We start from the raw sequence: 288,358 nt of genomic DNA, 5'->3' as shown, positions 1-288,358 counted from the left end.
TCAACCTTATATTTCACTAGGATTGAAAGGATCTCAAGGTCACCTCAACATGGATAAAGCCATACACGCTATACTCAATGCCATCAATCCTCAACTGCTTCTTTGCCAGCCCACATTACTCCATATTCACCATGTTCACATTCCAGTCAGTTGTAGGAGTCTTAACCTCCCACCCAGGGAAATGTACTGCATTCTCTCAATTACCAAGACCAGGAGGCTCACTGTCATCACTGACCATCCCCCTCCCTTGCTAACTCACCCCGGGCTGGTCCACATCCAGTGGCACCAAGTTTGGAGAAGATGGACATCCACCAGGCTAACGTACCTCACAATCATGCTTCCTAGATTCACAGAAGGGAACTGGTGCATGTGGATCTCCAGCCAGTCCCTCCTCCAGGGACCATGACTGACCTGCTCAGGGCTGAGCATCCACACCAGCTGGGACAAGGCGAGTCCTTTCCATGGAGATTTAAAATGGAAGAGAAAGAGAGAGGACCATACAAACTTGGAAGCTGTCAGCAGCCTTATTTTCCTCCCTGGGATATAGGAATGCAGAGGAGGCCAATCTTCAGACGCAAAAGGAGGATGAAGAAGATGAGAGGAAAGACGGGAAGAGAAGAGACAAAGAGCACTGGCTGTAATCTCTTCTGAAGCCCCACTCCTCTGCACTGGGTTCTGTCAGATACTACTGTACTCTGATAAGAAAGGCTCCATTTTGCTTAAGTCAGTGCCTGGATATTTCTGATATAACTAAAAGAATTCTAACCACAAGGTCCCACCAATTCTTCCCTAGCAAGATGTCTCAAATCTGAGAATTTATTTCCATCTTAATTTGCCCCCCATCCAGGATACCACCTCCCCACACTCAGATGGTTGCAATAGTCGCCTAGTTGGGATTCTTCTAGTTTGTCACTTTTATAAGATTATTGTTTTTCTAAAATAAATATAAAGGAAAGAAACATAAGACAGTAATGTGATTCTCCTACTCAAAGAGAGTTCTAATTCCTCATAGTTAAACTCTGTACTCCTTTGCCCATATTCAAGGCTTTTCAAGATTTCCAAAAACCCATCAATATTCACTACTTGATGCATTAGGTTCAAGTAAAAGAAAACCCAATATAAATTGGCTTTAAAGTAACAAAGATGATATAGTGGATGCTGCAAATTGGCTCACTCAATCCTTCCCAGTCCGCTTCTTGGAACTTCCAACACCGAAGAAACTGGAAAGTCAAAGACTGAATTTCTTAGTCCTCCAAGTGCTGGGAAGAAAAAGCAGGGCCTTTCTGGAAGCACCTTAGGTCTCAGTCCTTCTCTCTGTACCTCACGATCCACTTCCTTGGCCCAGCCTCCTCCGTCACATATATCTACCTCGGGCATCATTTCTGAGGCCGTATGGCCAAGGCCATAAATCTGTGCCCTTGTTTAGTGTGGCATGTCCTCTACCTCTAATCCAATCTCCCCTCTGTGTGTTCTCGGTGCTCGCTCATTCGCTTTGACAGCTATTTAATAAACCTATTTGCTTTCCTTTGACATGAGGCAGAAGTGGTGGGTGTTGAAGAGCCATGAGGCCCTCTTGGACAATGAAACCCTTTCCCACTCAACACTCTTCCAGCTTGGTACAGATAAATTGTGGAGAACTTGAAATTAACCCAAGCTATCTTCTTTTCTTAAGGAAAAAAAAATCACTGAAGACCCAAGAAGCAGAGCAAGTGCAGTAAGTGAAAGGGATGGCAGAAGAAATCACATTTCCTGGCTCCAAGGGCAGGGGTGAGCCCCGATCAGGGGCCTGTGAGCCTTCCCTCAATCTAGCTTTTATCACTTCAAAGCAGAAGGTCTTCAAGGGATGCCCTTTATGACTGATTCTGTCTTCAAAAACATGAAAGAAAAAGCATATTTTCTTAAGCCGACTTGCTGGAAGCCAAGCGATTTCTCCATGGTGCTTGCGCCTCAGATCTCCACAACCAGGACACAATTTGGTGTTTCAGAAACAGCACTGGTTCCACAATCAATAGACCAGGCTGAGATTCTGATTCCACCTCTCACGAAATTTATGACTTTGGGCCATCGATGTCAGCTCTCTGAACCTCAGTTTCCTTCTCTATAAAATGGGCATGCTGATCACCTCACAGGGTTGTCATTAGGATTAAATGAGAGAGCAAATGAGAATATTCTTGGTACATGGTAGTTGCTCAAAAAATTCTAGTTAGTATTATTATTTATTGCTAGTAGTAATAATAAGCAAATCTGCTATCCATTCCATCTCCAAATGACTGTGTATCCCTGCTTTTTATTGGTATATTACATAGAATGTGTTTATTTGACTTTCATTTGCATTGGTGGAGCCCAGGAGCTGTTTCCTCTATTTTCAACCTAGACGTTAGGGTGCAATATCATTTCTCACACTCTAAGATCTCTGTAAGCAAAGACAGAAGATATACATGTCAGGTCTGGTTGTCTTTCAATAGGAAGTTTGGACTATTGAGCTGAAGAGTCTACAATCTCTCTTGGGAGCAGGTGAATCCAGCTAGGTGGGCCAGGTTCAGGATTAGGGTCTCAGATTCACAGCCAGATGGGCTGAGCAGCTCAACCAACTCAAAACAGCTAAGATTGGGAAGAGCCAATGGGTATCAGTCCTAGCTGGTCTTCATAGAGCAACAAAGATCCAAGCTGGGAAGTGCAATTTGGGTGGCAACACCCAGGAGCAAGGGTTATGCTAACTATCAAGAATGATAATTCCAATTACACATGTAGATACTAGGGAAATAATACTGAGTAGTTCCCTAGGCCCACTGAAGCCACCATTGGCTGGACTAGGTTCAGGGCTCCAATTATTATCTAGGCTCCATATGTCTCAATCCTAAAGGGTAGGCTATGTTTGCTTTTGGGCTCTTGGGCATCAATATCAACTCCCTAGGCCAAGATCTTAGGTCTTCCAACAATTCCTGAAAAGTCTATGTATATTACCCTTTGCTTAGTAAATGGTTATCTGAATAAATGGCTGTAGGGAAGGACTGGGGAAATCACAAATGAGTATGCATGCTGTGGCCTTGCAAAATTATTCCTCCTGGAACTTCAGTAAATGAGTTCCAGGTCTGAGAACAGCCAGGAATCTTGAATTTTTATTGAGGCTGCTGTCCACAGGCTCCTGACCATTCATCACTGATTTCTTTTGATTGTACATATTAAGAAATGCTTTTGTTGGTTGCCCAACTATCTCAGCCTGAGGAACACTCTATTTTATCAACCATCTCCATCTATCTGTTGGTTCATCTTCCTTGATCAATCAGGTCTCCACTCTCACCTTGATGTTTGTTGCAATAATGATACCAACCTGGCCTCTATTATGTCAGGATCCTGTCATCCCCATTGCTATTAGGAGCCCAGTTCTGTAGTAGCCTCTCCTGCTTGCAGCCTTGGTCTACAAAGATAGCCACCACTGAGCTGCTTAACAGTTCTAGAGCATACTCACTAGCACATTCTCTGGGCCCTCCCACAAAACTTGTCAGCTGACAGATTTTCTGGCTTTATGAAATATCTGCTCTAGCATGCCCACTTCTCAGAGCCTTTGATTCTTTTCTCCCTGTTGCCGTGGCAGTTCTGCCATTTCTATCTCACTTAGTGGCCGTCATCACTTTTCTCAAGCTTCCAATAGCCATCCTAGCATCGTATTAGCTCCATCGCCAGGATCCTTGCCATGGTGTTAAATCCTTGGTGACTGGAGCATTCTTTCTTTTGATCCCACATGCACAGGGCCCAGATCCATACAGACAATCTGAGATCTTGCCAATACTTATTAGCTAGATGCTGCGGCTCCTTGATATAGTGGATACTTGGCAAATAACCCCTTTCAGACCTTAGCAGGCCCAGCACCTCTGCAGCCAGGCTGTGCTGGGTTCTGGCCCTTGTTATTGGTCTTGTTGACAGTAAGGGGGATGCTATGAGAGGGGGATAAGATCCTGAGTGGGGACAAACATTGTCTATAAGGCAGTTGTTTCACTTGTGATTTCCGCAGAAGCTTCAAGCAAGGGAGAGGGCATTTTTTTAATGAGCAGGGGAAGGCCACTTATAGCCCAGCAGGTTCAGGGTTATTTAGGAGTTCAAGATGCTCAGAAGTATCTATCCAGGTATCCCAGATCCAATTTTCAGGGTCCCCTTCCTCCTGAAGTAGAGTTCTGGCCTCTGTGAAGTCAACCTTCTCTGAAACTCCACTACTCTTGTGATTAAGTTCCACACCTTATCCTTCACACTATCTGCCTTTTGGCTGTAGATTAGAATTTTCTTAAATGCTGCCTAGGAGGTCCTCTGGCATTCATATTTTTCCTTGAATTTGTGGTTAGTCATCATGAGCCAGTCATTATCTTTCTTTAATCAATCCATTAAAGTGGCTGTGTGCAGCAACAGCCACTCAACCCCACAGTCCTTGTGGTTATTATGTCCCTCATTCCATTTGATGCATCCCCTTGCATTGATATCCCACCCACACCCACTGCCAGTACAAGTTGTAATAATTGCACCATACAGCATACTAAGGACTCTGCATGAGCTGCCTATCACTAGTGATGGGTTCTCTTTGCCAATTGGTTGGCCATTTATCCAGCTCCAAAATCCCATTTTAGAGTCCATTTCCAGGACCATTTTTGGTTCCATTTTCTGGAAACAGATGCTAAAGAGGAAAATTTGGCACAGAGAGTTTACTGGTGCATACTCTTAGATCATAAACCTGTAAAGAAGTGAAGAAGGCAGACCGAGGCAGAGGGAGAAGCTGACCCACAATGTTGTTACAGCTGAGGCCTTGGCTAATCCTGTGGGGAGCTTTGGAGAAGGGATGGCCCTTTAGAGTGTCTGAGAGTGAGACAAGGGGGTAATGCCTTTGAATTCCTGCATTGGAAAATCATTAGTCACAGTCAACCCCTGCAAGGGAGATAACTGAGCAAGGCAGTTCCTTGCAGCCAAAGACAACGCCCAGTAAGGCATGCCAGTGTGGGTTATCTTGGCTGATATTCCCAGCAGCTGGGGCATGGGTACGTCAGCCCCAAAGAAGGCATCTGGGCAGAACACTATAGTATCCACTACATCAAGTAACCAACATCCCACTTAAGATATAAAAACATTTCCATCACCCTAGAGAGTTCCTAGAAGCTTCTGCAGTCAATCTCTGCCCTCTTCACCTTACCTCCCCAAGAGAAAACGACTGTTCTGATTCCTATCACCATAGATGATTTTTGAAAGTTCTGTGAGCTCATATGCGTGGAATCACAAAGAAAGTAGTCTGTAGTGTCTGTAATCCATGATGGTTTTCAGATTCAATCACATTTTTGTGTATATCAGAATCTTTTTTTTATTGTTAGTAATATTCCATTATTGAATATACCAAAAATTGCTTATGTATTAGCCTATTGATGGACATTTTTGTTGTTTTTAGTTTCTTTTTATTAAGAATAAAACTGTTATGAACATTCTTGAACAAGTCTTTGTGTGGACATACATTTTCATTTCTTTTGGATAAATGCTTAGAAATGGAATGGTGGGCCATGGAGCAGGTGTATACTTAAGTTAAAGAATAAGTGCTAAACAGTTGCCCAAAGTAGTTATACCATTTTACTCTTCTAGCAGCGATAGATGAGCGTTCCATTGTTCCAGTACACCCAGTTGATACACTTCTGGTATTGTCAGTCTTTTTAATTGCAGCTGTCCAAGTGGCCGTGAAGTGGTAAAACCATGTGGTTTCTAATTCGCATTTTCCTAATGAGTAATGATGCTGAGCACTCTGCATGTGTTTGTAGAGCATGTGTATATTGAGACAGTGTCTGTTCAAGTCTCTAGCTTATTTTTTATTGGATTGTTTATCTTTTTATTATTGATTTGTAAGCGTGTTTTGTATATTCTACATGTAAGTCAGATATGCATATTGTGAATATTTCTATCAGTCTTTGGCTTTCTTTTCATTTTCTTGATGGTGTCCTTGGATAAGCAGAAATTTTTAATTTTGATGAAGTCCAATTTATTTTTCTTGTGGTTAGTGCTTTTGGTATCTTGTCTAAGAAGTCTTTTGCTTCTCCCCAGGTATGAAGGTGTGAAGGTATTCTTGATTTTCTTCCAGAAGCTTTATTGCATTATTTTAAAAGTCAAGTCACTTTTGGTGCCACATCGTGCTATTCAAACATAAGAAATCTTTAGTAAAAGTGAACAGGACACAAAATGGGAAGGAGGAGGCAATGGAGCTGGGAGCTGAGGCCAGCAGAAGCAAAGTGGATGCCCAACGCAGACAATCCAGGTCTCTTGAGTGCAGGGAAATCTCCTCTCTGCTTGTAACCTCGAGGCTGCTCCTCTCCATTAGAGCCAGGGAGGCCAGCTCTGCCTTTTAAAAAGGGGACCTGCAAATGGAATTCACACAATGCCACGGCCCTCGATGTGCAGTGTGGCAGGCTACGGCCCAATTCGCATCCAAGTGCACACCACACATTCACAGCTGAGAGCTCACCTCTCCTGCCCTGTCACACCAGCACTTCCCAGCAGTTCTGCAGCCTGCTCTCCCTGACAATGTTTTGATATGTTGGGCTGAGCCTCTCCAAGGGCACCAGCTCACTTTTGGTTCCTGAACACACTTATTTGGTGTTTTCAAGAAGGTCAGTTTCAATTCTCTGTGACTTTGGCTTCACCCCTTCTCACCTCTGAAGATTGAAACAGGAGGGGGCTGGTACTTACTGTACAGCTGTGACCCCCCCCATTCCCTTGAGTCTACATGCTGGCCTTTTGTATCTAAAGCCCATTCAGAGTAAGATGAGAGAAGCACATGCCCTAGAAACTTGATCACTCCCAGCCCTGCCCAAACCCCCTTCATAGTGAATCTGCCCACCTCCAGCCCTTTGCTGCCTGGGCCATGGTTTGGCCCTGCGATACCTGAACCACAGCTGATTGGGTCAATGCAAGTCACATTACCCAGAGTCCTGTCATCCAGGAGCAGCATCAGAAGCTGGCCAACATTCTTCCAGGGGTCCCAGGAAAAGCTAAGATCTTCCTATGATCAGATTCTTTCTCTTGAGAATTTGAACTAAATCCCATGGGAAGAATTTGCAAATATGCAGTCAGAGGTGAAGCAAGAGGAGCAAGAAAAAGGTTAGGAGGCTGCAAAGAGCCACATGTAAGCCTAAGTGACAGAGGAGCAGAACCCGGAGCAGACAGAGAAAGCCACTGGCAGAGAACGGAGCACAGACCAGTTGTGCTGAGAAAGCCAGAGGTACCAGGAGAAGACACCAGTCCTAGACGTGCCTCTGTTCCTGATTCTACAAACAGCTTCCTGCCCAGGAGTCTATCAACCTACTATCAACCCCTGTAGCTATGAAATCTCTTGATGAAGTATCCTGTGAGGGTTTCTGTTTGCATTACCAAACAAGTTTGACCAAAACAGTGAGAGGAAGAGAGGAGGTGAGAGAGTGAGGCAAAGGAAAATAAATCAAAGTAAAGTAAAGAAGGTGGTTACTATTCACTCTCCAGTATAAATATTTCCCACATAACTTGTTTGGGGACATCTTTAACGATACCTCACCCCTTTCCAGTGACACTCTCCTATTTCAACCCACCTATGAAGGTCAGTGAGCAGACATCTGCTAGACCTGCGAGGAAGGTAAATGCATTTTCAACGAACTGGACAATCTCTCACTGAACAGCGCCGCCCCCATTATCAGTTGTGTGTCTGCGTGTTTTAGGTCAAATCTTTTAAGTGCTTACTTCCAGAAGTGTGGCCGGGCAATACGAACTCAGAGAAGCTGAAATGTGACTCTTGAAAATGGCTGTCCTGCTGGGATTATGGACACTCGTACAGCATCTTTGCAAAATTCTACAGTATCAATCCTGGGAGTAAAGTGCTTTTTGTAAAAACCACTTATTGAGGGAGTGACATTCTGATAAAGGCAGTGGTCATTTTATGCCCACAGACCAACATCCACAGAGGATGAGTGTTTTCCAGATTGAGCAAAGGAAACACAGATCACGGTTGACATGATCTGGATACTCAGACTTCACACTCAATTATGTGCACAAGCTGACCACAAGGATCTGGTCACATATATACACACCCACCCACACACCCTCCCCTGAAAATGGAGGCTATACCAGAAATGTTGAGCAACAATTAGTTCATGGGAGTTAGCTCTTCAGAAGAAAGCTCGCAACTCACTAGCGGCTGCCTCAGCTGATCAGTGAGAAAAAACCACAGCAGTAACAAGCAAAGGCATGTTCTATCATTTTCCTTTAAGTTGCAGAGTCAGGACATTTTGTGCCCTTAGTGTAGGGCAGAACGAGGAGAAGGGCCTCAAACTAAAAGGAAAGGATGGTGTTCGGAGGCAAAGGTAGGCACTGGGACCACACAGAGTCTCCCATCTGTGTGTGTGGACAGTGTCCCATATTCAAAGAAAGTTCGAGCTGGAAGAAACTTGAGCAACCCTAGCCCAAGTACTTGTTTAACAGGTGAGGAAGATAAGGCAGAAAGACCTTTCTGCAAAACTAATTATTGGTTTTAAGTTTATTCGGCAGAGATTATGGATAATGACATTCCATATACAGCCTGAACACATTAGGACAAATACTGTGATGAAAATCACAAAATGTAGGTAAGGAGCATGACAAGGCCCAGGTAAGACTGAATGCTGGCCAGTGGCTCCCAGCAGAACACAATTAACATGTTTCTTTATGGTGCTTCTGCTTGAAAGTCTATATCCCAAACTAGTTTTTGTGCATTCAAAATGTGGTGCCCGGATAGCAACATCTGTGTCACAGGAAGCATCTTAGAGATGCAGAATCTTGGACCCAGCACTGCAGCTGTCTCACAGCCTGCCCTGCCACCAGATCCCTGGCTGGTGTGTGTGCACAGGACAGTGTGAGAAGAGCTGCTCCAACGCGCCACCAGCACAGCTCTTTCTCCAGAAAAGAAAGTGCAAGTTCCCCCAGCTACAATTCAGTAACAAAAAAGCAACTTAAAACACTGCTTTCAAGTGTTGGCATTTGTGTTAGTTTCCTAGAGCTGCTAGAAAAAATTACCACAAATTTAACGGCTTAAAACAACAGGAATTTATTCTCTCATAGTTCTGGAGACCAGAAGTCCAAAATCAAGGTGCCAACAGGGCTGCAATCCCTCCAAAGGCTCTAGAGAGAAAATCTGTCCTCACTTCTTCCAGTTTCTGGCGGTGCCAACAGCTCCTTGGTTTGTGATTGTGTCCCTCCAAACTCTGTGTCTGTCTTCACATGGCCTTCTCCTCTGGGCCTCAAATCTCTCTGTCTTTCTCTCACATGGACCCTTGTCATGGGAATTAGGGCCTACCTGGACTGTGCAGGGTGATTTTATCTTGAGGTCCTTAATTACATCTGCAAACTCTTTTTTGAAATAAGGTGACATTCACAGACTCCAGATGAACATATGCTGTGGGCCCACCATTCAGCTCATTACTGCATGATGGGGGTCAGTGAGGGAGACAGTCTCCAAGATGTGAGGGCCCATCACAGAGGAAGAGAAAGGGATAATGTCACATTGTTGCAGATGACCTTCAGCTCTAGGGTCCCCAAGTGTGTTTCATATCATTCAGCAAGGGTGCTCATGGGCTTTAATTATTTATCAGAGAGAAGCAGAAAGAGAAGAGAGAGAGAGAGACTTCTTTTTTTTTGTTTTTTTGAAGAAGATTAGCCCTGAGCTAATATCCGCTGCCAATCCTCCTCTTTCTGCTGAGGAAGACTGGCCCTGAGCTAACATCTGTGCCCTTCTTCCTCTACTTTATATGTGGGACGCCTACCACAGCATGGCTTGCCAAGTGGTGCAATGTCCACAACGGAGATCCCAACCGGTCAACCCCGGGCCGCCGAAGCGGAACGTGGGAACTTAACCACTGCACCTCCTGGCCGGCCCCGAGAGAGATATTTTTTTGCAGTCTCCCTGGGTCCTCATTGAAGGAAGAGCACAGAAGACACTAAATTAATTCAGGTTATTCTGAGAGCCCTGTGCTCTGGCAATGAGATTAAAGCATCACTGGCATTAGAAGTTGGTCTAAAATCTATCTCTTTTCTGTCAACAATACATACCCCTCTTGCCCTTTCTATCTAGGGGCCCCTCTTCCTTCCAGCTCCTGCCTCCTAACTACTGGGTGCTCAGCCACCCCCAGGCGGGTCGGCTCCAGCCCGGGAGCAGGTCCTACAGATAGCCTTCCTCCAGCCTGCCTCCCCACCCCAGCGGCCAAAGGCCCGGCCTGTCAGGCTGTCTGGAGGCAGGTCTCCGCGCTAATTAGCAGCATTATCACTTTGCCCAAAGAACACGGACCCAGGAAAAGGCCTCTGTTAAGTGTCCTGGACATCAGGGATCTTGACTGCAGGCGGCTGAACTCTGGTATCTGCTTCACAGAACTGAAAGCTACGGAGCTGCCCCGGTGCTGTGGAGAGAGGGCTGGTCTCCACTCTCCTCTCAGAATCCCCCATCCGTGGTCAAGGGATGGCACAGTTTTTTTTTTAATTGTGATAACATAAAATGTACCATTTTAACAATTTTCTTAAGTGTACAGTTCGGTGGCATCAAGTACTTTCACATTGTTGTGCAACCATCACCACCATCCGTCTCCAGAACTCTTCATCTTGTGAAACTGAAACTGTACCCACTAAACAACAGCTCCCCCCGGCCCCAGCGACCCTTCTCCTTTCTGTCTCTATGGATTTGACTACTCCAGGTCCCGCGTGTAAGTGCAATCATATGTCCTGCTTATTTCACGTAGCGTAATGTCCTCAAGGTTCATCCATGTTGTAGCATGTGTCACAATTTCCTTCTTTTACAAGCTGAATAATATTTCATTATGCGTAAATAACATATTTTCTTTGTCCATTCATCCATCAATGGACAGTTGGGGTGCTCAGGACACAGACTTTTTAAAGTAAATATTTACTTTAAATTCTGAAGTCACTTCAGCAGGAGGAAGAAAAACTCTAAATAGCTTAAAACTGAGTAATGAAGAAAATGAAGGCCATCTTTGATATCCACTGGAAGCAACTCGGCAAATTTGGAAAAGGAAAGAAGAAACCACCTTCCTTTTTACACATGCAAAAGGTCCCCAAATTTTCCAGAATGAGAGAACATAGGAGAGCTCTGGGAACTCAATAGTTATGCCGATAATTGGCTCAGTTGTGCTATTTGCACCAAAGAGCTAATTAATTCTCAAAGGGCCAAAGGGCAATAAAACTGCATTTGCCTTTCAAATGGGACTGAATGATTGAAAGGAGCTCATGCCTCAAGATCTTGGTACAGGTGTGCAGATATGAGAAGGGCACACAGTGGTTTTCCAGAGTTTCTGAGATTCAGGGAAGTGGGGTCCTTCCTGCAGGGGCCTCTGATACCTGGTTGTCCCAGGGCACATACTTTAAGAAACACTGATTTGAGTATTAAGTGGAAAGCATACTAGTCCTACTATTGTATTCTCTGAAAATTGCCTTTAAAAACTTTCCCTGGGGCCGGCCTGGTGGCGCAGTGTTTAAGTGCGCACGTTCCACTTTGGCGGCCTGGGGTTGACTGGTTGGGATCCCGGGTGTGGACACGGCACTGCTTGGCACGCCATGCTGTGGTAGGCATCCCACATATAAAGTAGAGGAAGATGGGCACGGATGTTAGCTCAGGGCTAGTCTTCATCGGCAAAAAGAGGAGGATTGGCAGCGGATGTTAGCTCAGGGCTAATCTTGCTCAAAAAAAATTTTTTTCCTAATGGAAGTATGTTTACTGTATCATTTGTCTTACTTCTATTTAGGCAACCAATATGTTTTGAAAATCCTACATTACTGAATTTCTAGTTGATTAGACAATGGATAAAACAGACTTTATTATGAAAGGGAACAAGAAATACTTTTGACTTAAAGAAAAAGAAAATTATACATTATATTTATTTTTCCAACAGATAGTTGTTATTTTTCAATTTTACCAGTAAAAACATGTAAGAAGGAAGACTCACAAATGCCGGGACACATAGTAACTCAAGCAATGGGAATTCTCCAGAGGGTGATTCGCTGCATTCCATCTTGGTGAGAAGGAGACCTCTGGGGTAATGTTGCACCATAAGCGAGAGGTGTGAGAGCCACGTGGCCGCTGTTAGTGGTCAAGAGAGGGTATTGAGTCACAGACTGTTGGGCCCTGGGAATACTAAAACGAGCTCCTTAGTGTCCCCATGAGGCACACTACCCAGACTGGAGCACGAAGCTGGAAAATACGGCCCCTCCTGCTAGTCCATCATGCTATGTTAAATACACAACTAGACAAACCCAGGCATTATGCTCTGAGATCCAGAACCTTCCGGGATTTAGATGCCCTGAGCTCAGTGTAACCTTCTCTCTTGTTCTATTTCCTCTCTTATAAAATAGACATACATATGCTTACTACCCACCCTGTCCTGGCCTTGCTGTTATTCCAAAGGAATCCAGACTTTCCAAGGTCTTGGCACTTTCCACAAACACCAAAGTTGCTAATGTTTCTCCCAGCAATGTATTGAAAAGAAAAACCACTGATGTTATGAAATGATTCTTGAAGCATCTTTTAGTGGCAGAATATGTCCCCAGATTTCAAAGGGTAGAGAGCCACATGGGGTCTCTAAGCACTGTTGTGACCATTTTAGCTGGGTCCAAATGGTCTTTTTAGAAGAGAACTGCCTGGGGCCAGGCAGCATCCAGTGGCCAACAGGGCTAACACTGTGAGTGGTGGCTGTTGGTATCTACTTACTCCTTCAAAGTAAACTCCAAACCCAAGGTCCGGTGTGGAATTTTACCCAGAACTTGAGTAGTTGGTGGTCTTCCCTGGTGGTTGCCTTGAGTTATCAAGTTCCAAAATAAAGGAAGCTGGGCAGGAAGGTCAATATCAGGCTTGGGAGTCTCCTCTGCAGACCACTAATTAGTTCTTTTTTCCAGGGGGACGAGAAAGGTATTTCTGCCTACATTTTTCTCCCCAAGGCTCAGGTTTCTTAGGATAAATAGAAACCAGAAAGAACAGTGTCCAAGCTTTCAACATGGAGGAATGGGACTGCTGCCCTGCAATTGTATTTTCAAAGTTGTCTCTTTTTCTCTCTGACTGGTTGGGAGCCTTGAATGAAGTCCCGTCATTGGCATTTTCCATTTTTACTCTGCTTATGTATTTCTCTTTGTAGTAAAGGACCCAGTCCGTTCTCACACCATTGCTGCTTGCTGGGAACAATAATGACAATGATAGTAATGATAATTATGGCTACCACTTACTGTCCATTTTGTATGTGCCCATCACTGTACTGTGGGCAGTACAGGCATCATCTCACTCAAGAACATGAGGCTAGACCCAACTGCCTGCTCCACACAGTATCGGAGACATGATAGCAAGACTATCATGTGAGTCAACAGTGGGAAAAGCATAACAGTGTGTTTAAAAGTGTTGATAATGGTCTGGTTGTTATCACTTGGAAAACTTGAATCAAGAAAGGCAGCAGTCTCTGGGATGGTATACTGTAAAATAGCCCTAATCCAGTGTGGCCAGCTTTACATTCCTGCCACCCCTCTGCTAACCCTCCTACCCGCCAACACACACATTATTGTATTATTACCAAACCTCATGCTTTACTCCCAAATTGACTCTAAGAGGCTACATTCTGTCTGGATCTGCTCTCTAGGGGAATGACCAAAACAAAACTAACAGTTAAAAAAACGAAAGCACATGAAATGGAAGAAAGAGAGAACTCATTGAAATCCCACTCTGCCTCTACTAGTTGTGTGTCGCTGGGCATGTGGCTTAACTCCCTGCACCTCAGTTCTTCATTGGAAAATAATGACAAGAACAATTAAATGAGACAATGCAATGGATGGGCACTTAATAAATAACTTAAAACACTACATTTTAAAATGGACTGCACTTCAGCTCTCTTGGTAAATTCTAGAACATGTTTACTTGTCCAAACAAGGAACTGAGCTAATGCATTTTCTTATGTGAGTTGAAACCCTCATCTAACTTTTCATGAATGCTGTAAATCAGTAGTACACCCTCTGCATCACTCATTTCTAGTTCTTAAAAAGTATCCAAAGGGAAGATAGTTTTCTGGGTCCCAGGAATATGAACCTGTCATTTGCTTCCCAGTCAAGCATCAGCCAATCTCTTTGTACTTTCCTCTGGCCTTGCTGGAACGCTGAGCAAGGAGACTGTCAAGGGGTTGGTTTGTGATAGATCCTATAAACCTATTTCCTGTAACCTGACTGGTCTTCACATCGAGCTTTTCTGTGGCAGCCCCGCCACCCCTATCGCCACAGCCTTCCTGCCTGGCAGCTGCAGACAGAACATTCCCCATAGTTAAGGCCCCATAAGACTCAACTCTTTCACCATGAGGCTCTGGGCCTACACTGTCTGATTGCTTTGGAGCCAACTGCAATGGGTGTGTTTGGCTAGCTAGGGAGGGATTTTTACAATTAAAAACAAAAAAAGTTGTCAAAGACAAAGCCTGTAGGGTCCTGAGGGATTCCCAAGGGTAGCTAATTGGAAAAACCATTTGCCCCCTTTAATGTCCCTCCCCCGACTGCCGCCCCCAGCCTTATCCGAGAGCAGCCACCCTATCTGTAAATGGCGACCATGGAAAATGTACCCTGGCGACTTGGTGTGAAAGATAGGCAAGGCTCCTAAAAAATCTTCTCGGAGGCTTATCACCTTCTTCTGGCTCCACAGCGGGCTCGGGCTCTGGGGCTGGAGGAAACTGCCTGTCTGTGAGCCTAGACAGGGTCTCATCAACAACTGATAAGGCCCTCTGTGAACATGCAGGCGCTGTGGGGCTTACTCGCCTCTCAAATGCCAGAGACATTTGTAGGAAAATACACAGGGTCCAATGACCTCCGTGAAGGAGGCTGGGCAAGCCCACAGTGTCGGCCATGAAGAGGGCAGCCCTACCCCCACCCGGGAAAGGAGAAAAGCTAGAGGTCACTCTACAAGCCAGGGGGCAAATGTCTAATGGTCAGCTGGGCCATCTGTGCACTGGCAATGCTGGTATGCCAGATGAATTCATCACAAAATAAGCTCCAATCAATTCAGATTCTAAACAATCAAAAAGCTCCTATAATCAGAATTTCTGCAAGCCGGTATGAAGACAATGGATATTAAAACGATATCCTCTCATATTGCAAGATCTTGAGGTCTCTTCCAAATTGAACTGCTTAGTTCAACAAAAGGCACGGCACTGGGAAGGAAGAAATCAGATTCTATATCTCAACTCTGTCCTCTAACCACCCATGTAACATTGGATAAATCAGTTTCCCCAGGAAAATGCAAATATTTGCTCAGACTGACTCTCATTATGTGAATGAGATTTATAAATAAACAATAAAACACTATATAAATAAAGTATTATTCTGTTAAAAATACAACACTTAGATTATCTTCAGTGGCGAACGCACTTATACACTCGAATCCTTTGAAAATTGCTAATTCTTATTTAGTGTGGTGAATTCAGTTGCACAAATGCAAACTGAGCTCCTTGCACTGTGGAAGATAACAAAGAAAAGACACAGTCCTCATTTATAGGACTGCAACATCAGGAATGTGCTATAATAAAGGAGTGAACGCAGTGTACTGGGGAAACCCAGCTGGAAGATTCGTCTTAGGGAGAAAGCCGAGTCTGAGCAGATCCGAATGATGGGATGGCTTTGACCAGGCAGAGCAGTCAGGGAGAAAGCAACAGCATGAGCAAGACCACGGGAGGACAGACCAGGTGAACAGTGCAGGGAGTAGTCTGGTGGAGCTGCATTAAAAGAGGTAATGAAGATAATTGGAGGTGGGTCAGCAGGGGCCAGAGGGAGGGGTCTTGCACACTGAGGAACTTGGGTCTTGTCCTGGAGAAGCGGAGAGCTGCTGAAGGTGTGCGAGGAGAGCAGTGCTGAGGAGACCAACTGTAGCAGGAGATTCAGAGAGACTGGAGGTGGGAGGAACCCCAGGGAGCTGGATGGAGAGCGGCAGTGGGGGTGGAGAGGAAGGGGCTTCTCAAGAGAGGCTTTTGCCATGTATTGAGTCTCTGACAATCCACATACTTGCCATTCTCCTTCCTTTCTGGATAAACCCAGGTCGCTCTCCTTGATGGGCATTTGTTGGCCTGGGCACTTGCTCAGCCTCAGCTTTGATCTTTCTACTGTTCCCGGTGAAAGTGATTCCCTGTTCTCTGATTCTACAACAGAGCTTCCCACCGGACAGAGGGGGAAAGAGGTCAAAGAATAAAAAAGGAAAAGAAGAATAAAACAAGAGAATGAGAAACAACTTTCTATGACTTTCATTATCACAAAAGGAAACAATTTGTTCACAGTACAAAATCTAGAAAACAGAATTAAGCAAAGTAGAAAAAATGAAAATCACGTGTATCCGGAGATATTTACTGTTAATACTTTGGTAGATATCCTTCCAGTACTTTCTGTGTGTGTGTTGTGTAATATATGTTTGTGTGTATATAGCAAAAAATAGGGCAGGGACTGTTATAATACTAGTTATGTACTACCTAGTACTATTACCAAGACTACTACTATACCATTACTAGCACTATTTAGTACTGTCTAGTGCATGGCCCATATTGAGACTTAATAAATATTTAATAAAGTAACAAATGACCATGAATGACTGAAGACATTGTTTTATAAACTGATTTTTCATTAATTACACAGTATATTGTGGACCCTTTCCATGGGTTAAAACAATCTTTTAATGACTATGTGGTATTCTATCACATACACGTGTCATGCTCTATTTCACCAAACCTCACATGATCAGGCACTTATCTTAAACAAAGCTGTGATGAACATTCTTATAAAGACATACATTCAAAATAACATCCTTAGGAAAAAAATACAAGAAAGAGGTTTACTAGATCAAAGGGTGTGCACATTTTCAAGACTTTTGATATCCACTGCTGGCTTTTCATATCTCTATTGAATTATCCTTTGAACATGTTATATCCATTCACGCCCCATCTGCAGTGGAGGCAGATTTGTTTCCCCAGGAAGACGGTCTGACAGAGGATGTTATCTTTCCCTTCATCTTCGCCCACATGAGGGAGAAAAAGTTATCCCATTCTAATTTTCACTTTGATTACTTAATGACCATGAATTTATTTATTTATTTTTTTGGCCTTCAGTTATTCTTTGAGGAGGGGGTTTCTTGCTCATATCTTTTAACTATTTTCCTGTGTTCTTGTTTATCTGTAAAGAATTATATATTAAAAATATTAACCCTTTGTCAAAAATATTGCAAATGCTTTCTTCCAGTTTGTCACTTTGTTTGCATTTTGTTTTGGTTTCTTTTTTTTTTTGGCGATCCAGTTTTAAATTTTTATATGTTGGAATCCATTGATCTTTCCTTTATGACTTATGCTTATGGCATCATGTTTTAAAAGGCCTTCCTCAGGGGCTGGCCTGATGGCATAGTGGTTAAGTTCATGCATTCCACTTCAGTGGCTCAGAGTTCATGGGTTTGGGTCCTGGGCATGGACCTACACACTGCTCATCAAGCCATGATGTGGCAGCATCACACACATAAAATAGAGGAAGATTGGCAACAGATGTTAGCTCAGGGACAATCTTCCTCACAAACACAAAAATAAATAAAGAATAGAAGGCCTTCCCCAGCCCAAGATTAAATATTACAACTATATTCACAATATTAAGCTATAGCTTTTTGGTATTTTACATCTCAAAGCCACCTGAAAATTATTTTGGTTAGATCTTTTTGAGCTCTAGCTTTATTTTTTCCAACTAGTTAGCCGTTTCCCCCAATATCATTTATTGAATAATCTATTCCTATCTAATGACGTGAAACGCCATTTTTGTCAAACTTTGGTATTTCATTCCAGTGACTAGCATGTCTGACTCTTCTTTTTTTTTTTTGATGAAGATTAGCCCTGAGCTAACTACTGCCAATCCTCCTCTTTTTGCTGAGGAAGAATGACCCTGAGCTAACATCCATGCCCATCTTCCTCTACTTTATATGTGGGACGCCTACCACAGCATGGCTTTTGCCAAGTGGTGCCATGTCCGCACCCAGGATCCAAACTGGTGAACCCTGGGCCGCCGAGAAGCAGAACGTGCGAACTTAACCACTGCGCCACCAGGCCGGCCCCCATGTCTGACTCTTCAGGTGCTAGTATTATATTGTTTTACTTATTGTAACTTTATAATATCTCTTAAAATCTGGTAAGGCAAATCCTCCCTCGTGATTCTTCCTTTTCTAAATTTTCTTTGTTATTCTCCCTTGAGTGTTCCTCAAACGAATTTTAAAATAATTTTGATGTGTTCTCAAAAAATAATGCAATTGGAATTTTTATTAGAATTGTACTCATTTACAAAGTAAACAAAGAATCAGCATCTCTGCATTACTGAGTTTCTGTGCAAGAACATAGCTTACATTTCCATTTAGCCATATTGCTTCTATGTTCCTCAGTAATACAATGAAGTTTATGATACACAGACACCACCCAGTTCTTGTTCACATTATTCTACGTGTTTCGTATTTTGGGTTGTCAAGTGGGATTTTTCCCACTATGTTTTTTTAACTCATTATCACTATCATATAGGAAAGCTATTATTTTGTTTCCCTCTTACCAGATAAATTCTGTTATTAATTCAAATAACTTTCAATAGATTCCTCCAGATTTCCTGAGTGGTAGTTTGTACTGTGTCAAGTAGAATCCCCTTGTCTCTATTGTTGTGAATTATAGTTAACCAAAAGAGGATTACAGACAATATTTGGAAGTGAAGCAGCAGCCATTATTCTCTGAAGGTCGTCATGGTGAGGTGTGGTACCAGCCAAATACGGGATCGCCATGAGTCCCAAAGGCCCATAGACACTTAGCAGCAGATGCCAAGAGGTGGTAGCTACACGGAGACACCACTTTCCATCAACATCCCTGTGCTTCACTCTGATGGCTGGAAGTGCTCAGCCTCTCACACTGACTGGTTGCTGAGTCTTTCTTTGATCCTTCAACTTCCCTCCTGAACTTTCTCTTCTCCAATTCTTTCCACAATTGTGTAAGGTCTAATTACTGTAATAAATCTCTTACTCAGGGAATCTGCTTTCCTGACTGAACCCTGACTGATACACCACAAAGATAATCTTGGGATGTTAACACTAACAGGGACCCTACAGTAAAGGCTGTCAGACAGACTACAGGACACTCGGTTACATCTGAATTTCAGAGAAACAGTGAATGGAATATTTTTATAGCATAAGTATGTCCCAATAATGAATGAGATATACTCACACTAAAAATTATTTATTGTTTCTCTGAAATTCAAATTTAACTGGACATTATATATATATATTTTTGTCATTATATATATATATTTGTCAAATGTGTATATTTGACAAATGTATATATATTCCCTCCCCCTTAAATTTACCAATCTTACCTTCAAATTTACCTGGTCCCAACCCAAGACTAGTGAAAAGTCTTTGCTAAGGTCTCTTGATGAGAAAACTGATATCTGGGCTGGAGATTTGCTGTCCTTGTCACAATTGCTCAGGTGAGTGGGAATTAACTTAGTGGCTTTAATAGCATATTTGGAGATGATCTAACACAGGTGTCCTGTGTGGCAATCCAGAGCAATTTTCTTGGACAAAGACTTTGAACTTTGGGTTTCACATATGAATCAATTATATTTGCCAGGGACTTGGATTGCTGGAATCTCTACTGAGACTAGAAGTTTGGCCACAAGCTCCTTGTCCTAAGACTCACCAAACAGAACAGTGAGAGGGCCAACCAGCCCTCTCTTTGAAGGCATCATTGTTTTGAATGGCTGCCTGGAGTCATGCCTTGCATTCCTGTTAGCACCAGTACCTCCAGGAGAACAAGCCTCCAGGAGAAGGAAGGAAAGGAGAGAAGGAAGAGAGGGAAGAAGGGCAAAGAGGCTTACTAAATGGATAGTAGATGAAGAGCTGAATTCACTAAGATGCAATAACAAGTATAACATTCTTTTTCTGAGAGCATCCTCCTATAAGAAGAGGGGAGGGGGATGGAGGAGGCAGGGAGTAGGGGCAAATAAAAACAAGGATTCTGGTGCTGGTGCAGAGTTTTCGCTGAGCAGGTCACCTTGCCTGCTTCCCTCCTACACAGAGACACACATCCAACTTCCGTATATTTGAAACCATTTTAAAATAGCAAGGGTAACCATGAAGGGGAAGGATGCATTATAAGATGTGTGTGGAAAGGAGGGTTGCTGCCTCACTCTCCACCTTGTGAAATACTTAGAATAGTAACAATAATTACTATTAACTATATGTCAGAAACTCTGACTACATCAACCCAATATGAAACATAACCGTGGTTCCTTGATTTCTCCTAAATGACACAAGCAGAAGTTGTGTAAAGCAAGTATTTACTAACATTTTGGGGGTCACACTGAAGAAAGATTACATCAAAGTAAAGTCAATCTTTATCATTCATGGATTCCACATTTGTGAATTCACTCACTCACTAAAGAGTGTTTGTAACCCTCAAGTCAGTTCTCACAGTGCTTTCATGTTCATTCACGGATATGTGCAGAGTGGCAAACAATTTGAGTCACCTGACATGCACATTCCCAGTTGATGTAGAACAAGGCAATGCATTGCCTTCTTGTTTCAGCTCCCATAATGTAAACAAATGTCCTTTCCACACTCGCCTTGGTGCCATTTTTGTGCCTTTTTGTTGGTGGTTTCAAATGTTCCCCAAGCACAGTGCTGAAGTGCTGTCTATTGTTCTTACGTGCAAGAAGGCTGTGATGTGCATTATGGAGAAATTGTGAATGTAGATAAGTTTCCTTCAATGATGAATTATCATGCTGTTGGCCACGAGTTCAATGTTAATGAATCAACAATGTATACTCTATAAGGTGTCTTTAAATAGAAACACACATAAAACAAAGTTAAATGTTGATCAGTTGATGAAGATGTTGTGACCAGAGGCTCACAGGACCCCAACCTTGTCCTTCCCCTAAGAGCAATGGTTCAGAATTGATTATTTTGGGGTTCATGGCAGCTTTGTAGACCCCAACTATGACAAATAAGGAGAATCAATTGTATAACTCAACAAAGAACTTAAGACTAGCTATTAAACAATTCAGTTATCAAAAGTACCTCCAGGGGCCAGCCCTGTGGCCTAATGGTTAAGTTCAGCGTGCTCTGCTTTGGTAGCCCAAGTTTGAGGGTTCGGATCCTGGGTGTGGATCTACATCACTGGTCAGCCATGCTGTGGTGGTGACCCACATAAAATAGAGGAAGATTGGCACAGATGTTAGCTCAGGGCCAATCTTCCTCAAGCAAAAAAAGAGCAAGATTGGCAAAAGATGTTAGCTCAGGGCTAATCTTCCTCAGCAAAAAAACAAAACAAAACAAAAAAAAAAACAAGAAACAGGGGGGCCGGCCCAAGGGCCGAGTGGTTAAGTTCACACACTCTGCTTCAGCAGCCCAGGGTTTTGCTGGTTCGGGTCCTGGGCACAGACATGGCACTGCTCATTAGGCCATGTTGAGGTGGTGTCCCACATATACAACTAGAAGGACACACAACAAAAATATGCAACTATGTACTTGGGGGATTTCGAGTGAAAAAGCAGGGGAAAAAACCCAAAAAACAAAAAACAGTAGTTCCATCATTGGGGCAAGCTCTGGAGGCCTAGTGGTTAAGTTTGGTGCGCTCCACTTTGGTGGTCCTGGTTTGGTTCCCGGGCAAGACCTATACCACTCTGTTAGCGGCCATGCTGTACTGGTGGCCCACTACTAACAAATAGAGGAAGATTGGCATGGATGTTAGCTCAGGATGAATCTTCCTCAGGAAAAAAAAAGTATCTCCATCATACCTACCATGGAGAACTTCTGGGCGATTGTCTTTTCCTTTCAATTTTCAAACTCCAGCTATTTTCCTGGGCTCTCTCTCGGCGTCTTATCCTACCCCCCATTCCCTATCCTGGGACCTGCTATCCTCCTTCGGGGCATTGTCCTGGAAACCTAAGCCTGGGCTTGTGAGGCAAAGCAGCTTGTTTCTCTCTGCCTCACTCGGACCTCAAGTCGTGCTCTATGAGGTCTTTTTACAACAAAATGGCCCGTTAAGGCATTGCACAAAACAAAGACAGATTTGCCTCTGACAAATTCTTCTGCCAATTTTGAAATTAATCTTTTTTCCCAAACACATACGTGCGTGTGTGTATTTTCTGGTGCTTATTTGATGAGCCAATTGACGGTCCTGTAGGCACAATTGCACCTTGGCTTTAGCTTGGAAGTAAACTTTCAAGAAACACCTTTGGCCAATTTTGTACTTTTGCCAGTGAGAAGAGTAAAGGCAAGGCTGGGGATAAGAACTAGAGAGTTCTAATTTTCACATCAACACCTATTTTTAAAGCAGGAAGATGGGGGTGATTTAGACAAGTCTCAACTCCATTCCTGCCCTGGGGGAGCCGGGGAGGAGGTGATTAGGTGACTTTTTGTTTTTCTGAACTAGTCTTGTCACCTAAGAAAAAGTCAACAGTCCCCTCTCAGGGCCCCTTTATGTCATCACCAAATCACTCCTGCCTCCATAAGAAAAACTGAGCAGGACTCCAATCTGCTGTACAGACATGACCTCACAGGGGCTCAGATATAGGGCCTCATTTTATGTTAAACGATATTCTTTTTCCTTTTTGTCTTGCCACACAAGAAATCTGCTTTTAGAATGCATGGGAGAGACTGTCTGCTCCTTCTTATTAGTGTAAGTTCTAAGAGACCTGAAAAAACACGATTACGGCCATTGTTCAAACAAAGAAAAACATCAGATCTAAAAACAGTAAAGGCAATGGTTTGACCATGTTAACTGTTTTTAAAAAAATGTCAAAAGAGACTGAAGAGAATTGATCAGTAAGATGGCAGCTAAAAGAATTTTAAATGAAAAATGTATCCATGGATACAGCCTATGGCTTCCTAATTTTTTAATTCAGCATTTCCCTGCCTTTGGTTCTGTAGCTGATGGAGTTTCCCTAACTATGCTTTCTCAGTTACGAAGGGAAGAAGTTTGGGATTGGTTGAGGTCCATGTGTTAAACAGGTTTATTGTAGATGATAAATCAGAAGTCTGTGAGGGTTTTTTTTTTATATTTTTCTGTAATCTTTCTTGGGAGGAAAATATGCATTTTTTTACAATTTGTTTATCAGTTTTTATTTTGGAAGTAAATTCCTTGACAATTAAGAATTGCAAAAAATTCCTATGGGAAGAACCACAGACCAGAAATAGATCATGCAGCACTTGGAACTCAGCAAGGCACTATGAAAGATAGTGTAATAGGATACATAAGGGTTTGCTAATTGGACTGGGAATTCGTGAGGGAGAGGAGTTGATAACTCTGAAGTGATTTGAGAGAGAATAACATGTCAGCATTAGAACAAAATGAAAATATGAGTCAGCGTAAAATAATTTTGGAGATCATCCGTTGTGAATATGCTTATATGGGATGCTATTTTTGGCAACTATTGCTATTATTTTACCTTAATAAATATTTATAAATTGTTTCAAAAATCCTTTATCAACTGTCTGGAGTGAGTATACAATGTGAGTATTTAGTTTGGGCATATTTATGTATAAGAGTGTGTAGGAGGAGGTGTATATGATAAGAAAAAACAGCAATGTGTCTTCATTCAAAATAAATGCCCTAGACTCTGGCAGGATTCTAAAATAAATTCTAGTACTTTAAAAATATGCTAGGAATGGAGTTCTAGATCAAAATGGTGTTAGCCAGTAGCTCTATCTTTAATATCATCTAACTTCTCAATAAATTAAACAGGAATACCAAAAAAGAGAAGAAATGTAGAATGATACTGCATTTTATACCACCACTGACTCAATCTCCAGTCTGTCCCAACCAGAAAATTGGGCATAAGTCTTTAACTCAATGACTGAACACAGCTGGATTAGTCTTCCAACTGCCTACAAACCTCTCTGCTCTATCTAACATCTTCCTACAGACAAAAAGCAAATGCCAGATATCATTTGGGTAGAAAGCATAGGTGGGAAACTTTCATTTGAGCATTGTACATGAGATAGGCAACCACCATGAGAAACCATTATAGATATGTGCAGACATAGGAAGAATGTTGATAGCCATGGCATTTATGCTTGTTCATGCATTTCATCAGTTCACAGTACCAGACAGGTGGACATCAGACATAGGGAGAGATGTCAACTTAATTGAAAAGAAACATATTAGTTGAAAGCCTCAGAATTATATTGGAAACTGTGCACATCAAGTAGCCTGCAGCTGTAGATCTGAAATTAGACCATTACATAAGCAGGGTGAAAGCAGGGCTGAGGGCAATTCACAGACCCAGTCTAGAAAGATTTCACCATCCTCACAATTCATTCATGAAACAAATGTCCATTGAACCTCTGCTGTACGCCAGGCCCTGTTCTAGGCAACGACTGAGTAAAGAGAAGAAAATCAACACTTTTTTTTTTAAGTACTGTAAAACAAAGTAAAAAAGAACAATGTAATAAAGACTCAGAAGAAAAGCATAAACCTAGGAAATATCTACTGCAAGATTCAGAATAAAATTTTAGAAAACTAACTAGCATATTCAGAAAAGTGCAAAGGGAAAAAACCTCAATAAATAGAAACAAAAAAAATCTAAAATCAAGAGAATAATATGAGATAAAAAAAGGTAACAAAATAAGAAGATATTATAGACTGCAGAGAAAAAAAAACAGTGAAAACCGTTGAAAGTCAATACATATACAGAATATGGAATGACCAATCACCATTTGAATAACAGTACTTACAGGGAAGAGATCAGAACTGTTACATAACCAGGAATATTACATACAGCAATAATCAAATATATCACCTAATACAACTTTTTCTGAGCTGAAGAAAGACCTCAAGATTAAATGAACTCACTACATTCCAAGTAAGAATTATTGAAAATTTGGGCCATACCTCTTGGCAAAACTTGGAATTACAAAAATAAAGAAAAAAATCTCTGCTAGCATGAAGGAAAATCAGTTTCCTGTGATAGAACACAAATCAGTGTGGCCTCAGGCATCTCTACTATCAAATTTTAGATGACAGTGAAGCCACATCTATATATTTTTGAAGGAAAATTGTTATAACCTAAGAGTTTTATACCTAGCTAAGTTGGCTTCCATGTATCATCAACATAGCAATTTTAAGGGAGTTGAGAGTTCAAAAAATTATATGACGTATGTAGCATTTTTCTTAAAGATAATTAGTTGAAGACATACTACAACAATTTAAGAGTTGAAATAAAATGAAGTGACTAAGTTTTGAGATGTAATAGCATAAAAATTAAAATAGAGATGTCAAGTAGAGGAAACAACAAAAACAAGACCAGAAATCAATGAAGTTGAAAAGAGAAAAACAACAAAGAACATCAAGAAAACCAAAAACTGATCCTCTGAAACATTGATTATAATTATTGGTAAACTTATAGACAGATTGACAAAGAAAAAATAGAGAACACATTAATTACTGACATCAGAAATGAAATAGGGAATATCAATATGGATCCCATAGACATTAAAAGAATAATACGAGAATACTATAAGAACCCAATGAATAAAAATTCAACGACTTAGATGAAATGGACCAATTCCTTGAAAACTATGAAATACCAAAACTCACCCACAAAAAAATAGATAATCTGTCTAGCCTTATATCTTTTAAAGAAATTGAAAATTTAGTTTAAACTCTCCCCAAAAAGAAAGCTCTAAGCCCACAGGGTTTCATTGGTAAATTCTAACAACATTTAAAGGAGTAGTAACAGATATTCTATACTATGTCTTCCAAAAGATAGAAGAGGAGAAAAAACTTCCCAAGTCATTTCATGGAGTCAGCATTATTAACCTGATAAGAAACCAGATAAAAATAGTACAAGAAAAAAAAACCCTAAGAACTTATATCCCTTATGAATACAAACATAAAAATCCTTAAGAAAACATTATCAAATCCCAGCAATCTATAAAAGGACATCACAAGTAATGGGTTTTATTGCAGAAATGCAAGGCTGGTTCAACACTCAAAAATCATGGGATGTAATCTACCGTATTAACGGACTTCAGAACAAAAGCCACATGATCATATATGAACTGCTGCAGAAAAAGCATTTGACAAAATTCGACACAAAAAAGACCCTAGGACTAATAAGTGAGTTTAGCAATATCACAGGATACAAGGTCAACAAACAATGTCAATTGTTTTTCTAAATATTTGCAATCAACAATTGGAAACTGAAAATTTTTCAAAATACCATTTAAACAGCTCAAAAAGAGAACACTTAGACGTAAAATTAACAAAACATGTTTAGAATCTGTACCACGAAAACTGCAAAATCTTGATAAAATATCAAGGAAGACCTAAATAAATGAAGATACCCACTGTGTACATGCATAGGAGCAGTCAACATAGTTAAGATGTAAGTTCTCCCCAAATTGATCTGTAGGTTTAACTTAATTGCAATCAAAATCTCAGCAGGATTTTTGTAGATTTAGACAGGCTGACTCTAAAATTTATGTGAAAAGGCAAATGAACTAGAATAGCCAAAACAATTCTGGAAAAGAAGAATAAAGTTGGAGGACTCAAACAGAAATAGACCCTCATAAATATGGTCAATTTATTTTTGATAACTAATCATCTTTTCAAAAAATCCTGTTGGAACAATTGAACATCCATATGCAAAAAAACCCCCACAAAAAACCCACAAACATTAACTCAATCATTGCTCTAAATGTAAAATCATAAAACCTTTAGAAGAAAACCCAGGAGAAAAATTTTTGTAACCTTGGGTTAATGAAGGACTTCTTGGATATAACATCAACATGATATGGAAATTTTTAATTTTTATTTATTTTTATTTTTTTTTTAAGATTGGTACCTGAGCTAACATTTGTTATCAATCTTTTCTTTTCCTTCTTCTTCTTCTTCTTCTCCCCAAAGCCCCCAGTAAACAGTTGTATATTCTAGTTGCAGGTCCTTCTAGTTGTGCTATATGGGACACCACCTCAGCATGGCCTGATGAGCGTGGCTAGGTGTGCACCCAGGATGTGAACTGCTGAAATCCTGGGCCACCAAAGTGGAGCATGTGAACCCAATCACTTGGCCATGGGGCTAGCCCTGGAAAGTTTTTTTAAATGATGTTAGACCTTATTAAAATTAAAATCTTTTCCTCTGCATACAATGTTAACAGAATTAAAAGAAATATTTGAAAATCATCTTTCTGACAAAGGAATTATATCCAGAATACATAAAGAACTCTCAAAACTAAAAAGTGAGAAAAGAAACTATTCAATTTTTAAAAATGGTCAAAAATTTGGGCTGGCCTGGTAGTGTAGTGGTTGGGTTCACATGCTCCACCTCGGTGGCCTGGTGTCCACAAGTTTGGATCCTGGGTGCGGACCTACACGTTGCTCATCAAGCCACGCTGTGGCATTGTCCCACATACAAAATAGAGGAAGATCGCCACAGATATTAGCTCAGGGACAATATTCCTCAAGCAAAAAGAGGAAGATTGGCAATGGATATTAGCTCAGGGCCAATCTTCCTCACTCAAAAAAAAAAAAAAAAGAAAGAAAGAAAAAAATGGGCAAAAATTTGAACAGACATTTAACCAAAGAAGGTACACAGATGTCAAATAAACATGTATTAAGATGCTTAATTAATATCATTAGCCATTAGTAAAATGGAAATAAAACTACAATGAGATACCTCTACACACCTATTAGAATGGCTAAATTAGAAAAAAACAAAACCTGACAATAAAAAATGCTGACAGGGATGCAAAGTAACAGGAACTCCCATTTGTTGCTGGTAGGAATGAAAAGTGGTACAGCCTCTTTGGAGGGCAGTCTAGCAGTTTTTTTAATAAAGTTAAACATACACTTACCATATGGGTCAGCAATCGCATTTCTAACTGTTTACTCTAGAGAAATGAAAACTCTGTCCACACAAAAACCTAATTACGGACGTTGATAAGCGCTTTATTCTTAATAGACAAAAACTGGAAATAATCCAAATATCCTTCAATGAGTGAATAAACAATCTGGTACATTCATAAATTTGAACACTACTCAGCAATTAAAAGGAATGAAGTACATGTAGCAACTTGGAAAGATCTGAAAAGAATAATAAGTTAAAGAAACCAGTCTCAGACAGCTGTACACTGTAGCACTCTGTTTCCATGACATCCAGAAAAGGCAAACCTACAGGCATGGAGAAGAATCAGTAGTTGCCAGGGGTCAGGGGTCGGGTAGAGATTGACTACAAAGGGAAACGACAGTAAATGTTTTTAGGTGATATAACTATTCTGTCTACCGATTGTGATGACGGTTTTACAAACCTATACCTTTGTTAAAATGCATAGAACTGTACTCTAAAAAAGTTAATTTTATTGTTAATTTTTTTAAATGTTAAAAATTGAGACCAGCAAGCACTATGAAAATAAGTTAATAAATAAAATTTACACATCAAGCTTAGTCTAGAATGCAAGGATGTTTCAATGTTAGGTCATCTCTAAATGTAATCCATTTCCATTAACAGAAAAAAGTGGCAAATGCTCAAAATATATGATAAAATTTAAAACTCATTCCTAATAAAATTATTTAAAAATGTAATTCTTATAAATTGTAATAGATTTTCTTCAAGAGATAAAGAACATCTACCTAAAACCTATAGCAAACATTTTACATAACAACGAACAAGAGACATTTCTCTCAAAGTTAGAAATAAGACAGTAATGCTCACTATCGTTAATATTACTAATGTCGGACTCAAAATGATAGCCTGTCAAGGGTTGGGTCCTCTGGAAGCAGATGCCAAGTCAGGACATGGGGTACAAAATGTTGATAGGGGTCGATATCTGTGAAGAGAAGGGGGAGGAAGACGGAAAGTGCAGAGGACAAAGTACAAGGTCACAGTCCCAGAAAGCTCAGGCTGGCCTGGAAGTAGCTGTGAAGAAGTGATGCCTATAGAGTGACCCTCGTGGGTTGAAATGGACCTTTATGCCCCACCTCGCTTGGTTACCTATTTTATTTAGGGCTGCCCCAGAAGGGTTTTTCTCCCGGGAGCTGGTTATCTGCAGCTAAGAGCGACGGTGGAGGAGCCACCAACTGGAGGCTCTTTGCTGCCCGCTCGCTGTGGCTGTGCAGCTTCTTCCCCTGCAGGGGGGTCTGGAGGGTGCATTTCTGAGTTTGCGGCAAGGGTCACCAAGCTTTTTCGATAGAGGGCCAAATAGTAAATATTTTAGGCTTTGCCGCCAAGAGACAACACGGAGGATATTATGTAGGCACCTATATAACAATCATTTTGAAATGTGAAAACCATTCCCAGTTTGTGGCTCAAGCAAAACTACATGGCGGCTGGATCAGGACCGTGGGCCATAGTTTGCCAACCCCTATTCAACAGCGTAGCCAGTGTAATAAGAGAAAGAAAGAAATAGTCACAGGAACTGAAAAGAAGAGGAAAAGTCATCATTCTTTCTGATGTTATGATTGTCTTTTAGGAAAACCCAGAGTCAAGTATGCAACTTTTAGAATTCAGGAATATGGGTAATTATAGGTAAATACCTATGTTATATAGGTGTTATGGGTAAAATACCTACAAATTATAAAATACCACGAAACATGAACCTAGAGCCATTTAAAGCCAGCAGTTCTCAAGTTTTAAAGTATATCATCTGGGAGGATTTTTAAATGTAGATTCTGGAGCTTCCACTCCAGGTTTTCTAATTCAAGAGTTCTGGGTTGCAGTTCAAGAATCTGTTATTAAAAACCAGCTCCCCAGTTGATCCTAACATTAGTCTGCAGGCCATAATTTAAGAAATACTGTTTTAATCCTTCATATTAATCTCTTCTAACTTGATGCTTCTTAACCTTTGGAGGTTTTACATACCTGTGAGAATCACATGAGAGTTGTGGACATCCTCCCAACCCCACCCAAATTCACCTGTATACCAAGGAGTGAAAGAAAAGCCTCTTACTGCAATGGGATCTTTAAAGGACAGGTTTTAGCATGGCTTCTCTTGGGCTAAAATACTCGGTTATATTTGGTTGAATTTTGAAAAAACATTAGCAGAAGTTTGGGAGGGCAGTGAAGTGCAAATATAGGGAACCAGCCCACACCACATAGTTGAGTTGAAGTCTTTCTGTGTGGACCAATTTGGGTCTTCAGGGGGCAGCTTTCTCTACCTTCTCTCCTGGGCACCAGCCCTCCTCCCCGGCCCCATTCACAACCACAGTATCTGTGTCCCATCTTGTACCTTGCAATTACCTTCCCAAACTTTCTGTCCCTGGGGCACGTTCAGCCTGTGAGCAGAAGGTCCAGGAGGAGGAAGTGACAAATACAACAGGAAATCTTAGTTAGGGGTAGAAAATCAGGGGGAAGGTTTTGAACTTTATCTTAAAAATAATGGAGAACATTTAAATGATGGGGAGATTGAGGAAAGTAAAATGACAAAAGGCAAGTTTTCATGTCAATATAATGTCTTTTTAAATGAGTACAGGGACATTGCATTTTTTTATGATTATTACTTAGGACTTCGTTCACATAATCTCACAGTTGACTGAACACTCCCCTCTGACCTCTCCCTCCTCCGGGACCAACTCAGGTTTAATTGAAGCTTTTGTCTCTATCTCTGCCTTTGACAGCTGAGAGATTAGCAAGGACTTGGCTAATTAGTATTTAACTGTTTGCTAATGTTCCAGTGGATTTGTCGATCACAATCTAGTTTAAAATGGATTCAAAGTTTTCAAATTCTTGAAAAAGGATGCTGTGTCAGAACTGATTCAATTTAAGGATTAAAGGATTAAAGCAAGAATCAGATCTACCTTTATGATCTTTTCAGTCACATTTCCTAATAAAACGATATTTTGAACTGCAAATAATGCCACAGTCCTCTTTAGATGTAGGGGCTGTGGAATGAGAGTAAAGGGTGAATCGAAGGGTCTCCATGGAGACACGAGATCTTACGGGTCTCTGTTTAAAGTAACCGTCCAGTGACATGCTCCCATATGCTTCCCAGGTGGCTTAGGAGACACACGAGGAGATAAGCCTCATTATGAGATATTTAGCCCTGAGTTTACTAAAAGGTACGATTCAACTTGATTGCCTTTTATTCATTCAGGCAGTCAGTCATTCAATAAATATTTCCTTTTTTGTGTCAGGCCGTGAACTAATGCTGAGAATACAGAGATGGAAAGATTTGGCCCCTAAAGAAGCTGACATTTTAGCGGAGAAACGGGCATGTAAACAATTACCATGCTGTAGGTGACATAATATCTTAGTAAGGCAGAGCAGGGAGCAATAAGAGCACAGAAGAAAGAAGACCTACATCATGAGACAGTTGTTTAGGAAAGACTTCAAAGGAGGCAGCACTTCGACTGGGTCTTAAAGGATGAGTAGGAGTTTCCCAGAGGAAAAATAGGGGCAGAGAATTCTAGGCAGAGGGAACAGCGTTTTCAAAAGCATGAAACAAATGTAACACTTTATTGGAGTATAGAAAAAGCAATTGATTTTTGTAAGTTGATTCTGTACCCTGCAATTTTACTGTAGTCGTTAATTATTTCTATTAGTTTCCAATGGATTTTTTTTTTTTTGGTTTCTATCTATAAGATCATGTCATCTGCAAACAGCAGGAGTTTCACTTCTTCACTCCCTATTTGGATTCCTTTAATTCCTTTCTCTTGCCTAATTGCTCTGGCCAAAACCTCCAGTACTATGTTGAATAAGAGTGGTGATAGTGGGCATCCTTGTCTTGTTCCTGTTCTCAGGGGGATGGCACTCAGTTTTTGCCCATTGAGTATGATGTTGGCTGTGTGTTTGTCATATATGGCCTTTATTATGTTGAGGTAATTTCCTTCTATCCTCATTTTGTTAAGAGTTTTTATCATAAATGGCTGTTGGATCTTGTCAAATGCCTTCTCTGCATCTATTGAGATGATCATGTGGTTTTTATTCCTCAATTTGTTGATGCGATGTATCACGTTGATTGATTTGCAGATGTTGAACCATCCCTATGTCCCTGGTATGAATCCCACTTGATCATGATGTATGATCCTTTTCATATATTGCTGAATTTGGGTGGCCAAAATTGCATTGAGAATTTTTGCATCTATGTTCATCAGTAATATTGGCCTGTAGCTTTCTTTTTTTGTGCTGTCCTTGTCAGGCTTTGGTATCAGGGTGATGTTGGCCTCATAGAATGTGTTAGGAAGTGTTCCATCCTCCCTAATTTTTTGGAATAGCTTGAAAAGGATAGGTGTTAAATCCTCTCTGAAAGTTTGGTAGAATTCCCCAGGAAAGCTATTTGGTCCTGGGGTTTTATTCTTTGGGATGCTTTGATTGCTGTTCCAGTCTGCTTCCTTGTCAGTCTGTTCAGACTGTCTGTTTCTTCTTGACTCAGCTTTGGGAGGTTGTGAAAGTCTAAGAATTTATCCGTTTCCTCTAGGTTATCCATTTTGTTGGCATATAGTTTTTCATAGTATTCTGTTATAATCCATTGTATTTCTGTGGAGTCTGTTGTTATTTCTCCTCTTTCATTTCTTTTTCTTCTTTTTTTATTTTTATTTTTTAAATTTTATTTATTTATTTATTTGAGGAAGATTAGCCCTGAGCTAACTGCTGCCAATCTTCCTCTTCTTGCTGTGGAAGACCGGTCCTGAGCTAACATCCATACCCATCTTCCTCTACTTTATATGTGGGATGTCTACCACAGTAAGGAGTGCCAAGCAGTGCCACGTCTGCACCTGGGATCCGAACTGGCGAACCCCAGGCCACTGAAGCGGAACATGCACACTTATGCTGTACCACTGGGCCGGCCCCTCCTCTTTCATTTCTGATTTTGTTTATTTGAGGTTTCACTCTTTCTTTCTTTGTAAGTCTGGCTAGGGGTTTGTCAATTTTATTTATCTTCTCAAAGAACCAGCTCTTTGTTTCATTGATCCTTTCTAGTGCCTTTTTTGTTTTGATAGCATTTATTTCTGCTCTGATTTTTATTATTTCTCTCCTTCTGCTGATTTTGGGCTTTGTTTGTTCTTCTTTTTCTAATTAAGTTAGGTATAATTTGAGATTGCTTATTTGTTAAGGTGTGCCTGTATTGCAATGAATTTCCCTCTTAATACAGCTTTTGCTGCATCCCATATGAGTTGGTATGGCATGTTATAATTTTCATTTCTCTCCAGATATTTTTTGATTTCTCCTTTAATTTCTTCAATGATCCATTGCTTGTTCAATAGCATATTGTTTAGTCTCCACATCTTTGTCCCTTTCTCAGCTTTTTTCTTGTAATTAAATTTCTAGCTTTATAGCATTATGATTGAGAAGATGATTGTTATTATTTCAATTTTTTAAAATTTATAGAGGCTTGCCTTGTTTCCCAAAATATGGTCTATCCTTGAGAATGTTTTGTGTGCACTTGAGAATAATGAGTATTCTGCTATTTTTGGATGGAGTATTCTATATATGTCTATTAAGTCCAACTGGTTTAGCTTTTCATTTAATTCCACTGTTTCCTTGTTGATTTTCTGTCTGGATGATCTGTCCAATGATGTGAATGGGGTGTTGAGATCCCCTACTGTTATTGTGTTATTTTTAATATCTTCTTTTAGGTTTGTTAATAGTTGCTTTATGAACTTTGGTGCTCCTGTGTTGGGTGCACAGATATTTATAAGCATTATTTCTTCTTGATGGTGTCCCTTTAATAATAATATACTGCCCCTCTTTGTCTCACTTTACCTGCCTTATCTTGAAGTCTACTTTGTTTGATATAAGTATTGCAACACCTGTTTTCTTTTGTTTGCCATTAGCTTGGAGTATCATCTTTCACCCCTTCACTCTGAACCTGTGTTTGTCATTGGAGCTGAGATGTGTTTCCTGGAGGCAGCAAATTGTTGGATCTTGTTCTTTAATCCATCTTGCCACTCTGTGTCTTTTTATTGGAAAATTCAATCCCTTTACATCGAGGGTGGTTATTGATGTATGAGGGCTCAATGCTGTCATTATATCACTCATTTTCCAGTTTTCCTGCATTTCCTTTGTTTCTTGTCCTGTGTGTTTTGGTCTACCCATTGAATTATGTAGTTTTTTATGACATGTTTCTCTATTTTTTCCCTAGTTATGTTTCATGTCTCTGTTCTGCTTTTTAGTTTAGTGGCTACCCTGGACTTTATATTCAGAATCTCATGTATAAGATAGTCCATTTTCTGATGGCCTCTTATTTCTTTAGTCTAAACTGATTCAGTCCCTTTCCTCCTCCCCTCCTAAGTTATTTTTTTCATATCTCATTCCAACTTGTGTTGTGAGTTTGTGGTTAAAGTGACAAGGTTGTCCTTATTTTTGGTGTAGGAAAAAGTGAGTTTTTATGTCAAACACACTTGAGTTCACATCCCAGATCTGCTACTCATTCACTACATAAACTTGGGTCAGTCACTTTAAACTCTCTCGACCTCAGGTTTATCATCTATAAAAGAAAGGAAATAATGCTGACCACCCAGGCTGTAAAGTACCTGACTATGGAGGGTACCCAGTAGATGAAGATTCCCTCTCTCCCTCCATTCCTCTCTTACAAACCCAGCAGATGTGTAGGGCATCAGGTCCAAGTGCAGCTTGTCAGTCAGCTGTGCTCTTCTGTCCTTGGAAGAGAGATACCAGAGTCAGGATCTTATGGGTAAGTCAAAGCCAAAGTCAGATGGAGAGTCCAGGTTCAGCATCTGAAGCATGAAGGCAAAGAAGATAGGTCAAGGTGTAAGTCAAGAGAATGAAAACCAGAGAAATAAGAACATAGAAAGCAGGTGTGGGAGACAGAATCTAGAGACATTCCTGCCACTAAAGAAGCAGGATCTGATGTCCCATAGGGTGAAGGAACTTTAATTTTGAAATATTAAGGGGGAACGATTAAGCAATAGATTATATTAAATAAAGCCTGGAGTCTGTGTGAAATCGACCTGATGTTAAGTATAATTTTTAGGTGCATGATCTGTCCAATGTAAGCTTCCTGGGATAGTGCTAGTGGCCAAACACAAAAGCATCTAATACTGGTATCTAGAGCCTGGTAACCTTGAAGAAGTCTGCAAACTTCTTTCACGGAAAATAAGCAATTTACTTCAAGAACATGTTAGTCCCTGATATTTGGTCGCAAAGAATAGAAACCCACATGAAGTAGTTGAAGTAAAAGGGAACATTATCAAAAAGATACAACTGGCAATTTCATGGCCATCCAAGATCAGAACGGACTTGGATGGTCTCTTTGGGAGCCCACAAGGCCTGGACCTTGTCAGTTAGGAACGGGGCTGCTGCCTTGTCTCTCATTTCTGCTTCTCTCTGCTCCCCTGCTTCATTTTCTGTCTCTCTGGCCACACTGCCTTTTCTGCTTACTTATAATTTGTGAGCTCTTTCTTAATCTTATCTCTATGCAGCATTTCATTGCCATGATGATGACTCAGGCTCTGACTCCACAAGTCTTTTCAGTTCAAGTGTCCATGTCTTGCAGCTGTGACTTCCGAGTCTTTTGGTTAAATTCTAGAGGTTGAAAGCCTTCTTAGCTCAGCCCAGCCTAACTATTTTTCCCCTGAGGCCAATGTCCACTCCAGTCTAATACTGCTGTGGCTACAGGGTAGGTCAGGGTCACATAGCTTTGTGAACAACCAAACATTCTTCTATTCTCCTAAATTCATGATGTGCATAAACAAGGGTAAGGTCAAAACTTAAGTTATAGTTGCGTAGTTATGATGTGCCACCCACCGCCACACCCGACAATCACCAGGACTCTTACCATCACCACCATTGCTGCTACTCCCCACTACCACTCCCTCCATCATTACAACCACCCACACCACAATCACCACCACAACCACTGCTACCATCACCACCACCTCCATCCTCATCACTGCTGTTACCACCACCACCCCCCTCACCACCATCCCTACCACAACCATTTGCTGTGATCACCATCACCACTACCACCATTACTACCACTTCCTCCATCATTAAAACTATCCACACCATCACCACCATGACACAACCCCCGCCGCCATTTCTGCCACATACCTCCATCACAACTGCTATCTCCACCGTCATCACTATCACTACTGCCACTACCACTGCCTATAACAATCCAGGCTGGGAAACAAGGATTCTATTGTGGATAACCTACTCTTAGAGGGGAGAGGAGGTGGAAGTAGGATAGGTGCCTAAGCATTTTCCAACTACATCAATGCCAATAATTCTCCAAAGTTATCTAGTCCTGAAAACTTACAGTCGTCTTGTGCTCCCTATCTAATCAGTGACTAACACTGTAGAATCTTATTTCTAATTTGCCTACCTCTCTTAATACTTTTCCATTCCTGACGCCATCATCCCTCATTTCACAAATGGATGATTACTGCTGTTTCCTAACTGGCCTTCTGCCTCCATTTTATCTCCCTCCAAAGCGTATTTCACAACCTGCCAAATGAATCTTTCTGAAATATTGATGTCATTGCTTTTCTACTCTGCTCAAAACTAGCCAAATTTTCCCATTTAGAACTAAAAGCTCTAGATCCATATTAATTTTCACATCTTATTTCCTCTGGTTTTCCCTCTGGAACTCTGGGCTCCTGCTAGGCTGACGTACTCATTATTCTTCAAACTGAACATGGTCATACCCATCTCCACACTACCCCTCAAACGTGTCCTCTACTTGGTCTGTCTTCTACAATCCTGTTTCTATAATAATTCTACATATTTAAGCCCCCAATTGGGCTTAAATCACTCATCTTCCATGGATTTTAAGGGATTCCTCTTACTTTAAGGGATTCAGCTTCAAGACGAAAGACTAAATCCCCATGTTAGACTCTCCATCTCCTGAGCGCTCAGGAAAATGATGGTAAAGAGAAAAAAGGCACAAACTTATAACAGTAAGTGACTAGAAGGCTACTCATCGACAGACAAGACATTCCAACAAATTTTGAGATGATAAAAAGTGAGTGCAGAGGTATCAGTGGCTTGAAGTAAGCAGGGGAAACGGCGCCCTTGAGGAAGCTGCAGGAAACCAAAAGCAGCAGAACCACAGAACCTCCAGACTCAGAGTGAACACACGTGAGAGTGGAAATAAGAAGCAGGCTGAAGACCAGGGAAAGGGTGGAAGGACTGTAATCAAAATAATAAATACCTCTACCCTTGTACAAAGATCAGGCAGGCAGGCATTTATCCCCAGCCAAAAAACAAGGACATTTATCTTAAGAAAAAGAAAAAAGTTACAATACACTTGACGTGAACTAAGGCAGCTACCGAAGGTGTTAGTGCCTAAAATCAAAGCAGTGCTCACCTCGGCTCTTGGGGGGCCTTCAGCATAATAGTTAGCTCCCCACCTGCTCACCTTAAGGAGATGCCTGCCCACACCCGGGTGCAGATAATTCCTGACACACCCTCCCAGGCCACACTCTTAAATAGCAACAAACTCTTAAGGCATCTAGACATTCTAGGAAAAACAGTAGTTTGAAAGACAAAGTCCAAGAGAAACTGAGCATGAGCATAATTCAAGTTTAGTGACTTCTATAAAATTGAGGTAACATTGGTTTATAACATAATTTTCAGGTGTACATCATTATATTTCAGTTTCTATGTAGGCTACATCACGTGCACCACCCAAAGTCTAATTACCATCCATCACCATACACATGTGCCCTTTTCAGTGATTTTAAAAAAAAAATGGAATAGTAGGCTCAGTGAGATTTGAGGAGCTATTTAATCCACAAATCAAGAATAGGAAACTATGCAAAGGAATGATCAGGGTACAAGAAAGTAGTTTCGGAAATTAAAAATATGTTTGGTGAAATAAAAATTCAACAGAAGTGTTGAGGGAAAAGTCTAGAAAACCTCTCAGAGCATAAAAGTAAACTAGCAAAGTGATGAAAAATATGAGCAATAAAGAGAAGAGACATAGAACTTTAAACCAGGAGGTCCAACATCCAACTAAGAGAAGTACAAAATGGAAAACAACAAACAAATGCAGAGGAAACAATTGTCAAAGACAAAAACCAAAGAAATTTTCCAGAGTTAAACATAGAAGTGAATTTCAAATTGAAAAGTTCTACAAAATACAAAATGGAATGAATGAGAAGAAATTCACACCTAACATATCATTGTCAAAAATAGTTATTTTCATTTACAAAGCCAGATGACCATATGACTGTTGAAAAAAATATATAGACACACATACGATACATATATATATAACATTTACTATTTATAGTCATATATATGTTTAATAAAAATATATATAGTACACGCCTTTAATAAAAATAAAACAAAGTTGATGAGAAAAGAAATGAAGGTTTAATATAATCTAATTCTACTATAAATTATGCCTACAAATAACTCCACATGGGCTGTTCTAATATCTAGTAGAGTAGCTCTTCCAGCTTTGTTCTTCTTCAAGATTGTTTTGGCCATCTTTAGTTCTTTGCATTTCTTTATAAATTTTAGAATTAGCTTACAACTTCCACAAAGAAAAAATAAAAACACTGGGGTTTTGCTTGGGATTCCATTGAATCTGTAGATCATTTGGGTAGGAAAAGAACTCACATCTCCTAACAATATTTAGTTTTCCAATCCATGAACATAGTACAGTTCCATTATTTAGGTCTTCCCTAATTTCCTTCAATAATGTTTTATAGTTTTCTGGGTAATAGCCCTGAACGTTTTACATTAGATGTAATTCTCAGTATTTGATGTTATTTTTATTCTATTGTAAATGATATATTTTTAAAATTTCATTTTCTAACAATTTATACTATTAATTTTTGTAATATTTTGTAAGATTGACATTGTATGCACTGTCACTTTACTAAACTCGCTGATTAATTTAAATCCATAGATTCTTTTGCATTTTCTATAGTACACAGCAGTGTAGCATCTGCTAATAATGGCTGTTTTAAATCACTTCAAATTTATTTCTTTTTCTTGCTTATTACACTGGCTTGAACCCCTAGAACAATGTTGGATAGAGGTGAGAAAAGTAGTGTTTTGTTTCCTTTCCAATCTCAAAGGAAAAAATTCCAACATTGCACCATTAGGTATGATTTTGCTGCAATTTTTTGTAGATACCATTTACCAGATTAAGGAAGTTTCTTTCTATTCCTGCTAAGAGGTTTTAAGTTTACGTAAACATGTTGTTGTTTATCATGAAAGGGTAGTGAAATTGTAAAATGCCTTTTTTTATCTGTACTTGTTGAAATAATGATATGGTTTTCCTCTTTTATTCTATTAATTGATTTTGGAATGATGAATTAATCCCGCATTCCTGGAACAAATCTAATTTGGTTGGAATGTATTACCCTTCTATTTATTGCTGGATTCAGTTTGCTAGTATTTAGTTAGCATCTATTTCTAATTTTTGCATCTATTTTCCAGAATGAGATTGACCTATAATTTTCCTTTCTGTATGATTTTTGTCCAATTTTGGTATCGAGGTCATGCTAGCCTCATAAAATGACTTGGGAATTGTAGCCTCTTTTTTCTTTGCCAAAAATGTTCGGGTTGATTTGTCTTATTTCTTCCTTAAATGTGTGGTAGAATTTTTCAATTTTATTTGTGGAATATTTTAAATTACATATTCAATTTCTTTAATAGTTAATCAGATCACTCAGCAACTATGCTTGGAGTATTTCAGCTATCTTCAAAATTTTTTTTGAAAGATTTTATTTTTCCTTTTTCTCTCCAAAGCCCCCCAGTACCTAGTTGTATATTTTAGTTGTGAGTCCTTTCAGTTGTGGTATGTGGGACACCACCTTGGCGTGAACTGACGAGTGGTGCCGTGTCCGTGCCCAGGATCCGAACAGGCGAAACCCTGGGCCAACCGAGCAGAGGGTGTGAACTTAACCACTAGGCTATGGGGCCGGCCTCCCAAATTTTCAATCTTGTTTTTAGTTTCCTTTAACTTATTAGCTTATTTATCTTAGATATAAATTCTATATCTGATAATTCTATTATCTGGATATCCTGTGGATTTGTTTCTATTATTGCAATTTCTCTTAGTTTTTACTTGTATTGTTCAGATATGCCTGGCTGTTTCTTATTGCCTGCTGCATATTATATATGAAAAACTGTAGAGACGATTTAATGTCTAAAATGATGCTATCATCCTCCAGAAAGGATTTTTTGTTTGCTTTTTGTACACAGCTGTGCTAGGTCAATCCCCATCCCAGCATTTTCATCCAATCGGGGCCTGAGGTTGTTTGAACCTGGGCTTCAGTGGGCAGCCCTCTGTTTGCCTTGCTCCTATGTATTCTCAAGGTCTCATCTTAAAGCTTTTCTGGCAGACGCTAAACTCCACTTACGTCCCCATAGCCCCATGACTCTGTCTAAAGTTTTGCTAAGCTTGACAGCTTTTAGCTACCTCTTCTGAATCTGCAAAATCCTGCTACAGACTGGTCACCTGTCTGAGTTTCCTTCTTCCAGCGTCTAGCTCTGTAATTCTTCATTGAAGCCTTCAAACTACAGTCATGCATCGTTTAATGATGGGGACACATTCTGAGAAATGTGTCATTAGGTGATTTCGTTGCTGTGCAATCATGGCGTGTAGTTACACAACTTAAATTGTATAGCCTGCTACACACCTAGGCTATATGGTCTTAATCTTATGGGACCACCATTGTATATGTGATCTGTCATTGACCAAAGCGTCATTATGCAGTACGTGACTGTATTTTTAACATCATTTTGCCCAGTTTTTCTAGTTGTTCTCAGAGGCAGTGTTGTTCTGAATCCAGCTGCCATTATTGCAAGTAGAGAGCCTCCGCATCGTCTGATTTTAAACTCTACACGGGCACTATTTTGATTTAAATCAGTAACAAACAAAATGGGGAATAGATTTACAGAATGAGAATCCCTCTGGATAAAAAGGCCTAGAAATTTACCTTTTTAAAACAAACATCCTAAGCGATCTTTGTATACAGTAAAATTTCAGAATCACTACCTTAAACCATCATTATCCACCAATAGCTAAACACTGTGTTTGTTTATCAGATATAAACATCTGAGCTGAGAGTTCCAAAACTGGCTCAGGTCACAAGAGAGTTAGTTTGGGGGTAGTGATGAGGTGTGTGGACTCTCCTCAGAAAAAATGAGGATTGGCGTGTGGGTGAGGGGTCACAATGAAAAGTTCTAGTCATGAGGAAAGACCTGAGTCTCTAGAAGTGTGTGGATGTGTAGATGTGTGTAAAGAGATGCAAAGAGCTGCGTTTGTGTGGAAATGCCCCAAAAGATCCGAGTCATGTAAGCAGGTCCTGTTCCTAGGGACGTGAAATCTGCTTCCTGCTACACTTCCTACAAAAGTCTGCAGGGCGGTAGTTTGCGCAGCAATCTACACTGAACAGACAGATCAGTCCTCTCCAGTGAGCCGTAATCCCATCCATGTATATTTATTTAGTGGCTCCAATAAAATGTCCATGACAGTTGAAGATAAAATAGGTCCCCGTTAGTGACAGGAACTCATACCTCATGGTTGAGACACTGTAGTGATGATGTCTGGTAGAGAGTGGGAACCACCCCAAAACAAGGCAAAATAGCAAGCCGAAACCCAAAATAAGTGTTGGATACCTTAATGAACAGAATAGAGGGGATTTTTTGTTGACAGCCCCCAGAGCAAAGCCCACGGTTGCTGAGATGGAAACGACTATTTATTCACTGCTTCCTAGGCTATGTGTCATATTTGGAGCCAGCCCATCAGTTCCCCTGCTCTTTAAAGAAATCAAAATCCATAAACAAAGAGTTCTGCTTTCTCTTGCATGTTTGTTTTTCCTATGACCGTGTTTGAGACTGGCTGGGAGAGGCAGGACATCGCTGGACTATAGCTCACAAGCACAACATTGCTCTGACTTGGTTTATTCCTTACTGCTTGAGATCGGGGAGAAGAGGGAAGAGTTGCTTTGATGTTGCCTTGAGCAAGAATTGAGTGCAGTCACATTTGGCTTTCCTTTTTCTTTTCTTTCTTTCTTTTTTTTTTCTACCAGAATTACACAGGGAAGAGGTATAAGGATAAGGTAAATAACTATCCTAAAAAATACAATTGCATTTTTTAGCTGGTAGTTTTCATCCATTTGCAAGTTGCATTCTCATGCCCAGTGACTGAGAGAGAAGGAACTTGCTCCATCTGCCACACAGCAGCTGGCCTGCTCCAGCAACTTACTTGAGAACCCACGGACTTGCAGAGGCCTCATGGGATGTCTGAGGGTAATGGACGCAATATCCTAACTGATTTCACTAATGCTCTATGGTGCACAATCCTGGACTAAGTGTTGGAATGCCTGGGCTGCAGCTCGAGCAAGTCCCTTTACTTCTCTTCCTTAATTAGCTAATATTCCTATTTTGCCCACCTACACATAATTGTGAGGGTAAATAGTATTACTATACTAAAGCAGCATCTTAAGCTCTATCTAAAGCCTGACTGAGAACAATAGTATTTATGGAGTACTGCATGAAGAATATGCACCCTATTTATTCTTCCGGACCGTCTTGAATTAATCCTTGAATTAAGCCATCTCATTAAAGAAAGCATCAGAGCATTACTATAAAACTCCTTTGCCCCCACCTAACCCCTACAGAACTCTTCTTGCTGAAGTATGCTTTGGTGTGCAATGATACCACTGGTGAAGGCCATAATGAGGAGAGAGTATCAAAAATGGCATATAAAGTGTGGTGTGGTCTCTTCTCCAAGGATGATGTTCATTAAGTAACACCACATTCTATTTATGTGGTGTTCAGAAGAAATTTTTTCTGGCTTTAGTATCAGGAATAGCTTATACTAAATTGTATTATTCTCCTGTTACAAACATTGAATTGAGTAACTGATCTGGTTTCCATTTTCATGTTGGTTACTAGAAAGCTTGGGGCTGAATCTGAGGCAGCACAAGATAGAGGATAAAAGCAGGGATTTCTAGGGGCCCGCTCGGTGGTGCAGCGGTTAAGTGCACAAGTTCTGCTTCGGTGGCCTGGGGTTCACTGGTTCAGATGGGTGTGGACATGGCACCGCTTGGCACGCCATGCTATGGCAGGCGTCCCACATATAAAGTAGGGGAAGATGGGCACGGATGTTAGCTCAGGGCCAATCTTTCTCAGCAAAAAGAGGAGGATTGGCAGCAGATATTAGCTCAGGGCTAATCTTCTTCAAAATAAATAAATTAATTAATTAAATAAAAGTAGGGATTTCTGGAGCTAGACAGCTGAATGAGAATTGCGGCTCCACCACTTACCAGCTCTGTGATTTGGGGCCAGTTACCTAACCTGTCTGCACTCTTCCATCAGCCATAAATGGAAATGATTATGCAATCAACCTCATAGGGTTGTTATAAAGATTAAATGGCTTAGTTTTCATAAAGAGCTTAGAACAGTGACTGGTACATACTAGAGTTTGTTAATAAAATAAATTCTTCAATTTGCCTTTTTGTGTTAACCTCACTTGTAGCTCCATTGTATGTCCTTAACTTTGTTTTATCTTTTTCCTTTTTCACTCCATTTCATCATTTCAATGGCTAACATGCCATTACAGATACTCAGTGATTTTTAAAAATAATTTCTCTCTTGTTGGAGCTTTAAGTTGTTAATAATGCTTTCCTATTATATGTTTCATTGCAAATGGCATTTTTGTGCATAATACCTTTATATTTCTGGTAATTTCCTTGGAATAGAATGCTCAGGGACTCCATGGCCGAGTGGTTAAGTTCACACGCTCTGCTTCAGCGGCCCAGGGTTTTGCTGGTTCACATCCTGGGCGCAGACCTAGCACCACTCGTCAAGCCACGCTGAGGCGGCGTCCCACGTAGCAGGCCTGGAAGGACTTACAGCTAGAATATACAACTGTGTACTGGGACGCTTTGGGGAGAAGAAAGAAAAAAAAAAGGAAGATTGGCAACAGATGTTAGCTCAGGTGCCAATCTTAAAAAAAAAAAAAGAAAGAATGCTCAGAATCAGGATTACTGTATCAAAGGGTATGAATACATTAAAGGCTTTTGATTAATATTGCCAAAACGATTTCCAAAAAAAGTTGTATCCACTTTTTATTCTTCTATCAGCAATAAATAAAAGTGCTGACAGTGCTCTTTCATGGATGGAAATGATACCCATTCTGTAATGCATGTGGTGAAGTGTTTCACAGATTTGTAATAAAGATGTTTCTATCAAGCTACTTAAAAACAAATAAATAAAATAAAAGTGCTGATTTCATCACAGTCCCATCAACATCGAGAATTATCTTTAAAAAATAATATAAAATCAGAAGCTGTTTTAAAATGAGACTTTCTTCTTGTATGGTCAGTGTTGGTCCTCGACTTTGGAGATTCCAAGGACCTAAGGATTTCAGAACTTTTTTGCTCACCTAAGAAGATACCTGTAATGCAAGAATACTTCCAAAAGCTGGAAACTCAAACACAGTGTTATCAACTGTCTGTTTATATAACTTTCGTGTGCTGCTCTTTTCTGATAACATTAGCATATTAGCATTTTTCCAGATTATTATAAGCATTTTGAAAAACAAATCATTGGCACAAACGGTATAATATCCCACCAGGTGAATATATCATATTTTGCTTAGTCATTCTCATGCTGTTAGTCATTAAAGTTTTTCCACTTTTTTGATATTATAAATAATACTGCAATAGACATCTTTGTGCATAACGCTCTTCCACAATCTAGATACTTTTCTTAGACTAGATTGCCAAAGTGGAATTACCGGGACAAAGCATGAATATTTTCAGTTCTTGATACATTGTCAAATTGCGTGAAGATCATTTGAAAAGCATTTTCAGAAACATAAAGTAATGTGGTTTGGGGGATAGGAAGGATGTGTTTCATTTCCCCAAGAGGAAAACCTTCCTGCAGAGGCAACTTTACAGTGGAGCTGATGAAGCATGAGCTGCAGGGCCCCCCATTTGCACAGGCTCCTTCCTGGGCCTTGGATAGTCACCAGTAACGTGCTCACGGGTCATATGCTGTTTGATTTTTAAGTTGCTAAAGTAGGACATTTTAACCCAATTTGCAAGACTGCTGTCTCTTTCCACTTTGTCTTCTACTTCACCACACCTCTCATCAGGTTGGTGGTTTTGAAATGTCATGGGCATTTTTTGCGGTACGCCTCAGAGGAAATTGAGTACCTAATTTTGTTTTTATAACATTATACAATTTTTCTTAAAAAGAGCTCCTAAAAATTCTATAAGCTTTCAAGTCTCACAAAACCTGTATCTGCCCCTGAATTTCTACTTAAGATACACAAGTTGAAAAATGCCAGTATCCGTATACTAAACCCTATGAAGTTCATATTCCCAGCCAAGTAGAGTTGGTTTTGAGAAAAGCCAAGAGCTGTGCTCTGGGCCAGCTCTTGGATGTAAGAGCAGGATAAAAGCCCTTAAAACTCTATTTGTTGAAAGCTGGCTTTCCTGGACAGATGGAAAAGAAGTCTGCCAGAGGTTGGGGCTTTGAGAGAAAGACAAAGGCTCCATCAGGATCCTTGCTCTGGATTCCAGGAACAGGACCTGAGTTCCTTTTGTCTGGGTGTCTGTGCTCAGAGCCCTCGGCACCATTCCAATGATCAGCCAGAAGGCAGGGCTCACCACAGCACCATGCCAGGGCCAGGGTTCAGTGGTACTCAGGGTGCCAAACAGAGATCAGAGAACTGCCCTAGAAGTGGCTGGGATGCTCAAGACTCAAGATATGGTCCACTGGCACCCTCCAACTCCATCCTTTAGGCCTTGAACAGGGAAAGGAATTGGAAAAGAGAAAAAAAATTATATTCTCACACACAACTCTATCCTCCATCCAAAGTCTTTTGTTTTCTCTTTGCTCTAATAGGAAAGTAGGTATAGGGACAAAGACTTAATTCTTAATGTTCCCTCCTATCACTTTGATTTGGGATTCTGAACTGATGGAGCAGGTCTCTCTCCTTCACAGAGCTCCATCTGTGCTATTGGAAAGAAGGGCCATAAAAGAGAGAAGATAGGATCTGAGTCTGAGAGGGAGGAGTAGTGAGGGGAGAAAGAGGAGGCTGAGGGCACAGGAAAGAGGTCACTGTCTTCACAGAGTGTAGTGAGAAAGCCACGCCTTCTAATTCTTGAATCTTGATTCATAAATTAAAGCAAAAAGAGACTTCAACTCTTTTAAGTCAAAACTTTGCTTACACAGTAATAGTTAATATATAACCAAGCTAAAGCTTTCCAGGGCCTGATTTCAAAACCCCATGGGAGACCAGTCTCCCTTGTCTCCTGCAGCCAGCTCAGCCCGTGCCCCCAAGAGCTGGACTATAACACTCCAATGCCACGTCTAAGGGAGACTCTAACCCCAGACTTGAAGGGCGCTAAATCTCTCCCAGACCTTGGAATGTAGTTACCATTAAGGTTGAAAAACGAGGGCGATGAACAGTGGTGGCAGGTTTTTTCAAGTTTATGTAAACACTGGCTACGGGGAGACGGCTGGAACATTGGAATCAAAGCATCCTTGTCACATCAGTGCTTTAAATCTCCAAGCAACTCCTTGAAGATCATCTGGCCTCTGTGAACACAGCAGCTGATAACAGGCCCCTCTAAGCTCACTTCTTATCTGCTCGTACAAGCACAGACTGCCCTAAAGTGGCATCCTGGAGAACTCAGCCGCCCAATGGTGTCTGGGAAGTGCTTTTGAGCCACTAGACAGGGACAGGCTTCTGGGGAAGTTCCCGCAGGTGTACCAGGCTCAGGAAGGACTCCAGACTATGGAGTTCTCCCAGGGCAAATCACACTTCAATTTGCTCCTGGGCCACATTTATTATATCTGGTCAAATGAACTCCCAGGACTAACATCAAGAAGTAAGAGAGCTGCAGGCTGCCTGTGGAGAGTGAGGAGAAAGAGGAGGATTGGATCTGTGTCCTTTGTCTTCAAGATCATGAATCGCTGCCTTGAATAAAAGCAAAAACTGGACCAAGAGGTCTTCCCCAGGTCTTGCCCACCAGGGAATTCTCTGAAGTGCTTTGACTTTGGGGTAGTAAGTATTGACAAGAGCCCAGCATTTCCTGTGGGCCTTACTTGGTAGCTAAGCCCTTTGGCACTGCTCTTGAGTACAATGTTAAATCATGAAGAAAAACACCAAAGAGGAGGAGGAGTTCCTTATCCTTAAATCAGCAAGCAACTAAGAACCAGTATCCATGTAGATAGTTCAAGTGAGTGATTTCAGCCAGCTAATCCAATTTTCCCTCAAATGGAGGCCATTTCAGACAAAACAACCAATGTAAATTGCCTAGTACAGTGCCAAGAATGTCATATTCCATCAATAAATGTTGGTTCTCATTTAACACCTGTCCTGCATTTCTTTAGCATGGATGACTCTTGAATCACCTACGCTCAAGGGAAGACATGACATATAGAGAAGTTGGGTCAAGAGGCAATGTTTTACTCCAGCTATCAAGATGGGTATTGTTAGATCAGTTACTAAAATTAACCTTAGGAAAATTTCTAAAAATGAGAAAAAGTAAAAATCAGAAGCAATTAGTTTACAATGGTGTGTTGTCTATTATTCATAATGAAAAAATGTGAAAAGTTTCTGATGACACTAGCAAAGCAGAGTATGGATGACATTAGGTTTGTTTGTGAATCTGAGATTAGGACTTGATAGATTCCATTTTTGCACCGTGATATTCATCTTTGACTTGGAGATATTAAATCGGCAGTCATGTGAGGAGTCTTCCTTGGGCCATCTTCTTACTTCTTTAAGAATTACACCAAAACCATACTAATCAAGTGGACTGCAAACACCCTTAAGCAAAGCAACCATTCTAACTCAACCCACTAAATTAATCAAAAAGCAATGATCATAAACATAATTTTGAACTGACTTGTCTAGTCAAAGCAGGCAACCATTGATTTATTTATTCATCTTCTGATTTATTCATTTAATGTTTTAGGAACTGTTTCAGCTCTTGGACACAAAGATAAATAAGACGCAGTCTCTAACCCTCTATCCCTCACAACCTCTCACACATAGGATCCTATAGTCAAAAGGCGAGACATTCATATAAGGGAAGAATGACAACACTAATTAGATCAATAGCTTTTCAGAGATTTGCCCAAAGTTCTCCAAGATGACAGGAGAAAGGATTGTCAACCCATTCAATCAGGAAGGCTTTACAGAAGAGGTGACCTTTCTGCTGGTCCTTAAAGCAGTCAATCTTTAAGCAGTGTCTAAACACCCAGCTGATTAGCCAACCAAGCAGGCAAAGGCCTGATGTCCAGAGGGAAGCTCACCTCTTAGTGTCATGAGATTATGACAACAAAAAGAAGGAAGGAAAATGAGAGGAAGGGAAATAAAAGACAAAGTCTTATCATTTTTTCCACTTCTTTGGAGATTCACCAAAAAGGAAAGAAGAATCTATTGATGGATAGAGGAATGGATACGTATGAGATAAAGCAATTTTCAAAAGAATTGCTATACAATTCTGTCAACTTTTCTGTATGTTAAAATTTCTTGTAATATAATGCTAGGAAAAGGTCATCTTGCATACAGTTTTCCTGGATGATATGTGCAGTTTTAGATTCTATTTATCTTTCCTAAGTTGTCCATTATATTAAGTAGGGCATCAAAAAATATTTTTAAAGGGCTTTATTCTAGTCGTTTCTCCTGAAGTCCCCTAGAGAGTGGATTAGGACCTATTTAGGAGCACCAGGGGTAATTGATCCCTAGGGATGCATGGACCCTAGGATAAGAATTCCTGCTTTAGAGATTTCACTTAGAAACTGAAAGATAATTTAAACTAGAATCTACATACTGGTGACAGCTTCTACTTGATTAGTCTGTAGAACCTTAACTGTGGATAAAAAATAGGTGAAGACTTCCATTTCAATATGGCAGGCTAAGCACACACATTTACCTCCTCTCTCTACCAAAAATCTATTTAAAATCAAAGTATATAATAAAAAAATAAATTTATAACACCCTGGGAAACAGGAGAGGGTACCCCCAGTAGACCATATATTTGGGGGAATTTATAGAAACTAGAAAACTAATGAGATCAGATTGATAGAGAAACTAGAGTAAAACAAACTACAACACAGAACAGAAGGGGAAAAAAGTTGCTGCAGAGAAAAGAGCTGTTCTTCCCAAGAGTCCTAGAATCTTCAAACTCAGAGAACACAAACAAGAACCGGAGGAGACTCTGGCCATGGGGCAGTCCTCAGGACAACTGAGTAAGGGGCTGCCAGCTGAACAAGTGGGTCTTTTGTCCCCAGCCACGCCTGCGTATGGATGGGGAGGCTAGCCATGGTGTGTGCCTCCAGGACAAAGCCTTGAGGACACTTCCCATGATAAGCAGTCTCCCTTTGGAAGCTGGGGAGAGAAAGTGTCCTAAAGTTTTTTGAGTTTGGATACATACAAAAAAAGGAAATCCACATCAACCTCAATGACAGATCATTCCAATTTTACATTTATAAATATAAAGGAGCAATTAAAGATCACCCGATATGTGAGAAAAACCAAGAGCAACAAAGAAAGAGCCAGGCAGAACAATTGATATCAAAGAAAAAAAAAAGAGACAAAAAAGTGGGAGAGAAATTTAAAAATTCTAATTAGCTTCTTCCAAAACTTTCAGGAGGATGTTTCATTCAGGAAACAAGAAAAAGGTGCTATTTTTAAAGAAGTCAAAGAATAAGAAGCAGTTGCTCAAAAGAAATGTTAAAAATTGAAGTAATTAAAATGGACCACCCAATACCAAATGAGAAATCTGGAATATAAAGCGCAGAAATTTCCCATAAAATAGAACAAAAAACAAAGAAATGAAAGACCTAGGGGATAAATTTTAGAAGATCCAGTATCTCTTAAAAGAAAAGGAAGAAAGAGAAAACAGGCTGGAGGATGGGGAAACAATAAAAGAAATCATAGAGGATAATTTTATTGAGGTGAACAAAGACCTGGGACTTCACCATTGACCACTGAGCAAAAATAATGAATAAAGATGTATATCCTAGAAAATTTCTTAACTCATTCTCAAAACAAAGGAATGAGCTATTTATAAAGGAACTATCATTTGGTCAACACCCAATTTTATTTTTGCAACACAAAATGCCAGAAGACAATGACATTATCACTTTCTGTTTAAGGTAAAACAAATGTATCTTCAATTTTCAAAAAAGTTATTCAAGGAAATTCTTCAGCAAAACAAAAAGGAAAAAGAAAAAAGATGAAGGCTTGAAATAAAAGGCTTGGTGATAAGCAAAGATAATAGCAAAACAAATAATTAAGGCTAAAGGATTATAATATGGTTGTGACTTAGATGCAATTGTTAGGAAACACTGAAGCAAAATGTGAAACAAAAAGCAAACAGTTCTGAACAAAAGTTAGATAGGATTTCAACTAAAAAATTGTGGTGGCAGAGAGGGAAAGTAAAATAAATTTATATTATTCCATAGGTATAGTATAATCATATTTATATAGAAAACCATATGTGTACTTATTTATGAATCAATAAATCTGAAAGTGTAGTAATTGTTAATAATTTTTCCACAGGGATGAATGGATTTTTATCATTTAGACTTCCATTCTAATGGAATTTTTATAACAAGTTTGTGTTGCTTTTATAATTTAAAAAAGTACTAAATACATTTCCAAAGATGATCATAAAAATTTAAGAACAGTCACTAGAATAATAAAATAGTACTCACCAAAAGAGATATACAGATGAGATGCATATTAAAAGATGCTCCATATCATATGTCATTAGGGAATGCAAATTAAAACAATAATGAGATACCACTATGCATCTTTTAGAATGGCCGAAACCCAAAACACTGACAACACCAAATGCTGGTGAGGACATGGAACATCAGGAACTCTCATTCATTGCTTATAGGAATGCAAAATGGTATAACTGTTTTGAAAGATAGTTTGGCAGTTTCTTACAAAACTAAACATACTCCTCCCATATGACCCAGCAGTCGTGTTCCTTGGTATTTATCAAAATGAGATGAAAACTTATGTCCACACAAAAACTTGCACATGGATATTTATAGCAGCTTTATTCATAATTGACAAAACTTGGCAGCAATCAAATTGTCCTTCAGTAAGTGAGTGGATAAATAAATTGTGGCAGATCCGGACAATGGAATATTATTCAGCATTAAAAATGAGCTATTGAGTCATGAAAAGACATAGAGGAAACTTAAATGCATATTACCAAGTGAAAGAAGCCAATCTGAAGGCTAGATACTGTATGATTCCAACTATACGACGTTCTGGAAAAGGCAAAACTATGGAGACAGTAAAAAGATAAGTGGTTGCCAGGGGTTAGGAGGGAAGAATAAAACAAACTTGAAATTATAAACTAGCAATAAATGGCAATGAAAACACTACATTTTGATATCTATGAAATGTAGTCAAAGACTACTCAGAGAAAAATTAACACTGTGAAAAGAAATAAACCAAGCATTCAATGAATGAAGCTAAAAAATTAAATAAGGAAGAAACTAATTAAAAATAAGAATGTAAATTAATAAAGTAGAAAACAAACTACCAAAAAGAGTAGATAATTATAAAACTCAAAAGCTGTTTGTTTTTTTTTTTGAGGAAGATTAGCCCTGAGCTAACTACCACCAATCCTCCTCTTTTTTCTGAGGAAGGCTGGCCCTGAGCTAACATCCGTGCCCATCTTCCTCTTCTTTATATGTGGGACGCCTGCCACAGCATGGCTTTTGCCAAACGGTGCCATGTCTGCACTGGCGAACCCCAGGCCGCCGAGGAGAGGACATGGGAACTTAACCGCTGCGTCACCGGGCCGGCCCCAAAAGCTGTTATTTTTAAGGTCAATTAAAAAGTTAAACTTCTCAGAGAAAAACAAATACTGTGAGATCTCACTTACATGTAGAATCTAAAAATATAAACTTATAGATACAGATAACAGATTGGTAGGAGTAGGTAAAATGGATGTAGGTGGTCAAAAGGTACAAACTTCCAGTTACAAGATAAATAAGTCCCAGGGATGTAATGTACAACATGGTGACTACAGCTAGTAATACTGTATCGCATATTTGAAAGTTGCTAAGAAAGTAAATCTTAAAAGTTCTCATCACAAGAAAAAAAAATGTGTAACTATGTGTGGTGATGGATGTTAACTAAACTTATTTTGGTAATCATTTCACTATATGCATATATAACCATTGTGTTGTACACCTAAAACTAATATAATGTTATATGTAAATTATATCTCAATTTAAAAAAAGAATAAATTTTTAAAAAGTGAAAGTTCTGATATGTCCAATCAGTAAGGAGACAGAGAGAGCATATGTTGCAGAAAACTAGGAATGAAAAAAGGAATGCAACTACAGATAGGAAGGAGGCTAAATTTATTAGTAAATACTATGTACAAATACCATGTGAAATTCTATATTTATAAAAATGCAAATTACTAAAATTGTTGCAAGTATTAGAAAGGCCCTAGTTAGTGCATGAATATAAGAACAACTAAAAAGTGTATCAGTTTGGAAGAGGGCGAGAGACAAAGTGTTTTTTTAAACAGAAGTTACAATTGTTACCTAGAACATCCAAGAAACCAGTGAAAAAAGCTATTAGAAATAAAACAAAATTTCAAATAAATACCTGGATATAAGAACAAAGTGGAAAAATTAATAACTTTCCCATACAGCAACTCAAAAATGTAAGATTTAAAAACTTTAAAAAAATCTCAATACCAAAACCAGACAAAAACATTATGATCTATATCTTTCATGAACATAGATGCAACAATTCTCAACAAAATATTAACAAATCAAATCTAGTAATATATAAACTGGATAATGCAGCATGACCAAGTGGAGGTTCTTCTCAGGAATGCAAGGCTGGTTCAACATTTGGAAATCAATCAATCAATCTGATTCATTTTATTAATAGACTAAATAGGAAAAACTATATGATCATATCACTAGATTGACAATTGAGCATTGGACAAAATTCAATATCTATTTATAATAAAAATTCTCAGCAGGGGCCGGCTTGGTGGTGCAGCGGTTAAGTTTGCACTAGTTAAGTTCCAGTGGTTGAGCTCCACTCTGGCAGCCCAGGGTTCACCGGTTCGGATCCCAGGTGCGGACCTATGCACCGCTTGTCAGGCCATGCTGCGGCAGGTGTCCCACATATAAAATAGAGGAAGATGGGCACAGATGTTAGCTCAGGGCCAGTCTTTCTCGGGAAAAAGAGGAGTATTGGCAGCAGATGTTAGCTCAGGGCTAATCTTCCTCAAAAAAAAGAGGAAAAACTCTCAGCAAACTAGAAAAAGAGAACTTCTTTGACTTGGTAAAAAGCATCTACGAAAATCCTACAACTCACATTATACTTGATGAAAAATTGAATGCTTTTCCCCAAAACTGTGGAACAAAGTAAGGATATTGGCTTTCACCACTCTTGTTCAATATAATACTGAAAGTCTCAGCCAGTGCAATAAGTCAGGGAAAGGAATGAAAAGGCACACAGGTTGGAAAGGAAGAAATAAAACTTTCCTTTTTTGCAGATGACATGATTGCCTACGTAGAAAACCCCAAGAATTCTCTGAAAAAAAAAATACTAGAACTAATTAAGAAATTTCAGGAAGGTTGCAGAATACAAGATCAAAAAACAAACCATATTTCTATAGCAGTAAATATGTGAAAACTGAAGTTAAACACACAATACCTTATAAAGTCATCCTCCAAAATGAAATAGTTACATATAAATCTAACAAAAAACATACAGGATCTGTATGCTGAAAATTATGAAAAGTTGATGAAAGAAATCAAAGATCTAAATAAATAGATATACCATTTTCATGGATTGGAAGTCTCAACATAGTAAAGATGTCCTTTCTCCCCAAACTGATTCATAGCTTTAATGTAATTCCTACCAAAATTCCAGCAAGATTTTTGTAGGTATAGACAAGTTTATTCTAAAATTTATATGAAAAGACAAAGGAACTAAAACAACTTTGAAAACGAAGAAAAAAATAGGAGAAATTCCACTTTATAGACTTACTACATAGTTACAGAAATCAATAGCATCTCCCTGTTAAGGTTATTTGAGGATTATAAAAGATAATACATGTTAAGAATTTAGACGAGTATCTTGCACGTAGCAAGTGCTTACCACATGAGCTATTAATCAAACGTTTTACAGCTCAGGAAGTAATATTTAAGAAATGCAAAGTAAAATGCGCACAGTCATACAGATAGTAAGTGTTGGAGCCAGAATTCGAGCAAAGTCTTGTTGATTCAAAGTCCCAGGTGACTTTTCCACCACAATACTATAAACATTACCAAAAAGAAATTACCTTTCCAAAGGCCCCTCCAACCTTCCCACTCATGAGTCTTTTTTTTTTTTTTTAAAGATTTTTTTTTTATTTTTTCCTTTTTCTCCCCAAAGCGCCCCGGTACATAGTTGTATATTCTTCGTTGTGGGTCCTTCTAGTTGTAGCATGTGGGATGCTGCCTCAGCGTGGTCTGATGAGCAGTGCCATGTCCGCGCCCAGGATTCAAACCTACGAAACACTGGGCCGCCTGCAGCGGAGCGCGCGAACTTAACCACTCGGCCACGGGGCCAGCCCCACTCATGAGTCTTATTTGCTTATGAATGATAAAATTCTTAGATCTCTTCAGAATATCCCAATTTACAAATATCAGAATCATTTGTGGCCCCAACTGGTCTGGCTATTCTAGTCATTTTATTTGTCTTAGTAATTTCCTTGGCCAGAGGTCAAGCCAATGGTTATCCTTGACTCCTTTAGTAACGGGACTCTGATACATATTTAAGGATCCAAAAGTCCTATTCTGTAAAACATCAAATGCCTTGTCCCCTTCCTATAAATGATTCATCACAAGTATTATTATCCCAACAAGCCCATGATCGATAGGAACATCTTCATTTGTGTGTAAATGACACCCGTCTTCTCGGGCCAGTGCTTTCTCTCACTCCTACACCTGCAGAGACTAAAAGAGATTAAGTGGGTCTCCTCAATACATCCCATGAAATATTGATTAAAGGTCTAGTTGAAATAAGTGTATTAATGTAGCCTTAAAGCACTCAAGTGAGTAAGAACACCCCAAGGGGAAGCATTTCTACAGAGCAAGTGAGACAAAAACTGGATTCTTTGGAAATGGTGAGAATGTTCCTGGGTACACAGATCCTTTTTGCAATGTCACACAGCAAAGTAGGACTTTTATCAAATGATCCCAGTGATAAAAGCCTGGCTCTTAGAGGGAAGGCTAAGGTGGGAGAAGGGAGGGAAAGTTAAAAATGAAATAAAAGGAGGCAAGCAATGACATTATAAATTATTTCTCATCAGACTCACTTAACATCATGAAACTTTTTTCTTCCCCTTTTTATTTGATCCCCTTTCCATTCCCACCCAATACAAGTAGAGGAGCCACAGTTTTCTGGGGAAACACATAAGAAGGGAAAAAGATTCTCACCAGTCCTGGAGGACTTGAAATGCCTGCAATTCACTGCCTACGTTTAGTCTCTTTGGGGAAAATCATCTCAGACTTAGCTTTGTCCTGTGGTTTTGGGGGTACACTTAGTCTCTTTTAAGAATCCAAGGAAGCCATTCATATTTCTTCTACTTAGAAATTATAGATTCAGAGGATATAAGAGCCAGAAGAGATCTTATCAAACTTCCAATCCTTTTAATTTTCCAGATTAGGAAAGAAAGATTTATATAAGTAAAAAGACTTCTCCAGAGACTCACAGTATGGTAACAGCAAAGCCTGATTTAGATCCTGGATTTTTGAACATCTACCAGTGGCCCTCAATGGTGGACAGTATTTTCCCCCCAGGGAGTATTTATGAGTATGTAGGGGCATATTTGATTCTTACTCAGTGACTGGGGGTTGCTACTGTGCTGAGAATTAGGCATACTAAATGTCCCATACTGTTCAGGGCGCTTCTCCCAAGAACGACTGTTCTCTCAAAGAGGCAAATGGAGTTCCCATGGAGAAACACTTATATTAGTAACTCTCCCTTCACCACACTATGCTGATTTCTTGTGACCTTTTTCTCTGAGTACATCCATGGGCACTACCATTATCAATATCTTTATCACCCTGTTGCTTCTCTGTAATGCTTTCTTAATATCTCAGTGCCCAAGAGCAATTCCCTTTTCTTCTCTAACCCAAGAATGAATTCCCTTCCTCTAAGCATCAGAAGAGAACTAACTCCAAAGTAGTTCCTGTGGCTCAAATAGCCTCAGTTCCATACCAGGTAGGAAGCCCTTGAGAATATTCTCAAACTTTATCAAACATGGGATAGTTTTTATTCTGCCTCCTGTGCCTTGCCTTAGAACATATAAAAACATTCCAGATTTGTTTTTTTGCTTCAAGCATGAAGATGTGACATAAGCATATATTATACTAGAACTGAGTCCTCAACGTCTACCAGCCTCCCATTAACTCATGAACTAGAATGAGGATTCCATATACCCAAAACCCAGCGCACATCTCAAATGATCACCAATAATCTCATGACTGCGTCAGAAGCATTAGTTAGAAAGAGTTGCCTGTGTCCATTCGGTCCCCAGTACTCCTTCCCCCTTTGCCAAGCAGCTGTCTTCATCTGGGCAGAGTCCCCAAGGATTCTGTGATTGTTTCAGTTGAGGGGGCACAAGTCTAACTTTAGAATTTAAATAGTTGGGGGCTGGCCTGCTGGCATAGTAATTGATTTCACAGGCTCCACTTTAGTGGCCTGGGGTTTGCCAGCTTTCATCCCAGGCACAAACCTACATGCTGGTCATCAAGCCATGCTGTGGAGGCATCTCACGTACAAAATAGAGGAAGATTGGCACAGATGTTAGCTCAGGGGCAATATTCCTCCAGCAAAAAGAGGAGGATTGGCAACGGATGTTAGCTCAGGGCTAATGTTCCTCACCAAAAAAACTCCCCAAAACAAAAAAAAAGAATTTAAATAGTTGGGGGGGTATGTTGAATTTCTTCCATGTTCAAAGCAATGCTGGGCAATTGTTATACAGCTTTTAGTGTTACTGTAGATGATATAATCTTGCTTTAAAGTAGTTTATATCTTAAAAGATATTTAGCTCCTACCAGGCAGGATGAATCAAGCCCCAAGGGCTCCGGCTCATTGGTAATACATTCTTCTGCTGAAAACTGAACATGGAAGAGAGGGTTAGACTCTAACAGGTACAAATCAGGCAGCTGCCATATTGAGTAATTATCACATGCCACCTGCCCCTTCCCCCGCAACTCCTCTCACAAGGAGCAAAAACACCAAGAACTACTGGAGAGAATTTGATGAAAAATAAGGATTTGCGTTACAAACTAAGGACAAAAAGAAGGCATCACTTTGAACTTGAAGTTATAAATAATAATTAAGCGTGTCTTATCTCTTAATAGCAATAAATTAAGAATAAAGAAAAGGGTTTTAAGTAGGTATGAAAGAACATTTTCTCTCATATTACTGAGTTTCTCTAACACTTCCACACTCACCAATAAAATAGCTACTACACAGATTATTTATTTAATTTTCATGTCCCCATCATTTAGCAAAATGCTTACTATGTGCCAGAATATAAGGGAGATCAAAGATGAACAAGTGGATGCTTATTCATGGTGCTCACGGCCTGTGCGCAAGAGACAGATTACCAGGCATAATGTGATATAAACAGTCAGGACTACACAGGCAGCTCTATCAGCCCTAAGTATCAACAGGCTACTAAATGAGGCCTTGGAGTCATGTCACCAGGTTTTCCAATCTGGGATAGAGGGGGAAAGATGTTGTCAGCCTTCAGAAGGAAATTCTCCTTGGATAAACCCCAAAGTAGGAAGACTCCTCTCCCACATCACAGCCTCAGCTCTGCACAGAAGGTTGAGAATCTGCACATGGCCACTTTGCTCCCAGTCGCAGTGGATAGAGAAGGAACGGAACACCCCTCAGGGCATCCTGAACGTCAGGATGATCTGGCTCTGGCCCTGGCATTTGTCGTGTGTAAGGAGCCAGGGCAGGTGGGGCTGAACTGACTGGTCAGGCAGGTCACCCCTGCCTCCCGTCTCCTGTGTTCTGTCAGAGCACTCTCAGAGACAAAAAGGAATGTCTCAGAGGACCCTGTCCGTCTTTGACTTATTCAGTTACCATCCAGAGACACAGGAAGGACTTTCCTAACCAGTAGCTACAAATAAGTCTCACCGTCTACAAGCCCAAAGCCAAGCTGCTAAAATGCGTCTAAATTTTTTATAAATTTAGTTCTATTACTCTATTATAATACCTCTCACTGCATAAATGGATGAAATACTCCAATTAATAGACATAGATTGTCAGACCGGGTTTAAGAAAAAACTATATATGGTTTAAAAGATATATACCTAAAACATAGGGAACCAAAAAGGTAGGAAATAAAAAACAATCGTATATATAATATTTATATATAGTCTATGAAAACAGAAACCAGGGGCCAGCCCCGTGGCCCAGTGGTTAAGTTCGTGCACTTCGCTTCGGCAGCCCAGGGTTTCGCTGGTTCGGATCCTGGGCGTGGACACGGCACTGCTCATCAAGCCATGCTGAGGTGGCATCCCACATGCCACAACTACAAGGACCCACAACTAAAAATACACAACTATGTACCAGGGGACTTTGGGGAGAAAAAGGAAAAATAAAATCTTTAAAAAAAAAACAAACAGCAACCAAATGAAAGCTGGTGTGGCTATATTAATATTAAAGTAGGTAGATGTTAGGTCAAAAAACCCCTACCAACTAAAAACTACACTGTATGATGATAAAAGGTTTGTTTCACCAATGTGTATACACATAAAAATGTGGCCTCAAAATACACAAAGAGAAATTTCGAGAGAGCTACAAGGAGAACTAGACAAATCCAAAATCATCTTTCTCAAAAATAACTAATAGTTATTTGTAATTATGTTGTTGGAATCTTCTGTATCCTTACTGACAGGCAAAGGTCAGGAAGAAAATAAAAGACATTAACAACACGATTATAGACTTTAACCAATTGACATAGGTAGAACACAGCCAAATACATGTCTTTCAAGTACAAATGGAATGTTAAAAAAAAGGGCGTATACTAGATCATAAAGAAAGTCTCATCAGATTTCAAGTGATTGAAATCATGAGGAGAAAGATCTCTGATCATAATGAAATAAACCTAAAAATTAGAAAATACACTTATGTTTGGAAACTAAGAAATACACTCCTCAATAATCTATGGGTCAAAGAAGAAATCATAAAGTAATTAGAAATTAAGTCTGAATGTAATGCTAACAACAACAACAAAATACATTTAAAACCTTGTAGGCTACAGCCAAAAGAGTTTTTAAGAGGAAAAATTATAGCCTTAAAATGATTATATTAGAAAATAAGAGAACCTCTCTTGTTTTTCTTGATCAGTTTTGCCAATTTATTTCTTGATCAATTTTAGTAGTCCTTTCAAAAAATGAGCTTTTGATTTTGTTGCTCTCTATTGTATCTGTGTTTTCTGTTTTATTAACTTCTGTTCTCATCTTTATTCCCTTCCTTCTACTTTATTTGATTTTATTTTGCTGTTCTTTTTCTAACTTCTTCAAATAGATTTTGGTTTAGGTCAAATTGCTTCCTAATCGTCCCTGAAAATTATGCTGCAGTCTCTGGAGGAAGCCAATCATAGCTCATCTAGCTGGGGACTGGACAACATGTTAATTGGTTCAACTCAAGTTAAAAGTGTTCATCAAGAATTTTATTCTTTCCCAAAAGTTATATTTTTCTAAGAAAGCTGTGTAAGATAAATGATACAAGAAGTCTAAAAGTAAATTATCCTTCATCCCAGTCTGAAAAAAATTTTAAATCAGAAAGAAATAACAAGGACAAAAAAAAGTATTACAGGAAACATCACTAAAAAGTTCGACATTCCCAACTAAGGAACAGAATTCACCCTTTTTGGCACAGTGGGGTATGTCAATGAGTCTACACAGTGGCTTGAAGAAGCAAACACGTTCTCCATCTCTCTGCCAGCATGAAAGTGAGGTGATCTGCGGCCTCACTTGTGAATCTGTGGAGACAAGCCATCCACAGCTTAATATGAGTTCAATGTTCAATCAACAAGCCAGAGAGTCAAGTGGAACATTACCCACCCATGGCCTTCTTAATCATTTTGTAAGCTAATGATAAGAATAAAAGACATCACTAAAAGCGGATGAGACCTTCTTCCCTAAGCAGATTGAGTCATTTCCCTTGACTCCTGAGAAGTTTCCAGAGGTGCCTAAGCATTGCTAAGTTCCTTCATATTTTCTAAGCAATCAAAAGAAGCACAGTTCTTTCCCATTGGATGATTGCCCAACTACCCATCAGCTGTATCTGAAAGAATGAAAATACATGCCATTGTGGGAGAAACTGAGAACTCTCAAGTGTAACTGGGTCCACAGCTTGTCACTTCAGCTTTGCAAAAGTTAAACGTCTCCTCTTCTGGAAGGTATTCAATAAGAAAAACATTCCTTGGGAGTCTGTAGAGACAAATAGTTTCTGCCTAAAGGATGACATGTAATTGAGAGCAAGGACAGAAACTTAGAAATCTTGTGTTAAGCTTTGACACCACCAAATTACACCATCGATGTATTAGTCAGGATAATTCCTCTAGCTGCTGTAACGGACAACTCTCCAAATCTTAGCAGCCTAACACTATATTTCTCACCTACATCATAGTCCAATGAGGTGTCTAGCCTTTGATGTAATATTTAGGGATTCTAGTTCTTTTCATCTTGCCATGCTTTCATCTTCTAGGATTTCCTGAGTCCACCACAGGATCATTTGCATTTAAGTAACAAGTGAGGAAGAAGATTGCGGCAAGCCTAGAATGGCGCATACCACTTGTGCTCACATCCCGTGGGTAGTCACATAGCTCTAATCTTACCACAAATTTGGTAATGCAGTCTTCTTAAGGACCCAGGACAAAGAAATGGGACAGATGAGCACCTAGGTAGTCTGTCATAGTGAGCAAGCACGTCAATCAAGCACTCTGGCACTCCCTTTATAATGATATATACAATGAGCTGGTGGAACAATAGGATCTCTACATTCACACCCAGTTCTGGCATTCTGTGATTCACAAATAGGAGCCTATCCCTAGCTTAGGTTCATAGACATGGTCTGCACATAAGAGAAGGTGTATCAACACTCTGCTATTATCTGAGACTTTTCTTCAACTTCTTATATGGCATTTGTCTTTAGCACTTTCAATTATGTCCAAAAAAGTAAGGGAATTTACATGAAAAAGCTGACTGACCTATCAACATCAAATCAGGGTGCCTTCTAGCCCTAATAGTCTATGATCCATTGAGTCATGCTCCTCATTTAGCAGAGATGTCCAAGAACTCCTGGGAGTGGAAAAACCAGGTGGGTGTTTTCCCATGGCTTCAGCAGCAGAGCTTCTACACAGGCTGAGCTCCAAGGTTATTGCTATGGTTCTAAAGGAAATTAAGAGGCTAATGATGTTACTGGACTTAGTGTATGTGTTTTTCTGAAGATCTCCAAAGTCTGATTATCTCCCTGGTTGGGAAACATTGCTGAAATGAGTGTAAATTAATAATCCATCATTGATGTGTATCTGAGTATTACTATCAAGATTTGAGTAAGCATTTAGATCAATAATAAATTTGAAATAAACTCCTTAACTACCAAATAAGTCAGCCCAATGCCATTTCCCTTGGTGTTTTATCTTCTTTGTTTTGTTTTACATTATTAAGAGAAGAGATGTAAAGTATCAGTCCTGATGATTTTTTCCACTTCATCATAATAATTAGTCTAGCTCTATTGTTCACACATTTCTAAAAGTGAATCAGAAAAAGCTTAGATAAGATACTACATTTTTAGCTAAGATCTTGTGACAAGAAACAGGTAAGTGTATTTGTTAATAGAGATCAGATGTGGTGTTTTCACAGCTAGAACTGTAACTGTGTATGAGAAAACAATTTTTATGTACCAACATTTTGTTAAACAGGGTTAAAAAGGAGAATTTGCTAAAGATAATTGCTAACATATCTTTTAAAAATCCCTTTATCGTCTTATTTTATAATTTGACCTTAAAAGAAATTCTTTACATACTATTTGTTATTCCTACAACTAATGTATATAAACTGAGATTTGCAGGACAGAATTTTCTTTAGAAGACCCTCTCTGTAGATTGTCTGTGTTTCATCAAATTCTATGCATGCATTACTGAATATTCCAGTAGATTAAGAGTTGACTGACATCACCTTGAACCAGAACTGGGCAGTTTGATTATGTAAGGGAACTAAAGGACCCTGATATAACTTGGTGAAATCCTCAATACCACAAATCTGTTTTAAGTGTTTTTGTAATATATGCATCCAATTACACTCAGCTAAAAGTCAGCAACTACATTCAGTTGAAATTCTGAAATAAAAAACACACCTCATAATATCATGATGAAGTTACCATTATCCTAAGAATGTAAGGGTAATTTTATCAATTAATATAATTTATTAGATTAATAACTCAAAGGCTCAAATATCGTATGAATATTCCTATAGAAGCAAAAAGGATTTTGTTGAAAGTCAACAGCCCTTCCTGTTAAAAACTCTCTTCCTGTTAAAAACTCTCTAAAAGCTAGAAATAAAAAGGTATTTCCTTAACACAGTAAAGGACGGTTTTCTTGGATCAACAGCCAACATCAAATTAATAGTGAAACTCTATAATGTGTTCATTAAAGTCAAAAGCAAGCCAATGATTCTCACTATCACCACTATTATTCAACATTGTCCAATGATGTTTCGCTAAAGAAATAGGACAAGAAAAAGAAAAGAACTAGGTTTAAATATTAGCAGTGAAGAGAAAAATATCAAGCGGGAGAACATAAGTCCAATGAATGCCGTCTCCTTTCTGTTTGTCCCTGGTATTAGAACTACCCTCTGGATCAGTGGTTTAAGTCACAAGTCCAACCCACAGTCTCCAAAGATTTTATACCTGGGAATTTTTTTTAATGTTGTAGTTTTAAGTCATTAAGTATTGGAGTTGGAAATAAAGAGATAAAGCACTTGGGCATGAGTCACCAAGCGTGGATTCTTAGGAGCACGAGCATTAGTGTGCTGTGGAAATGGAGTTTTGTGGCTAAATGAGTTGGGTGAATTCTACATAAAACAGACTTTTTTCCTGCAGGACTTCTCAGAACCTGCAATGTGCAGCTCTGGGTTATGAATACACAGGAGGGGGTATCGTGTTTCCAAATGTATCTGACCATAGAGACACGTCTTTCCCTTTTCCTGAGAAGTGTCTCAAGGGATGAGTATTCCATGAAACATATTTTAGGAAACACTCTTCTAGGCTTACCCCTCATCTCACAGATGAGAAAACTGATGTCCAGAGAGAGGAAGTGACTTGCTGAAGGCTATTTAGTGACTCGATAGCCAGCAGGGACTGAAAGCCATGCTTCCTCCTCTCAGTCCTGTATTCACTCCACTACATCCTGCTGCCTCTCTGTTTGAGATGCTCCTGTTACAGCTTTCTTTCCCCCATCCCATAGGTGTTGTATTAGTTTGCTAGGGCTGTCATAACAAAATACCAGACTGGATGGCTTAAACAACAGAGACTTGTTTTCTCACAGTTCTGGAGGCTAGAAGTCTGAGATCAAGGTGTTGGCACTTTTGGTTTCCTCCAAGGCCTCTCTCCTTGGCTTATAGATGGCTGCCTTCTCACTGTGCCCTCACATGGTCTTTCCTCTGTGTGCACACACGTCTACAGCCAATCTCCTCTTCTTATAAGGACACAAGTCATATTGTATTAAGGCTGAACCATATGACCTTATTTTAACTTAATTACATCTCTGAAAGCCCTATCTCCACATGCAGTCACGTCTGAAGTACTGGGAGTTAGGACTTCAACATGTGAATTTTGATGCAATTCAGCTCATAACAGGGGCTATTTCTCAGTATGTACATTGCCCTGTGCTTCTCTCAATCAGAGCATGCATTTCATGAGTATATATAAGTATGATATGTGTCTCATATACTGATCTGTGGACAATTTGAGAACAGGAACTCTGTTTGTATTATTATCCAATAGTACCACTCCTAGAATACTCTAGATGCTCAATGAATGTTTGTTGGGTACATGAATTACGAAGTCAAAGGACTCAACTCCAAGCCTGTGCTCTACCACTTACCACCAGTGCAATCGCTGAGACAAATGGAGATAATAAGCACCTCCCATGGATTTGGTGAGAATTCAATAAAACATGTCCCTGGCAAAGTGCCTAGCGTATAAAAGGAGCTCCATAAATGTTAATTGAATCTGAGATTGTATCTTCTTCCCAGATATCTATAAAAAACTAATTAATGATAGTGATTACTAATGCTCAGTAATGAAATTGCTTTATAAGAACAATAATAATGAAGAGTGCTAATCCAGGCCACATGGATATGTAAAGGATTGCCATCAACAACAATATTCCATAAATTTTATCTCATAGGTTGAAGCCAATTTCAAATCTAGATAATTAAAAGTGTTTTAGAAAAGGACTGTGTTTCCTCCTGGCATGCCATGGAGGACACTGTGTGACACCTTCTTGGGCAAAACAATGAACAAAATAATGCCCTCTAGTCAGGTGGAATGTTGAGTCTGTCTCATTTTTGTCAGTACATTCTAGGTCTCAGTGCGGCAATTGGCAAAGAACATTTTAAAACTTTGATGTTATTCAAGGAAAAGATTCTACTCCAGTTTTAGTCAAAGAGATATGTTTGGGGGTGAAAAGAGGTCAAGCTCAGGACACAACAAAAATCTCTGGAGGCGCGGAAACATATTTGCCCCATGTATTAATTATCTGTAGCCCCAATAATGCTGCATAACAAACCAACCTATGCCACTCAGATGTCCTCCTGTGGGGACTGTAACCAAATAATGGCCCCAGCTGCTGCCTTTTGGATCCATCCCCAAGTCAGTGAGGGCACACTTCCAATGACTGAGCACAGTGGGGATACTAATGAAGGCCCACTTCTGTGATGCATAGGGTTCCTTTCACAGTGACTTTGTCTCAAGGACTCCCCATGAGGCTGAGCAGAACTTTCTTGGCCCTGTACTGCAATTTGAGACTCTACCTACTCAGTCCTTCCTTCCCTCTTTCTGCCACAGAGGTCAGACCTGCATCTCAGTATGAAGGCTTTCCCCAGCCTCTCTGTCTTCCTCCTCTTTATCCTTCAACAGCATTTCATCCAATAAATCTCCTATACACCTAAATCCATCTTGGCATTTGCTTCTCAGAGCATTTGAACTAACATACATCCCAAAGTTTAATCAGTTAAAACAAGAAGCATTTTCTTTTGCTCCAAGTCTACAGATTGGCTGGGCAGTACTTGCCTAAGTCAGGTTAGGTTGACCTTGGCTGGACTTGCTCATGCATCACAGTCAGGGGGTGGGTCAGTTGGGTACAGAATGATGTACAGATGGCCTCATCTGGGATGCTTCAGCCTTGCTTCACATGACCTCTCATCTGTCCACTGGTATACGTGGTACTTTCTCAAGAGGTAGAGTGTAAGTGCTCATGCCTCTCAAGATCTGGGCTTGGAACTGACAGAAACTCACTTCCACTGCATTTAACTGGTCAATGCAAGTCCAAAGGCCAGCCCAGATTTCAGGATGGGGAAACAAACCTCACCTCTTGATAGGAGAAACATTTCAAAGGGCATGGCTATAGGGAGGGGTAAAGAATTGCAGCCATTCTTGCAATCAATCTCTTACACCCCATTTCCCGGTGTTATTTGCAAACACATTGCCATGTCTGCACCAATAACTGCCTTGGCCTTTGGAGAACTATCCAGGCAGACTTGGCCAATGAGCATCTCTGGTCTGTTCACTTGGGCTTAGCTGCCCATCACAGAGGCTAGCGCTCTCCTGGTCAGAACTCCCAGCTGGTGTGAGCCATGTTAATTGATAAACACAGCCTTTAGAAGCTGCTCCCAGTGGCCCAGTCTTCTTAGTGGGGAACTTGAAAAGGTTTACTCTGAGTGCAATGAGGAGTCTCTTTCCCGTCTGTTCCCTGTCACCCCGCATCAGTTTCAGGTCAGGAATGCTAAAAGAAAACAGGGCACATAAGCATTTGAACTCAACCTTACTTTCCTGAGGAGCAAACTGACAATTAGGACCAGGACTTGCATCAAAAAAGAGCAACCCAGCATGAAGTCTGTCTAATTAGTCATATGAACGGAGAGCTTCCCCTCCACTTCCTCTAGAACATACGCTTGTCAGATCTTATAAGGGAGGCTTTGCTTCCTGACATGCTATTGAAAGGGGATTGGGTACAGGTAGTTTCACATTAATACCATGAGTGCCCCTTTCCAGGCCACAAAATGTTCCTCTGAAAATCACTTTTAGATTTCTTTTTGGCCTCTTGAGCTGCAAATGAATTTGTGAAGTGAGGCTTTTAATTATGCTGCAAAGATAGACCCACAGAGAAAACCAAACACACCATCTCTGGTTCAAAACCCCGACCTTTTTAATACCTTGTCTCGTGTTAATGGGAAACTGAACAAGATGAAGAATTCAAGGTGAAGGCTGGACATGGTCTGCTAACCCTGGGCACTGGATTGTTTAGGCTTCTGTACTTTATAATTTTTTTCCCTTAAAAAGTTTGTGTGCCACTAAAGGTCACCAGGGCTGTCATCAGAAAAGATTAGAGACGACGTCCATACAGGACCTTGCAGCAGGCATTGCAGAAACGATTCTTCTACTTATGAGGGGACATTCAGACCAGACTGTGAGGAAGACAAGCCCTGACTGAGTATGATATCTTGTTACTGCCTGGATTCTCACAGTGGGATGGCCCGGCTTTCCACTGTGTGTCTGCATTTTATTCATTTCAAGTGTTAGCTTTTTGGGCAAGTCACAACTCTCTCTGCAGGCAGCTCCTGGCCCAAGCACACTGGGCCCACATGACTATTAATGTGATTCAAGTCACTTATTTTCCTGTTTGGAGTTCATGCCCACATGTATTAAATGACTCTCTACCGTAGCCACATGCACACAAGCATGCTTTTATTTTCTCTTCAAATCGTTAAGCAAAGATGTGTACGGCGTGTATAATAGTTTGGAGAATGAGAGTTGGAACATAAGCACGGCGTCCTCTGGACTCCCTTCACTTTCCCAACTCTCCCTTTCCCTTCTGAGAAAGAAACTCTTGTTAGATCAATCCTAGCCAGCTTCGTTACTTAGCTGGGTTGCAAAGTCCTACCCACATTTCAAGACCTTCCCTAGGAAGCTTTCCCAGGCACCGTCCCCACATCTCCTGGAGGCCTCTAGTACGTATTACCTTGCTGTGACCACTTCCCTTCATGCCAAACTCACCTGTGTGCCCCAAGAGACAGAGCCTCTGTTGAGCCAGCTGTGCAGCCAGAACACCTGGAGCCACTTATTATACCTGTGCACATGGAAGGAAGAGAAGGAAACTGCTACACATAGATGAGACTGAATTATTGCTACAAAGGAACAGAAATCATATACCCTGAAGCTTTTCCGTAGCACTGCCCGATATATAATAAAAGGTAGGCCACTGTAGATCTGCCCAAAGGAGATGAGTTACCCAAGTCTGAAAGGCTTTCATCATAAAGCAGCCTGGTGGCGGGGGCTCCTTGGGACAGTATTAAAATGGAGCTCCAGGGTATCAGCATGACTTTCTGCATTCTGCACCTGACGCCTCACCTGCCCCAGGAGAATGATCCACGTTGGGGATGGAACTTCTCAAAGAGGCCATTCACACTCACTCCTCCCATTTGCCAGCCACTCAGCTTCACACTCACCCCTGCCATCTGGCTTCAGCCCCAACTACACTCACAGACTGTTCTCCTAAAGGTCACCAATTACCAGCCAAATCACCAAATCCAATGACCCTTTTCTTTGGCGAGTTTGCTGCTGTTGGGCCTCCTTTACTGTCTTGAAATGCTCTCATCTCATGTGTGTGTCCTCTAGTAGCCCCTGTCCCTCAGCGGGAGCTGCTGCACATGTGGTTTCAGACTTTGTCTTTTTGGGACTGCCTCTCTGTGCAGTCGTTTACTTTAAAATACTTCTGCATGTGGGGGGTGTGTGTGAGTTAAGTTTAGTCTACACTCTAGGCGCTGGCTAGCTGGCAGGTGAAGAACCCTAATCAGGAGTCCACACCCCTGGTGTGTGTGTGTGTGTGTGACAAGCATTTCTAATATTGTCATTTAAATCTACAATTGAGGGAGTGTTATTTTGCACAAGGGCTGTTAAAAATCAATTTAAATAAGTAAAAAGAGTGGCATACATGATACTTGGTTGGCTAGAGAGGTTTTATGGGCTCCGCTGCCCTTGCAGGAAGAGGTGCAGTGAGCTCTCTGACTGATCCTCAGTTGACCACTCTGCCCACCCTGCACTGCCCCCAACTCCACCCCACACCTAATGGGTGACTCTGCTGCCTGATATGACTGGAAGGTTGGCTGCTCCGGCATCAGAATACCATTGCATCCACCTCATAAAAAATCTTTTAGGCAAGGCTGGCCCCGTGGCGCAGCCGTTAAGTTCGCATGTTCCGCTTCTCGGTGGCCCAGGGTTTGCCGGTTCGGATCTCAGGTGCAGACATAGCACCACTTGGTAAAAGCCATACTGTGGTAGGCGTCCCACATATAAAGTAGAGGAAGATGGGCACGGATGTTAGCTCAGGGCCAGTCATCCTCAGCAAAAAGAGGAGGATTGGCAGTAGTTAGCTCAGGGCTAATCTTCCTCAAAAAAAAAGAAAAAAAAAAATCTTTTAGGCCAGGTGCTTGTCAAAGGGCCAGGAACAGAACAGATCTTTTCCAAACTTGCAGGAACAGGTTGTATAGTGGTTTTGCACCTGCTTGAAATGAATGTTCATACAAGTGTGTGATATGAATGTTCATTCAAGCGTATCTGAGGCTTCACTTTCATTGTGCCATTCCATCTTATAGAAGGTTGTGTGGAGGAGAGAAGGGACTGTACCCTTTACCTAGCACTAATCCCTAAAGATTACCCCCAAACACCAACAGTTGTTATCTCAACTCCTGTTTACTTTGTCTTGCTCCATTCCCACTCCGGCTTGTGGGTCATTTGCATACAGACATTCTGATAATCACACACTCTCAAACCAAACTCACCATCTTTTCCTGGACTTTCATGTTTCTATGCATAGTGAAGTCATGCTTCCATTTAACGAGGTATAAACACAGGGAATTGTCTCGAACTTCTTCCTCTCCCCCTTCTCTCTCCTTTCCAAACCTCACCCACTCTCCACAAAGACATCTTCGTAACCAACAGCTATCAGGTCTGTTGGCCCTTCTTCAGAAACTTCTCTCTCATCTGTCCCTCGTGTGGCCCCAGGACCTCACATCTAGACCACCAACGGCCACTGTGTTTTCCATCCACTGTGCCTGCTCTGTCTCTCCCTCCTGTCACCATGGCTGGGTTTTCTTGAAACCTGCAAAGTTCACATCTCTCCACTCCTACAGAATCAAACTCTCTGCATGAAAGAACCTCCCTCCTTCATCTGTCCTCAGCCTGACTTTTCAGCCTTCTGGTGCTTATGTCATTCTTCTCCTCTGGAATTGCATTTCTCTTCATTCATATAAATCCTATTCACCCATCATTTCCAACTGGATCCCACTTAGGACCTCCCAGGCCCCTCTGAACTCCTACAATTTAGTCACATTCTACTTTTATACTGCGAGGTGTTCAATCACACATCCCCCAAGGGCTGGGGCCCTTCTTTGCATCCCCAGGTACCTAGCACATTTGTAAGTTGTTGATTATTTACTCAGCAAAAACTTACTGAATACAAACCATGTGCCAGTACTTGAGATGCAGGATTCTGGGGTGAGGTTTGATTTTATATAATTCATGTGATTCCAGATTCATAGAATTCATATAATTCCTCAAATGTTGGCACTGTACAACTCTGGATTATCTGGAGGGCATGTCTTACACTGTAACAAAAGTTTCATGCTGTAAGGCTGCTATCACTTTCCTCACTTGTTAATAAGCCACTGCTAATCATCTGACAGAAAGAGATGGAATGGAGTCATCTCCTTGTGATAGACATCTTGTGGCCAACTTGTCACCATGAACTCAAGAGACACGCACATCCAGGAGAACTTCCTTAACACCAATTAGCAGCATTTGTGGCATTACACCGACTGTCCTAAGAGAGTATCATCCCAGGGAATGTTAAATAAAAGGAAGGGAAAACTCCTGATGTCAGAAATTCATTCTGAAGCACAGCTTGTCTGCTTCACTATAGACACTATAGATAGTATCTATGAAGCCACAATGGACAGTAATAAAATATTTTAGATACTGGAAGAATACCATATATGTAATAAACAAATAGCATAAGCCATATTTATCTTATGAATAATATTATAACAATTATTGTCAGTATTAATGGTTCCCACTTATAGAGCATCTATTGGATGGCAGGTACTTTATACATATTATGTAATTTTACTCATCACCACAACTCTGTGAGAAAAGTCTTATTATCCTCATTGTACAGGTAATACAACTGAAGTTCAGAGAGATTAAGTAACTTAGTCACTAAGGTTCCACAGCTAGCAAGAAATGGATCCAGGATTCAAGCTCCATGGGATCTGACTTCATGTTCTTTTGAGTGTGTTGTTTGTCATTGCTAATTATTGTATTTTCACGTTATAATATGAAGGTATATTGAATGTCGGGGGGGTCCAGCTGGAACATTTATTGTCCTGTTGATCAATACGGTTGATTCATATAAGTAAGTTATATTGCTACTTAACACAAGCTTGTTTTACAAAATACCTTCCTTGGCCACCAGAGTTGATTTAAATTATTTATTTACCGTGACCATGATTATATTATTTGTTTACCATGACTATGTTATTAAAAAAAAAATCAGACTGCATTAGGTCAGTTTACAAGTCATATAAAAACAATGATTCCTTTAATTCATAATTACATCTTTTACAATTTACTGATACTTACTGTTGGTTGTAGAAGGGAGGTCTAGATCCAAGTTGGCAGACTCACTATATTAGCAAGACTTGCCTTTGAATGATGTTTAAAAAAAAAACTGGGGGGAAATAGAATATATATATAGTACACTGCATAAATCATACATGTATAGCTCAATTAATTTTACATGATTATACACCCATGTAATCATCACACAGATCAATATATAGAACATTTCTAGTACCTCAGAAGCATTCCTTATGCCCTTTCCCAATCAATACACCCCCTATCCCCCTCAAAGAAATCCTACTCAGACTTCTATTACCATAAGAACAACAGGGGACTTAGCCTGACTTTTCACCAAAAACCATGGATGCCAGAAGATAATGGAATGACATCTTGAAAGTGTTAAATGAAAAAAAAAACATGCCAACCTAGTGAAAACAACCTTCAAAAAATAACAAAAAAACTGTCAGAGCCATGTGGAGACTAAGAATTGTGACTAAATAAAGTGTGGTATCTTGGATGGGGTCCTGAATAGAAAAAGGACATTCAGCAAAATCTAAGGAAATCTGAATAAGACTTTAGTTCAATAAATGATGATGATGATGTATCAATATTGGTTAATTATTTGTAACAAATGTACCATATTAATATAAGGTACTAATAGCAGAGGAAACTTTATGTGGTACATTTGGGAACTCTGTACTATCTTTGCAATATTTCTGTAAATCTGAACACTGTTCTAAAAACTTAAGTTTGTTAAGAAATTTAAATAAGGGGCCGGTTTCATGGCCGAGTGGTTAGGTTCGCGTGCTCCGCTTCAGCGGCCCAGAGTTTCATCAGTTCGGATCCTAGGTGCGACGTGGCACCACTCATCAGGTCACGTTGAGGCGGCGTCCCACATGCCACAACTAGAAGGACCCACAACTAAAATATACAGCTATGTACTGGGGGAATTTGGGGAGAAAAAGCAATAAAAAAAAAGAAAATTAAATAAAGATGACATAAAGACATTTTTAGTCAAACAAAAGCTAAGAAAATTTATTGTCAGCAGACCTGACCTACAAAAAATGCCAAAGCAAGTTCTTCAGACTAAAGAAGAGTAATTCCATGTTATAAGTGTTAAATCTGTGCGTCAAGGAGGCAATACCATATCAGATCCACATTCATACTGATGTCCAATCAACTTATCGCTAAGATCTGCTCTGATCAGAAACGCATACTGTGCAGGCTTCATCTCATGCATATGGGCATTGTGGCTACTCTGTTCAAGCTTAAAGGTATAAATAATGAGTTTTTAAAATGAATTCCATAAATGCATAGTGCAAAAAATTAAAAAAATAAAGGAAAGTAATTCCAGATGAAAGCGTAGAACTTCAGAGTAGAATGGAAAGCACTGTAAGGTAAATGTGTGGATAAGTTTTTAAAATATTAATTGCTTAAAACAGTAACAATAATAGAACAAAAACAAAAACAAAAATAATAATGTCTTGTCTTTATATTTACATATAAAATATGTAAAGTAAAATATATGATAATGATAGCATAAATGGTTGGAAGGGGATACATGAAGTTAAATAGTTACAAAGTTTTTGCATTTTTCAGGAAAATCTCCACTGCTGGTAGGAAATGGAATACTGATAATACGTGGCATAGGACGACCACCAGGTTACTTCAATTATTATGTGCGGTTGAAGGCAAGGCTTAAAGATATCAAACGGCTGCAGTATCTGACCATTATGATATAAATAAATACAGCAAGACTGTGGAATGGGTTGAGTATTTCTAACAGTGCTGGAGAACTAACAGAAATAAATTATAAGCTCATGGTCAGAGGATCAGAGAGATTCTATAGCAGCCTTAAAAAATTTAATTTCTTATTGCCACAGGACACACATAGCCAATGATCAGATTTGAACCTAATTGTGCTAGGTTACTGAAAGCTGAATGTACAGCATCAGCAAATCTCTTATATTAAGGTTAAGATCATATTTTCCCTGTTTGGAGTTGCTTTGCAAGGGGATACCTTGTCTTCGCAAGACCATTCCCCAATTCCCTCATTGTCTCCAGACCTAAAGATAAAGTCAGATCCCAGCATATCATGGGAGGAGAATTGTAAAGTCTATTTGGGGTAGATATAGCTTATATATCAAAACATTTTCAAGTTATTGGTAATTTATACAGCTAAGAACCTGGGGAGCATGTATGGGAATGAACAATTATTATACCAATATGGTATAGGTTCATTTATCAATATGGGTACACTTACCCAACTTTCTGAATTTAATATGCCAGCTTACCTGGCTGCAAATGGTTCTAACATTTTGCTTGTTTGAACCTATAGGCTGATGACCTACATCCAACAAGATCAAGATGTTAGAACTTCTCTGGTATAATGTGCACAAGAGGAAATTCAAAAGCCTAGACAGATGTAAATATCACAGTGAATTTATTATAGGCAAGCTACCTCTGTGTATCTTGGGAGGTATTAGGGTATAGTTCATTATGGAATTTAAAACTGCACTGGGGAGGGAAGAACCAACATCTTGAAAAGTTCTGTGGTGGCTCTCCTCTGTAGACTGGGAGATGCTACCCCTGAAACAGGTGTGCTGATTTCAGTGGGAATGAGGGGACCTCAGGGAAGCAGTAGCCAAGTGGCAGCATGGTGGATGCAATTATATAACGGGGAGCTGGCTGAGTGGCGATCAGATTGTGTAGACACATAAGAATCTATGACAGTGGTTAACTGATTACAGTTAACCACTAGGAATGAGATAGACTGCCTAGCAAAATATTATTTGATTTCTATTATCAGAAAAGTTGTAGGTTTAGTGAGCATAATTCTGACTTTAGTTGCCACAACAGGAGATAAAGAAAGACCTTTCACCCAATTTCCAAATCTAAGCCACTTGACAGACCCAGAGTCTTTGATTTGAGGGGAAATCAGGCCCTGTTGCTGTAATTATATATTGTGAATTTCTCCACACCTTCTCCAAAGGGGCCTATGACCATTTAATTAAGAGAAAATGCACCAGGAAGAGAAAAAACCAATAATACCAAAATTTTTGGAAGCTACTAGACACTAGCTTTGACTTTAAGTTTCATTGTGATCCACTGGTCATAATGGGAGGTCTTTGGAAGTCTAAGGTGATAAATGGAGTTTGAGTCCTAGTGAGTCTTAGCCTAGGCCTGGAGGGCTTGCTTCCCCACCCATGTGGTTATTTCTCAGTGATTGCATAGTTGGAAAAGATATAATACTAGAGAACTGCAAGAATATCTTCATTGGCTCCCTGACTTAGTGTGAGGGCTATTATGGCAGGAAGGGCCAAGCTGAAGACCCTGGAACTATCCCTTTCTCCCAAAATAGTAAACCAAAAGTAATATCACCTATCTGGAGGAACTGTAGAGATTAATGCTAGCATCGAGGATTTGAAATATGCAGGGGTGGTGATTCCTATACATCTCCATTTTAACACATCTTTTGTTGGCCTGGGCAAAAACCAGATAGAGAATGACTTCATTTGGAGAACAACAGGAATTACTGTTAAATTAATTAAGTTGTGTATCAATTGCAATTGGTGTTTCAGATGTGTATATATTTACTGGAAATATTTAACAGAGCCTCTGGCACTTAGTATGCAACTAATGATTTGACAAATGCTTTTTCTTCTATAACAATTAGCAAATTCGATCAGAAGCAGTAGGTGATAGGAACAGCAGCACAACTTCACTATCTTGCCTCAGGGCTATATCAGCTCTCTTGCTCTTTGTCATAGCATTGCTCACTAGGTCCCTGATCATTCTGACATTCCAGAGAACATCACGCTGGCCCACCACATTGATAACATCATGTTGACTGGACCTGATGAGCAGTAAGAGCAAGTATCTTAGATGCCTTAGTAAAAGAGATGCATTCTAGCAGGTAGAAGATAAATCCCATAAAAATTCATGGGCCTGCTGCTTGATAAAGTTTTTAGATGTTTAGGAACATGTTGGTGAAAGATACGTAGAATATTTGGTAAAAATTAAAGACAAATTGATTTACCCCACTTTGTGATACAATGCTTGGTGGGCCTCTGTACATTTTGAAGGCAATAGGCTCCTCATTGGAATTTGCTGCTTCAAGTCTTTTACTAAATGCCCATAAGACTGCTAGTATTTAGAGACTCTTTTGTTTCCCCAAACTGTGATACAAGCTGCTCCAAAACTCAGATCTTCTGACCTCGCAGATCTAATAGTGCTTGGAGCATCTGTTGCAAATCAGGATGCTGTATGGGCCCTATGGCAAGCGACAATAGAAAGACCCTGTACACACCCCTAAATTTTGGAACATAGCCATGTTCTATTCTGCTGATAATTCTTTTCCTTTTGAAACAGCTTCTGGAAGAGACTGAACACTTAAGCACAGGACACCAAATGACTATGCTACAGAGCCACTCATATTGAACTGGGGTGTTATCTGAGCCATCAAGCCATAAATCAGGGTAGACATGAAAATAATGCAACTTCAAGTGGGAATGATTTATATAGGTTTGCTCTTGAGCAGGTCTGGAAGGCTCAAGTGAAATGATTGAACAGGTAGATGACTTAGACTATCTGGGCACTTTCTTCAAAGCATCACCACTTCCACTCAGACCAATCCTATGGAACTCATGAGAAGTTCCCTGTGACCAGTTGTTGAAGGAAGAAAACAGTTGGGCCTGGTTTACATATAAATATGCATGACAAGCTGGTTCCAACTGGAAATTCCAGCTGTCACACTAAAGTTCCACTCTCGGGCAGCCTTATAAACAATGGAGAAGGGAACTCTCAGTGAAAAAATCTTTAAGCAGTTTATCTGGTTGTCCACCACACCTGGAAGGAGAGATGACCTAAGGTATGGATCTACTCTTATTCATAGGCAGCGGTTAAGTTGTCCAGTTGATCAAAGGCTTGGAAAGAATGAGGTTGACTCTAAGAAGGTATATGGAATAGGTGGTTGAATTGCCTCAAATGACTGCAGAGTGTGAAGTTATCCCATGTAAATACTCTTCAAAGGGCATCCACGACACAGAAGATTCAACATTCAGGTGGACAAGACAGTGTGTTCAATGGATGAAAGGTGTCCTCTTTCCTCAGCCACCCCAGTGCTTGCTTGCCCAGTGGGCCCATATGCAAAACTGCCATGGGCCCATGTACAAAATGGCTATGGTGGTATAGGGAGAAACTACTCATGGGACTTACCCTCATCCAGTCTGTTCTGGATACTCCACAGATTTACCTTCTCTGTCCACAATGTTTCTGCCAACACCACCATCCTTGGAATTACAAAATGCTTAATTCACCACTATATTTCTAACCAAGAAGCTCATTTTATAGAGAGAAAAATCTGGCAGTGGAATCACTCTTACAGAACTTACTGATCTTACAACACAGCCCATCACTTAGAAGCATCTGGCCCAATAAAATGGTAGAATGGCTTACTGCAGATTCAGCTACAGTACTAGCTGGGAGATAAACACCTTGTAAGACTGAGGTACTATATTAGTTTTTTCTTGCTGCTGTAAAAAAACATTATTACAAACTTAATGGCTTAAGCAATGCAAATTTATCATCTTATAGTTCTATAGATCAGAAGTGTGACACAGGTCTCACTTGTGTTAAGTCTTTGGTAGGGCTGTATTCCTTTCTGCAGGCTCTGGGTAGGATCAGTTCCCTTGCCTTTTTCTGGCTTTTGGAAGCTGTCTGCATTCCTTGGCTCACGGTTTCCTTCCTCCTTCTTCAACGTTATTAAAGGAGAGTTGAGTCTTTCTCACATCTCATTACTCTGACCTTGCTTCTGTCATTACACCTACTTCTCTGATTCTCTTCTGCCTCTCTCTTCTACTTTTAGGGACTCTTTTGATTACATTGGGCCCATCTGGATAATTCAGGACAATCGCTCTATTTTAAGATGAGCTTATTAGCAACTTTAACTCCTTCTATAATGTTAATTCTCCTTTACTATAAAGGCTAACATATTCATAGATTCCAGTGATTAGCATGTGGGCATCTTTGGGAGGGAGGGGCATTATTCTACCTACCTCAGATACTATCCTACAGGATGTAATACATACTCTGTACCACAACCAATGTATGGTGCTGTTTCTCTAATAGTCATAATACAGAGGTCCAGATAGAAAGGAATGGAAGTAGGAGTGGTCCCTCTACACTTAATGACCCCCTTGAAGAATATTAGCTTCCTAATCCCAAGACCTTGGGCTATGATTATTTATAGGCCTTGGTTCCCTAGGGAGGAATGCTTCCACTAGGAGACACAATGATTCTGCTGAATCTGTGCTCCTCATGGCATTGAACCAACAGGAAAAGAAGGGGTACAGTGCTGGTTGAGGGATCAGATCCTAATTACCAAGTGGAAGTTGGGGTGCTGCTACACACTGGGGGCATGGAGAACTCTCTAGAATTGAAATTCACTAGGACACCTCTTATTTCTTTTATGTAAGTTTAATGGAAGACTACAGCAATTCAATAAAGGCAATAGCACTAAGACCTCAGAAACCTCAAGAAAGAAACTTTGGATATTCCCACCAAATAAAAATCTCTAACTGAGATGCAAGCTGAGGGCACAGGGAACAAAAATGGGTGGTAGAAGAAGAAAGTAATAAATATTAACAGAAATGAGGACTGTAAGAATAATGTGTATTTTGTTATTCTATATAGACACAACATATAATAATATTATATAATATATAATGGATACACACTGATTTCTTTTCCTTCCCCCCCTTTATTCCTCTGTTATTTGTGAGGGAATTTTGGTGGTTCCTTACTTATAGGTTACCAGACAATAATGAGCCATATCTGATCCTAAAAGGGAGAATTGTTATTGTCTGGTGATTATGGACCTTGAAATGGGTAGAAAAGAACTTTGAAATGACTGATGGGACTTTGAGTCTCCCTTTCATAGGAGGGTGAGAGTCTTCATTTGCATGAATGATAGAAGCATGAAGGCGATATTGTTTGGGAAATAAATATGGATAGGAACAGATGTTGAGTAGCAAAAGAGGTGGACTGTGTTAGCCATTTGACTGTTTGCTCTCAGATCTATGCCCCACCCTTCCCATGCTCTGTTTCACAAAGGGACAACTCTGGCAAATTATATTTTCAAGGTTCTGCTTCTCAACAGATTCTGGTTAGGTCAGCCAATGGTGGGACTGGTAGACCAGGAAGGCTAGCTGAGGGGGCAGAGCCACAGCATTTCTCCCCATCTCTCTCTACTTAGGGCAGCATCTCCAGCAGTGACTGCTGCTTCTCTGTGGTTTCAGCTTTGGCCATGTAGCCTTCATTGTTGTTGCAGTCCCTGGCACATGACCCACCTCCTGGTTTCTCCAGTCATGGGGGTGATGGCAGCTTCTTGTTATTGCTAATGTGAGTTGCTTTCTCATTTCCTTTTTGGCTCTTTATTCTCTCAATCTCTGTGACTGGATCCCCAACTTATGTTCCCTCTACTGAGCTCTCTGGCATGGGCTATTTTTCTGACTAAAGCCTGACTAAACTGTGTTGCTTCCCAGTGAATTCATCTTCTTCTTATGCTTCACAGTTGCCTCAAAAGCGTGCTATGATGGGCCAAGGGCAACATCAACATCAAAACACACTTCATTAGATTAAACCAGTATATACTGACACTTTGCCTCTCAAATCTGAAGGAAATGTGTGCCAAACAGGCTTTCTTGGTCAAGTTCTCTCTAGTTAAAAGAATTCATCATCTGCATCTCTGTCATTTTTTCTTCCATGTTAAAATCTGTACAAGTTATCTATTGCTGCGTAACAAATTACCCCAAAACCTTTGCTGTTAGTGCCCTCGAATCAATTCTGACTCCTAGTGACCCTGTGTACAGCAGAGCAGAACCCTGCCCAGTCTTTTTGCACCATCCTCTCACCTTCTGGTACTATATCAGCCAATTCTCTGCTGCTATTCATAGGGTTTTCATGGCCAATTTTTTCAGAAGTGGGTGGCCAGGTCCTTTTTCCTAGTCTTAGAAAAGTTTGGAAGCTCCGCTAAAACCTGTCCACCATGGGTAACCCTACTGGTATTTGACATACTAGGGGCATAGCTTTTAGCATCACCACAATGTGTAGCTTCCACAGTATGACAATCAACAGACAGATGGTGTGGTTCCTTGACCAGGAAATGAACCTATGCCACAGTGGTGACAGTGTCAAATCTTAACCACTCGACCACCAGGGCTGGCTATCCCAAAACTTAGCATCTTAAATTAACAAATATTTATTATTTCACACTGTGTCCAAGGGTAGAAAATTCAGGAGCAGCTTGCCTGGGTGATTCTAGCTCAGGATCTCTGATGGAGTTGCCGTCAAGCTGTTGGGCAAGATGGAAATCATCTAGAAGCTTGACTTGTGTTAGACGATTTGTGTCTAAGCTTGATTGTTGGCAGGAGACTTCAGTTCCTAGCCACATGGGTTTCTGTACAGGGCTGCTCGTAACATGGCAGCTTGCTTCCCCCAGAGAGAGAGAGATGTCAGAAAGAGAAAAAGAGACAGAGACATGAAAGCTTCAGTATTTTATAAGCTAATCCTGGAAGTTATAGGCCATCTCCTCTGTTGTGTTCTAATGGTCACCTTGGTACAATATAGGAGGAGACTACACAAGGATGTGATACCAGGAATACCAGGAGCTGGGTTCATTGGGGGCCATCTTGGAGGCTGGCTACCACAGAACCTATGATCAATCATCAAGAAAGATCAGTTTCTTTCCCTTTCTGATATTTTGTATATAATTTTTACCTCAAGAAAGAAGGCTGGGAGTGGAGAGAGAAAAATGGAACATGATTTGATGTTAAAAGAGTCATGTGCATGTTGTTACAGTCTCAACCTATTTCAACCTTCCAAAACAGAATTTATAATTTTCAAAGGGGAATTTCATATCCTTTATTTCATTTGTGCCTCACAAAAGTACTGTGAACTTTACCGCAATTAGCTAAAAGAAAAAAAATACCATGAAGAATGCGGGCCAGACATTTTTCTTTCATAGACAAAAAAGTGTGAGGCTCATAGGCTTGCTGAGGTGACTCAGAAGGAGTCAGGAGAATTTGGTTTTCTAACTCCTAGTCTGGCAGGCTCTTCACTACACTTTGCTACTTTATCTTTGAAATGTAAACAGATTCCAAATTCATTGGGTTTTTGTTTTAAAACAACACCTTGTGAAGGACACAAGGGGGTTATTTTTACTGGTATAAAATCACTAATGTAAAATAAGACTGGTAATTGGCCTCATGGATTCTCTTTCCAAAGTGATAGTTAGAGTGGTTATCTCCCTTTTAAGAGGGCCAGGCTGTGTACTTAGCAAATCCACATAATTTATTCTAAGAGGTCTAAAGGGATTTTCATTTTCAGGTTTCTTTCGACTCTGCAGCCTTTTAAGCTAGAAGGCTAATCATTCTGCATTATAGAAAGCATCCAGTCAAGAATGGAAGACTCTCTGTACTCACTGCCCCTAACCTTGACAAGTTAGTTTTCTAGGGTTTTGTTTTGTTTTTTGTAGGAGAATATTGCTTTTCTCTGTCACCATGGCTTGGTTAAATAAGAGTTTAGCTATTGAAGAACGTTCAAGATAGCCCTTCCTAAAATTATCATTGTTAACTTTCATCTACTTTATTTTCTCTTTTCCTAAGAAATTCTGCTATTTTAAGTGAAAATAAAAATACCCATGGGGTCCAATGTGAAGCAAGTAAAACTTAAATTAATGATGGATTAGTAGTTCCTCAAGATGCCCTAGACTTCTCTGCAGCCTTTACGTGGAATGTTCGCTTCCACCCACCTCTTCATTCTCCAAGGTCCTAGCCCTCTCCTACAAGAAGCAGACAACGTAAGACTGACAGGCCTAGCCTACACGACCAAGGGCACAGATTGAATTATAAAGCCGGCTTTGAGTCGTTAGCAAGCATGAAAGAGAAGAAAACAAGTAGTGCTTTTCCACTCATTCCACTGCAGTGTCGTGAATGCTGTTTGAACAGTGTGTCTGACACACTATACATCACAAGCAGATTGCCCACTCAGTCAGGAGCAAGAGTGTTCTATTTCCACAGCTGCTCAGCCTCCGTGCTTCAGGGTTCTCCTGTTGACTGCTCCTCACTGTCCAGTACCAGTGTTTTGATTCACGTTCTGTAAGCCCCAAATCCCACATCTGGTGCTGATTCCCCATTCTTTTCTTTCTTAGGTCTAATATAAAAGCTGCATGTTTTTGGATGGTTAATTCTTCAGAAGTTTACTAAAGTTGGAAATAAAGATAAACAATTCAAGATGGATGGCCATTAAGGAAAGGAAAGAACAGAGGGAGGAAGACAAGAGGCAGTCAACAAAGAAAGAGTTTAATGAGGTTTTATAAGAAAGTTTGCCTTGCTTCTACATGAAGAATAGATCCAAACCCAGTCCTTGCTCTTTATGGGAAAAATGGAAGGCGTGCCAGTTCACTAATAATCAATATGCCTGAATCACTGCCTTCATGTGAAATCGAGGTGCCATAAGCAGCATTCACTCCCTGGTGGTTAACCAACAAATAAATAATCCTTATGCTATAATAATTAGATGATTAATGACATTTTAAAAATATAATATTTATCCTTTGTTGAACAAAAATACATCAAAATCCCATGAGCTCTGAGGTCAGTTGCTTGGCTACTACTCAATCCTCAATGAATTTATCATCAAATCTCTGTTCGAGCATCTACATCAATGGTTCTCAGAAAGAATCACAGAGTAAGAATCTGTTTATATAATATGCAGATCCTTATCCCCCTGCAAAAATGATTCTAATGCAACAAGTGGAGGTGGAGTGGGAAAGGAGTTTGTCTGATGTTCCTGATAAAGGATGTCTTAAGAATGGTTGAAAACTCCTCCAAATGAGGTCCATTTTGGTTTTTTTAGCTGTTTTTTTGTTTTATTTTGCTTTGTTTTTGCCAAGGAAGATTAGCCCTGGGCTAACATCTGTGCCAATCTTCCTCTAATTTATATGTGGTTCACCGCCACAGCACGGCTGATGAGTGGTGTAAGTCTGCACCTGGGATCCAAATCTGTGAACCTGGGCCACTAAAGAGGAACATGCCAAACTTCACCACCACGCCCTGGGGCCAGACCCTTGTTTTATTGGCCACTTTGCAGTATGGGTATTCTGCATTTCAACAAGTTCCACTTTGGAACTGCCCCAGTTCCAAAGTTCTGGATTGCCTCAGACTTACAGAATCAGAATCTGCATTTTAATAAGATCCCCAGGTGCTTGGTATACAAATTAAAATTTGAGAAGTACCATTCTAGAGTAAGGGTCAGCAAGCTTTGTCCGAAAAGGACCAAGTAGTAAATATTTTAGACTTTGTGAGCCATGTGGTCTCTGTCACAGCTACTCAGCTCTGCCCCTGTACTGCAAAGGCAGCCAATAAAACAGGGGTCTGCAAAGTGTGGCCCGTGAGCCAGACCTGGCCACTCACCTATTTTTATACAGCCCACTAGCCAAGAATGGTCTTTACATTTTTAAATGGTTGAAAAAAGATCAAAGGAAGAATAATATTTTGTGATGTGAAAATTATATGAAATTCAAATTTCAGTGTCCATAAATTTTATCAGAACACAGCCACAATCATTTGTTTACATATTGTCTATGGCTGCTATTATGTTATGATGGCAGAGCTGAATAATTGTGACAGAGACCACATGGCCTGCAAGCCTAAATATTTACTATCTGGCCCTTCACAGAAAAAGTTTGCCAACCCCTGCAATAAAACTTTATTTGTGGACACTGAAATTTGAATTTCATATACTTTCCACATGTCACAAAATACTATTCTTTTTTTGTTTTTTTCCCAAGCATTTGAAAAGGCAAAAACTGTTCTTAACTCTTGGGATGTACAAAAACAGGCAACATGGGAAGCAACCTGGCTTCTGCAGAGCTTCATTGGGAAACACATTCCAGGCTTCCTGAAAAGAAAAAACATCTCCTTAAGCAAGGCTTCACAAGCTCGAGTATGGCCAATAGCAATCTCATTTCTCCTTAATGAAGTCACCTCTTTCCTGGTCTCACTCACATGGTTTGGGAGGATTCCCACTACGCCCAAACTCCATGTGTGGAGCCCTGATTTGGTTAAGCCAATCACTGTACCCCGATCCTTTGATCATGGTTTTGGGTTCAAGGCAAATGATCCTAAACCAAGACCAATGAGATGTAAAGACATTTCTTGGACTCATTTCTCTGCAGGTGCTACTGAAGGAGTGAGACTATTTCCTAATGGGTGCAAACAAGGAAGAATGTAGCCATCTTGTGAGCCCAAGGGAAAGCCTGCCTAAAAATAGCACCAACACCAAGAAGCCAAACATGAGAAATAGAGATTTCCTTTGAGCCTTGGATCACACTTCACCTGAAGCTATACCTAAACTATTTAAGTGGGTGGGCCAACAAATTCCTTTTATTGTTTAAACTAGATTGAAAAGAATTTCCCATTATTTGTAACATAGAATCCTAATTGATCACACATTATCTCCATCCCCCTTCCTTAAAATTTTCTTTCAAATACTTGCATTTTATCTGGTCATATGTAAATCCTCCTCTCCTCTGCCCCCTCAAAAAGAGCAAATTAATCTTGCAGGTCTGCCAAACTTAACATCCAAAGATGACTGTTGTATTCTCCCAATGACAAGGAAATCTTCTGAATGTAAAATCCTTGATGCCAAGGGCAGGACTCGAAGTCTTCTTCGCCGCTCATGGCCAAATGAGGCTGTGCTGCAAAATTCAGGTTCAGTTCTTAGAGTAGTTGTGTGGTCTTCATGACCATCACCAGAAAGCCCAGTATGTATGGGCCATGACTCAGAGATTGTAGCTGCATAATTTAGGAAACCAATGATAGCTAATGAGAAGGTTTTCTTAATCCTAAGAGAGCTCTTGTCAAAGGGGTCAGCATTAATTCAAAGTCAGTCAGCCTGGGTTCAAAGACATGACCAGCAGCGTGACTTTGGGCATGTCACTTCCTGACACAGGCTTCAAATTTCAATTTCCTCATCTATAAGTTGGGGAGGAAGGTGGATTTTAGTGACTTTGCCAGTCTTTTCAAACATTCTGAAGTGTCTTGTTCCCTGCTGTAGTAATCCAAGCTAAGGACCTCACCTCCAGCAGCGCCCTCTAGGAAACATGTTTGTGTATGGTGGGGGTGAGGGTGGAGGAGGGGGTAGGGTGGGTGGGACTTGCTGGTGGCTTTTCTTTTCTCAAGTTGCACAGAGTCACTCATGTTCTTCTAGTATTTACCCATGAAAGAAAAAAGAGATGTATCAGAACCAGAAGCCATCCTTTCTGCTGAAGGGTGGGAAATTTTATGAAAGTTAAAGGTTTCAGTGTGGGACCTTCTGATTAATCACACATGGCTTCTCCAAAGAGGTAGGAAGTTCTTGTTTCTCTTTTGCTCTGATCAAATCCAAAGCTAAAGGCGGCTAATAGGAAGACTGCAGTGCCGTGAGGGGACTGGGAGTTCAGGAGCCTCTCGGGGTTCTTAGTGCTACAGCATATTCCTTCCCCCACCCCACTCCCCAACCCCCGCCCCAGTTAGGAACCAGGGGCCCTAGGTCCAGTCACTCTGGGTGGAACTAAGAAATACACAAAATCCTTAGGTGCTTTGGACTCAGGTAGATTTCAAACCATACACTGAAAAATCTCTGTCCAAAGAAATATTTTTTTTTCAGAATGTTTAAAATAAACAATAGTCCTTTCTAATAAAGTCACTTTTTAATACTTCCAAATAATTTGGCTCATTGGACCATCACAAAAGCCCTGTGAAGTAGACAGTATTTATTATAAAATAAAATTTATAGCAGGCCAGCCCGGTGGCATGGTGGTTAAGTTCAGTGGGCTTGGCTTCCTTGGCCCTTCTTCACAGGCATGGATCCCAGGGGTGCAGACCTATACCACTCTTTGGCCATGTTGTGGTGGCAATCCACACATAAAGTGGAGGAAGATTGGCACAGATCTTAGCTCAGGGTTGATCTTCCTCAGCAAAAAAAAAAAAAAAATTTTATAAAATTTATTTTACAATGAAATAACGTATATAAAAGCACCTACCACAAGCTTTGACATACATTAGGTCTCACTAAATGTTAGTTATACAATACACAATGTATATAGTTATATTGTAGTTATATATACAATATAACTAGTACTTACACAATATAAGGAGCATGCAATCATTTTACAAAAGAGTAAATTGTGGCACAAAGGAGAAGTGACTGACAAGAAGTCACCCTGACTAGTAATAGCCCTCAGATCCCTGCCAGGTATTGTAGACTCTCCCCTAGGTGCCTCTTAGAAGCAGAGAACTTTCTGAGGTTTTTTCTTTGCTTGCTTTCCTCCAGACTCATTGAGTTACCATCAGTTGAAAGTATTTTTGGAGTTGCAGAAGAGTAGGGGCTAAAAGTGCTGGGAGATGAGGGCATAGGAGCCTTGGAGAAAGGCAGACAAGAATTCAAACCTATGTTCCATGACCTATTAGTTGTGGGATTTATACTAAGTTATATAGCTTCTCTGTTCCTTATCTGTAAAATGGGGAAGATCCAATGAGATAAAATAGGTAAACTGCTTAGGACATTGCCGGGTACATACAAGCCCTTGAAATAAGTTAACCATTATTACGTGCCATTTTGCTTCACACAGCAGAAGAAGGTCAATCCAAAAGCAGTACTAGGGCTAGGGAAGCAGGAGAGCAGCGGCCAGTGCTGACTGAAGCTGAGCACAGTCCTCAAGGATTGGGCTGTGTGCCCAGCACATCCCACATAAGGACCTTTCACAAACATTCACTACTTAGAAGGTCACTTCAAGAATTAGTCGTGCTTTGCTAATTACACTTTACTGATTAGAAAATGCTACTGGGGGTGCTGTGAGAGCTCATTTTTTAGCAGCCATCTGAAAATAAGGGTGAGCGATTTTGCCGTTGGGCTTTTATCTTTAAATGGACCGTGTCATTAGAGCATTGTGATGGGAATGCAAAGAGGAAACTCTGGAGGCCTGAAGACACTGCTGGGTGATCCAAGCTCCCTTTACTGGGCGTTTCTAGGCCTGACATTCTGCTCCAAACCTGAGCTTCCTCACCTCACCTGGACCCAAGCAGGCCTTAGGATCAGGAGACAGTTGCCTGCTTGTAGGGAGGTTTTTTAAAAAAATCTGAAGTCTATGGTTTGTAAAAACATTTTGCTAATAACAAATAAACAGCCTGTGTTTAAGGAGAGCCTACTCTGCGCTCAGCGTTCTACAGGCGTCATCTTATTTAATGTCCGCGACAGTCCGATAATGCAGGTGCCAGCAGTCCATCCATTTTACAGCTTAAGGCAAATGAGGCACAGAGAGATGAAGGGAAGTGCCCAAAGTCACACAGGTAGCAAGTGGCAGAGGTGAAACTCGAACCCAGTCAGTCGTGAATAAAATCAAGTCTGTAAGCAATCTTTGGACTTCTTTGAAACATTCAACGTTGGTCCTTCTCTTCCCCTCCTTTTTAATTTTTTTTAAAAGGCCTTTTTTAAAAGGGCAGATACAATTCCAGCGTAATAATAGTAGTAACATCATTTATGAGTGCCAGGTCATCTCCATAACACTTAAGATGCATCATCTCAGTTAATCATCACAACCTCGTATCTATCCAGACCCATTTTACAGATGAGAAACTGAGGCTCAGAGAAATTCAGTGATTGGCCCCAAGGCCAGAGAGCTAGTAAGAGTTAAGATGGGAGCTAGGAAACAGAAGTCTAATAAACTGTCAGCCTCAGAAGGGCTGGGTTTAGACGGCCCAAGCCGCCGCCAGACCGCGCGCATCGGCCTTTCTCAAAGCGCCCCAGAAGCGCTGCAGCTGCGGCCAGGACAGGCGGCGGTCTGGGAACCCAGCCCCCACCCTGCCCTGCGCTAATGGGGGTAAAGCTCGGCCGGCGCCATCCTGCAAGCCGAGTCTGATAATAGCCCTGATTAAATGGCGGGGCAGCCAAGGGAAGGCCCCCGCCGCCGCCAGCGCCATCGTCCCCGCGCCGACTAAGCAGGGACCGGCAGCGGCGGGGTTCTGACTTGGACGCCTGCGTCCCAGCCCCAGAAACGGCGGCGGCCAGAGCCGAGGGCAGCGTCTCTGGCCTCGGGTCCCGAGTGGGAGCCGCTTGTGTCCGAGGATGGCTTGAGTGCTGTGAGCGGAGGAGTGGGTTTGGGTCTGCCTCTCCGCCATTCAGTCGTTCTCAGGGACCCGGAGAGCGTCGCCCTGGCAGGAATCTTTAGGAGTCAGAGTCCACTTCCAGAGTCATCATGTGGTGGAACCCAGTGGAGCCGGACGTACGGCGCCATTGTCCCCTCTACTTTGGGCTGCCCGTGGCCTCTCCAAGGTGGAGGTCTGGGACCGACGACGGTCGCTCAGGATGGGGTGGGATGGGGGGAGAAAACCAGCGGATCTCAGACCCATGAGGTGAGAGTGCGCCTTGCAAGCCTCTGGGCTCCGTGCGTCCCCGCCGCTCAGCTGCGGGAGGCATTCGCTTCCCGCCATCGCATCGCCCTGACTGGCGTAGCCGCTCCCGGTGCGCTCAGCCGGCGCCGGGCACTGTGCGAGCCTCCCTCTTCACAGCTGGGGAAACTAAGGCTCAGAGCAGACCAGACAGCCCAGGGTCACACGGCCGGCCAAGGACAAAGCTGACTGAAATTCCAAAACTTGGCAGTCTGCTTCCAAAACCTGGGGGTACGCGGGCGGTGAGCCTGCACTGAGTCGCGCCAGGCAGTACAGAATCCCGGGGGTCGGCCCTGCCTCCATCCCCACCCACCTCGCTGCCTCCCGGGAACCTGCACGTTACTCGGTAGTTACTCCAGAAAAGAAAAAGAATTAGAAAGGCTGCCTGGGCCCGCAGTCCACATGCGACTCAGAAAGACCTTAACTTGGCCCGCCTTCTGCTTTGCGCGCCGGGACGGCGGACGGTGGGCATTCGAGTCACATCTGCCCGCATTTGGAGGAACAAAGTCCAGGGTCCTGGTGGGCAGGGAACAGACATGTATGTGTTTCTGGGTTCTGGGGCTGCTATTTACAAACAGATCAAGAAAATCTAGCTCTCTCCTCTGAACTGCCTCTGCTTCCAGAACAGGAAAACAACCAAGTTAGTGATACAATTCCATATGGGGTGGAGGTCGTGGAGCGAAAAGACTTGGGTCACACAGCCCAGGGTCGCAGCCTGCTCTAACAGGAAACTATCCAATCCGTGTGCCATTGAGCAAGTGAGTTAGCCTTCGGAGCCTCATTTTCTGCAACTTTAAAATGCACGTGATAATGCTACCTGTCTGATATTATTATCAACATTATATATTTCATGGAAAGCCTAGCGCAGTGCCTGGTATATTTTAAGTGCACAAAAGAAGCTCTTTGTAATGCATTGAAAAACTAGCATCCAGGACTTGAAATGTACACAAAATGCCTTCAAACTATGTGAGTTAATGGAAGAAAATGCAGCGGAGAGGCCGACTCTGGGTCTCTGGCCTTTCTAGCCAGTGTGTTCACAGCAGAGAGGCAGCGTGTTTGAGCATCTTCAGGGACCCAGCCCCTTCCTCGTGGTGACGTATGGGTTTCTCTTCCACCATAGAACCCCTGAGTAAGACCCAGAGCCTCTCACAGACCTCAGAGAGAAAGCTGTTTCTTACATTCCTTCAATGCAGGGGGGAAATTGGGGCTCATGAACACACTTCTTGATTACACCTAATTTGTATCACCCCTAAATCTAAAAGGACGCTTTTTCCAAGTTCCAGAGTTGGCCAATAATAATAACTGTAAAGTCCTTCGTCCTTACACAGACATTACTCCATTTAAACTTCACAGCAAACTCTTGATGTAGGTAGTATCATCAGTAACCACATTTTACAGATGTGGAAACAGGCAGCCCAGCTTGCTCCAAACCAATGTTTTTGACGCCAGATTCCAACACCTTCTTCTGCAAGGGTTTTTATTAATGTTGTTCATTCTGCCTTATTTGTATTTAACATTAAGCCATCATGCCCCTACTTTTAGTTCAATGTTACAGAGAATTTAATGTATAATTTTCATATCGGTGCTCTTTTATACATGCCCAGCTAGGCTTGGAACCCTTGACAGCAGGGATCTTATGCAAATTGTTCTCTCCACCCCCAGCCCAATAAGCCAGTGCCTGGCCCACAATGAGTGAATACCCACAAATAGGTTGTATTCCCTATCTCTGTTCCTTGTTTCCTCAAGTCTTTATCACAATTTCTATTTCTTATTGTTTTTATGTGCTTATTATCGGTGTCTCCCACCAGACTGTGAGGTGCAAGAGGCAAGAATTTTAGGGTTCTGATCACGGGTCTATTCCTGGAACCTAGCGCAGTGCTCAGGTAAGTACTAGGTAATATCCGATGAATGAACAAATGCTCTGCACTCTTTATCTTTTATTAGATGCATACGTCTTTATTCCCTTACATAATCCAGGCTTCAAGTCGTCTGGGTGTATTTTGTCCTCCGCAGGGAAGCTGATGAGCTTCGACCCATGGCTTCTGAGGTGCCTTGCAATGGGAGCTGGCAGCAGAGACCTTGGAGGACTACTTCCTGCCTGTGTCTTCCCCATCTTGATCTCCCAACCTTTTCCATAAGGACGTGGATAGGTTGTCACCAAACAGCAGGCTCTGGCTCCTGAAGAACAAGGCAGGACATGCTCCAGCAATCACCAGAGGGGACAGGGCGCACTTGACTGGTGGAAGGCTGGATCACCTTCCGAAACGCGGCAATCGCTATAAGTTTAATTAGGTGACATATCCAAAACTGGTGCTACTTTGCTAGAGGAAGGGCACTGGCAAGACAGCTGTGGTTGCTGTTCTACGGAAGTGGTCTCATTTAGTTTCAAATTTGTTTTTAAACACCTAAGGAACCGCACCTCGGGAAGTGCGCCCAGGCCGCCTGTCTGGCTGTGGCGTGCGCTATCCTTGCAGGCCCCAGGCGTCCGCACCCGCGGGCTGGGGCACCTGGCCAACAAGACCCTCAGTCCGAAGCAGGGGACCGTCCTCCATCCGCCCTCCTCCTCCTAGCGGAGTTTCCGCTTAATCCGTCCAGGGTGCGCGGTAAGGGCAGGAGCAGCGCTTTCCAAGCTGGAGGTTACCCTGCTCTGCTGCTTATCATCAGTGTCATTTCGATCAAATTGTTAACCTTCCTGACAGGGCGGGGACTCGGGTGAGAGCGCAAAACTTAAGGGGGCGCCAAAAAACTCTGATCAAGAAATGTTTTAATGCAGTAATTTTTAAAAAATCAAAATTCATGATGTACAAAATATCGACGCTTTAAGTGAAGACAAGATCCGTCATCCGCCTGGCTGTTGGGCGGGGGAAGGGGCGACTTCCCACGAGGAGGGGTGGAAAGGAAGGCAGGAGGAGGAGGGAGGGTGGAGGGGTGGAGGGGTGGAGGGGTCGGGGAGAGTCGATCTGATTCCTTGCCCAAAGGGTCAGAAGACATCTTTCTTTGCTGCTCTTCGGATCACACTGCCAGTTTCGCCCCCAACTCCAGCGCAAGGCTTCTACCCTGGTCGGGAGGCCTGGAGCGCCGAGGACCGGTGCCTGCGGTCGCGAGTTCCTGGGGGACGAGCCGGGAAGCGAGGAGGGTCGCGGCGCAGAGAGAGCATCCTTTGAGGAGGCTCCGAGGCTCACGTCTGACCTCTGCCCCCAGGCCCAGGGGAGCGGCGTGGTGCGGACCGGTGGCGGCCCGCGGGGCACCAGTGGCCGGGCCGCGGAGGCTGCGCGCACCGACACCGTAGGCCTCCGTGAGCCTGAGGCCCAGCCGGCTAACGTCGCGGTACCGCGGCTCTGGCCCCCGATGACCTTTCCCTTCCCCACCTGAGGACACGGGCCCTGGAGATGGGCGCAAGCTGCCTAGGCCCACGCGACATCCTTTCCCGTGGTCCCACAGCTGGGCGCGAGCGTGAGGTCCGGGGCCGAACGCGCGCACATACACATGACCCAGGACAGTCAGAAGACGAGCTGCGGCCGCGCCCCTCGGGGAGCCGATCTCGCCCTTAGAGCCTGAACTGGGCCAGGCGCTTCGAATGGGAGCGGCCGGGCCAGGGCTTCCGCGGTGGGCCCGAGGCCTGGACGTCCCGGGCCCGGTCTTGCAGCCTGAGCTGGAGGGGGCTCTTCTCAGGGACCACCTGGGTTCAAGAAAACTTATCGCGCCAGGTTGCGCGTCGAGCCTCGGCCGGGGCTCCTCGGAGGAGAGGCTGGGACCCGCCCTCTCGCCGCGCGGTGATTTTCGAGGCCGCGCTGCGCGCTCCCTACCCGGCGCGGGGACGCGCGCTGCTCTCGGCGCGCCCCGGGACCGGCAGCTTCAGCCTCGGAGAGGCTGCGGCCGCCGTCTCCGCGCTGCTTGGCGTGTCTTTCCTGTTCGGTAAACCGAATTTGCGAATCCAAAGCACCGGGGCCCATTACTGTTGCTTTTAAAGCATTTACCAGAAAGAGCAGAACAGAGGATGGAGACGGGATCTCGGGCCACGTTCGGGAGTAGCTGCCCGGGTGCCGAGAAGCGGGTCTCCTTTCTCACCTCTTCTCCTGCGATCCTCCTCTGGTGCCGGGCGGCGCCCTGCGTCTGGAACCCGGTCCCGCCGCCGCGGCGCAGCTCTGGCCCCCGGTGCCGGCGGCCGGTTGAGTGACCAGCCGGGGACCGGTGCCTGCCGCTGTCAGCGGAGGGTTCTGCGTTAGCGTGCGTTAAGCCAGGAACCACTGGGCACAAGCGGGAAGCCGCTTACTTCCCGGACTGCTCTCGAGGTCGACTAACTTTTGAGTTCCGGAAGCTACAAATTAGAATTTTGAAAGAGTGGCGTGTTTAAGGAGACATCTTTCAGTCCTTCATATAATCAAACTCCGTATAACCAAACAGACGTACACCCAAAATTTTTAAATTCTTAGGCTCCTAAAGTTTAACAGAATGTAAATAATGATCCATTACTACCATGTAACCCCAGTCCTCTGCGTGCGTGCCAAAACTGTCCACAAAGATATGTCTCTGCGATCGCGAAATTGCAGTTCAAAAATTAAATATAATAAAATTCTTATGTTTTACTTATATTGGGGTAACTATTAAGGTTACTTATGGTTTAGGCGCTTTACGAACGTCATCTCCTTAATCCACAGAGCCATCTTCCAGGTAGGAATAAATTACTGGCCTTATTTTAATGTAATGATGAAACGGAGGCTTTGAGAGATTTAGGAAACCTACACAAAGTCTCAGGGCTAAAGCGGGCTAAAGTCAGGATTCAAAGCCTTCTCCGACTCCAGTGAACTCTCTGGTATCCAAAAGCAGCGCCCGCCCGCCTGTCTTCAGCCTGAGAAGGGCCTGGAGCGGAATGTTAATGTGATTGCTTTGTTCCAACACCTTCGGTAGCTTTACCTGTTAACCCGCGCTAACAGTGAAGGGACCTCAGACTCGGCGCTCTCGGCTTCGGGACGGCTTTGAATCACCCTTTGACAGCACCTTTCTGTCAAGCAACCGTTCTCCGTTTTTATAGCACCATATTGATTTGCAAAGGCAATAAATCTAAGACAAGGAACAGTGTGCCCCCGATAATTATGTTCTAGTATACATTTTACTGCTGCCGTTTCAACACCAACAAGATGCATAGCTTCTTAGGGAGTCCCAAATGGCTCACCTTTCGAGCCCGGATTTGTTTTGAGTGGCCTTTTCAATTCCTCTGGTTTGCCGCCTGCTTCCGCGCGCGCTAGCTTAGCTTTCTCGGTTTTTTTTTTTTTTTTTTTTTAACCTTTAATAGGATGAATAGTCGGAGTTCTCTGCCCACAAGAGACCCAGAACTGGGCTAAGACCATGTGGGCAATTGAAAAAGGAAGTGGAAACTGACTGGGGGCAAGTCTGTTTTCCCCTTGCTCTCCCAATTTTTCTAAAAATGTCCTTCTCGTGAAATTATTCAAATTTCAGTTTAAATCATTAAGATAATTAAGAAAAGATATAGTGTTTCCTCTGTGTAGAAATGCAATGACCGGCTTTTTAAAATCGAGGTAGAATTCCACAATTAAGTTTTGAAAACTAAAACCAGTACACAGGATCTTTGACACCCAGTTGAAGCATATATTAAGTTCTAGACTAACCAGGACATCACCCCGCCCCCCAAAACAAACAAACAAACAAACAAAGCTCTTGGCAGAAATTTTCCTTCCTGGCCAAACCTTCAGCAAGCATTTGAGACAGGAAAGGAGCCAGTGTGTGCTTTACTGTTGCATTGAGGTAGAGGGGGTGGGGACCTTAATAATTGAACGGTCTGGGTTGTCCAAAAACAGCAGCGGACTAAAGACTCAGAATGGAAACTGATCCTTAGGCGCATCCAGTGGTTTAGCCTCTATTCTTACCGAGGTTTATTCTGAAAGCCTGCTCTCAGCTGGCGTTAGCTCTGCGATCGATCTCCCGCCACGAACAGCCCAGGTACAGCTGGAGGGCCAGGGAGGGATCAAGGCCGTGGCCTGGAGGGCGGGTACTGCGTCCTGATGACCTCTAGCCTCCCGGGCAGACCCGAGGGGAGATGCGCCACTCCGCTACACCAGATTCGGTTTTACTCTCTCAAAAGCATAAGGAGATGATGGGTTAGCCTACGGTGGAAACCCCTTCCAGCAAAAAGTCATTTGTTTTACGAATTTTCCCAAACATTTACACATACACACTTTGTACATCGACGCTGATATCAGAATACGTTTCTCAGTCACTTTCATGCAGCACCTTGTTAGAAACTATTGATACACGATGACAAGACAGGTTTAAATCATGACTCTCCCAGAAGGCATCCTTGTACTTATATAAATCTTCTCAACTTTTGACTTTTACTTTTTTCCCATAAGTTTATTTCAGGAGCTGGGGGAGGGGGTGCAGTGAAGGGAGAAAAAGACTGGTGGGAAATGGGGGCTGTTTTTTTTCTTTTAAGATCCACCAAGAGGGTCCTAATCGCCAGACCGACTGGCTGGAAAGGAGCGCAAATATTTACATGTACAGCTTGAGTGTGTGTGTCTGCCTGAGTTTACACGGCTCCAAGTGAAGCGGATTACCCTGCGAATTCGGAGAATTTGAGTTATTCAAGCTGAACAAGGCCAACAGGACGACCCCCCCACGGCCATGGGAAGTCCTAGCCGCAGCCGAGTTTGCGAAGCAGAAGGTTCGGGGTTAGTCAAGCCTGGCGGCTGTGAGGCGGCTGTCAGGCTGGCACCCTCCCATTGCGCGTCGCGTGGTCCCCGCAGGGTGCCGCGCCCCCAACACTGAGCCCGCGCCTACCCCTCGCCTGCCCTTCAGTCGAGGCCCCATTTTCTAGAGTCCGTCTCGAATTGAGAACCCCGGACCGGAGGCGCCCCAGTGTGCAGCAGTAGTCGCGGTTCTGAGAGCAGCATCCTTTGCCAAATGCTCGCAGCCCTCCCGTAGCGTATCTTTTCCAGGGCTGCGTCTCTCCAGCCCCATTGTCAAGCAAACAGACTTTGGAGCCCAAAGAGGGCAGGGATTCAGCCCTGGGGACTGCCCTGCAAATGGGATCTGGCCCGTTGTCGCCGGCGCTGCGGCGCCGGTTTCCGCTCTACTTAGAGCTTCCCAACTTTCTTTTGGAACTTTGAGCACCGGTTAGAAAAAGAATAGAAGCAGCAAAAACTCCCCGAGGCTTCCTCTGGTCTAGGTTCCCGCACTGGGCCACTCCGCGATCCTGGATCTTAGGCCGGAACAAAAATGTCCCCTCCGGACCGTGCGCACCTCCCTCCTGCCTTGGGACTGCGAGACCAGGCAGGGGGCGTCGGTGGCGGCTGCGCCAGTCTGACGGTGGCACCCCTTTCAAGGAACGGGTGCCAGGTTCGCGGCGGGCCGCTGTTAGAGGCTGTTCGGGCGCCGAGCCCGGGGAGCGCCCTCCCCGCGGCCCCGCCCTCGGCAGCGGAATCAGGAAGCGGTGACGTGAGGCGCCGCTGACTGGCTGCGGGCCGCCGGCATCGCCGCCGCCAGCAAATTAAGGCGCAGGGCTTTGAGCGCCCAGGCGCAGTGTCCTCCGCGCCGCGCCGTGCTGTGCTCTGCACGCCCTCGCTCGGGCTCCTTGGTGTCCGCCCCCTCTTGGCGGCGCTTGGCTGGTCGCCACCTCCCTGCAGCTTGGGCTGCTTCGGCTGTCCCCAGCGCGGGGAAGGAGGAAGGACGCGGAGGGGGTGCTGTGGGACCCCTGGGTTTTGTGCGTCTGATGCTCGTCTCCAGCTTCCGGCGGCGCTGCCTGTGGTCCTGCGGAGCGCCCCGGTGCTTGCGCACCCGGTTGAGCCCGTGGTTGGTCTGCCGTCCTCTCCGGCTAGTTCGAAGTCGCTGCGGCTCGAGGGCTTTGCGGTGGGGGAGAGGAGAGGCCAGTGTGGAGCTCTTGGGAGGTTGGGACTGACTCATCTGGAGTCTCCAGCTCCGCTGTGATTGCACTTGGAAACTTTGCGCTGTGTTTCGGTCTTTGTCTCCCTTGGGGAAGCTGGACAGCAGTTCGGCAGGCCCCGTCCCTGGCCCGGACCGCGCTTTGGGTGCCATGGAGTTCACGGCGTCGCCCAAGCCCCAGCTCTCCTCCCGGGCCAACGCCTTCTCCATCGCTGCGCTCATGTCGAGCGGCGGCTCCAAGGAGAAGGAGGCCACGGAGAACACCATCAAACCCCTGGGTAAGTCGGGCTGCCTGACTTTCCGCGTTGGGCAGGGGACTTGGGTGCTGCTCATCCGTTTGTGCCTCTGTTCCCTGGCTGCGGGAGGCTCTCGAGGGTGGCCGCCTTTCCTGGCTTGGAGCAGCTTCTGACCCTCAAGCCGTAGGAGATTTCTTTTCTTTTCCGCCCAAGTTTTCTTTGGGGACTTCTCAGTCCGTCAAATACAACCGGTGTCGGGTCTCATGTATGCGATAGTTGCTCTCCCTACCTATTTGTCTGGAATCCCCACGTCAAGTCGGACATATGGGTGTGTGTGTGTAACTTTTCTGGCATAAAAACTCTCAAGGATAAATAATAAAACCCTTTTAACAACTCAACAGGATTTACGGTGCGTGTAACACCTGTTTGTGCTTTTGAAACCAAGGGGACTTTAAGCAACTTCGCAAAAAACTAGTTTAATTTTGTTTTTCCTCTGACTTGAATAGACTAAACAGAGTTAGCTCCTTAAAACCACTGTCAAGTGCTGTAGAATAAGCCGGTTCTTCCCACATGAACCGTTTTCTTCACAGAAGCTCTAGACTTATCTGTAAGACAACGTTTTATAACTGCCGTCATTTTCAGTGGAGGTTGGCAAAAACATTAGCCAGTAACCATTTCCCAAATTCCTCAACTTTTAGCTATACTGTTTATTTAACAACCTTTACCATTTATAGAAGATACTAGACTCAGAGTAAAGAAAAGGGATTATGTTCCCCTTAGCATGAGTGAGTGAATTGTGTGGGAAAGAAACTGCTGGAGAGAAGTGTTTCAAAGTCTCTTTACAACTGAGGGAGAAAGAAGTGTTCTCATCATCACCTCTTGGGTCCTTGGGAAATAATTGTCCCACATCCTGGTCATCTGGTAGCCCTAAAACAGTGAAAAAATCAAATAGCAAACTTAGGGTAATACTTCTTTAACTCTCCCCAATTTTTTCCTTCCTTCTTCCTGTCCTTCCCAACACTTTAACATCTCACATCCAAAACAATAATAATATGAAAGATGAAGTGTTAGTCTCTGGATAGAGAAGAGAGAACTAAAATGCCTATAGCAACTTATAACCAAGGAAAAGGAAACCAGAAGATCTCCAGAAAACATAATGTCAAAAAGTCTCTCTGACACGCCATGGTTTCCACTCCCTTCCCCTGTTCCTCCCACCTACTCTCCCATCTAAATTTAAACCTGCCAAAGAAATGGGAACAACCAATGAAACAAACCCCAACTGTTTACAAAAAAAAATCAGCCACCAATTTCAAAGTTCTCTTTGTGGGACTTCCCCAAATTATCCACTCCTATTTAGGGGGCCTCCAAATTCTTTACAGACACCTCCATCACAGTTTGGTAGCCAGAGGATTTCAGGTTAAAATTCCTGACAGAAGTACAAACGGCAGACTGGGAAACCTGCCAGCTTCAGCTCCACTGTCATTTCAACGTTTCTTCTTTCTCTATTTATTTTCCTAAGAAAAACCACCTTCTATCTAAGTTCTAAACTATAAAGCCATTCCCAGCTCACAGCACCCACCCCTACACACACACACAGTCTGTAAAATGTGTCCCTCCATGAGGCTCAGAGACAGGCTCTGAAAGAACCAGAAGGCATTCTTGTCTCTTTCATGGGCCAGTTCAACAGAGCAGTTGGTGACTATAGGCCAAGGACGGCAGCAAGAGAAACACCTAAAGGTTCAGTTAGGACAGAATATGGTACCTTGAATCACTAGTGAGATGTTGAAGCAATTGTAGGGTGGGGGTTGAAAGTGCCTCATGATGGCCCATTTAAATACATTAAGTCTATTTAGAAGAACTGCCTCACACCAGTAGGGCATTTCTTTAAAAAAAATTTTTTTCTTATTGAGATATAATTGACATATAACACTGTAGTAGAGCATTTCTATATCATTCTCTTCGTCTTGCACTTCCCAACCCTGATGCACTGGTTAGTCTGGGGCTTAGGCAGTTTGCCTTTTTCAATTGTCAGAAAATAAGAAAATTTCTCAGGCTTTTTGTTAATTCCCTATAAAGACATTATGTGAATGTGTTTCTGAAAATATTAGTAGAAATAAGATTTTGCCATGGCATGGTTCTCTTTCTTTGAATTTGAAAATATAAGGGTAAGATAATTAATTCGATTATTCTTAATTTAAAACATTTCCATGAATTGGATTTTTATCATAAGAGAAGAAAAGGTAAAAATTATCTATTTCCTGCTTGCCTGCTCCAAGTTAAAGAGAAATATGGGAAAGAAAACATTTTATATGATATACACATCATATATATGTACATATCTACATTTACAACTTGTTTCAGTTCCTTGAGGGCACTTAGAACAGGGTTGTTTGGAGATCAGTTTCACATTGCAGATTCAAGTAGTTTCTTTTTTAAGGGATGCAAGATAATTGGGACAATTACAAAAGTCCCCCTGTATTCCATCAAAGTGACTGGTGTAGTCTCAAGCCTTTATCAACTGTGGAGGAGAATGTTTGCTTCATAGGCAGTGGTATTCCAGCCTTATGGTGGATGGCAAAGTGTTCTTCCTACTTTAATGCTCTGCTATTCTGGGTTTGGGGTTGTTTTCCTCACTTCCAGGACCTTATAGAGAGAGGGACAAAAAGTTACACATATTGTCCCTCAAGCCAATTGTTTCAAGCATGTTCCAAAAACCTCCCAGAGAGTGCTCTCCTGTGGCTTAACAAGTTATGTGCTAGAGTCTTATCTCAGGCTGGGAGGGATATTGTAAAAATGCCCTAATCAAGCATGTTAAAGCTTAGGAAACTGAGAACCAGGCAGAGAAGTGAAATAACATTTTTTTTTTAACCACATCCCCACTTTTTCCCCCTGCCCCCTTGTCATTTTCTCTTATGAAGAGAAGGCTCCAGGAGAGAAGGGAAAGTTCCTCTTAAAGTGAGGAAGGTGCTGATCTCTTCACTCCCTTGGTTTCCCTGGAGAAAAGTCTCTCCTGGTTGTCAGAGAGGCAGGACTGGGCTAGATCTCACACACGGTGAAGTCTAGAATTTGGGAGGGATAGCAATAGCAATACTTGCTTTTTATCCTTCCTGATCACCACTTTTCTCTTTGTCCACTCCCCACATTTTTATTCTCCAAAGTGGGTTTCAGTAATGGTGGTAATAAACCATGGTTCTAGAACTCACTCGTTTAGTTTAGTAAGAAAGCACTGGGCATGTCACTCCATGGGAATCTCACGCCTGTGTAGTGATGCATTATCGCTACCTTCCTGGAGTTTCTGAGCTTAACTTTTCCAAAGTCAAATCCAGGTACCTATTTTAGTTGTGCTGTTCTCCTCCCTGTATTTTTGCTTGACTGCATTAGCTGTCATTCTCCGTTCTCTTCACCTGCAGAACAATTTGTGGAGAAGTCATCCTGTGCGCAGCCCCTGGGGGAGCTGACCAGCCTGGATGCTCACGGGGAGTTTGGTGGCAGCGGTGGAGGCAGTAGCAGCCCATCCTCCTCCTCTCTGTGTACTGAGCCACTCATCCCCACTACCCCCATCATCCCCAGTGAGGAGATGGCCAAAATCACCTGCAGCCTGGAGACCAAGGAGCTCTGGGACAAATTCCACGAGCTGGGCACGGAGATGATCATCACCAAGTCCGGCAGGTACTGAGGCCTTGGCCTTCCGCGGGTGAGGAGTGAGAGGATGGGAATGGCGCCTTGGGTGGCCATTTCCAGGAACAGGGCAAAACACCCTTGGTCCTGAGCATGGAGAGAAAGCTTCGCTTAAGGAGGGCTTCTTTCCACGGATTTGCTTTTGGAAAGAGCTGCTGAGACAGATGTCCAAGCGTTTGCTTTCTCGGGATCTGGTCAGGAGAATCCCCACCCTGGCCTGAAGAGAAGGGCACAGGGCCTAGGGCCTAGGGATCTGCGCTCCCTGCAGCCCAGGAATGCCGAGGGTGGGGGTGGGGTGGCGGGAACAGAGTCGGCATCAGAAGGGAAGCAGAAACTCGCGCCCCCGGGGCGCAGGGCCGGCTGCTGGGTGCTGCGAAGGAGGCAGGAAGCTTCCCTTTTATCGGCCTCAATTTGCAGAAGCCACCAGCTCCCATTAAACACTAAAATTAAAACCTGGGCGGAAAAATGAAATTTGAAACGACCACCCGCCCCGGGGGCCAGAGTGCCGGCGGTCGGCCACTTGGCGCCAAGGCCGGGCAGGCTCGGGGCTAGCGGGAAGCCACGGGTGCGGGTGCGGCGGCTCCCAGGGCTTGGAGCAAACGCTCCGGAGGTCGGTGACTCCCGGCGCCTGGTCGCTCCAGCTCTCGGGACTCTGGGACATACTCCCACGGTCTCCCGAACCCCAACTCTGAGAAGCCCGCTCTCGCCTTCTATGGCAGGAGCAAGTTTTCTGGCTGCAAAGTGAGGGGTTGCGTGTCTTGGTCAGCTTCGGAGACTTCGGATCCGGGAGCCTAATGGGCTTGATGACGTAGCATAGGATTTTCTCTAATCACAGACACTCGGGTATTAAAAAAATAAAACAAAACTTTTCACCTAGCAATGAGGACTCCTCTAAAGGTGACACTTAAAATTATTTAGGCTTGGGAGGTCGGTCTCCATATTCACTGTCGCTTTACTGGAAACAAAAAGGGGTTGGGGGTCGGTTGGGGAGGGAGTCGGACCCTCTTCCTCCCTCCCTAAATCGGGTCAGCTTATTAGGCAGTTTGAGCCAGGGCCGATTCTCTTTGTCTCCCTGTGTCAGGAGGATGTTTCCTACCATCCGGGTGTCGTTTTCGGGCGTGGATCCTGAGGCCAAGTACATAGTCCTGATGGACATCGTCCCCGTGGACAACAAGAGGTACCGCTACGCCTACCACCGGTCCTCCTGGCTGGTGGCTGGCAAGGCGGACCCGCCGCTTCCAGCCAGGTTTGTGCCTCCACTTTTCCGCTTGAGCAAGATGCATATTAACCCTGCTGGAGAACGTCTCCGGGCCTGGTGGTTTGAGTTTTGAGCAGGTCTGGTTTTAAACCCGTGAGCTCTGGTAAGACAGCTTTCTAAGCCTGGACACTCCCGGATTGACTACACAGCACATGGGTTAGTCTCTGAAAAAGGCAGAGTTTGTGCATAGACAGAACTCTGTGTTTAATTTTATCTTTCCCCACAATTCATTTCCTTAAATTTCCATTGGAATATTCGTTAGAAATCTGGACCCATGTCGTGTAGCACCCATGATTTCTCGTTGGCTACTTATAAATCCTTTTTAGAAGAGTGCATTTTAGTAAAGTGGTTGCTTATAGTAAATATTTGTTAACAATGTGGTTATATCTGCACATAATAGACATTTTGGTAAAATGTGGTTGATTTTGACCAGTAAAGGGCTCCGAGATTTTACGCAAAAAATGCAAACTCTTTTCCCCCCTCTCCATAATAAGTTTAGTGGATGAATGTAATTCAACATCAGGTTAATATTCTTTTATTTGAAATATTACTTAATATATTAGGGATCATATATGTTTATATTTGTGCTATTCATTGGTAATAACGTTTTTCTAGGAGAATCCTGTTTGAAAAATCACATGCCAACCTCTATTATAGCTGCTTTGCCCAAATGAGCATTCTGGGGGAAAAAAGAGCTCGTATTTGCTTATGTGAATAGTAATAGCTGAGGTTACAGGAATCTTTCTGTATACTTTAGTACAAACAAAGAATATTAGCTGACTTTACATTTGGGTGCTAAAATCAAGCATCACAGCTTTTAAGTTGTTTTATGACTAATTTTTGATGTTGATTGAAAAATTCATATCAGAGCTAAGAATTTATTTAAATTTAGGTTTGATTTAGGTTAGATTTAGGTTAGATTTAGGAACTTTGAATTTATGGCTGGTTCTTCGTATCTAGTCTGGAGCCTTAGGGCACAAAATTGACACAATTTACACATACAGTTCAGACAGCATATTAAGCTTCCTCAGTAGTTGATCACACTATTAAGCTTACACTGTGCTAAATACACTAGAGAAGAGATTAAAAGAAGCCTCTCAGAGATTTCCATTCCCACAAGCTACTAGGAAGGACATCTTCCCAACGCTCCCAATCAGTATATTAAATACAGTTAGGACTAAGAGATTCTTTAAAAATTGTTAACTTTTTTTAATTGAGCAAGATTCACCAGTTTACAGTAGATATTAAAATGAATAGAATTAGAGTTCTCTAGTGTACTATTAAATAGCTGATTCACGTTACTCTTGAGCTTCCTTCCAAATTTTACAATATTGTTTTAAACAAGAGAAAGAGAGAGAGAGAGAGAGAAGGGGATATTTTAGCAGATTCCTAACCATTTTTACAAGCAAACTTTTTTTTCCCCCAAAGGCTTTCCTCTAAGAAGTTAATCACTCTTATTTAGCATACGTCTTCTTCCTATCTGAAGGTATGAAGAACTGGTGCAGGCGCGCAGGACTTTGGAAATATGACATGCCTTGTTTATGTTACTAATCTGTTCTGGTCGGAGAAGGAAAGCACGTACCAATACACTATCTTAACCGAAGCATGTTTAAGCTATTGCTGGAATTTTAAGTCCCAGGGGACTTGAGAGAGAGGAGGGGCTTCCTGTATGCTTTTTCATTCATCCTAGTTCAGCTTATTTATATTGATTAGATAAAAAATTTTAGTGCATTATAGGATAGAAATATTCTAGATAATTTAAGCAACTCTTCTTTATTATTATTAAAAGAAATAGTGCTATATATTTTCTAGCTCCATAAGGGAAAGGTGAGGACCTTGGGAGGTGATCCTTTTGTACTGATGGTGGAAATTCCTTGTGGTTCTAGTTCTTTGAAGCATTGTATTTCAGACTGAAGTTCATCAGTCAGTTGTTTGTAATCAGAATAAATAATACTTGACAATATCATTTGATCATAATAATGGGCAAGACATTATACATAATTTAAAATAGTTATATTTCATATGGGACATTTCTTCTTTAAAGTAATTGATATTTAAATAAATTAATCATTATTAATGTGATTACACATGGCGAATTAATACTTAAAGGAGGAACATTTCATCAGCTTTTAGGACTTTAAATAATTTTGAACCTTTCTTGGTGGGGTGGGTAGGAGGTGGTGCTGATCAGTAAAACAACTACACCTATGAAATTACAGCCTTAGAAGGGTGACACTTGAAAAGCTACTATGGTTGTGTCATCAAAGAATATGTCAATTGTTGGGGCCAGCCCTGTGGCAGAGTGGTTAAGTTCACGTGCTCCGCTGCGGTGGCCCAGGCTTTCACTGGTTCGGATCCTGGGCACAGACATGGCACCGCTCGTCAGGCCACAGTGAGGCGGCGTCCCACATGCCAGAACCAGAAGGACCTGCAACTAGGATATACAACTATGTACCTGGGGGATTTGGGGAGATAAAGCAGAAAAAAAAAAAGATTGGCAACAGTTGTTAGCTCAGGTGCCAATCTTTAAAAAAAAAAAAGAGGATGTCAATTGAAAGGCAATTTTCAGCACTCTTCCTAAAAAAAAAAAATCAAGCTAACGGGCAGACACACAAACACCTAAAGCCTTTCAAGTTCTTGTATGGATCTGGTAAGAATCCTTCGTGCTGTCAGCCTGTTTTGTGCTGTGCTTCTGGTGGGCTTTGTGAGTTTCAGCACGTGCACCCACTTCTTCTATTCTTAATCTTCTGCATGAGAAATCATGGCACAGACTTCTTGTTCTTTACAAGCAAGGGTTTTGTGACTTTTGTCCTTGCCTTTGCCCCAACCATAATATTTATGTTTAATTATAGTTATAAGGATGCTATACAAAATTTAGATATAAATAACCTGTTACGTTGATAAAGGAGTTTGTCCTATTAAATCAAGGATATTCCCTTCCCCTCTCATTAGTTCTATAATGTCCCCTGACTTCAGAAAAGCTTTTGTAGACTGGATACCAGGATGGGGATTTACCCAGAGTTGTGCTTAGTGTGATACTCATAGATAGAACAAATGGCTGCATTTAACTGTGAGTGAATAAAAGATTGCCTTGCACATTGCAACCGATCCATAAATGATAGATACATTTTTTCCCCTCCAAACCTTTTTTTTTTTGCTTAGGCTGTTTACACATAAATATATTGAATAATTAGAAGCTTACCCAGCTTGTTTTTACTCTTATTTACTGAGCAATTAACTAGATGATGAAAGTATAGTATGTAAGGTACCAGGAGGAGCAACAGACGATGATCTCTGGACTACTAAAAGTTCCCCAGGTCCCTGTAGTAAAATTACTCTATCTTGTATTTATAAAGAACTCAACTTTAAACTGAGTCACCTTCTAGTTTAAATGAATGGATTCTCCAGACTTGTTTCCTCTTTTAAATTCTTTCATTGCTTTTAGCAATGCTTATACTAGGACCTCATTATGCAGTTAGTATAACCTAGCCTTACTTTTGAAAATAACTACAACAATAAGATTTTATATTTGACAGAAGCAGACCAATAGTTGATTAGACAGATAGAAAAAAAACCCCACCTTTAAAAAATGGCTTGCTCAGCAGATAATAGAAAAGCTATTAAGTCTTACCCCTTTTAGATCATTGGTATATGAAGAAACACATTTAGATGTTTTAGAGTTATTTTGGTATTGCTGTATTATTAAATTTGAGATTATATGCGGCAAATAAAATTCACTGTTTTATATGAGGTTTTTGTGTTCCTTTAGAGTCAGAATATTTCATAACCCACAGAGAACAGTTTTTATAAAATGTCTCAATAAAATTCTCTCATAATTTTCTTAGGCTGTATGTACACCCAGACTCTCCTTTTACTGGTGAGCAGCTACTCAAACAGATGGTGTCTTTTGAAAAGGTGAAACTCACCAACAATGAACTGGATCAACATGGCCATGTAAGTGCAGTGCCTTGGACTATGGGGATTCCCTGGGATGGAATGGAGAAGTCACATAAAACTTCCTCCCTCTAAGTCTCTTCCTCCTCTCCCTCTCTTACCCTCCATCTCTGAGTCATTCTAGGAGAACATTCACGTGTCTCACTGGGAACCCTGACTGTGTTGTCAAGAGGTCATTTACAGGGATGCTCTGTGCCATTTCTAGGCAAAAGGGTCAGGGACCTTCAGCACCATGGATTTCCTAAGACTTCTGCAACTGCTCTACTACCTGCACCGACTAAACAAAGGCTACTACAGCCCATTCTCGGGTTAAACATCTAATTTCTGTCAGTGGTATATCAGATAACACAGAATAGAGGGAAATGGGGCTGAGACATCCTATGGAAGTTTCCCAAAGTGTGCTCTATAGAACACCTTCAGTGAGAGGCAATAGAACAGAAGGGTTTTATGTTCAAATAGATTTGGGAAAGTGTTGTTTACTCATTATATATCCCCTTGGTAGAGAGTCTCATGTATATTAAAGCACAGAGAAGTATTGCAATTAAAAACAAAACAGGGGCTGGCCCTGTGGCGGAGTGGTTTTGCCCAAGGTTTTGCTGGTTTGGATCCTGGGCACGACATGGCACCGTTCATCGAGCCATGTTGAGGCGGGTCCCACAGAGCACAACCAGAAAGGCCTACAACTAGAATATACAACTGTGTACTGGGGGGCTTTGGGGAGAAGAAGGGAAAAAAAGAGAAAAAAAAAGAAGATTGGGAACAGTTGTTAGCTCAGGTGCCAATCTTTAAAAAAAAACAAAAACAAATGGTAACTATTATTTTAAAAAAATGATTTTGTGTCGGGGCTGGCCCCGTGGCCGAGTGGTTAAGTTTGCGCGCTCCGCTGCAGGTGGCCCAGTGTTTCGTTGGTTCGAATCCTGGGCGCGGACATGGCACTGCTCATCAGACCACGCTGAGGCAGCATCCCACATGCCACAACTAGAGGGACCCACAACGAAGAATATACAACTATGTACTGGGGGGCTTTGGGGAGAAAAAGGGAAAAAATAAAATCTTTAAAAAAAAAAATGATTTTGTGTCAATAAGGAGTTCATCAAAATGTAGAAAAAAGAGAAATTGGAATTCTGAGCTCTTCTCAATAGATAATAGAACAAGTAACCTTTTTTGGCTCAGGCCTTTACACATTTGATTAGATTGCTTTTAAGGAACTATCTGCGATGTTAGTCCATGCTCTTAAATAAAGATTTACATAAAAATTTTGTTTTAGATTTTATACTAAGAAAACTTTAGATAGACTTGCATACTTCTTTTTGATGAGAATATTGTTTATTTGCCTCGATTGCCAGAAAGCACATTGGTATTTTCATAGGTTCTTTCTTTGGTTTAGATGTTCTGATATAATTCTCTCTCTTATCTCCTTTATTAAGGCTCTTGTTACATAAGGTTTTAGTTTTATTGGATTTATGCAATTTAGAAGAAAAGTTCCAAAACTTTTCTCAAAAAAGATGGTTATAAGTAGATAATAAGTTAGAGAGTTCTAGACATGGTCTCAAATGGTAGGATTGAACCTGGAACCAAATAAATGGCTCAGGCGTTGCCTCCATCCATTCCCCTCAGGAGACCTCATTTATCACAACTGAGTCAGAGTAATCAGGTTAACTCATGACTCTGCTGATGGCACTGTTGGGATGTTGGAAGTAGGTTAACAGGTTTCTGTATTTTATGTATTGGAAAAGGTAATTGACCTTTATGTTTAAGGATGTTGGCATAATTCTCCTTTTCTTGTTTTCTTTTTTTAAAGATGTTTCCATTGACAGATTTTTTTTTTCAGACTAAAATGTATGAAGTTTCTGAGAGACATTTTCTGTAGGGCAACTATCATTCTTAATGTCATTTATAGTAAAATTTCTTGGGCTCCATTGAAATGTTTGCAGGGAGAAATGAAATTTTTTATAGTTCTGCTATTTTCTATATGTGAAGCTTTTAGAAGAACTGTTTGAGTCTTTCTAAAAAGACTTGAGAGTTCATTTTGAGATCAGCTGCCCAGAAGTGAGGTTTTCCTTCTTGCATCAGCTTCATGGGTGGGAAGAGCACTAAGCTGTATTTCGGGAGCTCTGGATTCTAGTCCGAGTACGCCAAGATTAGGCCTTGACAAATTGTTTAGTCTTAAATGGCTGCTAATATCCATTTTAGCTTTAAAATTTTATTACTTAATATAATCCTTTGTCATCAGAAATAGTGTGTTCTGAAAACTACAAGGAAAGATTTTTAGATCCTGTGTTGTTTAGCCAAGTTCTTTGAATTAGTTCTAAAGCAGCCCCTTTTATAGATGCAGTTTTAGTTTTATAACAGGACAATTTCTTATTTCCAGGAATTTATTTCTTTGATGAAGTGGAGTCCACATTTCTATTAGCATTCCTTAGCCCCATGAGGGCTTGAGCAGAGTCAAGGAGCCCTGGGGTCTGATACTTGGTCTGGGGTCTGAGTCTGTCCGGCACCCTTTCCCTAAGGAAATTGACCTTGGGGTGGTGTAAGTAGGGGAGAGGGGATCTTATTTAAAGCGTAGGGCTTTTTCCATTTGTGTGTCTCAAAAATTTGAAAATTCTTTCTATCTTAGTAGAACATGTAATGAATGCTCAGGTTTTTTCTTACATCAGTATTAGGAGGCAAATGTTTGCTTTTGTCATTTTGAGTTTATTCCAGTTTTATGACTGAGCATAGATATCTTGAACTCCTTGGAATAAGCACATTTTAAAAAGAGGTGACTTTTTTGAAGTTTATTTTGATTCATTTGAAGCTCTTATTTGTTTCAGTTATCCTATTCAGGTTTGGGATCATAAAAAGATGGCATGTTCAAAATTCAATTCCAGTTAATGCCTTGTAACTTTAAGTTGGCTTACATCTCAGCACAGAGAGAGACTGATGCTACCTCAATTATCCCACAGTGACTAGTTTTTAACTCTCCTAAAGTCAACCAGCAGGAGCACTCAAGTGCCACACCCATGTTAGCCAAGAAAACAAGGGAGCCGTTAGTTGTTAGTTGTAACAATCCTGCGGCTGCTGTGTGCCATTGACCTTGGTCCTGCCACAGTATTTATCCAACACCTCCCCTGAGGGCCAAGCTCTCTGCTAGGCCCTTGGGGTGAAGAGCATACAATGTGAGCCCTGTTATCCCAGGAAAGACATACCCAGTTTTGCAGATTAAGGTAGCTACCTGGGGTGGGGTGGGGTGGGGGGAACACAGACGATGTGGAAAACCTTTTATATCTGAAAGTAAATTTCATTGCTCAGATTTCATAATGGAAAATTATTATATTTTATTTAAAAGACACATGAAGAATACTGCCTTGTTTAACCAGGGTATGTTTATGATTTCTATGTATTGGGCAACTTTTATTAGCTATGGAATGGAAGATGGCCATCACTATCATTCATGTTTAGTTTATAACTGGAAGTCAGAAATCAATGAAACTGTCAGAAATAATAACAATAATAATAATAATACAGTTCATATTTACTGAGCACTTCCTATTTGCTATGTGATTACAAGGATTACATCATCTAATCCTCACCACAACCCTATGAGGTTAATACAGTTTTTGCATTTGAGAAAGTGAGGTTGGTGAGGTGAGATCACTTAGCCCAAGATTAAAGAGCTAGAAAGTAGCTGATTCAGTATTCTAACCAAGGTCTGTCTAATACCACACTGCCTTTCTAAACTGTTTTATTTCCTCCCCAATAAATAATAATCTGTCCTCCTAGAATATATAATTTCTTACTTGAGAAAATTTAGACATCCATCCTTTGGTCTAGCCAGACTAACAAACAAAAAATATTTTAAAAACTTGATTTAAAAAAAATAATAAACTTATCCTCCAGATGACTTTCCCTCCATCATTTTAGAAAGGACACTTGAAACAATCTGTATTATCTGTAGTTGTTTTGGTAAAATGTGATTCACAACGATGACTCTGCAGTATCTTGTGAAAATGATTTGCCTTAAGAATGGGAAGGGTAGATCCTAATCTTAAAACTGAATTAGAAACTGTAGATTTTATGGTTCTTTCTTTGCCTCACTGTAATTTGGCCTGAGTAATATAATTACTTAAAATTCAGTACTTCCCATCTCTTTGTTGTAGATAATTTTGAACTCAATGCATAAGTACCAGCCGCGGGTACACATCATTAAGAAGAAAGACCACACCGCCTCATTGCTCAATCTGAAGTCTGAAGAATTCAGAACATTCATCTTTCCAGAGACAGTTTTTACGGCAGTCACTGCCTACCAGAATCAACTGGTGAGTGCACTGTTCACCATTTATTTCCTATATAAGATAAGGATTTAGGAGGTTCTTTCGTTTTCTTGGAGAGAAGGGCTATCCCAGTACTCAAAATAGAAGTTCACTTTGGAGCGAGCTATGGAGTGTCAGCCCCAGGACCTCTAAGTGTGTTGAGTGACCATGGCTCAAGGTTATGCAGGTCTGCACTACACTATCTTATCTAGAATCTGAATGCTGCTATCAGGTTGTTCACTGCCACTCTCCCAGCCAAACCTGCCCCAATCAGTCTTCTCAAATTTTCTTCTCGAGAAAATTACCTGCTTCCTTTTCCTCCTCTTGGTAGAACCTTATGCCATACATAACCCTACACTCATTGCTTCATAAAATTTAGAAGTTCAGTTTTTCTGCTAAATTAGCACACATAGTCTAGCCAACTGCTCAGACTACTGAGACTTTAGATATTTTGGGAGGATTATTCAGGTGTAATTGAGAGTAAGATAATTCTAGTAGAATGATTTTAGATGTCTTTAGATAATAAAGTATAGTATATAAGCAGTTGTGTATTTAATTAACATCAAGATATCTAATTTAAAATATTGAATTATGTACTTTCTACTCTCTTGTACATGACATTTACAATTTATGCATTTCTTCATTCATAAAGTTTAGTCCAATTCAACAAATATTTATCAAAGTCTTATTAAGGGCTGCGTGCTGTTAGACATTTCCCCATATATTTTCTTCTTTCATGGTCAGCATAGCCTTGAAGGCTGGAGGTAATAGGAACATTTTATAGTGAGGAAGCTGAGGCTGAGAAAGGATAAGTAACTTTCCCACAGTCAGGAAGGACCAGAAGTAGAATTTCTTTTGACATACTTCAGTAAAAGGAACTCACATTGTGAGTTTACTTGACAAATTTGGTTGTTTGAAGCCTCTTAAGGTTTTTGTATCTTGCTTTTATTTGATTAGTTAGAGGTAGCCAGGACTACTGCTCCCCTCTTGTCTTGATGCTGTTATATTTTGAGTTCTGAGTGAATGACTGTTAGGTGCTGCCTGATAGATGGCTCAGAGTCCAGAGTGGGATGGTCAGCCTGAGGAGATACGGTGTCGAGTTTCTCAGGGAAAACAAGAAGATGAAGCTGAAAGCCCAGGTAGCCCTACACAAATGGGAGCCCAGAGAAGGGATGTGGGCAAATAGCCGGAGTGGATGTGCGTCTGCAAGGCATAAGCACCTACAATTTCTGTACAATTCTGAGTAGATTTCACTTCATCACTGTGGCTGCCATTTTCCTTGACTGTAAAATGGGGCTAAGAACTGCCCAGACCATCTTAGAGAATTGCTGTGAGGATCAAATGAGATGCTGTGTGTAAACATGCCTTTGGAAACTGTAACACACTCTATAAATAAGGCATGTGGTTACTGGTGGACTGTCTCTGGAATGTCCGGAGAGGATCTGTCACTATTTGGATTTTAAAATGTTAGTAGTGTATTTCTTAGTGAGATAAATGAATGCACAAATGTTATCATACTCATCATCTTAAAGTAAAAGCAAAGTATTGTAACTTTTGAATTATCTCTAAGATAACACAAGAGTGGAAACTTGCAAAGAATGCCCAGGCTAAAAGTTTGGGTATAGACTGAAGCCCACAAAAGCCTAAAACACTAATGCTGTTTCTCTGTGAATCTGGAACATTGACGCTAACAATTCCATTTTTAATTTATTTGACGATGCATGTAATGCAGATATTATAGGTTCAGAAAAGATTCCTGAAACATTCAATTCATTTTACATTAATCGAATTTGTAGCTTTTACATTAGATTTATACTAATACAAGAAACCCTGCTGATGTTTGAGAATGAAATAAAAACTTGTCTTGCAGAAACTTCATTGTTTTTATCAGAATTCTCTGTAAAGAGAACCAAAGCAAGAATTGGTAAATCAGGTTTTTTAGTGAAAATTACAGACAACAAAATTAAGGGAAGTTTCTGAGTATTACACCTTAGATTTGGTTTAATAGGTGAAGGAGCAATCCTGAATAAGTGTTGGCAGGACCTCTCATATCACAGGACACTGGAATAGGAGGTTATTATCTACATAATTATAATAGCAGCTAATGTTTGGGTACACACTATGTGCAAGGCACCATTTAAAGTATGTTGTCTTATTTAATCTTCACAGTGATATTATAAGATGGCAACGACAGTGTTTTTATGTTGCATTTTACAGCTGGGAGAATTGAGGCAGAGTTCACTCATCCAAGGTGAACTTGCTGCTCCCATCACAGATTCGAATCCAAGAGGTTAGATTTAAAAGTCAGTGTTCTTAACTCTAAGCTTTAGGTGCCTGGTATCCCCAAGAGAGCAGAACTTCACCTCCTCTCAGCTTGTGACCCTGATGGACCCACAGACATCCTTTTTAGAGGGCTTCAGCTCTTGATGTTTAGTTTTTTTCTTTTCAACAAGTGCTCACTGCTTTCCTGCCATGTGCAGGGTGCTGTTCACACTGCACAGCAGCCAGTGTAAGGAGATGGTAATTATCCTGAACTGGCTGTCAGAAGATCTACTGGCACCAGCTGCATCTCATCAGAGCCATATGCTTAATGACCTTATCTCATTTAATTCTTTTCTTGTCCACTCAGATTTTTATTTATAAAATTTTCAAATATCCAAAAGTTACAGAAATGGTAAAATGAACCCCATGTATTCTCTACCTAGATTCAAGAATTAACATTTTTTGCTTTACCTCCTCTGTTGCAGTTCTCGATCTCTATGAATATACATACTTTTCCTCTTCCCACAATCATTTGAAAGGAAGCTGCATGCATCATGATGCTTTACCTATAAAAACTTCTATAAGTTTATACTGAGAATAAGAATATTATTTTTGTAACCACAGTGTCTTTATCATAGCTAAGAAAATTAATATTTCAGTTCCTATTAAAATTTTCAGGATGGACCAAGAAATGTCTTTTATAAGCTTTTTTTGTCTCCCCTCTGAACTAGGATCCAACTAAAGTTGATGGCTTAGATTTATTACTTATGATTTAGAAAAGTCTCTCTAAGTTTTTTCTCAATATCTCATTTAATTTTGACACTAATACCCCGAAGAAGGCCCCATGAGCCCCGTTTTGTACATGAAGAAACTGAGGTTCAGAGTGGTTAATAGACTCACCCACAGTCACAAATCTGGTGACAGAACCATCTCCTGGGTCTTAATTCCTCCTTTTTGGTGGCATCAGGCTAGATTACAGGGCTAAGGAAGTGACCACTGACACTGACAAGGTTTGGAAACTGAATCTGAAAACGTTGCTAAATTAAAATAGGTTAAGATACTAATGAACACATATCCCAACACTAGTTGCTCCTCTTGCAAATGTTTATATCTAATTCAGATTATAAATAGGCTCAAAATCCAGCTACCTGTACTTAGCTATCCTTCATTGCATCATAAAGATTAATACGGTTAGTATATCATTTCATTGCTAAATAACCCACAATAGAAGTGATTAAATTTAGAACTAATTTTCTCAATAGATGCTGCTATGTCTGAGTTTATTTCTATATATCCACCTTTGAAGCTGTAATCTCTAGCACAATGCCATGTATATATTTGAAATTCAAGTAATAGTCAAAGATTTGATTTGGTATACTAATAAGTCAGTTTTGCAAATGGTATATACACCTCATAAGACTAATCAGAATTTACATTCAGTAAATGTGAATAAATCAGGGGTGAATAAATTAGTTTGGGGGTTAGTATTTTCATTACTCTGATATGATTTTCAAAATTTATCCTGACTCCCCCTAGGTTTCCCCACATCTACTGGTTTTTCACTGCTAGACCATGTTCGTGTTTTCCTATAGCAACCATATAATAAAATAAATATATAGGAAATAAACAAAGTATGTACTAAGTATAGTGTAAATATTAGAATTTTTCCATTCACAAAGAATAGAGAGAAAAGAGAGGAAGAAGATTTAAAAGTTCACATTTAGGATCACCTTCATCTCTCTTAAACTTTGGATAGGACTATTATTTTTACTTCTATTAAAAACCAAATCAAAGCTTCCAATAGAATTTGTGGAAAAGCTTCTCATTTATTGTGGCTGGTAGTTTTCTTTATAAGTAATGAAAATGGGGCATTTTTGCTATTTTTTCCTCTGGTTTTCACGAGGAAATGAATGTATTTCTTTACATTATTAGATAAAAGCTAAGTACATTACACTTTCAACAAACTATTTTATAATTTAAGATTTAAAGGTCATACATTGTTTTTGAGCAGGCCGACCATTGCCATAGAGTTGAAGTACAGGTCAGGTTTCATTTTTAAATGCCTTTGGACAGATCTTTTCCTGATAATTGGAGAAATGGTCTCTGAGGGCCAATTTCACCTTGTGGCTGGGAACCCCAGCTGGATTCAGAGTCCAGTGATATCACATGGAAAAATAACCCCCATAAAAGGTCCCCGTCTCTTGGGTGCAGCTGGCAGTGTCAAAAATCTGCCCTCCAGTTATGCGTACGTTTATTTATAGATAAAGGAGATGTTGACAGAGTGAATTTTTTGGTTAGGAAATGCATTATGTTCTGTATTATTAAGATAATATATGAAAAAACAGGGGTGTATTTTGGCCTGAATTAGTCAGTGATTTGCATATATGCAGAAACACACTAAACGGCAGGATTTCTTCAGCAACTACTGCTGTCCTTACTGGTTAATGCCTTTTGCCTCACGAAATGAAAAAACACTGCTGCTTTTAAAATTTGTTTTTGAATTATAAAGCCATACCTGTGGTTTCACATGGGTTTCTCTACAAATTATGTTTGGCAGTTGACTATTTTTGGCTCCTTCTTTTCATATTACCTTTGACATGGGTGATATTGTTAAGCAGCATTACACTGCAGGTGTTCTATATTAGGACCCAAGGAAATGATGTCCAACTGAAATCACCGTCTATAACTCAGGTCCTTCTATCAATTCTCAAGTGTGTAACTTTTTCAGTTACCTCAAATTTCATAATGGTAGATAAAACTATACCTCCAGAAATGAATTTCTTTCTATGTAACTGCTGATTTTTATTTAAACATCTGTGGAATAAAATCTAAGCCTGTCCTTTTAAAAACGTATCATTACCTAGAATGTTAAAATTTTACTATTTAAAAATTATTGCATCTTAATATTAGCAAACACAATGAAAGGCTTTTTATGTAAACTCAAGAAAAGTTTCACTTAGTCTATAACTGGTTAAAAGATGAAATCATATTCCTGACTGCTTGTTCTTGAAGCAAAGTTCAGCAAACATTTCTGGGGTGCTTATTGCTGACACCCCAGTAGATTCAGAGTCTAGTGATATCACAGTGAGCAGGGTGGGCTCATTAAGAAATTTAACCGAAGGTCCCTGTGCTGCTAATCAATACTCCATAAAACCTGTTCAAGACTGTAGTGTTAATCCAGGGCCCACATACAATTATAGTAATAAGCAATCCATTCAGTTTCTTTTCTCAAACTTCCAAAAGCAACTATTTCCCCTGGAATTTGAAAAATGGTCCGTAGAGAAAGTAATACCTGGTTATTGTTTTGAGCTCTTTCTCTAATTAGCACATTAAAGTCAAGTCATTGCTGTAACCAATTGGTAAATCTATGAGAGCACCTTGTACTAGTCTCGAAACTTTCCTATAGTTTGAAATTACATCAAAATGTAAAGAAAAAATGTTACCATTGATACTCCTGGAGATTATGAAAGAGAGACTAAAAAGATACTGGATATAGAAAATTCTCATAATGCAAGAAAATTCCAAAGAAATCTGAAAACTTGTGTTGAATTTAATTCACTTCCTCATTCAGAGTCATGGCAGTGAAATTAGATATGGTGACACATCAACTGAACAGCACACACCCGTTGGGATTATTTATTCTCTACCATAACTCTACAGTGATCACATTCTGAGCCAACAGTCTTTACCTTTTGAAAGCATGAAGAACAACGAATACAATTTTCAAAATCTCTTTCAGGGACCAAGTGGATCAAAAATTCTTCATTAATCATTATAACAAATACTTTCCATCCTTTTAGTTTGTAAAGACTCAAACAAAGCTTGATATGGCTCACATTTTAGAGAGATGGCTGTAAAAGGGCTTCTTTCAAAACTAGTTTTTCCATCAGATCTATTATCTGCCATTGTCTCCAGAAAATTTTATCCATCTGCAAGTCTATTCACTTTTTAATTTTATAAATGAGCTTATAGGAATTAAGCTTGAAAGAAGCCTTAACTTATCGCTCTACCTCACACTTTCAGTTTGAAATCTTCATCTGGGTTTGGTTCACCCTTAATGTCACTAACACTGTGGTGAATGTGGTGCCACACTCTTTAGTGGCACTTAAATCACTTCCAGTTTTGGACAGCTGTGTATCCCTCTGCCGACTCCATGGAATTTTAAGCTCCCTTAGGGCAGGAACTATGTGTTCTTTTCTCTGTACCGTCCAACATTTAGCATAGAGCATGATAAGTAATCAATCCTCATTAAATATTTTTTGATGAATTATTGTGAAAGAGTTTTCATAAACTATACAGCACTTTAGAAATATGAAGTATTTTAGCTTATAATTATTCAGTGGAAAGAGACACAGCTCCTGTCCTTGAGGATTTAAAAACCTTGTTGGTGTTTTATAATGTTAGATCATACTGATTGCTTCGGCTTTAGAAGATGTTTACAATTTATTTCAAACAAATAAAAATTTTCTCCTTCGTCCTGAAAACTGACCTTCAAAACTAAATCTTAGTCTGAAAGCATGACTGAAACAGACAACACACTTCAGAAATCCATGGCCGTTAAAGCACCGGCCGTGTGAGAGAATGTTCTCCATAAATCTTGGTGGCCATACTCTAGAGGCAACATCAGGGACTCCTGTGTATTTCTTTATACGCATAGTTAAGTAGCTGTTGCTATCCATTAAGAACAGGTTTTTATTTATCCAGCTTATTTCCTTCCCTGTTTACCATTTTCCACTAACTAAGCTGAAAAGGAAACTAGCAATTTTTTTCCTTTTGGCTGCTCTAGAGTGAATGTTCATGAGCTAAAAATGAGCGTTTCTGAGGCACTGTCAGGTGTCCTTAAAAATTAATATTATCAAACACTCAACCTTATAACTCGCCAGTGGATGACAGAGGAGTGCAGTTTCCCTGGTCAGGACAGTGTGGGAAGTTCTCTCTGAAGCGAGGCAAAGAGCTTCTTTGCAGCTCGTACATTGGTTAGCTCACATCAAGAAAACTTGAAAAGGAAAAAAAGTCTTTCTTCTGTAATGAAAAAAGCAATTCTTTAGGTGTTAATGGTTTAAAATGAACAGTGGATACACTCTGATCAGAGGGAAAGTTGCTTTTTGGCAAAACAGTATTTCAAACTATTGATTTTGATTGTGTTTATTGTCTACTTTGAAAGAGGAGGACATGCCTCAGTCTGTAACTTGTTTTCCCAGGTTAAGATTATTTTGTGTGTGTCTCTCTCTAAAGATTAACGTGGGTTCTCGTTTTGATACGAATGAACTATGACTCCTTAAAGGTGATTGTAGTTCTAATTCAGCTACTGACTAGCTTTGTCTTAGTCCTCCTAAGTCCCTTTCAGCTCTAACACTCAGGAATTTTACAAGTCAAGTATCTTTTAATCAGCATTAATTTTTTTTGCTTTGTAACCTAATGTATTATTCTTGAGGGGCGCAGTACATTTGATTTAATGGATCTTTCTACATTAATATTAATACTGTGGGAATTATGACTAACACATCATAGACACTTAATATTTCAGACTATGATTCTTATTAGGAAATGTTTTTTTCCTGTAGGTATATAGTCTATAAATAACATTGTAGGGAGGATAACAAAAGACCAACTAATTTGATTCTAATTTAGTCAGATGGAAAGGGGAACAGGGATAAATTTATATTCTGAAAGCTTTATGTCATGTATTTATGTTGCATATTTCAATATAGTATTGAACACGAAGCTGTTTCCATTTGGCCATTTTATCTTTTTACGCATAATGGTATATATATGTGCCCATAGTATTAACAAATGATGTTGCCACGTCAGCATGAGACAATATTCATGTTTTTATTCCCCGTTCCCCACCAGTGCTGCCTTCTAGACAGCTCTCCCACTCCCCAGTCAAACCCTAGCCTTTCGCTACTCTCTTAAATACTTCACACCAAAGCCACACTGTTCATGAAAGGCCCCCATCACTGATTGTCTGTACCCATTGACCTCCAGCCTGTTTTCCAGGGCTAACCTGACCTCAGATACCTCCTTCTCTCTGAGGCCTTCCTCGACCATCCCACCCAATCCATCCCTTCTGTGAACTTCTCTAGCACCGTCAACCTTTCTCACAATGCTGAGAGACATTAAGATATTCTTGGGGTGCCAGGATAGAAAATGAACAAACTCGTTCTTTCTTTTGTTTTTTTCTGCTCCAAATGAATTCTTTATTCCAGAATCCAGGCTGAAGGAGCAGTATCTCTTTGGTACATGCCATTCTAAGGACAGAGGGAAAATGGAGGTTTCTTAAAACTTTTGCTAAGACATCTCATGTGTTTCTTTCCCTCACGTTCCACTAACCAAAACCAGTCACGTGTTCAAGCATGATATAAAAGGAATGGGGAAGTATATTCCTCCCATAGAGAAGGCCTACTTCAAGTTCCATGACAATGCACAAGATTATAATCTTCTTACAGGGAAGACAGAGAAAAATTGGAAACAATAATACAATTTATGATACATTCTTTATGTGTTTAAAAGTGGAATGTTTTTCTGATTTCTTAAACTGTTATCTCATCAGGGCCAGAAACACAATTTGGGCTCTGACACCTTTAAATGCATCAATCCAATCTGGACATATGCTGTATTTGTCATCCTCTGATGCGTTAAAGAGCCTAAGAACCCTGTGTTTTTTTTTTTTAATGTGGTAACATTGGTTTATAACATTATATAAATTTCAGGTGTATGTCATTACATTTTGATTTCTGTGTGGATTACATCATGTTCTCCACCCAAAGACTAGTTACAATCCATCACCACAACGTGTGCCTAATCACCCCTTTCGCCCTCCTTCCTCCCCCCTTCCCCTCTGGTAACCACCAATCCAATGAAACTCTTGATTTCTGATTTTATTTCCTTGACCTTGGAAATGATATTGTTTTGTTACCTATTCTTCCCTTTCTAGATAACCAAGCTGAAAATAGATAGCAACCCTTTTGCCAAAGGATTCCGGGACTCCTCCAGGCTCACTGACATTGAGAGGTAATGAGACTTTTCTGTTTACTTTTTTGTCCAGATAAGATAAAGAGAAGAGTGAGTTTGTAAGAACACACTCCTTTTGACGCCAAAGAACCATAATCTTACTGTATATAGTCTCCAGTTCTCTGACCCCCTTTCCTTCCAGCTATAAACCCTGATATATGATATGATATGCAACAGCTTAAGCTTTGACAGTTGCTGCAACTGGATCTATTCTATGTGTACGCTCTGAGTAGAGTGATTTCTTTGGTCAGGACATTTACTCAACTGTAAAAAAAATAAGGCTTCTTTGTTATCAAAGATTCAGTCCTCTTGACGATATTAAGCTTCATGTCTCTAGTGGCAGTCTGCAGAGAAATGAAATCTTGATAGCCTTTGCCTTCTGAAGTGGATATATTTGCTAACACAAAGAATATAAGGGTAGCTTCAAATTTTGAAACAAGTAGATGTAATTTAATTCAAGGCACATATTTCACCTATAGCCTAGACTGCTTATATTTAATAAGAGAGATATCAGGACCTTTAAGAGGACAAGTGACAATCAGGTGCCTGTAACTTACCTCACTTTTTACTTAATTAAAATGGTTCATGCAGTATGAGACTGTCTATGGGATGAGTAAAGACTGTATTGAGATCCACAGTTTGCCCAATATGAATGTCAAAACGTGTTTTTCAAAGAGAACATTTTTCAACCTAACTGATTTTTTTGTATCCCTTAAACACACTATGTAACTTGGAACTTTCTGTACTTATTTATTTATTTTTTTTGGTGAGAACATTTAACTTCTATTCTCTTAGCAAATTTCAATTATACAATACAGTGTTATCAACTATAGTCACCATGTTATTTATACATTAGATCCTCCGACCATATTCATCTTCTGTACTTATTCTTTCATGTGGCCTGATGTCTTTAGTGACAGGTGGGGTACCCTAGCCACCAGCCCTCTGGTTTATCTTATCTCCAAATCTTTGTGTGATTTCTCTACCAATTGCTACACGTTCCTGTCACACTCTTTGTTACCTACCACATGGTCACAACTCCTGATCTCAGCACTTCTCCCCAACCTGTCCTGGCAACTCAAACTAAGACATAATTACATGTTTTAGCAACATGTGTGTGATCCTTCCATTAGCCTTCCCAAATGGAAGTGAATTTGATTTGGGGGAACAGATACAGAGGCTCGGTGGGGAGGCAGAGAGGCAGCAGAAGAGGCTGAAAGTTGGGCATGAACTGTTGGATTTGAGTAGAAAAGTAAGATTAGTTGGAGAGCTTGACAAGTGGCTGGGGGTGTTGAGATCAGGGAAAGAAACCTGAGTTTGTGGTTGAAGAGTCATTGCAAAATGCAGAGAGAAGGCAAGTGTCTCCCATGGTGGGGGGACATAGGTGGGCAAATGGGCCGTGAGACCCAAGTTGGTGAGAATGTGGTATCAGCAGTGTGGGTAACAAATGAGTCCATTTACAAAGGCTCCTCTCATTTAGGCATGAACTTTTTCAACTCCTCTTTCTGGAGTGCCCGAGGCACTGATTCAGACTGGGTTTATGCAGGTGGGATTATAATCAGTGAATTTTTTCTCTGTTTTAGTCAGGCATCAAGTAAGAATAAAGACAGTGGCTCAGTGGGGCAGCAGTGATGTGTTTTTATCGTGTATGTCATATCTTCTGTCTCAGATCGGGGGTGAGCATGATATACTGGGAGACAAAGTCATAGGTTAGAGCCCTGGCTCTGCCATTTACTGGAGAAGTCACCTAACCTCTGAGTCTGTTTCCTCATGTAGAAAATAGAGCAAATAACCCCGCTCACTTCAAAGGTTTATTATGAGAACCAAGTAAGATGACATTTATGAAAGCACTTTATAAATCTAAAAATGTAAAATAATTATAAGTTCCTCAACTAATTAGATGAGCATAGTTTTTACCCCATCTAAATCTACTTTCCATAGTCTTGATAAACTACTCCGGGAGTAAAAATAGCCCTTTAGCTGCCCATGTGCTCATGAGGTACAAGTGCCCAGACTGACTGCCCTCTGCAGCGACAGATTTGATAATGCATGCAGCCACATTTTCCACTTATTGAATAAGCATCCTGATGTGGGGAGCACTCACATCTACGTGAAACTAAGTAGCTTTCAATGGTCTGAGGGCCAAGAGAGCATCTTTGTGACTAGCTGAAAGTTTGCAAGATGACCTAAGTAGTGTGAAATTGGCCAAGGTTTTGGATTTCATTTCCAGGTATTTAAGTCTGAATTTTTCCTAAACAGCCTTTGGGGATGGGACAAATCAGATCAATTGATCTTTAGAGACCTAAAGAAATTAAATTAGTCTGGAGTCAGTTACTGCACTAAACCATCTAGTAATTGAATTGCTCCTTGTAACTGATTGAAAACAGCCCTATCTGTAACAATATAGGGAGCTTTTCCTTATAAGAGATCTGAGAGAAAAACACATCTTTTTATGACATGATGACAGAAATTGCACTTTTCTAACCTAATTGAATATGATGTTATAAATATGTGACCTTAATGATTTCAAGTTTCCTGTTCCAGATTTACAGCTACTGTGTGGGACACCCAAACAAAAATGCCTTTATGGTTGGATCTGCTCACTTATACCTCTAAACTCGCAGTATTATTCTTTCTACGATCGCACAAGCTTTGGGGATACTCTATAAGGCTTTACAGTTTTCTTGCTCTCATTTTACTGGGTTCCATTCAGATGCTTGACTGTCTCACTTACTTCATGTGTAGCCTTATTCTCCAGGGACAGCATCTCCCTCATTCGTAAAAGGAAACCCATCTCATTAGCAAAAGTAAGAAGTACTTTGCACATATACCTACAGCTAAGAAGCAAACCAAAAGCCCCAAGGCATTTCTGAATATAATCGAATTTATAGTTATTTAGTTCAGGGAAAGAATTATCTGCTGGTCCCTTGTAATAAATAATCTACAGACAGTCTGTCAGTTGGCATTTTCTTTCTTTTTTTGGGGGGGGAGGAGCACTTTGTACAGTAAGCAAAGGCACAGTGTTTCTTTGGAGAAAGAAAAAATGGCTAGGAGAGGTTTTAAATGTTTTCTTCAAAATTAAGATTCTTTTGTTAGGTTTTTTTTTTTTTTTTCTTTTTTACAAATAGAGTTCACGCTCATTGCAGGAAAAATACTGACAAGAAAAAGACCATAAAAAATTTACAAATCCTATTCATTCAGAGATAACCACTGGCAAAAACTTATATATTCTTTCAGATACTTTCCTATGCATGTACAAACATTTACTTCCTTTAAAGTTTACCACACATACTATTTTTAATCATTTTTCCCTTAATATCAATAGATACATGTCTGTAGTATACATTTTAATGACTGCCTAATTTTCCATTGTGTACAATAATTTATTAGACCAATCCTATATGTTAGCTATTTAGGTTTTCCACTTTTTGTTATTACACACAGTGCAGGAGGAAAATGTACATCATCTTTACAAATATTCTTCATTATTACCATAGGATAAATACTAACAAATAAAAATGCTGGGTCAAAGGACATATATTTTGTTAATCACAATGTTACTATTATTTGTTAAAAATTTAGGAAAAACTTAAGTGTTCAGGAGTAGGAGAATGGTTTAATAAACGTTTATAGTCATGCAAAAGAATTTTTAAAAATTGTGGTAAAATATGCATAACATAAAGTTTACCATTTTAACCACTTTTAAGTGTACATTTTAGTGGCATTAAGTAAATTCACAATGTTGTGCAACCATCACCGTTATTCATTTCCAGAATGTTTCCATCATCCCCCACAGAAAATCCATACCCATTAAACAGTAACTCCCCATTCTTCCTCCCCACAGCCCCTGGTAATATTTATTCTATTTCTGTCTCTGAATTTGCCTAGTTTAGGTACCTCATATAAATGGAAAGATATACATGTTTTAGAGGTTTTTCATACATACCGTCAAGTTTCCCTCAAGAGAGACTGTCCAGGTCCTGGTCAAGGGTGTCCATTTCTTTGCACCCTTGTCAAACATGATCATCATCTTTTCATCTGTGCCAATTTGATAGGTGAAAATTTGTATCTTCTTCTGTAAATTTGCGTCTTTATGTCCTTAGCCCATTTTTTTTTCTTTTGGATTGTTCATCCTGTCTCTTATTGCTCTACAAAAGCTATTTATGTATTAGTATTTTCATTGTTCACATATGTTGGAATCATTTTACCAGTTTGAAATTAGCTTTTTATTTATGTTTTTGATAAATATTTTATCACCAAATCTATTGTTTTCTTTCTTTATATCTATCTTAACAGACGTTCCCTACTCCAAAATTATGTATAGATGTAAAGTGTATATATGTAAATATGTAAAATTTTCTGTCACTTTATTGCTTTCTAGCTTTTTATTTAAATTTTTAATTCATGTAGTATTTATTTTGGTGTAAGATATGAAATAGACATGTCACTGTATATTTCTTATAAGTGGCCCCAGTATCATATATTTATGGACATATCCCTTTCCCACTTATTTACAATTCCCCCTTTATCATATACTAATTTCTTGCCTATAATAGTTTTTAGTTTCTTTTTTTGATCTGCCAGTATTGTATTGTTGTAATTTTTATAAATTGATAAAATATGTAAATATTTGACAATATTTAGATACCTGATCTGGCAAACTCCAAACCTCTTTTTTTTTTTTTTTGTTGGTGAGGAAGATTGGCCCTGAGCAAACATCTGTTGCCAATCTTCCTCTATTTTATTTGGGACACTGCCACAGTGTGGCTTGATGAGCAGTGCTAGGTCTGCACCCAGCATCCAAAGTGGCAAACCCCAGGCCACTGAAGCGGAGTGCACAAACTTAACCACTAGGCCACTGGGTAAGCCCCAAACTCCAGACCGTTTTTACTTGTCATTTTCAAATTTTCTTGATATTCTTAGACATTTATGCTTCCAGTCTTTGGAATCATTTCGTCAAGAGTTGCCAAAAAATGCCATTGGAAGTTTGATTGGGCTTGTGTTGAATGTATACAATAATTTGAGGGAGGAAATTTATACTTTAGAATATTGAGACTTCCTTCCAGGAATATGTCATGTCTTCGTCATTTTACTGAGACCTCTTCTTATGTTCTTTAGAAGTTTTGGTATTTTCAAGTTTGTAAGTCCCGCACATATTTTCTTAGGCACGTAGCTAGATCTACTAGCGCTACACTGTCCAATTCAATAGCCAGTGGCCACAGATGGCTAGTGAGGACTTGAAATGTGGCAATTCCATATTGAGATGTGCTGTAGGTAGAAAAAAAAAAGCCACATTGATTTTGAAGGCTTAGTATGAAAATATCTCAATAATAGTTTAAAAATATTAATTAGATGTTGAAATAATATTTTGAACATATTTTGGGTTTTGTAAAATATATTAAAATTTCACCTGTTTTTTTAAACATAGTGACTAGACTATTTAAAACTACAAATGTGGCTCACATGACCTTTCTGTTGGATAGCTCTGTACTAGAGGATTTTGTCGGGGGAGAGGGCTTGCTTTTGGAAATAGAATTTTTAATTAGAAAACTACCTAGTTTAGTCTGTAAAAAGCTATTGATTCCTATATGTTTTTGGCATTCTGCCATTTTACTGAACTTTAAAAAAATTAATTTTAATAATTTTCCCTTTTAGTCTCTTGAGTTTTCCAGTTAGATTGCTATATCATTTGCAACAATGATAATTTCATCTTTTCCTTTCTAATAGGCCATTAAAAATGTGTTTTTCTTGTTTTATTATACTGACTAAAATACACAGGACACTACTGAAAAGTAATGTTGATAGCATTTTTTTCCTGCTGTAGACTTATTTAGTAATGCCTCTAGTGTTTTATCAATATATATGGTTTTCATTGGCTATTGGTTTCAAATAGATATTATTTATCATATTGAGGTAATACCTTTCTATGACTAAATTAAGAATTTTCTGTTATCCTGAATGTTATTCAATTTATATTAAATGATAATTTAACATCTATTGAGACAATTTTAATTATTTTTCTACTTTTAAATAACAATATGATTAATTATAGTTATATTGTCTATGTTGAACCAACCTTGTATTCCTGGAATAAATCCCATCTGGAATTTATCTGTTTTTCTTGTAATACATTGCTGTATTTAATTTACTCATTTTACTTAAGACTTTTTGTATCAAACTTCATAACAGAGATTTAACTTTGTTTCTTCTTCCTTCTCTGTCTGTTTTTGGTATCAGGTTTCTGCTAGTTTGTTCAAATGAAGTGAAATATATTCCTTCTTTTTATTGTCTGGATAAGTTTAAATAGCAAAGAAGTGATTCTTTACCTGAAGATTTTACAGTCTTGCCTATAAATTCATCTGGGTGCAGTATTCTTTTGGGGAATACTTCTTTAACTACTTTCTTAGTTTGTTCCATGGTTTATCAGCCAAATATACATTAACTTCTATCCCATTTAATGCTTTTTGTCTTGAATTCTACTTCATCTGATCTTATATTGCTATGCTTTTTAAATTTTTGCTTTATTTGCTTTTTAATTTTAGAAAATATTTGTCACTACAGCAATATATCCCCCTCTCTCTTGCATCATCAAACAAATATCCTGACATTTCTTTCTTTAAGGAAAAGACCATGTTCTCTTGTTCCCATTTGTCTCTGAGTTACTGACTCCCAGTTTTCTGCTCCGTCTTATAGTAAAGCTCCTTAAAAAGAGTTGTATGTGTTCTCTTCTCCAGGTCCTTTCTTCCTTTGTCTCTTCCACCCTGCCTTTTAGACTTTCACCCCCATTACTCCACTGGTTTAACCTTGTCTAGGTCACCAGTGACCTCCCCATTGCTAAATCTAGTGGTCAGTTCTCACTGCTCATCTTACTTGACCTATCAACAGGATTTGACACAGTTGTCCATTCCTTCATTCTTTCCTCTTGGCTTTTAAGACCTCTTACTCTTCTGGTTTTTAATTGACTTCATGGCCATTCTTTCTGCATCCCCCTTATTCTTCCTCTTGTCCTCCATCTATAAACAGTGATGTGTTCCAGGCCTTAGTCCTTGGACCTCTTCTCTTCTCAGTCTGCATCTCCTCCCTGAGTGATTTGATCCAGTTTCATGTGTTTAAATGCCATTATATGCTGACTACTATCAAATTTACATCTCTGGTTTTGGTCTCTCTACAGTCAAAGATTTGACTGGCTATTTCTTTGCTATTCCCTCTCCTGCTAAGGGCACCTCACATATAGCACATCTAAAACAGGATGCCCAGCTACACTCTTCTACACCTCTTCTTCCCTGACTGTTCCCATCCCAGCTGCTGACAACTGCATCCTTCCCATTGCTCCTGCCAAAAGACTGGGGGTCATCCTTGGCTCCTCTTTTTCTCTCACTTCCCACATCCAAACAGTCAGCTAATCCTTCAAACTATATCCAGAGGAGTCCAACTACTTACCATCTCCACTGTTCTTTCCTAGATTATTACGTTAATTTTCTAATTGATCTTTCTACCTCCACTCTTACTGCTCTTAAGTCCATTTTCAGTACACTAATCAGAATAATCTTGTCAAAGAAAGGATGTCCAGACCACATCACTCTTACTCAGAGCTCTCCAATGACTCATCTTCTCATTCACAGTAAAATCCAAAGTCCAGCAAGGTCTGAAACGTCCTGTAGAATCTGACCCTGTCCCATCCCGTCCTTCCTCACCCCCTCCCCCAACCTGTTATCTCTTTAAACTCATCTGCCTTTCTCTTGCTCACTTTTCTTTGAACGTGCCTAGACCCATCTCAGCCTTAGGGCCTTTATAGTTATTTCCCTTCTGCCTGGAATACACTGCCCCCAATGACTGAATGGTCCAAGACTTCGTCTTTTGTTTCCTGCTATCTCCCCAGAACCTTGAATAGTGCCCGGTACATAGTAAACACTTAGCTGTGTGAAAAAATATGTCTTTTTAAAATAGTATAAAGAGTATCTGTATTGTTAAAAATTTTGTCGTAAGGTCTTTGTGTTTTAATGGAAAAATTTAATCCATCTCCAAGAACTGTGATAACTATGTTTGGTATTTTTTTGTATACTTTGGTATTTTTTGTTATATTTGTCAAGTTTCTTTTTTCCCCCAGTTTATTATGGCTAACATTCCACAGTTACCATGTGTAAGGCAGGGCTATACACTTTACACACTTTATTTCGGTTAGTCTTCAAAATAATCCTATAATAAAGAACCATTATTATCCCTATTTTGTAGATGAGAGAGCTGAAGCTTAAAGAGATTAATACATTATTCAAATTCATATGGTTTGGACAGCTGCGCTTCATGCCCAGTTTAGTTTGTCTGAAACCAAAGTCCTTTCTCTAATGTTCCTTATATTTCTTTTTAATAATTATGCTTTTAAATTCTAAAAGACATAATAGTAAAACTGATATTTCTCTGTTTTTGTCAGAAATGAAACTATACATTTTCTTTTCTTGTACAATAGGAGATATTGAGTATATGATGCTTTCTTGTACTACCCCCCAACCTATAATTTTTGTTTAAAATCTGTGGGATTTTAAATCCATGTTTTTACTCATGTGTCTGCTTTTTCAATTTTTTAGTGTTTCAGTTTTCTTAGTGTTAACATAAGGATCACAATGTATCAAACACAATCATTTAAATTTAGTTCTAGTTATACTCATTTCATTGTTTACTGTTCATTTCTTTTATACTCTCTCCAATTATTGGAATTGTATTCTGACTTTATTCTCAGTTGTTGATAAATGCTGAGTAATTGGTTGAGGAGGGATATGTGGGTCATCTTTAGGAGTTTTTGCATATCTGAGAAGATATGTTGCCATTATGTACGAACCTGATTAGGGTCGCAGCCTTTTTTCTCAGAACTCTTTCAAGCTTCCTTTGTCATCTGGTTTTTAAATATTGTGGCATAAAAGCTGATGCTAAACTCACTATCTTTCCTTTGTTGGAAACTTGCCCTTTTTTCCCTCTCTGTCTGGATAAAATGCTTTTAGACAGTTTTCTTTGAAATTCAGAAACTGTACCAATATTTGTTCAGTTGTAGGTTTTTTTTTCATTAGTATTTACAATATTACTGAGCACTGTGAATTGAAAACTCATGTCATTATTCAGCTTAGGGAGATTTTCTTCTTCTTTTTCTCCTCCTCCACTTTTTTGCTTGTAATTGCTCTGCTCTATTCAGACCTTCTAAAACTCCTATTATCCATATGTTACATCTCCTGAGTCTATTCCCTGTTTCTCTTATCTATTGTTTAATAATTTTCATCTCTCTAACTTTTTATTCTGATATTGGGAGAATTTCTTACATGGGTCTTCTCCTTTGGTGATTTTGTTTTCTGTAGCATCCAGTATTCTGTTTACTGTCTTTATTGAGTTCTTTTAAAATTTGGTAGTTATTATTTTGTCATTTCCAAGTATACTTATTATTACCATGATGACTGTCAAGCTTCTTTTTTTTTCTTAGATTAGCGGTGAGCTAACATCTGTTGCCAATCTTTTTTGTTCTTCTTCTTCTCCCAAAGCCCCTCCGTACATAGTTGTATATTCTAGCTGTAGGTCCTTCTAGTTCCTCTCTGTGGCATGCCGCCTCAGCATGGCTTGATGAGCCATGATGATCCTTGATGGCATGATGATCCTGCACCCAGGATCCCAATCCGTGAAACCCCGGGCTGCTAAAGCAGAGCATACTAACTTAACCACTCAGCCACCGGGCTGGACTCTCAAGTATGCTTTTTCATTTCCCAGTTGTTTCCTTTTCATGCCTCTGGTCCTTGCTTTATTAATACAGGGTCTTCCTAAATCTCATTGAAAATTTGAAAATACCAATTAGACTTAAAATATTTCTCCCTGTTTCTTGGAACAAGTCTGTTTCAAAAGAGATCACTTCTTGTGCTCTTTAAAATTAGTTTTCTTCTTTGGAAATGCTGAATGTTTTATAATGTTCAACTATTTTTCTCCAGCTCCTCCATAGAAAGGGAAGTCTGTTTGTGTTAGGAACTGAGATTAATTTTGGATAAAAGCGTGTGGATCTTGGTTACATCTTTCAGGTGCAGTCTGAAGAAGGGAAAATAATTTAAATTTATTGTAATTTTGCCAATGTGGAACTATAATTATTCTGTTTGGGTAGGGAGTTGTCGCATGTGGATGGAGAGAGCCTTGGAGGGGGAGTTTTAACTTTGCATTGATTAAGCTACCCTGTCTGTCTGCCTCGGCAGCTAGAAATCAGCTCCTCCCTCCCCAGGCCCAGCAAAGCCACCTCGTGGCCCTCCTCCAGAGCCAGTCATGGTCATGGCCCTCACCCTTCAGTGGACCAAAACCACCGTGTGCTAGCTGGAGTGCTGCAATGGGATTCCTTCCTCTTCGCCTCCTGCAGCGTGAGAATCTGCTCCCCATCAGCTGCTCAGAGATCTGCCTTTAGCATTCATTTCTGCTGCTCCATAGTGGGATTTAGGTGAAGCTCTGACAGAGGCCTTTTCCTTTATTCCCTCCCTGGGTAGCTTTCCTCCTTGTACACTGATGAATGGCTGCTGGGTGATGCTTCCCTCACTCCTTTCCTGTTTGTGTCTAAAATATCCAAGTATGTCGTTGGCACGCTCCCTAATTTCTTGAGTTCCCCTTCTTTTCTCAGTCATGTCAGTGGGGCAGAGAATTACATACATAAGCTTATCTCACCATATTGGTTCAGGATTCATACCGAGAGTCTATAAAATGTGTTTAAACCCCCTTGGCATTGAATAAAACTTTCAAACACATGAAATTTGGACACATGCCCAGTGGGAATCAGGCCTTTTTGCTCAGACCTCAAAGACACTCTATTAGTTTAGATGAGGAAGGAAACTTCAGGAAAGAAAGTTGTAAATCTAATATTCTGGGAATTTATAGAAGTTTTATCTACACCAAGCTATGGAGCAGCAAGCGTTTTGGCAGATCTGCTAAAGAGGTTCACAGTTTGGGGATAATTTCTAGGTCTTTCATAATGACTTACAGTACTGGAAAGAAAGAAGTGTTTGGTTCTAACATAGCTTTAAGCTGGCTGGTGGAGTTTCGGAGGTAGTAAGGTCTTCCTTAGGAGTGGTGCCGGCTCACTGGGGCCCATCCCTAATCAGGTAAATAGCTTAGAGCAGGTGTTGGCAAACTACTGTCTGCCACCTGCTTGGTATAGCCCACAGGCTAAGAATGGTCTTTACATTTTCAAATGATTGAAAGAATTATAAAAATAATATTTTGTGATATGCAAAAATAATATGAAATTAAATTTTATTGTCTATAAATAAAGTTTTATTAGAGCACAGTCACTTTTTTCAGTTTCTGTCTTGTATGTGGCTGCTTTCATGCTACAATGACAGAGCTAAGGATGTCTGACAGAGACCATAAGGCCTGCAAAGCTTAAAATATTTACTATCTGGCCTTCACAGAAAAAGTTTGCTGATCCCTGGCTTAGAGCTTTAAGGGGCTGTGGAAATGTTGGAAGCAAGAAAAACTCCTACCCAGAAATTTTAGCTGCTAAGGATGATTTTTCCTCTTTCTGGATTAAAACGAAGAAACTCAGAATTTCATCTTGAGGCTCACGTGGTGATGCTAGTTGACAAAGGTGGCAAGATCTGGTCTCTGCCAACACTTTATTCTTCCTGTCTTTACAAGGGTAGTTGTGACATGCTCTTAGGGTTATTTTAACACCTGTAGTTCAAGCCAGAAGAAAGAAAAAAGAGGATGACAAAGTAACAACTTGGAGATGCACACTTTTCAAGATTCTTGTAGATTTCCATGATCTGTTATTTTTGTTCATCTTCTAATCTTGTGCCTCAGCTATGAGGAATAGTTGAAAAATAGGTTGTAATTTTTTTCTCTTTCAGAGTATTAGAGACTTGCAGGGCCTTTAGGGAACCATATAAAAGGCATTTGGGAAAGTAGGGGTTAGAAAGACTCCTAAAACATCATTCTGTTTACTGTTAAGGAATGAGAAAATACTTTTTCTAATATTTCTCAGATTTGCATGTTAAAATGGCAAAATAATATATCTGAAATGGGTAAGAATCAAGTACTCAAACATTCAATTAGTAAAATATGACCCTCCACCCCTCAGAATTGCCCTCTCCGGAGACAGTCTCTACTCTCAGTTTCAAGGATGTGTGTGCACAAATGTGCACGTGCTTTAAAGATAAAATCCTACATGAGTTCATACTAATACTTTCCATTTAAATTCAGGGTGTTAAGGTTTTTACTAACCTCTTTGGCCTCACACCTGTATCTCTCTTCTCTCATGCTGAGAGGCTAGTGCTCAATGACAGTGGGAATGCCGGAATATTCCATCACGACTCATTTGCTTTCTCTCATGGTTTACAGATGCACAGCAGTCTCAGAATATGCATAGCAGCATCTCTAACCAGGTGGCAACTAAAATAGCAATCTTTCTGTGATTGTTTTTGTCTTTAGCATAGATTCTACTAAAGATTCTACTAGAGCGTTTGTTTTTAGCGGTTTTTTTCCTTATTTTATTCTAGAGTGTTTTAAAGTCACTTGGAATCATCCCCCTGTGTAGTCATGCCACTAGCCTAATGATACACATTTAGGCTCATTTGTTTTATTGTATTTTCTATTTTTTGGAATTTAAAAAATATATAATTTTCTTATATAATTATTTAATAACCGATTTACATGTTTTCAAGACAAATCTACAGAACACTGGCTTATTCAGAGGCGTCAAGATTCTATCCTTATCCCCTCCACCATATTTCTTTTCTTTCCTACAGATAACCATTTAAAAAAGTATTGTTTATCTTTCCATTGTGTTTTTTAACAAAAGAAGATACATGTTTATATATTCTTCTTTTTCTTAAGTAAATTTTAACATACTCTCACAATTCCTCACCTTGTTTTTTTCACATACAATTTATATTAATCTGTACTATGTGGGAATATAATATATATGTAATGTATATATTAATATGTTTGGGTTCACTTGTATCATATTGTTTTGTTTATATTTAAATAGATATGCAAGCCTTTTCGATAAATAGTCTTTTACTATGTGGACTATTTTGTTAGCAATCTTTTTTGTACTATTTTTTTGGTAACTAGCAAGGTTCATACTCTTGTTCTAATGTTTTCCTTTACACTAGCATCTTTTAAAAACTCCTACCCCTCCTCTTCCTAATTTTCTCTAGGTTCCCCTACTATAAGCAATATTGAAATTAACTAGTAACTTCTTTTTTCTCCTTCCTCCTTTCCCCCTTTTTAAGTATCTCATTTGAAGTAATATCCCTTTAATCTCCATTAATAAATATAATCAACAACCTTATTCTTCTTATCTTCTCTCCCCATTCTCCCTCACTTTTGAGAATTGTGCTTCATCTACCTTGTCAGAATATATAGTCATTGCATGCTCTATTCTTATAACCGTGGTTTAGTTTTCATTCTACAAGTAAATACATATTTACTGCTCTTTAACATATCTTATGTCAACATCTCTCTAGTCATTTTGATTGTCTGAAGCTCACTCTTTACTAGATTCCTCAAGAAAGGCTCATGGGCCCAGTATTCCTTGTCTTTTTTTTTTTTTTTTTTTTTATTAATGTTATGATAGATTACAACCTTGTGAGATTTCAGTTGTACATTTTTGTTAGTCATGTTGTGGGTACACCACTTCCCCTTCTGTGCCCTCCCCCCACCCCCCCTTTTCCCTGGTAACCACCGATCAGATCTCCTTATCAATACCAGTATTCCTTGTCTTTTGCATGAACATGACAGTTTGTCTGTGGCCTTTATTTGCGAAAGTCAGTTTGACTTGATATACGATTCTTGCCTCACATTTTCTTTCCTGCCGTATCTTAAATATGTTGTTACTTCATTGCCTCCTGGAATAAACTGTGGCTGTCAAACTCTGATGACAATCTAATGTTCTTTCCCACATAAGAGGCTAGTCTTTTTTCTGGAATGACCAAAAGAGTTCCTTCTTTTTTCCTTTGTTCTTATTGTCCCTGATGAAAGCGCAGAGGGGGATCCCCAGTTCCCAGAGGAGGGTTATGTGGACTTGTTGCCTCTCTGTGTGAAGGGACAGAAAGAAGGTGGCATCAGTGCTCTGCCACATTAGTCGTTTGATCCTCTTGTACCTCATGCCTCCTTATAATGAGTAATCCTTGGAGCACAATCCAAGACTCTCGCTACAGTAAATTCTAGTGAGTTTCCCCAAAGCTTTGCTCATAACTTTAGAGGCAGAGAGGAGGAAATTCATGGGTGAAATGAAATGTGAGGATTATGTGGATTTCCCTTCTCTACATCATGGGTCCTATCCAGACAGCTGGCACTTGCACCACTTCGGTGGACTCAGCGGGAGAGCTGAATGGATGTCATGCTCAGTACTCTGTCCAGATGTCCTATAGTAGAAGCATTTCTTTAAAAATCCTCCTCTACCTTTGAATTTTGGACATATTAATCCCTTTTTTCTTAAGGTCTGGTCCAGAATAAGACTTTCTGCAGGATACTTTTGGGCACTTAGTTCATCTCTCCTCTCCATCTTCACCCTCCCCTGCTTAGGATATCTGCTGGTATCTGAGCTTTCTCTTAAGCATTCTGGCTAGCTTTGGAAAAAAGAAAATTCTGACATTCAGGGCTCCTGAAGAAGTCATGCATGTCATGAACTGATCAATCCAATCTAATAGTTGTTACCCAAATTGCCAGCAACGTAAGTTCTCATATCACTCTTATATCCTATCTTTAGTAGAAAACCAGTAGAATAGATTTAGGCAGGAGGGAAAATACCTATATATCGAGAGGGGAACTGTACTGGCTGAGAAAATAAATAGATTAAACTTCCGCCTAGTGAATAGTGAAATGGTTATGGCTCATAATTTAGTTTGCTAATTCCCTTAATCTTTCATAAATACAACTATATTTGAGTGTATTGGAGACTCTTACAAAATAGATTTTGCAGTGTCTATAATAAAGTAAAAGCGAAATATAATTTCAATACAGTCTGCTAAAAAAAAAAACCTAGATGTTAAGGGCAGCCACTATATGAGAGGGGAGCTACTCTAAAGTAAAAATACTAAAGATAGAAAATGGCAAAAGCTAATAACAATAGTCTCTGCCCTCTGGATCTGCCTTTGCTTCCATTGACCTGTAATGTTCCCCTGGGATCCACATTCTGTAACAGCCCCAGAGCAGGCCAGGACTGCTGAGATAGGGGAGGACAGAGGACATGTGCATCACCTCTGCTTGGAGCGACAGGCCCCAGGAAGACAATGTTGCTCAGAATGAAGAGACAGAAATCAAGGAGTTCAAAATTGAATTTTATCTCTGTGATTATTGAGCAACATACAATATCTCAATCTTGTATAAATGAAAATGACTATCTTTAATTATCGGTATATAGTTTATTCTTCAATACAGATTAAAGCATAAGAAAAATATTTTAATTATATTATGCATACTAAAGCATGCTCTGATATTTTGCGTTTAAACTTCCAAAAGAAATTTAAACTTCACTTTGCAGAAAGTATTTATTTTGAGGCTAGAATTATTTGGGAAGCCATCCAGTTTACCTCTGTCATTAACCAATGAGGCAACTAGGGCCCAGAGAGTGCAAGTGATTTGCCCAGGTTATATGATTAGTAGAAGATTTGGGCTTAGAACCCAGGGTTCTTTGCAGCTAGTACTGGACTTTTTCAAAAAGCTATTTTAAATTTTTACTTTTGTTTATATACTTATAGATTCATAACCATTAGAATCATAATAAATCTCAAAGATCATCTAACCCAGCCCACAAGTAAATCAAAGCCCAGATACAGATAAGGAATCTGCACAGCTTCTTAGGAAAGAAACTTTTTTTTAAAAAATCTCCAATGAAGACAGACTTAGTATAAGTCTGCATGCATAAAATGAAAGCAATTTTGTTTGGTAACTGGATTAAAGTCTGCTTTTAAAATAAAATCTGTTAATTTAATAAATTAAAATAGGCTGTTAACAACCACAAAAAGGAAGAGATGGCTTTTAACAGAACTAAATTTCTTTCAAATTATGGAAGTAGTCACCCAAAATTCCTTTAACTAGCAAGCTGTGTTTCTGCACTTAAAATGTTACTCACTGATCCACAGCTTCTGAGAGGGATCATTTATTTTACAAAACAGCGTCAAACACACCTGCAAATCTGACAGAGCAGCAGAGTTATTCACAATTGACTTACAGTTGTAAACTCTCCTCCTTTTTTTCTTGCTTGTGTCTTTCCTTCTATCTGTGGCTGAAGGATATTTGTTCCCTGCCTCACAATTTACTCAAGTTTATTTAGAGGCTGAGTAATTTGTACTTTGCATGAGGCTGTTCTCGTTGTCACAGCCATAAGACTTAGGAAACTAAACATAATAGGTTTAGGTTTTTTTAGTGGTATAGTTTACTTATATAAGTTGGTAATGATAATATAAAACCAGAAATATATATTACTTCTGAAAAGAAAAACGCGTAGGATTAAGTCAAATAAATAAAGATAAAAAAGTCTAAAAGCTTTTCAAAAGATTAGTTATTTTGTTCTTCCAAAATGGATTGCATAATATATTTCAGTTCTCAAATTAAAATTAATAATTTATAATACATCTCAAATTGTATTATCTAAAGTTTTAATTTATTAAGTACTTTGTGGCAGCTACAAATATTGACATATTGTCTTCCAGTTTTTTATAACATTATCTGCATAAATCTTTAGAAAAATATTTTGACAAGGAGTTATTTACAAAGGCCCAGTAAGACATGATGTAAACATGAGCAAATTGATGAGCAAGAATAACTTTATTTTATTTATTTTATTTTTTATTTTTGTGAGGAAGATTAACCCTTAGCTAACTACTGCCAGTCCTCCTTTTTGCTGAGGAAGCCTGGCCCTGAGCTAATATCGTACCCATCTTCTACTTTATACGTGGGATGCCTACCACAGCATGGCGTGCCAAGTGGTGCCATGTCCGCACCCAGGATCAGAACCAGCGAACCCTGGGCTCCTGAAGCAGAATGTGTGAACTTAACCGCTGCACCACTGGGGCCGGCCCCAAAATATTTTGTTTCCTATAAATTAGATTTGATTTTAATAGACTTGACATTTTCTCCCTGAACACAGTTTTTTCCAGGTCTACAGTTAGGAGACAAAGTTAGAATGTAAATTGAACATTTAATTTTTATTTAATTTTCTCCCTGACATGTATATTGTGGGATGGTTTAAATGCAGCATGGCAAGTTATAGCAACTGAAATTCTCAGTTTCATCTAAAATGATTATGTAACCAGCTTTAGGAGCACATGATCTTGATATTCAATAATAACAATAACTTAATTTTGTTATCTATAAACATTTATTGAGCACTTATTATATGCCAGGCACCAATATAAGCTCTCTAAGTGTGGCCTCCAGGTCAGCAGCATCAGCATCACCTGGAAACACACTGGAAACCACATTCTTACACCACACCTCAGACCTACCAAATCAGAAACTCTAGGGTGGGGCTAACAATTTGTGTTTTGACAAGCCCTCCAGGTAATTCTGATGCACGGTATCTTTGTCTGTTGGGCTGCTATAACAAAAATGCCATAGACTGAGTGGCTTAAACAAAAGACGTTTATTTCTGATAGTTCTGGAAGCTGGGAAGTCCAAGGTGCTGGTTCATAGACATTTTCTTACTGTGTCCTCACATGACTGAACAGCAGAAAGCCAAACGAGCTCTCCTGTCTCTTCTAATCAGGGTACTAACTCCATTCCTAAGGGCTCCACTCTCAAGACCTAATTGTCTACCAAAGACGCCACCTCCTAACATCATCACATTGGGGGTTAAGATTTCAACATATGAATTTTGGGGAGACACAAACATTCAGTCCACAACACACACTAAAGTTTGAGAACCACTGCCTAGATAAAGCATTGTTCTCTCCTTGGTTCAGAAGCCAACAGTGTAGTAGGAGAGACAGTCATGTGAACATATAATTGACATCAATCTAGTAAGTGCAGTAAAAGAGGAATATATTAGGTATAGTGGTTGTGCAAGGGAGAATGTGAGGGAAAAGGGAAGTTTTTGCTTTTTGAGCATCGAGAAATTTGCACTCTAGTTTCAGAGACAGAAGAAGGGCAATTGGTTCCAATATTGATAGAGTATGTTGGTTTTGCTTTTATCTTACATAAGCAAACAAATATCTTATATTTGTTGGTTTGAACAAATAGTTCAAATGACTTCAAATAATTCTGAACATTTTGGCAGGATCAGCGTAATCATTGTAGCTACTCTTTACCTTGCCCACCCTTCTGGCTATGATTGTACCTTTCACATGTATATTATTCTTGGAATTAATGGTTACGTAGTAGTCAGAAGAAATCTTTTAAAGATTTCCAAGGTAATAATATACTCTCTTTGCCTTGAAAAATAATTTAGTGTTACATATTAGAAAGGCCGACCTTTACTAATGGTACCCACTTTATTTATCTATTAAATCCAAAGTAAGTCTACCAAAACTACTGTCTCTTGCTTTGGAATATAACAGAACTAAACATTACAAGGCAGTGTCGTAGCTTGTGATACCTAAATCACTTAACCAATTAGGTGAGTCATCCTTTACTTTTCAGGGTACAGTACTGTAGAAATCCTCGCAATTGGCTTCCAGGCTAAACAAATTCTTTGCACTTTTCATTCTGCTGGAAACAGGGATTAGACATAAAGTAAACAACATAGGCTGTCTACTCTTTGTAACATCTTCGAAGAGATGGCCCTGATATGCACCAGTTTTCAATCACTTAAAAGGCAATAATTCAATTATACCATCCTTTATATAAGAACTGCCATTGCTTTCAGTTCACTTGCAGGCCTGAGACAAGTAAATCACTTCGATAAAATCCCTTTTTTCTCCCTCCTAGAGACTAGAATAAGTAATGATTCCAGTGATGTACCAAGGACAAAATGGATATAATGTACTTCTTATAGAAAACCAAAATATTTCATAAGGCAGTGATTCATTGTGTTATCTGGAAAATGATTTTTCTTGTGTGTGTATGTGAAGCATGTTTAAATCATTTTATATAAGGGTACTTCTAGAGAGGCAAATACTACACTTTGTTTTTGAACTCAAATGCTTGGACTGGCAGTTTATGTGCATAGGATGGGAAGAAGAATATACTTTAGAAATACATCATCCATAATTTGGGCCCATTGATGGTCACTCCTTTATGACTAGACAAAGAGAAAATATTTTCTAGGGTATTTGAAGCGAGTTCCTTCTTCATGTGAAAATAACACCTAATTCTTTTCTAAGTTCATTTTAAATATTAGCAGTATGACACATGGCTCAGACCTAAAAGGACATCAACTTGAATGTATTTTATAGTTGTCATTTTATTAAGGGTTGCTCAGCTCACTTGATTTACTTCTTAATGACCCAAGTTATTAAAAAAGATAGTCACTCTCTAATACTGTAGAGAATTAAGTCCTTAAGTACTTGACATTGACTGTTAAGGCTGCAGGGGTCCAACATTACAAGAGAGCAGGCATGTAAAGATTAAAATATATGACAGTTGGCAAATTGACTAATTAGGGTCAATGCCATGCCAAATTATCCTTTCCATTAACTTCTACATTTAATATATTTACTGGTGTCTCTTAGTAAATGAGAAAATCTTTTAATTTCAACAAGTCTAACTTAAGGGATTCAACAAGTCTGTTCAAGGGATTTTTAAAAATAGGTTATACTTTTAAATGAGTGATACAGATGCCCTAAAGCTTAATATTTTATCTTTTATGATAGGTATAATTTATAATAGAACTGCAAGTAACATTCTAGTCAAATTCTCTCCTGACTTTAGCATTCAATTTATAAGAAAAATTCTTTTATTTGGATCACATTATTCTGAATTAGGATTATTCAGATGGGTAGAATAAATTGGAAAGAATATAATCTAAGAGAATAAAATATTTTTACCTGCTCTAGATATACGTTTATAAGGCAGTAATATTTACTGAGTAGCTCCTATGTGCCAGACACTATTTTGGGCAATTCAAATGCCTTATCTCATTTAATCCTCCTATTTACATTTATCACTATACCCTGCTTTATTTTTATTCTTCCATAGCACTATCATGACCATCTAATATGCTATGCATTTTTCATATTGTCTCTCTCTTCCCTCTAACCTCTTCCCCATTAGGCAGAGATTTTTATGTTTTGTTTATTGCTCTCCCCACAATTCCATAGTGCCTGTTCATGTTCATAATAGGTACTCAAGAAATATTTCTTTTTGGTTGAGTGAATAGCCCTGTGAGGCAGGTATTATGCTCCCCAATTTACAGACGAAGAGATCTTAAGGAAGTAACAAAACTAGAATGTGAAAATGGTTCTAGGTTGTCTACCTACTCATCTATCCATTCATCCATTTGACGAATGACTTTAAAGCCCATGGTATTTCCAATATACCACACTGCCTCCAATGCATTTACTATGTTGACATAAACATCAGCATGATAATGACAATTTTTATCAATTCATCATAGTAAGTTCCCAAAGTATCAGTGTTAGACCAGCAATTATTTTCCTTTTGTTCATTGGTAGGTTATCATTTCTCATGATATTTTATAATTTGTGATTAATTTTGAATAAATAATAAATATGTCCAAAGTTCAAATGGTACAGAGGAGTACCTGGTAAAAAGCATCCATCACATGCCTCTTCTCCATTCCTAAACTTGCCTGCCCATTGGAATCATCTGTAGAGCTTTAACAATTACGAAACACTGTGTCTCACTCCCAGAGCTTGTAATTTACTTGGCCTGTGGGTGTGGCCTAGGTTTTGGAATTTTTAGAAGATTCCCAGGAGGGACTTTGCTTCAGGTAAAGGTAAAGCAACAACAAGCAAGTATACCCTCTTGCCTTAAATAACTAAGAAACACAAAATACATGAAACAATATTTTTTATGACATTGGACACCAGGAAACAGAAGACAATAATCCCCAAAGGATGGGAACCAAATGAGGTGAGCTGTATGACAGCCCCAGCTTATAGTCTGAGACAGTATCTAGACCATGGCACAGGGAAGGAGAATACAGGCAGAGCCTAGCTGACTCCCTGAGTTGAGCAATCAGAGCTGAGCATTTGATGAGACAAAAACAGTGAGAATCCACAGGACAAACTACAGAAGAGGAGAATTCTGAAGATCTACAGAGGGTACCTCTTGAGTGTTCAGCTGAGACCTGATTAGCACATGCATGTGAGGAAACTACCAGAGGCTGGGGAAAAAGTAGACAGGAAATGAGTAAAGATACAGAAGATTTGAACAACACTGTCAACCACCTTGACCCAAATGACATTTATGAACCACTCTATCCAACATCAGCAGAATATACTTTCTTTCGAGTGCACACAGAACATTTACTAAGATAGACCATACTCTGTGCCACAAAACAAGTCCTAATAAATTTAAAGGTATTCAAGTCATACAGAGTATGTTCTCTGACCAAAATGGAATTATATAAAAAAGCAATAACAGGAAGATATCTGAAAAATTCCCACATATTTGGAAACAAAATAACATATGTCTAAATAACCCATGGAGCAAGGAAGATATCAAAAAGGAAATTAGAAAATATTTTTAACTAAATTAAAATGAAAATAAAACATATGAAAACTTACAGGATGCTGCTAAAACATTAGGGGAAATTTATAATGCTATATACCTACTTTAGAAATGAAGAATGGTCTCAAATCTATGAGCTCAGCTTCCATCTCAAGAAACTAGGAAAAGAGCAAATGAAACCCAAAGTAAGTAGAAGAAAGGAAATAATAAATATCAGAGCAGAAATCAATGGAATGGAAAACAGGAAAACAATAGAGAAAATTAGGGGGACCAAAAGCAGAGAAGATTAATAAAAATGGCAAATCCCTAGCTAAACTGATCATGAAAAAAGGAGAAGAAACACAAATTACCATTTTCAGGAATGTGAGGAGTAATATAACGACAGATTCTACATATAATAAAGGAAGGATAATAAGGGAATATTATGAAAATTTATGCTTATAATTTCAACAATTTAGATCAAATAAACAAATTCCCCAAAGACACAAACTACCAAAGTTTCATTAAAAAAAAAAAAAAGATAATCTGAGAGCTTTTAATTTGTAGTTACAAACCTTTCCACAAGGAAAACTCCAGGCCCAGATGACTTCATTGGTGAATTGTACCAAACATTTAAGTAAGAAATAATAACAATTTTACCCCAACTCTTTTAGAGAATTAAAAAGGAGGGAATACTTTCCAACTAATTATATGGGATCAGTATTATCTTGATACTAAAACTAGAGAAGACATTACAAAAAAAGAAAACTATAGACCAACATCCCTCATGAATATAGATGGAAAAATTCTAAACAAAATTTTAGGAAACTTAATGCAAAGAGAAGGATAATATATCATGACTAGAGTTTAGCTCAGGAATGCAAGGTTGGTTTAACATTTGAAACTTAAATAATACAACTGACCATATTAAGAAACTAAAAAAGAAAATAACCTGATCATTATAATAGATACAGCAAGAGCATTTAACAAAATTCAACTTTAAAAACACTCAGAAAACTAGGAATAGAAGGGAATCTCCCAGTCTGATAAAGGGCATCTACAAAAAACCCTAGAGATAATATTATATCTAATGGTGAGAGACTGAATGCTGTCTCTAAGATAAAGAACAAGTCATGGATGTCCACTCTTACCACTGTTAATTCAATATTTAACAAATAGCTCTAGGCATTGCAATAAATCAGGAAAAATAACTAAAAGTCATCATGATTGGAAAGAAAGAAGTAAAACCATCTCTGTTCATAGACATCTTGCTTATCTATGTAGAAAATCCAAATCTACAAAAAGCTACCGGAAGAAATAAGTATGTTTAGCAAGGTCACAGGATACAAAATCAATATACAAAAATAAGTTGTATTTCGATGTACTAGCAATGAACAATCAGAAATTGAAATTAAAAAGCAATATTTACCATAACATGAAATATTTAGGGATAAATCTGGCAAAAAAAATGTAAGACCTATACAGTTAAAACTACAAAAACATTGCTCAGAGAAATTAAAGAAGACAATTAAATGGAGGGATATACTGGTTCAAGGGTAGAAAGACTTAATTTTGTTAAGACGTCAATTCTCCACAAATTGATCTACTGATTTAACACAATCTTGATCAAAATACCAGTAGGCTTTTTTGTAGAAATTGACAAACTAATTCTAAATTACATGTGGAAATGCAAAAGAACTAGAATAGCCAAAACAACTTTGAAAAATAAAAATAAAATGAAGTACTAATACTACCTAATTTCAAAACTTTTATGCAACTTCAGTAATCAGGACAGTGTGATTTTGGTGTCAAGATCAACTAATAGATCAATAGAACAGAGTACAGGGTCTGGAAGTAGGCCCACACATACATGGACAATTGACTTTTGACAAAAATGCAATGATAATTCAGTGGAAATGGGGTAATCTCAACAAACAGTGCTAGAATAACTGGATATCCAATAGCAAAAAATGAACATCAGTTCATTCCTTATAACATATTTGAGATTAACTCAAGATGAATCATAGACCTAAATGTAAAACCTAAAACTTCCAGAAAAAATTTTAAGAGAAAACTTTTCTGGTCCTGAGTAGGCAAAGATTTTTAGATATGAAACCAAAAGCATAATCCATAAAATTACTAATGGATAAATTGCACTTCATCAAAATTAAAAACTTCTGCTTTTTAGAAATACTGTTAAGAGAATCAAAGGACAAGCCACAGGCCAGGAGAAAATATTTGTAAATCACATGTCCTATAAGGACCAGTACCCAGAATATATAAAGAAATCTCAAAACTCAATAATAAGAAAACAAAGAATCTACTTTTAAAAATTAACAAAATATTTGAACAGTTTACTAAAATAGGTATATAGAAGCTACTAAGCACATAAAAAGATGCTCAACATCTTAGTCATTAGGGAAATGAAAATTAAAACTATGATTAGATACCAGTACATATATATTAGAACAGCTAAAATTAGAAAGATTGACCATACCAAGTGTTGGCAAAAATGTGGAGGAAGTGGAACTCTCATACCTTGATGGTGGGAATGCTAAATGGTACAATTGCTTTGGAAAATCATCTGGCAGTTTCTTAAAAAATTAAACACACATTTACCATACAATCCAGTTATTCCACTCTAAGGCATTTTTCCAAGAGAAGTGAAAGCATATGTCTATTTTTCAAAAAGTATACATGATTATGTATAGCAGCTTCACGTATAACAGTCAAAAACTTGAAACAAGGCAAATATTCCATCAATAGGTGAATAGATAAACTATAATATATACATACAGTAGAATGCTACTCAAAATAAGGAAGAATAAACTATTGATATGTGCTCCAACAAGATGAATCTCAAAGGAATTATGCTGAGTGAAAGAAGCCAGATAATAAAGAATATATAAGATAGAATTTCATTTTTATAAAATTTTAGTAAATGCAAACTAATTGGTAGGGACAGAAATCATACTAGTGGTTTCCTTGGGAAAGTTTGTTGAGATGGGGACCAGGAAGCATGAGGGGCATGAGGTATTAGATGTTTGTTATCTTACTTATGGTGATGGTGTCACCAGTCACATAAGCCAAAAGTGATCGAATTGTACATTTTAAATGTGCCACTTACTGTATGTTAACTGTACCTCAATATAGTAGTTGTTGGATTTTTTTTTTAAAGATTCCCCAGGTGATTCATATGTATAGACAAGTTTGGGAATCACTGCTCCAATCCCTCAGATTTCTGGTTCCACTCTACAGAGGCAACCTATTTTAGGCAGTTTCTTATTCTGGAAACTGGAACATTCTGGAAGTATTAGGCATATATGAACATAAATACTCCTTGTTTTAAATTCAAAAAGGGCATCTTTATACACTGTTCTGTACTTAACTTTTTTCTCTTACTGTGTCTTGGAGATCATTCCTTTTCAATAAATATGGAATAGTCTCATTTTTTTAACATCTATATGTTAATCCATTGGATCTGAATTTTGTCTGATTCCAATAATTTTGACTACATGAGGTGGTACTATATGCTTATTTTAAAATCTTTTGGGAGCAAAGATGTAACCTGAATAGTTTCTAGAATTTATTTTTCTTTTAGGCATACCCTTAAGTCCTCATTTGCATGCTGTGTAATATGACAAAATGCTTTCATCTATGTGAACATATAAGCTTTCTAGAACACCAAATTCACTATGAATTAGTATTTTTTCACTGGTAAAGTCTGTATATCTATGTGAAATGTTGACAAGTGTTACATTTTGGAAAGTTATCGTGACACTTTATTTGCTTTCCTTGTCCTCTCAATATGAAATTTGGTATTTGCTTTGTCTTTCATTCAACACAAATGTTTTTAATCTTTTTTTGGTCCTTTGGTGGTTAATTCGTATTCGTCTTTAGGCCACAGCTGTTCTGGAGATGTATACTGTGTAAGTTAACCTGTTACTTGCTCTTTTGGCAAAAAAATTATTTGGCTAAACTCTTGCTGGCTTTTTTTTTTTAATAGCCGGAGGTCAAAGTGGCCAATACGAAAATAATTTTTGTTTTTAAAGTTAACCACAGTCTTTAGTTTTTAAGCTATGCTGCAAGAGAAAGACCATCTACAAACACGATGGACAAATTTATTTGGGGACCTAAATTCCCTAATGGCCATTTATGTGTCCTTCACAGTTTTCTATAATTTTCAGTCTTAAAGTAACAAGAATCTCAAAGTGTTCATTATTCAAACTACCCATATTGTCATATACTCTGTGCACTTACTGGGTTTGTTAGTGAACATTGAATCTTTTTATGACTAATGATATTTTGAACTTTTTGCCAACATTCATCAGATGTTGAGTCAACACAGTTTGTGTCAGTTGAGTAGTTTTGTACTCATTAGCTGATGAAGTCAGAAGATTCATTGCAGCTCCTCATAGTTAATTCTCACACTCATTTTTCACATCATTAAACTCTATATTCCTATGATCAGATGTTGTAGCTCCTTGTCCACCTCTTTGTTCCTCATTTTGCAGGATTTCAGGGAATTGTTCCCATCATATCCAGTTATGTTTGCTTGTATTTGTACATCTGAGGTCACCTTTCTGAGGAGTCTACAATGGAATAAAGTTACATGTTTCGAATGTCATTTTTCCCTGAAGTGGTGGTCTTTTGGCTGAGAAAATAGTTTTACTGACTAGTGAATTACCTTTTACACCCCTCTCCATCTCTGAGTACTTAACTTCTTAGTTTACTCAAGATGCGTCATTCTCTAACCTAGGGAAAGTGTGGAGAGCCTGATTCAAAAGCATTCCTATGCCCGCTCACCCATTCGCACTTATGGAGGAGAAGAGGATGTGCTGGGGGATGAGGTTCAGACAACACAAAACAGAGGTAAGGCAGCTTCTGAATTTTGCAGTTGCTGGGAGCAAGAGCACCTAAAGGAGAATGAAGGCAGGCAGGATTAGAAGAGACTTCTAATCCTCAGGGTACCCATTGCCCCAAAAGTATTTCAGGAGCCTCTTCAGGAAAGCACAGCCCCTGAGGCTGATTTTCACACAGTTCATTATTTTGCCTTTGAGTCTTAAGTGATTCTGCCTACTGAAGGTTTCTTGGGGTTTGTTTTATAGTAAAAGGACATCAAGCCTCTGAGTCAGGGCTCAGGAGTTACTTGTCTGTGATCCACTACCAAAGAGCTGTTGGACTTAGGGGGCAGTTCCTTAGTCTTTCTGAACCTCAGTTTTATAATCTGAAAGTCAGTGAATATATCTGTTCCACTTACATCAGGAATATCTTATTAGGATCAATGACTGAAACAGAAAACACTTTTAAAAAGAAGATTCTCCTAGTGAAGGGCATTACATAGAGATGGTGGCCCCAGTGGTGAGAACAGGGCAGTACTGAAAAGTTCCTTTGTCTTTTAAAGGCTCAGGGAGGAGCCCTCTGCACCTGGGAGTCCAGAGAAAAAGAGACCAGAGGGTGCCCAATCCTGGGCACAGGGATGTTCCAATGGGCAAAGAGCCCTCTGTCATATTTTTACGTCCATAATATGGAATAGCATAATCAGTCAAAACATAGGACATCTCTTATAACTAATGTAAATGAGTTACTAGTAATTATACATTTGGAAAGTTCAGTGTCAACTCTTGTTTAAACTTCCAGATGCTGTGATGTAAAAAAAACTTTTGCAACTTGTCAAATATTTAATAAAGAATTATGGAAGCTAAAAAAAAAAAAAAAGGAAAAGAAAAGCACTCTTGTGGGTTCTCACAATGGCTTTGGAAACCGAGTAGCTTTGTTGAGGCTGGTATGTCCAGCCTTCCTTACAGGGATGCTGCAGAGATTAGCAAAGATATCCGCAATTTGGAGCTCCTTTAAAGGGAATCAGGTGACTGCCTTCAGGCAGGGTACTAGTGCTCTCTGGGGGTACACAGGCCACCTAACAAGTTAAGTCTTTCTCTATTTAGTAAATTCTCTCTTCCATATATGATTTAAATGATGTCTTCTTATCTAGAAAGGTAGATTTGCCTTGTGGTTGACATGTTTGTCTTTTTAAATTGCAGATCTATTATATATTTTTAAAAATAAATTAATCCTTACGGATAATGTAATTCTTGATTTCCACATTGAAAGAGAGTTTCCAGCCTAATGAGTTGTTTTTCCTTTCAGGGTCAGCCTTTACAACATCTGATAATTTGTCTCTCAGTTCCTGGGTATCATCTTCATCCAGTTTTCCTGGATTTCAGCACCCACAGTCCCTGACTGCTCTTGGCACCAGCACAGCATCCATAGCAACACCCATTCCTCACCCCATACAGGGTTCTCTGCCACCATATAGCCGACTTGGGATGCCTCTGACCCCATCAGCCATTGCCAGCTCCATGCAGGGCAGTGGCCCAACATTCCCCTCATTCCACATGCCTCGGTACCATCACTACTTTCAGCAGGGGCCCTATGCTGCTATCCAAGGACTGCGCCATTCCTCGGCTGTGATGACACCATTTGTATGACTCTTCTAAAAACAGGAGAATCCAAATCCAGAATGTGCAAATGGGTATGGAAATATAGGACAGGGTCGGGTGGGTGGGATGTGGGGTGTTGGAGCAGGGGCTCTCCAGGAGACATGGGACCTATTACAGAGGAGAGCTGGACTCACAATAAAACCTGCCACTGAGGGAATGTACCATGGACCAGGATTCATCTGTAGTTGGGGGACAGCTCTTGGGTTCGAGAAAGAATCAGTGTAAAGTTCTTAGGCAGCCAAAGTCCTACAATTAATAGGATATCAATTTACCCAGAAAGTTTAATAATACAAGGCAGATGAATCTTAAGGTGCATCATTCCTAGTGATTAAAAATGCTGTGTTGATGCAGTAATGTATAAAATCAACATGTATAGATTTTCTTTCTGCTTTCCACAGGTTAAAAAAACCTTCAAAGAGGCAATACTGTATAACATACTTACCATAATGCATAACGACTAACTTAAGTCCATTTCTCCTTGTAGAAAATGAGAGCCAATAGAGAAATATTTGTAGTGCTTTAGCCTAAGCATGTTTAGTTTTCCTTTGTGTTAGTTTGCTGGGGAAGGAGCTGAGATAATGCCCATACATCCTATTTTGTGGATGAATAGGTGGTAATGACTTCACAAAGTTCTTTTTGTAATACTGAAGGGCCAGTACCTGACAAGCTCTTTTTCACAGGCTTGTCTTCTTTCTTCCTAATTCTCTTTCTTGCGACTACTTGTCACTTATGTAGGAAAAATCTATATACAATTTTGAAGCAAGAGGTTTTGTGTGTTATATGGCAAAACTGAGGTTTTAGTTTTCTGGGCTGCATTCTAAATACACTACTGACTTACTCACTGAGGAAGGTAAAGCCTCTACATTGTGACACAGAGGCTTTCTTCTACTTACAGCTGCAATAAAAAGATGGTTGCCCTATTGTGAAAGGAATTTCTCTGCCACGGGTGCCAAAGGCCCCTTCAGTTTTACTTCAGCTTTGGGAGACCTCATGGATGTTTAAATGTACCAGGCCAAATTCTCCTTTTCAATAAATCCACTTTGTTCTTAGATTAGCTGCTGCCACTGACTGACAAGGATTTGTGAATGACCATTCTGAATGCCCACAGAGCCATCATTTAACCTATGTTCATGAGAAGTTATGTGTCCATATATCTGATTTGTCCTTTTTTCTTACTGTGTTACATTCAGTGACTCCTTTATCACTTTTCTAGCCCATTACATGAAATTTCATGTTAACTCAGTGACTCCCCAGCTGAAACATTGGCAGTGCTTATAAATAAGTCTAAAGCAGTCATCCACTTTATTTTCAGCTCTTGCTGTCTTCTCACGCCTTCCTTTAATGTTTAGTATAGTATTAATGATATTTTAGTTATATATAATCTGTATATTATTTTTGGCCAACATATATCTAAACATTTACAGTCAGGGTAGTACATTTGGCATTTTTCAAGTTTATTTCCCTAATAACAGAAATTTAATGAAGTTTATGGTCCTTCAACTTTAGATATAATGTATTCTAGCTACAGGATATAACCTGTCTTCTTCACAAGGCTCCCCAAAACTCTATTTTAATTTAATTTAAATTTTGTATATAATATTCATTCTACTCTGTTCTGACTGCAAAAGTATTGAATCTTAAAAGAGATGGGAACTACCGCTGCTGAGAGTAGAGGTGTGTTTGGGAGTAAATGCAATATGCTTATCATATCAGACTCCAGTGGGATTTTATTTGGTTGTTTTAATGGTAGGCTTTTCCATATCAAATGCCTTTCTTCGGCACGCCCAGCCTGTGAAACAAGGCATAATGGCACAGCCTGTCTACATGATGCCGTTGTTGGATTATTCTGCACTTGCCTTTCTCCCCTGTATCCCAAAGGGTACTTCTGGAGAAGCATGGGCTATGTTAACCAAGCATCTCAAACTCCTAAGGCAGACACTGTAGGCTAATTCCTATCTTTCTCCATGTTATTCTATAGTATCCACAGGTAGTTTGTTTTCCAACACAGCACAGATGTGCTTTTCTTTAAAAAAGCAGTTATGAGTAATGCTTAAGTATCCATAGACCTTAGGATGCTGATTTAATAGTTGGCCTGTTGCCAGTGCTCCTTTTAGTACAGAGTCCTTCTGCTTAAAGCAGGAATAACAAAAGTAGATGCAATTTTACATGATGCTATTGAATACCCTGGTAAATTACTGGTCTGCTGAAGTGAATCTGTATCTCAATTTTCTTTCCAATGAGAATGAAAGGAACATTTTAATACTATTTTGACATTTTCCCCAATTGGTGTGTCTCAAAGTAGGTTTGTATGTTTTTGTTAAATATGATTTTACACCAGTATTTCTTGACTTCATAACTTTTATTTTGTAACTAAGCAATATAAAACTAAAAAAAAGTAGAGTGTTTAGAGAAAAGCAAAGACTAAGGTATCAAAGCGTGCTCTTGGAAAAATCACACCTGAAATTCTAAATTGGATATTTTTTTTAAGTATTTGGTATTATTTGAACCAGAAAGAAAAAGTACAAGTGATATGGAGCTTCAACTGATCAGAGTCACTCTAGCCGTGGGAACCAGGAGTAGATATTTACCCTGCGTGGGCCTTTCTGAGCTATTCTGGTTGTTGATTCTTACGTAACTCCTTGGGTATTTCAGATTTAAAAGTCTAAAGTCTATTCTACCAAAAGTAATTGCAAGAACTAGATAATTAGTGGGAAAGCCAATGGAATAATAAAGAGTATGAGTTATAATATACTTGGAATAAGTTCAGGGTTTCCCCCCAGGTGTATTACAGGATCAAAAAGCACGGCTAACATGCAGTGCTGCTAAAAAGAGCCACTGCTGCCAGAACTGCTTTATCTAACCCAAAAGAATTAATTCATAACTTAATAGGTTTTGCATATGTGATTTATTTTTAAAACATTTATCAATAATTCTGAGTAAGTTCAATTATTTCTTTTACTTGCTTGAAATTTACTTTAAAAGTAAAGTAAATCTTCCTCTCTCTTCTGTCCACCCTTAGCAGTATAAACATATCTAGCTTGTGTGTAACATATCACAAATTGTTAGGTAACAAGATCTACATTAATGAATTTATATTGCATTGCTGGTCCTTTTGAGTTTATAACAATGATGCATTATCTGGAAGGCCTACCTCCATTCTTAGTAGGAGGGCACAGAGTAGGAGATATTAAGTTTTCTTATACTTATCATCTAGCAAAAGCCTATGTAGGGTTATACTATAGGAGTTACATTGACTTCTTATATTGGTATTCCAAGACCCCGCCCTCCCCACCCCATCCACATCTCAGTCATTGTACTTCTCCAGCCACAACATTCCCCCCTCAAAAAAATAAAAAGGGAACCCTCTAAAAGCCAAAGAAAAAAGAATTCTTAAAGAAAAGGATCCCCATTCCTATAATGTCAGTGATTTTTTCTGAGAGATGTTAGGATATTTATCCCATTTCTGAATTTCATTTTAGCTTTTCAGGCTGTCCTGCTTATATTTAAGCTGAATTATATACTGAGAAAAATAAACTTCAAATAAAATGGGTGGAGTGACTTTACGACCCTATTAAATATGCAGTCATGCTTAGCCATGACTCAGCATCTAAAGTTCAAAACATTCAGTATGTAATATACAGGGACACATGTTGCAAGAAAAGCATTCTTTTTACTCAATCTTCCATTGACTAAGCAAAGAAAACTGTTTTCATTTTAAGTGTGTATGTAATTGATAATTATTACAAATAAAACAATAATATACCCTAAATCTAGACTAGACAGAAATAAAGCACTGGGCAGAAAAGATTTTCAGTTGGCTCCTTTATAGAGCCCGGCTTGGGTGGAGGATGGATTTTATATGTTTTTGTATTATTTCAGAATGCAAGGATTTTATGTAAACAAGCAAAGGGAAGGTTACAAACTCTTAAACCTTTAGAAAACCATAAAATCCTTTCTTCATATTCCATGCCAGTTATAAAATATGGCAATACTTATCTTTCTTCAGCATGCTTAAATATGGAACAGTTCATTTATAAATATTTGATAGGCAAATGATCCATAAGTATTTTGTGGCCCTTCTTTCTCTGTTCCTCCCTGGATTCCAATCCCCTCCTTTGATATAAGAAAATAAAAACATTTTGGTGATATAATACATCTGGACAAAAAATACAATTTGTTGTATTTTACTTCTGGTACATTGCAATACTGTATTTAGTTGTTGCTTTTTCTTATTTTCAGAAACCTAGAAGAAGGTCTTTTATTTCCTAAAGGATAAAATTGGATGTGGCCTCCTTAGTGGGCTCTCTCACACATCTACTGTTTGCTGTGTCATTTGCTTAATGAATTGCGTGAGAACAGTCACTGTAATGAAGTGTGTGTGTTGGGGGGTGGGGGGAAGGGCATGGGAAATGTTTTATGAGAAAAGAAGTTATAAGCCTAATACTATGAAGTAACATCTAATGAAGTTCTTTTTAAGTGCAATATATTTATTTCTGCTAGAAATGTATTATCAACATTATGTAATATTTGAAGCATTACATGTTATTTGTAAACAGCTTAAAATTATATATTACCCAAAATTGTACAGAAGTACAAATGTGTGGATATTAATTTCTTTCATTAAAAATGGTGTGTTTTTGATATATATGCACACATTTACACCTTTCATTATCTTACACACTTTGCTTCGTGACTTTTGGTACCTGTTTCCCCGCCTAAAAAAGAAGAGGATTAGTAAGATCAGGGGTCACAACTGGCACTCCCCAGGCCAGACACAGCCCGCTGGATTCCTACACAGGCTTTGGGTTTTGTCTTTAATGGCACTGAAAGCCTTTTGGAGAAGACATTGCTCTCAAGTCCCCACCAGTTCCTGTTTCCCATTTTCCTACACCCAGGCCCCTTCACTCATGTCCTCTACATAATGAATTCTTAGAATCCTGGGACTTTACACCTCTCTGTACTGCATGATACTGAAGACTCTATAAAGCTTAAAGAACTCCTACCTCTCATTCTAGGTATGAGCTCTTGGATGTGCTGTAATGATATTACACACAGCAGGCTGACACAAAATAAGATTAGCCGAATTCGAAGTCTTAATCCTTCTTCCACATGACAGTCCCTCAAAATATTTGACGTTATCATACCTTCTGCTTTCAGAAGTCTGCTCTATTACCCTTAATTTTTTGTGCATGCCAAACACCAACCTTTTAAAAATCTTTTTTTTGGAATAATTCCAAGCTTGAAAAGTTGCAAGAATAGTATAAAGAAACCTTGTATACTCTTTACCCAGATTCACCAGTTGTTAACTTTTTACCTCATTTAATTTATTATTTGCATTCACACTGAGTAGTGCATGCATACATATACATACACACTCGTAATACATACAAATTGTGTTTCTGAACCATTTGAGAGTAAGCTTCATATATCATGCCCCATTATCCCTAAGTAATTCAAAGTGTACTTCCTAAAACCAAGAAGATTCCATTAAATAGCCACAGTAGACTTAGCAACTTCAGTACAATACTGTGATCTACCATCTGTACTCCAACTATGTCAAATGACTTGGTGATGTCCTTTCCAGCATATTTTTTCCTTCACTACAGATCCAGTTCAGGACCACATATTGCTTTTAGTCATCATGTTTCTTTAGTTTCCTTTAATCTGGTACAGTTCCTCAGCCTTTGTCTTTCATGGCAAAAGGATTCCTATTTTTCGATGGTTTATAATTTATTATTGTCCTTAGTTATCTTGATGTTCAAATCATCCCAGCTTTGGTGACTGGGAGTCCCTTAAGCTGACTCCTGTGTCCTTTTGACATGCCATAACTTGGTTTTTTTTTTAGCACTTCTTCAATTTCTGGCATAAATGTTGTTCCAGGCTCACCTTTACCTTTCCTGCCCCAGCCCTGGAACCAGCCATTTTTACAGGAAGCCCAGATTCCTTTTAGTTGGGAAACTGTATTAGAAACCAAGATGTGGGTGCCAGATGTGCTCATTGGGGTATATTTGTTTCTAGGTCTTTTCAGCCGACAGTTAGGAATACATATATATATATGCACACACATTCACATATATGTATGTGTGTGAATGTGTGTATAAAACATATTAGAATCATGAGTTTATGCTAATATCTCCAAGTCAAGTGCACTCGCATAGGGTCCTTTTTCCTTGCTTGGCCCCAATCCATAGCTATATCTGCCTTCTTCCACAATGGGAACCCTGGCTCCCAACAACATCAACATATTTATTCACTCAGTTTTACCATATAGCCCAAATCATTTCACATGGCTTCACTCACACAACTACAATAAACAAATCTAAAAAGAGCTCAGGATTTGTCTGTGGTTGTTCCCCACCTACTCAACCAAGTGTATAGAGTCAAATGACATGTTTAGCAGTTACTTAGATTAGCTCCTTTTATGTTCTTCTGTGTTATGTTATTCATTTGCAATACAACTGGGTTCATTTGTTCAGTTTAGTTACAGTTTTAAGGGGGTTTTTCTTTTCATTCTTACTGATTAAAAAAAAAATAGAGCATTAACATGCTTCCAACAAAAAAAAACTCACAGAACTGATAAGTGATTCTAGCAAGGTTGTAGGATACAAGGTTAATATAAATAAGTCAATTGCTTTCCTATATACTAGCAATGAACAATTGTATTTTGAAATTAAAAATACAGGGGCTGGCCCCGTGGCCGAGTGGTTAAGTTCGCACGCTCTGCTTCGGCAGCCCAGGGTTTCGCCGGTTCAGATCCTGGGCACGGACATGGCATCACTCATCAGGCCATGGTGAGGCAGTGTCCCACATGCCACAACTAGAAGGACCCAAACTAAAAGATATACAACTACGTACTGGGGGGGATTTGAGGGAGAAAAAGCAGAAAAAAAAAAAAAAGAAGAAGATTGGCAACAGTTGTTAGCTCAGGTGCCAATCTTAAAAAAAAAATACAACACCATTTATATCAGCATCAAAGAAGGGGAAAAGAAATACTTAGTTATAAAATAATAAAATACATGCAAGATCTATAAAACTACAAAACTTTGATGAAAGTATTCAAAAAAAGATCTAAATTAATGGAGAGAATTCCAAGTTTATTGATAGGTAGACTCAATATTGCCAAGATATCAGTTCTTTTCCACTTAATCTATAGATTCAACAAAATCTCAACAAGTTTTGTGGCTATCAAAACACGGATTCTAGGGACCGGCCTGGTGGTGTAGCGGTTAAGTTTGTGTGCTCCATGTTAGCAGCCTAGGGTTCACCCGTTTGGATCCCAGGCATGGACCTATGCTTCACTTATCAGGGCATTCTGTAGTACTGTCCCACATATAAAATAGAGGAAGATGGGCATGGATGTTAGCTCAGGGCCAATCTTCCTCAGCAAAAAAGAGGAGGGTTGGCAGTGGATGTTAGCTCAGGGCTAATCTTCCTCAAAAGAAAAAAAATAATTAAAAAAAAACTGATTCTAAAGTTCATATGGAAACGGAAAAGACCCATAATTGCCAACAAAATATTGATGAAGAACAAAGTTGGGGGACTGACAGTACTCAACTTCAAAACTTACCATAAAGCTATAGTAATAAAGACAGTATGGTATTGGTGGAAGAATAGACAAGTAGATCAACAAAACAAAATAGAGATCCCAGAAAATAAACCCAGATGAATATATTCAACTTATCTTTGACAAAGGAGCAAATGCAATTCAGCAGAGAAACAATCTTTTCAAAAAATGGTGCTGGAATAACTGGACATACATACACAAAATAATCAATCTAGATACAGACCTTGCACCTTTCACAAAAATTAACCCTAAATGGATCACAGACCTAAATGTAAAATGCAAAGCTATAAAACTCCTAGAAGATAACACAGAAGTAAATCTAGGTATTTCTTCTTGGCCTTTTGGCTGAGATCAAGTGTAGAAGTAAATCTAGGTAACCCGGGCTTTTTAGATACAACATCAAAAGCACAATCCATTAAATAAAAGTTAATATGATGGACTACATTAAACTTAAAAATTTCTGTTCTGTGAAAGACTATTAAGAGAATGAAAGAACTGGCCACAGGTGGCAGAAAATGTCTGCAAAACATATCCGATAACAGATTTGTATTCAAATATACAAAGACCCATTAAAACTCATCAATTAGAAAACAAACAACCCAATTTTTTTAATAGGCAAAAGATCTATCTGAACAGACACCTCACCAAAGAAGATATAAAGCTGAGAAATAAACATCTGAAAAAACGCTCAACATCATACATCATTTGAGAAATGCAAATTAAAACAATGAAATACCACTACAGATCTCTTTAAATGGCTAAAATCCAAAACACTGACAATACCAAATGTTGCTGAGGATGAAGAGCAACAGAAACTCTCATTTATTGGAGGTGGGAATACAAAATGGTGCAGCCACTTTGGAAGACAGTTTGGCAGTTTCTTGCAAAGCACTTAGTCCTACCATATGATCCAGCAGTAGCGCTCCCAGGTATTTACTCAAATGAGCTGAAATCTTATGTCCACATAAAAACGTGCACATGAATGTTTATAACAGCTTCATTTATGCCCAGACTAGGAAGCACCCAAGATGTCATTCAATAGGTGACTGGATGAACAGACTGTGGTACATCCAGACAATGGAATATTATTCTGCAATAAGAGGAAATGAGCTTTCAAGGCATGAAAAAACATGGAGGATCTTAAGCACATACTGCTAACTGAAGAAGCCATTTTGAAAGGGCTACCTACATACTGTATGATTCCAACTATATGACATTCTAGAAAAGGCAAAACTATGAAGACAGTAAGAAGATCAGTAGTTGCCAGGGGTTTGGGAGGAGGAAGGGAGGGATGAATAGGTGGAGCACATAGGATTTTTAGGGTAGTGAAACAATTCTGTATGATATTATAATGGTGGATACATGACATTATGAATTTGTCAAAACCCAAAGGACTGTACAACTCGAAGAAAGAACCTTAATGTAAACTATAGTTACATTAGTTAATAATAATGTATCATTATTAGTTCAATTGTAACAAATGTACCATACTAATGCAAGATTAATAAGAGGAGAAACCATGTACAAGGATGGGAGACAAGGGATATATGAGAATTCTATACTTTCTGCTCAGTTTTCCTGTTACCCTAAAACCGCTCTAAGAAATAAAATCTATTAATTTTAAAAAGCCCCAGAGATACCACTTCACACCCACTAGGATGGCTGTAATAAAAAATGATGGATGAGAACAAGTGTTGGCAGCGATGTGAAGAAACTCGAACCCTTGTATATTGGTAGTGGGAATAGAAGATGGTGTGGCCACTTTGGAAAACAGTTTGGCAGTTCATCAAAGGCTTAAGCTCAGAGTTAGCAGATGACCCACGATTTCCCCTCCTAGTTGTACACCTAGGAGAAATGAAAACAAACGTCCACACAAAAACTTGTATGTGAATATTCATAGCAGCATTATTCATAAAAGCCAAAAAGTGGAAACAATCCAAATGTCCATCAACTTGTGAATGGATAAAGAAAACTTGTATATCTACACAATGGAACGTTATTTAGCTATAAAAAGAAATGAAATATTGATAAATTCCACAACATGGATGAACCTTGAAAACATTATGCTAAACAAAAGAAGCCAGACACAAAGGACCACATATTGTATGATTCCATTTATATGAAATGTCCAGCAAAGGGGTATTCATAGAGACGGAAAGCAGATTAGTGGTTGCCAAGGGCTGGAAGGAAGGAAGAGTGGCAATGACTGCTAATGGGTACAGGTTTCTTTTCGGGGTAGTGAAAATGTGGAATTCGGTAGTGCCCTTGGCTGCACAACCTTGTGAATATACTGAAGTCACTGAATCCTACACTTTAAAAGAATGTATTTTATTTTATGGTATGTGAATTATATCTCATTAAAACTATTTTAAAATATAAAAGAAAAAAAAGCTATCCAGTAAATCTTTTATTTCCTTTCTTTAGGGTCTAACCTGTCAATTTTGAGGACTTTCAGGGGAGTAAATTTTGTGGACTTGTGAGTTAAGAGTGGGCAGTCTAGAATCTTCTCCCTGCCTCAATTTTTTTTTATCTGTAAAAAGAAGATACTACCTATTTAATAGCACTGTGCAGCCTTATGCTCTCAATTTATATTAGCTTATTTTTATTCCTTCCTTCTTTTTTTCCCAGGAAGAATTGTAGCTGGTTCTTTGGACTCCCTGGGAAAGAAAAAGGTGATATAAATAATTCCTTCTCCATCCTGAGCCTTGATATGGTAACAGTTGCTACCTTTCATCAGACATTTACTTTATCTATGCACTTTATATATATTATCTTACTTAATCTTTGCAACAACTCTATGAGGTAGGAGCTACTATTATTCTCTGGAGGTATGAAAAAACTGAGGCTTAGAGAGATTAAGTGCTCAGAGACCCAAGTGAGTAAGAGCCAGGATTCAAATCCAGTCTGCAGTTATAACAAGGACACTGCACTAACCCCTCAAATAAATACTTCTAAATTTTAAGAATTAAAAAAAAAGTCTACCTTGCCCTTTCTGAATCCAGGTACACAGCCTTAATTAAGAAACATAAAAGCTGCATAATGACAGTTTTTTTCCTAACATATTATAAATTGTCACTAGTAAGTAACTCAAGAAGAGTTTCAACAGACTGACCAGAAGGGAATTTTAAACTACCACATTTATCTTTTAGGGATGGGTCAGTATCTCTGTGGAAGCAGTACTCTGCTGCCCAAGCAAGAGTCTGGTGGTCTTGATGTAAACACTTATTACTTATTCAGGGATGTTTTTCCCTCCCCTTTATACTCTAGTTGTCATTTAGGCTGCTGGAGGATAGAAGTAATTAGAAAATGGGAACAATGAAGCTTACTGTACTTAGAGACTGGAGAGTAAGTGGAGTCAGGGAGGAACCAGAAGAACAGAGACCAGGGCCAAAGTGAAGGCAGGTTGAGGCTGGGCTGAACAGACGAGAGAGAGAAAGGCTTAGCTCATCTGGGGTGGCAGTGACAGGTGTAGCAACTAGAGGACAGGATGGGGGACAAACTGTGGGGTAGACTGCAGAGAGCGAGACCCTCAGGGTGGAATCAGAGCACATAGCAAGAGACAGAGGAGGAGGGAAGGGAAGCACCGGTAAGAAGAGAGTTTGGCACAGGGCACTGTTTTACTTAATAGGTATATCTTTCCAGCTACCCTAATATATGTACAAATACTAACTAGAATCAAATAAGTTTAAAAGACTAGTAAAGCCATGTGGTCCAAAGTCTTTATTTCAGAGTTGAGGAAATCAGAGCTAGAGAAGTAAAGTAAATTACCCAGAACATACAGGGCCCAGTCCAGTGAGATTTCTAGGTCACTATGTCATAATCAAAGCTAAATCTTAAATCAATCTAAAATATGTGATATAAAACATTCCAACAGTGCCTTATGTATCATTGCTGTTTTTGCTATGTTTTGCATTTAATCTGCCCGTATATATTCTACAATTCATTCTTTAATATATTTTAAGACTTTTGCTTATTAATATTAAGGTAATAATTCTTGTATTAGTTACTTTGATAGTAAATAAAAATAATCTCAATACGTTGAAGTTTGTACACAAAACTATTGTCACTGGGTTTATGGAAAAATTGATTTCTGGGGTATGGTATATGTATATATGCACATGCTTGTGTATATATTGGTTAAGTCATGTAGCAATGATTACTGAGTACCCTTCTGCTCAAATCAGTGTGCATATGCTATGCTGCAAGTGGGTAGTCTCCCCAAGTAGGGAGTGAAGGAATTCTCCCAATTAATTCATGGATTAACCTCCCTTCCTCTGAATGAAACATGCCTCTATATAAGGCTTGCTGCCTGCAGCCGCAAAGAGCAAGGAATGACAGGTACTGCCAAGCCTACTTGGTTGTTTAAGCAATCAAAGTTTATTGATAAAGGGAAACAGAACAAGGAGCAGGGATAAAGGGGAACAACAAATTGGTACTTACAACATCCACACCACAATCAGCTGGGGAAGTCCCAATAGTTTGTAGGGCAGGTGGGAGTGCCGATTGTCCAGGTCTGAGGCAAAGTGTCCTTTCCTCAGCAAGACTTCCAATTATTCTATGCCTGTGACTCCCTTTTTTTTTTTTTTAAAGATTTTATTTTTTCCTTTTTCTCCCCAAAGCCCCCTGGTACATAGTTGTGTATTCTTCGTTGTGGGTTCTTCTAGTTGTGGCATGTGGGACGCCGCCTCAGCGTGGTCTGATGAGCAGTGCCACGTCCGCGCCCAGGATTCGAACCAACGAAACACTGGGCCGCCTGCAGCGGAGCGCGCGAACTTAACCACTCGGCCACGGGGCCAGCCCCGTGACTCCCTTTTATCCTAAGGTTTCTCTGGGTTCCAACTCAGGGTTTTAGACATTTGGATATTTTGACTTATTTCTTCTTGTTCCCACGGATGGGATGTTTTTATCTTTTTTGTTCCCACGGATGGGATGTTTCTAAAGTCCTGTCAGGTGCCCATTGGGGTGTTCAGCCCAGACAAGGAACATGACACAGGACATATTTTTTGTAACTTGTGCCTTAGAGTCAAGGCTGAAGTAGCTATCTTTGGCCCTGGGACCAGACACATTTCTTTGTGTGGGGCCCACGCCTAGTGTCCTTGGAAGGTGCAGGGGTCAATGAACTCTGTACAAGGCTGTTCAAGGTCAAGGGGGTCTCAATTCATCTGATATAGGCCTGGGGAACTAAACTAAACTAAACATAAAGAATATGCTTTATTTTTTTAGGACCAGAATACGGGTGGCTGAGAGACCTCCAGTTTTCAAAGGAGAATAGGCCCCTCATGGACACACAAAGTAGACCAGAATGCTTAGAAATTCCAACTTATCACAGATACCTTTTCTCCTGCGGACAAAATGCAGTGTTATGCAAAGCATCACATACAGATGCATTTACATTCAAGCTATATGCTTCACTGCAACTTGGTGACTTTCCATTTTCTCCTATGAAGAAGCACCTGCATCCAACTAGAATTTAAGCAGGCTCTATAAAGTAATTCAATAGCAGCAGATGTACTATTGTAAAATGGATCAATCCAGGAAATGTAACGGTTTTAGACTGAAGCAGTTGTTTTATAAAACACACATGTGCAGATACATTTCTTCTACTGGAGGCAACTTGCTGAAGAATTTGAAAGGATCTCTTAACATATGAAAACAGACCAGTTAGAAGATAAATAGGTGCCAAGAACCACAAACCCATGGTTATCCCATTTTTGGGAGACAAAAATAGAGATACATGATTAAACAAAAAGATTTTTTCATCTTTGTGAATTTATAAGAAGTCTCACAAAAGTATAAAAAAATGAATCCCATTTGGTTCGCCTTTTTAAAAGTTCTTAATTGAAATGAGTAAAATTACTAAATCAAATTCTTCTAGAAGAATCTTGCATATGTGGTTCAGTTATAGTTACATAATTAGGAGAGCCTAAGAATTTTGCTACCATCTTTTGGACCAACTAACGATGACAGACTGGAGATAAATGCTTGGATGCCAATTCCAACTCCTTGCAGCATAAAAGGGAAAAAAGTATTTTAATATATAAGAAACTGTGAAATAGCACAAATAAAAACCTATCTTTTTGCAGAAGAGTATCAATTAAAGTGAAATTAGTATTTTAAGTTATCAAATTATAAATGGAAAATTTAACATTTTCGAAGTGACATTCACGGAACTACCTCTATCTTATATAACCAAGTAGATATAGATGTTACTGACCTATCATTTATATCTATGTATTCGCACAAAGTTAAAACATTTAAACTTGATAAAAAGTTATCTGAATCAATTAAAGCAAAGTCATTATTATTTGGAAAACCAAACATCGGCCATGATGAATATCTTAATTATTTTGATATATGAAATATACAATGTAATTATTTTTGTGCAGGGTTACATTTGGAATTTCCCTATATTTCATATTTAGTAAACTGATTTATTACAAGAACAGGTTTTTTCTTTTTAAAAATGAATTTAAAAACTACCTACATTTTTAAAATTCTGATTTACAAGTCATTATTGCCATCTGCTGGTTATATAGCTTCACTGCATTTTTTTGTAAAAATTACCAAACGCTTTACTAAAAGACAGAGAAAACAGAGATGAGTTTTAGAAATAGATGACTGGATTAGAAATCTCTATGCAAGAGAAATAATTTGCTAAATCATGAGGCATCTTCATTTCAAAGAGGATAATGCAAGAATATATTGCATTGTATAAAGTTATAATGTGCTATTTTAATTGTCAGTTCATCATGGAATAAGTATCAAGCATACTGGTTTAAGTTATTGTCATTATAGCATGTAGCTAAAATAGTACTCAAATAATTGTTCAAAATAACTAGGTCAAAATAAGTGACTACTGTTAGAGAAGTTATAAAATGTCACGATTGTATTCAACTGAATAAAACTAAGTACCATGTTTTCCCTCACATACACAAATCTATTCCTCTCCTTAGTAAGAGAATGCATAATTACTTAGGCAAATGTATCTCAGTTTTTTGAGTTAGCAAATGAACCTAGAACTTGTATTACTGTTTAATAATAGAACTAACATATAACTTAATGACAAAGAATCCAGGTGAGCAAAATATTAATTCAAAGTAATACTCATCAGAATACTCTGCATATGGTTAATCTACAGCAAGATATAGCAACATCTTTTTTTTAATTAAGCACATATTATATTTTAAGTGCTTTAACATTTTTCAGATGAGGAAATAATTATTAGAGAGGTTAAGTTACCAGCTCAAAGTCACACACTGGTAATCTTCCATATAGGAGTCTTTTATGTAAAAGACTTAGAATGGAGCATGGTACATAATTAATTCTATGTGTTTACTATATATCTGAATCATACATATCCTGCTTCTTTTACCTTTAACACTGTATCTTGAGTATTTTCCTATATTATTAAATATACATTCAAAATGACTTTAGTCAATTTAGTAATGCTTCACTATCAGTGCTTTATAATTTATTGTTTGGTGTTGAGGTTATTTCTAATTTTCTCCGATATAAATAATAATACAATGAACATTCCTATAAAAATTTTTTTTTAAGTGGTAAAAATGAACAGATTTGTACTTTCAAGGGTTAGACAAAGGGTAAGAATATGCTTTATTTTGTTAGGACCTTGAACGTTCCAAAAGGCAGTTGCAAACTCCAGGAAACAAACAAATTAGTCAAAAAAAGGAAACATCAGAAATGAGCAAAATAGGGGCTGGCCTGGTGGGCGAGTGGTTAAGTTTGAGAGCTCTGCTGCAGGCGGCCCAGTGTTTCGTTGGTTCGAGTCCTGGGCACTGACATGGCACCACTCATCGAGCCACGCTGAGGCGGTGTCCCACATGCCACAGCTAGAAGGACCCACAACTATGAATATACAACTATGTACTGGGGGGCTTTGGGGAGAAAAAGGAAAAAAATAAAATCTTAAAAAAAAAAGAAATAAGCAAAATAGATCGAAAGGTGGAAACCAAAATCACAAAGCTCAGTTCAGAGTTGTACAAGAAAATGTCACTGAAAATGAGATCTAGCCAACATTCCAGTAGCAGCCACTCCTATTTCCCACAAAAATACCCACTCCTCATATAAAACAAAGACATAAAACTTATAAAATCACTTAAATGTATATTCCAACTTTTAACAAGTTCCCTCAGATTGTTTTTTAAAATATTCAACAAGAAATAGCTTAAAATAAACACATCTAATAAAATCACAGCGAGTTGGATGATAAACAGATTCATTGGGCAAACATTAATTTTTTAAAAAGCACAAATGGCCATACTAATTTCAGGTAAAGTAGGGTGTATAATTCAGCTGACTTGAAATTTCTATGGGAAAATAGGAATTTCCCAAACGGACCTCAGAACGCATAGACAATGTAAATAGACCCATAATAATAAAGAAAACTGAAAGATTAAAGAAAAAAGAGGCTCCAGAACCAGATATTCTAATATAGACAGAAAGGTACAAATCCACCCAATTCATTTTATGAATCTAATATAATTCTAATAAAAAAGGAAAACACAATCGTAGCATTTCATTCATTATTCCAAAACAATATTAAAACAGTCAAATAAAAAACTAAGGTATTTTATTTTGAGTTTGGGTATTTACTCAAGATCAACCACCCAAAAATACCTCGTATTTTAAATTCAGTATTGGACAGACAGAATTCATTAGCTGTTGAAACTTGGGCAATTTAGAACAGCCTTGAAGCTCAGTTCCTTAATTTGCACAAAGTTACTGTATGAATTAAATGGGAAAACATTTTAAATCCCAAACACAGTGCCAGAAACGTAGAAATGCTCCTTGGAAAAAAACCTTACAAAGCAACAAATTAACAATAGTGTTTATTGGCTTTAAATAAGTGACCAGATGAATAGTACGTACTGTCAGTGAATGCTTTAGACGTTCAGATTAGGAGGAATTCCTGTGGGCCAGAAGGTGATAGGACGCAGACCGGCAGGGAGAAAAGGACGAAAAAGCTACGGGGTGGCTTTTCGGTACGAGTAAAAGGATAGTCATGGAGTCTCATGCTGCAGATCTCACTCGAAGTGACTGGAATGGAAGATTTGTGTCCGAAGAAGTGGGAAATTAAAGTTGAAAAGGTAGATTGGGGCAGATTATTGAAAGCGCTTTATCCGTGCAAGCCAAGGAGTTTAAATTTTATTTGTGGGCCGGCGGGAGCCATGAACATTTTCGAGTGATGCTGCGTCAAGAAAATTAACCTGGCCACAACGAGCCACATATTAGACGGAGGAGAAGGGGATTAGGAGATTTAATCCGAGCCGTCACAAAACAGACGGAGGTGAAGCGCTGTGAGCTCCAGCGGCATGGCTTGTGACAGAGGACACGGAAAATGTGAGCGGCCACTGCCCATCTTTACCAGCCGTTGTGGCATTCTGTGTGTAGCGATAGTGACTGACAGGCTCTGGGCTCCCCTCTCAGATGGTCCCGGGTGCTGTCTGATTTAGGAAGGTGAGATCGCTGAGCACAACGCTTCTAGGGCTGGCGAATTCTGAGCAACCTTCTCGGGACACAAAGTTTGACTTCAAAAAAGGATTAGTCAGCGCTGTCCTCCAAGGGGAAACCGCGGAAACAGCGAATGCGCGTCCACCCGAGGCTCCGGGGTAGACTCGCCGGGCTCACGCCTGCTCTGCCACCTATCGCCTTGTGGCCTCAGCGTAGGAGCAGGACACTGACTGCCCCATGGAACGTGTTCCTGGGAGGTGAAAAGAGAGCTTCCTAAAGTGCCAGGCGCAGCACAGGCGCTCACTTCCTTCCCTCGCTTTCTCTGATTTTTTCAACTAAGGTCTCCTTCCCCTTTAATAACCTCGAGACAGGTAACCTTTCGGTAAAAGTAATAAAGCTAAACTTGAACTCGAAGGAAGGAGTTCAACTGCAGAGAGCTCTTCAGAGTCGGCCCCAAGCACGATACGGACTTGAGGCGTCGCGCGCGGGATTAGCACCGCGCGGAGGATGCGCGCGCAGGCGGGACCCCAGATCTGCGCGCGGAGGATGCGCGTGGGCGGCGCACAAACTGCGCGGGCCGGCCCGACCCTCCCGGCCCCTCATCCGGGATTCGCGGTCGCCTTGACGACCCGGCGGCCCGCAACGGCGGCTGGGACCAGTCGTTGAGTCCGCGAGCCGGTTCAGGCCCCGGCGGACCTCGCCTGACTCGGCTGAACCCGCGCCGGAGAAAGACCCAGCTTCATCTGAACAGGGACTATGAGAAAATGGTTGGGCAAACGAGGAATAAGCTCAGAGAAGCGGCTTCGGCGCCGATGCACTCTCCCCGCTCTGTGCAGTCTAGACGGCGGCGCCGGGCCACCGGAGCCGGGGACCCGGAGTTGGGGGAGGAGCGGCAAGCGGAGTTGGAAACGCCGGAGCTGCTTTTGCCTCTAGGCGGCGGGAACCTGCCAGGGGGCGCCCGGCGGTGCTCGCCGCGCAGGACCCGACACCCGAGGGTTCAGAATTGCGCGCAAATGGAAGTGGTCTCAAGGGCGCTTTTTCTCGGCCGCTTCCAGTTCCTCAACTGTTTCCTGGAGCTGCTCCGCAACAAGGCGCACCTGTTGCGGAGACGTCCGTTCCTGGGCAGGACCATCTATGGCATAGGTGAGCAGACAGGGCGGGGAGAGCCCTCGGCCGGAGCCCCGTCGACGGCTCAGGGCCGCATGCCCTCCTTCCAGGGTCCCGGGGGGCAGGCTGGGTTCCGAGGGAGCCTCCGGCCCTCTGAGTCTCGGGTTTGAAGTGGTGTTGGTGAGTCTTGAAAAAAGGCCAGTTTAATAAGCAAGCCTAGCAGCAATAATGACAAGGTCCAAGCTCTGGGACATCGCTGACAGGAATTCCCAGCCCCTTGGGGCCGACCCTGTGGGTGAGTGGTTAAGTTCGCCGCTCCGCTGCGGCGGCCCAGGGTTTCGCTGGTTCGGATCCTGGGCGCGGACGTGGCACCGCTCGTCAGACCACGTTGAGGCGGCGTCCCACATGCCACAACTAGAAGGACCCACAACTAAAATATACATCTATCAACTATGTACTGGGGGGATTTGGGGAGATAAAGCAGAAAAAAAAAAAAGATTGGCCACAGTTGTTAGCTCAGGTGCCAGTCTTTAATAATAATAATAATAATAATAAAAAAGATTGGCCACAGTTGTTAGCTCAAGTGCCAATCTTTAAGGAAAAAAAAATCCCCAGCCCCCTTAGTTCTTGTTTTAAAACATTTTCCAGAGTTTTCGGGCACAGTGATCACCTCTGTGTCACCAACAAAATGTCGTCTTAATCAGGGCAGACATTTATCACAGGCTGTAAAAATAATAGGCTAGCTCTTAAGGGGCAGACATCATGTTCCTCTGCATCTTAAATAAAGCAAAATAAAGTATTGCTTTTTTTAAAGTTGAGAATCTTTAATAGTGGAAATAGGGTCAAATTAGACAATATATTGTCCCATGTTGGCACCCATTTACTTTCATGTTGTTGCGGAGCTTCAGTGGCTAAATTTGGAGAATTATCTTCTTAGTTAAGCACTTGAAAGATTTTTCTTTATTTACATTCTCATTTTCTGTAGCTTAAGTGGTAACTTAAATGTTGTTGTTTCAATAAAATCAATTTTGAGCTTAATCCTTGGTCATACTGGCTACTGACGTAAATTGAAACATAGGTAAATGTCTCTTTATGTAGGTCGTTGTGATTTCTTTGCTACCATAAGTTGACTGTTGATGTTAAAGTTGAATGAGTCTCCACACTTAGGGTGTTAAAAATACTAGAGGAATAATAGATGAGATGTCATATTTAGATTTTATCAGATGTCTAATTATGGCAACAGTTAGATCCCACATCAGGAATCAGCATCGTCTTGGATACCAAGCTGTTTTGACATCCCAAATACAAGGTCCAGAGCACCCATGTCTAGCACATCAAAGGCACTGGATGAACGTTGGGTGAAATAATGATTGAGTCTATTAAGTGCTATGAGAGTTCAGCAGAGCAAACTAACACTTTAGGATGGAAAGTGGGAAATGAGATCTGGGAAGACTTTTAGGAAAAAGTGGGATTCAAATTGAGACAAAAAGGCTAACATTTGGATGTGTGAAGCAGAGAACAACTATTAGAGGCCAATAGAACAGCATAATCAAAGTCTATGAACATGAAGTGAGGCTGAAAGGAAGGGTACAAGGAGTGGAAAAAGAAGAGAGTAGGAAGTGTCAACTTGAAAAGCAAATTTACCTGTTATTTTATCTTCACGATGAATTTATTCGGGAATAGCCAAAAGAATTGGAATTCAGGCTGTGCATTCTATGGTAGCCCTTAGGCTAATCCGGAAAACAAAGGAGCAGAGCTTGCTTTTATAGAGAAGAATAGGGAGTAGGAAGGGGCTGTTGTAAATAAAAGTTCATTGGGGGAAAGTAACAGGTCAGGGTGGCAGTGGCTTCTCATTGGCTGAGCTGTTGCCTGGTGGGGAGAGAAATCTTCCTTCAGTAGTAAAGTAGCTTTACTTCCTCTCAGAGATGCAACATCCCTCTGTCTCTTCCCTTTTGGTGTAATTGGCAATGTATGATAGGGTCTGAGAGTTCCCCCTACAGGCCTTCTCAACTCCAGTTTAGTTAAGGTTTCCTTTATTAATTTCCACACTTCCCCTTTTGATCAAGATTTTTGTCTGAAAGCATTGGTGATCAACCGTCAGGTTCTGTGCACGTAGTGGTCTTGTCCCTTGGTGCCAGGAAAGACCTTTTCTGTTTGTTGGTGGTGGGAAAGTGCATAGTGGTTGGAAACTATTTAGGCCACATGTGAGTCACAAGGAAGGTTAGAGGGAGAATTTTCAGGCATTTCTTATTCAAAGTCTATAGTTGGGTGAGGTTATAACAGAAATCGTTTTAAATTGTTGAGCTAAGATCACCTTATTAGGTACATCATCTTTACAAAGGTTTGACAGGCAACAGGTACACAATTTAATAGCAAGTACAAAAAGCAGGATTAAGAACAATACAACAAGCCCAGTTTGCAGTATGGTTTTACTCAGGAGCCCAGACTTGAAGGTGAACACATCAGAAGACAGTGGATTGTTAGGTGAAATTTGTTGAGGCCAGTGTGCTTGCTTTCTAATCTTATGTAGTTGGGTTTTTATTTCCCCGGAGATATTTATGCATGTGCAATAGGAGGTGTTCACCACTGCACAGATACCTCCTGGTTCAGCAAGTAGATAATCAGGGACTGTACAATTGTCTAAAACTACCTTGGCCAATGAGTTAAGTGCCTGTTGCTGAGCTGAAATCGCTTTGGCTGTGGAGTCAGCCAACTCTTCTGGTGTCAGGGAGAGATTCCTGAATATTTGTTTGTTGGCACTCACTCCAACTCATGGGAAGAAAGCTCTTCCTACCAAGGCAAACCCAGAGTCATGCACGCCTCTTGGAAGTGCTCGTTTAAAGCAGTTATAGTGGTTTAATGGAACAGAGAGGCCTCTGTTTGTAGAGAAGATAGGACGTGAATACAGCAAAGGCACATTGTCCTTGTATTCTCCAGCCCAAGCATAAAGTTGCCCAAGCATAAAGGCCAGTTTTGAAACCTCACAGATGAAGACGTAACAAGGGGGTACATAAGGCCCCTGCGTAAGTTATATCATCTGTAGATTCATTCATCGGCACAGAGGCATTAGCAGTATATAACCAAGGCGCAGATACCATGTTGTTACCTACTGAGAGGTTGCCTAAGTGTTTGAGTATATCAAGAAGTTTACAAATGGCCTGTGTTACATTGATGGCCTCACAGAATTTTTCACACAAATATTCAAATAATCTTGTTTCCCCTCCCAAGCCTGGGTTAAATTAAAGCAAGGAACTAGTTTAGGTGGGCTTAGCACCCTGAGTGGGTAAAACGGGCCAGCAGAGAAATTTAGACAAATAGCATCTGGAATCCCAGTGAAATTACTTATAGGGTGAACTAAGGGGTCATTACTGTCTTGGACAGATCAAGGTTTCTGTTGGCAAAGCCAGCAATCAGAGAGATTTCTCCCTTTCTCAAGGGATTGGTAAATGCAAAGAAGGGCATTATCCTTCCGGGAAAGACAGGGAGAAAAGAAAATAAGAAACAACAGTGGGAAGAGCGCATACAGACCTGGTCCAGTCATCTTAGGAAAACTGTCTGCCTCACATGTCAGTTGCTTCTCTTCTTAGTCAATTTGGTTTGGAGATCTCCAGTGTTTGTACAGGACCAGCTATCAGGTGCAGCCTTCCTTAGCTATGAGATATGCACCCAAGGCTCAAGTCCCTGAAGTTTGGGTAGTGAGGAGGGCCTAGTAGAGTCCCTTCCAAGGAGATTTCAAGGGCAGTAAAATTGGAAATATCAGTTTGGAGTACTATATCCAGAAATTTTAAGGAAACTAGAAGAATTTAGGATCCAGTCCAGCTTACAATAAATCCTTAAAGACAATTAATAGGACTAGAATTTAAAATCTACAAAGGTTCAAACATAATTTCTTTCTCCACAATGACACCCATTTTTATTAAAGATAATCATAGAAAAACTAATTTGTGTTAAACTTGGCCTGGTTATTTATCTAAATGTAGCAAGAGTAGTGATTGACCATAGAAGCTCTTTTTTAAGACTGTTTTGGTGAAACCTTGTAAGCAAGGTACTAGGCTGATTTTTCCAGTCACTTCCTTAAAGCTGTCTGGTCATATCTGAGCCCATTTACATCTTTTTTGAATATAACATTCTAGTCAAAGCCTTGGTGATGTAGCCAATATTTCCAATTGTGTCCTGTTAGAAGGTGAACAGACCTTCACTGAACCCATGCAAATGCATGTATTTTCATGAAAAGAATACTTGAGTTTCTGAATTCTGGAGGGATCAGCTAGAGAGGAAAAAGATAAAAGTTGAAACCCTTGTTGCAAAGATACACTTTACCAAATAGCTATAAGTTTTGGATAGCTTAAAGGAGAGGAGAAAAAGAGGTCCTTTACGTCTGGGGAAAAAAACATTAAAGCAATCAGTTTTCCATTACAGTTGTAGAAATTCTTACCCCGTTCAGTGCTGTGATCTTAAAGTTATCAAAACCTGTATTCTAGAGTACTTGTCAAAGTCTTTTTCATCAATCTCTTTGAAAATGAAACACATTTGTAAGAGCATCAGAGTAAAACGATATCTGTAATTGACAAAGGCCTTTTAAACAAAGTCAGTGGGTAAATGCAATTGATAAGGATATTTGGGTATTTTTGAGACATTGCAGATAGTAACCAGAATTACAGGTCATAACATTATATTAGGACATATAAGATTTTTAGGAATTTTATACAATTTCTAGAACACTTTTTAGTAACATTCATCCATACAGTATAACCTAAAGTTTATCATCCCTTATTTGACCATGTTTCTCGTGTGACTTGACATACCAAAGAAGCCTAATTAGTGTTATATATCTCTTTTTATAAGGAAAGGAAATAAATCTTTTGAGATGTCCTAAGTGCCCTCTGGAAAGTCCCAAAGTCACATCCAGGTCAAAAAAATGTAATTTAGAATTTGAATATTTTGAGAAACTTAATATCAAAAGGTTTGGACAGTTGACTAAATAGGATCACAGATCATTATTAAATAATACTTAAAAGTACCTATTTGACCAGAGTAGCAATAACAGGTTTCAAAGGGAAATACAAAAAGTTTCATAGTTGTAAGCAAAACTTAACTCCTTCAGTACTAAGAAGATTCGATTCTCTTAAGTAATTAAAGACCTGTTAGAAACAACACTGGAAATTATTTTGACAAAGCACAAAAGTCTCTGTTTTCTAAGCATATTGCTTAAAGATAAAGAAATTTTCAGTCTGTTTCACCAGCAGACCAATAGCCCAAGAAGCTTCGTCCTTTCAACAGAAAAGAAAGCCAGATTTAAATTTTGCATCAGTTTATCTTGATATTAAAATAAATTCATTCCAATCTTAGCCAGACCTGACTATTCATAAAATTCTTTTCCCAAATTCTTTTGAAATTCTTCTTTCTGTAAACCTTCTACAACTTTCTTTTTACATTCAGATTTTGTCCTGTGTTTTCTTTTTTTCCCATTCTGAAATAACCAGCCTCTCTTTAGGAAAAAATTACTTTCTTTTCCCTCAACAGAATGCATTTTCATTCCTCATACCTTCTTTCACCAAAACACACATCATACATTTTTTGCATACAGAGATGTTTTCCTTTTTGTTTCTAGTAGCTTTAGTTAAATATATTAGAATTCTTAACCCTTAGAATCCCCAATTCCTAGTGAAAACTAAGAAGGAAGCAATCATGGACTGGCAGATTTATAAATACATTTCATATTATCTAGGAGTATATGCCCTTTTGAATAGTGTAGTCTTTCACTGTGGCACAAGACATGGTACAGACACAAATTTATCATTAGTTTCTTTGCAATCGGAAGCCAAAAGTAGATAAACCTATGTTCAAGAATTAATGTTTTAGTATTTTATCTTGTTTGAAAAATGATTTAGGTACTCAACGACTATCCATCATTTAGTTTAACTTGGCATAAACTTTGATCTTATCTACATTTATTTTAATTACTTGCTCTTAACAATCATGCTTGGATTAGACATTAAATAACCAAACATCATGTTAAAGTTACTTTCTTGCTGACAAATTTTGTAGCAGAGACAGCATGAGCCTACTTGACTAGTAAACCTAAGTGGAGAAAAGAAGTTGCACATTTGCATTACACCCAATACTAACAACTCTGAAGACATGTCTGTTTTCTATTTACACCAACTTTAAGCTATCTTTTATTTACCAAAGGTTAGTCCTAGATCACATAAACCTGAAAGCATTTAAGTTAGTTTCTATTTATATTTCTGAAGTTTAAGAATACTTAATTTATAAGTGCTTAATTTCGAGACACTTAAATAGAGCTTTTTACAAATCAATTCTAGCAATACCATTCAATGGTAGAAAAATAGCACATCTCTATAACATATATACATAGACACCTAGATATTAAATAGAGATCTCATAGCTTTCATTTTAAAACTTTTAGCCATGTCTCAGGTCTAGTAATTTAAAACTCAAAAGGATAGTTGGATCCAAATTGTATTTCTGGCAGAAGGACTAAGGTAAGGTTACTTGTTCAGTTGGCCAAAGTCTTTTACCAAAGATGTTTATTTGCATGTTATAAGGATCCTTTCAGAGCTGTTTTTGGAGTCATTTTGTCTATTATCAAAAGTCTAGGGTAATTGCTATTTAAAATTTCCTTTCTAGTTTTTTATTTTCTCTAGGTGACTTAGAAATAGTAATTAGGGATTTAGCATTTTAATCCTCAGAGGGTCTAATTTTAAAGGGGCAGATTTTCACAGAGGGGAAGAGGAGAAGGTGGTGCCAGGGGTGGAGCCTGGGCAGGAGATGGCTGCTGGGGTGGAGTCTGAGACAGAGGAGTCTGGGAGGACAAGCAAGGTGGTGCCTGAGACAAAGAAGAGGATGGGAACAAGAGGCTTCAGAAGCCATTTTGTCTCCCTCAGTTTTTTAGTGGTTTTGGCTAATTTAGACAAAGTATCTTGTAGAGAGGCAGTTTTAGAGCTTTATGCATATCCAGAAGCCTCCAGGTACCAATGAAAATAGATGTACCATTTGTTTTTGCTTAATTTTAGAGCACGGTCTTCCAATTTGGTTTTAAGAAAAGCTAATTTGGGAAGATCGAAAGTTCCCCATCATGGCCATTATAATTCCAGACTGCCTTTTGGTCAGCTTGGCCCATTTAGTTAAAAATGCGCATGTAGGGGGTCCAAAATTCTCAAACATAAACCCAGCCAGGGCCTCCGAAGGAGGGTTTTCCTCAGACCATTTAGATGACAGGGATCCCACTTCTGAAATGTCTTCTAAAAACCCAAGAAAGTTGCTAAAGTAGCTGTGATCCCCAAAGGAATCTAAAAACAAAAGTTGTTGTATTCCCTGCCTGATTCCACAAGGAATCTGAAAACCAAAGAAAAGCTCCTAGATTTTCAGCAAGCCTGAGCCCCAAAGGACCTTCAGAAAACAGCTGAGTACTCACCAAGGATGACGCCTTGAACCCAAGAACAGAGCCTTGAATCAGGAGAACAGAGTTCCTCCCCCCGAGAAGACAAAGCCTCTCCCTATCCGGAATAATGTCTAAGGAGCTCAAAACTCAAGGAGAAGGGAGCTCAGAACCCGAGAGGAGACTCACCAAACTGAAAGCAGGTGGCAACTCAGAGAAGCAATGAACACAAGGGGCTCAATGTGGGTACCTTGCTCCATTTGGGGGTCACTGTCTCTCGGGGGTCGCCTCCTTTGGATCACTCTTTTCTGATGCCATATATGTCAACTTAAAAAGGAAATTTGCCTGTTGTTATATCCTCAAAACAAGTTTATTTGGGAATAGCCAAAAGAATTGCAATTTAGGATGTGCATGCTATGTTGAACCATGGACAAATCAGGAAGACAAAGGAGGGGAGCTTGCTTTTATAGAGAAAAAGGGAGAGTAGGAAGGGGCAGTTCTAAATGAAAGTCAGTTGGGGGAAAGTAACAGTTCAGGGCGGCAGCGGCTTCTCATTGGCTGGGCTGTTGCTGGATGGGGAGAGAAATCTTCCTTCAGTAGTAAAATAGTTTTACTTCCTGTGGGAGTTGCATCCTCAGTCTCTTCATGTTTGGTGTAATTGATGATGTGTGATGGGGCATGAGAGCTCCCTGTATAGGCCTTCCCTGCTCCAGTTTAGTTAAGGTTTCTTTAATTAATTTCCACAGAAGTAAGTTCAGAAGGTTGACTGGGACCAGCTATGGAGAGTCTAATGCAAGACTAGGTTTAAGGCATTTGAACTTCATTCTGCCCTGATTGATTCTTTCTTTTCTTTAAGAAAAAATTTTTTTAGTGAGGTAAAATGCACATAACATAAAATTAACCATTTTAAAGTGAACAGTTCTGTGGTATGTTGCAAAAGAGTGATGAAGTTATTGATGTTTCAAAACTGTGTAAATGAGACACATAAAGACTTTCAAGTCGCATTTGCTCCTCAGATCCCCCTGGCAGAGGTAAGCACTATTCACATTTGTTTTATGTCCTTTTGGAATTTTTCCCATGCTTATATAGACAGAATTAGCTAGCCATCTTATTTTTGTGTGTTCTCTCTCTAGACATGTAAGGTAACGCATTTGAAATAGTTATTTTAAAGATGTATTATGATAAAGCAGCATTTAATGACTTTTTTCATTTTTTCTTTTTCCAGCTGCCTTTGTGGGAATTTTGCACTGGTAAGATTAGTTTCAGTTTGAAATGAATAAAAACATTTGGACTAAACATTGCCATCGCTGTTTGCGTACAGTGAAACAATAACCTGTTGTTATGTGTATAGAACATCTGTATGTACATCAGTTTACACACATATATATTACTTTAAAAAAAATCTCATGTGAAGCAGCATTTACAAAATGAATGCATTAGGGGAATTGTAACTTATGAATTAAAATGTTTTTGCTTTACGAAAGGATTCACCACTATGTTTTTTAAAGATCTAGCTTTTCTAGTGTACTTTGCATGTTTATTTTATGGTAAGAATATCTCCCTTATTTTACAGTAATTGTGTTTTGTTAGTGACATAAGCTTAGAGATAAGGTTTTAGTAGCACCTGTCAATCAGAAATCAGGTAGAAATGAAGATAAAGACTCTGCAACAGTAATACAGAATTAAATGAGCCTTTCAGTGTGCATGCACATGAACCTTATTATACAAGTGATCTATTTGTAAAATTGTGTGTAAAATAATATTTTTTCTCTGACATATTTTCATTTCTACCTGAGCTCAGGGATTTCCACTCTTGGGAAGAATGGGATCTGCCCATGTTCTGTTGGGACGGTGCTGTTGTGGCTGTTTAGTCTGCAGGGAGATTTTGGTGTTAGAACTAAGGCTATAATGGTAAGAAACATTTCCCACAGGTGTTGGTACCCTGGCATATGTCCCACATGTACATGAAGGTGAGTGCAAGACAGGGCTGATGTATGGAATTTTGCTTTATTCTCTACTTCATTGGAAAGCATCTACTGTGTAAACTAAGGTTAGCATGATTGCCGACTATAACTAATTTTACTTATTACATATGCTTCTATTTTCACTGGCTACAGCTGTTTTCTTGAGCTGCACTAGTAAAATATCTTGAAGTACAGTCCTCTGTTCTTTGGCACTTGAAAGTTGGTCCCTTATATGGTATTATACATATTTAAAAATTGCTTTAATCCAAAGTAATTTTATTTAAAATTCCCAATGCTTTTCAGCAGTTACAGAGGCATGTCCCAAACCTGACATATTAGAACCACTTGTGAAACTTAACAAACAAACACAAAAACTTGCCTTTGTTCTGATTTAGAGGCCTGGAGTGGGAGGAGGGCTGGAGAGGTCCACAGGAGGTTTAGATAGACAGTCAAGATTGAGAGCCAAGGAGTCAAGGAGTTTCAGCTGTGTGCTACACTAGATTTATAAATGTCTAAAAATGTTAGTAAGCAAATTATAAAATTATCTCAATATTTATTATAAAAATTCTTTTTCCTTTTTATTATTTTTGTACTTTATAATGTAGTTATTTTAGTACTGTTTTTGAAACACGTTCTTATAATATGCTGCTTCATTTTTTTTCTAGGATACATTTAGTAACACTTTTTGAAAATGAGCGTCATTTTTCTCACCTCTCATCTTTGGAACGGGAAATGACTTTTCGCACTGAAATGGTTAAGTTCTTTCTTCTAATGAATTCATTTGTAGTTTAAGAATAGTAAGAGTATAAGGTGAAACTTAGAACTGAAATGAATTTTTTGTAAACTGTGCTATTTCTCAAGCTATTATCTGAGTTTATTATTGAAATAGAAAAATGTTTTAGGATTCTTTTTCTTTAACTTGACTCATCTCTCCTCCATTCCTAATGCAAACTTCTTTTGAAAATAATAAAGGTCAGTTATAATAGCTGAGGAAGAAGGGAAACAAAGACATTTAAGAAGTGATATGGGGTATCAAATGTTATCAAAAATCGCTTTCTCTTGGGCTAGAGGTGGGAGATCCATGTTTTACCTGGCTGTTTTAATTTTTGTTTTTTAGCTCTCTTGAGGTCAAGATTTTTTTTTTTTTTTTGCTGAGGAAGATTCACCCTGAACTAACATCTTCTGCCAGTCTTCCTCTTTTTGTATGTGAGCTGCCACCACAGCGTGGCCACTGACAGACAAGTGGTGTAGCTCTATGCCTGGGAATTGAACTTGGGCTCCTAAAGCTGAGCACACCAAACTTAACCACTAGGCCACTGTGGCTGGCTGACAAGATAACCCCTCTTCAGAGACAACTTTTGATATAGTTTCTTTAGTAATTTTTCTGTTATTTTGACAACTAGTCTGTAAAATGGAGATAATGCCATCTGCTGTACATATTTCACATAATTATTGTGAGGATTAAAGGGGATAATGAATGCCAGAATTGTGGAATTTTACACTTAAGAGAGACCAGGACCATCCTCCAGATGAGTGAGTTAGGGGCCAAATGAAGAACTGAAACCAGCACTCCTGGCTCTCCTGACTCTGTAGCCTCTACTTTTGTTTGTTTGTTTTTATTTGTGGCTAAATTAAAATGAAAAATTTAAATTCAAATTAAAAAATTTAAAAACAGCAGAACTTATTATTTCAACTGTTTTTAAGTGTACAGTTCTATGGCATTAAATACACTGATATTGTTGTGCAACTGTTACCACCATTTATCTCTAGAACTTTTTTATTCCCCCAAACAGAAATTGTACCCATTAGACACTAACTCCCCCTACCCTCCCCTGAGCCCCTGGTGGCCTCTGTTCTACTTTCTGTCTGTAAATTTGCCTGTTCGAGGTACATCAGCCACTGCTTTTCAAATCTCACCCTTATAGCCCCCTTAAAGGTTCAAAGAATTGGATACGTTAGCATTTGTATGGCATTTGAATTTTTAATATTTTGTAGGTATTATTTCCAAAGAGAGGATATAGAATATTATTAAATGAAGAGTGTGGTGGTGGAATCTGGGCTTTGATGACAGATCACTGGATTCGGATAGCAGTTCTGTGCTTCGTTGGGTGATGGCTGGTCACTTGACCTCTCTGATTCTCAGTAATCTCATCTGTTAACTAGAAATAATGCCAGCCTGACAGAGGTTTATTGAAAATGAAGGGAGAGAATGAACAAAGCACGTAGCACAGTACCTGGCACCAAACAATAACTTATTAATAAAAATTTATTTATATATTTTCTATTTCTCTAAATAGAGACACGCATATTAGATTTGTTGCCCTCATAAGCAGAAAGGAAAAATCTTTACATTAACTCATAGATTAGTCAAAGCTATGAGGAAATGCTCTTTCAGACATCAGCTAAAACAGATCTTCAATTTAGTAGCCAATAGCATTGCTTAATCTATCAACATTAAGTAGTTGTATGAGACAGGAATGACTGTAGCGTTGAAGATTATTTTTAATGTTTTTTTGGAGAATGTATTACAAACAATGTGGTCCTTTATTTGCTTTTATATTTCAGGTAGAAAAGCAGGAAATTGATGAGGGAAGAAATATGAAACATGCTTTTGTTAATCTTTGAATTTTAACTAAACAGCACTTTTAATAGCCTAATAAAGTCATTATTTCATTTGCTGAAATAATACCTAGGATAATCCCCTTTTCTGGATACAGCATTTGTCTCATGAACAAGAGTCACTTGACACTTAGTTAGCTTTCACTTTGTGCAGAGCTGTTAGGTGGAACTAGGAAGTAAGTTGAAAGCATGAGGTTCCTTCTCATAATGCTGACGATCATTATATGTTATTTCTTAAGACCTGGAAAAAAAAGAAGTAATTTTCTGTATGCAGAGCTGGGCAAGGACATGGAGGCATCTCTGTGCCAAAATTCATCAGATCTCAACGTCTAGGCATCTCATAATGTAGGGGTAAAATCAGGCTTGGTAGAATTAAAAATATATGGTTTACACATTTTAAGACATCGTTAGAAATGCTCCTTAAAACATTTAAGCATCCCTCCAATTCTTTTTCAAAAGAAAAAGAAAATACAGGAAATATGAAAGAATAGTACAGTGATAACCTAAAAATGTATGCCTTTTTGAGCCCAAGAATGCAGCAGCAAGGAGAAATTAGAAGACTGATTATCAAGCTTTTCCTTTTGTTTTTCCAGAAGAAATTGTTCTAAAAGGAGTTATAAAAATAAACATTTTCAAATTTTACTTACATTGATAATTTGTGCCTTTTTTTAAGGGACTTTATTACTCCTACTTCAAGACCATTATTGAAGCACCTTCATTTTTGGAAGGATTGTGGATGATTATGAATGACAGGCTTACTGAATATCCTCTTGTAATTAATACAGTGAAACGTTTCCATCTTTATCCAGAGGTGAGTAGTATTTTGGGACAAATATTTGTAGAAAGATTCTTTTTTATCAGATAAAAATAGTAAGTAAGGACAGTGATGTTATAAAAAGGAGGAGACCTTGTGTGTGTCTTTATAGTTGAGCAGAGTATCAAAAGTTCCTCTCCTAAATTTAAAGACTGCAGAAACTATGCTCACCTGAACTCAAAGAATAGAACCTTAGTACCAAAGTAATCCAGTGTAATGGACAAGCCATATGGGAAGGAGCCGAGAAGAGTTCTAAATGGTGATGGTCTGTTGGGGATGGCTTTGGAGATGGTGTGGATGGGCATACTGATCGCATGAAGGGACAGTAAAAGTGATGAGCAGAGCAGTGACCTTGGAGTTACATTAATAAAGCAAGATTTACTTAGTCACATAACCAGAAATCTATGAATGTCTCCCAGTGGTTAGCCTAATAAAGTATAGATTTTATGGTAGTCTGCAAATTCTACAAATTGAGAAAACAACAAAAAAATTAGTAAATTCGGTTTGTAAACTCTTCAGATAAATGCTAAATTTGACATCATGGTAAGCACTACTTTTGAGTTATCTCAGAATCTAGCAGATTAGTTAAAATTTATTGCTTTTTAGACCTGTCTTCACATTTTATAGCTTTTTAAAGTTATTCTTTTGATTTTGAAATGTTTCAAATTACAGAAACTTAGAGAATAATACACAAATATGCATGATCAGCCACCTAGAATAAGTAAATGCTAATCGTTGGTCATTTTTGCCTCAGATATTTAAAATAATTAGAGCACTGTAATACAGTCAGTCATCTTTGTTCTGCTTCTCAGTCCAGTTTGCTGCTTTCCCCTTCCCACAAGTATCATTATCATGAATTTGATGTGTGTATCCTTCCAGTCCCTGTTTCCAAGGATTGTTTTTCCTTTTTTATAAATCCGTATAAATGCTCTCGAGTGAATATATCACACTACAGACTTTTCCCTCAACATTATATTTTTGAGCCCTGTATATGTGTTTATATTTTTTCTTTAGTTTTAACCTTTTTTATGAATTCCAAAATTATATGTACTTCCCTATTTATAGATACTCAATTGTTTTCGGTTTTTAAATTATAAACAGTTCTAAAATGTATATTCTTGTGTGTGTTTTCTAACTGTGTATGTGCAAGATTTTCTCCCGGGTATATTCTACAAGTAGAATTACTGTGTTGTAGAGTGTGTATTTTGTCATCTTTATCAGATATTGCTAAACTGCTCTCTGAAGCAAATGTAACAGTTCACACTACTGTGTAGAAGAATTCACTTTTCTTCATATCCTTATTAGATTTCAAATTATCAAAATTTCTAATTTTTGCTCTTCTAACAGCTATGATAGGCTGTTTTAATTTGTACTTCCCTTGTTATTTGTGGAGTTAAGAATATTTTCATGTTTAATAGACATTTGGATTTGTTCTTCTGTCAATACCTGTGTAAATCTTGTCACCTGTTTGGTGGTTGTTTTCTTATTGATTTGTTGGCATGATTTTATATTTTATAGAGTAATCCTTAGTAATACATGCTGTATACCCTCTTCAGTGAAATGTGTCTTCATGTCTGTTGCTCATTTAATTGGATTGTTTGCTTTTTAACATTGAATCTCAAGGTGTTCTTTATATATTCTACATACTACTTCTTTGTCAGATATGTGGTTTGCAAATATTCTCTCTCAGTCTATGGCTTGTCTTTTCATCCTCTTAAACAGGGTCTTTTGCATAACAAAATTTTAAAATTTTGATGAAGTCCAGTTTATCAGTTTTTCTCCCTATGGATCATGCTTTTGGTGTCAAGTTTAAGAATTCTTTGCCTAGCCCTAGATGCTAAAGATTCTCTATGTTTTTTTCTAAACGTTTTTAGAGTTCTGTGTCCTACGTTTAAATCTGTGATCCATTTCATTTTGAGTTCATTTTTGTATGTGATCTGAAACATCAGACTTGCTTCAAGGTTCTTTGTTTTTTTGCCCATAGATGTCCAGTTGCTCACACACTATTTGTTGAAAAGGCAGTCTTTCCTTCATGGAGTTCCTTTTGCACCTTTGTGAAAATAAGTTGGGCATGTTTCTAGTGGTCTGTTTCTGGGTTTTCTGCTCTCTTCCATTGATTTGTGTGTCTATCCCTCTGCCATACCGTATTGTCTTGGTTAGTATACCTATATAATAAGTTTTGGATTAGGTACACTGATTCCTCCTACTTCATTCTTTCTCAAAATTGGTTTAGCTAGTTCCTTTGCCTTTTAATATATATTTAACAATAATCTTTTTTATGTCTGAAAAAACCTTTCTGAGATTTTGATAAGAATTGCATTGCACATGTAAATAAATTTGGATAGAATTGGCCTCTTTAATGTTGAGTCTTCTAACTCATGAATATGGTATGTCTCTCATTTATTTAGATCTTCTTTGGTTCCTTTGTTAGCACTGTGTAGTTTTTGGCATATAAGTCTTGTACATGTTTGGTTAGATAAACACTTAAGTATTTCATGTTTTTGAGGTGATGGTGAAGGGGATTGTATTTTTAATATTGATCTTCATGTCTTCATTGCTAGTATATAAAAAATGCAATTAATTTTTTTGTATGCCATCTTATATCCTGCAGCCTTCCTGAACTCACTTATTAGTTCTAGGAGTTGTTTGCTTTTTTTTTTTTGGTAAATGTGCAGGGATTTTCTATGTAGATAGTCATATCGTATGCAAAAAGGAATAGTTTTATTTCTTTTTAATCTGTTTGCCTTTTGCTTCTCTTATTTACCTTACTGCACTGGCTAGAACTTTCAGCACTATGTTAATTAAGATTGGTGAATTTGGACATCCATGCCTTGTTCTCGGTCTTAGGGAGAAAGCATTCAGTCTTTAACCATTAAGTATAATGTTAGCTGTAAGCTTTTGCACATGACCTTTATGAAGTTGAGGAAGTTTCTCTCTTATTTCTGTTTTTTCTGAAAGTTCCTTTTAAAATGATATTGAATGATTTCAGTGCTTTTTCTGCACCACTTGATATGATCATGTGATTTCCCTTTTTTATCCTGTTAATATGATGGGTTTCTTGATTCATTTTTTAATATTGAAATAGCCTTGCATCCCTGGAATAAACCTTACTTGTCATGGCATATAATTATTTTTATATATTGCTGAAACCTATTTGCTCATATTTTGTTAGGGCTTTTTATGTTTATCTTCATAAGGGATATTAGTCTGTATTTAATTTTTTGGTACTTTTTTTGTTGGTTTTAGTATCAGGGTAATACTTCAGGCAATGAATGCGGAAGGGTTCTCTCTTCTTTTTTCTGGAAGAATTGTATAGAATTGATGTTAATTCTTTTTTAAACATTTGGTAGAATTTTACAGTGAAAACATCTGAGCATGAGGATTTCTGTTTGGAGAAGTTTTACATTTGAATTCAATTTCCTTAATAGTTACCAAGCTATTCAAATGATCTGTTTTATACTGGGTGAATTGTGATAGTCTGTGTTTTTCAAGGTCCATTTCATTTAAATTGTCAATTTTAAGTGTGTAGAGTTGTTCATAGTATTTCTTTATTTTCCTTTTTTCATATGCAGACTGTAGTGATATCCCCTGTTTCCTTCCTGATACAGATAATTTGTATCTTTTCTCTTTTTCCTTGTCAGTCTTGCTAGAGGTTTGTCAATTTTATTGACCTTTTCAAAGAGCCAGGTCTTTCATTTCATTGACATTCTCTATTGTTTTTCTGCTTTCAGTTTCACCTCATTTCTGCTCCTTATTATTTCTTTATTATTTTGTTGGCTTTGGGTTTATTTTGCTCTTCTTTTTCTAGGTTTCTAGGTAGGAACTTAGATTATTGATTTTTTCCTCTTTCTTTTTAATTTTTTTCCCTTTGGTGAGGAAGATTGGCCCTGAGCTAACACCTGTTGCCAATCTTCCTCTTTTTGCTTGAGAAAGAGTGGCCCTGCACTAACATCTGTGCCCATCTTCCTCTATTTTGTATGTAGGACGCCTCCACAGCATGGCTAGATGAGCAGTGTGTAGCTCCGCATCTGGGATTTGAACCTGCAAACCCCTGGCCACTGAAGTGGAGCACACAAACTTAACCATTACACCATCGGGCTGGCCCCTTCCTCTTTTCTAATGTATTAATTTTACTGCTATACATTTCCCTCTCAGCACTGCCTTATCTCTGGTTCACAAATTTTGATATGTTGTATTTCACTTTTCATACACTTTATATTTTAGAGCAGTTTTAACTTGAGCAAAATTGAGTGGAAATTATTGATATTTCCTATGTCCTTCCAGCCTCCATATGTGCACAACCTTCCAAACTATCAGCATCCCCCACCAGAGTGGTACTTTTCCTACAGTTTATGAACCTAAATTGACATATCATCACCCAAAGTCCATAGTTTGCATTAGGGTTCACACTTGGTGGTGTATATTCTATGGGTTTGAACAAGTGTATAATGGTGTATGTCTACCATTATAGTATCAGACATAATAGCGTCCCTAAAAATATTTCCCTAAACATACTCTGTGCTGTGCATATTCATCCCTCCCTCCCCTAAAACCTCTGGCAACCATTGATCTTTTTATTGTCTCCATAGTTTTGCCTTTCCCAGAATGTCATATAATTGGAATAACATAGTATGTTTTCAGATTGGCTTCTTTCACTTAGTAATGTGCATTTAAGGTTCCTCCATGTCTTTTTGTGGCTTAATAGCTCATTTCTTTTTAGCACTGAATAATCCGTTGTCTGGATGTACCACAGTTTATTTATCCATTCACCTCCTGAAGGACATCTTGGTTGTATCTGAGTTTTTGCAATTATGAATAAAACTGCTATAAACATCCATGTGCAGCTTTTTCTGTGGACGTAACTTTTTGTTTTATTTGGGTAAATACCAAAGAGCATGATAGGTTGATTGTATGGTATGAGTATGTCTAGTTTTGTAAGAAACTGCCAAACTGTCTTCCAAAGTGGCGGTACCATTTTGCATTCCCACTAGCAATGAATCAGAGTTCCTGATGCTCCACATCCTCACCAGCATTTGACATTGTCAGTGTTCTGGATTTTGCCATTCTGATAGGTATCTAGTGGTATCTCACTATTTTAATTTTATTTTCCCTGATGACATATGATTTGGAGCATCTTTTTGTATGTTTGTTTGCCATCTGTTTATCTTCTTTGGTGAGGTGTCTGTTCATGTCTTTGGCCCATTTTTTAATTGGATAATTTGTTTTCTTATTGTTGTTTTAAGAGTTCGTTGTATATTTTAGATAACAGTCCATTATTGTTTATGTCTTCTGCAAAATTTTCTCCCAGTCTGTGGTTTGTCTTTTCATTCGCTTGACATTGTCTTTTGCAGATCAGAAATTTTAAAATTTTAACCAAGTCCAATTTATCCGTTGTTTCTTTGATGAATTGTGCCTTTGGTGTTGTATCCAGAAGGTCATTGCCAAATCCAAAGTCATTTAGATTTTTTTCCTGTTAAATTTGAGGTGTTTTATAGTTTTGTGATTTATGTTTAGATCTGTGATCTATTTTGAGTTAATTTTAGTGAAGAGTGTAAGATCTGAGTCTAAGTTTATTTTTTTTACATGTGGATGTTCATTTGTCCAAGAACCATTTGTTTAAAAAACTGTCTTTGCTCCATTGTATTACCTTTACTCCCTTGTCAAAGATCAGTTGACTACGTATACGTAGGTCTATTTCTGGGCTATCCATTCTGTTTCATTGATTTATTTGTTCTTTGCAAATTCCACATTGTTTTGATTTCTATAATTTTATCATAACGCTTAAAGTTGGGTAGTATAAATCCTCCAGCTTTGTTCTTCTCCTTCAATATTATGTTGGCTATCTTGAGTCTTTTCTTCTCTATGTAGACTTTAGAATCAGTTTGTCAATATCCACAAAGTAACTTGCTTAATTTTGGTTGGGATGTGTTGAATCTGTAGATCAAATTGAGCTGACCACTTGTTGACATTGAGTCTTTCTATCCATGAATATGGGATGTTTCTCATTTGTTTGGTACTTCTTTGATTTCTTTTCTCAGAGTTTTGTAGTTTTCCTCATATGGATCTTGTACAAACTTTGTTATATTTGTAGTTATTTCATTTTTGAGGGTGCTAATGTAAACGCTGTTGTGTTTTTAATTTAAAATTCCAGTTGTTCATTGCTGGTATGTAGAGAAGTGATTGACTTTTGTATATTAGCCTTGTAACGTGCAACCTTGCTCTAAGAGATCTTAGTTCCAGGAGATTTTTTGTTGATTCTTTTGGATTTTTTACATAGAGGATCATGTCATCTGTGAACAAAGTATTTTATTTCTTATTTCTCAATCTGTACACCTCTTATTTCTTACATTGTCTTATTAGCTAGGACTTCTAGTATAATATTGAAAAGGAGTGGTGAATAGGATAGTCTTGCCTTGTTTCTCATCTTAGTGGGAAAACTCCAAGTTTCTCACCATTAAGTGTGACTTTAGCTGTTGGGTTTTTTTGTAGATATTGTTTATCAAGTAGAAGTTCCCCTCTAATCATAGTTCATTGATAGTTTTGTTTTAAATCATAAATGAGTATTAGCTTTTCTCAAATGCTTTTTCTGTATCTATTGATATGATTTCCTATTTTTTCTTCTTTAGCCTGTTGGTATGATGGATTACATTAATTGATTTTCGAATGTTGAACCATTCTTGCATACCTGCTATAAATCCCATTTGATCATGGTGTATAATTCTTTTTATACATTGTTGGATTTGATTTGCAAATTTTTTGAGGATTTTTGCATTTATGTTCATGCAAGATATTGTTCTATAGTTTTCTTTTCTTGTAATAACTTTGCCTGGTTTGGTATTAGGACAATGCTGACCTCAACAAATGAGTTCTTAAGTATTCTCTCTGATGTATCCTCTGAAAGAGATTCTAGAGAATTGTTATGCTTTCTTCCTTAAATGCTTGATAGAATTAGTTGGTCACCCTATCTGAGGCTGGTCCTCTGTGATTTGGAAGGTTATTAATTATTGATTAAATTTATTTATTAGATATAGTCCTATTCAAATTGTCTGTTTCTTCTTGTGTGAGTTTTGACAGATTGTGTATTTCAAGGAATTGGTTTACCTAGGTTATCAAATTTATAGGTGTAGGGTTGTTCATTATTCCTTTATTATCCTTTTAATGTCCATGGGATCTGTAATTATGCCCCCTCGTTAATTTCTGATTTTAGTAATTCATGTCCTCTCTTTTTTTCTTAGCCTGGCTGGAGGCTTACAGATTTAATTGACACTCTGTCATTAGATGTATGCATGTTAAGGATTGTTATGTCTTCTTGTAGAACTGACCTCTTTATCATCAAGTAATATCACTCTTTATCCCAATAACTTTTCTTATGAAGTATGCTTTGTCTGAAATTAGTATAGCTGCTCCTACTTTGTTTCAGTTAGTTTTAGTATAGTATATCTTACTCCATTCATTTACTTTTAATCTATATATGTCCTTATATTTAAAATTGGTTTCTTGTAGAAACATATAGTTGGGTCTTGTTTTCTGATCCACTCTGACAGTCTGGTCTGTTGACTGGTGTGTTTAGATCATTGACATTCAAAGTGATTATTGATATAGTTGGATTGATATCTACTATATTTGTTACTATTTTCTATTTGTTGCACTTGTTTGTTTTTATTTTGTCTTCCACTCTTTTATGCTGTTTTGTGGTTTTAATTGAACATTTTATATTATTGTATTATCTCTCTTTTCTTATCAGTGATAATTCTTTTTTACTTTTTTTGGTGGTTGCCCTAGACTTTGAAATATACATTTATAATTAATCTAAGACCACTTTCAGATAACACCACATCACTTCCAGGGTAGTGTGAGTACATTACAATGACAAAATAATTCTAATTTCTCCCTCCCAACCCCTGAATCATTGCTGTCGTTCATGACTCATAGACAAAAGCAGACGTCAGTACATAATCATACATAATTGAATACATTGTTATTATTATTTTGAACAAAGCTGTTAGATCAACTAAGAATAATAAAAAGAAAAGCTTTTATTTTGTCTTCATTTATCTTTTCTTTGATGATCTTTCTTTCTTTATGTAGATCCAAGTTTCTGCTGTATATCTTTTTTCATCTCTCTAAAGAACTTCTTTACAAAATCCCTCAATTTCTGTTCATCTGAGAAAGTCCTTATTTCTCCTTCACTTTAAAGGATAATTTCACATGTATACAGAATTCTAAGTTGGGTTCTTTCTCTCAACACTTTAAATATTTCACTTCACTTTCTTCTTGCTTGAATGTTTTCTGAGAAGTCAGATGTAATTCTTTACTCCTTTATAAGTAAGGTGTTTTTTCTCCTCTGGCTTCTTTCAGGACTTTTTCTTTATTTTTGATTTTCTGTAGTTTGAATATGATATGCCTATGTGTAGTTTTTTTGCAACTATCATGCTTGATGTTCTCTGAGCTTCCTGGATCCATGGTTTGGTGTCTGACATTAATTTGAGGAAATTCTGAGTCATTGTTTCAAATATTTCTTCTGTTTCTTTCTCACTTCTTCTGGTATTCCCATTACGTGTATGGTATGCCTTTTATTGTTATCCCACAGTTCTTGGATATTCTGTTTCTTTTTATTTTTGTGGAGTACTTTTTTGTCTTTTTTATTCTTTTCAGTTTTGGAGGTTTTTATGGAGATATGCTCAAGCTCAGGAATTTTTTCTCAGATGTGTCTAGTTTACTAATAAGCCCATGAAAGACATTCTTGATTTCTGTTACAGTGTTTTTCATCTCCAGTAGTTCTTTTTGATACTTTCTTAGAATCTCTCTTTTTCTGCTTACATATCCCATCTATTCTTGCACGCTATTTACTTTGTCTATTAGAACCTTTAGCATATTAATCGTAGATGTTCGAAATTCTTGATCTGGTAATTCTAACATACCTACCATATCTAAGTCTGGTTCTGATGCTTTATTTCTTAAAGCTGTGTTTTTGGCTTTTAGTATGCCTTGTAAATTTTTTTTAATAAATGGACATGATGTACTGGGTAAAAAGAACTGTTGTAAATAGACCGTTAGTAGTTTTATGGTATGGTGTGGGGATAAAGGAGGTATTCTATAATTGTATGATTAGGTCTCAAACTTTTGTGAACCTGTGCCTCTGGACTGTGAACCTCACAAGTGCTTCTCAGTTTTTTTCTCACCACCTAGGTGCAACAGGATGGCTAGAATGGGCTAGAATTGGGTATTTCCCTTCTCACATGTGGAGGGCTAGAAGAGGCTTGAGTTGGGTATTTCCCTTCCTCCCTGTTGGTTAGGCTCCAATAAAACAATAGCGGATTAGGCTCTGGTAGGATAATTTCTTCTGAGGGCAGGCTTTGTTAAGAAGAGCACAGAGTGCTCTGGTGTATTTCAAAATGTTCTCTTTTGCGCTCCCGCTGTGGAAGCAGGAAGACATTTTTGTCTGATAGCCATCATAAGAACTTGGTGAGCTCCTAGAAGTAAAACTCATAAATGTGTGGTTGCTCACCTTATCACTGGAGTTTTTGACTCTCAAAGTTGTCTATGTTGTGCCTCCAGCAATTCATCAATTACAGTTCAGGTTTTTTTTACTCTCCAACTGGTTCACATGGAGGTTTCTGCTCAGGGGTTTCTGTTCCAGTAAGTTGTGATTCTCTGTATTTTCCTGTGAATCTTTCCAATTTGGGGTGCAGCAGTTTGCCCTGTGACCTCACTTCTCTTATGGATCTAAGAAGAGTTGTTGATTTTTCAATTTGTCCAGTTTTTTATTATTAGGATGGAGTGGCAACTTACAAGCTTTTAACATGCTAAACTTGGAAACCTTGTATTTCATTTTTATTCAGTTCAGTGGATATTTTTTTATTTCCCTTGAGACTTCCTATTTGATCTGTGGGTTTTTTAAAATTGAATTTTTTTAGTTTCCAAGTGTTTGGAGATTTTCTTTTTATCTTTGTTATTAATTTATAGCTTAAATTCATTGTGTCTATACTTTGTTTCATTTAAAATTTGTTGACGTTTGTTTTACAGGACAGAATGTGGTCCATCTTGATATATATTCTGTGGGCTCTTGAAAAAAATGTGTATTGTGCTGCTTTGGGGTAAAGTATTTTATAAATGTTGATTAGATCCTGTTAAGTGATGGTGGTGGTAGTATTTTCTCAACCCTTGCTGATTTTTTTGTCTAGTTCTTCTATTAATTGTTGAAAGAGGAATGCTGAAGCCTCCAACTATAATTGTGGATTTGTCCATTTCTCCTTTTAGGTCTATCAGTTTTTCTTCACATATTTTTAGCTGTGTGTTTAGTCAATATGCATCTAGGATTCCTATGTCTTTTTGGATTTTTATCATTATAAAATAACCCTCCCCACTTCGCTTGTAATTTTGTTTGTTCTGAGTCTAATTTTTCTGGTATTAACATAGTTACTTCTTTCCTTTGATTAATGCGTGCATAATATATTTTTTTCCATCCATCTACTTTCAGTCTGCCTTTATCATTATATTTGAGGTGAGTTTCTTGCATAGTTGAGTCATATTTTTAATCCAGTCTGTCAATCTCTGTCTTTTAATTGGTGTATTTTACCACTTATATTTAATGTAATTATTAATATGTTTGAGCTTAAGTCTATTTTTTATTTTCTGTTTGTTCTTGGTTTTTTATTTCTCTGTTTTCTTTATTTTGTCTTCCTGTGGGTTATTTGAATGTTTTTAGGATTCTATTTTGATTTATTGGTAGTTTTTTAATATATCTCTTTGTGTAACTTTTTTAGTGGTTGTTGTAGCTATTCCATTATATGTATGTAGCTTATTACAGTCTACTACTATTGTCATTTTATTAGTTCAAATGCAATGTAGAAACCTTACTCCCTTTATGCTTTCTTCTTTATAACATAATCATCTTAAATATTTCCTCTGCATCCATTTAAAACCATATCAGATAGTTATGTGACGTTTATTTTAGCCATCAAACTTAATTTTAAAAACTGGAGAGGAGAAGGAAAGTCTACTTTATTTTACCCGTTTTTTAAATTTCTTCCTTCCTGATGGTCCGTGATGCCTTCTTTCATCATTTCAGTTCTGTTTAGAGAATTTTCTTTAGCAATTCTTTTATGGTAGGTCTGCTAGCAACATATTTTCTTAGTTTTTTTCATCCTTCATGTCGAGTTCCCTTCATTTTCTGAAAGCTGTTTTAGTTGGATATAAAATTCTGGGTTGATAGTTTTTTCTTTTCAGCATTTGACAAATGTGCCACTTCATTCTGGCCCTCCATGGTTTCTGATGAGAAATCTACTGTCAGTTGAATTGTTTTTCTCCCTTAGGTAAGGTTTTTTTCTTCCTTGTTGCTTTCAATATTTTTTTCTTTTTTCATTTTCGCAAGTGTTCAAAAGTAAGATGTTTAGAACTTTCAAAGTGTGATGTGTCATGGTGTGGATTTCTTTTATTTATCCTATTTTTGGTTTCCCTTTCTCCTCTACTTTCAGGACTCCAGTGACACAAATGTTAGATCTTTTGTTATAGTCCCACAGATTCCTAGGGAACTATTTTATTTTTCTTTATTTCATTTTTATCTTATTTTTTATTATTGTTTTCAGTCTTTTGCTCAGATTGAGTAATTTCTGTTGTTCTATCTGCCAGTTCACTGATTATGTTCCTCTGTCCCCTTCATTCTACTGTCATGCCCATCCATTGAGTTTTTATTTTGGTAATTGTATTTTTAAGTTCTGAAACTTTCATCTGCTTCCCCTTTATTCTATTTGTTTGCTAAATAAGACTTTCTGTTTCTTTTCTAAGACATTCTATTTTTTCATTTGTTTCAGGCATATTCCTAATTGCTCACTGGAGCAATCATTCTAATATTTTTGTCATCTCATTGTTGGCATATGTTGATTTTTTTCATTCAGTTTGAGATCTTTCTGATTCTTGGTACGATGAGTGATTTTCAATTGAAATCTGGATGTTTGAACATTATTATTTTTTTTTTTTTTAAAGATTTTATTTTTTCCTTTTTCTCCCCAAAGCCCCCCCGGTACATAGTTGTATATTCTTCGTGTGGGTTCTTCTAGTTGTGGCATGTGGGACGCTGCCTCAGCGTGGTCTGATGAGCAGTGCCATGTCCGCGCCCAGGATTCGAACTAACGAAACACTGGGCCGCCTGCAGCGGAGCGCGCGAACTTAACCACTCGGCCACGGGGCCAGCCCCTTGAACATTATTTTTTGAAACCGGATCTTAGTTAAACCTTTGTTCTACTTGGCTTCCTCTAGCACCAGTCCTACAAAGGAAATAGAGAGTGCCTGCCATCTTGTTACTGCCATGCAAGTTCCCCTCCTGGCCTCTGTTGACCCCAAGATGGGGGTGCTCCTCATTACTGCTGGGTGGGACAGGAGTTCTGACTCACCATGTGGTCTCTGCTGACAACATGGTGGGGATGGCTTCATTACCACTGGATGGTAATGAAAGTGTTGACTCTTCACTAGGCCTCCTCTGACATTACCCCATTGAGAAAGGGAAGAAATAACTCATTGCTGGTTGGGGTGGAAGTCTAGGCTCCCCACGTAGTCTCTACTGACACCATGGGGTTGGAGGGCTCTCTATTTGGCCTTCTGTTACACCATCCTAGTGGGTGGGTTTAGGTGACTCATTAAAGCCTAGAGAAGGTTGAAGTCTAGATTCCCCATTTGACCTTTATTGGTGGGAATGGGACCACAGTTTTTTTCTGTGGTGTTTGGTTGGAACAGAGATATTTTTGTCTAAAAGTTTTCTGTATTCCTAGGCTGCCCCTTTCTTGGTCCTTTGGCTAGAGAGCAGGTTGTTATTGGTCCTTTTTGTGTCTGCACCCATTGGTGTTTCTGGTTGCCAAGTTCTGAACTCCAAATCTGAGAAAATGAGGCAAAAGGAAAGTCCAGGGAACTCATCATTGTGTCGTTCCTTGGGTCTTGAGATCCCTAGCTAGTTTGCCTTCTTCTCTCTGCCTTGTAGAGTCTTCTTATGTTTGATTTATATAATTCCTGGGAGTTTTAGTTGTACTTGGAGAAGCAGGGAAAAGTAACATCTACTCCATCTTCCCCAAAGCAGAAATTTGCATTACTTAAATATTTATATATTGTTTTTTTGTTTTCATGCAGTTCAAGTTATTTTCTAATTTCCCATGTGATTTCTTCTTGGACTTATTGGATGTTTAATGTCATGTTTAATTTCCAAGTACTTGAGGGTTTCCCAGATTTCTTTCTTTTTTTGTTTTCTAAATAAGTACTTTTCAATGTAATTTGTCACAGTAACAATTGTATAGCACAGACCTGGCTAAGATCTAAGATGAAGGAAGCCATTGTCTGCACCAACTTTCTGTATATCCCAGTTTACTCTTCAGAGATGCTCTTCTGTTCTTATTTCCTCTGAGGATTATCTGTATAACTCTGTTGTAAATGCAAAAGTCAAAAAGACAAAAAACCCATTTCTTGAGTCTTCAACTTTAGTTATGGTTGACTTTGTGTAATAAGATGAGGGTTTAGCTTATTACACTAGCTCCATTTCTCCCAGTGTTTGATAATTATAATTTTTAGTTTTTTGATTATTTTTGGAACTTTATGTAATAAAATCTATTTCTTGTTCTATTAATTTCCAACAGTATGGTCTCAAAGACTTCAGCTAATGTTTTCTTTTTACTTATTCAAAAATATTTATTGAGTAATTAGCACAGTTTTCACTTTCTTTGATGTTATGAAAGGTAACCATGATAATGTAGTTCAGTTGTTTTTAAAACTTGATAGCATTATAAAGGACAAGGCAACAGGAGTTGTTCACTCTTATTTTCACACTGCATGAATACAATATGGAAAAGATGTAGATTTGCTTGCAATCTTATGTAGTACTTCAGTGTTGAAGCGAATGTCCATACTTTTTGTGTTCATAAGGAAATTAATTTCTCATCTAAAGCTAAAAATGGAAGTTTGGAACAATATGTTTTGGAAAGGCAAAAGCATTTAATGCTTACTATATGCTAGCACTAATATATAAGCTCTAATCTCTCATCACTCTTGCAAGATGGTTATTGTTAACCTCATTTTAGAGATGAGGTGGCTGAGGTTTAGAGGTTGGCGTATTACTTCAGGCCATAGAAACCATAACTTGCAGTCAGAATTTGAGTTTACTTCTAACTTCAAAGATGTGCTCTTCTGCTATATCAAGCTACATCCCGGAAAGGAGTATAATTCTAGATTTAGCACATACATTTAATATGGTGATTTTTTGTACGTGTATGGTAAATACACAAGAATATAAATTAACAAATTTTAGCAGAAGGTCAGTTTTATAAAATTAAGTGATAAAATAGTAAATCTGTACTTTTGGATATGAAAAGGTGTTTGTGATGTTGTTTAGTGATGTATATTACTTTAACATTTTATAGTACATAACATTATATAATATTGAATAACTCTGACTGTGTGTTTTTGTATGCCTAGGGTGAGACTGGAAGGATGATCACCAAAATATTAAAAGTAGTTAGTTCTAGGTGGTTTTTACTTTCACTTGGAACACTTTATTCTTTTCCTTTCTTCTCCCAATGATCCTGCATTATTTTTTCCAAATCTGTAAAATTATTTTTAAAAAGTCTTTCAGGCATGAGCATTTTATCTTGTTTGTAATTTTTTTTGTTGTTCTTTTCCTTGTCTTTAAACTTTTTAAAATGGATTGCAGAATTGGTTAATTAAATCTGATTGGTCAAAGTTTTAATGGGCACAGGAGCTGTTACTCCATATGCAGTTGGTTTTATGTTTTGTAGGCTATGAAGAAAATAATTTCAAGGACTTAAATGAAATGTTATGAAATATTTCTGTAAATCTTTGCGTTTTGCTATTAATAGCCATCATATTTTAATTATATACTTTTATACTATTTTAGAGCTACTATTATTTATATTACAGAGTTAATTATAGGAGTATATTACAGAGATTTTGATCACTGCATAAATGTTTGTAGATGTGCGTTACTCAGTAATATACAACTTTATAATGTGTGTGTGTGTATATATAATTTTAAAATGACTATTTCCCAAATGAAATGATTTAAATAAATTTGTCAAAATTTATAATGTCAAAGACAATCATCATAAAATGGTATTTTGGGGGCCAGCCCAGTGGCACAGCGATTAAGTTCACATGTTATGCTTCCATGGCCCGGGGTTCACTGGTTCGCATCCCAGGTGTGGACCTATGCTCCACTTCTCAAGCCATGCTGTGGCAGGTGTCCCACATATAAAGTAGAGGAAGCTGGGCACGGATGTTAGCTCAGGGCCCATCTTCCTCAGCAAAAAGAGGAGGATTGGTGGCAGATGTTAGTGCAGGGCTAATCTTCCTCAAAAAAAATGGTATTTTGGAAAAATTATTGTGAAGATAATCTTTTTTCCTCCAGTGTCTCTTTCTGTTTCTGTCTTTTGTAGGTGATAATAGCCTTCTGGTATCGCACAATTGTGGGACTGATGAATTTCATTGGGCTAGAAACTAAGACCTGCTGGAATGTTACCAGAATAGGACCTGTAAATGAAGTTCAAAGCTGTGAAGGCATGTTTCTTCCTAAAATGCTGCTGTGCTGTCATTAATGTTTACATAAACATTTTGTAATATTATAACTCATTTTAAGAATTATTGTAAACTGCTGTGATTTATTTTTTTCCTTTAAAGCAATTTAGAACTGACTCATCTAAAAGAGTATTTACCCTTTCAAGTAATTATCTGAGAAGGCTATGTGCTTACTAATATGAGTATTAATTTGGAATTTAATTTTAATATTGATATACCTCAATGTAAGGCAATCCTGAATATGTCGTTCTTCCATTTCAGAAAAAGAAGATAGAAAAAAAGGTTTTGGGGTAGCTTGAATATATAAATTTAAGGAATGTAGAATAGTCGTATGTCTTCCTGTGATAGCTAATATAAAAATTTAGTTATGCATACGTATTTAAAAATCAGATATATGATAATACATTGATTTAGAACTATTCTTTTTTTATACTCTCACAGTCTATAAATAGCTCTAATCAAACTCTTCATTTGCATCCTATACACTGGTATCTTTGTCAAAGACCCGCTTTTTGAATCATATAACAGTTTTCCATGATCTGCAATTATCACTTCTGTTTAAGATGTTTGCAGTTTAGCTCTTTTACAATCTAAGTATGAAGCTGTCCTTTGAAACTCTTATTTAAAGTCACATATATTTGCATAACATTTACACACAGGTTTTTTTTTTCCTTTATTTCTTCATATTCTTTACAACATCACTGCTTACTACATTTTACAAATATATATATTTTTTCTTTTTGGTGAGGAATATTGGCCCTGAGCTAACACCTGTGCCAGTCGTCCTCCACTTTGTATGTGGGGTGCTGCCACAGTGTGGCTTGATGAGCAGTGTATAGGTCTGTGTTCGAGGTCTGAAGCTGTGAACCCTGGGCCACTGAACCAGAGCGTGCACGCTTAACCACTACACCACCAGGCCAGCCTCCATAAATATATTTTTATAGACTTGTTTACAATAATATTAAACTCTTAGAATATATACTAAATCTGTATTTCTGTATTTCCCTTACATTTTTACTGATTCCCTCAGGTGATTTTTATAACATCTAAAATAGCGTTGATGGAAGATATTTGAGGGGCAATTAGACTTTTTTTTTTGTACAAAGTAAAGGAATCAAGAAAATACCTCCTAAAATGAGAGACTTTGTAATGACTCAGTCAGGTTAGAAGGTATAACCTTTTCTGAGGGATGGGGAAAATCACCTTATGTATGTACATATATGGTATTTATTAAGTTGCCACTAAGTAATAGGTTAGTGTTGGCACTTGGGACCCCAAGATGAACCAGGTACACATGGGGCTTTACCCACGAAGAGTTGATACATAAGAGGGATGGATGTTAGTGGTTACAACTGTGATGGATATTAGAAATAATAAGGTTGCTGAGGTTAGGAGTTAGGGAGGAGAAGTGTTTTAAGAATAGAGACCAGTGTATTCAAAAGTCCTGAGGCAAGAGAGAACTGAGAGAAGGCTAGACTTCCTGGAGCAGAGAGATGGGGAAGAAAAAATGGTGTGAAATGATGCTAGGAATGTAAGCAAGGGTCAGATAATGAAGGGCCATTTGCTGGTTAAGGGTTTTGTACTTTATTCATTGAAGAATTTTAACAGATTTGCATTTTTAAAACATTATTTTGGCAGTTAAATGGAAAACATACTAGTAAAGGACAAAGGTGGGTTCACTGAGGCCAGTTAGGAGATTTCTTGTGCTCTCAGCAAGTGATAGCCGGGAAGTGCATGGATTGGAGAGAGATTTTTGGAAGCAGAGTTGATGAGATTTTTAATTGTTTGATGGGTGAGGGGTAGGAGGATGAAGTCACGTAACTCTGGTTTCTGGCTTAAGTAAATGAATCCCTTTGAAAGGTAAGAAACATTTTAAAAGTAGCAGGTTTGAATTGCCACATTAGTTTGAAGTACCTGAGAGACCTCAAAGTGGAGATGTCAAGTGGCTACCTGCAATACACATACAGGAATAAGAAGAAAGTTCTGGGCTGAGTATAGATTTCTAGTAATCTATATCTAGTATGTAGATCTATATCTATATCTAGTATGTAGATGATCATTGGAACCATGGAAGTGGAAGAATTTCCTTAAGGAGAATATGCAGACTGAGAAAAGAAGGGGGCATATGACAGAGCCTATGGTCGTCCGACGCTGAAGGGGAGTGTGTAAAGGAAGTTATTAGGACAGACTGAAAAGGAATGGTTAGAGAAGTAGAAGGAATCAGAAAGGCTAGTCTTAAGATCTTGGCTCTACCAGTTTACAGCTAAGTAACTTTTGGCAAATTACCTAAGTTTTCTATGTTCTATATTCTCAACCATTAAAAAAAAGTATTTTTATGCCCACTGATCTCATGGATGTGTTCTGAGAATTATGTGAGATGATGATTGTAAAGCACCTAGTAGACTCTGTGTTTTATATATATATATATAGTGTTGTATGTGGGATATATTAAGTATTAAGGTTCTGGGTATATATAATAATGGATCAAATAACTAGATTTTCTCATATAGACTAAACCTACTTCTTGACGTCAGGGGCCATATCTCACTTACTCTAGAGCCTAGTGAAAGATAAAAATAATGCAGTGGATTTTCTCTTGTCATTCATCGAGTGACTCTAGAGACACTTCTAGATACTGAACAACAGCAGCTTCACCTAAATAACGTGAAGCACCAACTAATCATTACAGTATAATAATGCTTCATAAGAGTAAAGTATAAATGTAACTACAATAAAGTATAAAGTATAAATGTAATTAATAACACTTCTTGGAAGTGGGAAGTACTAATGTAACTATTAAATAGAGAGCAATCTGAAAAGCAAATGCTTTCAGCAAGTTCATGAGCTCTTGATTACAAAGCACTGAGATAATTATGCCCAATTGCTTTATAGTCATTTATTCATTAAATATTTAATAATGTTTGTTTTTTTCAAGGATTTGGAGACCCTGCTTACTTTTATGTTGATGTGATTTTTATTTTAAATGGACTAATGATGGGATTGTTCTTCATATATGGTGCATACCTGAGGTAAGACTACTGTATTAAAAAATCTTTCAGTGGGCTTGTAAGGACTGGCTGACGTTTGTTGATTAAATGAAAAGGATAGTAATGAGATTAATTAATTAACAGTAGGAAAATTTGTAGATTTATTTTTTTAGAAGCTTAACCAATGTCATGCAGCCAGAAACTAGAGCTATCACTAAAATAATACCTTAAAGCCCTCTTTTTTATTTTATTTTATTAAGGTCATGAAAGTTTATAACTGTGAAATTTCAGTTGTACATTATTATTTGTCAGTCACCGTATATATGTGTCCCTTTACCCCTTATGCCCACCCCCGAATCCCTTTGCCCTCTGATAACCACTAATCTGCTCTCTTTGCCCATATGTTTATCTTCTATATATGAGTGAAATCATATGGTATTTTTCTTTCTCTGCCTAGCTTGTTTCACTTAACATAATCCCCTGAAGTTCCATCCGTGTTGTTGCAAATGGGACGATTTTGTCCTTTTTATAGCTGGGTAGTATTCCATTGTGTGTATATACCACATCTTTATCCATTCATCAGTCCGTAGGCGCTTGGGTCGCTTCCACGTCTTGGCTGTTGTGAATAATGCTGTGATGAACATAGGGGTGCATAAGTCTCTTTGAATTGTTGATTTCATGTTCTTTGGATAAATACCCAGTAGTGGGATAGCTGGGTTGTATGGTATTTCTATTTTTAGTTTTTTTAAAAATCTCCATACTGTTTTCCGTAGTGGCTGCACCAGTTTGCATTTCCACCAGCAGTGTATGAGGGTTCTGTTTTCTCCACAACATCTCCAACATATGTTGTTTTTTGTCTTGGTGATTATAGCCATTCTAATGGATGTAAGATGATATCTGTGTAGTTTTGATTTGCATTTCCCTGATTATTAGTGATGTTTAACATCTTTTCATGTGTTAAAGGCCTCCTTTTTATCTATGTAGATATTTTTTAGCTAATTAAGATTCCTTAAAGTTTTTAATGAAAATACCTCTATGTCCTGTGTAAAATTATTATAACATTAGAGGAAAACTTTGGTTGGCATTAGTAGCAGATTATTTCTAATTTTAGTCTCTGTACATGTGTAATTAAGAAAGCAGTAAAAGAATGTCTATCGTGTGGCAAACGCTTATATTTGATAGCTTATCTTTCTTGATAACAGTACCACAATTTTGTTTAGGGTAGCAGTATGCCCAATCTCAGGTGAAAGGTTGAAGTTAACTATGACAATCATGTATTCTGCTTCCCACTCTCCATTGTGTCTTGGGATAGCCATATGAGCCACCTTTTTCAGTGAAAAATAAGGTAAAGTCAGCCTTGGTGTCACCTAGGAAAGCACTTGCTGTTCTCATGAAAGGATAGACTCAGATTCCCCTTCTCTGTTTCTTCCCACTTTTACTTGGATGTCATACTTGGAGCTGCTGCAGTTGTCTTGAGACCATGAGGCCATAAGCATAGCACATATGTCTGCTCTAGCATCGTTGTGCTGCTGAACCATTGCCAACAGACACTTATCTTTCATTTTCTTGTTGAATGATATAATAAAAATCCATATTATTTAACGCACTTTTGTCAGATTTTCTGTTTCTTAAGCAGAATACGTGCCTAACTGAATCATCAGCTTTCTTTACAGTGTTATGCTTGAACCACACAACATTTAAAGTGGAAAATCTAGATTTAATCTTTCAACAAGAACTTATTGAGTTTTCATAGGGTTTATGTCTATTGCGATTAATTTATATGCACCCCTTGTTTTAGGAACTTTTCAGCATAAAAATCTTAGCATAGAATCAATGAAAAATTGTGACATATTCAACATTGTACCAGATCTCCTATCTAGCCCAGTAGGTCAAGAAACAGTAGTAGTAAGTATAAAGATTGGAAAACTTGCAAAAAGGAAACAAGCTTCCTTACAGGCAGAACACATGATTTTATGTTGAAAATTCAAAAAATCTATGAGTAAAGGATTAAAATAGTAAGAAAATTTATAATGTTACTGGACCCAAAAATTAGTGCACAGACATTGTAAATCTATACTTTTAGCATCAAACAGAAAATGAAATTTTAAAAAGATGCCATTTAGAATACATTGAAAGCATGAAGATAAATCTAACAAAACATATATATGACCTCTATGTGAAAAATGTAAAGCTTTATTGAGAGACATTTAGGAAGATCTAAATAAATAGAAGAACATACCATGTTCACAGATTACAAGACTCACTGTTAAAACAATGGGAGTTATCCTAATTGATTTATAGATTCAATACCTCACCAATTTTGTTGACCTTGATAAACTGATTTTAAAATTATTTAGAAATGCAAAGGGTCTAAAACAGTTAAGATATTCTTGAAGAAGATAAGAGGATTTGTTTTATATTAATCATTTCTGTATTATAAAGCTAATGTAAATAAGATAATGTGATATTGGCATATGGATCAACAAATAGATCATTGGAATAAAGTAGAGCCCAGAAACAGAAACATACATGTAAAGACACTTGATGTATGACAGAGCAGATATTGCAGATCAGTGGGTAAGGATAGGCTTCTCAATAAATGTTGCTGGGATAATTGGGAGATCATATATAACAAAGAGAAGTTGGAGCTATCTGAAAAACAAATTCTAGTTGGATTAAAACATCAAATATGAAAGACAAAATTATGTTTAGAATGTTATATAGGAGAAGATCATCAGTAACTTGGGATAAGAGAGGATTTCTTTCTTTTTTTTTTTTTTTGGTGAGGAAGATTTTCCCTGAGCTATCATCCATTGCCAGTCCTCCTCTTTTTTTTTGCTTGAGTAAGATTAGCCCTGAGCTAACATCTTTGCCAGTCTTTCTCCACTTTGTATGTGGGATGCCTCCAGAGCATGGCTGATGAGTGGAATATGTCCGCGCCCAGGATCCGAACCTATGAACCCAGGCTGCAGAAGTGGAGCATGCAGAACTTTAACCACTTGGCCACTTGGCCACTGGACCGACCCCAGAAAGGATTTCTTAAACAGGGTATAGAAGTCCAACTATAAAGAAAAAAAACTGATAAATTCAATGAAAAGAATTTAAGTTTGTCAAGACATAATAGAATGAAAAGATAAGCCACAAACTGGGAAAAGATATTGCAAAGCATATACCCAACATAGTTTCCAGACATCACATTCATTAATTTGACAAATATTTATTGAATGCCTATTGTGACCATAAACACTATTCTAGATGCTGGGAATATAAAACAGTCTTTGTCCTTGTGGAGTTTATATTCAGGGGGTAGACAAAGACTAAGAAGACAGACAACCCAATAGAAAAATGGACAAGATGCTTATGAACAGACGTTTCCCAGAAGAGGAATTTCAAATTACCAATAAACATATGAAAGTTGGCCACTATTATTAGTTATCGGGAAAATACACATTTAAATCACAATGAGATACTATTTTACATCTACTAGACTGGCAAAAGGAACTTTTATCCATGGCAAGTGAACATAAATTAGTACAATTATTTTGGAAAAACAGCATGCATTATCAAGTAAATTGAAAATGTAGATATCTTATAACTCAACAATTCCAACTTAAAGTATATATTCCTAAGAAACTCTTGCACATGTACATCAGGAAATATGTACAAGAATATAGCAGCATTGTTTATAATAGCTCTAAAGTGGAAACAGCTCAAATGTCCATCAATAGAAAAATGTACATATTGTAGTTTATTAATGTAGTGGAAGACTATACAACACTGAGAATGAATGAGCTACGTCTACATGCATCAACGTGGATGAATCTTACAAATATAATGTTGAATGAATGAAGGCAGGCACAAAATTAAAAAAATACTGCATACTTCCATTTGTATAAAGTTTAAAAACAGATTAAAGTAAATGATAGTATGGTATGTATATAGAAGTGTTTTTATTGATACAATAGCTGTCTCGAGGTGGCAAGTGGGGACTAAGGGTGTGATCAATTTTCTATTTCAGTGACATATTGTGTTACAAGGATGTTCACTTTGTAATTCTATGAACTATATAGAAATTTTTATGCACTTTATGTATGCCATATAGGAAAAATATATTTTATATAAGCTTATCATGGTATTTTGAGGGCAAAGGATTATTGTGAAATTATGTTGACAGGCTTTAAAATGTTCTATTCTTGAAAGTAGTCTGTATTTTTTATGCTTCTTTTTGTTTCTTTTGTGAGGAAGATTGGCCGTGAGCTAACATCTGTGCCAGTCTTGCTCTACTTTATGTGGGATGCCACCACAGTGTGGCTTGACGAGCAGTGCTAGGTCTGTGACTGGGATTCGAATCTGTGAACCCTAGGCCACCAAAGTGGAGCGCACAAACTTAACCACTGTACCACTGGGCTAGCCCCTCATATGCTTTTTTTTAAAATATGGAAAATGTTACACAAAACTAAAACTTTTTTTAAATTAGTATTTTTCATTGGGAGAGCTACCCAAGAGATGATAGTTTTTTCTAAATTGGTTACGCAGTTCTGCAATATCAAATACGTTACTGGACTCCAGGCTTTAAGACGAATATGTAGATAAAACAAGTGTGGGCTATAGAAATGTCACTAAAACCAAGAGGAGATTGGAAACTATGGCATATGAGAAACAAAAGAAATAGCAAATCAGGGGGAAATTTTGTGTTTCTAACCCTGGTCACCCTCCCCCACTGGCAATAACTTGGAAGGTAGACAGTCCCTTTCTGTTCTTTGGTGGTAAACAATAAAATGTTGACATCCATATCTAACTTGATCAAGTCTAAAATTAATTGATATCTTTCCCCTTCTTCTGATCAATACAAGGAATTTTAGAATACTTTACTTCAAAATAGCCCCCTCCGTCTTGGAATTAGCACTGCAGTTCAGTACTCCCGTTACCCCTCCACAGCAGCCGTCATCGTTTATGTCGTCAGACCTTGCTCAGATTTGTCCACGTGTTCAGAGTTTCTTTGTGCAGTGTCTGTTCTTGCTTCTCACAGCTTCCTTCTTTCAGTTTCTTCCTTTTTGAAGTGTATCCTTTGAATTTCCTTTTGTGAAATTCTATAAATGGTAAATCACTTCCCGTTAGCTTTCTTTTGCTTGTTTTTTTAAACTCATCCCTTCCTTTATTCAATCATTCAACCAGTGTTTATTGTCTTCCAAGTGTGAAACTATGGATACAGTGATGAAGAACATACGAAGAAAAGGCAACTTTATGAAACGGTTCTTAGTCTTTGAGGATTATCAGCCCTCCTTGGTCTGACTTTTGTATTCTATGTTGTTTCTTTGGGACTCAACAAAAGAACATTTGCAGGAGTTTAGGCAGTTCAGAGTTGCTGCTAAATGAAACTGTTAGACTCTTCATCTCTTAATCACTGAAATCTAATTTCAAAACACAAAAACTTGTCTCCATTCAGGTTATTCAAAGAATGCAAGATGGACTCTGAAGTGTGTTTGTTAAAAATTATTTTATATTCACATCTTGTATGTTTTACTTGGAAAATATTTTAAATATAATAGATTGTAAAATACAGATTACTTTAAATGTACACTTTGTATGCTTGTACATTCAAGATTAAAACATCAATTACATGGGTACTTTTGAAATTTTTACTGTTACTTTATGATTGAGTACTGTGACTTTCTTAAATATGATTTTAAATTCTAAGAGATAATTTTGTGAAAAATTCGTATTGTGATTGTATCTTTTTTTTTTTTTTGCAGTGGGTCTCAACTTGGAGGTCTAATTACAGTGTTGTGCTACTTTTTCAACCATGGAGAGGTTTGTTTTCTAGAAAATAATTTTTAAGAAATAGAAGGGGCTGTGTAGGAACCAGGAAATACATTCATCAAAACAATATATGATTGTATATTAGTTAGGACTTTGCAATATTTTAACGAACCTTGTGTTGTAAGTTGATATTTTAATCATGTTGATATACAGTTTTTATGTAATAATTAGAATTTATGACATGAAATACTTTGCCTAGTTTTTAGTGTGTGTATATATATACACATCCGTATATTTTATAGAAAAAGGAAATACTGTACATCTTGAGTTCAGGCACTTCGTATACATTATCTCACTTACTCCCACCAAACTTTTTTGGGAGGTGGTTGTTGTCCTCACAGTAGAAGATAGGAAATTGAAATTTAGACAGGTTAATTTACTTATCCAAGATTCTGTGTTCACTACATGCTGAGCTGGGTTTCCCATTCTGCGTTTGTCTGGCTCTGAAACCTTGCTTCTTTCTAGTATGTCATGCTTCCTTTTCAGTGACAGAAAATGCTGAATTCCAAATAGAAGTTAACTTACTAATTCAGCCTGAGAGGACATGATCCACCTAAAAAGAGCTCATAGAAGCCTTTTTAGAATACAATAGATTCGTTCAACAAAATATTGAGTACGTGACAGTGCCAAACTCTGTTAGATGCTGAGAATATGGCAGTGAAAAGTGAGAGAATTTGACTGCTAACTTTTGGAGGCAAAATATGGAATATGTTGTGGTACAGGTTTTATAGGGTAATAGTCTTTATTACTATTGGGAAAGATAGATACTTGGTTAATTTTTAAAAATGAGTGTGACAAGGGAATCATAAAAATTAATACATAAATATCTTAAATATATTAAAGGAAACAAATGCATTGTCAGTGAGCAATGTGTTAATGTAAAGACAAGATCTTTTCTTTGGCTATGCCAGACGATTAGCATTAAGAGTTCTTTCTTATACATACCGTAATTCATCTCCCAAGGTTTACAATTTTGGCTCCTTGGAAGAGAAGCAATACTTTTAAGACTCTTGCAAGATTATAAGAGTTTAGATTCTCCCTAGAATTTCAGAATTCTTGATACAAAACTTTTATAATATTCTCACCCATATGTCTTAGAAATAGTTTTAAAGTCTATAAAAAATTTAATTAATACTTTTATTATATGCATCCTATTAGTGATTCCCAAAAACTTCTGGTTGTTTTTACAAATTTGCAGTTAACTCTTTTAAAGTGTATTTCACAAAGTCAGAGGCAGTCTTAATTACTTGTAATGTGTGTCTATACTCATTAAACTTGTTATGTATAAACTCTCTTGGTGTTTGTGAATGCCCTAGGTGCCATTTGTTTAGATGCTTTTCTGGGCGTATATACATCCCAAAGCCCTGGGATGCCAGGGTCCTCACTGCAGAGCTGGAATGTGGCTCTGGTTTTTCAGTCCCTGACTCCTCACTGCTCCTGTACCTGCCATCTTGTTTGTCCTGTGGGTTTACTTATGTTTGACCTGATATAGCTTTGTCTTGTTTCTGGACTTGCTAATTAATAGCTCTCTGTATAAGTTATGTGTTAATGTTATGTGCCCGTTAAGAGAGCTCCAAAAACAGAGCTATATCAGGCATTCAGAAATGAATGAGCCTAGTATTAAAATTATTAAAACCAGCCCAGTCGTGATTTTTAGATTAATAATGTTTATTGCAAACATAAAGTGACATAAGCATTTTATTGACTTCAGGCTACTCGTGTGATGTGGACACCACCTCTCCGGGAAAGTTTTTCTTATCCGTTTCTTGTACTTCAAATGTACATTTTAACTTTGATTCTCAGGTAATTTTTATTTATAAAACAAATCTAAATAAATTACAAGTTAAGTTTCTTAAAGTATACTTCAATCGATTAAGTTATAGTTACCATATTTAAGCTCACTCTCTTTTTTTCAGTTACTTTAAAAATAGAGTATCCAGTTAAGAAAATAATCTAAAATCACTATGTAAGAATTGCTTTCCACTTACGAGTCTAGGCTATAGATTTTAGATAACCACATTATGTTTTAATAAATCAGAATGTACGTGTTCATATATATTTGGTAAAGATTGAAAGATTTTTAAGAAACTATTTTTTTCTCAAAGCTTGTGTATGCTGACTCATCATTTTCCAACCTGTGGTTTTTTGATAGAGCATTAATGTATGTCCCATGAAAAAAGTGTCTGTGCACAAATGAATTTGGGAAATGCTAGGTTAGATAGATGAGGAGTTTATATATTCATATATTTATGAATATTTCTGAACTGTTGATGTTTCTAGCAGTTCAGCCAGAGTTTCCTCTCAATTGTTTTTCTTGGACACAATTTTTTTGTTGGGGTTAAATTTATAAGCATTTTAGAAATTTAAGAGGTCTGAGAAACAATAACAACAAAAACATAAATAGCAGAATACTATAAATAACTTTATCAAAGAAATAAGTTTCATAGAATGTTAATGAGATCTCTCACCGTGTGAGGTAGTGATCACTTCCTCCAAACTCCCAGGAAACCGCGTCCTTCACTTCCTACTCCCCATCAGGTTCTGCCTGTGTGGAAGTCGTTGTGTACATGTCGTCTTTCCTTCTTAAAGCTGTAAATTTGTTAAGCACACAACTGTCTGCATATACACTTAGTATATTAAAATACCCTAGGAACAGGGACCATGCCATATTTATCTCCAACCACAGAGCACTTAGCACACTACCATGGAGAGATTTTAAGGCTCTTGTAAGGTAGCTTGAGGAAGGGAAATAGTGGCATACCGGGATAGCCACCAGCCTCGAGAAAGGTGAAGACTATCTCCTGATTTGTTACCTACATGACAAGTTTATTTTTGGATTGAATTTGAATTTAGGAATGTGCTCCCCGTCCAGATTTCTATGTCTTTGCTCTGCATATTACTTTCTCTCAAAGATTATGGTGGAAGAAGCTGCCTATTTATTTTTACTCATACCCAGTTAAATTCCTAGAAAGATGGTTTATTTTCTACTTTTTATGTAATATTAATTTTAAATTTAATTTAATTTTTGATTAATTTTGAAGTAATTTTAAGTAATATAACCCTGACCAGTCAGTGGTTTTGTGGAATGAAATTTGTTAATTAGAACATTTAGGGTTGTATCCTTGAGTGCATGTGCTCTTACTCTGTATCTTAGCCAAAAGTAATTTTTGTTTGCTAAATATAAGGTAACTCAGTACTTAATGAATATATTTTGTGATCATATTACTAAACAATAGGAATACTTAAAATTTTGCTTTTCAAACTTTATGTAATGTAGTACAAGGATTTATCAAAATCCAATGCAACATTTATAAAAAGAATAGCTATGGTTTTATTGTTTACACAAAATGTTTGCATTTCTTTTTTCATATTCTAAAAGATAAAGTTTTCTTTGGTAAAAGATGTTGGTTGCTAATATATATCATAATTACAGAATGGACAATTAAAACTTCAACATGCAATAGTTTAACTGTATTCTGTAATTATTCTAAGTCATTGTTTTAAATTATTTTCTTTAAATTTTTCTCATAGTTGGTAACTTATTACTTCTCCAGCACTTTTATTTTCTTCATTGATTTTTGAAACATGAAAGTGGTGATGTAGAAAAGCTATGGCTGCTCATACAGGGTAAATATCTTGAGGTATTAAGGGTCAGTGCACATTCTATTTTATGTCCTTCTTGCTGAAGTATTAAATTTCTAATATGCAAAGTTAGAGGAAAATAAACTTTGATGTTAAAAATTTCATTCACTGATAAACTAGATACAATTCTTTATTTAAAGCTCTAATTTTGATTGTCTTACGCTAAGTGTTTTTATAATCCAAGTATTTTAATTTCTTTTTAATGAGCTTTTAAAAGTTAACTATATTTGTTGTCTTATATCAAAGGTAAGGGGATGATTAGATTTTATCACTGTGCAATTAGTCTTTCTGTTTAGTGATAGGCTACTTTTATGGTAAAACTTATTGGTATCAATTCTCTCCATTAAGGACCTCGAACAGTAGTAGAAGGCATTTCATTGCACTCTGTCTTTCCAATGTTGCTTTTATGCTTCCCTGGCAATTTGCTCAGTTTATACTTTTTACACAGGTAAGATGATTTTAAACTAATTTAAGTTGAATTCAAGATGTGCTTGGTTGTTTCTATAGGAGTTTTAAATTGTGATTATATTTGTACCCTAATAGATTTTAAAAATATGGAGCAATTATAAAGTGTGTGATTTTTAAAAAAATCATATAATTTGACTTTCTATTAGTATATTGGCTAGTTAAACAGATATTAATGATCACCATGCAACAGGCTTTTTCCTGTTATTTTAAATCACATTTTTTTATGTTGGTATTTGAGGTGATCTCTATAAATCTGCCTGCAGATTTTCCTTTTGCCTTAGGAATCATTTTGGATGTCAAGCTACACAACATGGTAAGGGCCAATGCTACTCTTCATGGTAGGGAATTTCTGCTTTTAATCCAGCTAAATTTTGGCTCTTTTGTCTGAAGACCAGAATCTTATGGGACACTTCCTCAGAGCTTTAGTCATCATATTACTCGAATGAATTGAGGCCATATCCTGTTTCCCCAAACAACTTAGTAACTGATGGCAAGAAACTGAGGTGGGGAAGCAGAAAAAGGTCAATTTTGATGAAATTTCATGATACTAAGATTTTCCAGTAGAGCTTCTTTCCACCTAACTAACAAACACTGATGATGATAATGTTCTTTGTTGGCAGCGAGAAATTCTTCCAAGAAGCCTTGTGCTGCCAGTTATCTACAAAGAATGAAATTATAACCTCAGCTTAATTGGTGCTGCATGTTTAAAATATTCTCTCTGCTTTACTTCCTTATGGTTGGCCCTTTCAGGTTATCACACGGAAATTCTATAGTTTTCATTATTTGCACATGCCAACATAGTGGACTAGATTTCTAATGTGTATCACTTTCTTGCAAGCAAATTTATTAATCCAGTGGTGCTGGTGAAACTATTTAAATAGCTCTCTGGGTAATTTTGATATTGCCTTAATGATTTTCTATCCATTTAAAAGATATACTAAGCTTTTAGGTTTTTTTCTTTGTTCTTTTTTTATTGAGATATAAATGACATGTAACATTATGTAAGTTTAAGGTGTACAATGCATTGATTTGATACATTATTATATTGCAATATGGTTACCACCTGATTACCATCATAGTATTAGTTAACACCTCTATTGTCACATAATTATTTATTTTTTGTGGTGAAAATATTTAAGATATAGTCTCTTAGCAACTTTGAGGTATGTAATACAATATTAACTGAAATCATTATGCTGTGCATTAGATCTCCAGAACTTATTGATCTTCTGCTTGCAACATCTTTGTCCAATGTCTCTCTTATTCCTCACCCCCAACCCCTGGTAACCACCGTTCTACTCTATCTGACTTATTTCACTTAGTATAATGCCCTCAGGCTCCATCTGTGTTGTTGGAAATAGCAGGATTTCCTTCTTTCTCATCACTGAGTAATATTCCATATATATATACACACATGCTTACACACACTACATCTTTATCTTTTCATCTATCCACAGACACTTAATGTTGTTTCCATATTTTGGCTGTTGTGAAGAATGCTGCAATAAACATGAAAGTGCAGAGATTTCTTAGATACTCTGTTTTCATTTCTTTTTGATATATACGCTGAAGTGAGATTGCTGGATCATATAGTAGTTCTATTTTTAATTTTTTGAGGAACCTCCATACTGTTTTCCACAATGGCCTTACCAATTTACATTTCCGCCAACAGTGTTCAAGGATTCTCTTTCCTCTACATCCTTGCTAACTCTTGTTATCTCTTGTCTTTTTGATGATAGCCATTCTAACAGTTGAGGGGATATCTCATTGTGGTTTTGATTTGTATTTCCCTGATGATTAGTGATGTTGAACATCTGTCTGTGTACCTGTTGGCCATTTGGATGTCTTCTTTGGAAAAATGCCTATTCAGTTCCTCGACTCATTTTTAGTCAGACTTTTTGTTATTTGAGTCATATAAGTTCTTTATATATTTTGGATATTTAATCTTTTACTCAATATATGGTCTGCAAGTAGTTTTTTTCCCGTTCCATAGGTTGCCTTTTCATTTTGTTGATTGTTTCTTTTGCTCTGCAGAAACTTTTTAGTTTGATTTAATCCCAATTATTGATTTTTGCTTTTGTTTCTTGTGCTTTTGGTGTCATAGTACAAAAAAATCATTGCCAAGACCAGTGTCGAGGAGCTTATTCCTTATGTTTTCTTCTGGGAGTTTTACAGTATTAGGTCTTGTGCTTAAGTCTTTAGTCCATTTTGAGTTAATTTTTGTGAGTGGTGTAAGAGTTCAATTTTATGTGAATATCCAGTTTTCCTGACACTGTTTATTAAAGAGACTATCCTTTCCCTACTGAGTATTCTTGGCTTCCTGGTCAAATGCTAATTGACCATATATGCATGCATTTATTTCTGGGCACTCAATTCTGTTCCATTGGTGTATATGTTAGTCTTTATGCCTATACCATACTATTTTTATTACTATAGCTGATAGCTTAATGAAGGTTCCTTATAGGTTACAATCTTGTATCTTTTTTCTGTTACTGCTTTTGAGATTCTCTGTTTGACTTTGATTTTTCACAGTTTCATTATACAGATCTTCCTCAACTTACAGTGGGGTTATGTCCTGATAATCCCATCAAAGGTTGAAAATATCCTAAGTCAAAAATGCATTTAATACACCTAACCTGCAGAACATCATAGCCTAGCCTGGCCTACCTTAAATGTGCTCGGAAGACTTACATTAGCCTACAGTTAGGCAAAATCATCTAACCTGAAGCCTATTGTGTAGTAAAGTGTTGAATATCTCATGTAATTTATTGAATACTGAAAGTGAAAAACAGAATCATTGTATGGGTACATAACGGTTGTAAGTGTATCAGTTGTTTACCCTCATGATCGTGTGGCTGACTAGGAACAGTGGGTCCCTGCCACTGCTCAGCATCATGAGAGAGTATTGCACTGCATACTAGCCCAGGAAGATAAAAATTCAAAGTATGGTTTCTACTGAATGCATATCATTTTTGCACCATCATAAAGTCAAAAAAATCCTAAGTTGAACCATTGTAAATTGAGGACTGTTTGTAGTGTGTCTTAGAGAAGGTCATTTTGAATTGCAGTAATGGGGTGATCTGTTAGCTTCATGAACTTGGATGTTCAAGTCTCTCCCCAGGTTTGTGAAGTTCTCAGCTATTATTTCTTTAAATAAACTTTCTGCCCCCTTCTCCCTGTCATCTAGAACTCAAATGATTCTGATATTTGATCGTTTGGTGGCATCATATAGATCACATAGGCTCCTTCATTCTTTTTCGTTCTTTTTTCTTTATTCTTCTCTGACAGTTATTTCAGAGTTCCAAGCCTCTAACTCACTGTTCCATCTTCTGTTTGGTCTATTCTGATATTGACGCTCTCTATTGCTTTTTTCATTTCATTCATTGAATTCTTCAGCTCCAAAACTTCTGTTTGGCTCTTTTTAATGATTTCTATCTCTTTGTTAAATTTCTCATCTTGTTTATGTGTTGTTTTCCTGATTTCACTGAACTATCTTTCTGTGTTTTCTTGTAGCTCATTGATTTCCTCAAAACAGCTATTTTGAATTCTTTATTGGGTGAATCACAGAATTCTGCATATTTGGGTTCAGTTACCAGAGGATTATTGAGATTTTTTGGTAATGTCATGTTTCCTTGATTCTTCATGTGCGTTGGAGTTTTGTATTGTTTTTGCATTTGATGTAGCAGTCACCTCTAATCTTTACTAGTTGCCTTCAGGTGGGAGATATTCTTCATTGGTCCTGCTTGTATCTGGTGCTTTCTCTGACCTTGAATGGATACACTGGCTCCATGCTTCTTGCTCCCTCTTTGTGGCAAAATTATTAAGTTGTATGTCTTTTTCTAGATCTTACAACTCAGCAGGCTGGCTACTGGAAGCCTCTTTTGTTTTCCTGAAGGTGGCACTGCAACTCAAGTTTGTGGTTTCTCCCTTGTTCACAGACCCTGGCTTGTTTTCTATGTGAGCTCCTTTCCTGCCAGAGTTCACTTTTGCTGCCAGACTCTATATGATACATTTTTCATGATTAGTATCAAGATTAATTTTCCTTACAAGGTGAATTTATGAACTTTCTTTTAACAAGTGTAACTGTTTTATTAAATATGCTAGATTCAACAGGAAACAAGTAGAAAGTAACTGGGTTCTTTCTCCTAATGCCTCTTAAAATCTATGTTTTAGATTTGTTCCCCCCACCCCCAATTTAGGTGAAATCTCAGGAGGTCCCATATGTAGTCATTTTCTTTTCACTTTGAAAAGTATCATTTCAGTAAATTTAAAATTTTGAGATCTTTAAAATATGGTATCTTCTGACCAAAGAACCTGATATGTGTATCCACTTATTTAGTTCTTGCTTAATTTATCTCAATGTTATATAGATTTTTAGAGATTTTACAGATCTTTCATTAGATTTTCCTCTAGGTGTTTTCTGTTTTTGATGCATTTTAAAAGATTGGGTATTTTATATTTGCTAGGTATATAGTTCTACCTATGTTAATTAGGAAAAGTTGTTAATTGTGTTATTCAAATCTTTTAGATTTCCACTATTTTTGTTTGTTTATTTCAGTTACTAGAGGAGGAGTGTGTTAAACTCTTCCACTGTAACAGTGGAGTTGTCTATATCTACTTTTAGTTCTGTAAATTCTTACTTCAAACATTTTGATGCAGTATTATTATGTGCACAGTTGTTATATATTCCTTTTATTTCTAATACTCATTGTCTTGTTTTTTTAATAATAGCCATCCTACCAGGTGTAAATAATATATCATTGTGGTTTTGATTTGCATTTCACTGACCTCAGCATTTTTTCATGTCTATCTATTGGTCATTTGTATATCTTTTTTGGATAAATATCTGTTCAAGTTCTTTGCCCATTTTTAATTGAGTTATTAGTTTTTTTGCTAGAGTATTATGAATTCTTTATATATTTTGCATATTAACCCCTTATCATATATATGGTTTGCATATATTTTCTCCCATTTAATAAGTTGCCTTTACTCTATTGATTGTTTCCTTTGCTGTGCAGAAATTTTTTAGTTTGATACAATCTCACTTGTGTATATATCTGATAAGAGATTAATATCATCAAGAAGACAAGAGATAACAAGGGTTAGTGAGTTTGGAGGAAAGGGAACCCTTGTGCACTGTTGGTGGAAATGTAAATTGGTGCAGCCACTATGGAAAACAGTATGGAGTTCCTCAAAAAATTAAAAATAGAAGTATTATATGATGCAGCAATCCCACTTCTGAGTATATATCAGAAGGAAATGAAAACAGAATATCAAAAAGATATTTGCACTTCATATTTATTGTGGTATTATTCACAACAGCCAAGATATGGAAGCGACCTAAGTGCCTGTCTACAGATGAGTAGATAAAGAAGATAGCATATATGTATATACAATGGAGTATTATTCAGCAATGAGAAAGAAGTAAATCTACCATTTGTGACAATATAGATGAACCCTGAGGACATTCTGCTAAGTGAAATAAGTCAGACAGAGAAAGACAAATACTGTATATCACCACTTATATGTGGAATCTAAAAAAGCCAAACTCATAGAAACAGAGAGTTGAATGATGGTTACCATGGCCTGGAGGGTGGGGGAAATAGGGAGATATTGGTCAAAGAGTACAAACTTGCAACTAGAAGATGAATAAGTTCTGGGGATCTAATGCACGGTAAAGTGATTATGGTAACAGTATTGTTTTATATACTTGAAAGTTACTAGGAGAGTAGATCTTAAATGTTCTCACCACAAAAATGAAATGGGAATTGTGATGTGATGGAGGTGTTAGCTAACACTGAAGTGGTAATCATATTGCAATAGATAGGTGTATCAAATCAACACATTGTACGCCGTAAACTTACAGAATGTTGTGAATCAACTTTATCTCAATAAAGCTGGAAGAAAAGTAATAGGGCAGCCCTTCTTAGAGACTCTAAGCTTACGTCCTTATACTATATGCTCTATATCTCTGTTTTTTCATCTCTTTGTCATTTTTTGCTTTCTTCTAGATGTTTTCTTCTAACCTGCCCTCCAATTTATTGCTTTTTTATTTTTCTGAGGAAGATGTACTCTGAGCTAACATCTGTTGCCAGTCTTCTTTTTGTTTTCTTCCCCAAAGCCCCAGTGTATAGTTGTACATTCTAGGTGTAAGTCCTTCTAGTTCTTCTATATGCTGCTGCCACAGCATGGCAACTGACAGAGGAGTGGTGTGGCTCCGTACCTGGGAACTGAACCTGGGCTGCTGAAGCGGTGCGAGCGCTGAACCTTAACCACTAGGCCATAGGGGCTGGCTCCGATTTATCACTTTTTTGTTTGGCTGTGTTTAACCTGCTTTTAAACCAATCTTTGGTTTCTTAATATTGATTATTGTAATATTTAGTTGTACATTTTCAATTTGGTTCTTTTTTTATGGCTTCCAGTACGCTCCTGGAATTTTCAATCCTATCTGTTATTTCCTTGGAAATGTCAAACATAAAGTCTGTGTCTGATGATGCCAGACAGGTTTTTGAGTGGTTTGCAAGATAAGAGTGGTTTTTACACTTTTGCAGTGTTGTTTAAAAAAAGATAGAAAAAGAATATACAACAGAGACTGTACATGCCCACAAAGTGTAACATATTTACTGTCTGACTTTTTACGTAAAAAATCTGCTGACCTTGAACTACATTCTTCTTTTTTAAAATTTTTTCTCTTGTGGTCTAAATAGTTTATAACATTGTGAAATTTTAGTTCTACATTAATATTTGTCAAAAGCCATATAATTGTGCCCCTATATGCCTGTGCCTCCCCCACCACCTCCCCCTGGTAACCACTAAATTGCTGTCTGTCTGTAAGTTTGTTTATATTTCCACGTATGAGTGAAATCATATGGTGTTTGTCTTTCTCTGTCTGGCTTATTTTGCTTAATGTGATGCCCTCGAGGTCCATCCATGTGGCTGCGAATGGGACAGTTGTGTCTTTTTTTATGGTTGAGTAATATTCCATTGTATATATATACCACATCTTCTTTATCCAGTCATCAGTCACTGGACGCTTGGGTTTCTTCCACATCTTGGCTATTGTGAATAATGCTGCAGTGAACATAGGGATGCATAAGTCTCTTTGTATTGTTGATTTCAAGTTCTTCAGATAAATCCCCTGTACTGGAATAGCTGGGTCATATGGTAATTCTATTTTTAATTTTTTGAGAAATCTCCATACTGTTTTCCTCAGTGACTGCACCAGTTTGCATTCCCACCAGCAGTGGAGGAGGGTTCCCTTTTCTCCACAACTTCTCCAACATTTATTATTTTTTGTCTTGGTGATTATAGCCATTCTAATGGGTGTAAGATGATATCTAAGTGTAGTTTTGATTTGCATCTCCCTAATAGTTAGTGATGTTGAGCATCTTTTCATGTGCCTGTTGGGTATCTGTATATCTTCTTTGGAGAAATGTCTGTTCATATCCTCTGCCTACTTTTTGATTGGGTTGTTTATTTTTTTGTAGTTCAATTGTGTTAGTTCTTTATATATTATGGAGATTAACCCCTTATTGGATGTATGAGTTGCACATATGTTCTCCCAGTTGGTGGGTTGTTTTTTCATTTTGATCTTGATTTCCTTTGCCTTCCTGAAACTGTTTAGTCTGATGAAGTCCCACTTGTTTATTTTTTCTTTTGTATTCCTTGTCTGAGTGGACATGATAGTTGTAAAGATCCTTTTAAGACTGTTGTCAAAGAGTGTATTGCCTATATTTTCTTCTAAAAGGTTATGGTTTCAGGACTTACCTTCAAGTCTTTCATCCTTTTTGAATCTATTTTTGTGTGTGGGGAAAGATAATGATCTACTTTTATTCTTTTGCATGTGGCTGTCCAGTTATCTCAGCACCATTTATAGAAGAGGCTTTCCTTTTTCCATTGTATGTTCTTGGCTCCTTGTTGAAATATTAGCTGTCCATAGATGTGTGGTTTTATTTATGGGCTTTCAATTCTGTTCCATTGATCTGTGTGTCTGTTTATAGCAGTACCATGCTGTTTTGATTACTGTAACTTTATAATATGTTTTGAAGTCAGGGATTGCAATGCCACCAGCTTTGTTCTTGTTTCTCAGGATTGCTTTGGCTATTCTGGGTCTTTTCTTGCCCCGTATGAATTTTAAGATTCTTTGTTCTATTTCTGTGAAGAATGTCATTGGGATTCTGATTGGGATTGCATTGAATTTGTAGATTGCTTTAGGTAGAATGGACATTTTAACCATGTTTATTCTTCCAATCCATGTACATGGAATATCTTTCCATTTCTTTGTGTCATTCTCAATTTCTTTCAGTAATGTCTTATAGTTTTCCTTCTATAGGTCTTTCACCTCCTTCATTAAATTTATTCCTAGATACTTTATTCTTTTTGTTGCAGTTGTAAATGGGGTTGATTCTTGAGTTCTTCTTCTGTTAGTTCATTTTTAGAGTATAGAATGCCATTGATTTTTGTAAGTTGACTTTGTATCCTGCAACTTTACTATAGTTGTTGATTATTCCTAATAGTTTTCTGATGGATTCTTTAGGGTTTTCTACATATAAAATCATGTTGTCTGCAAACAGCGAGAGTTTTACTTCTTCAGTGCCTATTTGGATTCCTTTTATTTCTTTTTCCTGCCTAATTGCTCTGGCCAAAACGTCTGGTACTATGTTGAATAAGAGTGCTGAGAGTAAGCACCCTTGTCTTGTTCCTGTTCTCAGTGGGATGGCTTTCAGTTTTTCCCCATGGAGTATGATGTTGGCACTGGGTTTGTCATATATGACTTTTATTATGTTGAGGTATTTTCCTTCTCTACCCATTTTATTGAGAGTTTTTTTAAATCATGAACAGGTTTTGGATCTTGTCAAATGTTTTCTCTGCATCTATTGAGATGATCATGTGGTTTTTGTTCCTCATTTTGTTAATGTGATGTATTACATTGATTGATTTGTGGATGTTGAACCATCCCTGTGTTCCTGGTGTGAATCCCACTTGATCATGGTGTATGATCTTTTTAATGAATTGCTGTATTTGGTTTTCCAATATTTTGTTGAGGATTTTTGCATCTGTGTTCATTAGCAATATTGGCATGTAGTTTTCCTTCCTCGTATTGTCCTTGTCTGGCTTTGGGGTCAAGGTGATGTTGGCCTCATAAAATGTGTTAGGGATAATTCTGTATTCCTCAGTTGTTTGGAATAGTTTGATGAAGAATAGGTAATAAATTGTCTTTGAAAGTTTGGTAGAATTCTCCAGAGAAGCCATCTTGTCCTGGGCTTTTGTTTTTGGGGAGGTTTTTTATTACTGTTTCAATTTCTTCACTTGTGGTTGGTCTATTCAGAGATTCAGTTTTGGGAGGTTATAAGAATTTATAAGTCTTAAGAATTTATCCATTTCTTCCAGATTGTCCAGTTTGTTGGCGTATAGTTTGTCATAATATTCTCTTATAATCTTTTGTATTTCTGTGGTATCTCTTGTAATTTAGCCTGTTTCATTTCTAATTTTATTTATTTGAGCCTTCTCTTTTTCTTAGTGAGTCTGGCTGAGGGTTTGTCACTTTTGTTTATCCTCTTAAAGAACTAGCTCCTTGTTTCGTTGATCCTTTTTGCAGTGTTTTTTTTTCAATTTCATTTATTTCTGCCCTAATTTTTATTATTTCCTTCCTTCTGCTGAGTTTCAGCTTTGTTCTTCTTTTTCTAATTCTGTTAGGAGTAGTTTAAGATTGTTTATTTGAGCTTTTCCTTGTTTGTTATCGTGGGCCTGTATTGTATAAACTTCCCTCTTAGGACCGCTTTTGCTGCATCCCATAAAAGTTGGTATGGTGTGTTTTTGTTCTCGTTTGTCTCCAAGTATTTTTTGATTTCTCCCTTTATTTCTTTGGTGACCCCTTGGTTGTTCAGCAGCATGTTGTTTAGTCTTCATATTTTTGTTCTTTTCCAGTTTTTTTCTTGTAGTTGATTTCTACACAGCATTATGGTTGGAAAAGATGGTAGATATGATTTCAATCTTCTTAAATTTATTGAGGTTGCCTTGTTTCCCAATATATGGTCTATCCTTCAGAATGTTCCATGTGCGCTTGAGAAGAATGTGTATTCTGCTGTTTGTGGATGGAGTGCTCTCTATATATCTATTAAGTTTATCTGGTTTAGTTTCTCATTTAAGTCCATTATCTCCATGTTGACTTTTTGTCTGAATGATCTATGCATTGATGTGAGTGGGGTGTTGAGGTCCCCTTCTATTACTGTGTTGTCGTTGATATCTCCTTTTGGATTGGTTAATAGTTGCTTTATGTACTTTGGTGCTCCTGTGTTGGGTGCATACATGTTTATAAGTGTTAAGTCTTCTCGGTGGAGAGTCCCTTTTATCATTATGTACTGCCCTTCTATGTCTCTCTTTCCAGTTTTATCTTGGAGTCTCTTTTGTCTCATATAAGTATGGCAAGTATGGCAACACCTGCTTTCTTTTGTGTGCCATTAGCTTGGCATATTGTCTTCCATCCCTTCACTCTGAGCCTGTTTGTCTCTAGAGCTGAGATGTGTTTCCTGGAGGCAGCATATTGTTGGGTCTTGGTCTTTAATCCATCCTGCCACTCTGTGTCTTTTGATTGGAGAATTCAATCCATTTACATTTAGAGTGATTATTGATATACAAGGGCTTAATATTGCCATCTTATCCCACTTTTCCCAGTTCTTCTCCATTTCCTTGTTTCTCGTCCCTTGTGTTTCAGACTGCCAATTTGATTAGGTAGTTTTCTCTGTTGGTATTGTTTGTTTTCTCCTTGTTTATCGTAAATCTCTCTGTTCTAATCATTTGTTTAGTGATTACCCTTAGGTTTGTGTAAAAAATCCTGTAGTTGAGATAGTCCATTTTCTGATAGCTTCTTATTTTCTTACCCTGTACTAATTCCATCCCTTTTCTCTTCCACTTCTAAGTTATTTTTGTCATATCTTTTCCCATCTTGTGTTGTGAGTTTGTGGTTAAAATGATGAGATCATTTTTGTTTTGGTGTTTTCCTTTTCTTTATCCTTGATGTTAAAGTTAAGTGTTTAGTAACCTGATCTGAAAGAGAGCTGCTGTTTTCTGATTATTGCCTATGTATTCATCTCCTTCCTCAAGGCTTTGTAGGCCCTTTCCAATTTTCTGTTTCCCAGGTATGAGAGCCTGCTTGAGGATTTCTTGTAGGGGGTTCTTGTGGCGATGAACTCCCTTAGCTTTTGTTTATTTTGGAAAGTTTTTATTTGTGTCATATCTGAAGGAGATTTTCACTGGATAGACTATTCTTGCCTGAAAGTTTTTGTCTTTCGGGATTTTGAATACATCATTCCACTCTCTCGTAGCCTGTAAGGTTTCTGCTGAGAAATCTGCTGATAGCCTGATAGGGGTTCCTTTGTAAGTTATTTTATTCTGCCTTACTGCCCTTAGTATATTTTCCTTGTCCTTGACTTTTGCCAGTTTCACTACTATATGCCCCGGAGTGGGTCTTTTTACATTGACAAAGTTACAAGATGTGGGGGCCTCTTTCACATGAATTTCCAAGCTTCCTCCCCAGGTTTGGGAAGTTCTCAGCTATTATTTCTTTGAGCAAGCTTTCTGCTCCATTCTCCTTCACCTCCTCCTCTGGAGTACCTTTAATCCTTATGTTGCATTTCCTGATTGGGTCAGATATTTCTCTGAGAGGTTCTTCATTTCTTTTTAGTCTTAGTTATCTCTTCTCCTCCCTCTTCAAGCATTTTTATTGTACTGTCCTCTAACTAACTGATTCTCTCCTCTATATTGTCAGCTCTGTTGTTTAGGGAATCCTGATTTTTCTTTATTTCCGCCATTGTGGTTTTCGTTCCAACAATTCTGACTTGATTCTTCTTTATGGTTTCAATCTCCTTTGTGAGGAAGCTCCCGAATTCATTAATTTGTCTTTCTGTGTTTTCTTGTAACTTGCTGAGTTTTTTTATGATAGCTGTTTTGAGTTCTTTGTCCTTTAGGTTATGGATTTCTGTGCCTTCAGGGTTGGTTTCTGGGTACTTGTCACTTTCCTTCTGGTCTGGAGCTTTAATATACCTATTCATGCTGCTTGATGGAGTGGATTTTTGCTTCCTCATGGTGCTCTTATCTTGTAGCAGCTGCCATGTACCACCACTAAGTGGCAATCAGGTGCTGTGTTTTCTGGGCCTGGCACAAACAGGGGCTCCCTAGCTCCAGCCACTGACTGCATTTCTTTCTGAGCAACTGATCTATGGCAGATCTGGAGCCCTAGGCAGGGTGAGGTGTACTGTCCTTCCCCAGTGCTTCCCCTAGTCCCTGCTTGTCTCTCCGTATGGAGCTCTGGGAAATTGCAGGACTGTGGCCTTCCCATTTCCCAACCACCGCTCCCTCGCTTGCTGCTCCAGGCACCAGGTGATAGTGGGGCTGGAGTTCCAGGCGGGGACCGGGCACCATTTCCTCACCTGCACACTTTCCCCGCTGCCTCTGCCACACTCTCCACACTGTGCTCTGGACACTGCTGGGGCCGCGCACTTTCCCCACTGCCACTGCCAAGCTCTCTAGGCCATGCTCCGGATGATCCTGGGGCTGGAGTGCCAGGTGGGGATTGGGCACCTCTCTCTCCTGCATACTTTACCCCCACCACTACCACAGTCACCACACTGTACTCCAGACAATTCAGCTGCTGCAGTACCAGCAGGGACGGGGCACCCTTCTCACCTGTGTACTTCCCACCACCACAGCCAGTCTCTCTCCACAGAGCTCCTATCGATCAGCTTCTTCTTCCTCCAGAGGATCCAGCCCCACCACCACCTTCAGGCGTATGGCTGCATGGATCTCTCAGACGTCTTTTGTGATGTGTATATGTCCTCTGTTGGTGTATGACTGTCCTTTTGGTTGTATGTTAGAGGGGAGAGGCCAAGGGAAGAGCTCACTCCTCCATGATGCTGACGTCACTCCTGAACTAGATTCTTCATGGATCTGTTTCTGTTGATGATGGATAATGTCTCATCTCCTCCTGTATCTGGGTAGTTTTGATGTGCTTTTAGACATTGTATGTAAACAGTAATAGAGTTAACTTGAGACTTAGTCAATATTAACTTCTTCCAGAGAAGATTAAATTTTCTTCCAGCAGGCAAATAAAGGTGCTAACAATCTTGAATCATTTTCATGCAATTAGAGAATGAGATAATTCAAAGGTGGGCTTCAGTCTTTCTAAGGGTTCCTTGATTTCTGGTTCTCTCTTTATATATAGCCTTTTGAAGCCACGAACCAAAGTCTGGGGACTTAGCAGGGATCCTGTTCTTGGTGTGCCCTGACTGCTGAGTCTGTGGAAATCTCACAGCTGTCTGTCAGCTGGCAGGCATCTGCTCCTATTGGAATTGACAGATGCCTCTGGGACAAAAATGACCCAAAACTTCATGCTCATCACTGTAGATTTCCATCTTTTCTCTGGTCTTGGCTTCCTAATTCTTTTTTGCCTTGTTGGTAATCTGTGGCTTTCATACAGGTGTTTTTTATATTTTTCCTAGCTATTCCAGTTCTCAGTGAGAAGGCTGGTTCAAATTACTTTGACTATCACTATTGGAAATAGAACTCTGCTCTTGCATTTACTTTGCTTATGAATAGTGAAGTGTTTGTTTTCTACATTTTTTTTCACTTTTGCTTTTTTTTATATTTTTATTTCAGATAGCCTCATTATTTCCCATGTTTGTTGTTGGGTATATTGAGCCAAACAAATTTCAGAAGATCATTTCTATGAACATGGTAACATTTTTAATATTTATAAGTCAAATATTAAAATAAAATTTCAGGGTTTATTCTGAGATCTCTTTAATCTCAGAACTTGTTCTGTTTTAGGAGTGTCTTCTCTGAAGTAGTATTTAATACATATGATGTTGATAATATCCAGAAGGAAAATGGGAAATGTGCATTACAGATAGGATATTATAACAGATTTTACTTTCAACTAGACTGTAGATGTTATGCACTCTGAAAGTTTTTTAAAAATTTTATGTTTTATTTATTATTATAGTCTCTACTTTTGAAACTGCCTTTTCTCCTTGAAACCTGAGATTTTAACACTTTGCATGAATATGACACTGCAAATTTTGTGTTTTTGCATTTTTGTTAAGTATCTTAGTTTCGAAACACCCTCCTTTAAGAACATAAAAATAAATATCTTTTAGATAAGAACATAAAATAGAACTTTATTAGCGATGAAAATTCTCAAACACTCCAACAAAAGTAAGATTAGAAATCTAATACTTGGAACTAAGTCTTTCTTATTATATCACTCCATTATTGAATCCATAAAAAAAATAGATTTTTCCTGTTTTCTTTGTACCAAGTAACAGAGAAAATAATTAAATTCTGCTATGTAGAATTTATGGTGTTAAAAATACTTAGAACCTATCAGTGTGTTGAAATTCTATTATCATTTGGCCAAGATCTATTTATTAATCTTATTTGTGCAAATAAAGTTTGTTTTAGAAATGGCTATATGCCTGTAGACAAAGTATGCATTATACTATATATCTAATAACTATAAAACATTCTTTTCTTCAATTTTCAGATTTCAGTTCTCCTTTGTTTTGTGTTGATGTTTGGAAATCCAATGTATTTATCTTCTTATTATTCTTCATCTTTGTTAATGACATGGGTAAGTGTTTGCCAAGCTCATGAAGGTTTTTTTTTTACCTTTCAAATAGCATATTTACCCACCCGATACAGGTTTAGGAGAATAAATAGGGCCCTTTCCTGGTTATTACTCACATAAAAAAGTTTTCCCAAATAATACCTTTTTTCTATTTCATCTTTGAAGAATAATATGGTACAAAGTTTACCTTTTTAAGGCAAAGCCCAAATAAATATTTTAAAAAGCAATCACAAGGTAATGAGACTTACTTTTAAAATATGCAATATTTTATGATAAGAATTAGTTATTTCCTTCTAAGTCACTTCAGTTGGCTAAATACTTATTGCAGTGACACTGCCATTGCCCCAAGCATTTTTGGAACTCCTCTGAATTGCCTTCATAGACTGTGGCAAATTCTTTTGAATATCCTCAAAAGTGACAAATCTTTGCCTTTCAAGGGTGGGTTTGATTTTTAGCAACAACGAAAGTCTTGTGAATAAGGTGGGTGATTGGGCTGGGTGATATAGATCTTGATCAAAATATGACATTAACAATAAAGTAATAAGACTGATTTTTTTGCACCCATAACTAAATTATCTCCCCAGGCAGGTTAGGAAGAGGAGTTCCAAGCTGTTTTGAGCAGTGGCAACACAATTGGACTAAGTGTGTAGTCCTCTCACGTGACTTACTTTCATGGAATACTACTAGTTTGTATATGTATTTGCAACAATGGTTCAGTAAATCAGTTTTTTTACTTTATTCGTAAGCCAGACCAGGAATGTTCTCCACTGGAATATTCCTGGAGTGTTCTCTTTCCACAGTGATCAGAAGTGATACCAACTACAGTAATACCAAAATACAGCACTTTTCCATGTATGGTGCATTGATTGAATCTTTTGGGATTGCCCTTATGTTTTAACATTTTTGCTCCACACACCATTTTTTTACTCACAGTAAATTATCTCTGCTCTTTCTCTCTCCCAAAATATATAAGCTCTTTTCAACATTTTGTCAAACTTTTTCAGCATTACAATATCCACCTCTTTTTATGAAAACTTTTTTATTTTGAAATGTAGCACAGATAGAGAAAATTGCATAAAACAAAAGTTTTATATACTGACTTAGTACTAACTAGTACTGTTTAATGAACTGTTATTTGGCAAACATCTTTAAACTACCATAAAGTCAAAATCAGAACTTTTCCATTCTAGAAGCCCTCCATGTGACCTGCCCCAATTGTAACTCCCTTGCAGTGCTCTAAAACAGTTGTGACTCCCTCGACTATGGTAGTCACTCCTAGCTTCCCTTTGTAGTTTCATCACTTAAGTTTCTTCTTTTATCTACAGGTTTCTCATGTTATCTCCCTGGTTTTTTTCCAGGAAATTTATTTGTTGAAGAACATACGTCACTGAACATGTGGATAGTTCTATGGTCTAGATTTTGTTGTTTGAATCCTCGTAGTGTAGCTTTACATCTTCCTTTGCCTTCTGTGTTTATAATATATAGTAATTGGATCTAAAACTTGGACACATTCACATTGGATCCCTTGGCAAGTCTGTAGCATTGTGTTTTCATCAGGAGGCACATAATGTCTGGTGCCTCTCTTTTTATGATAGCAGCCATCAACACTTAGTACCAGATCTCTTCATTCAGTAAGGATTGTCCAGTCCTCCATTTACAGTTCATATAGGGAAAGTAAAGTGCATGTCCAAATGAGGGGCGTTGGGAGGAAGTAGAAAAGTATTTGAAGAGATAATGACCAAGGTTTTCCAAATTTGATGAAAATTATAATCTCAGAGATGAAGAATTTCAATGAATCCCAAATACAAGAAACATAAAGAAAGCTATAGTAAGGCACATTATAATCAAATTGCTCAAAATCAATGATAAAGAGAAAACCTTAAGAACAGCCAAAGAAATAAGACATGTTAAATACAGAACAAAGGATAATGATGTCAGATTTTTCATAAGAAAAAATTGCAAGCAACAAGACAGTCAAGCAACATCTTTAAAATACTTAAAGAAAAATTACTATAATTGTATAAAATACTATAATTCAATCTATAATTCTGTGTCTAGCAAACATCTTTCAAAAATGAAAGCAAAGACCTCATGACCAGCAGATTTGCACTAACAGAAATTTTAAAGGACATCGTTTAGATGGAAGGAATATAGTATTAGATATCAGTGTGGCTCTACACAAATGAAGGGTATTGGAAATGGTAGCTAAAGGTAAATATATAAGATTTTCCTGCCATTTGGACAACATGGATGGACCTTGAGGGCATTATGCTGTGTGAAATAAGTCAGATAGAGGAAGACAAATACTGTCTTTCCACTTAGGTTTTCTTTAATTTCTTTCAGCAGTGTTTTGTAGTTTTCACTGTGTAAGTCTTTCAACTCTTTGGTTAAGTTTATTCTTAATATTTTGTTCTGTTTGAGGCTATTGTAGTTGGGATTGTTTTCTAATGTCCTTTTTAGATAGTTCATTGTTAGTGTATAGAAATGCAACATATTTTTGTATATTTATTTTTGTGTCTTGATACTTTGTGGAATTTGTTTATTAGTTCTAACAGTATTTTTGTGTGTGTGTCTGGAATCTTTAGTGTTTTCTACATATAAGATCATGTCATCTGCAGAGATAATTTTATATCTTCCTTTCCAATTTTTATGTCTTTTATTTTTCTTGTTTAATTGCTCTAGCTAGGACTTCTAGTACTATATTGAATAGAAATAATGAGAGTTGACATCCTTGCCTTATTCCTAATCTTAGAGGAAAAGCTTCCAGTTTTTCCTCATTGGGTATGATGTTAGCTGTGGGATTTTCAAATATGGCCTTTATTGTATTGAGGTAATCTCCCTCTATTACTAGTTTGTTGAGGGTTTTTATCATGAAGGGGAGTTGAATTTTGTCAAATACTTTTCTGCATCTATTGATATTATGTGATTTTTATCCCTCATTCTGTTAGTGTAGTGTACCACATTATTTGATTTGCATACGTTGAAACATTGTGGTATTGCAAAGGTAAATCTCATTTATCATGGTGTAGGATCCGTGCTGTTGAATTCAGTTTGCTAGTATTTTGTTGAGGATTTTTGCATCTATGTTTATCAAGGATATTCGTCTTTAGTTTTCTTATAGTGTCCTTGTCTGGCTCTGGTATCAGGGTCATTCTGGCCTCGTGAAATGTGTTTGGAAGTGTTCCCTCCTCCTCAGTTTTTTGGAAGAGTTTGAGAAGGATTGACATTAATTCTTCTTTAAATGTTTGGTAGAATTCACCAGCAAAGCTATCAGGTCCTGGTCTTTTCTTTGTTGGGAGGGTTTTGATTACTGGTTCAATCTTCTTATAGTTATAGGTGTGTTCAGAGTTTCTGTTTTTTCATGATTCTGTCTTGGTAGATTGTATGCTTCTAGGAGTGTATCCATTTCTTCTATGTTATGTAATTTGTTGGCATCTAATTGTTCAAAGTAGCCTCTTATAAACTACTTTGCTTTGGTTTAGTTGTTTCAGATGGGAGAGTAAATGTGGTTCCTGTTATACCAAATTGACCAGAAGCAGAAGTTTCATCCTGATTGATTTTAATTACTTAATTTATTTTGGGGGTGAAATATTACCATGTTTCTAAGAATAAGAAATATACAAAATGTTATACTCAGAAAATGTCACTCCTTCTCATTCCTTCCACCTCATTCTCTCCACCTTTCTTTTCACTTTGGTCCTACCTATTTCTTTTAAGATATCTTGTTGGTTTTCTGGTTTACCCATTTAGTTGTTTTTCTTTTTTTGCACTAATAAATATTACAATACATATTTTCTTATAGCCCTTCTTACTTACATAAAAGGTGGCATACTATAGATAGTCTTTTGCACTTTGACTTATTGACCTATCCTGGATACCACTCCATATCAGTTCGTAGAGATCTTCCTCATTCTTTTTTATAGTTCTACAGTACTCCACTGTGCATGTTCCATAGATAATTCAACCACTGTCCTGTGTTTGGGCATTTAGATTGTCTCCTGTATTTGCATTTACAAATACTGTTGTAATGTATAATCTGGTACATTTATATTTTACTATTATTGGAAGTTCAGGAATCCCGGCCTGCCTTGGTCTAACTAAATGATGCAAAGTACTCCAAATCTAAATGATACGAAGGCCTAATATTTCAGTTTCTCATGGGAATGTTTTTTATTTTCACCCAAAACTTGGCAATAAACAAAGACTGCCATAGGTTCTCTCCTAATTAATGTTTTAGTTTCTTAAATCACCTTCTTTCCTCTGGCACCTGGAAAGTTCATTTTTTTCTTATAAGTTCAGTTAGGCATTTTAAAACATTTTAAAATATTTTATTTGGGAGTTTGGAGAGGAAAGATTTTCATGTTAATTTAGACCACTACTTTTGCTGGGTAACTTAAAACATACACTTCCACATACTGTCTGCCTCCTCAGAGGAGTTCCCCTGCATAAACGTCCCAAGCAACTCAGTGAGGAATTAACTGGATTCTAGAGGCAACTTTTTGGTACACAAAGCATTTGGGAATTTTGCCATGTCCAAATTTAGAAAAATCAACAATTAAGAAGGAAAATGGCTGATGATAGCCGAGATGGAAAGGTGTGACTGTGTAATATTTGAGATGTACCATTCATATAAAATATAAATATTAGTTATACTTAATTACTTCATTTTATATCATATGCATTTCAGATGATAATGATAAAGAGAAACAAAATTCAAAGATTGGGAGTGTCTGAACTCAACTTTTGGGTAAGTTTCAACATTTTTAACGTGATTTCTTCAATCTTTTTTTAATTTCTATTAACGAATATGATTGATATACTTAAAAAATTGAATGATTTATAATTAATAAATCTTATAAATAGCTACTTGCATAAGATGGGAAATTGTCCTTAGCAACATCTACAAGTCATTTTCAAGAAATTAGTTCATTGATTTCAGCCCTATTCTCAGATCTTTCTTCCTTTACTTTTAATTCTGCGATAGTCCTACTACCTTGCTGTTTTTAATTTCTTCCTATGTGCCTTGGGTTTCTTTCTTTAGATTTACTAACCTTCTCTTCAAAGTAACTAAGTCTGTAGTTCTGTCCCCACTTTCCCTTTTTCTTTTCATTACATCTGTCTATCCTCTATCTTTCCTTCCGCTTTCAAATTTGGACTGTTATTTTTGTCCTTTTAACATTTTTCCTACAATCTCCCAGCCCCTTCTTATTTCAGCTCAGCCACTACCTGATCTTTCTTTGAGTTCTTCCTAAATATACAAATGTATGGCCCATGTTATCTCTGTGTTTGTGTGTTTTGTTTCCAAGTAAAATAAGTATATTATTAGTTATACACTACAAGCCCTAATTCTCGTAGTATCAGACAGATGACATTCATTCTTTTTCTCTGGGTCTTTGATGTACTCCTATTAAAAAATAAAACCTGCCACATTGAAGAACTATATGATTACATATTGTATGTTGATAGGGTAAGACTGGAAAAATTATGGTAAGATAAGAAGGTAGATTTCTACTTAGAATACAAAAGAACAAAATGGAATGAGTTGCCAGTTTCTCATTGCTGGAGGCATTCTCCCATCCCTTACGGTGAAAATGTAGAAATATTTGTGCACTTATGTTGTTGGGTGACATGACGCTTCCAATAGATGATTTTGTTTTACTTTAGCAAAATTGGCGTTGGTTTTTTATTTTTTAAGATTAAGCCAAGAAAACAACAGAAAATTCAAAGATTTTCATTTGATAACTGAACTCAAAAGAAAGTCAAATTTCAGTTAGAAACTATTGAAAAATGACAACAAATAGCACAGTGTCCATGGACATTTATGGAATTCTGCCAAATCTGTGCTCAGAGGAAAATTTATTGTCTTAAGTATTTTGTTTTATATTGGAAAGAATAAAAATTAAGCTTTCAACTCAAGAATTCTAAAGAAATAAAAATGAGAAAAAAGTTGACATGTAACGAATGTTCTTCTAATATTTGTGTTTTGAAATTGGTATAATTGATATTGTCAGTCTCTTGCAAAAGGGAAAAACAAATCATGGTAGTCGTTCTAAACAAACAACACAAAAGATATTCTGGCTTTTTATAGCTTTTTTTTTAAAATGGAAGACAATCAAAAGAGAAAAGCAAAGATATTTTTGTGAACTAACTCTTTTTCTTCCCAAAAAACCCTGTTTTATTACTCCAAGTAATTCTTTCATGCCTGTGGAATAAAGATTATATTTTATATTGTATTCTGTCATAATTGAAAATTTGAAAACAAGCAATTATCATCTTTTTACATTGGATGACAGTAAAACAATACATAGAAAAATTGTCACTTATGATGGATCAAAATCTAATTTTAATATTCTTTACCATCATGTGGCAAGTTGGAAAAAAGATTCTTTTTTTTTTTTTTTGCCTTCCTGGTTATTAAGTGTTCTCTATTTTTTAGCTTCTACGTATCTTTAGTAAAGATAGGTGTTTATAACATAAAGCCTGAACAAGGTACTTTTAGACCTAAGTGATTCGTTTTATAGTTTGCTTCAGTAAGAGGAAATTCAATGCTTAATGGGAGACTCCAGTTTTTGGTTGCACGAAAATTACTGAACTGAACTCATGCTGAAATTTACTCAGAAACACCAAGAGGAACTCTGTGTGTGTCATAGGAGATGAGAATCCTTACAAGAAGGGAAATGGAACCTCCTTGGTAATCTAAAGCTCGATACTGAGGTCAGGCAAGGACAGCATGAGAAAAGCTATTCTTACTCACGAACATAGATTTAAAATTCCACCTAGATTAAAAACACTCCATGGATATAAAAATAAAAAAATAAAAGATTAGCACTCAAAAACAGCTATATATATAAAAAAGGTAATCCATTCTGATCAAACTGGATTCATCTGAAGAGTGCAAAGATGTTTCTGGAAAATCCATAAATGTAAATTATCACACTGACAGATTAATGAGAAAAATACCTTATGATCAGCCCATTAGATGCAGAAAGTGAATTTGATAAAATCAAACACACCATTATGATAAAAACCCTTAGCACAGTGGAAATAGCAGGGAGTTTTCTTAACCCAATAAAATTCTTCATCAGTCATTCGTCTTACAGGTGATGTATTTGAAGTGTTCTATTTAAAATAAAGACTAATATAAATATGTGTTTTTCACGTTTTATTAAAAGTCCAAGCTAGCACATTAAAGCAGGAAAGTAAATAACAGGAATAGGAAGGAAACGGAAAGGAAGAAGCAAAACTGACTATAATATCATTATTTACAAAGAAAAAGATAGTTTTCAGGCAAATTATTAAAAATTATAAGAATTGAATAACATGGCTAGATATAAGATTAGTATTCAAAAGTCAGTTACATTCTATTCTCTGATGACAAAGAACCTATTTTTAAAAATGTGCCATATAAGGAAGAAAACATGCATAGTATCTAAGTAAACCTAACAAAATACATACAATATTTGTATGGGAAAAATTACTTTAAAATTAAGACATAAATAATATCCAAATAAATGGAAAAATATATCATGTTTATGCATAGGAAGACCGTATAATATCAGTCTCCCCAATTGATGTTTAGATTCAGAGCAATTCCATCAAGATTACCTTGGAGGTCATATTCAATGAATGATGCTGGAATAATTTGTTATGTTTATGGGAAAACACATCATACACAAATATCAGTTTCATATCTGGCCATTGTAAATCTTTTCAAGCTGGATCCTTTCCCCTTTTGATCTGTATTCATAATTCTTTGCATACTTCCTTATATTCTGGTTCAGCAAGATGCTCCAGGCTCATCTTGTGTTTTCCTTGCCCCAGCTCTGGAGTCATCCATCTTCCCAAGGATCCCTACTTCTTTTTAGTGTACAATGGTATTTAGAAACCAAGATCTGAGTGCTAAGTGTTCTGTTGCTGGCAGTGTGTCCTTCCTTCTAGACCCTTTCATTGTATGTATGTGTGTGTATGTGAACTCGGATGTGTGTATGTATCTATATGTATGAAATTGTGATTACATAATTATACCTCCAATTCCAGTCCAGTGCTATAGGAAGACAGACTGACTAGGTACTCTAGGACTCAAAGAAAAACACAATAGGCTGCTTTCTCCTGAAACTCCACCCAGTGGAACAAGGCTTCTCATGTCCTAGCCTTCCACCCCATGGTAGGAATCTGCATAAGTACATGCTTTTGTCCCCTGGGGCACTGGCAGAGATTGAGCAGAAACCTTTCCAGCACTGGGGGGTGGAACAGAGGGAAGGAGGGGCTTAGAGAGTGGTCCCAGGGAAATGCTCTATATCCTAGAGGTCTGGCATTTACTATCCCTGACCCAGCATCAACAGCTTGGCTTCCCACTCAGGTGACACCAGTAGGGATCAAACAGGAGCCCTACCCAACACTAGGCAGGCAAGGAAAGAGCTTTCTGCCCTCCACAAGCCTGATGTCTCCCACCCCCCTCATCCCCCACCTAGTAGCAACAGGACTCAGGGGAAGCACTTTCTGCCCTGGTGGGCAGCACAAGTAGGGACTAAGTTGGAGAGCCAGGAGCACCACATGAATTGAGCTGACCGGAATAGCACTGCAGAGGCTCTGAAAAGTAAATTGTCATTGCAACTGTAGTGCACAAAAATAGGCCAGGACTTACATGCTAACCCTGAACAAGGTGACTGCTAACATAGAATGTTTAAATAAGATCTACAATCTCCAACATAATATCGAAAACATCCAGGATACAATAGAAAACCACTCATCATAATAAGGATAAAGAAAATCACAACTTGAATGAGAAAAGGCAGTAAATAGATGTCAGCACTGAGATGAATAGGATGTTGGGATTACTTGGCAAGAATTTTAGAGCAGTCATCATAAAAATAGTTCAGTGAGCAATTATAAATACTGTAGAAGCAAACAGAAAAAAGACAATCTCGCCAAAAACATAGAAACTTTTTTTAAAAAAAAACAACTTGGGAGTTATGGAACTGAAAAATACAGTAACTGAAATAAAAAACTCATCAAGCTTATGCTTGATAGCGGAATGAATATAATAGAGGAAGCAATCAGTGCACTTGAAGATAGAATAAACAATAGAGGAAAAATAGACTGGAAAAAATGATAGAGGTTTAGGGACAAAAGATCTAATGTTTGTATCATCGAAGTTCCTCAAGGAGAGGAAGAAGAGAGTGTGGCTGAAAAAGTATTTGAAGCTGGCAGAAAATCCCCCAAATTTGGTAAAGACATAATCTAAAGAGTCAAGAAATCAAGTGAATCTCAAGTAGGATAAACCAAACAAAACCCGTGCCAAGACGCATCTTAATTAAACTTCTGAAAACTAAAACAAAAAATCTTGAAAGCAGGCAGAGAGAAATGACACATTATGTAAAGGACAAAACTGATTCAAATTACAGCAGACTTCTCATCTGAAACTGTGGGGGCCAGAAGGAGGTGGCACAGCATTTGACAAGTGCTGAAAGAATTGTCAACTACGAATTATGTATTCAGTGAAAGTGTCTTTTAGGAATGAAGGAGAAATAAAAGATTCTCAGATGAAGGAAAACTAAGAGAATTTGTTGCTAGCAGCGCAATCCTTAAAGAATGGTTAATGGAAGTTCTTGAAGCAGAAAGTAAATGATAGAGAAGGAATCTTAGAATGTCAGAAAGAAATAAAGAACAATAAAATGGATGCACATAGGAGTAAATGTAATAGACTTTTCTTCTCTTGAGTATTTCCTTTCATGTGTTTTCTTTTGGTTTATTTTGTTGTTCTTTATCTGGATATTTGAGTTAATTTACTTTTACTCTCATTTTTATTGATACAAGTTTTTGAGGCCATGAATTTTCTTCTATCATTGCTTTACATGTCTCTCTGAGTTTCTAATATGTAGTTTTTGTTACCATATTTTTAAAAAATTTTTTAAGTTTGTGTTTCCCTTTCCCTTAAGACTTAATAGAAGGTTTGCTAATTTCCAGGAGGAAGGGCCCTGTGATCTTCTGACTTTCTTATTAATTTCTAGTTTTATTACATCATGATTACAGAGGGTTGTTTGTAATATTTTTATTTTGTGGAATTATTGGATGCTTTCTCTCCGACCTAATAGATGATCTTTTTTGTGTGTGAATATTTCATGTTTGCTTGAGATGAAGGTGTATCCTTTATTATTGGGATGCCAAGTTTGATATATTTATCCATGAGATTTATTTTTAACAGTGTTTTTGTCTTTTATATCTTTATATATTTTTTGCCCACTCACCTATCTTGTATTGAAAAAGTGTATTTAAGTTTTCTATTATTAGCATGTTTCTGTCTATTTCTCCTTACTGTCTAGTAGCTTCTGCTATATAAAGGTAGTTGCAGTGCGTAGATATCCATACTTAGTATAGCCTCATCATGAATTATGTCTTTTAGTGTTAAAATGTTTTTTATATCTAATGCTTTTTGGTGTGAAACTTTTAATGATATTAAGGTTATAACCTATGATTTTTTGTTTGCCTTGGTACACTTTTGCCACTGTTCTATTTTTCCCCTTTCTGAATCTGTTTTAGTGTGTCTTCATACAGCATAGGTCAGGTCTCCCTTTGTGAGATAATTTGAAGATTTTAATTTATGTTGTAAATGTTACATGTTTTATTGTATTTATTGTTTCGCTACATATTTTGTTACATGATTAGCTTTCTTTTTATATTCAGGAAGGTTCTCTCTTCAATTATTGCATGCTTTAAACTATTTTTCTGTATTCTTTTTACCTGAATAACATTGGCTAGATATAAAGTCCTTGTTTCCCACTGTCTTGAGATTTCTGAAAATGCTTCTGTATTATTGTCTTGCTTTGTATGTTTCTTTTAATGAGTCTGATGTTAGCCAAATTCTCTTGCCCTTTTCAGTTATGTGGGCTTTGTGCCTGGAGGCTCTGAGGAATTTTTCTTCATTTTTAATAGTTTTACTAGAATATGTCTTGAGGTACCAGGTCAATTTTCCCAGTAACTAGTGTGTCCTTTCCAAATATAGATTCTGCGTTCGCTTATTTCCAGGAAGTTTTCTTGGGTTATCATTTAAATACTAGTTCTGATTCATTGTTTGCCTTTTCTTTTTCAGGGACTCCAATTATAAGTATGTTGCCTGTCTTCTGTTTCTTACCACTTTCTCTGATGCTTTTACTTCCTTCTTTAATCTCATTTTCATTCTTTTGATTTTTTTTACTGCCTTTACTTCAGTGCCCTTATTAAATTTTTATTTGAATCTTTTCTCCTTTAATTACTTTGAGATTGTCTTCAGTTTTTGATAATTTTCTCCTTTTCTTCCATTTCTTTTCAATGTTTAATCAACTCTCTTTTCATTTCTTTCTAGTTTTGTCCATTTTTGTTCTTAGCTTTTGAAGTTCTCCTTTAAGTTTTTTATATCTCTGAATGCTTATGTGAGGATAGTTAATTCAGCTTTTAGTTCTCCATTATAATTTTCTGCTTTGTGAGATTTTTGTTGTTCACTGGGATATCATCAGCTGAAATGTTTGACTCTCATTTTTTTTATCTTCTTATAGGAGCTTTAGGTAAGTTGTATTGACATCTTTCATCTAATTGTTTTGTGGACAGAACTGGTGTTTTTTAGTCCAAGTGCAACTGCTTTTGTCAATGTAACAAATTGTGGTTTTATCAATGAATAACTTTCTTTCTTTTGATGGCAGTAGTGATTATCTTTTTATTTGTTTGGTTCTCATTTATCTTTCTAGATACTAAATTTTTCCTTCTTATTTCTTTCTCTATGCATTCTCCAAAGAGTTTCTCTCTTTTCCTTCTTCCTTCCTCTCTTTCCAGAATTAATGCCTTTCTGAGATAAGTATTTTTTATCCTTCACTCTTCTATGTCCCCGCTGTGTCATCCATTCTTTCCTCTACCAGGAGTCTTTTCATACTTAAGGTGAACTTTCACTTCTTGGGTTATTGTAGTTCAGTTTTGGTGCCCTCACTTCCTTCTTCCCTCTTTGACCTAGTTTGGAGACTCCCGTTATTCTCTGAAAAGGCTTAGATCAGGAATTTGACATATAACTCTGCTGTATTTGTTGTTTCTTTCTATTTACAGGTAATCTGAAGTTTGTACTGTTACCTGTTCTCTGTATGTGTGGTTGTATTGTTCTACTTGTTGCATAGTGTGGAGAGATTTGGATTTAGGCTGCTATCATTTTCCTCAGGCTACCCAAAAGTCCACATTCGTGCTTGTTCTAATCAAGGCTAGCCAAAAAGTAAACAAAAAACAAGCAGAAACCCCTGTGTAAGTTTTAGTTCATATTTCTCTCTTTAAAATGAAAGATTGTTTTCAAATTTCAAGTTTTTCTTTCTTGAAGAGGAACTCATATAATTATATTTCCAAAAGAGTGATGGAATAATTTTTAATGATATAATCCTATTTAAAAATAAAAGATTTTCAGCTAGGGAATAATATTTGGAAACAAACATATAACCCTCTTCTTTTCTTTGCAGAAATTGAAAAGAAATAACTTTAAAATTCCTTTGTATTTAGGATATGTAGAACCCTAGTGTTGTTATGTATTTTGTAGCAGTGTTATCAGTTTTAATTCTTTGCATTTAAACAAAATTTTCTAAAGAAACTTCCTTTTTTTATACCTCTTCACTAATACACCTCACATGATTAAAATTTTCCTATGCCATTTATTGATATAATTTAATATTTTAACTGAGTAATTTATAATTTTTAGCACCTGACTTCTTTCTGTTTTATTTTCCAGCTAATTCAAGGTTGTGCTTGGTTTTGTGGAACACTCATTTTGAAATTTCTGACATCTAAAATCTTAGGTGTTTCAGACCATGTAAGTAATTTCCAGTTAAAACAAAAATTCCTGTAATTATATAGCTGGATGAAGACTTTGAAACCATCTCTCTTTACCTCTTCATTTCATAGAGGCTAAGTGCCTTTTTCAAGGCCCCCGTGCTAGTTGTTGGCAGAGTCAATACTAAAACCCTGCAATTGAATGATTTATTCAACCCACTAACAGAAAAGTGTATCAGTGAAGGCTGACTTAGCCTTCTAGGAAAAAAATTAATAATATCTGAGTTAGTTATTTGTTTATATTTCATTTAAAATGCAAGTAATCAGTGTTTAAATAAGTTTATTCATTTTTTGCAGATGTTAACATATAAGCAGTCTGTACTCAGCTTTGAGTTATAGAACTCAAAATCTCAATATAGTTTTAATTTTTATAATTATGGACTAAAATTAAGATGTGATATGATATTTTTAAAGCTTTTCTTGTAATGTAAAAAGAGAATGTTAGAAGTTCCCTGTATTTTCACCTTCTGGAAAATACATGGACCTCTTATCCCTATGTGTGGTGTTTCTCTTTGTTTTAAGGCTAATGCCTTAAATAATCGTCCCTTCCAAAGCATAGGTCTCTGTTAACTAATTAGGGAGTAGAAGACAGTGTGTGAAATTACTTTTGATGTTTAGCACTTTCTGCTTGGATGTGAGCATCCATGAGTGTATCATACAGTAATCTACTCTGAAATCTACCTTGTGTAGTCCTATCCAATTGAGGACCCTGTCTAAAGCTGAAATTACTTCAACTTTAACAAGGGATTATAGTATTTACTCTCTCAAAAGTCAAGTGCCATCACTATCCACTACGACTGAGCTTGCATACATGTTCATGTTAAATGTAATTTCAAAGTGTAAGGATTTATTTGCCATTTATCGCTAGCTTTACATAGAGGTTTGTTAAGTTTATTTGTTGCTGCTGTTCTCTGGTATGTCTGACGCGTTTTGTTTCTTTCCTTCCCTTTTTATTGTTCTTAACTTTTTCTTCTGTAGAGGGCATACATTTTATGATAAACTTAATTTAGGCATCTTAAGTTTTTTATTTATCTATTAAGTTGGTCTGTGACTTTCTTTCTTGCCTTGCTCCACATTGTCCCCCAACTCTTTACAAATCTTAAACACGCACAACTCCCCTTAGTACTCGTAAGTGACTTTTTGTAACACCTGTGAGAAAGATTTGAAACTAAAGTGATTTTGTTAAATTATTACTAGTCACCAGGCCTACCCCCTATGTTAGAAAAATAAAGTCAATTCTAAATTATCCTCGGTGCTGGTAGATAAAGGGAACCATGAAAAAATTAAAATCACGAACAATCATCAAACTTGATGTAAAATAATTTCTGTCCCTGTAAAATAATTTGAATTAAGGTTTTGCATACCAAATATCTTCTTTCTTCTGGCCTTCTGAGAACACATTGGAAAAATAACTGTCTCACTGACAGTAGGTAATAAATAATCAGTAGGAAATAGGAGTTACTATATTGGGTTGGTGGTATTTATTTTAAAGCCCTTGGAGAGCAAGTAACTGAATCAAAGTAGTATGTATAGTTGTTGTAATTCTTATGAAGAATAGCTCTCATATTTAAGGGCTTGAATGTATGTCTGAAAAACCCAAGAAGCACCAAAAATGGCAATCAGTGTATGAGGCCTTGTGAAAATGACAACACATAGAAAATTTGTTCATGATTTACAACGTGTGGTGAACGGGTTAACATGAAAAATTTTTTTCTTGATAAATGATCTGATTATAAAATCTCATGATTAACGCCATAGTGGTTTCTGCTCAGCAAATGTTGACGTTGGCTCACTCTTTACATTATCATCTTCTCTGCTGATTTATTCTTTGGGGAGAAAGGTTGACCTTGAGCTAACATCTGTGCCAGTCTTCCTTTATTTTTTGTATGTGGGACACCACCACAGCATGGCTTGATGAGTGGTGTTTAGGTCCGCGCCCAGGATCCACACCCAGGAATCCCGGGCTGCCAAAGCTGAGTGCGCGAACTTAACCACTACACCATTGAACCAGGCCCTTTTTCTGCTTATTTTTTCTGACCTCTTTGTACTTTTCATTTCTCTTGATGTTTCTCTTTGTTTCCAGTTTTCTTCATAATTCAGTGTACAGCATGTATGGTTAACTGTGTTTTTTTCTTTTCTTTGACAGACATCCACGTACCTTGGATCTATCTGCTCTATAGACTTTATTGCTATTACATCAAACCAGTTATTATTGACTATAATTATTTGTGTAATTTTAATTCCTTTCACTTTATTTTCTTCTAGATTCTCCTGAGTGACCTTATCGCAGCCAGAATCTTAAGGTATACAGATTTCCATACCTTAATTTACACCTGTGCTCCTGAGTTTGACTTCATGGAAAAAGCGGTATGAATGTTTCTTTGTTTTTTCCTTCTCTACAGGTATGGTGGTTTTTTCTCTTATATTTTCTTTTTAATCTGAAACTCAAAATTTTTATTCAGAAACACCTAACTTACTTACTGTATCATTTTTTTACTGTAACTTGTGCTAATCCTATGGCCTTCCTTACCTGTTTTCTTATGTGTAAAATCAGTAAACAGTGGCCCCCATCTTAAAGAATTATTGATGATGGTTAAATGAGATAATCCAGGGAGAGTGCTTAACATATACCAGCCATAGTGAATTACTATTATTACAGTTCAATTACTTTTAATAACCTAGGTCACTTAGAGGTGTGGGACTACTCAAGAAAAATAAATCCAAATTCTTGTTTTTGTTTTTAAAAAAATTCAGTTTTATTTCATCTAATACTCCAAGTATTATAAAAATTTTTAACAAGATGTTGCCAAGAAAGGTATACTACTAATTATACATTATTCTCTTATCTGTCCAACTAGTCATACATTCATTCAAAAGCTATTATTGACCACCAGTTATCTGTGAAGCAGGTTGCTGTAGGACTACAAAGAAGAAAATGACTTGGTTCCTGCCTTTAAGAAATATATAGTTTATGGGGGCCAGCCCCGTGGCTGAGTGGTTAAGTTCATGTACTCCGCTTCAGCAGCCCAGGGTTTCACTGGTTCAGATCCTTGGCACGGACCTAGCAACACTCATCAAGCCATGCTGAGGCAGCGTCCCACATAGCAGAGCCAGAAGGACCCACAACTAGAATATACAACTGTGTACTGGGGGGCTTTGGGGAGAAGAAGAAGAAAAAAAGGAAGATTGACAACAGATAGTTAGCTCAGGGCCAATATATAGTTTAGTTACGTAGTGAATTGCTCCCTGTCACAAATGTCCTGAGAATTCTTTAGCTGCTATTATTTCAGTGCTTATTCATACTTAGAGTAATTACGTAGGCTAGCTTTCTTCCTTGTTAGTTCTACTTTCACAAATGAAAATATTGGAAATTTGCAGCCCAGGACATGATAATGTAGGGCCCAGGGATCAGTAAACACACATTTTAAAACTTAATATTAAGTAAATAAAGATAACACCAAAAGAAAGGAAAAAATAATAGACATAGCTAATATTTTGTTTAATGGTTTTTATCATTAAAATTTTTGATACATTTGTGCAACTGTTTTTATAATTTTGATTCTTGTATTAGAACATGAAAGTTGATAAATATATACTCTGTTAATGACAAAGATATTTGTACCTTTAAGAAATTTCATTATGACACTCAATTTGACATAGATTTTTACTCATTTTATATAAAATTTAATAAATGACTATTTTGAATAATTTGCTCTATTTCAGACTCCACTGAGATACACAAAGACATTATTGCTTCCAGTTGTTATGGTGATTACTTATTTTATCTTTAAAAAGGTATTTTTAAAAAATTTTACCACTTGCTTTTGGGTTCAAGATAAGGGCTATAATAGATTAATACTAATAGCTCAGAATTCCGTCTTATTTTTAGAATGAACTCTTCCTCTCACTGGCAATGTTTTTATTCAGATCTTTCTTTATCTATTATTATATGGGTTCTTTTAGAAAGCCACATTAGAAAAGATATCTTATTTATTTTTCAAAAGAAATGTATGAATTACCCACCATATACCAAGAATTACATTAACATTGTCGGTACATTGGGACAAATAAGACAGGCCTGCCCCTATAGTCTGTGGGTGGGAGGGGCATTAAGCAAATAATCACACAAATGTTAAAATTTTTATAGGTGCTATGAAAGAAAAGTACAATGACAACTTTGGTATCTTTCAAATATAAAGCACATTTAAAGAAACCTTGATCTGTTTTGAGACATGCACAGGAGAAGTTTTTGTAGCCATTTAAAAAAATCATTCTTTACATGTTCACTGTTTTCACAAGAAAGGAAAATATTATCACAATGGAAGAAATAATGTTTAAAAATACCGTTGGCAGGTTTTCTTGATCTGAGGGTGGTTTATCTAAAAGCCTAGTTAAAAACAGTGGGTCCTTCGTTTTTAGCAATTTTGAACCATCTTTATTGGTATTGTTTACAAGTTGACTTGCCTTAAGTCAGTATGTATTTATTTTATACTTTTAAGCAGATAGCAATAACATGATTTATTTACCACTGTACCAAGTGTGGTCCTGTTCAAACTAGTTTTCTATATTTAAAGTCAATTGCATATCTTATCTATGCAGCTCCAGTTCCCACATTTCTCATTCCTTTGTTTTCACATAGAATATGAATAATTTATGAATGAGAAAGCATCTCTCTCTACGTCTCTGTTGTTTCACCCTTGATCCAGTTCCCTAGGGACCCCTTGGAAAGAGTGAGGATAGAAGTAACAGAAGGAACGGGAAATTATGCACAGTTTGCTGCTCTCCATCCTGGTGGCCCGACCTAGCCTAGCTCAAGTTGCAAGTGTTCTCTACTAGCCCGTTTCTATTCCATCACGACAGTGTGGTATTCTTACAGGCTCCACTTGGAGGGGCTAATGCAGGAATTAACTATCGAGTGGGAAGATAGTCAACACAGGAGAAAATGATAGCTAGATCTACTATTACTATTTTTTTTAATTAAGATCCAAGACTTGTAAACACAATACTAGCCCCAAAATGCACCACAGCTCAAACCACACGTGTGTGCTAACATGTGATGCATGCACACACACGTCCCTGCAGCCACTAAAACTTAGCTCCTTTCTGCTTCTGTGTAAATCCCTCAGTTTCTGTTTGTCCTATTGTGGCTTATTTTTCATCTCAATGATACTTCTGCTGTTCATTTAAATTTTCACTTGTGTGAAATCAACTTCCAAGAGGGAAAGAAGGAAGACATATCTAGAATATGATTTTTCTATGGCACAACTGAATCTTGAACTCCTATAAATGCATATATTCTATTAACTATACCCTGGAATAAGTTTTTGCTTGCCTAAGTGCCTAGAATCTCACTTAGGCCACTTGAAACATTCTTCCATGCAGGATGCTCTTGAGTCAATAGGGGAGTTAAAAATTCTAAACTTAGATTTCATTTTAAGGTAGAGTTCAAATTTCACTATACATTTTTTCACCGTTTATCCATGAGTTACAAACCACATGTCATGCAGAGTGCAAAATTTTAAGTTCCCCGTAAATTTTTCTATCTTAGCATTTAGGTTGTGTGGGATTCCTGCTGAGCCTTTTTGGCCAGATTTAGCCTTCGCATTCCCCTTCCCTCCTCCGTCTCCCAGCCTCACCATCGTCGGGTACATTCTGATAAATGCTCTTAAGCCTTCTGTATCAGTCATTTCAGGCTGAGATAGATCAGGGAAGCAGATATGCCATAGCTAATTTTGTAATAATCAGGAGTTTGAGTGAAATAAGGATATAAACTGGGGGGGGGGGGGAGAGAAAGAGGACAAGAGAGAGATTCCTAATTCTCTTGGAAGGCAAAGATAAAACAGTCTCTGAAGGTACGTGGAGGAAGCTGCCTCCTTTGTGGAAACCAATCCCCCACCTTCAGCTCACCCCCTCCCACTAAAATATAAACCTAAACCCTAGTATAGAGTTATCCACATATCAAAGGGTAGAATTTTAGAGCTGAAATGGACCTTAAAGCTGAAATGGACTCCAACACTCTTTTCTTTTTTTTTTAAATAGGATTTATAACTGCAAAACATTCTTTGCCTGGGGCAGAGCTGGAACTATACTGTTCCTGAAGACTCACTTTAACAATAAAAATACTTCTCTCTAGTGGGGGTGTTTATGTTAATGAATTGGGGCACTTTAAATGTCACATAATTCCTTAGAAAAGTTTCATTTATTTGATTCTATTCACAGGCTTTTCGTGATATTTTATGTGTCTTATCTGCAAACACTTGTCTAAGGTAATTGTAATTATTTTTAAATCATACTGTATTCAATTATTAAATAACACTGTAATATAGTTTTTCAAATGAATGTACAGTAGACTTCAGCATTATGATTAAGAAAGGAGACATGAACCAAACTTAGATGTTTTCTTTAAAAAAAGAATGAATGTTTTATTCTTATGGATCTCTTTTATGTATTTGGTCTTGTTTTGGAGATATTTATATTTGTGAATTAACTCAAAGTTTAAATTGGTTTAGTTTATTTTAGTATATAAACATACAAGAAACATACCACTCAAATAAATCACACGTTGCTATAGGGCATGAGAAGTAAATTGTGAAGAGAGCTCCTTCTGAGGAAAATCTTAACTCGTTACATTTTGTGTTTGTAGATATGTCATTAGATTTTCTGTATTTAATGAATTTATTTTTTATGACAGTTTTAGATTTACAGAAAAATTGTGAAAATAGTACAGATAATTTCCGTGAACCCCATACCCCATGCTTATATTTTCAGTAAGTAGAATGGTTACCAGAAGAGTTAGAGTCTTATGTTCAAAATCCTTGAAATGATAGAATCTTATTTATTGAAATCATTTCCAAACCAAGGGGGTAAATAGACCCACTCTACTGTTTTCTGGTTAGGTGGAGCTCAGGGGAATGTGTCTTGACATTCTCCAGAGAGTGTATTTAGAGCCTGAAAACTATTCACATAAGGAATGCTAGAAGGGCCCTGGGAAATTTAATGGGATAATAGAAGTTTGAGGGGTACATGGCAGCTGTCTTCAAATTTTGAGAAGGTGTAGGGGCTGCCCCGTAGCCTAGTGGTTATGTTCAGTGCACTCCACTCCAGCAGCCCAGGTTCGGTTCCCAGGCATGGACCTACACCACTCATCAGTGGCCATGCTTTGGCAGTGACCCACATACAAAATAGAGGAAGACTGGCACAGATGTTAGCTCAGGGTGAATCTTCCTCAGCAAAAAAAAATAAGAATTAAAAATTAAAAAAATAAAATATCTGAGAAGGTGTAATATGAAAGAGGACAGACTTTGAGGGCCCAATGAGTGGAAAATACTTACTCAAAATAAGGAGGTCTTTCTTAGAGATTAAATACCTGAAAATGATCATCCTGCATGTCTGTGTGTGGGCAGAGGGCTCCTTTAAATAGCACAGATAATGCATGCTTGTGGTAATACATTCAGACAAGATAGTATATCAAGAAAAGAGGGTGCTGATTGTAAATGGCTTTATATGTATCATTCTAGGAAACACATATAAAAATACAGTATTTTTTTCATGGAATTGTAGTATTCCATTAAATCGTAGTATTATTATTCTGTAACTTGTTTGTTTCACAGTGTGTCTTGAGTGTCTGCCTGGAACTTCCTCACACTTTGTACTGGTCTCCATGTTTTGTTGTTCATCATCATGAGTGACGACCAAGTACTTAGCCATTCCCACATCAATGGATATTTAGATTATATTTATTTTTTGTCATAACAGCCAATGCTATGAGTAATGAACATTCTTATACATGTATCCTTGCATACTTATTTTAGTGTTTAGAATGTTTAGTATTTAGAATACTTGAAATGGGACTGCTGGATCATAAGGTATGAATATTTTATAATTTAATAAATACTGAGAACTTATAATGATAAGTGTCGATTTCCCTGCATCTCTATGAAGACCAGTTATCAAACTTTTAGCATTTTCTGATAGGTAAAGGAAAAAAATGACTCATTTCATTTTATAAAAATCTTTACCAGTGAAGTTTTACATCTTTCTATGTGTGTGTTCTCTATATTTCTTCTAGACCATTTGAATATTGATTTGTAGTGTTTTTTGTATTATAGACAGTAACCTTTTGACTATTATGGTGTAACATAGTTTCTTCCAGGATGTCAGTGTATAGTTTATGAATGCTCTTTGCTTTATAGAGATTTAAAATTTCTGTTCAGTCACAACTGTACGTTTTCTGCTTTTGTGTTTGGTTGTTGCTTAGAAACACTTCCCTACATCAAAAATCATTAAAATATTTCTACATATTTTCTTTCGTAATTTTCTTTGTCTGGCAACTCATTTATCTCTATTTCTATGGAGTCAGTTACTAGAAAACTGTTGCATTCTTTTGGTTGTGTCGTGTTTCCTTGATTTTTCGAGTTTCTTGTAGCTGATGCCTTCGCTTTTCATGGAGCAATCACTTCTTCCCCTGGGGAGCCAATAGCAGCAATGGCTGTTGTTTACCTCAGTGGTGGAAGCTGCCTGTGTCTTCTGCAAAGCAGGCCACAGGGGTCTGTGCTGACAAACGCTGTGGGGTCCTCTCCTGTGAAAGCTGTTGGGGTCCTCACTGACAAAAACTACAGGGGTCCCTGCAGAGCAGGCCCCTGGACACTGGTATGGCATCTGCCCCGTGGCTGAAACCGATGCCCCTTGCCCTTTTTCTTTATTTCTAGCTGTTTCCAGGTGTCTCAGCTAAGCCGATCTCCGTAGTGATCCTTTCTGTGGAGTTATTCCCTGTTTTTTGCTCCACATATTGGTTCTTAACTGGGCTCTTGAGCCCTCCCAGAACAATTTTCGTTTGTGGATAGCTGTCTGATTGTTTTTTGTGGAGGTACCAAGGCATGTATCTACTACTTCACTGTCTTGCTGGCGTTCTCCATAATTTTCTGTTTTGCATACAGATTGTTAATCAACCTTGCATTCGTTTTGTAGTGTGTTGACATATAGGAATCTACCTTTTCCCCCTCAAATGAGGTATTGTCCCAACACAATATTGTGTGATCTTTTTCCCAATCATTTGAAATATCAGTTTTAATCAGATAGTAATAAATTCTCTTATGTACTTGATTCTGTTTTAGATTCTCTCTTACATTGATCCATTTGTTTCTGAGTCAAAACAGCACTATTTAAGCCTCCCTTTTATTGTTATCATTTTTCGTATTTATTTACGTTTACTTTTCCAGGTAAGCTTTGGAATAAATGTGTCTAGAATCTCCCTCGCCCCCAGGCACCCACCGTAGTCTATTGGAATTGCCTTAGGTTAATTCAGAGAGAATTTACTCTTTATATCATTGATTCTCCAATCGAGTAATGTGATGTATCTCTACTTATTAGTGTGGGCAAGTCACTTAACACCTCCGTGCCCCAGTTTCATCATCCATAAAATGGGTATAACAACATCAACCTCACAGGTTACTGCATGTATTAGAAGAGTTAATGCAAGTGAAGTGCTTAGAACTGTTGGCAGAACACTCAAGTGTTATTATTACTGTGGTTGTTATTCTAATTTTTATACTTTATTCAAGCTCTGTAGTTTTTTTCCCCTATGAGTCTTACTAAGGTTTTTTTCTTTTGGATCTTACAGATTTTTTCCTTTTTTTTTTTTGGCTATTGAGAATGATATTTTTAGATATTTGCTAATTTATCATTACTATTTTATAGAAAAGCTGTTGATTCTTAAACATCAGTTTTGTATCCAGCCACATTAACAAACTTTCCTTTTAATTCTATAGTTTTTCAATTGATTCTCTGGATTTTCTAGGCAGGTTATCATATAATCTACAAATAATAATCATTTCTCAATATAAATACCTCTTTTTTTTCTTATCTTCCTGTATTGGCTAGAAGTTCCAGAACAAATTTGAATAATTGCAGTGCTTTGTGTTTTGTTTCTGGCTGGAAGATGAATGCCTTTACTGGCTCACTATTCTGTTTGCTGTCAGTATGTAATAGATAGCCTTTATTGACTTAAGGAAGTTTCCTTGTAGTCTATATAAACCAAAATATTTTTTAAATTAAATGTCAATGTTGAAACTGTATGGTTTGTGAATTATAGCTCAATAAAACTGTAAAATAAAAAGATGTATTTTCAGAAGTATTTTAGGATCATTGTATGGCTTTTTTCCTTTATTGAGTATCTATAGATAATATCCTCATAGGTTTCTTAATGTTGATCTATTTCTGAACACCAAGAATGAAATCTGTTTGGTGTTTGTGCATTATTTCTTTAATACTGTGCTGAAACTTATTTGCTGATATTTTATTTAGTGTGTGTATATGTGTATGTATATATATTCCCTAGTCTATAGAGTTTTTGTGGGCTATCCCTACCTGGTTTTGGAACCAACATTATAATCATCTCATAGCTTTATATCTTTCTCTGTTCTTGGGGATAGCTTAATTAACATGGAAATTATCTGCTTCTTAAGGATTTGACAGACTCACCCATAAAAATATCTTGGCCTTTTCTTAAAGGTGGGAGCTTAGCCTTGACTGTTTTTTCAACATCTTAAAATAGCAATATATTTATACAGATACTCTTCTTGAGTCACTTTTGTAATTTATACATATAGACCATAAATTATAGAAATAATTCTTTTAAAACAATTTCATCTGTATTTGTAATTATCTTTTTTCTTGTTCAGATTTATCAGAAGTCTTTCTTGTTTGGATTTTTCAAAAAACCAACTTTTTGTTTTATTTATCATTTATGAGGGCTGTTCTCTATTTTATTTCTGCTTATATTTTTATCTATTTTTATTCTTTCTTTTGGTGTCTTTTTATTATTTTCTGTGTTTAATGTCCAGCTCACTTATTATCAATGTTTATTCTTTTCTAGTAAATTCATTAAAAGGAATCATTTTTCATCTGAAAACCACTTAAACTATATCCAGTAGGTGTGTGTAGCATTACCATTAATGTTCATTACTATTTGGTCTGTGATATGAATTTTGATTATTTAATCTAAAAATTGTCTAGAAGAATGTCTGAAAATTTTTAGCTAGTTAGTTTCTTTTATATTTTTGCCTTCATGGTTTATTTATTTACTCTTTATCAAGGTTAGTGTTCAGTTTTTGTAAATGTGAGCATTTGAAAAACATGTATTGCATATTTGGGGAGAGTTCAAAGTTACATGTAATTAACAGTGCTGTTCTAAATTCTTTAATATATCAATTTATCTTTGTTATTTTCTCAGAATGCTATCTTCATGTATCACATTGAGAATGTATTTTGTCTTTCAAAATTGTAATGTTAATGGTTTTTGCTTTACATAGACAGTGCTATTGTTCATTTCATGATTATTATAGGATTGTACCTTTGATTATTGTAAAGGATATTCTTTGCCTTATTTAATACTTTCTGCTTTGAATTCTCCTTTGCAGAAAGTTAATATTGCCACATCCACTTTCTATTTTAGTATTTGCCTGGTGTACCTTTATCTGTGCTTTATTTTCAACCTTTTTGTGACATTTTGGTTTAGATATATTTCTAATTGGTGGATTTTATTTTTTCCCTTCAATCTAGATTCTTCTACTATTCGTTTTTAAATTGGTGAATTAAACCCATTTTGTGATAACTGCTAAGTTTGGATTCTAGATTCCATATTTGTTTATGTTTTCTATTCATCATGCTTTAAAAAAAATTATTTTCTTGACATTTGCTGACTTGTTTGTCTACACCCATTTCTGTTTTCCTAGTTGTTTCCCTTAAATTTTTAGCAAATATATTAATATCGAGTTAATTAGTTTCTAAACGTGTTATTCTCAACAATAATAACTAATGCTTATTGGCTGTGTGCCTGATGGTATTTTTAAGTTTCTTACCTCAGTAAATCATTACAACCACTCTGTGAGAGAAGAGTTCCATTATTATAATCATTATTTAGAGATGAGGAAACTGAAGGACAGAGGAGGTAAGTAACTTTCCCAAAGGCAAACAGCTAGTAAGTAGTATAGTTAGGATTCAAACTCAGGGACTCTAGCTTTAGAGACCTGCTTGCTTCACTGCTGTGCTATTGGAACACTTCGCCCCTCCCACACACCGTCACCTCCCATGTTATACTGAAACAATCTGACATTTTAGCTAGATTGTTGTAATATCTTCTGTTTTAAGAAGTGTCTGAACATTTAGACTAAAGACAAAAGAAATTTTTGTACTTCAAATTCTACTGGTTTGTTCTTGACTGTTTCTTGTGTCTCCTTCTTTCCTCCTCTTAGATTCAAAGACTGCATCTGCTCAAATGCTGTTTTGTAGAAAGAGTGCAGAGATGGCATACTGTCTGAGTGCTTTCTTGTCTGAAAAATGCTCTCATTTTGCCCTCAGATTGATGGATTGGTTAGTAAATATTTCTAGAATTTATTCAGCATTTTGTGGACATTGCTTCATTGTTTCCTAGAAATCTTATGTCTTTACTTTTGCTCTCTGGAAACTTAAGAGTTTTGAGAGCGTGTGTGTGTGTGTATTTTATATGTTTATTAATTCATAGGACATTTTAATTTGAACACTCAAATCTTTCTTTAGCTCAAGGAATTGTTGTTCTCTTATTCTTTTTCTTTAGCCTCCCTTTTTTGAACATCTTTTCTTGCTTTTATCACAACTATCTATTTCTTTTTTCTCCTATGTTCTCAGAGAATTCCATGACCGGGTCTTCAACATTTTCAATTTCAGCTTTATACATTCTGCTATTCAGCCTTCTTTTGAGGTGTTAAATTAGGCAAATATGTTTTTCTCAGAATTTCTGAAAGCTCCTTATCATTGCACTTGTTCTAATTGTATGGATGCAATATCCTCTTAAACTTCTCTGAAGATAATTATTGGAATTTTCACCTAATACTCTCTTTTATTTCTTGCATTAACTCTTATTTCATGAGTGGTCAGTTCATTTGCTCATTCGTCTTGGTTTTTCTCTTTCATGCTGTTTGTGTTTCATGATTCGGTTGTATATTCATATTTTAAATTAGCTGCTAGATTTATTTGTATCAGTAGTTATTGTCAGAGTCTTTGGCCATTATAATAATTACTTACCTACCAGGCCTCTCCCTTGCATGCACCAGCTCACCATGGGATTCTGTTGTGACAGGCAGATTTCAAGACACTGCATCCCAACCCCCGCCCCCACGCTTGACTGCATTAGTTAGGAAGGAGCTGCAATGGAGGCAAAGTAATTTGGTGATTTCGCTACTATACTGAAAGGCTTCTCCTAACTCCCTTCTCCCCTTTTTTTTTAATCTCTAGATGTGTGTGCGCCCTCAAACTTCCATACTTCTACTTACTTTCTTGAACTGTCTTCTCTCTCCAACCCCAAAATCTGTATTAGGTGGCTTCTGCATCCTGTAAAGCCTTTTTATAAATCTAAAATATCTAGTCTTTTCAATGAGACGATAAAAGAGGCAGTCTGATACTCTTGTATAATCTAGCATGAACTCCGTGAGGGTAAGAACGGCATCTGCGCCGTCCTCGCTGTGCTCACGATGTGGTGTCCAGATCACGGTAAGTGTGCTGCAACAAGGTAGTAGATTTTTAGACCTGAATATTTAGTAAATTTGTTGTACAGCTTTTCTGGAACTGAAAATATTGATATGCTTTACCCAATAATTTTACTTCTGGACATTAACCCTGAGGAAATACTCAGAAATGCTCAAAGGTTTATGTACAGCGATGTTCATGCTATTTATAGCTGTGAAAAATGAAAACAACTCAGACATGCAGCAATGCTTAAAGTACCGTATATACTGTACATGGTTGAATATTTAATAAAAATTCTTTGTATTCACTTATCATTCCAGAGGTACAATCTCCAGTGATCAGTGAAACTTATTTTATCTTAACCAAAGAATGGCTTTTTGGTATACTTTAAATTAGGTTGACTGTAAATCATGCCTTTTAAATTTCTGTTATTTTTATTGATGCTATCTAATGTTTTTATTTTTATTTATGCTCCTAAGTACTTTAGAGAGAATCAAATTTTAGAAATCTAAAACACGGGGCCTGCCTGGTGGCGCAGCAGTTAAGTACACACCTTCCGCTTCGGCGGCCCAGGGTTTGCGGGTTCGGATCCCGGGTGCAGACATGGCACTGCTTAGTACACCATGCTGTGCTAGGCGTCCCATATATAAAGTAGAGGAAGATGAGCATGGATGTTAGCTCAGGGCCAGTCTTCCTCAGCAAAAAGAGGAGGATTGGCAGCAGTTAGCTCAGGGCTAATCTTCCTCAAAAGAAAAATGGAAAAATCTAAAACAAATAAATGAAGTTTATTTTCGTGTAATCGTAGTAATAATGGACATTCAGTAAATAGAGAATATTTTTGTTTTATTCCAGAAAACAGCTCCTTGAACATGGTGAGGTAAAGCTTTCATTTTAATCTCTGGTAGACTTGTGTATTAAATTCTAGGTCAAGGATAATTCACAAAGGTATAACCTGCTGCTGAGACACCATCTGCAGTGCTTTGTGGTTCAGCCTTGGTGATAAGTTTCTCCTGATCCTTCGCAATCCTTAAACTGCTCTGTTTTGAACACTAGTAAGGATTTGAAAGCCAGAGGCTGATTTATGACTGTGGAACATAATTAAATTAAATTATCTTCATTTATTCATTCTCCCCTTCATTCAACCATAACAAGTATTGATTTCTAGCCTGCAGAGCTAATCACATACAGTCCATCAGGGCAGGTACCCATGGCCTTGTGACTGGTGGCCTTCTGCCACGTGAAGACTTGATGGTCAGTCAGTTACAAGCTTAGCGGTGTTATAGCACACAAAAGATAGTATAGCAGTGTTCCTGCACTCAAATATGTAAGTTTTCAATGGAGACATGAAACAAATAAGACAGCATTTTATATGGTGCTGAATTATTTTGTGGTGTACAAAGGGAAGGATCAGCACAGGCTGGAAATATGATTTCCTAGGTAATGGAACTGAGTCTTAAAGTGAAGGTCAAATTGACAAGAGAGGGCAACTGAATTTGAAACTAATGGGAATAGTTTATGATGATAACTATTATCTTTTTAATAGTTATTATGTGCCATGTACTGTGCTGTTTGGTTCTCATAATACCATTTTTCAAATAAGAAAATTATGTTAATTAGGTGATACTGCCTGTTACAGAGATAAAACAACAACATTTCAATGATTTCACTCAGTCGAAGTTTAATTCTTTGCTCACATAAAGTTAGAAACAGGAGTTCCTGATTAGCAAGTGGCTCTCCAACAAGCAGTGATTGAGAGACCCAGACTCCTTCCATATGTGGCTCTGCCATCTTCAACATGTGGCTTCTGGGGATGATGTGCTCGTCTGCATCAAGCCAGCAAGCAACAGAGGGGTCTCTGCCAAGAAATAGAAATCTAGAGAAATTAAGTAGCCTACCTAAGGTCTCATAGCTAGTTTGTAGGAAAGCTTGCATTGAACCCAAGCAGTACATTTCTAATGCTCTTAAAGTAATAGCACTTACTGCTTCCTACGGACAGGGTATTTTTTGTAAATGATTTACATATATTCATAATTTCATTCTCACAACAACCCATTGAGATAAGTACTATTGTTTATATTTCACAGATGAAAAACACTGTGGCATAGAAAGGTTAAGTAATTTGCCTAAGGCCACAAAGCTAAAGTGACCTTAGGTTTGTGGAGCCAAAGACACTGAGCCCAGGCAGTGTAGCAGCAGAATCCGTGCTGTTAGCCATTCAGCCTACTACTGCCTACAGTGAGCTGCTCTTACATAAATTAGCCACGTCACGTTACTGATTTAATACACAATATTTAAAACCCACCTCTTTTCAGAAACATAGTATTCCTTAATTTTCTGCCATTTCTCACATTATTTTGCTACTCTCTCTTTCATTTCTCGAGTTACCCTTACTTTTGCCCATTTTTTCTTTTTTTCTACTAATTTGATCAGTTTGATTTCTATTGTGTGCCTATTGTACACCAAGTACCTGCTTTTATGGAATTTAACGTATGGTAGAGGAAGACCAAAATGTGAACGGATGATTATATGTGCAATGATAAAGGTAGATACAAAAGTCATACAGAAAAAAGTGATTAGATCTGTGTGGTGGGGGTGGGGCTGTCAAGGAAAGATTTTATTAATGACGTTTGAGGATGTGTTTACCGAGGTCAAAGGATGTGCATGGAAGACATAAGGTAATAGGTTATGTTTAGAGCTATAGGCAAATCAGTAATGCTGATGCATAAGAAAGGCAAGAAGTAGCAGGAAATGAGATGGGAAAAGTAACCAGAGTTCAGACTATGGCGGCTTCATATGCAAAGAAGCTGCACGTCGTTCTAGACTTTGTTGTTAAGCAGGAGATGATACAGTCAGATCTGAGTTTCAAATATTTTAAGTCTGTTGGCAGTAAAGAGGATGGTTTTTTAAAAAGGCAGTCAGAAGTCAAGCCAACTAGAAGGAAGACAGTGACAGCAAATCTCTTAATTTTTTTAAACTGAAGAGAGTTTGCTAAACTGATGTATAGGCAGATTAGAGATTTAAATTTCTAAAAACAGTAGGTCTTATGGAAGGAAATGATCTGTTTCCATGCAGTGCCAATGTGAAGTCTTATGTCTGCTGGATGAGAGGCTGGCTTCTCATCCCACTCCCACTTGTGGCTCACGCTTGGTAAATCTGTGCTTACAAGGCATGGGAGATGGCGACTGTTTTCACGTTAGGGGTGTTGGGGCATGGAAGGCATAAACCCTGGGAGAGGTACGGGGCTGTGCCTCACTCTGAGTGGGATATGATAACAAAAGGTTACACATTGCAGCTTGTTTCAGGATTGGCTGAGGAGGATTCCTTAGGATCATTTTATCACCAGAGTCTTAGTTCTCAATTCCTTGCTTTGTGCCAACCCTCTGAATCTGGGACAGTCTGCATCCTTCGACTTACTGAACAAACCCTGGATTATCTCCCCACTGTCATGATATTATTAAAGTGTGTTAGAGTAAAGAATTCTGTTGTGATTTTTCTTCATAATTTAATTATCTGTATTTATTGCATCAAATTAACTCCTTTTAACCAATTTTTCTATCTTATGGGCTTAGAAATTAGTGAAGGAGTACCTACTAATTCGTGGGAAAGAAAGAGAAGGGAAAGAGAGTTAGGAACAATATTTATTGCCAGAATGTCATAGTCCCAATGAGGAGCTAGTATGAAGACAGGCTAAGGAGAGAGAACATTGAAAGTATTGGCTCCTGAGTATTCTTTTGACCCACTCAGACCTCTTTTTGTCCATGATAGTCAGTCCTGCATCAGCCTTCACTTGTTTTTCTAATCCCTGGAGTTTATTATATAAAGTTTGATCCTTTATATTTTACGTCAGTTGAGTTTGTGTTTTCTATTATGAACAAAGTTTTTCTATTACTCACAGCCAAAGGGTTTTCTGTGACGCACAGTGAAGGCATATGAACCAATACAGAGATATTCTGTTGAAGGATTGAAGTGTTGCAGAATTTGGGGGAAGAATTACTTCTCTTAAGAAACTGATTGAGTGATAGATGTTGGGGGTCTGTACACTTCTGTGTTCACAAACTGAGAGAACCATGTTGTTGAATAGTTTATTTTTGAGAGGAAGCACAGGGTAGTGGTTAATGGCATAGACTTGGCAGCTGAACTGGACTCAGATCCACTTACTAGCTGTGTGATCTTGGCTGAGTTACCTCACGTCTTTTGGGGAGCAACAATAATCAAGGTGTTTATGTCATATGGTTGCTATGGGATAAATGAGTTATAAATAAGGTACTTAGAATAATGCCTAGTGTAAGTTAAGCACTGTGTAAATGTCCACTTTTATAATTAGTGTGCTTTCTGGACCAATACTTCAGGAGGCTCCAACCAGTATTCTGCCCCGTATATCATGTGCCAGTGGAGGGCACCTCTTTAGTGTATTCTCAAGGCATCTTCACACTGTGTTGGGAGGTAGTTTTGACAGGAACAACCCACCCTTTGAACTGGCCTTAGACACTTGGTCCTTGTATTCTCTCTGCTTGGTGTGAGCTGCTACCTCACATTTTACCCAGTTGGCTTCACTTATTCCAAAGATGGGGAATGAACAGTTTCCTGAGCTTCAGTTGCTTCCTTGCCTCCAGCCTCTTTTTTTGTGAGGATTTTCCTGGTAATTTTTATATGGAAAGAGATACTAGTGAATTGGCAATAGTTTACATACAGTAGTGATTTTGGACTATACTTTTTGACTGTAGCCTTCTGTCCTCCACTTGGTGATTAAAAAGAAAGCTATTTAATAGAATGGGAGATAAAATAACCATGGCAGGAGAGCTCAGGAAAGTCAGGAGCCTGAGTGTAGAAGAATGGTTAGGAGCATTGGGTGAGAATAGAAAGAAAACGTAAGTGATGCCATTTGGAATAGCTATTCTGTGTCATCCAGCTACCGAAAACATCATGCAGAGAAGATAAGGAGGTGGTAGGGATCTTGCAAGTCTCTGTATGAAAACGGAGTCCTCCTTTCAGCCATTAGATGATAGAGGAACAGCAAAGAGAATTACTACTTTGAATTTAGTTGTGATCATGTGAGAAGTTGTTGCTAAAGTAGAAATGATGGGAATTAGGGGAGAAAATGATAGTGACTCAAAATAACCAAAGAAAGGAATATTGGAAGAAGTCGGATGTGTGCTTGCGTTGATTAGACCATATGTATTATAGCCTATTTCTAGATGCCACATTTTAAGAAAAACATGGTCAATCTGTACCACTTCCAGAGCAGGGCAACCAGAACTGTGACAATACAGAACTAGTGAGTGAAGGTTTCTGAATATTTAGCCTAAAGATAGAAAAAGCTTTCTAAGAGTGAAGGTGGGGATAGTGCAAAGTCATAATTATGATATTTCAATAATAGAGAACTGTCCTGCACAAATGGGTTTAGACTAATTTTATGCCATTCCTGAGGTGTGGAAGTTACAGGGAAACATGGCTTCAGCTTTAGAAAGGATTTTCTAACACTTAGTGCTATCATATAGGCATTCCTGTGGGCATAGTCCTATTCAGGAAATAGTAAATATCCAGTTTGTAGATTGATAGAAAAGATCCCTGTTTTGGATAGCTAATTAAAGTAGATGACCCATGTCATCTACCAATCTATGATTTAGTGTTCTGAACAAAAGGACCCCTTTGGATATAAAGTGTGTTGGTGTCTTTTGTTCCCTCCATAACATGTTCTTCATTTTACCCAAAGGTGAATTTGCCTAAAGAAAAATGAAGCCTGACTTTGAAATGAATGTTCCACATTCCAATTTTGGTTCCAAGAATTATGAAAAAAATAAATTTCACTTTTAAACATCTTAACTTAAAAAAGGGGAAAAACCAGCTTTGGGTACAGTTTTTGCCATTCCATGTTAAATATAAATTATGTATTTCTGGTTATAAAATGACACATTTAACAAAATTGGAAAACACAGAAAAATCACCATTCAGAAGTAACCTGTTAACTTTTTAGGTATATTTTCTTACAGCCTTTTCCCTCCTGTGTGTGTATATCTATGTACACATGTGTATATATGGGCACATGTATGTGCACACACAGGTGGTTTTCACAGAATTAATGTCATTCTGTATGTACAGAGTTTTGTACTCTGAAAACTGTCCCATGCTATTGAATAATCTTCAAGTATGTGATCTTTTAATGGCGGTATACATGTGGAAATGCAGTAATTTACTTATTCTTCTATATTGGTCACTTAGGTTGTTTCTATTTTTGCTGGTAAAAATTGGCTTCAGTGATTAACTTTGTAGAAGCATTTTTGTGTTTTGATTATTCCTTTAAGTTAAATTCTTTGAACGGAAATTTAAGGCAAAGAGGTTGGCTCTTTTCTAGTGTCTTGATAAATATTGCTAAATTACAGGAATGTACCAATTAACTATTTCAGTGTGTTTCATGGCATCCTCTCTAACACTCAGTATTAATTTAATGTTTGTCAGTTTTATAGATGAAAATATCTTTAATATTTAATTTGTTTAATTGTTAGCTAGAATGTGAATATTTAGTTGCCGCTTACTTTGAGTTGCATTAATTCTTTGTCCATTTTCTAGTGAGGAATTGGTTGATATTTTATGACTATGTCTGTGAGAAAAGTTTTGTTTGAAACCTTTGTTCAGTGGCCTCTTGATCAAAATGGGGTGTCCTACTAATTAGTACAAATCTTTACATAATTCCACTCCTTTGAAAATAATCTAGTTTATGTTTTGCTGTGATTTTTGTTGCTGACTGAATTTTGCTAGCATGCAGATTTGTGAAGCATTCTGCATTTTTATGTCTCTAGGACTCACTTCCTCACCTTGTGTAGGTCTTTGCTCAAATACCACCTTTCAATGAGGCCCACTCTGAAGATCCTCCTGATGATTGCAACTGCTCCCACCTGTGGCCCCACGCCACACCCTGCACTCCCGGTCTCCTTTCCCTGCCCCATTTTCTTTTCCATTGCCCTTATCACCTTCTGATAGAGTATATAATGTGTTTATTTATTTGCTGTGTCTGTTTATTTTTTGTCTCTCCTTGCCAAATGTACTAAAATGTAAGCCTCACAAGGGCAGAAATTGCTCACTGTCGTTTTGTTCACTGTTGTGTCTGAAGCACCCAGAACAGCACCTGGCATGTAGTAGACATTCAATAAATCTTTGTTGAATGAATGAATAGATATTAATAGACATTGCTAAGTTAAAAGATCCTTGTCCATACATCTGAAATTTATATAATGTTAAAAACCAATGTTACCTCAATGAAAAAAAAATTTAAGAAAGATCCTTGTCCTAATGCATAATAATAATTTTAATATACTTTGTTTTATATTTATTAATTTTAAAATATATAAAGTGAAACTGTCATTTTGTTTTGTGCTTTTATAGCTGATTTTTCACACATTGCAGTTGTTAGCATTTACTGCTCTTGCCATTTTAATTATGAGGCTGAAGCTGTTTTTGACACCTCACATGTGTGTTATGGCTTCCTTGATCTGCTCTCGATGGGTAAGGTATTCATCCTTGTATAGCTACACTATCATAACCATAATAACAGCAGCATAGTTACCATGGCTTTGCTGAGTAATCCAAAACTTAAAAACATTAAGTGTTTTTATCTTAAATGATTTGAAATGTTAGTTCATGATTCTCTGTAGAATAAGAAAAGCAACTTCAAGTAGCATTAAAAATTATTCCTAGATCTTAACTGATATTTCTTCAAAAGTGATGAGGCACACTTCCCCCTGTTAGCATCCTATCCACAGACATAGTTTTTGGAGTTCAGATCTATGTAAGAGCTTCTTGGCCCAGCAAAACTATCCTCAGGTACTCGCCTAGTACTTGAGTAAGTGCAAGGTACTTGCTCTAGTATTGTCCTGTTTGGCTCAGAGAATCCCTAGGAGAAGTTGTCGATTCTGGGGTTCTGTTATTGTATCTAATTTAAAAAAGAGCCAGACAAAGTAGCTAGAATTTTGGGACCAAGATCTTCTGGAAACAGATTATTGAGTTTTGATTGTGAGAGCATTGCCTTAGAGTATCATAATGCTTATTTTCCTGAGAGGAATATGCATGTCAATACTACTGGGGTTTCCCTAGTTACTCAAGATATCCATAAAAGGCAGCCAGATGTTACAGGATTTAGTTCTAGGATGTTGCAAAATTGTAGTTTGCTAATTTTAATCCCTGGTAGCAAATCAGTACTGGAAGGATCGGATATTCCTCCATTAATCCTTTAGAGAGGAAAGAAAGCTCAATTTTTAACTGAGCCCTGTAATTCCAAAATATTTGCCATTTTTAAACAATAGGTGATGAGACTTCTGTATATTGTTAGTGTACAGATAGTATCAAATGGTAATCCACCATGGTTTAAGTAGGAAGGTGAGAATTTGTTATTGACCCTATAGCACTCTTCATTTAAGAATTATAAATAAATGGTTTCTTTCATTTCAGCTCTTTGGCTGGCTTTTTTGCAGAGTTCGTTTTGAGAATCTTATCTTTGGCATTCTAACAGTGATGTCAATACAAGGTTGTATAAACCTGCGTAATCAATGGAGCATAATAGGAGAATTTAATAATTTGCCTCAGGAAGAACTGATACAGTGGATCAAATACAATACCAGACCAGGTATGTAACTGTTTAGTTATTTGTATAACTAGTTTTATATGCACACATCCATACTCACATTTATTTATATATGCATATATATATTATGTAGCTATCATTTCATATATGTGTGTATGTGTGTATATATCTATATATATATAAAATTTAAAAATATGCACACATAATCATTTATGCCCTCACAGATTTTGAGGATGCTAATTGCAATGTCTCAAATCAAACCTTTCAAAAAGTGATTTTCTGTGCTCTTTAAACCTCTCCTAGATAACCGTTGAAAAGAATTTCAATTAACATCAAGAATTAATGATCATGAGTTGTACTGTAACTCTAAAATCATTATTATTTTTTAACCATAACGGTGACACATATAAAGAAATAAATCTTTAATATCAAAATTCACACCTTGTGGTAGGCCGCTGGAGAAGATAGTTTTGTCTGTGGGAAGGTTAACAACACCGCTTCTATCACTTTTGTCAGTGCTGACTGTCTGCTCTCAGTCTGTAGATCCAGTCACATGCAGAAGAGTTAAAATCTTGGATATTGTATTTTCTTCACTAAATCATCTCAAAGAGATGAGAGATGAGTATATATTCTACTTCTGCATACTTGAAAGTCTTTTTTTAGCTTACCTTCTTTTCTTACTATCTTTAGCCAAAACTACCTGAAACAGATATTTCATTTTTAAATGCCTTTCTAGAGAATAAGTATATTCTACAGTAAGTTATCTATAATCTTGTCCAAGACTATTTTTGATATTCAGTAATTTTCTCTGGCACAGGTTCTTTACTATGGTTTATTTCAGTTTATCCTGTGACTCCTTGAATCGATTTCCTCTTATCTCTCATGTGATACTCACCATTTTACTAGTTAGCCATCATTAAGGTAAACTTCAATTGAGATATTTGGTCTATGACTTTCAAAGTGTATAGGTTACAGTGCCTTATCACTTAGGCTGCCAGCCCAGTTTAATCAGAATTTTCAAATTAATCCTCTACTGACTTTTTCCCTATAGGATACCAGGTAGGTACTCCCTTCAGTCTCCCTTGCCCCTCCTCAGTTACAGCTATTTTTCCCAAGCTTTAAAACGTACCTGATCTTTTAATCTTTTCTTGTGTCATTATTTGTTCCAGTGTTTGTCTTGGGTTCTTGGCAGAGAGAGCCTATGTTTGGTGACTTATCCTTCTAAGATAACTCCCACAAACTCCTACTTCATTTTTAGCCACCTCTTCTTTGATCTTCTTGTAAATATTTTTCATCCCTATCATTAAGAATTCTGTCATGGTTACCACATGTTTGTTAAAAGCAGCGTGAAGTTCTCTACATGCGGGGACTAGTGCTTATGTTCAGGTCCACCATGTAGGGTTATATAGTTTGCACACCACACAAAGGTGTTCAGTTGAGACGATGAGTAGGAACTGAAATCCAGCCTCTGGTCCACTCACTAAGTCATGTATTAGTAGGCTGTGTCAAATTAGAAGGGACACTTTTTGCTAATGCAGTCATGTGCTGCATAATGATGTTTCAGTCAACGATGGGCTACATATACAGCGGTGCCCCCATAAGATTAGTACCATGTAGCCTAGGTGTATAGTAGACTGTGCCATCTAGGTTTGTGTAAGTCACTCTATGATGTTCGCACAACAATGAAATCACCTAACGACACATTTCTCAGAATGTCTCCCTTGATTAGATGACACATGACTGTACATGCAGTAGGCTAAGTGGAGTCTTAAGTGTGTTTATAGGAAAAGATCTTGTTCTTTCCCAGTCATGATCATATTTACTTCATCACCAAGATGAAAGAAGTGGGTGGGGAGTATTTCTCCCCCTCTCTCTGCCATAGATGATTTCTCCTTAATTGTTTCAGCTCTTGCTGGACAGGCTCACCTCGTTTCTTCTGGATGACCCTGGCCCTGGGCTTTGCTCTCTCTAGCCCAGGGTTTCTCAACCGACATTAGAGGCTGTCCTGTGCATTGCAGAATATTTAGCAGCATCCCTTCCCTCTACCCACCAGATTCTAATAGCACCTCTCCCCACCAAGGTGGAAACCAAAAATGTCTCCAGAAGTTGACAGTGTCCCTAGGAAACAAAATCACCCCTGGTTGAGAACCACTGTTCTGGCCTAAGAGCTTTCATCATTAATTATTGAATCTCGCAATAATAAATACACATTTCTACTTCAGTTGATTTGCATATTTTCAAATTCAAGGCATATAAGATTTTCATTCAAAGTTACATTTAGAATGATTAATTATATTTGAAATAAACATTTAGTTATTTACAGTAGATCTGAATAGCATGCCTTGTTCTTATTAGTGATTTTATTGTGCTGATTAAAAATGATAATAACCTTCATAATTATATAATCATTTATGATACAAAAGTGCAGGAAGTAAGCATTTGGTATTTTTGTCTTCTAAGAGACAACTGAAACTGAAACCAGATAGTAGATTTTGGTGTATCTCTAGTTATAACCAAAAGGCTATGTATTTATACATGCCATTACTCCAAACAGTACTACTAACACATAATGAAATGATTCGATGGAATGTATAAATTGTATAAAGTCAAATGGAAACAAGGAGAACTTAACTATGAATATTTAAAGATGATCTGAGGGAACAAAACAATACTTTCCTCTAGCGAGTCCTCAGGTTTACAGTTCACAACCCACAAAAAGTCATTTTAAAAGATGTATCATAAGACTTGCCTTTATAACAGTCTCTCAGTTCCTAGCATTTTAAATTATTGGAACAAGATGTGAAATTTTGGAATTCTTTCTAGTCCTGTGTGTCTTCGTAGTGCTGTCTCTTAGCATAGTGCGTGAATGTAGCAGGAAGCTGTGTGAAGTGGCTTAGAGGGTGGCCTCTGATGCTTCCTAGCTGTGCAAGTCACTTAACTTTGCTGAGTCTCAGCTTCCTCATCTACAAAATAAGAATAACATAGAACCCACCTCAAAGTTGTGCAAATTAAATTGTTTAATCCTGATAAAAATATTTAGCACAGTTCCTGGCACCAAGATAACATTTAACGAAAGTTGGCTGCTGTTATAGTAGATAATCAGTAAGTATTGAGTGAAGAAAAAAAATGTCAATGATTATTATTTAAATGTACTTAATCTTTCTTCTTTTGGGTTCAAATATTATAGATAAGTAACTTTTGGTTTTCTTTAAAACATGTTAGTAAGGAAGATAATCTTGTTTTTCAGATGCTGTTTTCGCAGGTGCCATGCCTATAATGGCCAGTGTCAAGCTCTCTACTCTTCACCCCATTGTGAATCACCCGCATTACGAGGATGCAGACTTGAGGTTGGCAACTGATCGACTATTTCAATGAGACGCACTTACAGCTTATACTGACTCTTAGGGAAAAATTTTTACACACACACGTTCTCATCCTCATATTCATGGTAGAAGTTTAAAAAATGTAAAATAATCCAGAAATTAGAATATGTACCTGTTGACTCTAAAGCAAGCTTAGTAAACCCGAAAACTGAAAAAAGCAAAACTAATTTCTCTGAAAGTGAAAACTGTGTCACATTTATGACTTGTCTATGTGGGTGTGTGGGGGCAGGGGGTATGTGTGTGTTCCAGTATAACTCCTAAGTAGTAGTAATAGAAGATGGGGTAGATTTGGCTCATAGCCATAGTTGGCCAACCCCTACTCTAGCTTCCACAGCCCCCTCTGCCTGATGTAAGAAACCATTCTTGATCTTACTGGGGGCCAATGACTAGCCTTTTTTAAACAGAAAAACTACATGAAATTTGCTATATTACATGCTTTTATGAAAATTTAGGGTGATCTTTTGCTAGCTGATTATGAGAACTCTAGTTTCCATTGAAGTCTGAAAATTTTGTTTTCCTTAAATGACTTAAAAAGTCATTCTAGTCATTGTCAGGGTAATTGTTTTCTTTTAATGCATTTTTGGCCTATTGTTAGAGGTAAAATTTTAAATTATTTGAAGTTTTATGTCTGTTTCTGGAGATTGGGCATCCCATATGCTTGAAATGCTGAGAAATATCTAATGCATAAGTGGTGATTTCTTCAGGATTTCATAAACCTCCAATTTAGGGCCAAATCTTGTGTTGTACCATGTAATAGTGAACATCCCTGTTTCTCAAGCTTCTGTTAAGGTGCTCTCTCTCCCTGGCTGCTACCCTGGATGTCCACTCTCTAAATGTTCTGTTTCCTACAGTCAGCTTCAACTCATGCTTCTCAGAGCTTCTATAGATGAAATTGTCTACTGAAATCTGTATTTTCACTATATTCAGCCTCTATCTGAATGTGTTCCATGAGCAGATATTTTATGAATTATGCAAAGCAAAATTTGTATTCTGACCTATTATCCTGCTGCCCAACTCTAGCCTCTAAACTGGTTTGTATACTAATAAGCAATACCTGCAAAATTCAAACTGCTGTAAGTTTTAGCACATGCAAAATATAAGTAGACATTGCTATCCCCAAAATAATTCATGCTGTTTGGGATTATATATATCAATGCTCCATTCAGTGAGCATCGAGATTTTAATTTGCTAGCAAAATTTTTGTAATCCGTTCTATTGTCATTTGTTTAAAAGAATTTTTAATCTCTCGTTTGAATTTAAAGGGCTCGTACAAAAGTAGTTTATTCTACATATAGTCGAAAATCTGCAAAAGAAGTGAGAGATAAATTGTTGGAGTTACATGTGAATTATTACGTTTTAGAAGAGGCGTGGTGCATTGTGAGAACTAAGTGAGTATGAGCGCTGTGCTATGTGATAGGGTATCTTTTTAAATAATTTTATCTAGAACAGATAGTTTTATCTAGAACAGATAAAATTTAAAAACTAAAATACCAAATGTTGGAGAGGATACAAATTAGCTGGAAATATCTTACATTGCTAGTGGGAGTAAAAATGGTACAGTGAGTTTGGAGAATTATTTGGAATCTTCTTATAAAATTTAAGCATATATCTACCCTCAGCAATTCTATTCCCAGGAATTTAAACAAGAGAAATTAAAACATCTGTCCACAAAGGATGTTATAGCAACTTTATTCCTAATAGCTCAAACTGGAAACAACTCAAATATCCACCAAGAGAAGAATGAATAAACAAATTGTGGTATATTCATACAATAGAATACTACTCAGCAATAAAAAGGAACAAACTACTTATATATGGGAAAAAAGATGAATCTCAAAAACATGCTGAGTGAAAGAAGCCAAACACAAAAGAGTACATATCATATGATTCCATTCTATGAAGTTAAAAACAGATGAAAGTAATTAATAGAATAGGAATCAGAATAGTGGTTGGCTGTGGTGGAGCAGGAGGTGAGAGAATATACAGGACTGAGGAACTTTTTTTTTTTTCTTTTTTTTAGAATGATGGCAGTGCTCATTATCTTGATTGACATGTTTCTTATATGTGTGTGTGCATTTGTCAAAACTCATGGACCTGTACACTAAAATTCAGGCATTTTTACTTATGTAATTATACTTCAATAAAAAGTTACTCTCAATATAAAGATAAATATTTATGCAAGGAAGAACTCTTAAAGTTCTAGGACTTAAAAAAACATTTTAGAACTGTTGCTAACAGACTTCTGAGAACACCAGGAATAAGGTCCAAAGAAAGAAGAGCAAATTTTCTCTCAAGACAAATCTTACTGGTAGTATTAGTGCAGATCATGTTTGAAAAGGATTCTGAAAACATACCTGGGCTCAGACTGAAAAACAGCTGTGATTAATTAGTGATTCCTGTCACGGGTTTAGTATTAAGAACCAGGTAAGTATGTACAGGGTATTTGCCATCTCTTAGGTAGAGAACACTAAGTTACAGGTTATTCTCACAAAATCAGCTGTTTGTACTTTTCTTTACAACTCTATTCTATTAAGTGTTACGTACTCCTTGCCTGAACATCCTCAGAGTATGACATGTAAGGAAAATAATGTAAAATGCTAATTGGTTTTCATAGTCTGTACAAACTGAATTTAGGACTTACTGGTCTAAGGCCCACAATAATTAAACATAGGACCCATAAGAAACCAGTTTTAGAGGATTTTGGTTAATATTGGCACGAAGAGGTTGAGTTTCTTCCAGAGATTACAGGTATAAGAGATGAAAACACAAGCACTCCTCACTTTGCATGGTACTATATTAACTGAAACCCAGGCTTTTCAAAACTATATCCTTGCTTTGCATGGTTCCATGGAATCTCAGTGTCAACGCTGACCGAAACTATCATGGAACTGTTTGAAGCAGGGGCATAGTTCCAATGTGTATATGCTTCAGTTAACAGGAGGCCATACAAAACTAGGATTCACTGTATTAAAAACAACTATTTGAAGACTCTGGAAAGTGACTCAGAAACATGAGCAAACTTACTCTTGAAGGACTTCTCTGATTTTTTGACTTCCTTACCTGAGAGCACTTTCTAAACCACCTGCTTTTTGCCTCAGGTGTAGTCACAGCCTACTGGCTTGAGGGGACAAATGAAAGAGTTCCGAGAGCATAGCAGCTGGATATTTAAAAGGGACATTTTGGAAGCAAGAGCACTGCAGAAGGGCTTAAATCTAAGACCTGAGTATAAATTCTGCCCAGATCCTTGGTTAACTACTATTCCACACATTCCTGTGGGAAACCCAGGGAGCCGGGGAAAGGGCAGACAGAACTTCCGGTGGAATTTGCTAATTTCCTATGCTTTTGACTAAGTACATTCCCCAACTGGCACATGCCCCAGGAAGCAGAAAGCAGAATCATCAGAATCATGACTGAATCAAGGTGTCAGGGGCAGAAATAAGGAATAACAAAGAAACTATGCATTTAGGGGAGAGTCCCAGAAGCAAGGGAAATACAGAGAAGATGGGATCCATGTATGAGCATGACTCTGCCCATGGCTGATAAAAACACAAGGAAAGCCCCAGAGCTGAAAAAAATGAATTAGCTGGCATCTTCAAAAACTGAGAGGAGATAGCTGCTACACATAACAGGACATCCAGGCAAGTTAACTGCCTTACTAGATCAACAACAACAAATTGACAATTACTAGAAGAACAAAACAGGTTCCAGAATTAGTGCAGTATATTATCTAGTGTCCAGCTTCTGACCAAAAATTAATAGACCTGCAAAAGAAAATGGGAAAGCGTGACCAATACTCAGGAGAAAAAGGCAGTTAATAGAAACTTATTCAAATAGGCCCAAATGTTGGATTTAGCAGTCAAAGACTGCAAAGCTGCTATTATAAATATATTCAAAGAATTAAGGAAAATATGGTATTAATAAGTGATGAGATATGGAATCTCGAGAGAAATAAAAACACCCTCCCCAGAAAAATGGAAATTCTAGAGCTGAAAAGTATAATAAATGAAATGAAAATTCTTTAAATGTGCTCAACAGTAGTTTTAATATGACAATAGAAAAAATGTCAGTGAATTTGAAGGTAGATCAAGAAAAAATAGCCAATCCAAAAAAAAAGGATCAAAAAGATTGAAGAAAAGTAACCAAACCCGTAGAGACTTGTGTAATATTAAGTCGTTCAACACATGAGTAATATAGTACCAGAAAGAATGAAAGAAAAAAAAATGGCAGAAAAAAACAGTTGAAAAAATATTGGCCAAAAATTTCTCAAGTTTCCTAAAAGCCATTAACTTAGAGATCTAGTAAGCTCAACAAATCCAACTAGGATAAACCCAAGGAAAACCACACCTGGGCACATCATAGTCAAACTAGTGAAAAATGAAGAGAAAAATCTTGAAAGAAACAAGAGAAAAATGATGTGATATGTTAAACACTTGACTTCCTAGCATACACAGTGGGATTCAATGGACAAGGGAATAATAATTCACAATACACCCATCCCTCGGTATCTGTAGGGGATTGGTCCCAGGACCCCCCGTGGATACCAAAATCCTGGGATGCGCAAGTCCCTTATGTGAAATGGCATAATATTTGCATGTAACCTACGCACATCCTCTCATATACTTTAAATCATCTGTAGATTACTTATAATACCTAATACAATGTAAATGTTCTATAAATAGTTGTTATACTATATTGTTTAGGGAATAATGACAGAAAAAAGTTGTACATGTTCAGTACAGACGCAAGCATCATAGGCCTTTTGATCCGTGATTGGTTGAATCCATGGATGCAAAACCGGATATGGAGGGCCAGCTGTACTGAAGGAAAGAAAAATAAATCAATAATTCTATACTCAATGAAACTATGAACTATCTTGTTAAAATTAAGGCTGACTGGGGCCAGCCCCATGGCCGAGTGGTTAAGTTTGTGTGCTCTGCTGCAGCGGCCCAGGGTTTCGCCGGTTCAGATCCTGGGTGCAGACATGGCACCGCTCGTCAGGCCACGTTGAGGTGGCATCCCACATGCCACAACTAGAAGGACCTGCAACTAAGATATACAACTATCTACTGGGGGGGATTTGGGGAGATAAAGCCGAAAAAAAAAAAAGATTGGCAACAGTTGTTAGCTCAGGTGCCAGTCTTTAAAAACAAAAAAAAAGGCTGATAAAGACACTAAAATCAATAAAATCTAAGATAATTTGTTGCTAAAAGACCTACACTTCAAGATGGAACAAAAGTCTTCTGGCTGATGGAAATGGATACCAGACAGTAACTCAGATATACAGGATATACTGAAATGCGCTGGAAATGGTAAATTGGTAGATAAATATTAATCACATTAAATATACATATATATTTTTTCTTCTCTGAAAAATTTTAAGACAGGACTGTGTAAAGAAAAGATGATACCATTGTATTTTTGAGTTTATAATGTAAATGGATTGAATATGCATGACACTAATAGCACAAGAAAGGGGAGTAAAATGCAAATAAAAGGTATGATTTGCTGGAAATAATTCATTTTAATGTTAAGTAAATTGTGATACCATAAAGACGTCTATTGTAATCCCTAGAGCAACTACTAAAAAAGAAGAGTACAAAAAAATAATTAATAAGCCAGTAGATGAATTGAATGGTATAATAACTTTTTGCTTGACATAAAAGAAATCAAGAAAGAGAAACAGATGATCAAAAAAGAGATAAAACAAATGGAAGAAAAAAGAAAAATGGCAAGCCTAAATCAAACCATATCAGTTTTTGCAAGTGCGAATGGGGACTAAACACTCCAGTCAAAAGGCAGAGACTGGCAGACTGAATACAAAGCAAAACCCAACTGTGTGCTGCCTCTAAGAGATGCGTTTTAAATACAAATACACTGAAGGAAAGGCTGAAGGAAAAAGGATGAAAATGTTACCATGTGAGTAACATATGAAAGCTGGAGTGGATATATAGTAGTATCTAGCATATTCTAGAAAAGGCAAAATGATAGTGCAGAATAATCAGTGGTTGTCTTGGTGATGTTTTGGGGAGGGGTTGTCTACAAAAGGTGCAAGAGAACTTGGCGTGCTGGAAATTTTCTGTATTAAACGATTATGGTGGTGCTTACATGCCTATACACGTCTGGCCATACTCACTAAACTTTACACATAAAATGGGTGAATTTTATTGTACAAAAAATATACCTCAATATAGCTATTAAAAAAAAAAGAAACAAATTCTGCCTGACTTCTTCCCTTTAATGACTCTCATGCAGGGTTATTTTCTGAGAAATATTATCTCATTTGGTCCAATCGTTGAGCCACCCAAGGCGGGAGAGGGTTGAGGAGAACAGACTTGGCATAAGAGCTTCCCTTCCCTGCCTTGGACTTTATGTTTTCATGCTAATCCAAGTCAGGTTAAGCCTAAAAATATGAAATTCAACAGGAATTAGATTATCTTTCCTCTAATTTTTCTCATTCTGTTACTAATGTGCCTTATGTTTGGATGGCGATATCATGTATAAAATATATTTATTTAGAGTTCATTTTGAAAATAAATGTTTAAGTATATATTTCTGAATGTATTTTGAACCTTTATTATTAGGTTCAATAATATATTGGTGATTTGGTTAAGTGGGATGTGAAAATGCAACATACTTAATTCATTTTTATTATCCCTAAATGTTGAACTTACGTTCGTTGAAGTGATGCTTTAAAATCTTTAATTTACTAAATTAGTCTCTAAAAATCTAGGAGAAATTTTATAATTTATATATTTCCTCTAGATATGAATGCATTTTTAATATGGATATATATGTGCCTGTTTTATTTTCAGGCCTGGTTGCAGTATGCTTGAAATTTGGGATGTGGAAGACCCTTCCAACGCAGCTAACCCTCCCTTATGTAGCATCTTGCTCAAGGATGCAAGACCTTACTTCACCACAGTGTTTCAGAATAGTATGTACAGAGTATTAAAGGTCAACTTAGAATGAGACTACCCATTACACTGTGGTGGAAAGAAGCATGTCAAAAACAATCACTTTTGGCTTAGTTACACTAATAAAAATCGCAAGCTTTAATAAGAGACCCTTAAAAAGAAGATAATAAAAATGATTTAAAGTTTTTTTGATTAATAAAAGGTAAATTATTTCATTGTTTTCCATTGAATGTCAACCTTGTCATTTAAATGATTAAGTCATTTCATACTGCATAAGCAAATGTTCATCTTAAAGTTTGAAAGAAAAATGTATGTAAAAGAACAATGAAATCTAATAAATCAAAGATATGTAAGTCATTTTGTATCCAGCTAGGTGAACTGCTTCCGATTTTCTCTAGTACCAGGATGTGCCAGCTCAAACTCTTTAAACCATTTGGAATGGACTAGTACAGTTTCTGAAATAACACTTTCTTAAGATCCTGATACTGATCACAGCTTCTTTACCTCTGTGAGGAAATTTGCTTGTAACCATGTCTCCATTAAGTTTGTTTTTGCTTTTACTAGCCCTCAGGAAAGATCTTCAAGCTTTTAATAATTTTTTTATCATTTCAATTTAAGTATTTTTAAAAACAGCTTACTTTGTAATGTTTTGAATCTCTTGAAATTTATTTACCCAACCAGATAAGTATTTTTCACTGATTATTTCTCAACCTAAGTCCAACAGGTTATTAATCTGTCTTTAGAACCCAGTGGTTTTTCTTTTAATATCCAGATAGACTAAAAATTGCTATGGTATGCAACCAAATTTTGGGGTTAAATATAATCAGAAAAGAAAATGTAGTTAAATTTATCAAGTGAGATTTTAACATTCTTAGATCTGAATGAAGCAAAGGCATTTTCATCTTGATCGCCCAGTAGCTCATTGGAGTAGTCTTTCTGTCTAGTCACCATCTTTTATAATAACATATTTTTACGTCCTCATTTGTTTTTGTTTTTGGATGAGGAAGGTGATGTTTTGTAAATTCTCTCCTCTAATACAAAACCTACCCAACAATAATGCTTTGAAAAATGGTAAATAGTTATCTTGAATATACTGTTACCTAAATGCACAGATAAACACTCTTTTTCTCTGCTTGGTAGATATTAAATATGCCACAGCTATAGTATTTTAATATGCATCTACTTTAAATGAATAATCTTGGAGTTTTTGTAATTTGCTTATGTTCTTGGCTTTCTATACTTGAAATAATAAAATAACTAAATTCCATGGATTAGTTCACTTACAGTAGGTAGGAGATTGTATACAGGAAAACCAATAAAATTATTCTTCAACTTTTATGGTTGTAAAATATTTTAATACAAGATATAAAACAGCTAAGAAAGCATGTCCACATTTTATTTATATTGGCATTTTCAAATAATTTGTTTTGGTGTAAGTATGGAGCAAGGAAGGAAAGGAGATACATCATTCATAAAAATTAAAATATGTTTTCAATGATATTTTCATAGGAAATATCTTAAATTGGTAGGATTTTTTTTAAAAAAAGCTGTAATATCAAATAAAATATTCAATACAACTATATTTACATGGGTTTATATATAGGAAAACCAGTAAAATTATTTTCAACTTTTATAGTTCTAGAATATTTTAATACAGATACAAAGCAGCTAAGAAAGTATGCCACATTTTATGTACTTTAGCATTTTCAAATAATTCATTTGATGTAAGTGCAGGGCAAAGAATGAAAAGAGACATAACATGTAACATTCATAAAGTAACACATTTTGTATGGTGTTTTCATAGGAAACATTAAAGAAGTTGATAGAATTCAACAACAAAAAAAGAGACAAATTGTATTAAATAAAATGTTCCATACAAATATGATGTATTGATATGGATTTATGTTATTTTCTTGTACTATGTATGTTTAAAATTAAAAGAGCCCTTGAAGATCCTCCATGTGTTTATCTTTTTGCATCCTTTGTCAAGCATACATTTTGAAATTGAAATAGCTCTGATATGAAGGTAGAAATCGTAGGTTCCTGGATTTGTTAACCATATTTCATTGGCAATGATCTATCTTAACCATTTTAAAGCAATTCTGCAGAGTCTCATACAGAAGGCAGTGTACTGTGATGGAAATAGTGTGAGCTTTGTAACCAAGTGGATCCAAGTTTGAATCCTGGCACTTCCATTTACTAGATGTATTACCTGCCATCCAGTCAAAAGATGTTTATTGAGCACTTACTGTATGCCAGACACAGCGCTAAGCTTGGTCATGTTACTTGACTCTCTGAGCTTCAGTTTCTTCACCTGTAAATCAGAACTTACATTACCTACTTGGCAGGGTCATGATGAGGATTTGTGAGATGTAGTTACAGTGCTTGGCACCTAGACACTCAACAGATGTTAATTCCATTTGCCCCCTCACCCCTCCCAGTGAATAACCAGCTCAGTAGTATTAATTTATATGGTAGCTTATCTCATCTCAGAATTCCAAGTAGTCTTATCTTTATTTTGTGTCAATACATAGGAATACTGAACTACAGCTTACTTTTATACACAGTATGCTCTTGGCTTCTTGCCTGCATATATTTTATTTTGAAATGTGAAAACTATGCTTGACAGCTGTGGGTTGAGTGATGGGTAGATTTTTCTTCAGTGCAGCGAAGTGTTCTTAGTTTCCTATGGTATTTCATATTTTTGCACATTTATTTGAAACCATGGCTAGAAGTGAGTTGTACACAAGCTACAGCAATCTCCTCCATCACCCAGTTGTTACAAGCTGAGGTAGCCTCAATGAATAATACGTGTCCTACTCTTGCTACTAACAGACACCACCTCAAAAAACATTGAGTACTTTTCATATTAATTTTAATAAAATTATGTTTACATTTTGTATGTTTCTATTATATGAGCAATACAAGCTCACTGTGGAAAATTAGTTTTGAAAGAAACAGGAAATTTGAAAGAAGGGGAAAAGATTAACAGGTAGTATTAACATCTCATTGTTTTCTTCCAACCTTACTTTTAAGCATGAATTCTTTGCTTCTTTTAACATAGTTTAATCAGTTTTAAGGTTTGTTCTTCATGTAGTAAATATGGAAATGTATATAATGGCTCCAAAACATCCTATTTTGTGTCTGTATTCTGTGTATATATATATATAAACATATATCTTAATCATTGATAAGCTATTTCCATTTTTGCTATGGCATGTATGTATATATAGAACACTGCAATGAATATCTTAGTGCATTAAGATTTTTTTTAATTTTCAAATTATTTCCTTAAGATAGATTCCATAAAGTAAAATTTCAGTAAAAGAATGTGGACACCCTTAAAGCATTCAGTGCAGTTTGCCTCAGTTTGTCTCTGCAAAAGGATGGTGTGCACCAGCAAAAGTCAGTGTATGACAATGCTCATTTCACAACACTCTCAGTAGCATTGGTTAGCCTTATTAAGAATATTTTTTGCCAATTTGGACACTCAAAATGGAATGCATTATTATTTTTACATTTATTCCATGGTTTGTGAGGCTGGGTACCTATTCACGTTTGTTGAATGTTTGCATTTCCTCTTGGGCATCGCCTCTTCACATCCATCACTTTTATGTAGCCAGCCGAGCACTAAGATTGTCTGGTTACAGATACTCATTGTTAGGGAGTCTGTCAGTCAGTGTTTAGTCACGTTGATAAAGATGCCATATGAGTTTGTATATTCCTACTACTCTGTAGGCTGGGGAGTATGCTTCAGGCTCTAAAATAGTTTAGAATTTACTTTGTACCATATTAAGTATGTAATATTTAGTGTTAAATATCAAGTTTAAAAATTTCAATGCCTCAGCTGTTTAAGGATTCAGTGATCATAATTTCATGGTCGGACACAATCACCTTTGTAAATTATGTATAAAATTTCTTAAACCATTATTAATCTAATCTGGACTGCCTTTCATAGGCTGTAGAAAGCAAATTATTGAATTTTCAACAGTTTTTGGCCTCATGTGAACTAGTGGAGCTTTATGTCCATCATTGTCCAGTAAAAACTCCCTGTATTCTTATTTCTTAGACAGTGTATTCTCCAGAGCTCTGTTCACATTCTTTGATAAACCCATTGAGTCTCCTCCAAAGAGGTGGGAGTAGAAAAGGGAGAAGAAAAATCTCTCTGAGAATTTTTAACCGTGAGAAATCAAAGGAACATTTGAAAAGAACAGGTAGGTACATAACTTCATGCACAAAGATCAAATTAAGACAGATCAAAGACTTAAATGAGAAAGGCAGAACTTTAAAACTTTTAGAAGAAAATAGGGAAATGCAAATTAAAACCCCATGACATTGTAGAAGCCTGATAATCATAAGAATTGGTGAGAACAGGGAGCAACAAGAACACTCATGAAATTGTAGTAGGAGTGTAAATTGGTACAGCCACTTTGGGAAACAATTTATTACCTAATAAATTTTAAAGTATGTAGTCGTTGCCACCAACAGTTCCACCCTATAGAAATGTCTATATAAATACGCCAGGGGAAACAGAAGAACGTTCATGCAAATATTATTTGTTCCTGGAGGTGTGGAGAGCTGGAAACAATCTAAGGGCCACCAATAGAATGGATAGAATGAAGTATGTCCATACAATGGAATATTGCAGAGGAGCGAAAATGATCTTCATGCATCATCAGGAATGAATCTCAAGTATAATGTTAAGAATAAAAACCTGTTATCCAAGGTAGTATGTGTGTATGTGTGTGTATGTGCAAATATATTTGCCGTTTAGATACAGCCTAAAAACAATATTATTAGGAGATATATGTGTGGCAGAACAATAAAAGCCTAGGCATAATTAATATGAAATTTAGACTGGTGAAGACTAAGGGAGAATGCAGTCCAGGAGGGACCCTGGGTGTTTCAGCCTTCCTGTTCCATTTCTTAACTGAGTGTTAAGTACATTACTGTTTGCTTTATAATTCTTTAAGATGTACATGTACTTTGTAATGTTTAACATATTTTATACCCTTCGAAGTAGGGCTTTCATACCACAGCGGTCGTTCTTAAACCTCAGATTCTTTCAGTGGCTCCACGGTGCTTAAACAAGCATCGGGAGTTGTTCTGACGACAGGTCCAGCCAGTCACACAACTTGTCCGATTGTAAACTTTGTTGAGCTTCCATAGTTGCAACATTTGTGCAACTAGTTTCTTCAAATGGCAGATGATGAGACAGCGTCTTTATTGAATAGCACAAACTGGATAGAAAGAGTGATTTTTTTAAATTTTGTCTTATTTTAAGTTTTTTTCTATGAAAGTAATTCATATTCTTGAAGGGAAAGTAGGGAAATCCTGGAGAGTACTGAAAGGAAAATACACGATCTTTCAGGAGGAGAACAGCTTCTAAAGATTACCACATCATGGTGCATAGGACTTGGAAGAAAGACCTCATTCATAGAAATTGTATTGCAATTCACAATAACTGATTCTTTTTTGTTCATAAGTCAAGATGTGCAATATAATGTGGCTTCTTCATGGCCTTAAAATAGCCGCCATATGATGAGAATTCTGTTTTTGCAACCCAGCACACCAATGTATTTGATGGCTTTGTGTATCACACACTCATGTTCTATAATGTATAGGAAAAATACAAATGAAAATCGTTTTTATTTTTTAAAAAGGTCAAGATTTTTGTTACCCAACTTTCAACAGTACATTGATTAGAACTTCAAATTAGTCTCCCTGTTTCTCTTGAATTGTGTTAAATTGCTTTTTCATCTCTTCCTGTGATGAACTACAAAGATTAGGAAAAATACAAAATATACCTACTTAATATTAACACATGATCCATAAAGAGATTTTTTTTCAAAAGGGCAAAATTTCTAGCATGGATTTCAGTAATTTTCAATCGGCAACATTGCTTTTCTTTGAAATGAGATCTAAAAAAGGATTAATAATCGATATTTAATACTCTTTGTATGCCCTGCAGCTCTTAAGAGTCCTTTCTTTGTTCTGTTAAAAATGCATTGTCGGGGCTGGCCCCGTGGCCGAGTGGTTAAGTTCGCGCACTCTGCTGCAGGCGGTCCAGTGTTTCGTTGGTTCGAATCCTGGGCGCGGACATGGCACTGCTCATCAAACCACGCTGAGGCAGTGTCCCACGTGCCACAACTAGAAGGACCCACAATGAACAATATACAACTATGTACCGGGGGGCTTTGGGGAGAAAAAGGAAAAAAATTAAATCTTTAAAAACAAATTAAAAAAAAAATGCATTGTCTGCCTACTGTATAGATATAATGTGCAAATGTCCACAAACACTTTAAAGGCACTCTCCATTTTGTAAGAAGTTAGTGGGTGATAATCACTCTGTGATCAATGCCGGGACACAACAGAAAGAACACTTGAGCAGACCATGTCACTTCTCATAAGACTTTCTAGTGGAGATGCTGCTTGGTCTGTGTCTTAAAGCAAAGGTAGGAACTAACCAACCAAATGGGGCAGGGAAAGGGAGGCATCTTTCCAGGGAGAGGGAGCAGCACGTGCAACAACACAGCACCACTGAGGTGGGTGGCTAGATCCGGAAGCTGCATTTGGGTTCAGTGGAAGCATGTGCGTGTTGAGGTACTTACTATAAGCTGGAGAGAGCAACAAGTAGATCATGCAAGTAGCAGGGTCTAAAGGAAGATAGACCTCTGGAGTGGGAAGACAGTACACGTCCTTCCTCTCCAATCCATTCACTCTCGGGCTCTATTTCTTCATCTGTAAACTGGTTAAAATTCCTTCCTCACAGAATTGTGAGGATCAAACAAGCTATTCCAGGTAGAAGTGCATTATGGAAGTGCATCACTACACGTGGGATCCATCTTAACACTTCCGACAACATTGAGTCCACTTTGAATTGGATGTTAACAAAAGGAAGTTCTAAGAGGTATTAATAATCCAAAAGAGCAAATAGCCAGATCATTTATATTTGACTTTGAATTATGTTAGGGGAGGTTTTCCAGATACTGACTTCCTTATTTATGCTTGCCTGAGATTAAAATTTATTTGTATCCTTTGACACATATAGACAATGGCCTTTATTTTTAAAACTCCATAAAAGAACTGCATATAATTCATATATAGATATTGAGATTATTCAAATGAAGCTTCAAAGCTCCTTCCTGGAATCTTCTCGATTGAGCCATGACCCAAGAATCTAGGAATTAACGTCTATACAAAACAGCACCTCAGCTACTGGAAAAGAAATAGCCTGTTCACACAGCTTCGCCAGAGAGACCTAAGGAATACAAAGGGGATCTTAACACGAGTAGTTATTTTTTTAACTAGGATGGTGTGGCAGCCACAAAGGCGCATCACTACTCGGATCTTCTTCCAAGAAAGAACTAACTGCTCAGCTGCAGTTACCTGACAGCTTCCAACCGCAGCACCTTCCGCATCTGTGGTAGCATCCAAGCCGAGGTCACACTCTTCCTAGGCAGTCCCCAGCCAAAGACAGCATGGTGAGTACCAGGGCCTGGCCATTTCTTCCCAATGCTGCACTTCTCAAACAGGCTACCTTTCCTTTGGAGCTCCTCATGGAGTAAGCCAGATCTCCCTTGTGGCTGGAGGCTCTCCCTGCTTGCTCCTCCTTTCCCAGATATCAGATCGGCCTCATGACCTGAATTCTTCCTCACCCAGTCCTGCGTCGTCCTCCTCTAACAGCTGATACCCCTTCCAATATGCCTCTTACCCTCCTTACTCCATCCATCTCAGCATCTGCTTCCTGCAGAACCTGAACTAACCTAGGCAGATTGTCAATGCAAATCACAAGCAGAGCAAGTCCAGGCTTTTGTTTCTGTCTGTCGGGGAGTCTGGAGAGATTCTGCTGTTCCCTGTGTATGTGGGGCTTAGCAATACAAAAAACCTGACTGCCTGCAGGAAAACATAGTTTCACTCTTTCACCCATCCTAAGTTCCCATACCACTCAGAGATAGTGCCACCAAGGAAGTTCCTCTCTTTTTAGAACCTTACTGGGTCCCCACGGTAATCCCTATGAGGCTTTAATACACTAAGTAGCCTTTGTCAGGAGAGGGGACTGTGTACCCATGAGATGCCTGTCCTTTCTTACAGTTCCAGCCCCTCGTCAATTTCAGAGTTCCCAGAATGGAGAAAAGTTCTGTGTGAACAGTAGAGCCCAGGCATTCAAACCATTGAGGGACAGTGAATACACACTGTACACTTTCAGGAAGAGGTAAACACTGAGATTGGTCACAAAATTACGCTAGCCAAGTCCAGTTATTTTAAATGAACAATTGGGCTTTTTAGACTCTCTTTACAATATTGTGAAAAGCAAAACTATCTTAACCTGAAATATAGTGCCCCATACCTAACAAGATGACTTACGGTATTATAAAAACTGGATTAATTCCTTTTAAAGTAAGTAGGAAGAAATGCCCACTGAAAAAGTTATAGTGCGCAAAATGTTTATTTTATATATACTTAGTGCCATCTGCTGGCTGTAAAATATTATAACATTTGTCATGAAATACCTACAAAAAGTGTTAAGGAGCTAGTTTGCCTATGTTTTAATAGAAAATGGGAAAAATCCAGGGAAAAACAAAGAGAACCTAAGGAGAAGAACTACACTTTTTTCAGTTGTGATTATCTCTGCAGAGAGTAGAAAAACAGTCATTCCTGGCTCTTCTCTCCCTCCCCACCACATATCTACCAGTTCTTCCGTCTCACTCCCTTTTCCGTCTGTGCCTTAGAAGGTTCTCTCGCTCTGATCCCTGCCTCTCTGTCCAGGATCACTGACACTCCCAGCACACTTCTCACTTCAGCAACAATGAACTGCCTGAAATCTTCAGCACCTCTTTTTCCTGCCTGTGCTCACACCATCCCCTCAGTCTACTAAGGTCTTACCTGTCCTCCTCTTACTTCTTCTCCTTGCCCATCCTTCATGTCTCTGCTCAGAAGTGCCCTCCTCCCAGAAGCTGGTCCTGACCATTCCCTCGTGGTCTACTAACGCCACTCTACCTGCCCTGTTGTCTGATCATTTACAAATTAGCTGTTTACCTTTGAGAGTCTCCTACTGAGCTGTGTGCCACTTCAACACAGGGTTTGTGTCTTATTTTATTTCTGTTTTCCACCCATCACAGTACCTGGAACATGGTGGTGCTCAGCAAATATTACATGAAGGAATAATGTGGAAAATAACTGGATAAAGTATAGGAAAATATTAAAGAGAGGGTGGTTGGTGATACTTTTGGGCAATTTTAACTGTTTACTATCCCTACTATATGGCTAAATTATCCCCAAAATAGATCAAAGACATCTGCCCTGTGAAGAATGGGAAGCGATGGAAAATTCTTAGTAGAAATGTGGCCTGAATGTATGGCAGCCAGTATTTAAGAAGATTAATCTGTGATGAGAGGAAGGATGGTGCAAAGGGATGAAGTGCTAGAGACAAGGGTACAAGGTAAGAAGTTTCTCGTTGTCTGGTGCCTGGCCCCAGGGGGATTAGGGCAGGTGGGTAATGGCCCAGAACGTGAGAGCACAGAAAAAAGGTAGTTGGGGGTATGAGCTCTGGATTGGTTAGTTTGCCTATGAAAGGTGTTCTTGTGTTGTTTACTATCTCTAGGAATTAGCAAACCCTGGGAGGGGCAGCCCCTCCTGGGTCAGCAAGTCCCCAGGGGTCAAAGCATCAAAATACAGAAAATAAAAATCATGGTTAATAACACTGTCTTTACCACTGCTCCTTCTCTCACCAGCTACATAAGACACTTACTTAACCGAGTTAAACTGGATTGAATTTGGGCTCTAAGTAAGTTATTTAAAAACCACCAACTTAAGCTTCTGGAGTGCCTACCCTGAAAAAACATTGAACGGGAACTTGCTTCCTTTTCCAGTGATGGAGCACATCTGCTGCTAGACAGGCTATTTGCCACCCATTTTACTTCCACTTTTTAACAATAAATATTTTCATTATTTCATCTATCTCCTAAAGTTTCTTATGGAGCTAGACTTCTCTGGGACTCCAGCGTTCACCTATTTCTCACCTGAATCTAAAAGCTTCAGTCTTTTTGACTTTTCTGTGTGTTTTAAAGGGCTTCTCTTTTCTCCTCCCCCTGAAATAAAAGTGTCAGTGCTCACGAGTCAGACACAAATCAGGGCTTGTTAGAGCCAAAAACTCTTAGAGATCAACTAGAGGGAGGTGCCTGCAGGACAGGTGTTCCCTGACGGCAAGAGAAGTAACCGCGAACAGAAAAGATGGGCACCCGCCAGGGAAGAGCGGATTCCATCAGACCAGTATTCTAACATGCTTGGTTACCTTGTTTCTTTTAATCTCAAGACTCCATTGATTGCCCTTATTTGCCGAGTTCTAGTTCTCCATGGAAGCCATGCCTGTGGGACCTGTTTGAATATACAAATTCATTGTGAAAACATTGACCAAGTACCTGTGAGAAGCCGGGCATTGAGCTAGGTCTTGGGCATGCAAAGAAATGGCATTCCTCTTAAGGCATGTTTTGTACCCTTAAGGAAAATGAAGTTAGTAGAGAGTAAAAGGTACTAAAATGTTGTAGATCCTGCAATGGGAGCCTTTATCAGTATAGTGGAGACCTACAAGGGGAAACAGAAATTTCTTTCTAGTCTCATCTCCCATGCTCACCTGTACAGATTAAATCAGAAGACTCTGCTCTATTTTCTGAGTATGTCCACATTTTGGCTCATACTATTCTCTCCCTATTTTCTCCAACCTCTTCACTACCAAAATCCTACTCACATTTGAAGGTCCAGCTCAAATCTTTCCACTTCGAAGCCTTTCTTGAGCACTTAACGTGAACTCTCCCCTGAACCACTGTGACACTTTTTGTTCCACACACAACACATTTGACGTTTTACTAGCTGTACTTTACATTAACTTTATATGATTTATCACTGGAACTAAATCCTCAGAGACCCAAGATCATAATAAGTTCCTAACATTGACTATGCTTTTGCCCCTGAGAACCCATTTCCACACAAAGGAAGATGACAGACAAAATTGGCTAGAACACAGGGCAGTGAAATGAAACAGAAAGACTACCCCTTGGGGAATGCCTATTGTATTAGTTTTCTAGGGCTGGCATAACAAAGTACCACAGCCTGGGTGGTCTAAACAACAGAAATTTATTTTCTTACAGTTCTGGAGGACAAAAGTCCAAGATCAAGGTGCTGGCAAAGTTGATTTCTTCTGAGGCCTCTCTCCTTGGCTTGCAGATGCCCATCTCTATACCTTTGTCTTCACATGGTTTTCCCTCTGTGTGTTTTGTATCCTAATCTCTTCTTCTTGTACAAGAAGTCATATTGGAATAGGGACCTCTCCAATGACCTCATTTTGCCTTAATTATCCTTTAAAGACCCTGTCTCCAAATTCAGTCACATTCTGAGGTACTAAGGTTAGGAATCCAACATATGAATTTTGGGGGGACACAATTCAACCCATACACCTACTTAGCAGCTTTTCCATCTCAGAAAGTAAAGTGAACTAACTCAGATCCAAAGACAATAAAAACTTTATCATTGGTTACATCCACAAAACCATTGACCATAGTTTTAATAGTATGAGTATCTGTTCTAGACACAAAGATCATCAATTAAGTAGAGAAAAACAGAACATTCTACTTTAGAGTATCTAAACCATTCATCCCACTGTTTTAGTAGATAAGATGCATAACAACCAACATCCAGTCATTTGCTGAATAATACAAGATATTATAACTTACCTTTGAGTGAAGTTGTACTTGCAGAATTTATATTGTACAATTTTGTTCTCTTATGTGAATAAATTATAGGATCAGAAAATAAAAGGACAGGTCAGGCAGAGAAAAAGCAGGAAAAGTAATTCAGGTAGGACCAGTAATCCATGAATGACCATCAAGTTTAGGTGCAAGTAAAGCATAAATCTGAATGCTAGAGTTGGGCCACGGACTGGCTGTTTTAGCCACAGCCTCAGTGATGTGTGATTGAAGAAGGATGAGTCTGAAGAAGGCTGGCAACCAGGCCAACAGTGATGAAGGAAATGGACAGGCAGATACTACTGTAATGATGATGATGATAATAATAATAATAAGCTGTCATTTATAGGGCTACTTTGTGCTAGGCATTTTATACATCATCTATTTAATCTTTAGAACAACTTAGTAATGTCGCCCTATAGATGAGAAAATTGGGTCTCAGAGATGTCAAGTGCCTTCCTAAGATTCCCCAAATAGAAAGGGGCAAGGCTGGAAATTAGATTCCGGTCTGTCTGATCCACTGATAACAATCAAACAAACAGCAAGCTGCCCTAGATGGATGCCATTTCCCTAAGGGGGAGACAGAACTGGAGGTCTAGAAAGTAAGAGACCCTGGAGTTGTCATTTTATACTGGGGCCAGGTGTTGGAGGAAATGAAGGACAAGGAATAGCTGGCTGAAAATAAAGGCATTGGCACTTCTGCAAGGGAAAATAAGATAGTAACCCTGTACGTAAAGAACTTGGGTTCCAAAGGTCCTCTCAAGAACTGTCTCAACAATTACTGACCAAGCAAAATACTCAGCTCTTTTTGTCTCCAACCTTCTTAGGGTTAGTGTAGGCCTGGGAGTGCAGGGCAGGGTTGAACTTGGGGATGGGGAACCAGTCTGCACTGGTGCCGCAGTGGAGAGGGAAAGGGAAGCAGGCAAACGGTCAGCGTGTAGATCCAGGCGCTCCAGCCCACAGCAGGATCCTGCTCTTTCTAGTCCCACAGTAAGAAGCTATTTAGTGGGGAGATGCAGAGACATCCACTGAGTCCCACAGCTCACAGCCCTGCAGCGGGCTCCCTGGCAAACCTGAGAGGATCCCACCTCCTCCTGAGGAAGATCAGGTTTCTGCTGCCCAGACTGCCGACCGGGATGCCCTGCTAGGTCTGCTCACGCGTAGGATGTGCATTAAGCAGAAGTCTATGTACAGGTTTTGAAGCATTTCCTGTTTACTTGTTTACTGGCACTCATTTACTGGAACTTAAAATTCTCTGGAGGAAATCAAATTCCCATCTGAGGCAGTTTTGTGACAGTGTAAGGTGTGTGTGAGAGATTTGGTGTAGCTCCTGAGGGTGCAGAGCTGTTCCTGGTGATATGATGAATGTAGCATTCAGCCAGACGGGGCAGGCGCTCAATTTAGAACATGTGGGAGAATGACTGATGTGACATCTTGCTGAATCCTCTCTGATGCAAAGTTCCCCAAGTACGTAAAAGCCTTGGAAAATAACATGAAATTGCCTTGACTGCACTCATACAGCAGCAGAATGTAAATGCTTTTTTTTTTTTAACTAAAAAACATTTTTAAGGCTTTTGCTCCACAATAGGATGGAAATGATATGGCAGTGCAGGAGCACAGTGATGTCAGTGAAGTGTGGCACGCCATGCATTTGGTTGTTAATGCAATCAGAGACACAGAGGAAGTCAGAAGGCCTATTCTTAAATGATGTGTTAATGCAAAAGTAAAAATGAGTGACTTATAAATGTATATTGAGCAGTCTGCTCTGCAGCTGACAGAAACTGAGATCAGAACAGCCACTACGAGTTTGGGTTGACTGAGATTCTCCATTTCAATTTCTTCATGGTGATTAATAACTTTAGGTTGAATAGGAAGACATGCAGCTTCCCATGCTTTAGTTGACTTGTCCTGAAGTAGAGAAGATTCCATGTGACCACGCCTGCCAGCTCCAGGACACTGATGCTTGTGAAGTATTGACCCCCTCTCAGGGATGAGAGGGCTGGGGTTACAGGATAGTTCTCAGAGACATGTGACATATTATTATTATCAGATGTGTTTAAAAGACAAGAAAAATGCTGTCACTCATGCCAAGAATCTAAAAGGTCAATTTTAAGGCAAAGTCAGACAATTAAAAGAGAATGATCACATTTCTGCTATGTGCCAGAGACTGGAAGGAGCTCAGAAGACAGCAGTAAATTCTCTGCTGTCAAGAAACCTCAAGGAGGAGACAGACATAGATACCAACAATTACACTAAGTATTACAGATAATGGTGGTAGTTGTAGTAAGGTACGTTTCCAGAATGTGAACATAAAAATGGGTCACTGGATCATTATGTTTTATGGGAGTTTGAAGCTACCAATATACAAATAAGTTGCAGGTAGACCAATAGAGAATGGTCCCCCGACAAAGCTCTCAGCACCTCTCTGGCAAAAACAGAAGTCAGATTCTCACAGTGTCTCTGAAATTCCCACATATCCAGCATTCTTAACTGCCTTCCCAAAGAGGGAAGGACGGGGAGATGCAAGTTGTATATAGAATTCACTAACTGTTCGATGTTAAGTACTACTGAGACTGCCATTGCTGGCCGAGGAAGCTGCCTACAGCCTCTCTCTCTCACCAATTATAGATGAAAGCCAATACAAAAAAACCAACGCCTTAAGGAACCTGAAAAGTAAAATCAACAGAAGATAAGCTGGAGACAGAAGTCAAAAATGGAAGAAAAACCAGTATTGGGGTGAGTATCTTGGGTTATTTTTCCTCTTTTATCTCACAGCTTTGACCTCAAAGTGCCCCAGTTACCATCTGTGTGCCGCGGGCACCGACATCAGAACTCTGAAAGAAACTTCCCTTTTCCACCATAGCAGGAAAGGGGGGCCCTGCGAGCTGAAAAGTAAGAGACGCAGCTCAAATTTTTCCTTTTTTTCTCCTACCTCTAACACGGGAGTGGCCGCAGTCTAGAACTGCGTGGAGTGGCTGTGGCATGAGCCTAAAGCTCTGAGGAAAAACTCAGTCTCTCTGGTCAGCCCATCCGGCAAAAGGGTGCCCTGTGGGCTAAAGAGTATGGAGGAAGTCACCATCAGTGTTTTGTCACTTTTTTCTCACCACTTTGCCCTGAAGGCAGTGCCAGTCACATGGAATGGCATAACAGAATGGTCCAAGTAAATTCCAAGAGGAACCCATTTTTCTGGCAAGAGGAACGTGGTACAGGTGCCCCTGGGAGCTGGCGAGTGAGGGAAATCCTGGAGAGATCAGACCTGGAGAAGGGATGCTCTAACTCTGTGTACAAACCGGCCATGTTCTAGGCTAGTGACCAAGCTACACATGCATGAAACATACCCCGAGTAACATGGCGGTCACTTTGAGACCTGACCCGGCAGTGAAACCCCTGTCCCACAGAACTTGTGATCTCTAGGTTGATTAGCTGCTAAAACAAACAAACAAACAAAAATCAACATTCTCCAGAGTTTTTTTTTTTTGAGGAAAAAAAATCCAATAATCTCCAGAGGATTTTAACAGGACCCAGAGTCTCACAACATATCCAATTGTTTAGCATACAATCTAAACTTAGTTAACACAGAAAGAAGCAGGAAAATGTGATCAGTTCTCAGGGAAAATCTATCAACAGATGACAATACACTCCAAAACAGCAAAATGTGTGTTCTTTTAAAAGTGCTTATGTAGGCCATATTCTGGGCCGTTAAATAAACCTTAAAATTTTTAAAAATAATTGAAAGCATGCCAAGTCTGTTGGCAATCATAAGTAGGTATAACCACGACCGAATTAAAGGACAAAAAATCAAAAACAGAAAGATATCTGGAAAATACCCAAACATTTGGAAATTAATACAATTCTGAGTTATTAGTCAAAGAACAAGTTTTGAGGGAAATAATAAAATATTTTTAAATGAATAACAATGAAAAGACAACTTATAACAATTTCTTAGAAAAAAATTATAGCATTGCATGTATATTAAATATAATGTGTATATTAAAAACAAAACAAGTCTCACATCAAGAAACTAGAAAAGAGCAAACTAAATCCAAAACAAGCAGAAGGAAGGAAATAATAAAGATAAGAGCAAAAATCAATGAAAATGAAACTGGGAAAACAATAGACAAAGTCAATGGAAATATCAATAAAATGGATAAAGCTCCAGCTCAACCGAGAGAGAGGACAAAAACTACCAGTCTCAGAAATGAAAAAGAAGATTTCACCAGGAAGGCCACCAGGGGTCCCATGTCCTCAGGGAACTTAGGCCCCTTGGAGAAACTGGAGGTGATTCTCAGGATCTTGGACCTCAGGATGAAGAGACACATGCAAGGAGGAGCCATGGACAGTTACTGCAGACCCCAGAAAGGTGCCAGACTACCAAATGGGTGGAGCCTGGGTCTAGGGCCAGCTTACAGGCCATGTGGGAGGAACATGGTAGCCAGAACTGTGTTGCACTGAGTCAGGCTCAACCTAGCTCTTTTGTTGTTGTTGTTGTTATTTAGTTTATTTTTTTTGGTGAGGAAGATTGGCCCTGAGCTAAAATCTGTTGCCAATCTTCCTCTTTTTTTTAATCTCCCCAATGCCCAAGCCCCAGTACATGGTTGTATATCCTACTTGTAAGTCCTTCTAGTTCTTCTATGTGGGATGCCACCAAAGCATGGCTTGATGAGTGGTGTGTAGGGCCACGCCCAGGATCTGAACCTGTGAACCCTGGGCTGCTGAAGCAGAGTGCGCAAATTTAACCACTATGCTACCAGGCCAGCCCTAACAGCCTCACTCTTGAGGGAGTTCTAATAACTCTTACAACACCAGAGTAGTGACCAGTTATGAACAAAAATTCCCTCAGGGAACACAGAGACAGAGTCTCTGGGAAGCATGGACTGTTGATTCAGCCAGAGTCGGGTTCCAGGCCTGGATCCTGCCCAGGGCAAAGGAGGCTGCCATCACTCTCTCTATAAAAGGGGAACCCTAACACAGCTGGGAGAGAAAGGGGCTGGACACAATGCCTGGCACTTGGTAGGTGCTCACTACATACTGGTTTCTTTCCATTCCCTGGAGAGGCCAGACTACCCAAGGTCATTTGATAGAATTGTCACTTTGGGGCAGAAAGAGCCTAATCTCAGCAGGAGCTGGGGAAAAGCTGTGGCAGCCACAGTGGCCAGTCCTTTGAGGAGGAGGGAGATGCATGAGGGGGTCTCCCATAGAACAACCCTGAAGTGCGGGCCCCTGAGCCTAAGACACCAATGGCAGCCTGTTGGCACAGCAGAAGAGCCTCCTAGAGGAGGACACAGGCTGGCCCACGGCGGGGCTGGCTCTTTCCAGGGAGCTGAAGAGACCCCCAGGAAAGAAGACCTCCCAAGAGAAGAAGTTAGGGGGCAACAAGCTGGCCCGGATAACAAAGCCTTCACGGCTGAAGATAGAGGAGACTCCGAGTTCAGTGTGAAGGCAGTTACTCACCCCTGTCCCGGCCCAGCCCCTGAGATGCAGGAGCTTGTCTGTTTCCTAGGGAGAGGAAAGAAGATCTGTTTTTTTAAATAGTCATTTTGTCTGTGAATTCTAACACAGGAGCTCGCATGCACCTGCTTGGCATTCCTCCCACACCTGCTAACACCGAGCTGCTCATTCCCGCCCACGCTTCGTTGTCACAGGCCACAGGACAGCTTTGTTCGCAGGACATCAGAGCAGTGGGTGGCAAAGACACTGTACTCCCCAGCAAAGTAGCTTTCTAGGCCATGACAGCTGAAGACAGGGCATCCTGGTGACAGGCGGGGCACAGGCACGCCTGCAGGGCAGTGGGCTAGTTCTTGCACACTTGAGAGACATCCTCCAGAGAGTCCCAGAAATACTGGCATGGAACTTACAAAGGGAGGAGGCGTGAAGCTCCTGCAGATGTGAGTCAGGCCAACCAGCCAGCAAAGTGTAAATGGTCCTGTTAACTTGACCTCATTTGTATCCACCTGGCGGAGAAGCCTTGGAAAGATAAGGTAAGAACAGTGATGCTCTGTAATTACCATTTACTTACTGAGCACCTGTCGTGGGCCAGGCACTGTGCTTAATATTCTAAATGTATTATTCACACCTTATCACAACCCTGAACCCTCCTCCTCCTTCTCTCCATCCCCCCCGACTCCTCCTTCTTTACTGTACAGGAATACCTTGATTAAAGGAAGCCTAGAAGCAGAAAGATAAATTTGGTAATGAATCTTTTAAGTGGGCTTTGATTTTTACAGCAGGCAAAAACAAGCTGGTTCTCATTTTTAAAAAGAAAAATTTAATAAAATCAATACTTGGTAAATATTTGTTGATTTAATTCATGAACATATGGATGTCAAACAAAAATACATCACATGTACCCCAGAAATGAAAAAGATTACTTATTTTCGCCTGGTGCACAATTCCCCAGCCCTGCTGTGCCCCTGGGAGCACGATTCCCACGGTTTTCTATGTCAATGTCCCTTTCCCCTTGCAATACAGGACAATCCCAGGACACTGGTGACTGCTGGCCGCCCACCAGCCTTAACTTCATTACAAGTAAAAATGACTTTCATATATTTTATGCCTTTTTACCAATTTATCTGGAAGAAGCAGATGAAAATTTACAATTTTAACAGAATGTTTACCTTAGAACAGAAGCTAGATGAAAAGATCAGCTGGGGCCCAGAACGCACATATTTTTCCTGTAGATCCAGCCAAATGTGAGACCAGGGACTGGGTGTAATTCATCAGAGCTAAGCAACACTCTGCAGGCAGGTTGTATGGCACCCACCTACCTTTGTAACACTGTCTGACTTCAGCTGCAAACACAGCCAACCAACTCATCAGAGAAGGACTGGAGGGAAAGCCAAGGCTGGCAGCAGGCTTGGAACCTCTCAGGGCTAGAAGCCACCTACACACATCATGGTGCAGAGGAATAGCCAGAGTGCCCTGGAGGTAATTCCTTCTAGAAACCACCCCACCCACCTCCAGCAAGGAGCTGCTGCCATGAGGATGACATGGAAGGGGGAGGCCCAGAATGTGGAGGGCTTGGGCTGTACCTTATTCTTCTCTGGTCCCCAGGGCCCACAGCTGTCAGGTTAATACTGCACAGAATGGAATGAAGTGATTCAAGCCCCAGCTCCCCTGGGAAGTTCCTGAGCCATCTTGGTGAGTTACTTCCCTTGGAGCCTGCTGTACGACAAACCACTCCAAACTTCGTGGCATAAAACAAAAATGAGCGTTTATTATCTTTCATTGTTTGGGGGTTGACAGGGGCCCAGCTAGCAGTTTTTGGCCCTCTGCAAGTACAGTCACACAGTCACTGGGCTAGAAGGCCTTTTTATACATATAATGGGTGCGTGGTCTGGGGAGTCCCAAACAGCTGGAGGCTGGAACATCTGGGGCTCCTCAGGCACCTCTCCCTACACAGTGTGGTCCCTACATGTGGACTCTTCGGTATGGTGCTTCAGGGCAGCTGGGCTTCTTGCACGAAGGCCCAGTCTCCAATGGTACTTGTCCCAGGAGAGAGGCAAGTGCAATTCAATTGCCATTTGTCACCCAGCCTCACAGTCCAGCACATTGTTTTCTTGGAGGCAGTGAAAGTTCTGCCCATGTTCCAGGGGAGAGGATATAGATTCTGCTTCCTGGTGGGAAGAGTGTCAAAGAATTTACAGATACGCTTTGAAACCTCCACAGAGCCTCAGTTTCTCCATATGTTAAATGGGGATAATAATACTTCTTGGGCTAGATCTTTTTGAGGGGATGGGAGGATAAATGGGGCTAATGCAGATGAACTCAGGTGGTGAAAGTGAAGGTGCTGTGCAAACATCAGAGATGGACAATTACAAAAAGCTGTCTAGTGTTACTAATTCTCAAATTGGACCATATTATAATATTTCAGAGGCTGAAAAGTAAACACAGTTTCTCACTGACATTCTCCTCTTCAATAACTACATCATCTGAGCAATAAGAATATAATTTTCCCCATAGGATCAATAATAAAGCCATTTTGAAGGAAAGAGAAATATAGCCTGTAAGTATTTTTGCTTTCTCATGAATTTGTCTTTGATCAAAATAAGGTTTCCCACCACTGCTATATATCGTTACCCCCACTGCCAAACTCAATGTCTTGCAAATTTTGCTGCGGATGAATGTTTATAGTGGAAAGAATTTAAAAACAAATATGAGTTGTCATTGGCCTATTTATCATTAAATATAATTGTCATTTTTACTCTGTGTGTAGAAACAAGGTAAGTAAAAATTTGTCCTGTGCCCATGTCACTTGTCATACTAATAATAATTATACTCGTTTATTAGTTAGAACTCTTGGTGGTAAACATTTTGAAAAAACACAACAATGTGAGCAGGCTTAACAGAAAAGAGAACTGCAGCGTGCCTCAAGCCAGGAGTGCTGGAACATGGCTAGACCTCAGGAAGGGTCTGCAACCAACAACTGGTGGGAAGCAGGATTCTCCAGGATTTATTCACTCATCCATTTTCTCTCTCTCAATCTCTCTCTCTCTCCTTCTCTCTTTCTCTCCCACCTCTGCTTCTCACCGTGTCTGCTGCATTCCACCCTTTCTTCAGACTAATTATTTCTCCTTCTCAGCTTACTTGACAAGCAGAAGGTGGCTGCTCCATCATTTTCTATTTTGAGTCTTTCATGCAGCACACTTGTTCAAACTAAGTTAAACCTCTTAGTTATAGGCTCAAGTTCTTGGGAGGGATGATACGCTTGGCCCTGCATGGATCCACACCCTCTCATCTAGGGTGAACGATCAAGTCACATAGTATAGCAGTAGGCTCTGGATGCAGGGAAAGTCACATGACACAGCCAGAGGCTCCTGGGTGTAGGAGGGGAAAAGGGAGGAAGACGGAGGAGAGGACTGGTGGGGAGGAGCTAAGTGATTTTTTTTTAAATGGAAGGACACTCTAAAGGGTAGCTGCTACAACTTACTTACTCATCTTCTCCTGCTTTAATAGACTTAAAGGCAGGATTTTGTTTCATTCAACTGTATTGTCAATATCAAGCACACTGCTCAACATAGTAAGTACTCAATGCATGCTGGTATATGAATGAAATTTCTTTTTAAAGATCTTTTTTTTTGGAGGGGAAGATTCACCCTAAGCTAACATCTGTTGCCAATCTTCCTCCTTTTTTCTTCCTCCTCATCCCCAAAGCCCCAGTACGTAGTTGTGTATAGATGTAAGTTCTAGTGGTTCTTCTATGTGAGCCATCACCACAGCACGGCTACTGATAGACAAGTGGTGTGGTTCCACACCCAGGAACTGAACCTCGGCTGCCGAAGTGGAGCACACTAAACTTTAGCCACCAGGCCATCAGGGCTGGCTTGAATGAAAGTTTTTACATCACATTTCTTAAATAATAAAACCACCAACAGCTTTGATCATGGACACAGATCTTGTGATACAGTCATGTGCTGCACAACGACATTTTGGTCAATGATGGACCGCATCTACAACACTGGTCTCGTAAGATTAGTACCATACAGCCTAGGTGTGTAGTAGGCTATACCAGCTAGGTTTGTGTAAGTATGCTCTACGCTGTTCGCACAATGACGAGATCACCTAATGATGCATTTCTCAGAACATATCCCCATCATTAAGTGATGCACCACTATAATTACTACATTAAATGGGGCTGCCTCTTTTAAATTCATCTTGATAATCTGAAACGTAATCAAAAGGCATATGTCGATATTTAAAAGAAAACTTCTCCAATATAGTTTCTTCTCTTTAATGAAATGTCACAAAATGCATTTTCAGTGGAATTCTTATTACTTGTAACGAATGGCTGGAACAGCACATAATTACATCAAGGGAAGTCTGAGGACACAACGTTTGGATGTATAGAGATGTCTTAGGCTTATAACCTAAATAATGCTAAATTCACTGAATGTAAGCAATGCATGTTTTAGAATCTGAGAACCAAAGATACATTAGGGTTCTACAGAATCTATTCATTTGAGATGAAAAAAGAAAACTCTTTGGGGTGGATTGTTGGGAGATCGAGGGCAGGAGGAAAGCATGCTGTGAAAATCCAGCAGTCTCAGCTGGTCCTTCTCACGGTGAATCAAGACGACTCACCAGGCTCCTTTTAATCAAAGCACCACAGGGGGTTTGAGTTAGAAGGGACTTAGGGAACCATATATTGCATCTTCTCACAGTAACATTAAGTGACTTACCAAAGTCGCCTACTTTACCAGGAGTGCCAAGGGACCAAAATGGCCAAGTGGTAGCTTGCAAATGTCCTGGAAGAAGTGGCTCATTCCTCCCCAGGGCCTGTCATTTGCTGTTTCAAAGGGGAGAATTCTCAGCTGGGAGTGATTTAATCTTATGCAATAAATGCTGTGGCTTCTGGGACTTCTGTCCTGTACTCTTGGCAGGCAGCAGGACGCCCCGAAGCTTATCTCTGCTGGCTCGACTGCCACACTGTGATGTGTTAGCTCCTCCGCTGGCTACTTTTCTTGCCCACTTTTCCAGAAAGGCACTAACCTAAGAGACCTGACACAAACTGCTGACATCTAGTTTTATGCACCTTCCAGCTACCTTTTCCGACTCAGTCACAATAAATCCGTCTCTGCTTAGGTCTGTTTTCCAGGTCTGTTTTCCACAGTGGTGGTGTTACACCCCGCTGGGGGGTTGCAATGGGCTGTCGGTGGTGGTGCAAGTCATTTGTTGCTAACAATAGAGTTCCCAAGTCTGCAAAGGACTTACTTTTCAATATATAAATTGAAGAGAAGTCAAGTTAATTCCCGGGATATGCCATACTCAGTTGCCCTGAACATACTTTCTTGTGAAAGCCTGTAATTGTGGATGGGCTTTTTAGCCTTTATTTTCAAGGAAGAAATTTTTAGCTCTTAAGGAAAACCACAACTCATGGTGTCTGTCTTTTATGAGTGTTTCACCTCACAAGACAGCATGGAGTCAAGGGTCAGGCAGAGTGGCCCCATCTGGGTTCCTATCCCAGCTCCACCTCTAACTCGCTGTCTGACCTGGAGTGAGCTACTCAGCCTCTCTGTTTTCCCCTCTGCAAATTGGGGGTATAAAAGTATCTACTTTGTAGGTTGTTATGAAGATTAAATAATGTGCATGAAAGACATAGAACAGTGCCCAGAACCTGGTAAAGGCCAGTTTTAGAGTAGCTATTAATATTTGTTATTATGAGGCTTTTCCTTTTCCAAGGGTTTTCCTTGATGTTTTACCAGTAATTTTGTCTTTGGGCATAAAGAACAAATGCATCATTACTGCGTTGAATCATGTCTGCTCATAAATACATAGGGCGCCTCTGCCTGCATTTCTTTTGTTTTCAAGATACTTAAAAATCCATGGG

The 288,358-nt window shown here is 38.2% G+C and overlaps 3 protein-coding genes across 3 annotated transcripts; all 3 read left to right on the top strand.

Moving 5' to 3' along the window:
• The first annotated feature begins 82,802 nt into the window (after positions 1–82,802).
• LOC139046152 (uncharacterized) lies at positions 82,803–89,537 on the top strand. The gene is made up of 3 exons (XM_070517210.1): positions 82,803–82,902; positions 86,941–89,269; positions 89,400–89,537. Exons 1-2 carry the CDS (start codon positions 82,803–82,805, stop codon positions 87,573–87,575), a joined length of 735 nt encoding a protein of 244 aa, XP_070373311.1. The 3' UTR covers positions 87,576–89,269; positions 89,400–89,537.
• A 5,387-nt stretch (positions 89,538–94,924) lies between these two features.
• Positions 94,925–150,698, top strand: TBX20 (T-box transcription factor 20). The gene is made up of 8 exons (XM_070511743.1): positions 94,925–95,560; positions 98,929–99,187; positions 100,278–100,442; positions 104,300–104,408; positions 108,548–108,706; positions 117,900–117,976; positions 144,297–144,409; positions 145,685–150,698. Exons 1-8 carry the CDS (start codon positions 95,434–95,436, stop codon positions 146,023–146,025), a joined length of 1,350 nt encoding a protein of 449 aa, XP_070367844.1. The 5' UTR covers positions 94,925–95,433; the 3' UTR covers positions 146,026–150,698.
• An 11,925-nt stretch (positions 150,699–162,623) lies between these two features.
• On the top strand, positions 162,624–271,560 carry DPY19L2 (dpy-19 like 2). The gene is made up of 23 exons (XM_014838759.3): positions 162,624–162,686; positions 163,567–164,215; positions 172,807–172,831; positions 174,211–174,298; positions 176,838–176,975; positions 192,410–192,530; positions 195,484–195,577; positions 201,289–201,346; positions 203,067–203,158; positions 205,346–205,445; positions 219,119–219,196; positions 220,005–220,091; positions 224,776–224,835; positions 232,822–232,902; positions 235,188–235,289; positions 236,646–236,717; positions 239,142–239,188; positions 247,275–247,299; positions 253,803–253,922; positions 254,865–255,039; positions 258,245–258,344; positions 259,643–259,768; positions 265,193–271,560. The coding sequence occupies exons 1-23, from the start codon at positions 162,624–162,626 to the stop codon at positions 265,347–265,349; spliced, it is 2,658 nt and encodes an 885-aa protein (XP_014694245.2). The 3' UTR covers positions 265,350–271,560.
• Positions 271,561–288,358: the final 16,798 nt, after the last annotated feature.

The sequence above is a fragment of the Equus asinus genome, chromosome 1 (genome assembly GCF_041296235.1).
Source record: "Equus asinus isolate D_3611 breed Donkey chromosome 1, EquAss-T2T_v2, whole genome shotgun sequence".
NCBI classification, from domain to species: Eukaryota; Metazoa; Chordata; class Mammalia; order Perissodactyla; family Equidae; genus Equus; species Equus asinus.
The sequence above is the reverse complement of the archived record's forward strand: the minus strand, read 5'-3'. Positions and strand labels throughout refer to the sequence as shown.

Excerpts from the sequence above, each read along its gene's own strand:
- LOC139046152 (XM_070517210.1), top strand. The coding sequence starts at position 82,803 with ATGGGAAGCAACCTGGCTTCTGCAGAGCTTCATTGGGAAACACATTCC. Across the intron at positions 82,903-86,940 it reads GCAAGGCTTCACAAGCTCGA|GGACCGGCAGCGGCGGGGTT; the intron begins GTATGGCCAATA and ends CCGACTAAGCAG.
- TBX20 (XM_070511743.1), top strand. The coding sequence starts at position 95,434 with ATGGAGTTCACGGCGTCGCCCAAGCCCCAGCTCTCCTCCCGGGCCAAC. Across the intron at positions 95,561-98,928 it reads GAACACCATCAAACCCCTGG|AACAATTTGTGGAGAAGTCA; the intron begins GTAAGTCGGGCT and ends CTTCACCTGCAG. Across the intron at positions 100,443-104,299 it reads GACCCGCCGCTTCCAGCCAG|GCTGTATGTACACCCAGACT; the intron begins GTTTGTGCCTCC and ends TAATTTTCTTAG.
- DPY19L2 (XM_014838759.3), top strand. The coding sequence starts at position 162,624 with ATGGAGTCTCATGCTGCAGATCTCACTCGAAGTGACTGGAATGGAAGA. Across the intron at positions 201,347-203,066 it reads ACTTTTTCAACCATGGAGAG|GCTACTCGTGTGATGTGGAC; the intron begins GTTTGTTTTCTA and ends TATTGACTTCAG. Across the intron at positions 236,718-239,141 it reads CTTATTTTATCTTTAAAAAG|GCTTTTCGTGATATTTTATG; the intron begins GTATTTTTAAAA and ends TTCTATTCACAG.